The sequence below is a fragment of the Passer domesticus genome, chromosome 6 (assembly GCF_036417665.1).
Source record: "Passer domesticus isolate bPasDom1 chromosome 6, bPasDom1.hap1, whole genome shotgun sequence".
Taxonomy (NCBI): Eukaryota; Metazoa; Chordata; class Aves; order Passeriformes; family Passeridae; genus Passer; species Passer domesticus.
In genome coordinates, this window is record NC_087479.1 from 30,794,915 (window position 1) to 31,069,112 (window position 274,198).

The 274,198-nt window shown below is 36.0% G+C and overlaps 2 long non-coding RNA genes across 2 annotated transcripts in view; one reads left to right on the forward strand and one right to left on the reverse strand.

Moving 5' to 3' along the window:
• The window catches only part of LOC135302118 (uncharacterized), an 8,121-nt gene extending 7,262 nt beyond the window's left edge, over positions 1–859 (forward strand). The window contains exon 3 of the long non-coding RNA XR_010363814.1: positions 513–859. This is a non-coding gene — a long non-coding RNA (uncharacterized LOC135302118). The remainder of the gene's footprint in view (positions 1–512) is intronic.
• Positions 860–45,725: 44,866 nt separating this feature from the next.
• On the reverse strand, positions 45,726–189,192 carry LOC135302119 (uncharacterized). Its single transcript, XR_010363815.1, has 4 exons — positions 189,129–189,192; positions 55,561–55,680; positions 53,531–53,681; positions 45,726–45,855 (listed from the first exon to the last, which is right to left on the reverse strand). It is a non-coding gene; the product is annotated as an uncharacterized LOC135302119 (long non-coding RNA).
• Positions 189,193–274,198: the final 85,006 nt, after the last annotated feature.

A 274,198-nucleotide genomic window follows, 5' to 3' on the forward strand; every position in this document is an offset into this window, starting at 1 on the left:
ACCATTTCTTCCACTACATAAAAACTATAAATGATTCTCCTACCAAAAAAAAAAAAAAAAAAAAAAAAAAAAAAAAAAAAAAAAAAAAAAATTGAATGCAACCCGAAAATCAATTATAGCAACTATTTAGAAATGTAAAGGAAAGGCAATGTAAAAAAGTGACAAAAAATCTTTAATTGTAGGGAAAATGTGCATCTTTTTTTTTCCCAACGTGTGAATAAAATGCATTTCCTTCTTTAACAATCACAGTTACAATGGATCTATGCATCTCGCAGGAAAAAATTGACAATTTGATTATGACTTGTACTTTTTGCCAGGGCCATGAAAGTGGTTTGTGTTTGAAATGTATCAGCTGGAAGGTACTTATTACTCATAAACGCTGCGCTATTTCACTCTCTGCAAAGTGAGCTGTTAACAGATACAATTTGAGCAGAATAGCCAGAGGAGGCCTTTTGATATGCAGAAGAGCTGACCCGCGTGCTGAGCCTTTAATTGGGTTTTTAATTTTCCAGGCCATCTGACAATATCAAACATGATCCCAGTGCTTGAAATGTTGATTGGAGGCTAAGCAGGATGTACTCCAACATGGCATTATGGAGAGAAAGTGGAAAGGACTCAGGTAGAAAGGAAGGCACAGAGAGTTAAAATCACCCAGGTCTCCATATTTACTATTCTCCAGAACACTCTGAAGCAGCCTAACATTTCTTTCTGTTTTACGGCTTGAGTTTTAAATTTATTATAGTATTTCAGTAATATTGATCTTCAGCTCATTTGTTTGACTGTATTTGCTAAAATGAACTGAAATAAAGAGCTGTGCAAAATAACCGCTAAAAATTTAGCATTTTTTCTTATGGAAAGAGAATAAACTCCCCCACCCCTCCCACCAAAACAGCTGCAAGAAAATACTGTGTGAGCATCCATCCTCATATTCTGGATAAAAATCTTGTTTACAGTCAATGTTTCCCTTTCTCTTCGGAAGATTTCAATTTGACTTAAAAAATGTGCTCTAAATCATAGCACTGTACATTGCTTCACATGTTTCTGCATTGCTTGTATTAAAAGGGATGGAAAATAGTAGCATTTAATTTGTTACCTTCTGCTAGACTGCTCAGTAAACATTTTTTTAATTTGTTCATTTGTGAGGATAAGGAGAAGAATAAAATGTAATTTATCATTTTATTAGGACTGTGTATCTGAGTGATGCAGGACTGTGGATTTAAGAAATCTGTAAATCTCTTTAATAAAGGCCTGGGGAATTATTAGTAGGGACAAATGTAAAATGCCTGACAGTTACATTTCCTAAAGAAAACCACAACAATCTCATTAAAGAAATTACTGACGGCAGCTCACAAATGTTAATGGTTGAAGCAACAAAGGACATGCAATATCAGAAAGCAAAGATTTTTTTTTTTAACTATTGATCTGCTAACTTATGGAGCATATCAGAATAATGTGCTAGACAGATTCTTAGTGAACAGACATCTTCCTTAGCAGTTCTAGACAATACAGTGCCAGGAAAGCTGCTGATGCACAGTGGCTACTACAGTACAAAATGAAAAAGAGCAGCTATAGTAATAAATAGGGAGCTTCCAGGAAAGACAATTTTTTGTGCTATAACTTTGCTGAATCCTTCAAAGATTCAAACAAAACAAAAACATTTCAAATGAAATATGTCTTGAAGCATACATTTGGCATGAATATTGAATATTTAAAATGTTTTTGCTTTTGTGTATCTATGACTGATAAGTCTTATAATGGTGACAATTGCTGCTTTCTTTCAGGAATAAGCAAAAAATATTTTTTATCTTTTTCCTTTATCTTTGAGTGTTTATATTAGATGAACTTTTGTAAAAACACATGTCCATTTTACTTTGCCATATGTGGAACTTTAGTAACATTTAAAGAAAAATAAAATAAAATTCCTATTTCTGATCTGTTTATCCACAACTATAACTGACATGAAGGACTGATTCACAGATACATCTGAGAGAATTAGTGAAATCTAAATGAGAATTAGTAAAATCTTGTTTTACAGTTTATCTTTTCCATTTTCTGCAGGCTATATTGCCAAATTATACATCCATGAGCACAAACAGCCTGTATACAGACATAAAGAAATATAACCTCATTTTATCAAGGCAGTTAATCTGCTAGAGAGTCTTCTCTATGTCCTGATGTTCACTGTAGACTTTCGGCCTTTTACCTTTAGGTTTTTAAATCCCATTAAAATATCTTGTTAACTAAGCAGGAATATTTTAGTAGTAATAATTATCTCTTTGGATCAAAGGCAAAACTAATATATTACATATAACTTGATATATGCATGAATGTCCCTAAAAATCATGAATATATTCATTCTCTTTTAGTTCATCATCTTTCTCGCTAAAATGCAAACTGTGGAATTTGAAGCACATTGTTTAAAATCCTCTGCTTTGTGTCATGATCCCTGCATTATTTTACTCTATAAAAAGAGGAGGAAGAGTGCCTAAGGAAGTTCACAGAGGTAGAACACGTAGTAGCAGATGACCTAGTTCATGCATATCACCCATCAGGAGGAGTCCAGTATCTGCAGGAATTTCTAGCCTAAAAATTGACATGAACTGAGATTTGTAAACAGTTTTGCTATTTTTATTTTTCCTCCTATGAGCTTCAGGAAAGGTGCCTCAATTTCTGTTTCCTCAGGAGACTATTCAATTCCTTTTAAATCAGGCAGTTTTTTAATTCTTCAAATGTCCGTACAGACCTCTTAATGCAAGCATCAAGGGTAGTAAATATCTAGAAGATTCAATCCTAAGAATGTTGTGAAAAATTTTATATTCTATTGTTGTTTTAATAATGGATTAGAGCTTGAAGCTTCAAAATATAACCAAGGCACAAATGCAGACTCTCTTTAATGGAAGACTGATATCATTACAAGTTCTAGTACTTATTTAGGATTTTTTTCATTCATGTGTTTTCAGACTTGTTTAAAATTATAGAAACCTTTAAGAAATTGTTATTTAACCACATCCAATTTTGTTCCATGTGATATAATTAACTCCTCTTAAAATACCAAGGTTTTTTACATTGCACTTAAGTAAAATGGTAAACATACTCGTTAATTTTTTTAAAGGAAAAAATGTTAATAGCAAATGGGAAAGATGCATACTGATTAGAAGAAATGGCCTTTTAATTTGTTTCACTCATGTGACCTTCAACACTATGGTAATAAGGGAAAGCTTCACAATCACAAATGAATTCTATTTTCACAACATCCTGACAGTGTCTTGTAGGGCTGTGCTTTGATAAATATTAAGGAAAAGTGTAATATTTATTAAATAAAAATGATTGATAAATAAATGGAAAAGCTTAATATTTGATAAATATTAAGTAATGGCAGGCTAACGATTGTAGAGATCTAAGCCAGTCAAGGAAATGAACCCTTGCTCCTAGTCCCAGTTAAATTCTGTCACCATTAAGTGATAGCTCTGAGAAGACATTTCTTACTGGATTAGTAGCTTCTGAGGAAGAGCTGTGATTCCATGCAGGGAAAAAAAAAAAAAAAAAAAAAAGACCCGATGTGAAATAGACCTGTCAAGCTTCAGTGGTGGGAGGCACTTTTGAGGCTTGCACAGGAGGAGAGCTGTGGTGTTATCAGTGCAGCTCTGCCCCCACGCAGGCGCTGCAGCCCTGGACACGTGCCCTGTGAACTGTGTGGTTCTGGGACACTGAGCAGCCATTGGAGTAACCTGCTGCTTATGCAGATTACAGGGAAAAGTCCATACCATGACTTCAAAACACACACCCTGTGAATAGAACTCACTAAATTATCTGTTGTGAATAGTACCGAAAATTAATCTCCCCTTCTTTAATCCCAGGCAATGTATTCACATGAGTATGTTTTTATTTGTATTATTTAACCAACTGTAGAAAGAATCAATAGTATATGAGCAGTGGTTTCTGCTAACTTTTGTGAAAAGACTCACGGTAAAAAACAGGTCAGTTGTATTTTTCAGGGACTACAGAAAAGGGAAGCTGTGGAAATACATTTCTTGTGAGGCATTCCCTAGAAAAATGCAGCTGTTTGCACAACAACTGTTAAATCAGGCTGGTGATCTTTTGCAGGGATAGGGAGTTCACACTGCTGAATGGTAGACATTTATTGAGCAGGGCCAGCCACACTGCAATACAGTTAACCCACTGCTCTTGGAAATGTTTTTAAGGTATGCCCGTGGTGCAGAGCAACCCCTAGATTGTGTTTCCCAAAGGTACCACAGAACAAAGAGATCGCAGAAAAGCTGAAAATGCCTGGATTGCACAGCTACAGTCACTGTGACACTTCCCAGCTTCACTCCTCTGTACAAAACATAAACTGGGAGAGTGATAAAGGTGGTTGAAAGGAACTCACCACAAAAATCATCATGAGTAGGACCTTGTCCAACAGAAAGATATCTAGATGTTTTCTCTTAATTGGTGGTGGTCACAGTACAGAACTTGAAGATGTTGATGATGAGAGAGAAATATTTGATCCTGTGGGTCATGATTAACAATGAAAAACCACATTATCTAAATTTCTACATCTCAGGACAAGATTCATTCATATATCTACAAATTGCCTACCACACACTGGGAGCAATATAAATCATAATTATAAAGTAATATGACACAGTTGATTAATTGCTTAATTAAGCCTTAATTAATATTTGTAAAGCAGTTTAACATCCTTGGTTGAAAAGTCTTAGGGAAGTGTGATATATTAAATATTACTATTTACAGTCAGAGATTCTGGCCTGCCCATGTTGAAATTTCAGAGAGATGCTTTGATAAATCAGTATTAAACTGTGGTCATTATGAAGGCGAGAAAAAAAACCCCTCACTATTTCTACTGTGGACTGAAATAAAGTCCCAAACTCTCTGGAAACACTCTTTATCTTTCAATGTCTTCTTATTTTCATAGCCAGTGCTGATACAATGTGTCTACAGACCTTGATTACTCAGTGAAAAGACTAAAATTTTTGTAGTGACTTTTTTCAGTATTTTGTCTTTTGTTGCAGTAGCATCTGCTTCGCTCTTGCCCTCACCTATAATATTAAAAACCCCCTCAAACAGCAAAAAAAAAATCCCAGTTGCCTGTACCCTGAAAAGCATACGATATATAGCTCTTGTCCTGCAATCAGATCCACTTGGGCAAACCCAATTATAGGATCAGGGCCTAAATAGGATAATAGGTATTGTAGAAACTACCATAAATTTCTCTCTGGTGTCCTATTTTGCCACTACTTGAACTAAGTGGATAATTCCGGTCATCTTTCTTGTTATGATGTTTCAATTCAACACCATAAATTTATTGCTATTGGTCTAATTTGTCTGTAGAAAATCTTTGCAAGGCTGTATTTTGTGTGTATATATATATATATATGTATTTCCTCAGACATTAGCTAATTTTGCTTGGAAAAGTTCAGCAGCATTAGATGGGAATTGAACAAATAGAATTTTACAAAACAATGAACATGGAGCTTGATAAATGCAAAAAGAACTCATTAAAAAAATATCTAGAGATGTGACAAACTGCCCTCAAATAATCTGGAAATTCAGTGAACCACAGTATCTGCTGGTTTGCAAGTAGCCAAGACATCTCATTGTCTGCTCTGCATGAGTCCACACACATACTTATAATTAGATACCTGTTCTCTGAAATGATGGTGGCTATCTGATTTGAGAATAAAAGAGTGTTGTTCTTTAAATGTATTCTGTTAACTGTATTGTGTCATGTTGTGTTACATAGCATTAGGTTACTTTGCATCTTATTATGACAAATGCTATTTTGATACAAAGGAAAGTGAATGTTAAGTTCTGAGAGAAAGAACAAGTTTTAGGTCAAATCATTGCTGTATCATTGAGGTTTTTAAAAGAACAGGAAAATTATTAAAATTGTCCTGACTGCTTTTTTTTCTGACACACATTTTATTTTATCATTTTAAACTATTTTCTTTTATTAAGCTTTATTCTGAAGTTCTGTTAAAAAAATATTGTGCCACCTTTAGTAGGCAAATTGCATAAAGTGTGCTTGCCACAAGCAGCATTTACGCGCTATCAAAAGCCCATTAACATTACTCCTGCTGTTTTCACTTCACTGACATAAGCCAGTGAAAGCCCAAATAATCTAAATTTAATTTAGGTTCCAGGATGTGATTTTGATGCAGAAACACAGGTATCTGGGGCTATTTGAAGTGATTTGGGTTATTGCAAGGCTTCTGCAAGAGCTGACAGAAGATAAGACCTGCATGAAGTCTGTACCCTTCCAGAGTGTGCAGAGTGGGTAAAGGCAGAGCATCCAAGCATTTCTGGCTGACCATAAGCACCTGTGTTTATGTGTCTGACTCACCCTCTCTAACACAAGGGTGCCACCTTACTAATTCTCGGTTTTAATTAAGACAGACCATCAACCTGTGAATGTCAGTATTCTGTTCTATTATTTCTGCATTTCCAAATTATCAGGCAAAGTCTCTTTATTCCTGATGACATTAATCATTTCATACATCATTACAATTAACTTCACTCTTCTATGCCTGCAATTTGTTACTAGTAAAGCAAAAGCTATTTCACCTGCACCTTCTAAGGAAAAGATTGTATGAATATTGTGCTGAGCTTAATGTTCCTAAAAATGTTATACTTTGTCATGTTAAAGATATTTCTTTCAGCTGGAGTTCAGTGAAGAGTTCCCTGCATTTCTGTAAGAATGTTTCAGGGCACAGTGAGGAAGAGGAGTACCAGGATGTTGACAATCAGGCTAGTTGACTGATTCCAGATGAATTTCTCTAGTTTGCCCAACGCATAAATCAGTTTGCCCTATGTTCCATAAGCAGTGTAAGGAAAACCCCTTTAGAAAAAAAATACCTTCTTTTAGAAATCACAGGATCATGGAATATGCTGAGTTGGAAGGGGCCCCCAAAGACTGTAGAGTCCAATTCCTGGCCCTGCATAGCACCACCCCAAAGAGTCACACACTTCATGTCGGTGAAAGAAGTGAAGAATTTCCTAGTTCAGTAATCAGCATCACTTACCTGTAAGTATTCTGCAAATATTGGGCACTGTTTCTTCTTTAAAGTAATATTTCACCATATGTTTGACAATGCAAGAAAAAAATACTCAAGTGGCATTTGTTAAAATGACAAGAAATTCAGAAAGGATTTACATGTGGAAAATTGCTGCAATCTCGATGAAGGAAGCAAAGTAATTTGATTTGTTTTGTTCAGAGGAAGTAAAGCTAAACGGCTGTGTTGGTTCAGTATTTTACTATTAAGAAGAGGGACCAGTAGTAGCAATCCCTAAAATTAAATTGTCCTGATAAGATCTATCCAACATAAGACAGAAAATTCTTGGTTGCTCATCATAAAAACCAGAGGATTGAAGTGATCTTGAGTTGCAAAGATTCAGTGTTTTCACAAAGCATACTTAGTTTAATGAATTCATGCTGTTTTATCAAGGGTTCTAAGCAGCCCTACAGAGTAGAGGATACAGAATCAAAACCATTATGACCTGACCTAACCTAAGATGCTGTTACAAGCCAGACAATATTGAACTTAAATGGACAAGTGACTAGTGCATTTGCATATACTTTAAGAACACAGTGTTTGGATCTTCTTGGAACAACTTTTGATATGACAAATTCTTTCAAACCCTGCAAAACAATGATAGGAGCTTTAAAATAGTCACTGATTACATGCAGGGATTAGCTTTCAAGCAGTATCTTTTTCAAAGTTTAATAGAAAAAGTGCCCAGTGGTTTCAGAATGAGGATGACATAATGGTGAGGATGTGCTTATGAAGACAAGCCTGGGAAGAGGACATTACAATTTCAAGGCAATGACAAAAATTCAATTCAGGTCTATAGAGACCGTATTACAGTGTCAAGACGATGGCAAAATTATGCCAATGTAAGTCTATGGAGACCACTTTACTATGTCAAGACAATGGTAAAACAATGTTATATAAAATGATTGAGACCACACTGCAATGTTAAATTATGATGCCAAAACCTTGTCATTTCCTGAAGTAATGACAGAGGATTCTGCATATGCTCCTCACAGAATCACTGCTGGACCTGTGCTCCAGCTCAAAACATCTTTGTAACTCCAACCCTGGGTCTTGTTTGTGTAGGAACCAACTTTTCTCAGACCTTAGGGTGAAAGCTGAGGGCATTTGAGCTGTTGGGGCTAGTTGTCTTCACATTTGCAGATGCAGGACTAATCATGAGCATTCTACCTTTATCTCTGAATTTTTTAGTTTATTTTTAATAGCAGAACACAGCATGATGCTTTTTACTTTCAGGTGTATTGACAGCCTGTCTTGTTGTCATTTTTATATGGGGTTGGTTTGAAAGTAGGTTGATAACTCTGTTTTGAGAATGTTTATTATTTTATGTTATACCAGTTGTTTATGGTATTACAAAGCCATAGTTACTGTATATGTACGCAAATAATCTCACAAAATAACTAATTCCGAGTACTTGTGCTGAAATTTCTCTCTTCAGTGTGAAAGTGCATGTATTTGATGTTCTTGCAAAATGACAGTTTGAAAGCTTGCTTTTTTCACAGGACAAGAAAAGTGTTTATAATGGTAGAGCATATGTTAGTTACCTCTCCTCCCAGCATGTTTCAAGCCATGTGTAGAGAACAAATTTTTAGCAGTTCAGTTCTTGTTCAGTTCTTGGTATCATCAACAGGGAGACCAGTACTGATACTGCTTAACAATTTGCTGTCTTGTTATAATGTTCTCTAATAAGAACTGCAGTGCCATATCGTACCAAGTGCATCCTTATATTACAAATGCAACCATGGCCAGGAGTAAATGTGTAGTAAAGAGCAGGGTAAGGAAACAGTGATACATCCTCAGAATATTCATCTTGCTGCCCTGGCTCTTAATTTGAAAACATTGAGAAAGGGCTCACTGCATATGAGACCATGAAATAATTTGCATGATGCAATGATTACTTGATGGCTGCAATGACCTATATTTGAGAGGGAGAAAGGCCATTAGATTAATTATAAAATTACCTGAACTGTTAAAATTTTTTGCTGTCATTAATATTGTCAAGGTAGCTGATAGACAAGTTCTGTTGTAAGGTCTCTTAGACCTACAAGGTGATATATTCACTTATTAATCCATTTAAATTTGAATTTTCATTTTAAAGTTGTGTGAAATGGTATTTGAAGTTCAAAATCTGATGTGTTCCAGTTCTAGTTGTAATCAGAGTTTTCAAAAACTGCTCAGCTATTAAGAAGAAAATAACCAAACAAACACATCTGTCAATATCTCAAACTTTAAAAATCCCTTTGACTTTTTTATTATTCAAAATGGCAGTTCTACCAATTTCTCTTGCCATTAATCCATTTGAGAAGATAATAAGATGCCAGTAGAAAGCAACATTCTCTGTGGTGTTAAAACTCTTTAGTTGTGCAGAAACATTTGCTGTTACTATGGAGGAACACCAATTTATGAAGATACCATGTGAATATTATTTCTCAATAGAATTTAAAAACTAGAAAACCACAAGTTGTGATATTTATCTGTGTGTTATCACAGAGCAAAGTGACTCTTTCTCATGTCACTGACAGGTGCACTGCTATTTACCTCAGCTTTCCAGAAAATGTCTACTGAAATTCTTTAAGACGATGAAAATCTCTTTCAGGTAAAAGTGTAATTCTTTGCTGTTCTGCTGAGGTGCTAACAAAGCATTTCTCTGCATAATTTGGTTCATAGAATTATGTTTGACAAAGCTAATCACTGTAATTGTGTTACGAGAGTCTCTGCACTGCTTTGCACTCAGTATAAATTTTCCCTCTATGCTTTGTGCCACCTCAGATATCCTTCTCACTCAATGCCACCAATGAGAAAGCACTCTAATAACTGCAGGAATCATCAAGAGCTTTTGTTTCCTGTGAAAAGTTCCACAATTTCATGGTAATAGCAGATACATAGTATGATGTCTTTTACAGGTCTATGCTGCTCTGATACAAGTTTCTGTGGCTTGTGAATATGATACATTGGAGAAAGCAGTTGTGCCTGAAGGGATTACACAGAGATTAGGACAAAGGATGCAAATAGTGACTGGGCAGTGATCAAACAGTGTTTTGCAAACACTCATAGTGACAAATAATGTACTGAAAGACACAGATTGCTTAGAAAAAATTATGGAGGCAATGTTAGTCAGCAAGAAGATGAGCATACATTTTAGGAGGCACAGGTTCTGTTCTTACCAGCTGGTTTATTCCCATGGGGTACTAACACATCCTGTTCCTACCTTAGTTTTTCTATCTAATGTGGAGATAATGGTACTTATTTTCTTTTTAAATGCCCTTTGAGATCCTTGCAGGGTAGGGTAGGTATTACTTTTACTTTTACTCTTGCACATTATCAAAAACCAAAGCAGCCTTTTGAAGCATTGTTCATTTAGAGGCTTCAAAATATCATGTTACCTAATGCATTGTGGGAGATATATAGCAGCAAGGGTTTCCAAATATATTTTACAAATACTAAATTTTATTTCCAGCATTGCATTTTGCATGCCATGAACAGTAGCAAGTATGATATGCTGTACTTGGACAACTGCCAAAATTTGATTGCCGTTATTAATTCCATTCTAACTATATTCACTGCTGGACATCTTTGGATGGGACACAAAAATTGTTGCTATTCAGACATTTTATGGGCAGATATTTTCCAACGGAACATAAGAAAACTTCTCAATAAGTTAGATGTTCATTTTATTGCTCAACTGAAATAAAAGGTTTCAACTCAGTGAAAGTCTTTCTGTTCTTGAATATCATCTGGAATGGCAGAAAGATGTGCATAAATTTGCAGACAAATAAAATTTAGAGATCTCATATATTATACGGCTAACAAGAAGTGCAACTCTCCATTCAGGAGGAGGAACTGAATAGTCTTCTCTAAGCATCTGAGAATAGGTAAGAGAAGACAATATTGCAGAAATAGGAGATTTCAGTCTGAGGGACTGAATTGTTTTGTTTGCTCTTTATCAAAGAAGATAAACTCTCCAGAAAATTGCTAGCCTAAAAAGAGAGATACTTGACTAGAAGTGGCATGAGACTTCTCTTCACTGCTCCCCCACCATCACTACTACCACCATTGCTAGTAGTGGCAGTGACATTTCTTGGACAAAGGTGTTATCACCTTTGATAATTAAAATGTTGTCCAGCTTTTCAGCTATGTTTATGACTTGGCCTTTCTACATTCTTACAAGGCAACCATTTTAAGTGCTACAGCTTATAAAGGGGGTTTTTACAATAAACATTATCTTGATTTGTAGGGATTGTAAATGTTTTCAGAAGATGCTTAACATTCTTAAGCCCTATTTCCTTAGAGTTTGTTCACTGTAAGGGAGGGATTCAGCCTCTTTCATGGCTAGGTAATTTTTAAAAAAATGAGTGATGATCAAATCTTTAGGCATGCGGGGAAAATGATTTGCAGGAAATGAGATCAGCGTTCCAGTTTGATGACCCACTGAACTGCTAACCAGTTTGAACTTTTATTGTTACCACCATTGTATCTGTTGCTGAGAAAATATATTCCCCCCGACCCAAGCTTTTCCCTCTGCATGACAAGTACATGTTGTTATCCAGTCCCCTAAGTGCATGTATTGCATCTTGCTAATGACTATTGCAGTAAACAATAGTTTGTTTACAACAGGCATGCCATCAAAATGAATGTAGTCCTTCAACAGAGCCTCTGACTTCTCAGAGAAAGCTAGAGGTGATTGCAAGCATAGCTCAGGAAATAAGCCTAGCAGTGCCTGAAGTTTGGTGAATCCACAAATCATCTTACAGTGAAACATTACAATATAAACTACAGAGTGAGTTCTAAACAAGTGCTTCTAAAGACTATGTGTGTTCTGTGAGTTTCAGATAGCTGACATAAATTAATTTAACTCTAAATACCATGAACCCCGTGGCTAGCAGTGAGTGTTGCTTCTTGAAACATTTTCCTCATGATTTACAGACAGCGAACAACATGGATTACATACTATTCCTGTTTGTCACTGTATATATTCATGAGTTGACTGCATCTATTAGCAAACTGTATAATGTACGAAAAGTATTACAATTAAGTTATGAGAATATTTCAAAAATATTAATGAGAATATATATTTTTCTCTTTCACAGTTTTCAAAGGAAATACGAAAGTAGTTAGGATTAGCATAGGTGTTTTATGAAGACTATGTAGCAAAAAGGTAAATGGGGAATTAGCACACATTGAGGTTTTTCATTATTGACCTTGATAATGTGATTAAGCAGTTTACATTGAATGAAACTTTGTATATTCATTTATTCCAGACTCCAGTCTCAAATTCCATGGCAATAAATGAAGATGTTTCAGTAAACCAAAAAGTGACTGGGCTAGATACTTTTTTTTAGAACCTGATATGGTAATTTCATTATATTTATTTTGTTATCCATCCATTTTCATGTATGTATGCTTCCTAAATCATGCCAAAAGGCAGATAGAGCAAATGGCAGCAAGAATGGTGTTTCCAATTCAGCTGAAAGGAGTACATGAGAATAATTTAGAAGTTGAGAAATTAGAGAAATCAGAGAAATCATTCAAACCTAGGGAGGTCTTTGTTACATTGTGTCAATATGTTTCATTCTTCTGCTTATTGTTTGATCCTCATAAGGCATTTGGATACAGTTACATCCAAGTTGTACAATATCTCTCTTTGGCTGTGTTTGGATAAAAAATGTTTTTAAACCCAGAGCCAACAATCGTCTGGGTTAATGAAATAGCAAAAGTGTAAAGTAATAGAGATGCTTATTCTTTTTCCTCTTGGTAAGAAAAAACCCCCAAAAAACAACAAAACCTCAGGAAATAATTTTTATAGCTAAAATGTATTAGTTAAAACATATTCACTTTAAATTTAGTGGGACAAAACTGAAACAGGATGACCATGTCAGAGAAGATTATAAACCTTTCCCTTCTATGGAAATTTTGCTTCTTAGACCTCCATAGTCAAAAACAATTTTTTGAAAAAAACCAAAGTATTTCTCAGTGTTTTTTTCTCCCTAAATTCCTGCTTACATACTCAAATCTCAGCATATCCTCTATAATTTTTATTTCTGTCCCTCAGTTTGATTAATGTTCCCAAATCTTTTTTTTTTCCTTTTGTTTTGCTTTAGTTTTTTTTTTTTTTTAATTCTGAATTATGTACTCCCTCTTTGATTCAAGTTCATTGAATTCATCTTTATTATGTTATTCCTGTTTTTACATTCTTCCTATTTCTATTCTGTCCAACCTGATTCTCCTCTGTGACACAACACCGAAGTCTGTAAATGTAGTAATTTGCAGCTTACTTTTCCAGGAAAGCTGTCTCTTTCACAGATGACACAAAATGAGGAGTAATTCAACACTGGATACCAGAAGTCATAATTTGAAAAGAAAATACTACCTAATAATATTTTGCTGCATTTGAACTTTTAAATGTTAAATCTTTCATTATCTAAAGGAGCCTTATTTGAAATGGAAGGATTTTTCAATGGACTAAGTTCTGGCTCGATTCACTGTTTTTGAACTGGCTCAAGCAATTCTAATTATAAGCTACAATCTAAAGCTGTTACTATTTGCCAGATATTTCAACCTTCATGAGCAAGACCCTTTAGGCTCATTTAGAAAAGCTTACAAACAAGGAAATTCAGTGCTGTTCACCCGCTGGGCTTGGGACAAAAAGCAAGTATGAAAGCTGCCAATATTTCTATATTTGCTTGTTTCATCTGAGTGGGACCAGTGCAATGACACAGAAAAAGACTCTCTGAGCCCAGAGCGAAAATAACACACTTAAAGTGCTTAATGGGTTTCTTCTATGAGATTTCTCCAGCAGCTTTAATAGAGCTGGGTGAACTGCTTGTATGAAAAAAAAACTTTAGCTGATGAATTTCAGTCTTTGTTTGTTTGTTTTCCCAGTGTCTGGAATGTTCAGCAATGAATTTGATTTTGTTTCTGATTTATAATTATTCCCAAACCAACTCGCATCATGCATGGTCTGTATATTTCAGATTATTTTCTTCCACTGTAAGGCCACCTGCTCTCAGTGCTTTGTGGTGTCTGAGTAAAGTGGCACACTGCCCATGCCAGAGCTGGGGGAAGGAGGATACAAAACTATCCTAGAAGAGGAAGCTTTAAAGACTTTGAACACTTAGTCCTTTTTGGAGACAGGTCAACAAAATAGGAAGCATTTTACATTAGATATTTTAGAAAACATTTTACCGTGCATATTTTAGAAAACGTGATTAATACCTTGGAAAGCATTGTAATATCTTAGTAAGATATCACATTTAAATGAAGGCTTCTTCATAATCAGTGCAAATTTATACACACAATTGATCTAACATCAGATCTTTGACTCATTTTGTCTTTGTGCAAGGGCTATGAGAACAGTGTTCCCCTGACCCCAGAAACAAAGGGTACAGTTATATTACCACATTGCATCATAATTATGTGCATCTTGCTGTAATCCAGCGCCTAATGAATGCAATTAAATCATTGGGGTCAGGTGCTTTGTGTTGATATTTTAGATCTAAACTTGATGAAACTTTCACAGAATTACAGAGTGGTAGAGATTGGAAGGGATTCAGAGCCAACTTTAATGGAAAAAATAAACAATTTTCTCTGAGAGCAGAAAACATGAAGTGTGTCTTAGTTCTAGCTGCTCCTCAAGGGAGAAAAAAAAAAAGTGGGTCAACATGTAGTATTGTAATATTCAGAGGTTAAACTGTTCTTTGCATTAATACCAACTTCTTCAGACCCAAATGTATATTAGGTAGAAACTGTGGGAGGTTCTTTTATTCTGACAGCCTTATAACTGAGATATATTTTCACCTGTCATGTAAATCAATAAAATATACAGTACTTTATACTTAAATGTTTCACTATTAGAATAATTTTCTGATCCCTCTGGATTAGCACATTGTAAAATAGAACACTCAATATTTTATGAATAAATTAAGTGTTTTGCAGCTTGCCGTAATGAGCTAGTTGGTTCATATAACTTTATAAACTGGTTAGATGACACAGTAATGCAGATGTCCACTCTGGAAATTTGCTTTCCTCAGAGGTAAAGTTCCTCTTTACTGTGCTTAGTAAGGGCAACAAATCTGATTAACTTTCTACTTTTTTTTCCCCTACCTCTTATCATTCATAAATTTTACACCAGCCTTTATTTTTCTTTTTACTATGAATCCTTATGTTTATATACATTTCACAGAAAAGATAACCACATTAATTATTTTACTTCCTGAAAATAAACAAAGAAATGCTTCCTCTTTATTGGTGACACAGGTATTAAACATACGTTTTGCAGTGTAGGAAGAGGAAAGGTTGTAAAACCTAGTGGCAAAGATTTGGCAAACTATTTGTAAACAATTTAGGAAAATTCTCCCTGAACCTAATCTGAAACATATAGATTAGGCAACTGTTGGGGCATGAATAGGGAACATTTAATTAAGCACCCTGAACTTAATTAAGTCCTGGTAGATGAAGAATTCTATTTCTGCTCACTTCTTAAGCAACCTGAGTTGCCCATGACAACCTAATAGAGCATCCCAGTGGAAGCAGCTGGAGTTAGGGTTGACCTCTGCTACTATCAGAGTAGCGGAGATATGAAAATAAGACCTCCAGTGTACATGAATAAGATGTAAACAGCTCATGTTAAGAAATTCTAATTTATCTATCTTTATTTAACTAAATTAGGATCAATTAGAACTTGATTGGGCAGTGTAGCCATGCAGCTAATTATAATGTAAATGTAGCAGAAGTTAGGGAAGAGTTATAAAAATGCTGGATGTAACCTTTCTGTATCACATCTGTCTACTTGTTTGTGTATTGGCTAATTAATCCCAGCTCCTGTAACACAGTGATTAAGTTTGGGTTTTATTTGTTAGCTGAATGTCAGAAAAAGTAGTTGTAAAAGAAAAGTTTAAATCACTGATATGTAGTGAAGTATTACTGTGAAGATACTCCCCTTAATCTTTTTGAGGAAATTTCATGCTAACTTCAGGAGAAATTGGAGTGAGGAATTCATAGATGTGGTAAATTGATGTAGAGTAAAAAGATTTTAATTTTAATTTTCATTTCACTTTTTGATTTTGATACTTTAATAGAGGATTTCCCATCTTCCCCATTACTTGCCCTTTTAGGTTAAGGATGTATTTCAAGGCATATTCTGTAAATTATGACATTTTATTAACATGAGTTCTGTTAATTTTAAATCTTGGCTGTAAATAAATTCTCAGCCAGAGACAGTGACTCAGGAACATCTCTTTTTTTTTAGTAACTTATATGCACCACAAGCATTTTTGATTTAGCCATTTGTAGCCATCTCTCCATTTGTCATGGAGACAAATTGACACACCATTTGGTCTTACACTGGAAAAGATCTAGTCAAAAGCAGACTATTTTTTTGGTTTTAAGCATGTTTTGTGAGAAGAGAATATTGGTTAACATTTATATAATTTTGATCTGAGTTACATATCTAAGCAATTTTTAAAATCTTCTTTCAGGTCTCCTCCACTGGCTGCCCAATGTCAAAACAGGAGGTTTACTTTTCAATTTCAGTAATCATCCCTGACACACCCTTGGCAACATTATCCTCCAGGTTCTTTCTCTTGTCTTCTAGAAGATGTTTTCCCAACAGGGGAGGAAAAAAGTATTCTGTCTTTAAACAAGGAATTAAAAAACAAAAGAAGATACTTGAAATTCAGTGCCCTGACTTTCAGAGCCCTTAAAAGCTAAGTTTTATTTTAACAGTGAATGCACAAAGGACTGTTTAAAAGGCTTATGTATACTTAGCCTTTTATTTCCTTCTACATAGTGTTAGTAATATTAAAACAGGGTTTTCTAATAATACTGTAAACAGGAAAAATGGGGTCACCATAACTCAAAGGGGTTCAAAAGGATGTAATACATGGTCATTGTGATGATGTTGTCCGAAGGAATCCAGTGATTGCAGGGAGTGGACTGAATAAACTTCAAGGAGCTTTTTTTTTCTTTTTTTTTCTTACACAATGAATAGAGACATGGGGAAGATCATCCATAAGTACACCTTTTTGTTTCAAATAAACTTGGGAATCAGAATATATTTCAGTAAAAAGAAGGGACAAGTCATCTAGGTACAACTGTCTTTTTACATTTTATTTTAACTGAATGGAAGCTAATGTAAAATACAGGGACTTCTTTCATCATAAATCAAATTATTACAATCCAATTTAGAAATCATGTCTTAATGATTCCCTAGCACTGCTAGGTCTAATAAACCTGCACCTTTTACAAAAAAGATGCAATTCTGAAGTCAAAATAACAATGAAGCTGGTTTGCCATGGCTTCATTCTCTGTTTCCTGCATCTGTCATGGGTAAGTATGTTATGTTTCCCTCAGGCAAGGCACTTTACCTGGAGAAGTATTTACACAACATCTGTCAACTTTGCTTCAAATTTGGTCAAACTAAGTTAAAAATCATATATGGTTAAGAGAAACAGACATTGATACAGAGAATAATAAGATCACCTTTTTCTTAAGGAAACAAGATTAAAGCTTTAAAATGGCAAACTGTTTTCATTTGTGGCATAGAAGAACAAAAGAAGCATGAAATTGTTGTACATAAATTCTGGTTCCACAGAAGCTGAGGGACGTTTTATGTTTTTAGGATTGTTATAACCTAGAACTAATTCTTCTAAGTTCTCTCCAAGGAAACTATTCCTGCTAAACCCAGAAGATTGTCCCATGCCAAGATCATAGGATATATCTCCAGGAGTCTAATGTCCACATTATATTTGTATTTGACAGAAGAAACTTAAGTTTCCTTATTGCCTCTTTGTCCTTTTGGGAACTTTCTGTGAACAGCAGAACTAATGTGACTATGAATGTTCATTTCATGAATGTTAATTTCCACTTTGTCTCTTTCTACTGTAGTTGTATATGTTTAGGAAACATGTTGATGATACAGTGAAGAATTATGTATTTATAAAAAAAATAAATCAGTGTCAAAAATATTGCTTTCAGGACTCTGTTTATAGAAAACAAATGTATTTTAGAGCTTATAATTAATTAAATATGCAACATCTCAAATATATAAGTGTTCTGATGAGGATACATGGTAATATCCATACACAAATATTTTATTCAACCAAAAGAAAGCACAAAAAACAACCCAGCTGAAGGAAGTTGACAGTCTTGTTAAGGGTAAAACTACAGTTACAGACTGTTCTCTTCAGAAGAAAATAAAAATAAGAAAACCTCAGATTATAAAGTTTATATGATGCATATCATCCTATGGATAACATGCAGATGCTAATTGTTCAGTGTGCTGAACAGATTCAGTAGAAGCTGAATCCATCCCGGCAAAGGATGTCTCTGTGGTAGAAAAGGCATTGTAGAATAGAAGGAGGTTCTGGAATTGTATTGCTTCCATGGGCGAAAGTAGTACAGCATTATTCTCAGCCACCACTATTTTTAATGCCTGTGACACTCAGTTTGAAAGATTATAGAAGAAAAATAAAAATTCGGTACCAGGTTTTGGAAAAAAAGGCCACAGACTTTGAACAAGGAACAGATGCAATGCAAATTGGCACTACTGGATGATTTCAAGGTGAGCAAAAATCTAAATTGCTTGGGATCATACAGCCTGGTCCTTAATTATGTATATGCATCCCTATCAGAAATGGGCAAAGTACCTGCCAGCTACCCCATCTTCCTCTAAACCATTACATTTCAGAGACATCTGCAACATAGTGTGCGTCAGGAGAGATGAGATAGGCAAGAAGTTAGTGGATTGCAGAGCCATTTGGGAGGAGTGCCTTGTGCCTAAGGGGAACAAGGTGCAGAGACATTTTGATGAGAAGCAAATGAGGGCAGCATCATTAGCAGAGGAGAGGGGATGAGGGATGATGCCATAATAACCTCAGCATTGCTGGAGAGGTTTCTGTCAATGACCAGCTCTCTCCTGATTGTCAAAGCGCAGCCCTTGTATCTTGTGACCAAACAGCTCTGCCTGCCTGGTTCCAGGCATTATTCCAAAGACCGTGGAATAATGAAATGGTGACTGGGCACCTCTTTTGTATCCACTGTGCTGCCCTCCTCACAGCAATACACTGGTCAGAAGATGTTGCTGTCACATTACAGCTATTCTCATTTTCTATTAAATGAGATGCAGATAAGTGTAAATGTTCCACTTGTAAAAATTTTCCAAGCTTCATGCACTTTTATCTGTTTATATTAGAAACCTGATTATAATCACCTTGGTTCTCTGCAGTTCTTTCTGAAGACTGCAGGATAAAGAAGTAAAATAATCAATACTGTTGTCAGACAAAAAAAAAAAAAAACAGATACAGAGTTTGAGCATGTTAGGGCAAATTAGCCTAGGTTTTATATTTCATTGTCTAGAATACTCTGTGGATTTTGTGTATTCCCTTAAATGTTTTGTTACTGAGAAACATTTTTAAATAGCACATAGTAAAAATTAAGTCCATGTATTTTTTTTACTATTGCAGATTTCATTATGAAACATCTCAAGATTAAATTTATTCCAATAATCATTACAATGATGAAAAAATTCCTTGCTTCAATAATTGATTTATGCTTCATTTAAATGTATGGAGTAGTTTCAATATAATTTCTTATTAGCTCTAATGACAAATTTTAAAATAGCAGGGCTCTGAAATAAAAATGAAAATTTGCCATACAAGTTATTACATTTAAATGGACTTAGTACTTAATATTTAAAAAATCATTTGATGTAAATAGCCATCATGAATCACTGCAAATATGATTAGATATAATTAAACTTTTTCTTTACCCATATCTAGTTTCTTCACCAGAAATTATTTTATTTCCTCTTCTAATTTTCTTAAGATCTTCAAGAATTTGAAGTGAAAACCCATGACATATCAGCATTGCTTATTAATATTTTTGTATTTTGGTCAAGAAATTAGATATCTTGTCATATATGTTTGTATTATGCGTATGCTATTTTTTATACATTGTGCTAGTATTCTCTCCCTATTTGGGAGTTACACACATTCTCCATTAGAGAACATAAAGATGAAATTTGGCAAAAAAACTGATGCTTCTAAAACCTGCTAAAGTATAATGGCAGAAATTACAAAAAATATCCCTGAGTGGCCTTATTCACTAATTTGTTTTCCTGTCATATGAAGTTTAAAGGGAAATATTACTCCAACACAGGATCCTACAAGCACAACCAGCAGGCAGCTCACTCTCTTTTGGGAATCTGGTGTGGCTGCTCTATACTGACCACAAAACTCTCATTCAAGTCACAGTTGCTGTACTGCACAGGGAGACTGTATGCTAAATTTACACAGTATGTTTGTCATGCTAAAAAATAAGCCATGGCACTTGGGAAACTCTGCTAGAGCAGTACTCCCAACAGCTACTCACCTGTTTAAGCTTAGGCACACAAAAGGCTTATCAGTGATAAAAATCTTAGAACGGGTCTGTTAGCTGTCTCATAGTGTCAGGAGAAAGTCCTCTTTTAAAATCCATGTGTTTGTATTAGTAATGCTGTAGCTTTACTTCCAGCTCTTTAAGAAAATTTTATTAATTCCATGTAAAGCATCTAAAAGAAATGCAAGTAAACAGAATAACTGGGAGTGATACACCTGAAATCATTGAACTAACCATAAACAGGCTCCAGAGATTTTTGAGGAAGAAAACTATTGGGAATTGATTACATAAACTGTTGAGAACTTAATTTCTTTTGGAAAGTAAACTCTAAGCAAAAATGACTTCATTAAACGTTTGGTGGAGGGTTTTTTGTTTGTTTGTGGTTTTTGTGGTCTTTTTTGTTTTGTTTTGGTTTGGTGTAAAACAAACATACAACAGAAAGATAAAAAAAGTTAAATGGGAAGCTATACTGGAGTTCTGCTGGGCTCTGAAATCTGTTCTACTCAATACAGATTATTTGGAAAACTGGATGAATGCTGTGGTAGCAATTTTCCTGATGATACTGGGCTATTAGTAATTAATATTAGCTCTGAAGAGCTGCAAAGAAATTCCTAAGACTGAGAGAATGGGTAATAAAATGGCAAAGGAAATCCAGCATTAGTAAATGTGAAAAGATGTCCTGGGGAAAAAACAATCCTAACTTCACAAATAGGATTGATTGCCCCCAATCTGACCATTGCCACTCAAAAGCAAGATCTCAAGGTTAAATAGTTATAAATCAATGATTGCATCATCTCTGTGCTCAGAAGTCAAAAATTAGTATTAAGAATTATCAGGAAAAAAGTGCATTAAAAATATTTTTTCCATCTGTATCATGCAGGCAGGTGTCACCCCTTTCACCTCACAGCAATGTATAAAGCACGACTGAAAAAGAGTAAAGGAAGATTTGGAAAAATGACCAACAGTGTGGAACAGCTTCCCAAGGCAGGACATTTTTGTAGGCTGGGGCTCTTCGAGTTGGAAGAAAGAAAATCTATGGACAAACATAAGTGTGTTATAGACTGAAGAAAAAGTCTGGTGAAATATAATGCAGCATGGAAGGGAAGAACAGGAGTGCCTGGGCTGCCTCACTCCTGTAGGAGCCACAGGGGTGCCAGGGGAATGGAGCAGGTGTCAGGCTCAGGGACAGCACTGCCCTTGGGGCATTGCAGCTCTGCTCCAGAGCAGTGCACTGGGCAGATGCTGCAACTTCATCAGGGTCAGGACAGAACTCTGCATGAAAGGCTGGCTTTAAAAGTCTTTGATAGCTTGGACAGTTTTCTGGGGAATGTGCTTGTTTCCTATGCATTTTCTTGTGCTATTTCTTTGACACCTCTTTGAAACCAGTGTCAGATGCAGGGTACTTGCTAGATAGATGGAGTTGTGGTTTGACACTATGCATCTATTCCTAGCTGCAAGTGCTTATTTGCAAACAGTATTAGAAATGCTTTGATATGAGCTGGAGTCTTTATTTTTGTAAATAATCTATTTCCATAAACATTTAGTCCTATATTTATTTTAGATTTTTCTATGAAAAAAAATATTTGTAGCATTTTTCCTTGATTAAAAGTGAAAACAACACAGCCTTTTTTTTTTCTGTGCATGCAACATATCTGACTTTATCAATAATATCAGCAGAAATTTACATTATAATTTACTTCAGAAAAATGTCTTTCAATGAGGTAGAATGTCATCAAAAAATATGACTGATCACTAGAAACGTAGACCACTTTCTAAAGAACTGTTTTGAAAGTTATGGGTGGCTACTTTTACTCAGAAACTGCCTATCATGCTTACATGTTTTTGCAGTGATTTCCACTTGCCATAACAACAGAAGTTTAACAAACAGTATTTATGTGCTGCAGGCATAGAAGTGTACATAAACATAAAAGTAACAGAATGCAGGTTGCCAATCACATCATTCAGTTCTGTTGAAGCTTCCAGATAGTTCTACTTTGCTAAAAGTTTCTTTCATTTGTAAGCTTTGGAATTCTGGAGATTCTATATTTTCTGTGAGGGAAGGTTTTTCTTTTTTTCCTCACATGGAAAACCCAACTTTAGAAAAGATTTCTTCTCTTAAAGCAGTATGTAGTTCATACCTATAGTACAACTATTCAGGTTTGTTAATCCACCAACAACTAGTGGTTATACTGCTTTAAGAAAAAACGCAAAAAAACCGAACCAAAGCTGAAACCTAATTTTAACCATTTTTAACCATTTCACGTTCAAATTCAAGGGCATTGAATCAAGTGCATTTGAGAATGGACTGGAGAATAACACATGCAAAAACATCTGTCACAATAGCTAGCTGTAAAATATTTGCACCTCTTTCATAAAGGTTGCATCAGCACATGTAGCATACATATTCTGCCTTGAGCATTTGCTTCTCAGAAACACAGAAAGAAAAGCTGGAGATGTTAGGGAGTTTAACCATAAGAAATAAGCATTTTAAAATTCCCTTTATGTAGATGAGAAGTATTTCTGGCCTGGCAGCTCTCTAACAAAAACTAACAAATGGAAGATAATCATGGGCGAAACATAAGAAAAGAAGTCAACTTAAGATAAAATGATATAAACTGACAAGAAGCACAGGGGAACAGTTAAATCACTATCAGAGAAAGGCATATATTGAAGCACAGGTGAAAATACACATATTGTTGGGGATTATTGAAAAAGGCCATCCCAAAATTAGGGCTAAATTCCTTCATGACCTAATCTGGCCTTTAAAATTGAATCTTTAAAAAGTACATAATTTCATTTACTTCAAATTTGTATATATGTTCATGATTTTGTCCATAACCTCACTAACATAAACATCTCAACAGTTTGTCACATTTAAGCATAAATTTGAAGTTAGCACTATCTATTATTCCAAAGCAAGTACTCCAAATATACTTTCCTTTCAAAACTGACAATCTTAAAAGTGTGCTGCATTATCTAATGGAACAAACCAAAACTTTTTGTCACTCTCTAAGTTTCTGATTTCTGGTTAAAATTATAGTAGGTTCATCTAATTGTCTTAATAAATAAATATCTTTAAAGATTATGTTAATTTTTCAAAACATAGTCATCCAACCTTTATGAAGAAATTGTGGAATTTATGGCTTTCAGAATTTTTGAGGCAGACACAACTAGAATGTTTTAATTTAACTCATTTTTTTTTTTCCTTGAAAGGGAAAGAAAATGAAATACAGTGGAATGTTTGTGTTGAGCCTGAGCTCTGATACAAGATTTTTGAAAATCTAGCATATTAACTTTGAGATTATCCATATAAATAAAATAATGTTAAAGCAAGAACTAAAAAATATGCAGCTTATAAATTAAGTCAAACATTTAGGGTTCACTATGCCTGAACATAAAGAAGTTTAGCAGTGGATAGGAGGGTAATTTATGTCATATATTTTATTAAGATGGTTTAACAATTAAAACATATTTCGAATGCAATATATATTTTTGGCATGAGAAAATAATTTGAAAGATGTCAACTTGAATCACATAACAGTGATTATTTACAAATGTAAGATAGAGTCACTTTGATTCTAATAAGTAAATGCCTGGCCTGAAGTCACACCTTCATATGCATCTAATAGTGCTCTCATTTTATCATATTTTAAAAATCCACACCTCATATTTTCTGTTTCCTTATATGGATGGTGCTAATGACACACATAGTAAACCTTCTATTAGCTTTGTACTTCAATAGAATTTGTTTAATTTCAGCTGTCAAACAATATGGAGAAAAAAAAATCCATTTTTTTGATAACCCCAGGATTTAAAACGCATTATCAGTATGACAGCAGTAAATGCTTTCCAAACAATCTTATTTATGGGCCGTGTTCTTTCTTGGTGTAAACACAAATCTGAGCAGCATGTGAAATCCCTCATTTGTTTGCCATAAATTGTGCATGTTACTGATGCAAGATTTATTATGTAAGAGTGGTTGAGTAAACCAGCACTGGCACTATTGATATGCAACATTTTACCACCAGCTCCCTTACTGAGCTGGTGTTATCTGAGAGACTACCAGCTGGAGACTGTTCAGTAATCAATTTTCAAATCAAGAAATAATAATGGAAATCATAGAGCTATAGTCCATGGAATATGCTGAGTTGGAAGACACTCCCCAAACCACCAAATACCTGAGAGCATTTACCAAACATTTCTTGAATTCTGTCAGGCTGGGGCTGTGACCCCTTCCCTGGAGACCCTGTTCCAGTGTCCAAACACCCTCTGGGTGAAGAGCCTTTTTCTAATATCCAACCTAAACCTCTCCTGGCACAACTTCAGGCCATTCCCTCAGTCCTGTCTCTGGTCACCAGAAAGAAGAGACTGCTACCTGCCCCTCCTCTTCCCCTCACAGGAAGCTGTAACTGCAGTGAGGTCTCCCTTCAGTCTTCAGGCTGACCTCAGCTGCTCCTCACATGACTTTACCTCCAGAGCCTTCTCCAACCTCACTGCTCTCCTTTTAATGCTCTCCAATAGCTTAAATGACTTTTTTACATTGTGGTGCCCAAACCTGCTCACATTACTCAAGGTGAGGCTGCACCAGGGCAGAGCAGAGTGGGACAAATCAAAATGTATATATTAGTCCATCTTGTAGCGGAGACTTACCTTAAACATGTCATGCGAGTTTGACATTCATGCCTCTTATGATTTTAACAGAGCAATATGTTAATACTGGAGGACTGTGAAGGTTTTCTAGAAAGTCTATTTGTCCTTACCCTACAAAGACATCCATTAGTGAGAAAATGAGATTTTTTCCAACTGCATGTGCCTGGCTCAGAGGAGGCTGCAAAGACATTTTGAATGAATCCTTTGCTCCATTGGAGTAACTGAGTACTTGAACATAAAGAAATTTAGACACTTATCAGTAGCTTTGCAGCTTTGTAAAGGATTGATAGATTTTCTGGCCCTAAAGGCAGCTCTGAAGTACAAATCCCCAACTGCACTATAGAGCCCTTTTGCTTAAAAGAGTGTACATCACAACTCCTCGAATGGCTGCAGCCAGGTCTGTTTTAAGCTACAGAAGAGCCCATCAGGAGCCAGGATTTCAATGTGGCAGTATAAGTTTTTCAAACAACTTCTATTCTTTGTTTTTATTTCATATTTACCTTTTGTGCTTTTTGTACTCATTTCATATTCAACTTAAAATATACATATAAATCCCACGGAATCAATTTTTTAAAAATAGAAATTAATTTAAATGTAAGTTTGATGTTTTCCTGAGGGGGTGCGTATATGTTTTCAAACACTTTCTGAACCTTGCTGCTTTTAGTTATTTTACAGTAAGTCTAATACAAAATGCTGACTCCTATGGGCTCAGCAAATGCACAGTGCATTGGATACAATTTAAAAAAAATTTCTGTCTGGAAAAAGTAGTAGATGCTCTGGTGTGCCAGTGGGAAGTGGCAAGGCTGCTCTGCTGGGATGGGTGCAGGGTCACTGCCAAGAATTATGCATTAAGGCTTTTGGGCATTGTGTCCACTCAGCTGTATTCAATAACCATACCTCCAGATTTCACCATGTTGGACGAAAGTATTTCTAACTTCACAGGCTTCAGAGGGACTGCAACCAAAGAGAAACAAACAGGGCACATGTCAGTCAGTCTGTCCTGAATTCAAACTAATAACGTGTATTGAACAAAGAGATTGCAGACATTGTGTTGTTATATCCCACACAATCCTCCTCTTGTTTTCATCTGCATTTTCTCATCTGACTGAAAACTATTCTTTTCAAGCACATGCTTTCTGCAAAAAATGTGGAAAATATATTTATGATTTCTTTTCTTGCACTTAAAAAATCTTTCTAAAGGTTGCTTTCATCTTGTAGATTTAATAATTCTGGAAAAAAGACCATGCTCATGACAGGTCTGTATTTTCTTGGACATATTGCATTTGATTCTGAGTGCAGTTTTCAGATTTTTTAAAATGGAATTTTGTGGGGTTTGAGCGTTTGTTTTTCATTATGTTAAACATAGAGCATCCATATGTTGCTTTCCTTTGGGATCTTTAAGAAAACATACAGTCATTTAAATCTGGGCTATTTTATCCCTGCAGTTGAAAAATTCCTGTAGAAGATGACTTCTGCCTTATAAGATATATTTTTCTCCCCCAAGTTGTTCCAAAAGTGTGTTCTAATTCCTTCTCTTCATTATATTTTGTGTGACAAAGTTACTGCAGGTAAGTAAACGTGCATGGGATATGAAACAGGCTCTTAACTCCTGTAGTGCATGGTATAACTCAAAATCTTGACCAGGGTTCTCAAGTCATATCCCTGGTTCATGACCTTCAGGTTGGTAGGTCACAATAGGAAGTGTAATATCTGGCTCCTGTGGTGTAATCTTTATGGTAGGAATAATACATGAGATCTTACATGCTTCTATCAGTTGCAAATGTTCTTGTAGCTCATTGTACAATATGTCAGATGAAATGGATTTCATGATCTTTTGTATAATGCATATGTTCCAATAGTAATTTCAAACCTAATTTATTTCCTTGGAAATTCATTCATCTTTTGGGTGCCATTTTTAACCATCTTAATTTTCTATTATACAAGCACAGGGGGTAAATTCTTTGCTCTCATATATACGTCCCTCTACCACTGGATTTTATACAAGATTTACACTGTCTAAGGGGAAAATTCAGCTTAGGAATATTTTTACTTTAGCACTACCATATAAGCCTTTTTTCTGTTCAAAACCTACTAGTTATTTGGCAGTTGTATTTCATTTCAGTCTTTCTGCTATAAGTAGAAATGCTTTTAAAGATATAATTTTTTCCAGATAATGTATCACTGTAAATGACAAAGTTGACTTTGTGTCTTTCAAAATACCTGTATAAGATATTGGGAATTTTAAAATCACCTGCAAGTATGTCACTGAGAGTAGTTATTGCTTAATTCCTTTTTTTTTTTTTTAATTTTAGTGGCTGTTGGTGAATGGTGAGTACAAAAAAATGAAGAAAAAGGAACCCAACACATTTCATTGTCTGCAAACTCCCAAGAACTTCTAAGATCATGGACACAATTGTTCCTACATTTTTGCCTTTAATAGGAAAAATAAGATAATAAGGGATAAAGGTAGCCAAAAGAGTTTTAAAAAGTATATTTCATTGGGAAGAGTGGCATCCTGGCAAGAACAAGCACATTAAGCTGCAGGGCATTGTTAAGTAGAATAAATGTTTGGGCCAAAGGCAATGTATAAATGACAGTGCTGGAAATTTCATTTTTCCCTTGGAAAAGAGTTTTTTTCAGAGAGCAATATAATTGGCAAGTTTAAATACATTTTACACAGAGTAGGATCGGTTTATCCATTTATTCTGGAAACTACACAGTAATATTTCAGTCTCAGCCCTCTTTCTTGTTAAGGAAGTATGAGCTAAGTACATCTTTGAGGTGTAAGAGTTACAGCACAGTTGCTTTCCCTTGGACAATGAAGTAGTGTCTGTAATTCATAGCTACATTTTTATACTCCACATTCCTCTCTATATTTCTCTGATACTGTTACTCATCAATGTGGCATATGAAAGGCCACCTAAGATGTGGCATAATTACCTGCAGTAATCTGTTTGGGTCACAACATGGAATGAAATTATTTTAAAAAATAAATGAAATAATTAAGGAGACATTGGGTTTTATTTTTCATCTTAAGGTGTAAACCAACCAATATCTCAGATAGTGCACTATAGTATTTTTGTGTCTTTCTGGAAATTACAGTAAAAATAATGCCAGAAATTTTTACAGAAATAACTCCTAGAATTTAGAAGATTACATGAATGCAGTGGGTTGACCCTGGCTGGATGCCAGGCACCCACCAAAGCCACTCTATTTGTCCCTCTGCAACTGGACAGGGAAAAGGAAATATTAAAAAGGGTTCATGGGTTGAGATAGGACTGGGAGAGAGATCACTCACTGACTACTGTCATGGGCAAAACAGATTTGAATTTTAGAGATACTAACTGAATTTATTCCTAACAAAGAGCAGGATAATGAAAAGTAAAAATAGACCTTAAAAACACCTTTCCCCTATCCCTCCCTCCTTCCCATCTTTACCTCCTTTGCCAGTGGCACAGAGAGACAGGGAATGGGAGTTATGGTCAGTTCACCACCCGTTGTTTTTGCCACTGCTCAGGGAAAGGAGTCCTTTCCCTGCTCCAGTGTGGGGTCCTTCCTATGGGAGACTGTCTTTCATGAAGTTCTTCAGAATGAGTCCATCCTGCAGTTGTTCATAAACTGCTGCAATGTGTCACTCTCCCATAGGATGCAGTCCTTCAGACACAGCCTGTGTCTCCAGTATGGGCTCTCTCCACAGGTCTGCAGGACCCTGCTGGGAGTTTGTTCCTGCACAGGCCTTCCATGGGGTCACAGCCACCTCTGAGACATCCACCTGCTCTGGCCCAGGTCTCCTCTGTGTGCTGCACGTGGATTTCTGCATCCCAATGGTACTCCATGGGCTGCAGGGGCACAGCTGCCTCACCATGGTCTGCACCACAGGCTGCAGGGGAATCTCACTGCAGTGCCTGGAGCACCTTCTGCACTGACCTTGGTGTCTGCAGAGTTGTTCCTCTCCCATATCTTCACCCCAATCTTCTCTGGACACAATGACATCTGCACAACAACTTTTCCTTCCTACTTCTTAAATATGTTATCGCTGAGGCGTTACCACCATTTCTAATTGGCCCAGCCTTGGCCAGCAGCAGGTCCATCTTGGAGCCACCCGGTATTGCTTCTGCTGGACATGGGGAAGCTTCAGAGAGCTTCTCATAGAAGCCATTCCTCTAACCCCCCATACCAAAACCTGGCCATACAAACGCAATACATAAGGTTAAAAAGACATCACATAATAAAAGAGGCCTAAAAATCCAGATAAAAAAAAAATCCTTGCCCAGATTTAAAGTCAGAGAACCATACAAAAGTATGAAAATAGAAGTCCAAAACAGAACAAAAAGAAAATTATGGCCCATTACAAAAGGTGAATGATACTCACAAGTACCAATTTATGAAAGCACTGGTTTCTTAATCCATTCATATCCCTTTCTTAGAAAAAAACTATTTAATCTCAAACTTGAAATATTTTTACTTTAAAATATTGGTTCACAAGAAGTCCATCCAGAAAGGTAATGACATTTCTCAGCAAGTGTTTATACTGAAGCCTGAACTGTAGATATCCATCAGATGGTTTACTGGCTGAAGATGGCAAGAAATACATGCCAGCCACAGGATTTTATATATAGACACTGCTAGTCACTCTGAAGAAGGTATTGACTGGGACAGCCTTACAATTTTTACACCTGTGGACGAAAAATGAGAGAATCAGTTTTTGACACACCCCATGGCATATACATATGAGAAGATAAGATCATGGGTGAAAGACTTAGGTATAGAGAAGGAGATTTGTCCCCAGTGAAGGGCTCAAGAGATATGTCAATTTTAGTATGCCTCCTTGATGGTATAATATTGGGCTACACTTCTTTTGCTGAACTGCAATAGCCTCTGCTCACATAGATTCCTGGCAAAGATATCAATGCAATTTGTGAAGGTTCAGGATTAATTTTCCTTTTTCTTGTTTTGCACTTAGGTATATAACTGCTAATAATATCTGGAATCCTAGAAAACATGAGGACTATTGTTCACATTGGAGGTTTTTCCTCTTGTAAACTGAAAGTGTTCTAGGATATGCCTGTCTTTTCAATGTCTGAAGATGTGAAGAAAAGTATGATAGTGCTATTCATTCGTTCATAGTACTCAGTTTAGCTAAATTGAAGCTATACTTAGTCATAGCAAAGTGAATCAGAGGGTAAAATGTGACTGGTATGCTTTTCCACCTGGACACTTTGTGCACCCCCAAAGTCTTCTATTTTGCATTAGCAGTCTGAACAGATTAATTGGATATATAACAGTTAACTGCTGCTTCCTTGAGTTTCTACTCTGTGATCACTGATCTGTATATTTGTGGGTAGACAACCCTGCTACCTGGATTCTTCTTAAATTTGACAAGTACACAGCTAAATTCACCTGTTACAGACATCCTGGTGACATGAAATTCTCTTTGTCTCTAACAGTTACCAAGTGTCTTTTGAATCTCTGTGGCTTTTGGGCTCAAAGGATACAAGAAAGAATCCTGTTCAGTTCATCGGAATTCTGTTCACACATGCACATTTATAAGGAGTGAAAAAAGAAGGACAACTTCCATTATATAAATACATGAAGAATTTCAGTTTGCCAATATGTTTTGGAATATTTCCCAAACTGGAAATCTCAGTGTTCACCATGATCCTTAAATAAAAGAAGGAATTATTTTGACAATTTCACTGCTGCTTAGTATAAGTGCCTGTCATTGGTGTTACTATCACAGATCATAGATTGGGGGGGGAGGCGGGGGGATAATATAATCTTAAATATATATTTCTGAAGATATGTTTTTGAAAGCAACCAGTGTAATTCAGTGATACCTATGCATGGTTAACTATTTGGATATAGTGAAGCCGTAAGAATATCATATTACAGACAATGAGTGTGATTTTGTCAAATTTGCCTTTTTTAGCAAAGCTGTTCTGCTGGCTAGGCCTGACCATGTATGAAATACTGGTGCTGTAAAGCCATGCCACTGGATTATACACAATTTCTGTTATACCTTTCAGGGCATCTGCATGGCAGATTTAGGCAGCACTCTTTTGCAATTCCTCACATTTCTCTTCTAATGGCAATGGTCCATCACCAGCTGCTCCACAGCTACAATTGCCTTCCTCTCAGCACCGTTTACTTTTGATCCTTCCGGGATGTGGTACATTTTGTTTTATGTCGTGTCACTGTTGTTATACTTGCATAATGTACTTAAGTATTGTTTAGATTGACACAGTGTTAGTTCTAAAATTGAAAATAAAATGTCATTATTGGCAAGAGCAGCTGTTTTCACGCACATCATTTTCTGAAATTCAGTTTATTAATCAGGCTAAGCGGGAGTTTTGTACAAATGGTAGTATTTTTTCTTGAAGTATTCTATGGGCTTTAGATTTCCATCATAACAGAATTGAGTAGTATAATATAGAAGAAATGTTTGATGTGATTAAAACTGTTTATTCCGGGTTTGTAATTGATTTAATTGTAACATCTAGAGGGCTGCAATTTTGAAAAATTTCAGCCCTGATTGCCTATTATTCACATGACAATGCTGAAATAAAATGACACTATAGTAAATGAAAACATAACAAATAACCCTGGTGGTTCAATAACATTTTGAAAGAAAATCAGTAGATGTTCTGCAGAAATCACCTACAGGAACAGCAGGAAAAAAAGCCCATGTTTTAAATCAGTTTTTGTAAAAACCTGGTAAAAATTGCCTCTCCCAGAAACTGTCATAATGTTACTCATCTAGTAAAGATGTTTTGATTGTCTTCTATAATTTTAAATAACACCTGCTTGTGAAGTGCAAACAAACATTAGGAAAAAAGTCTTGTTATCTATTCAGAAGCAATATACCCTTAAATCTCTCCCCAACCTTTACTACCCTCCATGTAAAAGTCAAATGTAAAGTTCACCAATTTTTTTTGGAATCCAGGAGTGTTTAGATTTAAACCTTGAAAAATTTTAACTGGTCCTTGACCCCACATAAAGCCTAGCTTTGCACAATATCAGTAAGCTCTTCTTACACACCAAGTTTATATAGTAGGAAATCCCTGGATGCAGTATGTTTCAGCATTGACTGACCAACTGCATCACACACATTATATTGCTATTAATTCCCATAAAGAGAAAAAGAAAGTATTCAAATTGTTTACAATAAAAATGATAATTTTTTACCAGTCTTCATAGAATTGCATAATCAAAAAATCACAGAAACACAGAATAAGGGGTCCACAGAGATTATTAAGTCCAACTCCTTGCCCTGCACAGGACCATCCCTAAGAGTCACACCATGTGCCTGAGAGTATTTTTCCTCCAAGAAAAAAGTAGTTCTAAGTGGTTTACATGTTACCATGAATATTAGCCTCATGGTTTGAATTGCTGGACTGACATATCTTAGCAATATTTTTCTTGTCCGTGGTGAACATTGGTGTATATTCTACATTTGGTGATGAAATAGTAGGAAAGAGTTATAATGGCTCATCTCTTAGTGTTATGTGTTACATACATTCTAATTCGCACATGAAGGACCTAAATTTAAACTCCCAAATTCAAACTTTCAAATTTAAGCTATTAGGCAATATCCATTCCTTCCTTTGTTTTTACTCTGCTGTAATTATGCTGTTATTGGGCTTTCTGCAATTGTGCAGTAATGTTTATAAAGACCAGTGAATTCCACTTTGTGGTAGGCCGTGAACTTACCTAGTTAAGAATGTTACATTGTTCCTTTTAAATTTTGAGGATCACATAAAAGTTCATATAATTGGGTCTTAAAAATATTTTCTTTTATTTTTTCCTCCGAATTTTTGCAGAATCATAGGAAGGTTCGGGTTGGAAGGGACCTTAAAGATCATCTAGTTCTAAATGCCCCACTATGCACTCACTAGATCAGCTTCCTCAAGGCCCCACCCACCCTGACCATAAAGATTTCCAGGGGTGGAGCATTCACTACTTTATTGACTTAAAAACAACCATGATTTTTACCAATGGTTAGACTCAGTTAACACTTTTCATAGCTCTTTTATGACTGTGACTGGGTCTTTGACAACGTGTGGGTTACTTGAACATTGCTGTATGTAGTCAATCTAATCTTCAAAGAGAAAATAGTTTTGCAAACTGCTTCTAATTGACACTAGGAGGTGGTGTGTTAGATTTATTTTTACGTGACTAATTCAGTTAAATATTTACTGGAAAAATTCAAAAAATGCTTTACAGATGACACTGGATTAAACGTTTGCTGTTGTTTCATCAGTGCTAAGTGATTTGTGTAGCTATTTCATTGAGCAGGTCTAATTCTTTCACTCTTTCGAACAAGCACTTAAAAATTTAGAGGAACACTGTTCTTTCATTGAAAGTTATTTCATAATCTTTAACAGCAAAAATGAGCTATTAGATTTCCATATCACCCAAAAAGGAGGCAAAATGTATCTCTCAACAGACTTCTTCAGTACATAAGAAACATAACTTAAAAATTCAGTATTTATTTTTTAATGTTTACTGATGTGGTTTAACGTATTCAGGAGTTAAAAGGAAAGGCAGAGAACTGTCAAGGAAATTGAGACTAAAGCTACTACTTTATTGCTCTACTGATTATTCTGAAAAAGGAATTGTTGCTGGAATACTAAAACTACCAAGGCAAGAGCAATTGGTCACAAAATGGAAGCACAAAAATGGTTATTGAAGTAAAAATTCTAGGTATAATTTCTGCAGTCTCAAATCACAAATTTACAATTTATAGAAAGAAATGTAACAGAATGTAAAATTTAAAAAATATTCCTTTGAAAATGTGATCTTTAGTATCATATAACTAATTTTGAACTCATCTGATTTTGTTTTTGAAAACCTCTGAATCATTTAAAATATTGTATCCTGTTTTGTCTCTATCACTGTGCATTTTTCTATGCATTGGCAAGAATATAAAACATAATTACTTTAGAATTCCTGAAAAAAGGTTAAGTAGGTCTTATGGAGTTTTTGAGCATTTGAAAATGTTCAGCTGAGAGAGTTAGGGTTACTCCAGCTGGAGAAGACTTTGGGGACACCTTAACAGCAGCCTTCCAGTAGTTAAAGGGACCTGGAGAGGGGCTTTTGACAGGGGCCTGCAGTGATAAGACAAGTGGGAATGGCTTTAAACTGAAAGAGATCAGAATTAGATTAGATATTAGGAAGAAATTTTTCACTGTGAGGGTGGTAAAACACTGGAACAGGTTGCCCAGAGAAGCTGTGGATGTCCCATCCTTAAATCCTTCAAATATAGTAGCAGAAAGCAAAAGATGGAACAAAAGAGAGTCTATCCAAGTATGATCCTATCCTATGGATATAAACTTTTCTTTGTACATTTAACGTATAGTGTACTGCAGATGACTTCTTACAATTTTCCTGTTACCATCTTAATCTATTTTTTCCATATCCTAGAATAAGTTGATCTGATTATTTGGGCTGATTATTAATTTATGTGTATAAGAGCACATATCATAAAGAAAAAAAACATACCCTTTTTCTATAGAGGAATGATAGACTGCCAAAATGTCTTTTTTTACAAAAAAGCACTTGTCATGTGATATTTGTAACTTCACTTTGAGCTGTTCTTAGCTGCTCATTGCCTCCAACAGAATTTGATAAAAGTTTTCTGGACTGGTGTTCACAGCAGAGAAATTATAAGGAACTGGTTTAGGAGGTGTTTTGCCTTCAGGAAAACTGCATAGGCCATTTTTAATACTCAAGCTGTTTCTTGAAGACCTGAGACTTTTGCCTTTCTATGTAAATTTTACTGTTCCTTCTGACCGTGACAGCTAATTTTGAGTGCTTCAAATGTGAATGAAATTTTTTACTTGATAGGAAAAAAATCTTTGGAAGAAACAGAAGGCAATCGAAATGGCATAGAAGAATAAGCATCTTTTTTCTTCATAGTATACCAAACTTGCCTACTGCTGTACACAAAGGAAAAGGATTGTGCTGTACACTGAGGGTTTAGTTAGCTACCTAATCACAGATGGGGTCCAGCTAAATATTACTAAATAAAATTTAGAGTGTTATTTCAGGAGAGCATTTTGTTAAGCCAGCCCCATAGGTCTAAAAGTTTACTTAAAAACCTCTCTGCAAGATCTGAAAGTGGATGGGTGCTCTTTAGAAGAGAGGATGAAAGTTAGCTGTTTCCTGAGAGGCTATGTCAAGTGAGTGCAGTTGCTCTCTGTCAGTGTTCCAGGGTTGTCTCATGTCAAAAGCCACTGTCCCTTTAAAACAATACTGGGCAAAAATTCTCTGGAGGCAAGTAAAAAAAAAAAAAAAAAGGCATCTTGAGATCTTCCTGGATAATGGAGAAAAAGACATGGAGCTTAAGGAAATATGGGGCTAAAGGGACATTAAAAAAGTTAAAGGAGGTGACCTGTTATTTAGGGTTTGTCATAGTAGGGAGAAATATTTTAAGACTTGGTGCTGCCTGAAGAGACATGGAACAGAAATATACCTTTTTGTTTTCTCTGTACACTGCTTCAAAGAAATATTTGAGTTCATCTCTAATTTATTTCTTCCGGAGTGAGTGGCAAGATCTTTTGGCTGAGATTAAAAGGAGTAACAATGAAGAAGTTATTTGATCATTTAAAATTAGCACATATACTGTTCAGATGTCATTTTGCCAGAAAGTTTACTTCTGTAACTAGAAATGCAGTACAACTGGAAAAGGGATCAGTGACTTTTTCTAATCAGTGAAATAAGGTGACTATTTTAATCTTTACCAGGGTTTTTGTTTTGTGAGTTTTAACACTATGGGAATGACACTGGCACTACTAATACTGAAATTTAGACTTGCAGAATTTTATTACTACAGTTTATGCTCCACCCACACATTGAAGTTCAGACACTTACTATTAAGGCATTGTTTTACCAAAAAAATTAATTTCATACACTGATAATGAGATAGCCCAAGGAAATAAGGGGAATTTGAGCCTTGTAAATATACAATAAAATACATTCCAGCAAGACCTACCAAAGCCTGAAAAATTAATAAACATGATTCAAGTCAGCATTACTAAAAAATATTTTAAAGTAGTTGCGTTTTGAAAATTATATAGCTTCTTTTCTTGCCAAAAGTTATCCATTACCTATTGCATCAGAAATCAGAGAGCATCTTCAAAGTTGTCCTTTCCACACCCATCCAAATGACAAGGATTTACAGTGACAGGATAGTTCAGTGATTTGGGCATAAAAGATTTGTTTCACTGTCTCGTTTACAGAGGTGCTCTCTTCCTTCTCTGAAAAGCTGGTATATAATATTTCTCTTTTTCACTTGAAATAAGATCTTTTTATATTGTGGAATGTTATGGCAGTAATTGATATAAATACATATGCCCATACATATTAGAAAAGCTGTATTCAAAGCTACTTGCAGTTCCTAATTTTTCAGAGCAATATTCTCAAGCTGGAGAGTGAGTGAACTGAACATTTCAGTGTATAAACACTAAAGGGAACTGGGAGAAATTCTAGGGTCATTGATTAGGGACAAAATAGGAGAGCACTTGGACAGGTGCAGACTGGTCAAAGACAACCAGGACATTTATAAAGGGGAAGCCATGCTTGTCAAATGCTATTAACTTGTTTGAGGAGGTGACAATGAGAGCTGACAGGGGTGAAGCAACAAACATAATCTGCTTGGACGTCAAGATGGCTTTTGATACTGGCACACTGAAGAGCAGATACAGGGTTAGTAAGAATCTGATGATAAAGTGACTGATAGAATGTCTCTAAAATCTCTTAAGACTCAGTACTGCTGACATACCACAGCAAAACATGAGAGAAGATGTAAAAAAGCGATGGATATAAATGAATTTGATAGGGATTTTTCACAATAAAAAAGAGGATGGGTGAATTAGAAAGTTTGTGAAGGACGGAGGAAGAAAAAGAGGAGCAGTGGGAGAGGAAATTAACTGAGCTGTTCATTTATTTTTGAAAGAGAAAATGTCTTGAAGATTAATCTACAAAAGCTCACTGTAGAAGACAGGAGCAAAACCACCTGATATACCCTTCTATATCTGTTCATATCTGTCCTTGACTTTGCTGCGGACAGGAAGTGGTTGCTGTAGTAAAGAGATAATTTTCAGTATGTGCTGGATATTTGTGGGGAATAAGACTCCTAAGAGCTTTGTGTTGAAAAGGGCAAATTTGAGGGTTTATTGCTATGTAGAAAGTAGCTCTGTGCTTGATATCTTCTTATTATTTTTAATGTAGAATAGAAGTGTAAAGGATCCTTGACTTCAGCTTCCTGTACGGTCATTTCTCTGGATGTGCTAACATTCTGTTTTGCATGGTAGTGTTTGCCTTTCATCACTTTCCATTTGCTAAGAGAAGCAAATAGAATATTTAACAAATAGGTACCAACTATAATAGGTCTCAGGTGCAAAAAGTTAGTGAACCCATTTTTGAGACAAAATTTGCTGTTTGAGTGGATAACAGCATGGAAAAAATGAAGTAATAAGCAAAAATATATGTTATAAGAACTTTCCATTCAATCATGTTCTTAGTTTCCAGAATGCTGTGTGAAGTTACAATGTGTCTTTTAGTTTTTAGATAATTAATGCAGTACAGGCATAGAAAAAAATATTCCATTGTGAATAGAAGATGCATAGATTACTGGTGTGGAATAGCCATGAGCAAAACAAAAAAAAAAATCTAATGAGAAGACCTAAATCCTAACTGATCTGTTATTTTGGAATATGTTTTTGCTAGGCTTTTTGAAATACTTAGCAAAATCTTTGACAAATTTGTTTCATGTCCTGTTTTAAATTTCAAGAACAAGAGGAAAAGGTTTTGAGACATATACTTTAAATTAATTCATGTTTTTTATTGATTTTGAAAGCTTATGTTCTAACTCAAAATGTTCATCTGTTATAATTAAATGTAGTAATCAGAGACAGGAAAAACTGGTCATTAGGCAAGAAACAGAACAGCCTTTGTAATTGAAGAATAGGTACAACAGGTACATTGAAAGAAAGAGACAAGAGAAATGCAGTGGATCAAGAATGTAAAAGAAGTATGAAGTATGATGATATATCAACTGTCCAAGAGAGAGTTGATATTTACTGATATACATATTTTGTGCAACTTCTTGTTCTAAGCAGTTCTGAAGCTGCTCCCCATCTTGACTGAAAAGTCTTGTTTCCTTTAATTTCCCTGATTTATTGAATTAAAAACAAGTCTAAGTTTAGGAAGAAATCTGCTTTCATGGCTTTCTGTTAGTTAAGTGAGAAGGTTGCACTGTGATGATGGCTTCAGTGGCCAAATGTGTGAGAAAAAGAAAACAGAACACAACAGAAAATAGAAGGTGCTTCGGATTTCTCAGAACTCAACTGTTTGGAGTTGACTAATTACCAAATTTGAATAACATAATAGGCTAACATTTTGGGACAAAGGAAAATACAACCCCAAATTTATTAATTTCTTGGTTTTCCCTTTTTTAGTCTTTTCATCATCACATCTTCCATGTGTTTTGGGTTATGTAATCTGAAGTAGTTGTGGTATAATTATCACACTATATCAAATACAAGATAGGTATATTTTTGAATAAGGAAACTAATGCATACTAGAATAGATCAGGAAAGGTACCTTTCTCAGAAAGGTAAACTTGTGAAATAGGGAACACTGTGCATTTGTATATTCCTATGCATTTCAATAACAAACTGAATATTTTAAAGCTACTTTGGATGCTGAAAAAAGACAAGGAAATTAATATTTTTATAATATAGATGTCACCTTATATTTCATGCCTGATTCATTTGAAAATGTAGATTAATTTGCAAACAGTTTAGAAAGGTGAACTATTGAATTGAGTCCTATAAGATTTAGGATTTGTCATCTTTTAAAGTTGACACTCAGTGAGAGCTTGTCAATTACAAAGAAGTGAAATGAAGTGAAAATAAGCCTCGTCTTCATCTTCTTGTTATATGCTTGGTTGGTTATAGAGACACCATTTACAAGCTGAGAATAATTACTTGCAAAGTATTTTTCCCTTTAAACCAAAATTATTTATTATTTTACTGTACTCTATTTTGATATAGCAGTTACTCTAATTTCCTAATCTCATAACCAAAATAGTGTTTTGGTACAAGTGGCTACCTGAAATTAAGTGTGTTTGAGTTGAAAAGGAAAAAAACTATTTAGAGTAGGATTTTTTCTCAAACATTACTTATTCTCTTGTGATGAGTTATACAGAATTTCTTTACTTTATAAATCTACAGCTCCATGTAATTTTACAAATACACATATGATAGGGAGAGAATGGAAACAGTAAAAACCTTTTTTATTTACATGCAAACATATCAACATTCTCTTCTACCTTAAATGGATATTATGTTATCAGTCTCTTGCTTCTGGCAAGAGACTTTAATTTTTGTAAAGCTCATTCTTTTAAACCTTTCCTTAAGCTGTAATACAGTCTTTCTGATGTGGTTTTCTCAGACTGAAGTGAGTTAGCACTTTCTTTTCTTATCACTTTTGTTTGACATAATGAATGCTTAGAGGACTTCTGTAATCAAATTATGTGTATAACCCTACTTTCTTTGCATCCAAAATTCCTGTACTTCATACTTTCCATATTAAATTCCATTTTATCAAAATCCTCTAGCTGTTTTAGAAGAAAGTACTCTGTCATCGAATTATTTTCTTCTAGATAAAATAATAAAGATGTATTCAGCAACTCTGCTAAAGTATTACCTCTGATGTTTAACTGGAGCTCTGAGCTGTTTTTTTTCTTGCTTTTCCCAGTGGTCATGACCAACTGGAAACAGAGAGACCAGATTGTTTGTCTGTGGTGCTTGGCAAACCAGTAGCTCAACTTGAACTGGAAGGAGCCATCTCCCAATTCAGAGACTTGTGCCCAGATCACAGAGCTCCCCAAAATGAGCTCCTCCCAGCAGAAGGAGTATTCAGGAAAATGTCCCAGCCTTTTCCTGAATGGGAACTGGTACTTGATGTCAGTCATTTTATTTGTAAATGTACACAGAACTTAGTGATCACATATGCAAAATATAGATGTCAATTATTAATTAAATTTTAGAGTGGATAATTACAAATTTTTTTGCCATGCAGTAAATTTTATTTATTAGTTGAACTGGATAATTGTATTTGTGCGTCATTCTTGTGGTATTTGAAGCACAAAGCAAATCTTATAACATCTCTTGTATTATTTCAATTTTGTCTTTCGGTATTCATGCTATTCCCTAGTAGAATTCAGTTATGCTATTTAAATGTACAGTGGAATATTTTCCTTTTTATTGCAGAAGAATGCTTTGATCTATCAAAAAGTTTAATTGCATTTCATGCAGTAGTTTCTGTTTGTAATTAGGTGTATGTGTGGCAGTTGCTAAGTGTTTCTTTCATGTCCTTCCATTTATTTTAAAAGCAAATTTTCTATTACACCATCATGTATTGTGCAGTAGGTGCTTTGCTAAGATTCTGGATCTTCATATGCATCTGATTCTCCCAGTCATTCTTGAAGTGTTTTGGCAGCTTGGCCTTTGCTTATTTTAATTGTTTCCTTACTGGTTTTGATGGACAAATGCATCGATTTAGTGAATATTTTTATATCTCTGATTCTGAATAGGAAATTAAAGATCAATGTGTGCTATAGTGCGGGCTGTAGCATCCCTTTAATATTTTTTTTCTTTTTTCTTATTTGAATAATATCAGAAAAAGGAAGTTTGGTTAATAAAGAATGCAAACCAAATAATAGATAATTTGGATTAGCCCTTAGGCTGCTTCTGTAATTTTCCTATCCTACTGAATAGCATGACATTTCACATGGGATTCTATAAAGCAGCTTGAGGAAGAAGGAAAGAGTTGAAAAAACACGTTGGATCTAGTGATTAATAACCTACTGATTATTACTAAGAATGAAGAAATAGTTTCTGCAAAGCATAAAAACTACTGAATTTCAAATGGGCAAGAACTATATTTGGTTGAATTGAGATTTTATTTGGCACTATCACACTCCTGCCCATATTTATCATCCTTTCCCACTCCTGCCCATGTTTTTCATCCTTTCTTCTCTCATGGAAAATGCCATTGATTTCTCTTCTGTAGATTGTAACAAGTGTGCAAAATTGAAATATATTTGAATTCCTAGGAAAATGACATTTATTTAAATATAATTTAAAGGAAAGGGCAGGAAATATCATTTAAAGGAAAGGAAAATCAAATTAAAACTACTGATTGGTCACATCAATACTTCCTCTTTATTTTATTTACCCTTTTAGTATCTCTGATATGACATCTTTTTTTTTTTTTTTTAACTAGCTTTTCATTATTTTTTTCTGGTAGTGTATTTTTATTCTTATTTTTCCTCTTTTTTTCCTTTGTGTTGATACTTTCCTTTTCCCAGTATATTTTCTCACTCCTCTGTTTCAACTACTACAACTAAAATTTGCTTTCTAAATCTGAGTCCTTTCTCAGTGTTCTCTTGTCTACAACCTTCATGTGTCTTTGTGGCTGCTCAGCCATTATTTCAAACAAAGCTTTTAGTTGAATAAGGTGTGAAAGAAAAGTGGAATGAAAAAAGTGGGAGCACACTCAACTGAATCCATGAATCAAGACACAGAACTTGCATAGCTGACACACTAGCATGGGAAATCCCAGGTCTTAAAAAACAGTGTCTTTGGTATATGGAAGTATGTGGAATTTTATAGGTTTTGACCTATCTTGGTATTTGTCTTAGAATATAAACTTCACAGTTTTAATGCACAAGGATTATATACTCGCCTCTTGTCTGCTGTTCTGGGGTTTTCACAAAGGAAGGAAGGAAGCTGTTGCTGAAATGCAGACTCGTTGATTAAAAATAGCTTGCAAATGCCACTGATTTCTCATTTCAGTTAAAATATTTAGATAAAGCTTAGATTCAAATGAAAGAACAATCTGGATTGGCACAGCTGAATGAATGTGCAACCACCTTCAGACAGCAGCTAGAGAAACTGGCTTCTCAGCATGGCTCTGAGGAGGATGGATCAGGTTGGACTGTGATGGTCAGAGATTGACCAACTGATCAGCCAACCCGTTTATTTGTGACCATGCTAATATGCTCAGAACTTCCTGTTGCAATCAGAACAAAGAGGAGGGATGGAATATCAACAAAATTTACATTATACAGATGATGACTAAATAAACAGCCCATTACCAAACCCCACTGCTTTAGTGGCTTTTGTATTGGTCAAAAGAGACAGTGGGAAATCTTCAGCTTTGTTTTGAATAAAATGTTTTCCTTAAAGTACCTATGCTCAAAAAGAATATTTTGCATGTTCCCCAACAAATTCTATGTCAGACACAAGGATTCAAAGGAAAGTGATTACGAATTTCTTAACAAAAAAAGCTTGCAATAAAGCAGCTTAACATTTTGTTGCCAGGGTAAATAGGAAAACTTCTGTTCTAGCTGTAGATAGCATAAAGTGCTCTTCAGTATCATTACACGTCCGTATCACCATTTTAATTAAAAAAAAACTTTTCATGCCTCTTCTATATTTTTTTTTGTACCCGAGCAGTTCAAAATGTTACTAATGCATTAGATGCTGCTGTTGAGCTAAGGGAACTAATACTTCTCCTTCCTGTCCCAAATCCTACTTCAGTATATAAAAAAGCAGTTGCTGCAGTCAAGGGTAGCATGAGATTTCTGAGAAGAAATGAAAGTAATTCCAAAAGCAATATGTAACTATTCTGCATTTGACTGTTTCTCATCTATTTTTGTTGAAATACATCTTAGAATCTTACATATAGAAAATTAAGTCAAATTATGTAAGTGAAATGCAAAAGAAATGAAAAAGTTGAAAGTGTGCTTTGAGTATACAATGGAGTTCCCATGCACCAGTGCAAATAATAAACAAAACAGTGATTTTATTACTTTTTTTTAAATGAGTGAGCTAAATGCTATGTAAAATGGTTTCTCTATCTCTATTTTGCAAGAATTTTGTTTCAACTTTTAAAGACGTGTTTTATATAAAAGCTCGTATTTATAAGTTGCTTTTCAGCCTCCTTCAATTTTCCTTTTCAAAATCGCAGATTAGGCTATTCAAATATCTATATATTCATGCAAGTATTATTTACTTCTTGACTGAAAAACACAAAGTCATTTCTATTTATGAACATTTTTTGTAATGTGACCTGGCATTTCTCATCACTACTGCTTGCAGTCTAGTCTTATAAAATTTAATGGATGTCAAAAATGAACACAGTATGAAAAATAAATAGACAAAAGAGAAATCCTTTACATGTTAAGAATTGTCACAGAAAGATCTCTTGAAGTTAAAATCCCCATGGAGAAAAATCATTTAGTCTTGACCAAAAGAAATACCTCTTTAAGATATATGGCTAAGGGAAATCTTGGAATTTTCTGTCTTTTGAAAAGAGTAGACTTAATTTGTATGTCCTCTCAGACTATGCTTCATCTTTATTAGAGAAATCCTTCTTTTCCAATGGTTTTAGGCAGATTAACTGGCCTAATTGGACCTAAGCTTCTGTGAAGAGAGAGAGGAAAAAAGGTGGAGGCACAAGCTCTCCAAGTCCTCAAGTCACATCCTCCTGGTTGACTGGTCTGCTTAGCCAAGCTGAAACTGGTCTTATTGTCATGTTGGGTGCATTAATTGGAGTGCAGACTAATTTGCAAGAATGCTTTAGTGCCCTTTAAAAGGTGATTTAAAATTCAAAGTGATGGAAATTGTATAAAAGCATGCTGATCTGATCATTACCCAGAATTCAGTTTGACATTTCCTCTATTTATCTGTTTTTATTGTTTAGACTTTAAGTTTACTGTGAAAGACTTAGGAGACTGCAACAATTCATTATATTCTCTGGATTGGTTGATAACCCTTCCCTTTTTTAAATTCAGAGGATACTCTAAACGTAAACCAGTTAAGCACAAAAATGTCTTGTTTGGGGATGATAAAATAGAGAATATATTTAGATCACGCCATGTAAAAATAAGTAAAGCAATGGATTTCTCCTGTTTCCATCAAATACATGAAAATACACTCTTTGGAACAGTCTTACAAAATAGAGACATTAGCACCTCATTAACATAGGCTTGAATGGTAACAAGGATAATGAATTTACATTTTCGAAGCAAGAGGCCAAAATCACAAAATCATGCGTTATTTTTGCAAACTCTACAGGTAAAGAGATATTCATTGCTGAAGTGCAGCTGTGTTCATGGGTGAAAAAAAATTTCTGTACTAAACAGCTCTCCAGAAAATTTAACAAGATAAAATTATTTGTCATATGAAATTATACAAGAAGCCTTCAAATGGTTTATAATTAAAGTACATAAATTAAACTCTCATGCAATGCAATAAACATGAACAATTTCCAGTGATTTTTGAGTGATGGACTGTAGGAAACTACAATTGGAACCTTTCTTCTGCATTTTACTCAAATCCAGCAAATAGATTTTAGTCCTGACACAAAGCAAATTATGCTTTACCAAAGTGAAGGCAATTGATGCTATCCCTGAACCATACTATACTTGTCTGTACCAGAATCTGATAACACTGGCTATTACTAATGCAAAATCCTTGGTAGCCAGTACTAGTTCCTGAAACACTTAGAAGCAATATCCTGAAAACATACTTTTACTTGGAAGTTGCCCCCTGTTACTCCTCTGATAAAGAGAGATTGTGTTGGCAGGAATTTGTGCAGTAATTAACATGTTTGTATTGCAGGCTACCCTCTACCCAAATGTCTATAAAGCCACTGTCTTCAGTGAAATTGTGAGGAATTTGCATTCCATAATACATGGAATGGTTTCTTTTTGCATGTAGTTAAGTTCCTTGCTTAAACAGAGATGAATGAGGTAGGTAACATTTCTTTCTTATTCTGCACAGAAGAGGAAGAGAAACAAGATTCCACCTTCCAGTATAATAGTCAATGTTTTCAAATTTGGATTGAGAAACAAGTCCACGTCAGTCTATGCTGAAGCAATGTCACATTTCTTTAAAGAAAAGTTTTAGTGTTGCTTTCAGATTTTTTTTCCTGGATCTGTAATTTGTTCAGGCTGAACTGTGAGATTAATATCTAGCTCTCTCTAAGACTGTACTTGTGTCAAGTTTGTGGCATTACCTTGAGATGGCATAGTGAGGCAGAGGCTGACTTAGAGATTAATCCTTGCTAGTAACAATATGTCTGCAAGGATTAAAAGGAAGGCATTCAGATCTTAAATTGAATTTCTAGCCTGACTGCAAATGTCAATTTTATAAGTAGTAAGTGTGAATATGGAAAGGAAAAGTATGGAACCTCATGGTTCCATAATACAGAACTAGACAACTGTCATATTAAAGAGTGAGCACTGAAATTTGGGCCTCTGTGTTAGCTGAACCAAGTTAGTACTTCTACAGTGCATTATATGCTGTTGACTGTGCTGCTATCTTTTGGCCATTTCAATTATATTGCATTTGAGGAATTTACAAGTTTGATTTTTTTTGTTTTGGCATAATGTAATGAAGTATTGGGGCTTATTTACTGAGAAACCACTGCCACACTCATAGGTTAAGTGTTGCTTAATGTAGTGCTGCTTTCCTTAAAAACAAATTTTGCATGTATTTGTTTCTCTATTTATTTTTTTTTCTCAGTTAAAGAAGAAAATATTTACCATGGTAACCTGGACAACATAAAATATGCATAATTTGTTCTAAGAGTCATGATGACGTGTAATGAAGTCTGTCGCCGAGATGATAATAATGTTTTCATATCATGCAACACTGTCCCATTGCTAGTTGCACAAGATTACCTGTGGGCAAAAAGCAAAGCATTAGGGAAAGCCTAAACAATTGATCAGTTGTAATATACATTAAAGATGCACAGTCTGTATAACAGGTTGTCTTGTATGGGAATTGGCTCCTTAACACACTCTGTTCATATTATCACATTGAGTAACAAAAAAAACCCCAACATGCACCACAATGAATGTCTCAGCTTCTGTTATGCAAACACCACACACTCAGTCTCCTCTACATGCTGCAAGAGTTTAGGAGCGGAGGGACCAAGGACAGATAAATGACAGTAATGCAACTTAAGAAGAGGGCATTTTCCACTAGGAAGAAATTAATGGTAAGAAAATGTGATAAATAGATGCACTTGTGCATCTATTGTGCTTGTGCACAGACAGAGTCCTCTGAAAAAATGACTTAACTCATGCAGTCAGAAATTCACTGAATTCTTTGTGTGAAAGGTATATATTAGCTATCCATGCAGTCTTGAATAAGAAATGAGCTTTATGTTCCAAGGTAGGTAGACATAGACAAATCTCAAGTGCCTAATGGCCAGTAATGTGAAACTCTGGTACCTTAAATTTGCTGTGGACATCATTATGGTTAGGACTTTTCTCAGTATGTCTTCTATTTGTAAGAAGGTTTAATATAAATTTTAAACTCACTCAATATTAAAATCTGGAAATTTTTATAGCTGTTTGACCAAATGGCAAATAGCACTACCTCTGCATTTTCAACTGAGCAGATGGAAAACTGCATGTTATGCTGATGCTTTCCATGCAAACACACCCATGTGCACTTCTTTGCATAATTTGGGAAAGCTAACTTCTGAAGAAGCTAGTCTGGTACTTATGCTTGTACTCTTGGGAGTAGCCCTGGAACTGCACTCTTTGGGAACCAAACCATGGGACACACAGCTGATACTGTCAGGCTACACAGGAGATCACTGTATGAAGAGCAGAAATGGAAGAACCTGTGCAGCGCAGCACAAAGTCAGCACCACCACACTGGTGCTGCGGTGATTGGCCAGTCTTGTGCACTGCATGCTGGCACGGGCAAGTGGCGAGTGAGTTGATTTAGCCACAGGAGCTGCACATTCCAGGTCCTCTTCCAAAGTCCTAAACCTAAACTGCATAACTGAGATCTCAAAGTATTGCCTTAGATATCCACATTTTGGACTTTTCTTTTACTTTGTCATTCTCTCCTCCATGAGTTCACCTGCATCTAAGGCCAACAGGTAAGAGCTCTTTGCTTGTTTAAAAAATGCATGTACTCAGCACTACTATGGACTCAGAATGTTAAGCATGGCATCTTCTCTGCTGGAGAAAACCTAGAGAGCAAAAACAGTAACTCATGTAAGTCATGGGAACCTCACCATGGTTGAAAAAAAAGGTTTTCATCACACAGGATGGAAAACAGCCACATGTACTTAGTAGGTTGCTGCAGAAGAAGAAAAATTATCTGTTCACAATATACTTTGTAGAAATGATAACTGAAGGGATTAAATTAATAAAAAAAATATTCTGAATAGACTGTAGGGAAAACCTTTTCATAGTAGGGCTAATGAAGGTCTGGACAGGAGTGCCTGAGAGAGTTTCAAGAATATCCATTTTTCATAGTTTTTAAGAATGGATTCAACAAACAATTGTCAGGAATAATACAGATATATTTTGGATCTTGTTTTAGGTAGTGTGTGAACTAGATGACTTTTTGAAGTCCCTTTCAGCTATAATTTTCTACTATTATGTGATTTTAAAAGATGATCTGTAGCAAAAAAAAAAAAGAAAAAAAATTTAAACATTAATGCACAAACAGAATCTGTTTACTGAGCACAATATATTTCAGAATAAATTAACCAAATCAGCTGAATGCTTAACGACACAGACCATTGGGTAATGAAGGAAGAATCATATAAGTCACTTGGAAATTAAATAAAATATTTGAGAAATCCATAGTTTGAAATTCTTTATATTTTATGGAGAAAGTGTTATAAAAGAAGTCCAAAGTATTCAACGCTCAGTTATTTGAGGTTGCTTTCTGCAAAACCTAATTAGATAACCTGTTTCTTGAAAACATCTTTTGCTGTGAAATTGCATAGGGTTTTTTTTTTCTATTTAAACTAAATTGTCTCCTATGAAGCAACTACAATATTGATCATCTAGTAGAGAAAGAATAATTATAATTAAAAGAATATATTGTCTCACACTGAATAGTCTAATATTTCTGCACATGCACATGATATATCTTAAAATACTTAAGAATAGCAACCACAATTTAAAAAAGGTGAGATATCCTTAAAACAATTTACTGAAAAAAACACATAATCATATCAAATCATATCATATCAAGATCATAAATTCAGAAATAGCTTTTTAAAATTCATCTTCTATTTTTCTTGTTATGGTGCTTTCTCTGAAGCATGGGCAGAACTTCACAGTGCAGTATGAAAGTTAGACGTTAAGGATATCTGGTGCAACACTGAATAACATTTAAAAAATACAAAGGACAGGTAGGAGTTCATTAGGATGCAATGTCAGTAGTTAATATAATGACATGTGACAACATGTGAAACCTTTAATGCTAATGTTAAGCATATTGTTTCTTCCATAGAAATGGAAATCTAATAACTACTTCACTTTAAGGAAAAAAAGATGACGCTACTTTTTAGCAATAATAGCGCTACCACTTTATGAGACTAATATCAGTAGAAACATTAAAAACTTATCTGAAAATGTACTGAAAGTCCATTAAATAAAAAATACATGCCATGACAGATTTCCAGTAGTTGCTACATTTTGGTAAACCTATGTGGGTAGGATATTTCAAGGTATCTGGTGTTACTACATGAATGGTGCTAGATCATTCATTCTAAGAGCAATTGGAAAATGAAGCTTTGTAAATGTTTGACATATTATGTCAGTTTGGGCCATGGAAGATCTTAAGGCTTGACAAGAGACATAATGTTAAGAGATGTATGTTGTGTGCCAAAAATTAGCAAGTGCTGTGTTCCTCCTGAAGGAACATAATACCTCACCCACTAGCACCATTTTAACAACAACAAAAAAAAGGTCTTAAATATATCTTTACCCACAAGGATACATAGAAATCAGGAGCAGCAACCAAACTAACAACATTGACAAGTACTCTAAAAATATAGCTGGGTGTCCCCACTAAAATATTTAACCCAACATAATAGACTAGAATCAAAATTAAGCATGTTTTAAAATCAGTATCAAAGAGGTTAAAGTTAGCAGACACTGTAAAGCTGTAATACTGCTTCTTAAATTATTTGAACAGAACATAATCCAAAACCCATAGAAAAAAATTGGATGGGCAAAATGTAACTTGTGTAGCATGTGTCTATTCCTGTTAGCCGAATTGCCAATGAATATATATATACATGTGTGTATATATATATATATTTAAAATACTAAGATATCTGAAGGGAATCTGGAAAGATGGTTTAAGTGTTAAAACAGTGTTTGGTAAAGTAAGGGGGAACAGATTACCATGGAAAATATTTTGACAGTACGGTTTTTCACCTTTTATTTTAAACTGGAAAATTAATTGAAAGCTAAAAAAAAAGAGGACATTACTGAAATCTCCAGAAAATTATACATGGTATACATTATTTATTAGAACAATATACTTTTTGCATACGGGTTTTGATGTTAGGGCAAGTACTGAAGTTTTTGAGGTTTTGTCACTACATATAATAGTGACTGTAATTAAAGGAAAGCCTGAAGAAAGAGAATAAAATAAACTATATTTGTTATATGGAATATTTGAATTGCTCTTGTGAATTCAGAAGCTTTTCAATTTTATATTCTCATCAAAATAAGATTTAAAAAAGCAGAGCTAAAGATGGTGGGAAAAAAATATATTTTTTAATTAAATAAAGTCTTTCAAGAATTTCTAATTTGGTTCAATCTTTGGACAAACTATTACTTTTAGAGGAAGAGGGTCTTCCCCTGCAGAGGAACTACTAGTTTAAGATTAATCAGCTTTGGCACAGAATAGCACAGTCTGTTGCTTATATTGTTCCCATCAGAAGGGGCTGAATTTCAAAATCTGCCAGGACAGAAACAGGAATGTCTATTCATGCATCACCATTAAATGTTTTAAGGCTGGAGCAGGTGGCTGTACTATGAAGGTACAGCTAATGTGCAGGCGGTCGAATGGATTGTGTGCTACAGGAACTCTTCTTGTGCACGTGACAGATCCACCTTCAGCCCCTGGAGGAGACCACATTGGAGCAGGGGAATACCTGAGAGGACGCTGTGACCCCCTGGGAGGCCTGGAACCTGCAGGAACCTGCAGACCCATGGAAAGAGGAATCCACCCTGGACCAGGTTCCCTGGTAGGGCTTATCACCCTGTGACAAACCCAGGCTGGAGTGGGCTGTGCCTGAAGGACTCACCCTGTGGAAAAATGACCCATACTATACTGAACAATTTGTGAAGAACTCTTTCCCATGGGAAGAATGTTGGAGAAGATCATGGAGGACTCTCTCCTGTGGGGAGAACCCCACACTGTAGCAAGGGAAGGACTCCTTTCCCTGGGAAGTGGCGGAAACAACAGACCGTAACCTCCCTTCCCTCTCTCCCTGCATCACTGGGGAAGGAGGTTGAGCAGGGAAGGAGAGAGGGCAGGGGCAGGGGGAAGACATTTTTAAGATTTTTTTAATTTCTCAGGGTCTGATTTTGATTAGCAATAAATTCAGCTAATTTCCCCAGGCTGAGTCTGTTTTGCATGCGATGCTAATTGGTAAGTGATCTCTTCCAGTCTTTATCTCAACTCATGAACCTTTTGCTATATTTTCTCTCCCCTATCCAGTTGTGGAAGGGAGTGATTGAGTGACTTTGGTGGGTGCTTGGCATCCAGCCAGGATCAACACACCACATTAGGAAAATCAAAAAGTCACTTTGAGCTACCTCTCTCCCCAAGTTCTCTTTCTTCTGAAAATATCAAAGTAAAGGACATTTGGAGGTGAAAACAAACAAGGGGAATTTTCCTTGTAATATGTGTAATTCCCTGTAATCAGTGGCCTTTCTCAAGATGTGATTCCACCTATAATTTTGATCAGTTTTCATCTTGCTGCAAAAACTTCTACCAAAACCTCAGTTCTGACAAAAATGAATTAGAATCAGTCTTGTCAGAAAATGCCTGAACACCACTAATGTTCATTTCTCTAGGCTATATTGAAGAGAAGCTGCCCATGTTGAATATTTCCATTATGTTCCTCAGGGTCAGGTGCTTGAAATTTGCCAAGTTTGTGATTTGAAATATCATATGCGTTATAGGCAAAAATGTGTCTGCATGAATTTTATGCTAAAATATTAGATATTTATAAACAAATATGAGGGGTTTCATTAGCTTTTTTCACTATTTTTGTATGTAAAAAATTATAGCCGATAAAGCAAATGCTTATGATTAGCTTAATTTCATTGTCACAGATCCATCTCTTAAATGATTCCTTGAATCAGACCATCCTTTTACGGTAAAGAACCTGAACACTTACTACATTCTTAGATGTGCTAGGAAGCCATAAGCACAGGAGGTTGAAAAGAGCTGTGAATGAGCCAGGCATCCTCATCCAAGCAAGAGTTATTCATTGGTCTTGGCATACACTGCAGCAGCCTACGCACTGCTTTAATTTATGCTAAATGGCTGTTGACCCACAGTGTCAGTTGGCAACTAGCATTGTGCATTCTGTCAAAATCTCCTGTCTCCAACAATTCATCATTCTAGGGTGAGTTGACTAGTAGGGTGAGTTGACTACTTTGTCCCCATTGCCCAACAGAAGGACAGAAGACCTAAGAATCCATTGCCATGGGTTTAAAGCACTATTTTAAATAATAATTTTAAATATTAAACCATATATTTTTACGCAAGAAGTTTAACATGAATAATATTTAGTATAGGAAATTATTAATTGAAATAAATTATCCTTTGCAGCTTCATAAATTCAGTCCAGTAGCCTGCAGTAAAAACAGATTCTGAATTGATTTGTAATGCAGGGAAGAAATTAAGAGGATTTCTTCATTGAGAGAAAAATTGTTTCCTTTGTGTATGTAAATATATGTGTCAGAACTTGCAGATTTTATCAAAAGTTTGCACAAAAGTATAACTTGTATCTGTGCTACTGAAGAGTATAAGTAGAAGTGGGATATACTATAGAGTCCATACTATATATCTTGAAAGAAAATTCATGGCCTGCACAGTTGTCTTTGCCTGCCTGATTGCAGGAGAAGTAATCAATTCCTACCTCCAGAGAAGCAAAGACTAATACTTTGAGTATTTTGGTCTCAGATCTGGCCCAGATGTGGATTCTATGATTGGGAAAAATAAAGGATATGATCATTTTACTTTCACTTGTTCTTTTATTTTATTCCAAGTCTTCTGTTTTTCTCCCAAAGTTCTGCTATAACATATTTTTAAATTCAAACCCCTTAATTACTTAATCACCAAATGCAGTCCATCTCTAACTTCTACCTCTTAATATTAGCTCAGAAGGCAACAGCGGCATTCTAAACTTAAAGATGTTATAAATGCTTTATTAATGCTTACTGAGTGATTGCAAAATATTGCTGTATACTTTAAAAGAACATCATAAAAGAAATTATAAACTTTACTACTGAAGCATTTTCAAGGAATTCTATTTTTAAAGCCTTCTTAAGAAAAGTGACTTAAAACAAGCAGGATAAACTGCACCCGGTCTGGCAGGCACCAACATGTGACTACACAAATGAGCAGTCAGTAGGTAAAAGTATGGACATGCATAAGCATTTTTAGGGAGAAGAAGCCAAGCTTACTGTACTGTTCTCTTAAGGTGGATTAAATTTTTGGGGAATTATTTCATGGCATCTGTACAGCACTTTAGAAGGGAAGGAATGTAAGTGTAATCTTGATATCTTCTATAATTAGAAGACTATATTTGTAATTCTTTAGCACATAGGTATTTAGCCTGCGGTTTGCCCTTAAGGAGAATGAAATATAACAGAATATGTAGCTACAGTAATGACCTTGTGGCATTTAGGTACAACCTTTAACCTTGAATCCCAGTGGTAAATGAACTCATGACAACCATTGTGCCTGAAACTGCCTTGCTGCTCTTATAGCAATATTACTCTAGGGGGGAAATGTCTTTTCTAGTGGAAAGATGAACTTGGCAAACTGAAATGTTAAATGATAATGTCAGCACTTCCATCACAGTTGTGTGGTTTGTGTTAATACTTGTGTTTACCAGTCAGTTTGAATTTTGCCTCTAGCCTAAATGATTTATTACTTCTATTCTCTCAAATTAATTCTGTGCTAATTTAAAAACTAGATTAAAAAAGCACTCTTTGGATTTTTGTGGAAGATAGTTTTTAGTCAACTGGACCTATTTTTTTTTTTTGTTTAACAGCCACTCAGATTTAGTCATCAATAAGATGCAGAAAAACTAAGGGCATTAATAACCTGGAATTACCAAAAATAACAATGCTAACAACCTAGTCATTAATGAGAATTACTAGTCTTGTTGCTATAGAAACAAGACTGAAGCAAATAGAAATTATGTGCAATTTCTCATTCCCAAAAGTGGCACATATTATGTCATTACCATAGTAATGATATTATTACCCAAAATGTAATAAACTTGAAAGCTACTTACCATGAGAGGACACCACCACACCTGAAAAAGATGACACGTACCTTCTGCTGTTGATGTACATCAAAGTTCCACAAAAAAATCCTGAATGTAAACTGACATATTTATGAAGCAGTGGAGATGGAGTCATCTCAGGACACTTGCCAAGACTTTGCTCTTTTCACTTATGGCAAACCCAAATTTAGCTGTCATTCACTGTAGACCACAAAAGGACAAAGGTAAAATTCAGTTTAGTCTGCTGTCCTTTTTTGGTATGATCGGTAGTAATTTTGGCTCAAATTGGAAAACAAGACTAAACTTCACTCACAAAATCTTTGGCCATTGCCACTGCAGACACCACTAAGAGAAAGGAATGTGTTTGCTTGTTTACTTTTCCTATAGCTATATTGGAAAGCCAGACTGAGGGTTTCTGTAGGAATGACAATACATGTGTGATGGATGTGATGTGTTAGATAAACACAGGAAAAGTTTTCTGAGAGTGGGAATAAAAAATCTTGCCTTTGACAATGAAGACACTGGAGACTTCTCTAACAACCACAACTAGCCTTACCATTCCCCATCAGGTTTATTTTTCCACTTGAGATGAAGTACTGTGGAGGTCAAATATTTTGAGGATGGTGTCTTCAACTATTGTTACTATTATCTTTTTCGTCCTGTCTGTAATCACTTCAGTGTCATTTGTAAGATGAATCCCCCTACATTAGGAACCAGCAGTAGAGTTACTGTGGCTAAGGTCTGGCAGTGAAGTTGCCTCACAATTAACACAGGAACAGAGTATTCATGCATGTGCTGTCATTGAGCCATTCATCAAGTGACTCAGGCAGTGGGTTTTCTGTTATTCCATTATTAATTTTTATTGACTTTTTTATTGTTCTAGGACTTGACACACACCTATTGACATAAAATTGAAAACAGAAGTCCATAATGTCTGACCATGGAAATTGTAAAGCAATCACAGGGAAACTGAGTTATCACTCCTAGCTTCTGCTTCTCCTCATCACCGCCAGTTAATCAATACTATTTTTCTTTAACATAAACAATTTTTTACTGTGAAGGTGACAGCACTCTCACAGACAGTGGGTTGTGTAGTCTCTTGAACATGGAGTTTGGAAACATTCAAAAGACGTCTGGAGATAGTCCTGGGAAACCTGCTCTAGGTGACCATACTGGACCAGGAAGGGGCTGGATGAGATGATCTCCAGAGGTCTCACCAAACTCAAATTAACATTCTGTGATTTCTGAGATTTCTAGAAAACATAGGACAGTTTAACTGTCTAGATCTGCCTTTTGGGGTGTCTCAAAATGTTATGGTAAATCATGTCTCTTATTGATTCAAGTTGAAAGCTGTTATTAGTTTGGTAAATCGGGCTGTTCATGAATTTATGAACTTTTGGCACAGAGAGGTGAACAAGCCGTTGCCCAGAAACTGAATTGCTTGAGACTAAGGGCATAAAGGTAAGCCAGCCTCCAGAGCTACTTAAAGGCAAAGGTAGACAAGGATTTTTATGTCCCTTTAAAAAGTTGTGTGAAATCACACTTGCAAGAACCAGTAATAAAGAATAAATAGAATAGAAACAGAATGTCATAACTGATGAATTCCTGAAGATATTTTAACAGTACCCAGCAGAGTTTACAGTAGCATTGCTTCTAATAATACAGTAGAGTTGCTACAAGAAGGGAAAGAAACCCAGGTCTCATTCTTGTTTTCCATTTTTTGCATGTTGTACAACTTGCTTAAGTTGTATGTATCTATACAACTTAAGAAAATCTGCACTAAAAATCCCCAATATGCTTAGGAAAGTGATAAGCAATACAGTTCCAAATGAGCATTCTCTTTATGATATTAGAGGAAAGTTACCAGGTGTTTTCTGTTAAAATTTTGTCTTAAAGTGACAGAAGATTTAAACATGGCTATGTATAGTTCTTTATTTATATGCCTCTATTACGACTTAAAAATGAGGACATTCTGCTTTTACCAAATATAATAAATTTAGCAAATATATGACCTAGTGTCTGCAGTGCAAAACACTTCTCAGTTTCTCAGGCAGTGCAGATGATTACCAATAGACTTTACCTACGCAGAAGTGTTGCTTTCCCGAAGCTTTATGCTTAAAATTCATGCAAGACAGCTTTTGTTGCAAAGCTGTGTTGATATATCAAAAACTGCAAATCATCTTCAGTGGTAGCTCTGCCCCTGAAAAGCAAAGGGGGGGAATGAATGAGAAAAATGTTGATTTTGCTCAGAGCACTGTAAGGGAAGAAGCCAACAATCCAGGCCTTGAACAAGCAAATGGTATTTAGAACTCAATGTGCATCACTGAGTTACAAAAACAAGAAGAGGCATGATGAGTATATAAGCATGAACGGAACTTGGAAAAAAGCCCTAATGACTGACAACAAGAGTTATTTTAATGGTAGTACTCCAGCTCTGGTGCAAGTTGCATGAAGATATGTACACACAATATTCTTCTGTCACCATTTTTGGACATAGTGGCTAGCTAATAATTAATGAAGCAGCAATTCATGTCTAATGGCATAAACAGACAGTTATTCATTTGGATAAAAATCTGAGTTTGATTGACTCAGATCCACGCTTTGCAACGCATAAAATCACAGTCATGAACAATAATTGATTTATTCACCTCCCAGCATGCAAAACTGTATACCAAGAAACACGGAAGGTGGTATGTGCCTCTTATGTGCAGCTTACAAAATGAATTAAGGTCATTACCTCTATTTATGGATCATATGATAATCTTACTTTATTTAATAATGCATTTTTCCGTGGAGAAAATATTGAGAAAACATAGCTGAAATGTCAAGAATCACCCAGAATATTTGAATTTCTCTTAACGTGGGTATTTCACTAACCAAGTACATCTTTTGGGACACATCTGAATTTTTTCGCTTTGCTGGTCAAAACTATGTTCTGACATTTTACTCCTGTTGAGGCTTTTCTAAAAATACCTGTATATATGTATGTAAATAATCTGATTTCTTGCCTGAAGTTTGAAATAGCTGGCTACTTTTTGAAGCTTTTACAGATGAGTTTAAGTAGCAACTTCTGCTTTCATCAAATAAATGTATTTAAGCATGAGTAAGACTGCCATCTATATCAGTAGCTTACTGATTCCAAGAGACTAGCAAATGAACCAGGAAGTCTCACCTCTATGCAAGATAGAGTTGAAGGCATGTAAATACTTGGTTTTGATTGAGAAATCAATCATTCACAATCTGATCCTCTACCTCAGAGAGGGCCAGTTTACTTTTCTTTTACGGGCATGTGCATTTCTGCTCTATAAAGGTATTTAATGCAGAGTGTGAACATATTTCCTCCTTAGGGCAGAATGTACAGTAGATGCAATAAAGTAAGCAGTTGCAGGCCAGGAGAAACAAGAGTATGTGTTTAAAAGGTGTGGCTTTATTAGTCTTAGCCACTTATGTCAGTCTTGCAAAAGTATTACAAAATTTTAACAATGCAAGGCACAAAATTGACTTGCTCACCAGAGTTTTGAATGAAGAGGAGAGACATAATGTCATTGTGCTTATCAAAGTAAAAACAAACCCACAATTTCTGGGGAGAATGCCTTTTACATCTTCTGTATCTTCAAGATTTTCAAGTCAGTGCCACAATTACTGAGATTGCAGTCTATTATTCTAGTGTTAGGAAATACCAGTTGTACAGCTGCACACTGAATGTGAATTATATTCCATGGTGTAATGCATTATTATGCAGGCTTTAATTATAGGATAATTGACTGGTCTTTTCCACAAAATTCTGACCTCATTTACTTTGATTCTAAATATTTGCAAAACCAGCTTTGACATAATCATGAAATATCTATGTTAGTTTGAAGCATATGACCTGAAGAAAGACTTGCCTGACCGAAAAAGTTTACATTTTCTGGCTGCATTCTTTGAGTTAATGCATTATTACACTTCTTTTTGCAATCCTGTGTCTGCCTATACAGATTCTAAATGCCTATACGGATTCTAAAATGATGGTAACAAAGAAAACCTCTCTTGCTGGAACAGTTGTCTTGTCTTTGGCATATGAAGAATCTTGTGTGTTTGCTTAGTGCTTCATGTGTTTCATACCAATGCCCTAATTTATGACTGAGGCACACAAGCACTCTCTTAAAGAGGTATTACTTTTGCATTTCAGTCTTATGTTTCTCTTGTAGATAAATTCAGCCATTTCATTATATGGCTTTTAAATGGATGCTTTCCTTCAGCCTCCTAATATAGTACAGTTTTGCAAAATTCTTTTTTTTGTGTGTGTTTGAGGTTGCTATTCAAATTGCAGAGCTCATTCCTTTCCTTGTTTTAACATGTAAACCAGAATTGTGATTTTCAGGAGTCTCAGTCATGAGCACTGTCATTAAAAGAAAATAAAAATCAGAATCAGTTTCTGGATATGACAATATTTAAAACTTCCTTTATGCTATGGCATAAAGGAAGTTTTATGCTAGAGGAAGCTGTTGAACAAAGAATTATTTTCACATGTATCTGTACAGATATCCTGAAAGATATTTGCTCAGATATTGGTTTCAGAATATGAGGCATATGCCTATATACTGCTTTGAAGATTTGTTTTTTAATAATTTCTTCCCAGGTTTTTGAATTCCTGAATTTTCTTCTCTTTGCTGGTTTTGGTTGGGTTAAATATTTCTGTTCTACAAATATAATATTTTCAAATTGCTGAGTAGATCAAAATACATTTTATCTGTAATAATAGTCCTTAAGTCAGCAATATTAAAAGTTTTTTTTCATATTTGTAGTCAGCACTGAGTTACTCTTAAAATATCCTCTTTTTATTAAAGACACAAAACCCACCCTAATCTAGAAGAAGCCAAATACTATGAGACAACTAGCCAGATTAAGATTTTTTTTTTTTTTAAGTTGGAGCTCAGGATGACAAGTAGGCTTGGAGAGAAAGGAGATTAAACAAATCTTATTCCTTACAAGGAGTCAGGAAAGCAAGTAATCACAGTGACATTAATAAAAAGTCATATTTGAAATATAGTTGAAAGAGCACATAGCATAGGCTGGCTGTTCTTTTCAAGAAGACAAATATGAACAAAAGTTGCACTTTTCTTATTTGAAAACTAGGCAGAGTCTCTATAATTGCTCCCCACTTTAGGTATATTGAAATTTCTTTCCAGGTTTATTGGAAACATTTCACATTTATTGAGGTAATGTCTGTTCACACAACACTTTATATTGTAAGAGTGTCAAAATACTAGATAGATTTTTTGGGTCACAACTGGAAAGATATTGACTAGAAATTTGTGGCACTTTCCCATATTCCACTGACCATTGCACTTCATCTCATTATCACATTCTTTGCTCATATTTTTTCTCTTTCAGAAGAACTTTGGAAACTTCACTTTTTCTTAATTAGAGCAGTCTCATTCTTCCTCAGCAGAACAGACAGTGAAAATCTGTTTTTTTCTAAGGATGAGGATAAAATAGTTTGCATCATTCTCACCCTTGGAAGTAGAAAATTACAAATTGCTCTACCAAAAAAGACATTCCCAGGTATTTAGGTGTGAAGACCAAGAATCAGCAAAGGTGTTTTGGGGGAAAGTACAAGAATATTTTGGAGTGCAAATTGGAGAGACGAGAAGATCACATCCTTCATGCAACAGTCTGTGCCTATCCCCTTCCATTTCAAATAGCCCTCCCACGGGCAAACTCCCATGTGCCAAGACAAGAGGGAGAGACTGACACAGAAGGAAGAGAGAGGGAGCAAGGAGACCCAGGAAGGAGATGCAGGCAAGGGAGAATGCCTTGGGTAAGCTCACCACCAGCTCAAAAGGTGCAAGAGCAAACTGGTCTCACAATGCTACAAAATGTTTCCACCACCATGTGTCCTTTAGGAAGACCCTTACCCACCTATGTTGTTTTGCTCAAGACTGTCTATATCCACCTGTTGAGAGATAAAGTATAAACTCTTTGGTTGTGCATAGCAATTGAGCACTGGCAAAGTGGCCAACAGAGCTATGTACACCTTCTAGAAGAACAGCTTTGCTACCCCAAGAGGCCAGAAGACCTTTTTTTTGGCATAGAACTAAAATTAGCCCTAGTCCTAGAGAAAGAAAAGCAAAAAATATTGAAAAACATTTCTCAGGTTCAGAAGAGAGTTTCCTGACTGACTCTTAAACTGTGACATGATGACCTAGCAAATTCCAAGCTTTGAAAACCTTTTAATTGCTAAATAACACATCCGTGATCTAAACATTGGCCTACAATCTAAAATGCTTAAGTGGCTAGGGCAGCAGCACCTGTGTGTTACTCTGTGGAAACCATGTTCGTAGGAGCACCTTGTCTTCTTTTCGTAAGAAGTACTTTTAAAAGTCTATTAAAGAGCATGCATGTGTGGATTATTAGAATTCAGGGACAGAGCTGATGAATGAGAACTTTATGCAAAATAAAGTGCATATTAATATGACCTTACTGCTCTTGTGGGGAGTGAATTTCAATTCAGAGTGAAAAATCTGAGAAAATATCTCTTAAAATAGACAGTTTTAAATAGAATACTCTTTGTTCACTAAAATAATGAAATAATATTGGGGATGTATTTTTTAATTCTGTGATCTTGTCCCAGCCAACCATCCTATCTTCCCACTTGTATTTGTTGTGACCTACAGGAAACTCAGCAGTGGCATACGTGGAAAATACTCATCACTGACTCACAAGAAAAATCATGCTCATTCATTTTCTTCCTTCCAAAAGAAAAATCAACACAAAAGGCTATTGCCACTCAGTGTTCTCTTTCCTAGTTCTGCATGCTGTTAGCAATACCATTGCCACATCTCAATGGGAAAACATTCTGTCCATATTTTCAAGTGGCATTATACTATCGACTTGGAGATCTTGTTGACTTTTCCCAGCTGTTTTTATTTATTTGTTTAAAATATTGTTACAGTGGATTTCATAATCACTCTCTCCTCCTGGCAACCAGACATGAATTTTTAATCTGCACAAAAAAGCAGATCTAAGTGGAGAGGAAGTGCAGGCATGCACATGTGAGAGGAATATTTGGGAGCTCTAGATAAAAAAAAACTTGATAGATATTAGGTAAAAAATGCATTAAATTAAATTAAAATTCAGATAAAATAAAATATATAAAATTAGCATGAAATCTCAACATTCCTCAGGTTTTCTGAGACCCAGAGTTATAACTTAGATTAATGAATATGTGAGCTTGGTTATAACTGCACACATTGCATAGGGCTGGGCCCAGAGTCCTGGTCATGAGAGACAGTTCATCCTGCCTTTCCATTCTAATCTGTATGTACTTAAAGATTTCATGTATTTCTGTAGACCTTCAGGCAGACATAGTTGTGTTTTATCAGGTATTAGATAATTGCTCTAACTAAGCCCAGAGTTGGTCTGAACCAGAAAATTCAATGTGTCTGACATAGGCATTCACATTTTCAAACATAAACATACCTTCAAAGTAAAAGAAAACTATCTAAATGTCTTATTTACTTTTGTGTTTGGGACTAAAGATACGTGACTTTGTCATCAAAGGAACTTGTGATGTTGAAGTGAAATTAAATTTGTGCCTAAAATGCCTAGACAGTATACAAGATTTTCAAAAACAACCTGAAAAGTTTTCATTTCTTTCTTCTTTACTTGTGGTAAGGACAAGTGACTTCACTATCAATGGTGCTTATTAGAATCCTGTAATATAATGAAAATGAAATGCATTGTGCCCAATATGCCTTAGTTTTCATAATAATGACAACACATATGCTGTATTTCTTTCTTTGTCTTCTTTGTGTCACTGATATAAACTGTCTTTCTGCCATCACAAACTGTGAATAATGTATGAAATAAATAAAAAAAAGTGAAGTATGAATAGAAATAAGCTGTGCAAGAGACCCATATGTTCTACTTGGGGATGGGCTTGATTCACAGCCTATCAAAGTCAATGCCAAGAATACTATGGAAATTAACCGGCTTTGATCAGGCTCTATAGTCATATATTTTGGGCCTGGATTTTTAAGTAGTGAGAAAAGAAACAAGTTGTCAATGAACAGTACTTTTTTCCTTTGTATTACTCTTCAGGTGCCAAGAGCTCTCTTGACACCTTGGCTTTGTTGCTGCTTCTCACACTTGGCCCTACTACCTGTGGAAGGTCTGGGTTTAAGCATATTAAGATACAATATTTTGATACGAGATAGTGAAATAGAGCAGCTGAGCTTAAAGGGTGATGGTAGTTAAATGAGATCCAGTACAATCCAGCTCCGTGTTTATTAGACAGATGAGTGTCTCACTCAGAGCCTTGAGCTTTGATTTGTTAGTCCCTTGAGTCATTACTTAGTACATGGTTGACATTTACAAATAATACTTCTTGCACAAAGGGCCAGCTTGTGAACACTGGGCTGGGAGAGTAACACTGCCTGGAGCTCCCACCCACAGCCACAGCAACGCTAATGAGCAGCACGGAGTAATAATGCCAGCTCCCATGAATTAGGGATGAATAATGGGCTTCTGGCAGAGATTGCAAGATGACATGGGAACCTCCAGGCCCCAAAAAAACTTTGGCTCTGTCACAAGGAAAGCCTTTCCTATTACCTGGCTCCTGAGCACACTCCCTTGCTGAGGAAAGGAGCTGTTGTGGGAGGGTTGTCTCTCCTCCTCTCAGCAATCTGACAGAGGACTACTGCCCACTTCGTTCCCCACCGTCCACATGAAGTAGGACAGGGAGTTTGCTTCTTGCCATGTCTACTTGCTGAAAAAGAAATTCAGAAAGGATCCTTTAGCAGTAAAGAAAGGGAAAAAAAGAAGCCTGTAAGGAGAAAAATAGGGTTGATATGCTGGTAAGATTTTACAGGAGACTAGGAACAAGAGACTGCGAGAAAAATTGAGGGGAATGTGAGCTGAGGGCAGAACTTGAGATGCAAACTGGGGATTTATCTGTCTCAGTGCTGGGCACATGGGGGGTCAAGTGGAGCCAGCCTGATAGAGGAGGAGACTGTGCTTGTGCAGGGTTGAGGAAGCCGATCACAGGAAACTATTGGTTAAGGGGCTTATCAGACAATTCCTTGTTTCTTTGTGGCACCAAATGCTTAAAATCACATTGCTGATTTTCCATGTTTCTCTCTTACAAGGCTTCAATCCAGACAAAGGGAATTTGGAAAAAGAAACACAGGTCAAAATACACAATACTGTTATTTTTATTACTTGAAATAGAGCACAACAACATCAAAATGCCATTTCCTGTTTTCTGAGGAGGAATATTAAGACTGAGAAGAACCCACAGAATTTTCAGAAATGCAAACCTTTATTTCTGAGAAAAATACAAAACCTCACTTTTAAAAAAATATATATTTACATTTCTTTTGAGGAGTGTGGTAAGAGGAAGTAGCCTCATAGAAAAGGCTGACCAGACCCTCTCACCTATCTCACACATCTAGATGTGCTGTTTGAATCATGAGTAAAATGGTACTAAAAGAAACCAACACCTGAAACTATCCATATCTCAAGCCCCCCCCTTTTTTTTTTGTTAAAGAAGAGCAATTTTATGTTTATGCAGCAAATTAAAGCAGTACAAAGCCTTTAATTCAAATAAACGAAGTAGAAAATTTAATTTAGGATATTGAACTTGATGAAGAAGAGTTCTTACCTTCAAATGGTATTAGATGTAGAAACATCCAACTTAGTGTCCTCTATACGTGAAATATGTTTTTTATTTCTAATGGAGAAGTGGAGATGAAAAATACTAGTGTGGATTTGTGGTATACATATAAGACAAACTAATATTTTTGGTATCTTCTTAAGAAATAACTACTTCTGTCCCATATTTTCAGAGCTTCTAACTAGTATTGATACAAATAGAGGAAATTTTTTCACAGAAATGAAGGAAGAGAAAACTAACCCACTTTGAATTTTTTGTACTTGATGTTTTGCACCTGATTTTTTGCTTTTTAAACATAAAGGTACCATTCAGTGATTTGTAAAGCTGTATTTTCTTTCCCTATGAGTAATGATGAGTAATGTGCTAATAATTGCAACAAAATGTGTCTTGGTACTCAGTAGAAAAAAATAGATCATAAAATTCAAAGGACCATCCCCAGGTATTTGGCAGGAGAGAAGCATTCTTGTCCATTTAAAGACTCTTACAAAGAGTATTTCTCAGATGCAAAGTAAAGAAATTGCATCAGAATAAACAGATCACATCTGAAGAAAATGTTACTTAAAATCTCTAGGAACCTAGACAGAAAAGCTTTCGGGATCATTCCTCCTCTCTCAAAACCAATCTCTAGTCAATCATATGCCCATTTCTGCTCTAAAATAATTTACTTTCCTAGTTGTAGGAGCTTTTGGATCAAATCAGTTATTTATACGATACTGATAAAAATGGGTATAAAATAAATTGTTAGATAACACTTGTAAATGAAAGCACTGGAAAATAATGGTACTCATATCACTGATTTGGAATTATTTACATGAGTAGAGGAGTTCCACAAAGAGATAAAGTGAACAGAAGGAGAGACTACTATCAGAAAGACTTCTGATAAAATATGTTTTCACTTTAATCATCCATAAGCTGTAGACTGTGCAAGTAGATTAAAGTGGACTGAGGTTTTGTTTTTTTTTTTTTTTTTCAGTTGAAGAAATCCTTTAGCTTTATTTAACCATGCACACATGATTTACTACATACTAACTCAGAGTCACACATACAAATATCACTGGCATGCAAATCTGCCAAAATTAGAAAAAGAAATATTGTAAAAATATTTATTACTCAGTAAGTACCATAGAAGAGGTATGCAGTAATAAATACAGACTATTTTAAATTTATATAGTCAGAGGTAGACCTACTAAAGTGTTAAACCTCAGCAATGCTGATGAAAGTTGACAGTTATAAAAGAAGGCTGAATGCAGCCTATATAAGCATTTTAATTACTGTTCTTAGTTTAAATAAACAAGGCTGTGAATTAAACTTTCATACCAGGCAGGTATCTCAGTATCTAGGTTAAACGCAGAGCATTCAGGCCTGGCATGTAAAGTTTTAACTTTCCACTATGGCTCTTAAACAGTGCCATGTAGCAAATATCAGTTATTCCCAATGTATTTCGATCTCTGTGGATTAACTCCATATTGAAATGGAATGTAAACAAACTGCTCCATATGCATGGGTGGCATGGGTATTGATATACAGTTGAATCATATTTAGTGAGTTTTGCATGTTTTGGGGTCTGCATGTTTCTAATTTGCAGTTATGTGTGAGCTTGAATTGCAAGCATTTGAAACCATGCTGCAAAGATACCGAAATTCTTTGTTGTCCCTTATGACGTCAGCAGCAAATATATACCTATTATAGATATTGTAAGGATTTAAATTCCTGTCAGTATATAGGAATACAAAATAAAGAGTCAGTAATTTATAAAAAATGAGACAAATATGTAAAAACCTTTCTATTTTATTGGGATTTGCAAGCAGTAGATCTGTTTTACAGAAGGTAGCTTATAAGTCATAACAGAACTGGTGCATTGTTAAAAATCATCGATAACCCATCTATAACAGCATTTTGATTTTTATTTCAAAGTGAAAAACTGTGAATTGTTTCTACTTAGCAAGCAAATATATACCTCATCTCCTGGTCCCCAGGTCACAAAAGAGGGTTATCCTGTCACCACCACTGATTTCTTAAAAGTGTGACATGTATTTAGTTGTCAGTTCTGATCAGCAGCATTCACGAATCAACATTACATCAGCAGCAAAGCACACCATTTTATGCTCTTTTGGAAGATAATTAGAGTTCCCTTTTGTTGCAAATAAGATGTAAAACAGCTATAACTGCTGGTGAACGTGATTAAAGTAACCTCTATAGAACCCCATTATTCTAGACAGATTCCTTCAGATGCATAATTTCCCCATTTTAAGAAAACATAATGCATGCATATAAAATTGTCGAGACACCTCTAACAAAAATTAGTTGTCTATTAAGGCATTCTTAGTAGCTGGTTAACATGTAAAACTCTTTAAGTGTATTTTAAAATAATCATGAAATAATAGTACATGTCATTAAAGGTAAACATTTTACAGTGAGAGGTTTGTTCAGACAAGAGCTGTGTATTAAACTTTTTCTCACAAAACTCCCATTAGAAGAATATACCACAGTTTCTTCTATCAGGTATGTACCAGAACATCCCTCTGCCCCCAGCTCCATAATCATGCTTCACTATATACAGACAAATTAGGGAACATCGTCATTTTTCAGCGCATAATTTATATCTGAAATGCTTTCATTAAACCTCACCTAATATTGTAAAAATTTTGTTCATAGCAAAACTATTCACCTACTGCTGGACAACATACATAACCTTTTTATTTGGCACACGTGGTCTGGTCTTCTACAGAAGTTGCTGGACAGTGGAAAGATTGTCCATGAATGACTTTTTTTAACAAGGGGTAGAAAAAATTGACCAAATAAGCCAGCCAATATTAACCCAAATGTTCTCACTATAATACCATTTACCTGTTTTAGAAAGTAATTTTTAAAAACCTGAAAAAAACGCCATGAAAATAAGGTATTTTAAAAAACATACCTTGCTTTCAAATAATCAGTTTGATTTTATAATCAAGGAAGGGAAACACCAACAAATTGTTTTAAGGCACAGGGATGATGTTGCTAAATATCCAATACACCATTGTTTAGCAGCAAGCATCAAAGTTCTAGGGAGTGCAGCTTTGTGCATACTATGCTCTGTGTTGTGGAGAGCTGGGTATAGGAACTGGTTCCCAAACGGTGCAGAACACCCCAGGGCAGCTGCTGAGCTATCTCATTTCAGATATTTGGATGGATAGAGTTGACTAAGCATACAGGGGCAATATGCACTGTCGTTCCCAGAATAAGGTCCTTGACAATAGTTTGCCTCTGAATTATGTAACAGATAATAGTTTATTTGAAATTTTAGGAAGATAATAAACTATGATGAACAAATTAGAAAAAGATTGCCAATAGAGTGACCATTACTTTTGCTGAATTATTATAATTATAAAATCAAATCCTGGTTTGCTCTGTTGGGTACCTCAACATTTAAAGGAAATGCTATTAAAGAAGCTTACAAATGAATAATCATTCCCAACAACTCACAGCAGCACTCACAGCGTGAAGGTACAAGAAATAGGGAAAGTTTTCAAGGAGGGAACTGATTAGGGTGAGGATGATTCTCTGTCAGAAAAATGTATTGTGCAAGTGTCCTCTAGAGAAAAAATTTTCACCTGAAAAGAAACAGCATTATGAACACTACAGAACTGTAGATTGCAGGACACTGATCTTATTAAGAACCAATGCTAATTTGCACACTGTCTCCCGCTGAACTAGAAGCAAGTTTACCACTGGGTTTGTTAATTTACGCAGGACACCATTATCTTTGGTTGGACTTAATGTGTCAGAGTAGATAGAGGTCATTAGCTGCTGGGTTCATGATTATCCAGCATGAGTTACAGACAGTATCACAGAAATACATTTGTTCTGAAGCTTAATTTCTGCTCATGTGATTTTTTTTCCCTATTGGTGTTTAATTCCATTTGCAAAACCTTAGACATTGAGTATTATACATATATACACATACACACTGCTGGTAATTTTCTTTTGTTTTCTTTTGGTTTTTCTTCATTAACCATTCAGAAAAGTAAATAAATTTTAAATAAAAATAAAGTTCAAAAGTATGTACTTTGCATTTAATAGAAGGAATAAACAGTCAGCTTGACTTTGTAAATTTACAATAGTATACATAATTACAATGGAAGCTGTAAGATCTCCATTATATGTAAATCAATTATTTAGGTTTCAGTATTGGGGAAATAAATGGATAAATCTCTCTGCTAGATGCTATACCACACATTTATCTATACCTTCCATTGGATTTATGAAGCATGTCCTACACCCTAGAATGTTGTTAGAGGAAGGGACTATAGACTGTCATTGGAATACTGCTTTTAAGTATAGCTTTTAAAATCTTACATCCACAAGAAACCAGCCTATTTAATAAAAATATTTGTGTTTTCTGGTTAAGTAAACACATTTTCATAAAGATCTATGCTCACTCTATTTCACTTAAATGGAACCAACCATCTACAAATTCATTTACAATTTTTAGATCTGTACAAGAACATTCCTAATAGCAGGGAATACTTTTGTGTCTCAGCATGATATCTTTAGAAAGAAGTGAAATTTCATTTATTTAATGCAAATACTCATGCAAGGTAAACTGCTTAGGCATATATGAAGCATGTTTTCACAGAAGCTTTGTGGCAACAGGAAAATAATATAACATAATTGTACAATAAATGGAATGTTGCAGTTTCAAAATTACTCATGCTATGGTGCAGCGAATAAAAAAGAATGCAGGAAGATTGAGATACTGTTTTCTGTGTTTCAAGCTGCTTTGCTTACAAATGATTTCATTCTAGTTTTATGTGTATTTTAGGAATATCTCTTCTTCACTAGACAAATATCAGTGGGGAAGATATACATGATCTCTGAATACTAAAAAAAAGCTCTAGATACTGGAAGTTGTTTGCATTGTTATCAGAGCTTGGTTATCAGAACTACTTCAGTTAGATAATGGAGTTGCAGCAGCTATGGCTTTTTTAATAAATTCAGCACACTTTCAGTTTGAAGATTTTATATAATAGGGATTTTGTGTTTAGAAAATAATTTTATTTCCAAGTTATTTATCTTTTTTATGCAAACAGTTTCAGTCTTGTGATTTGACATAAATTACCTACTAAGACTATAGTTTTGATTATTTCTGCCTATCTTTATCCACTTGCTCTTAGTGGTTATTTGAATTGGTATTTTTTTGCTTCTGGCTGCATGGTTGGAACATTCATGAGGAAGTGAAACATTCAGTGTGGCAAGCACACGTGTGCAGGTGTTCACGCCCCCTTTAACATTCCAAGAAACAGAGTGTCTTGTAAAAATTGTTGTGAAAAGTCAAAATAGAGATTGTATACTTATAAAATTAAATTTGTGATTGAAATTTTTGCACCCTGAGGCTTCTGTGTTTAACTGGCATGTGATGCACATTCAGCACCATTCTGTGGGGTCCCAGGTGATGCAAGAACTGCTCTTCAGTGAGGGTATGGCCACAGCAAGCAATGGCATTCAGGAAGAGATTTTTCCCACTGTTAGGTGTTCTCTATATCACTGAGGTCATGCATAGCAACTCAAAAACTCTCTAAATAAATGAGATCAGGAGGAAATCTGCTTCCCAAGACCACTCTAATTCTTTAATTTTTCAGCATGTAGGAATGTGTTAGGTTTGAGCATATGTATAAACTCCTACAGCTTTTATTGCAAATTTTACTGAACTCAAGAAGAAATTTGCTGATGTCCTAGATAATTCTCCAGATAAAAGACATAATGAATATTTCAAATAGAGATTAATGGCTGTAATGCTAGTTATCTCCTATCTGAGGACAATGTCTTGTCCTTTTATTGACATGAAACTTGTGCTTTCTTGCTAAAAGAAGTTAAGGCAATGAGGGTGGGAAAAAAGAGAAAATAAAAAGGAGGCATTGTATACTTTATTTCTCAACTTTTTTTTGCAATATATTTTGAGCATTCTCTGCAAATATACCATTTCCATGTACAATTTCAAGATCAGTATCCTCCATATAAGATAAAGGTGTAACAGAATGTCATATCCTGTTTTGAATAATTCCTTGCTATAAACTTATACTGCAAAAAATGAGTTAATTTAAAAATCATCGCCATCATCTTTCAAAATTACATCTTTTTGGAGATAAAGACATTTTTCTTGCTTGTGGTATTTAGGATTTCATTTGCTTTAATCCCTTTGGGATATGTCATCCCCACATTCTGGTTCTCTGCTAGACCTTTCATGACAGTTCTCCTTGCAGCTAACCTTAATAGCCACCACCCTCCACTGTCTCCTTCCCCTTACAGATGCTTCATATCACTTTTACATTTTATACTAAATCATATTCGTTCCTCTATGGATTTCTTAGCTCAAGACCTTTATATTAAGTATCTTTATATAAGAAACCATGGGAGAAAACAAGGCAGACTGCTGTTTTCTGTGTACTCAGCTTGCTGAAGGCTGTGGAATACTAGGATTGTAAAAAGTTTGCTGACCAAATTAAAATGTGGATGAAGGTAGCAGTGCACCAGACATGACCCACATGGATAAAGGTGGGACTAAAGACTAAAAATTTAGTCAGAGCTCAGAAGCCTGGTCTCTTCATAGAAATGTTTTATTTGTATTTCTTTATATTTTTGAAACAGTGCAGGTGGAGAAAGGAGAAAGGTATGAAAGAAAAGAGGGGCTTTCAAATTTTGGTCATTCATACATGCTCATTGTCTTAGGCAGTCTTTGTCTTTTTTATAATGACACTAAATTCTCTACTGTTGAAAAAGAAATTCAGAATACCCAGACATGCCTTTTTCTACCAAGAGAAGGAATACTCAGGCTATGTTATGTTGAACTGCCACTAAATATTCTAGTGACCACAACTCCCAGTCCCAAGAAACTCATTTACTCAAATCATCTACCTCAGGAGAAACAATGTAAAACTGAATCAGGAGAACTTCTGATTCTGGCAAAACAACAGGAAACTCACAGAAGAGACCTACTAGGAGTATTGTGTGATATACCACCAAAAATAGGTCTGCTAAAATAGATCTGGTAGAAATAGATTCCAGTATATCTGTGATTATTTGTTATCATGAAGCATAAAATAAGAGTTTTGACTTCTTTTCTGTTTATGAACACACCATATTTGTTTTGCTGTAGATATCCAACCCAATAAAAATGCTTGCTGCATTGTAATCCAAAAATGATTGCCTGGGGTGATTAATCTACCTCGTCTTGGCAGATTTAAATAAAGGGCTTTCAAAAATCATAGAGAATAGATTTGAGGAAGTACTTATAAACATCTCAGAGTTTACATACAAGTTTTGTACTATTGTACAAAGAAAAAAAAAGAGAATTCTCCTGGCATAAGAACTGACAGATTATGTTGCTGTCTGCAATTGTGAAATTAAAATGACTGAGGCAAAATGGTACAGAACATGTAGGTGACGTCATTCTTCACATCCAGGAGGAGGTCACTCTACCTGTGGAGGAAGTGCTGACAGGATGTTTATGTGGGATTGATGTCAGATATAATTCAGGCAGATGAGGGCAGGAAGAGGGTGTGTAAATAGGAAGTCCCTTAATTTTGTTTAATTTCCTTAATTCTGTTTTTATTGTAGCTTCTTTCATACCTGAAAAATTAACTCTTTTCCATACAAGAATTATAAAAACATAAAACAATTGTCTTCATACATTTCAGCAATTTCTATAAAATTATTTTGGATTTATCTTCTTCTTTATTTATGTTATTTAGGGAAATGTTAGCATAAATGTCACTGTCCTTTGGCTGCATTTATTTATTTATACCAAGTGGCAGTGCAAGTTCATCAGATCTTAAATTGTGAGTTGATTAGTTTTTAAAAAGGAAAATAGGTGACACATTATATAACATTAATAACACTGTTGTTAAAAGATTTAAATGAAGATTTATTGAGAATGATTTTAACTCTAGTCACTTAGAAACTGACGCTTACTGACATATTGTTCTCAAGTAGATACACTGTAAAACATGCAAATGGAATGATAGCTTTGTTATACATGATGAGTTAGAGGAAAAAAGAGTTTTGTAATAATTGCACTGCCTATAATAAAACCATAATATTAGTTTATTCCCCATTTCTCCCACCATTTCATTAATTTATTTTTTTAAATATACCAAAGAAAAAAATACCTGAAGCAATATGAAAATTTTAATGAATGTTTTCTCCTGCTTCCAGAGAAGTATACAAAATGAGTGTAAGTTGGTGAACTACACTATGATAGAGCACAATAAACAGAATTATGAAGCTATTGTGTAAATGTCCATATTTTCAGGTATTCACAAGCAAATGACAACAATAAGTTCCAGTCACCTTTCACAAATTTTCCACATTAAAACACTGGCATATATTTCATAGAATAAAACATTTGTGACAAAAAATACAATTTACCTATATTAGATGATAAATAGTTAATATCAAATACCATTGCTATTGTGAAATTTTGGTGTATGGTCTGTTTATCTTCATATTAAAAATATCATTGCATTCATAAGAAGAAGAAACAGGCAAGTAAAAAGAAGAAACAGGCAAGTAATGCAGAGGGGGACTGTGAAGGCAAGTCCACAAAGAGAAATCTAGTCCACCTTTGCTCTTTTTTTCTTCCTTGTCTTGTGCTCCGCAGGTTCTACATCTCCATTTTCCCTTTCCTTAAATTAGTGTGTAGCTATCTTACACTGTATTCTAGCATAGGCTGTTATTTTTGTCCCCCGTAAATAAATATAGTGGGATGGTACTGCACAGTTTCTTTAAGAGATAGGGCACTTACTTTGTTTCATGACAGGTTTCAGTAGAAAGGGGCATTGATGTAAGTGTCCTTGGTGACTTACATAGACCTTCTTCATGATTTAATATCTTAAAACTGGATGTCTGTTCTGCAGTCAGACTGTCCTGCAGTATGTTTCTGAATCCTAGCTTACTTTAGCAGATGAAATACTGGCAAACTGCAGAGTCTGGTGCAGGAGATTAGCTTGCTATGTTAAAAGAATGTCCTACAGAAGGAGGAAACCTGTCAGAGCTTTCATGGCCAAATTTTAGTTTTCCTACTTTACTGAATTATCTACGAGTTTTTTTGTTTAATCACTGAATCTTCCACTTGGAGCATTCAATGCAGCAACAATGTGCATAATCCCACTACCTGATGGATCTCTTTTTAAAATGTAAGAAAAGATTTTTGAAAATAAAATGTATTCCTCCTTTGAAAAAACAAGGAACCTATAGTAGTACTACTCTGTTCCTTAAGAAGATAGAAAAAAAATTTAAAGCTTCTCTCAACATCCTCATGATCAATAAGAATCATCTGATTACTGAAAAGGCAGCATTGCTGATTTCAAATCATTGCCTCCTGCCCTCAGCTGTAGAAAATTGGTGGCACTACCACAAGGAGTGTCTTATACTGACTAATCATAACAGGAGGTAGGGTTAATAATTGAAGCAGATGAATGTGATTTCTTTGAGGAATGTAAACTGGTGAGCAGCAGCTCCAGGGAACAGAGAAATTCTGATGACCATTTTCAAATGTCAGCTGTTCTTTCATAATTTTTTTCAAGTTCTTCCCTGAAGAACCTAATGCCATGGTACAAAAACAATGGACAGCTACTAATTAGCAGAGTCCACAAACCTGAAGAAGACACTTGGGCTTCTTCTGTGCCTCATCACTGAGGTAATTTTTCCAGAAATTGGTCCTTTTTCTGTCAATATGCCTTACAAGGAAGTACATATTTTTTCCAGTGAAGAGTCTTAGCTTGAAATGTGTAACTCAAACTAGGTTTTTAACCCTCTTCTTTGAAGGAATAAGCGTGGGAGGTGAAGGGAAATCATTCCACATAATCAAAACATGCCCCCCTAGAAAAATGTCAATGACAATATTTTGCTTCTACCAAGCTAGGTAGTTCAAGCAGTCATCCAGGGCTGACAAGTTTTCAGTGGCCCATCACTTTAACAGGTGTTTTATGCCTCAAACCATATATAATCTTCTGAAAAGAAATGAGGATTTCAGTCCAGCTGAGTCTTCTCCCCTTTCCATGGGGAGACTTGTCACACAAAAACTGAATGCCACTCTTTAGCCTTGTGATTACAGCATTGACCTGGCAGTGGGGAGACTAGAACTCAATTCCTTTGCTAATTTGCTTGAATGGCTTCCTCAGTGGAATCTTCCAACCAGTGAATTTCTCTTGTTTGCTTTCACAGTGTCTCTCTCTGGCCTACTGAATAGTTTTCACCAACTGCAAACCACCATGCCAAATAAGGTACAGACAGTTGTCACCTTCAGCTGCCTGAGTGCCACACGCTGTGTGTGCCATGCTGGCCTCAGGTGAGCTATGAGCAGGTCAGATGCAAAACTGTAAAATCCTATTGCATCACAGTACAGCAAAACCCTGCATCTGGTCAAATGTAGAAAGGAGAAGTCATAACCAAGAACTAAATATGAAGCAACCAGTCATTATCTCAAAAATTGCCTTAAAAACACTTCTGCTGTGTTTACATCAGTGATCTGAAGTTCCTGACAGGACAATATGATCAGAATGCATCATATATTATCCAGGCTGGGGCTAACCATTAATCAATTCTTTTTTCAAGAGTGTGTTTATCTATATATATGAGCTTGGAGGTTCTATTTGAGACTGCATGCCAAGATTAAAAACACAGTGCTGCTGGGTTGCTTTCTGGTATCAAGTGTTAATCAATTATTGTTATGCTATTGCAATAAAGCTCTTTAATAAAGAGAGTGAATTTTTTTTCCAATAATTTCAGACTAAAAGACAAATGCAACTGTATTTGTTTTGTCATTATTTATGGAATTTGACCTGGGTTGAAATGCTGCCTTTCATTAATTTCTACTTATGATTAGATTTTGCAGTAACCCAAGTAAAATTAGTCGGAGCTTCATTGCAGAATTAATCCTAAAACAAGAAGTAAAACGTTTAAATAAGAGTTTTGTCTTCAGACAGGTTAAAGAAAAAATTATTCTGCATCAATCCCTGCTTCACTTATTCATGCATATACCTTTCTATTTAAAATAATTGTGCTATACTTGAATGAACAGGACTTGCCTCTGCTAGAAGATCTGATTATTAAAAAGGAGCTCTAAGGAACAAGATCTGCAACATTAGAAGTACACCAGAAGTAACTGAAATCAGTGAAACTAACAATATAAAACAAAGTTTGCAAAATCAGGTGCTTTGGTTTTGAGGAAAAGGAGAAAAATGGAAAAAAAAAAGTGAAATAATAGTATATTTACCACTCTTTTGGTGAGAATAAATATGTTTTGGAAAGAAAGCAATTTCTCTATATCTGATTTATCCAGCATGGCAGAAGAATTTACACAACAAAAGACAAAACCTTTTAATAAAATTGAATGCAATGTGCAATTACAAAGTGGACATTTCCCCTTGTCCTAGTGAATAACATAAGGATCTTGTATTCCATTTTAGTTCACAACACCTGTGATGAATTATTTGTAAATGCAATGAATAACATTACTAGGAACATGTCAAATTATACGTTGATAATGAATTTTTGGATGCATCTGCTATGTAATTGTTCCCAGCGGATGTGTATTCATCTTCACCTGGCATTATTTTCCTGATTTTGGGGTTTGTTTTTTATTATGCCTTTTCATTTTTATCATAATTGTTACAGTGATCCCTGTTCCTTTGTTCTAATCAGGTCCCTTTGATGGTGTTGCACATTCTGAACAAAAGAGGAGGGGAAAACACACCAGGCTATTGGCAAAACAAAACACTGGTCTTTATTTGTGACTTTCTAAGTGCCTGCTTGGCCTCAGAAGGTTGTGTGGTGTTGACAGGGACCAGTTGTTTTCCTGAATGCATCTGCCAGCTGCTCCGGGCATGTGTTCTGAAGAATAGGAGGTGAATAAACACTAAAGGCTGTTCTGCTGACAGACAGGTACATGCTGCTTTTACTAAGTGCATCTGAGACTTTTCTTAAAAGGTAAATAAAGTGAATTAGTAGCATAGGATGCTACGTTTTTCTCACAGCACTGTGATATACAGAAATGCTCACAATGAAAATATCTGTCATCAGTTTATGGTTTTAGTAAGCAATCCTACATTAATAGTGTTTATGCAAACTTTCTGTATATTGTACAGTTTCTCATGCAGAGGTCATTTTTACTTTACAGAGTATACTTGTCTCTCAACACGAGTAATTTCAAAAAGCTGCCAAAATCAACTGATCAAATACTGGATATATGAGTGCAGAACTCAGGCTTTTATTAAAATTTTACCTTTCTTTGTGATTCAGTAAATCATTTACAGCATCTGCCTGAGACCGATTTCCACTTTGAAATATTTGCTCTGCACTTTACACCCTTTTGAATTCTATATTGGTATATCCAGCAGCTGATATTTCTTTCTCCCTGAGTTGTGGATTGAACTACATGAGCAATTTTAGCCACTGTAAAAAAGAACAGTCTAGTTCTGGTCTTTTCCAGATGTTCAGAATGTATGTTCCAGGACTATTTTTGAGATAAAGGAAATCACTGAGTTTCATATCTATATTTTATTCTCTCCTTTACCCTGAATTGAGGGGGATAGGTTTGTCCCCCTATGAAAAACATATACAAAAATTAAAAAAAAATAAATTAAAAAATGAAACCCAGAGCCTAAAACAGCTCTTCTTCTTCTCTTCTCTTCTCTTCTCTTCTCTTCTCTTCTCTTCTCTTCTCTTCTCTTCTCTTCTCTTCTCTTCTCTTCTCTTCTCTTCTCTTCTCTTCTCTTCTCTTCTCTTCTCTTCTCTTCTCTTCTCTTCTCTTCTCTTCTCTTTTCTCTTCTCTTCTCTTCTCTTCTCTTCTCTTCTCTTCCCTTCCCTTCCCTTCCCTTCCCTTCCCTTCCCTTCCCTTCCCTTCCCTTCCCTTCCCTTCCCTTCCCTTCCCTTCCCTTCCCTTCCCTTCCCTTCCCTTCCCTTCCCTTCCCTTCCCTTCCCTTCCCTTCCCTTCCCTTCCCTTCCCTTCCCTTCCCTTCCCTTCCCTTCCCTTCCCTTCCCTTCCCTTCCCTTCCCTTCCCTTCCCTTCCCTTCCCTTCCCTTCCCTTCCCTTCCCTTCCCTTCTCTCCTCTCCTCTCCTCTCCTCTCCTCTCCTCTCCTCTCCTCTCCTCTCCTCTCCTCTCCTCTCCTCTCCTCTCCTCTCCTCTCCTCTCCTCTCCTCTCCTCTCCTCTCCTCTCCTCTCCTCTCCTCTCCTCTCCTCTCCTCTCCTCTCCTCTCCTCTCCTCTCCTCTCCTCTCCTCTCCTCTCCTCTCCTCTCCTCTCCTCTCCTCTCCTCTCCTCTCCTCTTTCTTCTGCACTCACTGGCATTCCAAATTTTTAAAATGTATTCAAACATTTGTAGACAGGCTATATTCAGCCTGACAGTTCCATGAGGTCTTATTATGGTAATTTATGAGAATCATAGAATCATAGAGTTATTTTTATTGGAAGTAACATTAAAGATCATCTAGTTCCAACTCCCCTATCATGGACAGGACAAAAGATGGGCAAGGCAGGGACATAAAATGCGTTCTTAAAAAAAAAGAAAAAAAAAAAATTCTAAATGTTTGGGGTTATGAAAGGTGATATAATCTGAAGGTAAAATACAACTCGTCTCTTTAATCAGCTGGGAAATGCTTGCATTCAGAATAAATTTAAACTATTTTTCCCCCAGGGTTTCAACATCAGTCTCCCTGCATGCAGCACAGCATGTAGCTACACAGTATATACCTAGATTTTTTTTTTCTTTAATTGTGAATGTGAAAAATAAACTTAGCATTACATCACCAACATTAGTTTGCAGTAATTTTTACAAACATGCCTACAAACAGGTCTACAAACTTGTCTTCAAAAACAGCACGGCATGAATGCAGATTCTATTGCATTTATTCACATTAAATAATTAGAAAATGAACATTAAATTGACAGTAATGCAGAAATGTGTTTATTTATAAGGCTTAATAGCTGCAGTACCATATCAGTATTTTGTACATGGACAGCACCTCTTAACAAGGGGTATTTTCAAAAATGTTAATGAGCTAAATATTTGGGTCACATGGAACTAAATTTTTCTCTTTATTATGATAGCCTTAGCTAACAAAATAGGTGCATTTAACCTATGGTTACTTCATGAACAGTGGGAGCAGAATCCAGTCAACTATATGAGCTGTTAATATCAATGCTTTATAGATATGTTGTAATTCAATTTGGTTTGTACTTATAGAATATGTTTACATTTCACATACAGATATAATTGCTTTTCTCTTCACTATCATTTTATGTCAGTTCATCTGATAGACAAAAAATATCTATTCATCATGATTTAGTAAATTGCACCAGCTCTTCCTATTTAAATCTGGACTCTGAATTTCTTAAAAAAAAAATTACATCTACTGTCTGATGTGTATTTGGAATTTAGCCCAAACTGCAGCAATAGGCATACATAGCAAAATATTTAATTTAATCATTCATTAGTCTAATATGTATGTTCCTCCTCTGATCCTGCAAATTTCTAATGAGGCAGTTGAACATCCTCAATTTTTGTTCCTCTGGGATTTTTTTATCTGTCAAGAGAATTTTGCCCAACTATATAAAAAAAATTATGAAAATGAAATTCAAGTAGCTCAGCTTATAAAAGCTATAATAAAATAACTGCCACTTTCTTCATTATGTTAAACCAATTAAATCTAATTTCTGTTCTGTTTCCATACATAAGCAACAGCTGTACATGCCATCCATTGGTAATTAATTGCTTCCAACTGTCTGCCAATGAGAGTGGTATTTCTTTGAATCAGTGACACTACCAGCCTCCAAGTACACCAGAGCACATCAGATCATGCAACATGTGGGAATACAACAAGGCATATGTTTCTGCATGTACAGAAGAGCAGCACATGGTCCTGCAGCCAGTGCCCTGGACTGGACAATGACCACTGACACCATGGGGCTTGGCACACAAACTGTGCATGGGTTTGCACAGCTTTGCACCACTGGCCTAACAGATAAGATGTACAGGGCATTTCCACAGTGGCTCTGCTGCCAAATACAGCTTCCTACAGCGAGCAGGGAGCCATTGCTTTGGAAAAGTGGCTTGCCATTGGAAAAGGACCGATAGAGGTATCACCAACTTTTAGCAGTAGCTGAATTTCTACAAAAAAGTGTGGTGAATTGTGAAGTGAAGACTGGAATAGTATCCCAAATGTGCCCGATAAACCTCTTGCCCCTTCAATGGATACAGTAAATTATTTTCTTTTGGAAGAGGACGTGCAGCAGAAGAGCTTACAACTATAACTGGATTTTGTCTGGTCTGGGTTGTTATAGAAATGAGTTTATATAGACAGAGACAGCAAGGTAGCCATGTGGCCTGTAGTTAATAATATATTACATTTTTATTTTTTTTTTTTTCCTGTTTGAAAAGTTTGTCATAAAGATTTCATGTGACAAGAGATTTTTTGCCATCTCCATTAGGGAAAAAATGAAAGATATTTGAGGAGGAGGGCGGTGGCAGTGGGAAAAAGCTTTTATTGTTTATACTTCAAGTTCAAAAGAAGCAGCATGTGTGCCAAGTCTTTGTAAAACCAAACAGTAAACAAACAGTTTTCAGTGAAAAGTGAAAGAAAATGCAAGGATTAAAAAAAGGTACACTGGTTTTTCAAGCTTTAGCCATCAAATTAAGCTTTTACTCTCTTCATACTGACATGGTTTTCTTTACTTGGATTTTCAAGTTTAGTGTTCTGTATGCAGAGATATGAGTCCAACTTTTAAAACTGTGTGCATAAGAAAGAAAGGAGAGCAGACCTGGTGTCCAGTGTACTTCAGGTACTCTGATCTGAAGTAGAAGAGAAAAAACTAAAGCCTCTATAAGTACTCAAATGTAAAACTTGGGTAAATGAGAAGAAAATTAGACATGAATATAATCAAGACGTGTTAAAAACATTGAAAGACCCATGATCAAAATACCCCAGTGCTCTGATTCTGAAAGTACCAAGGGTGATATTATGGACATCACACAAGCCCACAGCTTTCCACAGCCAATTCCCCTCATACTCCTCTCCCAGTTAGCAGAACTGCTGCATTAAGGGATGTTAGAAGGCAGATGCTTGCCTAGTCTGTGTGAGAGTCATTCATGGATCCCTTGCTTTTCTAATTCCTTTCTGAACCTGCTCGTGTCATCTGTCCTTCACAGCCTTCTGTGGAAGAAAATCTCTAAAGTGATGTAGACTCTGCACAAAGTATTTTCTTTTGTTTGTTCTTTAGATTATTTGTATAGATTTTAGTGAGCGGTCCTTGCTGTCATACTGTGTGGAACTTATTTACCAGATGCACAGCCACTTGGTAATAAACGACAATTCTCCCCAGGTCTCCCCAGATCTCTCCAATCCCAAGCTTTTTTATCCTCCTTATAAACAGTTGATCCATCCACCTGATTATTTTAATTGCCTCCTATGTTCCTTGTTCAATTTCACAACATCTCTTGGGACAAAGACAAGAACTCGGCACCAAAATAGTGGACACACATATTTTTATACAGCAGCAAATTTATGTGCTAAATCTTGAGATAGAAAAACCTTTTCTGAGGAAGTCAGAATTTGGTTGATTTTGCTTAATATTGCACATTGAGCTTGTGACCTCAAAGACTTGCCAGGGATGACTCCAAGATACTTCTCCCAACTGCTGGATGGTAAATCTGAATTCAGAATCATGAGATGCAGCTCAGATTACTCTTCTCCAGAATAATTGCCTTAGATTTTTTATGGTGGATTTCATTTGACATATTCTCTGCTCAGTTTTGCCACCTTCCTTCTCAGCTCTGAAGTTTCTTCAGCCAGCTGGCAATGACTTCTGACCACACAGAATAGCTTCATATTATCCTTAGACTTGGAGATTTCAATGCAGACTTTCTTCTCCAGTCTCTTGATGAAAATGTTTAATAAAACCAGTGTCAGTGTCTATCCCTCAGGGACCTCTCTGCTGAAAATGAAATATCCATTCTGTAAAACAACCAAAGAGCTCTACTCTTTGCTTTCTATTCTTTAACCAGTTTGCAATCTGTAAAAGACGCTCTTTCAATAGCTGTGGTGACTGGGTTTCTTTAGTAACCCTGTCAAAGGCTTTTATAAAATCCAAATATTTTATGGCTCCTGTATCCTCTTAATCCATGTGCATACTGCCAGGACTCCAGCAGGTTAGAGAGGCAGTATTTCCCGTTGTAGAAATCATGCTGCTTCTAGACAGTTTCTACCTGTGTGCTCCATGATCTTAGTCTTTATTGCAGTCTACATTCTTACCAGGAATAGAAGGGTATGGGCAGAACACATGATGCCTGAAAAGCTAAATGAAAGATCTGTACATGGTTTTTTTTGGTAAATCATGTCATGCACATGGTTTTTGTAATATAGCTATGGAATACAGCTTTTTAATATCATAAGCATTATTTATTATTATAAATTCATTAAGAATGGAAGTTTTCTACTTGCCAGTTTTCATACCCTGCTGCAGAATCATTAATGATTCTGAGAAAGAAAATGAAAGAAATTAATAAACACTGAGAAAAGAGTCAGAATAAAAAGGTAAGGACATAGAAAAAGTTTGGTTGCACATTATGCTTCCCCCTTGTACGCCAGGTCTTTTCCAGAACCCAATCCTGCACTCTGTCTGACAATTGGAAATATGCCTTCTTTGTGGATAACATATTCTGACACCCCTCACTTGTTTTACAGAACAGCATACCACCATAATTGTGTCAGTCAATAGCTTTAGACATTTATCCTGGCTCTTCTTTAATAAGAATACATCTAAAGTATTTCTACAAAAATTATACTTAAAAGTCAGTATTCCTGCCTACATTTCAGAGCCCACACAGATTTTTGCCTTGACACTTCAAACACTAAGTTCAGTGTTTCACCTTTAGTACAATCAATAAAACAATTGCCTGACCTTCCCTAATGTAGGCTCTGAAATACTGGTCTTCTCAAAACTGCATTTAAACCAAAGAATGTGATCAATAATTTGGTATATTTCACGTGTCTATTATGAATATATTAAATACACTGCATATGCACAATAAAAATATACTCACTCCCCATAAATTCTATTCTGTGTATACATCTAAACCACAGCAATTTAGTTATTTACTGGGTACTACAAGAGCTATAAAATGCCACTTTCTAAGAACACAACTGAGGCTTAAGTCAGCATTTTTATGATATCATCTGTACTGGGAAAACATTAAAGGCTCAATATTTAATAAACATAATAAACATCCCCATGAAACAAATTGTTCATAAACTACCTGTTTAATTTTTCAGGGCTCCTGAACCACATATTTTCTTATTAGTTGTGAGCCTGCTGGGTTGCAGGATAGATAGGGCCTGTCAGGGATAGAATATAATGTAGCGGTTTTATGAATTATTTCTGTGAGGAAAAGCCTATTACAGCTGACAAGAGGATGATGATATTAGCCCATCATCATTCAGATGGCACCACCCTTCCCCCTTTCATCCATCAGACCTCTTGTATGGAGGCTGAAAGCCATAGAGTCTTTGCATAGCCAACACAAAGACAAATACTGCTCTTTTTCCGCGTCCATGAAACATTTAGTATTTCATTTTGAATCATGGCAGATGACAGTAACAAATGGCCTAATGAATCTCCCTTATTGTCCCTTGTGAATCTGAAGATGAGCTAAAAGTAAAATCTCTGTTTCTTTTTTTGGACGTGCTCGTTTGGGATTGAAAGGTTTTCACTGCATTCTAAATAGCATTCCTCTATAAACTGTAGTAACTGAAAATTAGACCAATAAGCCAACAAGCAACTTGCAAAGCACACAACTGTACCAATGTAGACCATTCTTCACCCCATACCTGACCAACATTAATTTTGGAAAAGTGCTTCAATCACCTTTGCTTCAATCACAGTTGCTTAAGTCAATATACAAATGTTAATAAAAGATAATGAAAAACCAAAAATAAAATGACATAATGAAGTCCTGTATTAGACAACAGTAGAAATACGTCATGAATTCTAGACCTATTTTACCACATTTTTGTTTTATTTAGAAGAAAAACATTAACAGTGTTTTAGAATAACAGTGCCCACACTTTCCCACAAGAATATATTTAAATTTGCAAGATCAGATGATCTTTGTTTGCCCATGCAAGGCATTTTACAGGAAGAAATTAATAATATGGCTAGAAATAGTTTAGTGAGCACTGTGTCATAAAGACCTTGCTCTCCTTGATCCAGCTGTTACATGAGCTTTTCTTTCAGTAGGTGGCGGTTGCACTTGCATCTCTCTCCCTGCTGCAACTGTCAGCTTAGGCACAGGCTGGGGCCTGACCTGGGTTACTCTGGGCTGCACAATGCCCCCCATGCACTCTTGGCATTCACCCCAGCACAGCTGGATGCCACACCTTGTGTGAGCCACATTGGCCCCTCCATGCTAGGATGGTGTGGCCATGTTGCTTTTACCCCTGGCTGCCTCTCAGCTCCAGGTCAGAAATAGAAATGTGAGTTTGGGTCACCTTTCAGCAGACACTTGGATAAACAAATATAGAGGGAGCTGCAGCAAGGTCCACCAATCTGTCTGATGAGGAAGCTAAGACAACAGACTGCATCTATCCTATAGCATAGGCAGGAAAATTTATTCTCATTATTCTAATTTATTCATCACTCTGGCTCCAAGATTTTCTGATGTTCTGTACATTCATCTATGATGTGACTAAAGTTGTTGAGGTAACCTCTATGCTCAGTCTTCCCAAAGTAGTATAATTCTGTATATATGTGTATAATTATAATTATGTATATGAAGACTAAAAAATTATTTTCCTTCTCTTACCTGAATAATTCTTCTCTTCAATTTAAATCACTTCTTTTCCCCTTTAAACTGGTTTAATCTATCCCAAAACATGGTAATTCATTGAGCTTTGCTCTTCAGTAATGACTGCCCTGATTCCCTCTCATGCAACACTCAAGCTTTCCTTCTGCAAAGCACAAGAGAGAGGAATGGCAGGAGCTCCTTTTCATTCATTATGAAAAGTGTGAAAGTACTTCAGCATCAAATGCTTATTTTGTTTTGTCAAGAAACCTAACCAAAATGGCTTGCTTTATGTAGGAAACTTTTTGCACAGCTTTGTTTGTATCTACTGTAGGCACATGTGCATTTTTGACATGACAGATCATAATGGCTCTTTCAGAGCCATTACAGTTACCAAGTAAATCCTTCTTAGTTCAAGTACATGTAATTGATTCCCATAGACTGTAATAGCTCCAAAACCAAGGCAATACCCTTACCAAACATAAAAGCAGTGGCAGGGCTAATACATAATAGCAGTCAGTTTTTACCACCGTAGTACTAGAAAATGATGAAGTGCTAACAACAACGCTTTTTTATTTGCTGATTTTTGGCACAAAAAAAGGGTAATAATTTCATAATATTACAGTGGTATCATTCCTGCATAGTCCTGGTAAACCCATAAATCCTCAAATATCGCAGTAGTCATCTCAGTCTCCATATGGATCATAAACTAAGGGCTTGTCCATAGAACTTCTTTGCATACAAATATTCCACTACAGTTTACTGGGGCAAGTGCCTGAATAAGTTTGGCTTTGTTTGGTTTTGGTTTTTTTCTTGTAAATAAGGTGTGTGGAATAAAAGCAGCACTCTTCTGCACCCAGAAAGCTCTAGATTTGTATTGCTCATGGAGGAAGTGTGCAAAACCCTTTCCCAAGCAACTGGGTGAGTAGTGGTAATACAGAGCAGGCATTACATTTTTTAATGTAATTGTCTCTTCTTCAGCATGTCTGATAGATTCAATAAACAGCTCGGCAACATACATCCTGCCTTCCTACTGCATAAAGATATTCAGAAGGTTAATGTCTTGCTCATGAACATAGATGGCCAATGACCCTAAAAGAAGGAGAGCACCAAATGATATATTGACAAGAAGGGCCATTTTCTTTCACACAGTAAAAACAGGTAAAGTGCAATAAGAAACTCCTCGTCCTGTCTTTTTTTAATGACTTTTAGAAAAGACAAGTTTTTAACTATGTTTTTTTTTGTTCTGAAAGAGTTTATATTACAATAGAAAAAGGTGCTGTAAACCTCAAGGAGCTAATGTACCCTCTCTAAAGAAGTCTCAGTGGAGATCATAGAAATTTCACAACTCCCATATGTTAATAATATCTTTGAATATAAAATCCAAATTAAAAACTGGAGCTGAATAAAATACTTTTGTTAAAAGTAACATTTTGAAATGCTGTCACTAACTATCATAAATATTTGAGAAGTTAATATTTTAATCTTCAACTGTAGCTCTGAAAACACTTTTAGTGACAGACAGTGCTTCATTAATAGAGTTCTGTATGTCTAATTGCTTTAGGCAAAGTGGGTTGCATTATTTTGACACATGACATGCAATTAGTACATGGTCACACGGCTAAAGGAAGATTTTACACCTTTTTTCCTTCTACATTCAGAGTGGATAATTAGCATATTTTTTCTGCTTAGAATAATCATCAGAGCCTTAGATCAGAAATTGCCTAATGAGGTAAAATTCTAGTTGTTGACATTAATACATGTGAAATTTTTTTCAGTTGTAAAAGTAAACCTAGTGCTGCTATTTCATTTACTCTTTTCAGTGCATTCTTAAGATTTAGCTATGGGGTTTTCTTTGCATCAAGCCATTGAATAATCATACATTTTCAACAGAGGATGAATAAGGTTTTTATCTTTTAGTATATTTACTTGATTGTGGTGCTTTAAGAAGATTAAATTTGGCTATAACCTGTAGCCACTGCAGGTAGACTGCAGTTGTGTTAACAAAAGAAGCAAACCATAATAACAATATACAGGTTTCTTCCTTATGAATTTCTTTGATATATTATATATACATATATATACAGAAAATATAAACTTTTGCTCAGCTATAAGACCTACTCTATAGGCTGTTTGCAGCATTCCACAATGAAAGTCTGTCTTTTTGCATAAAAACTTATTTTGATTACCTTTTATAGAAAAAATAATGAAGATTCATTGCAGATAAGCTGATCCAACATAATACACTCAGCCTACCAAAAAATGTTTTTCTAAAGGAAAGATTTCGAAAATTTTCAAAAGGATTATTTTAGGTTCCTTTAAGTAGATTTTTCCCTTTGCATTTAGCACAATTGCACATAATCACCTTTTATGTTAAATTTCTAAACATGATAATAGTTAACAGGAAAGGAAGTGGTTTGGCTTCTTGTTTCTTCACTCCTTATTCAGGTTAACTTTCATCTGAAAATTTTGCAGGAGGTGTGGGACCTGCAATAGAAGCACATTTTCAGGATCTGAGTTCTGCTATTACCTCTGAGTGTAGAACATATACAGAGATTTTCCAGAACTATATCAGACACTTAATACTGCCTAAAAACACACAGCATATTTAAGCACATGTTTTTAACTTTTAATATCCTGCTATTTAATTAAATACATAGAAGAGAGGAATCACAAACCATGCTCCTCCTTATTTCATATATAATATTTTTACCAGGTTTTAAACAGTTTTAGGGTTAGCATTTAACACTGGTAGGGAAAAAGGGCAAAAGGCTCACAAACAAGAAAGGCACAAGCATTTACCTTTTTCCATTAACTGGGAGGCACATATGTAAACAAGCTTGCAAATCCCAAGGGAAATATGAGTTTATAGAGTGACCTGACTACATCATAGACATCGCAGGAGACGAGAATGTCCATTCTGCTTCAAATATACCTTTTTTTTCCCCTTTTGTGTTTTATTATGAATTAAATTGCAACTGAACAGTACTAAGGTAATAATAATAATATTTTCCTTCAGCATAGGTTTTCCTGGCATACTTTTTCCTAGATACTATTTACCTTGATAGTAACGATTTCTTTAACATCACTTCTTAGAAATCTAACAATTTCTAACATCACTTCAATCTTTGACAATTTGTTTTAACATAATTTCTTTAACACCACTGCTTTTATTATAATTTTTTACTTCTCTCTTCAGGTGTAGCATCTTTGCATCTTTTTAGATAATCAACATCTGCTGCTTTAACTCCTTTCAATGCTAGCCCACCTGGCAGGACCTCATGAAAAAATCTCTAAAAATAATAAAAAAATGAATGTAAGAACCTGCACTTTAGACCATCATGTGTGTGATGCGAACCAGTTCCACTGAATGGAACAGGACAAAGCAAAACAATAAGGCAATAAAATATGCTAGCAACTAAGAGGGAACAAAATAAAGCAAGATTCCTCTTTCACTAACTTCAAATTCTCTTCTTAACTCATTTACAGTGAATAATGTAGAAGTCTGTGAAAAACAGGATAGAAGAAGAGGAATACAAAGTCTATTGTTGGCTCTTGAATGTCATGCTGATAGTGAAATGTCCACTTCTGACTCCCTGCTCCAGTAACAGCCAGATGTTGGAAGATATGTTCCCAGAAGACAAACCTCATGCTTGCTTTTACTCTTCCCTTATCTTCTTCTGGTCATTTCCCAGATGGGCAAGAAGGGGTAGATATTCTAAAGCAGTCTGACTCTTCTATAGCACCTGCTAAATGGTGTATTGACATTGTTTAAAGATAAATTTTCATGAGTTTTAAATAGAACTGATAAGCTGTTATATCTGACCACTTTTACTCTGAACATGTGGCATGTAGCACTACTTTATTAATATATTTTCTACAATGCCATAAGGTGGACATGCATCCCTGGTGCTACAGGTAGGATTGTACAGAGCTCAGAGAGCTCATGTTACAGATGGATATGTGTAGTAGTAGCTACTCCATGTATATCCCACTGAATTTTGGAATTACATTGTACTGCTTTGTAAAAGCCTGCAGCTCCTGATAAGAAAAAAAAAGCTTTTCTAAACTACATTTACACTTGTGATGAGATTGTGATAGTGGAGTTTAGTGGAAAGCTGCAGTCATTTAGCAGCAAGTTAATGAGAACCCAAATGTCCACAGATTATTTTAGACTGCCATAATCTACCACATCACAGTAAATCAATGAAGGTCTAATTGGCAAACAGCAGTACGCAGAAAATCAGAAACACCAGAGAGGGCATCTTTGGCATTTTTGTTTAAGCATACATTCACTGATCTTAGTAATTTTCTAAAAGCTTGAGAGACTAAATATAAGAGAGTAGAAATTCACAGACTAAACCCAGATGTAGAAAGATCCTCACAATTAAAGAAATATTGCTACAAATTCTCAGAATAGCCTGAAACCAAACCGAACACATACCAGCAGGATTTGTTTCAACAAGGCCAACATGAAAAGAAAAAAGTGAAAAAAAGCTCATAAAAAGGAGAAGATGACTGCATTTGGTTTGTTCTGCAAGGTTTTGATAGCGGGGGAGATACAGTGGTGAGAGGGTGCCAGAAGCTTCCCTATATCCAACGGAGCAAATTCCAGGCAGCTCCAGGACTGCCCCCATGCAGACCAAGGCTGAGACAGTCACCAGTGGCATTAGCACCTCTGTGATAACAATTTTAGAAGGAAAGAATTATTACACAGAAGTAGTTGTGGCCAGAGAATAGAGTGAGAACATGTGAAAAAAACAACTTTGCAGACACAAGGTCAGTGGAGAAGGGGGCAGGAGGTGCTCCAGGTTCTAGAGCTGAGGCACCCCTGCAGCCCGTGGTGCAGACCATGGTGAGGCAGCTGTGCCCCTGCAGCCCATGGAGGTGCACAGGGATGCAGAGATCCACCTGAGCCCATGGAGGAGAGCCCATGGAGGAGGGAGACCCCTCTGCAGCAAGGGGATGCCTGAGAGCAGGCTGTGATCCCGTGGGAGACCTGTGCTGGAGCAGGCTCCTGCAGGGATCTGTGGCCCCATGGAAAGAGAAGCCCACACTGGAGCAGGATTTACTAGTAGGACTTGTGACCCCATGGGGACCCACACTGCAGCAGTTTGTAAAAAAAACGTAGCCCATGCGGGGCTATGTCTGTGGAGGACAGTGTCCTGTGGGAGGGACCCCACACTGGAGCAGGGGGAAGAAGGACTCCTCTCCCTCAGGAGAAAGCAGCAGCAGAAAAAATACGGTGAACTCATTGTAATCCTCATTCTCCATCTCCCTGCATGGCTGTGGGGGAGGAGATAGATAATCAGGAATAAAGTTAAGCCCAGGAAGGAGGAAGGTGTGAGGAGAAGGTGTTTTTAAAATTTATTTCACTTCTCATTCTCCTACTCTGATTTTGGTTGGTGATAAATTCACTTAATTTCTCCAAGCTGGGTCTGTTTTGGCCATGATGGTAATCAGTGAGTGATCTCTCCCTGCCCTTATCTCAACTTGTGAACCTTTTGTCATATTTTCTCTCCCTTGTCCAGTTGAGGAGGGGAGTGATAGAGAGGCTTTGGTAGGCACCTGGCATCCAGCCAGAGCCAAGCCACCACAATGGTATTCAGCTAGGACCATGATAGAAATAGTAGATTTTTTTTGTAGTGTTGATCCTGATCTATTATTTCCTCATTTTCCTATTTTTATCACTGGTACCAGCTGGTAGATATTTGAAATTAGGCCTGAACAAATAATTGGATGTTTTGGTTCACTGACACAACTGAAAAACTGGAAGTGGGGGAAGGGACTGATCATTTTAGACTGATTAGGAAGGATTATTTGTTTGGTTTTGGTTCTTAACCACAGAACAATGAGGGGAAAAAAAAAAAACAAACCTGCTTCTGATAACATAAAATAATTATTTAATATCCAGGTTGTGTGCTTTATTTTAATTTTATAAATGTTGACTTCAATGAAAATATGAAATATTTCTTTTAAAAACCTTTAAATTATTTTTTCTTCCATTTTGATGCTGGCTAAAACTGCTTACCAAATGAGGCATCATTTTAACAAGAATTTTTATCAACATAATTTTTTTTATTGACTGCAATATATGACCACAAATGTTTTCTTATCTTTACTTGAGGTATTTCTGGACTCTTGCTTCTAGAATTAATTAGGCAGGAATCATACAGGAATTACTTTGTGTCTTTCTTATTCTTAGACACCCTTTGAAAATCAGCTCCCTGGAATGCATTAGGAAAGCTATGGAAACTGCCATGTAATCTACTTTCCATTCCTTGCCACAGTTCCAGAAGGTAAGTAGCAGTAAAGAAGCATTGAGACACATGGAAGATATTATACCTACACTATGACCCTTTTGGCTGGCTGTATCTGGCACAAAGAGCAGTAGGGCAATGCTGAATCTTCATTTTTTGTAATCACATATAAACACTTCTCAGAAATATGATCAGTTGCACTAGGCAATGTTTAATGTACTTGCATATTTTAGCCTTTTGGGGAGGAAATTAGGTGTGTGGGGAACTTGTGCAGATGCTTTTCTGATTTTCTAGCTTTGATGAGTTTTTTTCTTTGACATCACCCATTTTAGGGTCACCACATGAATTGCTATACTTCCAGAAAAATGCACTCTGTTGCTTCCTTGCCTGAACCTTTTTCAGTAGCAACTACAGAATTTAATTTTGGGATCTTTTTTTTCAGAGAGTTCTGAGAGTAAAAGGGATCAAATTTCCCCAACATACAGTGTTTTCTATATATCCAGTCTTAAAAAAATTACAGTTCTAACTAAAGTGAAACAATCCCTATGAGAGAAATACAAGAAAGGGTCTCTTCCAATATTTTTTGTGTTGTTCCTCTGAGAACTTCCTATGTGTGCTTGGTAGAGAGAAAATGAAGCACTCATCTTACAGAATACACTGAATTATATTAAATGTTTTACTCTCTTGCATTTTAACTTGTTTACCAGGAAAACTCCTGTAATATCTAATGTAACATGCATGTCACTTGATTGATTTCAAGATACTATAATAATTTCTCCTAGATTATGGTCTTTATTTCCCTCTTCCACAGCTTTGAAAATATTTTTCCCTTATCTTTCATGATGAGAATGTAACTGCCTCCCTAGTGCCTTCTTTATAAGCTGGACAACCCTATTTCACTATGCCAAATTGTAAAATATGACTGAAAACAATTACTATGAAAGAAAGTCAGATTCTGTGAATATATTCACTAGGCACTAAGTACCTTCAGCAATTTTTTGATACCTATACCAAAAATTTTTGATGATATAGCCACACAACAGAAGTGGATGCAGGGCCACTAAATGGGCAAGGCTATTTACTGGGCAAGGGCTCAGAAAAAAATAAAGTTGTATACAAAACCTGCCTGAATTACAGTCTCACAGATCAGTCAAAGCTAAAACTTTTCTCAGTTGGAAACTACAATCAAAGTTTGCAGGTTTTTATCCCTGCTTTTTGTTTAATGATACTGATTAGGTAGTTGAGATGTATAAAATCAAATGTTTTTATTTGTAAGTTTGGAATGTCTTTTTCACTTCCTTTATTATGTAATCCTGTCAGAAATTTCTTGGAGCAGCTTTTAAGAATATGTGTGCACACACAAGCAGATCCCTGCACTTCCAAGGGAATTTGGAGCTCCTGCAAAATTAAACACATCTAAATTCAGAAATTTACAATACAAGGAGAAATAACTTGGAGGTCTTTTTAAATTTCATAGGTCAAGCCTTTAATGAGAATTGGAAGGTGGAAATTAGAATGCTTTCATAAAATTTTCAAGGGCCACCACATTGAAATTATTGTGTTATATAAAAAGAAACACTAAATGTAAAGGGGTGTAAAGAGCTGGCCTTCACTTACATTCAACAGAGAGCAATGATACATTTAAACATAACAAATGTGTCCACCAGCAAAGCAAGTGTCCTTTGGCAGGATACAGTGGTGTATTCCAAAAGCAGACAATAGCTTAAAAGGATAAAGGGGAAGGGGACATGGAGGCAGAAAAAACCTACCCCAGGACAATACCATTAATAATGTTTATTTTATTTCTATTTTGAGCTACAGTTTTAAAAATCAATAATACATTCATAATTTCAGTGTGTCTCATTCCATGTTTTGATTCTGATCTGCCACAACTGTTACATGAAATTAAGTTGCAGTTACTTCAACCAGAAACACAAAAAGGTTATGACTTTCTTGTTTCAAAAGACAGAATTTATAGCTAAAGGGCCTACTCTTCTCTCAAAGAGCACATATAACACTAATTAAGGGCAATGGGAATGACATGTCTTTACTAAGAGGAAAATGTAAAATTTCATTAAAATATTTGTTAGTAATAATGTCAATTATTAAAGTTTGTAGTCTCGATTTTAAAAAAATGGGTCATTTTGATGACTTTTTATAATATTACTTTTTATTCTCATTTAAGAAAAATAATCTGTGAACCATTTATATAGTTATAGAGAAAATAGGATGGAAAAAGTTACATTCAACCCACAAATAAAAGTGAAAAAATAGTTTTACAGCTATTTGTCCTTCAAATATTATTTTAAAAAAATTTTACAATTTATATAGTAAAAAATATCTCATTATGCTGCTTATTGATAGAAATGTGTTATGACAGCCTATTAAGTCTCCGTATCTTGGATCTCAAAAATTATTATTTTTAATTTTTGTATTATCCCGTATTAATTAATACAATTGATTAGTAATCATAGCTTATATTAAGTGTTTAAATGCTTTCTCAATGCCTCAGTTATGAAATCTTTTGCATTCAGTTTCTAATTTTACTTTAGATATCATTATAAGAAGTATAACTGCTTGAAGCAACAAAATTTTGGTTAGTTCAGTTTTAGCTTTTATTTTGTAAGGCATAACTTGTTTAAAGGATCGATTTTTAAATGTTATGTAATTGGGCATTTGGAAAGTTTTTGAAATACAGTGTTTCAGTAAGTAAAACTTTTCTTATAACCCATATAAATTATTTACTTCAGTCATTTGGGAAACTAGCCATAATCATGATGACTATTTAATTAAGGCTTCTGTACAACTTGACAACAATGCTAATAAAGCAATTGAGGAGATACAAGTAGTTGATCTTAATTGGAAGAGATGACACTATTTACAAGAATAAATGACGGTAGCTAATCTCACATTCGTAATTATCAGTGATGGGCCTGCTTCAAAGGACGTTATGGTTCTTGTTTTCTTTAGTTGAATCTCCCAACTATATGTGTTTATTCAGAGTTTACATGTTTATCTGAATTGTAAATGTAGCAATTTTTCATACAGGAAGCACCTGAGTTTCCTCCTGGACCTCAACACTTCAGTGACACAATAAGAAAAAGCTTTAATATTTGCCACTCAAACAATCTTTCTTCCCCTTTTCATCTTTTGGAGTTGTAAGCCCTAGCCTTGCAGTTTCCCAACAAAGAATGTAATTTTTTTTTATTATCTTTAGCAAAGGATGCCTGGCTTCTTTATAGGAAAACATTGGGCAACCATATCCTCTGACATCATCTGTCTGCACCTTGCCAGGTGGAGCTCCATGCATCCTCTGGAATACTATCCATCCCTCTCTCTCTCTCTCTCTCTCTCTCCATTTTACAAACCTGAATGACAAGTCTAATACACAAATAATAGTGCCCTATTAGTGCCTGGTATTCAGGTATTCCCTCTATAGGAACTCCAAATGGGAACGTAGGTCCAGGAGATTATGTCACTGGGTCAGTATTTTCAAAATTAGCTACTTTATTTATACTATCAGACTCAGGCAAAAAGAATCTTATATGGCTATTTTTGTCTTCGTAAAGTACTGTATGTTTAACAAGGTCCTGGATATATTATGTACAAATATATGTAAAATAAAGCTACCACTACTCTTTCTAGACAGTGGCTGAAAAAATCCAGCGAAAAGCACGTATCTCAGTATAATTATGATTCTCTCTTTCTCAAAAAGGAGTTTATGAGATCCTGTGGGTGTTAACTACTCACTACCGGACATTTTGGGGTGGTAATTAAAGTATTTGAATTGTCAAAATTTCCTGTCACATTCTGTCACAGATAGATTTTCTTTTGGTTTGTTTGTGGCAGCAGGGCAAAATGTATTCCAGAACTGAAATGTCTAGACGTGGACTAACTCAGGAAAAGTGAATGAAGCAATTTAAATTTTCATCATTTGGAATGAATACTGTGCTCTCCACACACTCCATCTGAGAGCTGGGCTTACATTGATAGGCAGGTACCGTAAATGAAATCTGAAGAGAACTTTGAGGGCCTATTTTCAGCTTGGAAAGGATATGACTCTGCTTTGGATGACCACATTCTCTGCAACGAAACATGGCAGCAGATCAAGAGCAAACACTTTTAGTTCTCTCTAGTCTCATTGATAATGGTAATAATTGTTTCTGGAAACCTCTGGTGATTTTCTCATTGAAACCTCTTATATCAGGATAGTTTGTCTTCATTTAGTCATGGTTTTTGATCTCTTGCTTGATGGTATGCAAAGACCTGGAGGAATAATAGTAACAGTGTTGGTGTTTGATGACTAGTGACACCGTCAGCGAGCTGTGATAAAGCTATTACAAGCAAGAAGCACCATTCCTGTATCAATATTTCAGTAATCTTCCACACTGTACATTGGATATACAGAATTTTGATTTGCACGAGGATTTCTGTTTCCTGTATCTAACAAAAAAGCCCAGAGCACCTCAGATAATGCTAGGAGGAGACATTGCAGCTGAAATTTAAGTACAGTTCCTACCTTGACTAAAGTTGGTTTACAACTTCTTGAATAAAATCTTGATAAAAGTTTTTCATGTACGAAAATACCAAAAGAAAACAAAAAAGCAGAAAAGGTCACATTGTGTTTCTAAATTGCTGTAAAAATATTTTCTTAGACTCAGGTCCCCAGTGAATAGCGTGTGAAAGGCTTTGTGAACCATAGTCAAGGAAATAAGTTTTAATCCTAACAAATGTTCCTATCAAGCAGGATCATTTAAAAAATATTGATGGATCCATTGACATTGCTGTTTCCCTTCCTCATTAGACTACCTCTTTGGTTTTTAAGAGTCAACTGCTTTCCATACAAGGAATTTGTTTGCCTCCTTCCTGCACATTTTTCTGTGGCTTGCATTAGCACTTTCTAAACAGCTTATCACATGCTATTTATCATGGGAATGACTTTGATACCTTTGTGTGAGATCCACAGACCCCCTCTTCTGATGATTAAATCATGGTGCCTATTTCATTACATCATATTCATAATGAATTACTTCATCCATCAATTATTGCAGAACTATTCTCATATCATGATAATGATATGGACTTTCTGCACCATTCAAAACAGGGTGTATAGCAAACAACCCTGCCTTCAATGAAATATGAACATGAAATTGAAACAGAGACCAGTCAGCAGCTGTGATATTTGCGAGTGCACTGCCAGGAGTTGCATCATTGTGAGAAATGGCACACTTTCTTCCACCCACAAAAATACTGCGTATACAGGAAATGACAAAACAAAAAGATATAGCATGCATTAGCACTATATTCTTCAGGTATTTCCTCATTCTCAGTCAAATCCTTCTGCATTGGTAGCTGTTATTTCGCTGCTTTAGATACAAAAAAAGGGTAATTTAATGGAAAATAAATAGGCAAAATTACTTTTACAGAGATCTGATTTTTTTTTTTTGCTTTACAAGGGTTTTTGTTTAACAGTTCCAAGAGGGAAACAATACAGGGAGGTTTTCACAGAATCCTAGAAATGCTGCATTGACACAGATTTTCAGCAATATCTAGGCCTCTCTACTACTGTGAGCAAGAATATGTGTAGAAATGTTTGTCATTTTCCACAATTTCTAGTTGACCTATCCTAAGTAAATTATCCTTTATACCAAAACAGTTTTCCTTACATATTTACCCTAAAATTCTGCCATTACTGATTCATTTTCTGTCTTTGGAACCTGTATTTGCAGGGTTTGAATGCCACATGGCCTCTCCTAATTCTGCTTGCTGCTCTCTAATGTTGCTATCCCATTTTAAACTTTATTCCATAGCCCTAACCCTGTGCTGCTAAAAATTTGACACATAATTCCAGTTGCAAGTTTTTGGGTGCTTTGCAGAGAATAATAATTACTTTTTGTCTTAATTGCAACAATCTTATTAGTACATGACAGGAAGACATTTGGATTTTTGGGTTTTGTTTTAGTTTGTTGTTGCTGTTGTTGTTTTGTGGTGTTGTTTTTTGACCCCCCCCCCCCCCCCCCCAATATCATTATTTATTTTTTCAGTTTGGATTCAGTTTCATTATTCCTTCTAGTTTTCTCAGAATTTTATTTATGCAGTTAAGTGGGGCTAGGGAGAATATTTTGCCTTAGTACTTTGCTGTTATTTGTACTGAATTTTATCTTAATATGTTCAGATCCTTCTTGCAATTTATCAAGGTCTCAGAATCCTAACCATATTTTCCAGAATACTCAAACCCACCTTGAATCAATGCCATTTTCAAATTCCACAAGCACAATTGCAATTCCATTACCCAAATTGTTAATCAAAATACAAACACCTGGATAATGGGATAGATGGTCCCCTTTTTCTACAGATTAAATGGAATATTGTGGAGAATCACATCATGGTGTACACCGGAGTTCTATTTTGCCTTAGTATGCTTTGAAAAGTGATTAACACTAACATATTCTGTGGTCAGTCTGTCTTGATGGATGCAGCATCCTACAATGAGCATTCCTTGTCCAGGAGCCCTGTAACTGTGCTTCATGCCTAAGGGGTTAAGCTTAATGGCACAACGATGTTGAGTCCAGCACCACAGCATCCATTAAAAACAGTATCTATATTTTAGTAGCTGATAGCAACAGACATAATACTTGTCATTGATTTTATAGGTTGAGTTTGCATCATAATATATTGACATTGTACTTTTATATAAGACTTGCTTCAGGGTGTAGCTGCATTCTACACTGAATAACAGGCTAATAAAAACTGTAGCAGAAAGAGCTTTACGACCCTCCATTGACTTGTGTTTTACATTGTATTATCTTATTGCAGACATCTGAATTAAAGGTTAACAAACACTATTTAATGGGTTGTCGGAATGAATGTACAGTACATGAATACATGCCTAGCAATGCCTATCAGTTATCATACTGTACATGCATTGTGAGTTGGATGAAGACAAGACAGTAAATGGGTGATGGCTCCTGACTGACTCTTTTTAGTAGTATGAAATAGCACATTTTGTTATACTTCCTCCAATTAAGTGCATATCTACCATTAAAGCAATCTGTCATCATTTTAACAATGTCATTAACTTCTACAGCGTCTCTCAGATGCTTTGTTCTTCCTTCAAAATTAGCAGCACATACATTTATATAGAAACTTCGAAATGCAAAATAAGGAAAACAAGTTTAAGAAATCATCATCTGTAAATTATATAAATAATAAAAAAGTGGTTGCAGGGGAAATGTGACGGCTTTAAAAGGAAAAAGTACATAGTACTTAATCTGCAGAAAATGTACAGTAATAAAAATGTACTAACCTATAAAAGTATAAATTATTTTTCTCTCTCTGGTAATTATAAGGAAATATGGTTTACCATACTATAAAAATGTACTACCCTATAAAAATATACTAAATTATTTGTCTATCTATAGTAATTATCAGGAAATATGGTTTACAATAGAACAAAAAGTACTAAGCCTGTAAAAATACACTAAATTACACTTCTAGCTATAGCAATTATTAGAAAATATGGTTTACAACTCATAAAAGTAGCATTTTAAATATAATAATGTTGTCTACAGAACTACAGAATCAAAAATGAAATTGATTCTTTCTTATATTCTCAAAAAAGCTAAACTTGCTTGAGATGGCTCCAGTAAACACAGGAAGACCTTTTAAATGCCCTGCTCAGCAATGGGTACTTAAAAAAATTGATGGATAAAACATGAACACATTAAAAAATATATAAATTAATGGATTATTTATTTCCTGAAAGTTTCACATTCAAATTAATAGTGATATATCAGGCTGATGAAGTATCAGCTCTAGAGGTGACCTTTGTTATCACAGAACTATATTTTTCTAAATATAGTTAAGCTCTTATCCTTTTAAATTTTATTTCAAACAATATAAATCAAGCATCCTATTTAGTTGAAAATTAAATCATAGCAAATTAATCTATATTACAATTTTTAATTGCTTTCAACTGAAATGGGGTAACGATACTAAAGACTACTAAAAATATATATTGCATTTTGTCAAAAATCTGCATAGGAAGTATCAAAGAAAAAAATTCAAAAGCATTCAAATCACTTAAGAACCTAAGTTCTAATTTCAGAAATTACTTAGGACTAGGTCTTTAAAAGTATGAAGCCTATAAGTCCATCATAGTTGTTTTAATGCTTTAAAAAATTGTGATAAGTAAGTGCATAAATTTACTAAGTGCCAGTGCAGTTTCTGCCGCTCCCTGATGTCATTTCAAACAGCAGCATACAGAGTCTCAGGTCATTTTTGGTAGCTTCCTAAATATTAACCCTAGTTCCAACAGTAGCTAGTCTTTTGACTCAAGAACTACTTTGTGTTGTTATCAGCTTCTTTAAGTACTGTCATCAAATGAACTATTATTCTTTTATTTCTCAATAAAATTTAATGTTGGAATCATAGAAGTCAGGAAACAGGAGTTGTTACATCACTTCAAGTGATTTTTTTAATATAGGGATTTGTTGCTCTCTATAATCTGGTCTTTCATAGCCTAAAACATATTCTTTTTGAAAGCTCATAGGAACTCAATATAGTCTAGATACATAAAAATAATATAATAATCTCTTATATGAGGCCTCTCTTTACATACAATGATGTTATGATATGGTAAGAGTCTTGTGATTTCTTAATTACAAACTACAAATTTCACAGGACATGGAAAGGAATTTCCATTAAAAAAAAACCCCGTGGGGCATATGTTAGGCAGGGTTAGATTTCTCATTTATAATTCAGGGAAGAATAATTGTCTACATTTTATTTTAATACCTTGAGTGAGACATTGTTTCCTTATTCAAAAATGCAACTGTACTTATTCTTTATCATTTAATTTCAAACACTGAAAATGAGAAAACTATCAGCTAAAAGGAGGAATTAGAGAAGTTCTTAAATCCTGAGGATGTGCAGATCTTCTGGTTCCATGCACACAGAAGTAATAGATCAGTCCTGGATATAAGGAGAATTACCTATGTCAATACTGAAAATCTTGTACCTGTACCATTTCTGGTGTGTGCAAGATCTTCTGGAGAGGAGAAAAAGAGTGAGAATCTTTTGCTTTCAGTGTTTCAATTTCTGCATAATAAAATGGATACCCAACTACGTACTCTTCTCCACAGAAGCTAAGTGAAACAGAATGGCCTTGTCATTATCTTGACATAGACCCAGAAAATTCAAGGGGATGTGCCAGTAATTCTACAAGAGCCTATTCCTTGGCTCTCATCCAGCTTGATCCTACAGAAGTTTTGACACCAGTCCAGCAAGACAGAAGGCCTGAGTCAGTTCTCCAGAGAGGCCTGTGCTTTGACATCACTGAGCTATTCAATATACTGATGAGCTGGTGACTTCAAGGGCACATGACAAAGTCTACCACTTTTAGACACACTAGGCTGGAGACCTCAGAGAAACTTATGCTTTCAAATCAGCATGGCAAACTAATGTTTCTGACCCAGTCACTTCATTGTTACTCACCACTTGGCAGCAGATGAGAAAGTTACAGATAATAAGCTAGAGACTTCATAGTGGTTTTTCCTCATTTCACACTCTTCTTGGTCCTTCTGCCTCCATATCAGTTCAGGGAAGCTGCTAAAAGGACTCTGCCTTGTTTTGCCTTCAAACTTCTATGTTCTACCACTCTAGCCTCCAAAATGTTAATTCTTTCCCATGTGGTCAGCAAAGCAAGACTGCTGGAAAGGACTGAGCATGAGAATTTTTGCCTTCATGTAAGACTGGTAAAATGGATGTGAAAATTGCAGTCTCAAGGAGAAAAGTAACTGTATTTCACACAGGCATCCAGTATCTAGCATCCCTCAGAAACTGTCTCAAATACACTGAGCTATTGACCATATGAACTGAGATAGAGATCTTTTGAATGGTCTTTGCAGCAAGGCAGGTATTTCATATGATGTGACAACTCAATATGCTCAGGGCATAAAAGTACTCAAAATTTCTATTCATGTTTGGCAAAAATTGCACATCCTAGATTTCAAGTATATATATTTTTTAATTCATGTTTGCCACTTTGAAACAAATTAGATTAGAAAGAAGCTGAGAGGGTATACCTTACCTGGTGATGGAGATTGTATGATGGGAAAAGGACATGGGGAAGAAGGAAACAGCTATGTGTGGAAGATGCTGAGAATGATTCAATGCATGTAGATAGTACAAGGTACCAAGGAGATGGAGTAGCAATAAAAGAGGTGTCAGTCTGTTGAGTAGTTGGATTTGGAATTTCAGTGAGTCCTGAAAAATCTCTCAGCATTGTAACTGCATTCAGCCTGCTGCCTATGCAATAGGGAGACAGAATGGCTGCCAGCTAGCAAGGAAGCTAACTTTCCCCATTTCCTAATAATCTAAATCCTCAGAGCTTTTGCTTTCCTTTATTGCCTGTTTGACCAAGTTACTTCCTTCTGACTGCATGCATTACTTTCAGGCACCTGCACATCTCATGGGTGGTATGTCCCCAGGTTTGCATTTGTATTTTCCTGTAATTTTCACAATACAGGAAGTAGGTGGAAAACAACTTGTCCGCTCGTGTTCTGAGGGGGTGAAAAACAACTTGTCCTCTCCTCCCCCACACCAGCTTAGTAATTTAGAATAATGCAGTACCTTGTTTGGTTCTTCAGCTAACTTGAAATAATAGGTCCCCTACAATGTGTGTTAATTTTGGAAAGAGTATTAATCACCTGCAAGTATTTTGTATTATTTCCTTCATGTACACTTCTAACTTCTAGAAATTTAATTCTAATATAGTGTCACCTATCAAGATGTACCAGAAATGTAATTTAAAAAAATAGTAGTTCCATATCCTTGCTTGGCTACTCTTCCTCCAGTATTTGACTGTGAAGGAACCATGGCATTTTCTGAGTATCATTACTGTAGTAGCTTTTGAAAATAAGGACCAAAGACCTATCTGTTAATATTAGAATCACTTTTTAATCTTTTCTTATTGGCAGTAACTCACTTGTAACAATAGGAAAAAGTTACCTGTTTTCCAGATGTATGAAGAAAATTACATAATTACAGGAAAATACATGGGTTGCAGTATATTTTTTCCTAATTATTTATTAAGCTATTCATTATATGCATATGGCACTATGAAGGAATAGGTTTCTATTCATCTTCCTAGCCATATGACTGAATTCACCTATAATGCATTAACCTGTTGAGGATATGGTGTGACAGTTAGTGCTAAATGATATATGATGAACTTCAAATAACCAGACACCAGGTCCTATTGATTGACATGTCAAGAGCATGGCATCTTAAAAAATTATAGACAATGCAAATTGAAATCTTCCTGTGACTTCACTTAACTATCTTTCAGTCAGTGTAATTAAACTGAAGCAGCACCTGAAATTTATCAAACAAGTTATAGATTTAGAAGAAATGCTAAAGGATTTAGCATTGGATTAGGATTGTAAAGACTATAAAAGACTTTTGAAGTTTCATTTTGTAGTTTTTTTTCCAAAATTTTAGTGACTACAGTAATCAGATGCATATTTTATTTTATTGGCCTCTGTTGCTAAATATTTCAGGTATTGGGTTAGATATGTTAAAGGCTTCCCCTAGAGAAAGGTTTTTCTAATATATGAGTTAAGCTTCTGTTCATATAAAAACCTTTCACAGATTATGGATTTGACTGATTACATGTAGAGAGCAAAAAGGGATAAATGAAGTATAAAGACCTCTTATTTTTATATTTGTTGAAGGTATTAAAGGAGATACCTACAAGCTATTTTCTCAGGAGCTTTTGGAGAGGAAGGAGAAGGCACAGCCAAGACCCTGTAAACAAGGTGTGTAAAAAGTTGGGAAGGGTGAACATTTGCTTGAAGATTCTGCACACTTCTATTTCCCCAGGCAGCTGGCAACAAGCTCTTATAGCTAAACCGTTCAGCTCCTGAAGTCAACAAAAAACCCCCAGAGAAAAAATAAGTATTTTAACACAACTTTACTTTGTTTCCCTAGGGTATAAGTTTAGTGCTGCACCTCTTCCCACACTGCAACTTATTCAAGCTTCTAATTGTTATCCACTTTCAAGTCTAAAACCCACAGTATTGCTATTAGGAGAAATAAGAGAAAAATTGTTTTTCAAAAAAAAATTGAAACAAGAAATATAATGCAGAAAGTACATACTTAATGAAAAACTCTCTAAATCCGAAGCTTACCTGATGTCTTGTATGTGCAACCGCAAATATTTGTCCTGGTTGCTTTATAAGAAAAGTTATATAAGCAGTCTTCCACATACAGTCTGCTTAGCTTATGTTCTTTACTCATGAAGTGATGTGAAACATTTCATTAGGAAAAAGACTTCTTCTACCATATGGAGGACTGAAAAAAAATCTTCCACATTTACTTTTTACACTCTGGGCAATGACACTTGTTCATTAGCTGAGATCAACAAGCCAGAGTGGCAAAGGCAGATGCAAAAACTGTTGAAGTTGAGGAAAATATTCACTTCAAAATTTGGTGTGCTTGAATTCTCTTCCCCTAAAGCATCAGCTGTGGTCAAGAGTACTGGATTCAATACAAGTGAGAAAAAATTAAAACAAAGTAGTGAGAGAATAAAGCAGGACAGAAATAGCTCGAGTTTGATGAAGGAATTGTTCCAGCTACCACAGCAAATTAGTGTACAAGACCAGGTTACTTAGTTAACAAACGTTATGTCATTGAGAGAACCAAACAGAAGAAACACTTTGCTGGAATGAGGTCTCACATTATGGAGCATATTGTATGTCAAGAACAATCTCTGTGACTATTCAACTAGGAAAAGGAGAAAAAAAATCACTTCTTCAATGTTAAAAAACCACACTCAATTTAGCAAATGCATAGAAAAAGTATTTGTGTGTTAATTGTATTTTTTGGATTCCATGGTATACAAACCATGTTGCAATTTCATCTATTAAACTGCTTTATCAACTATAGAGTTTAACTGGCCACAGTAGCACAATACAGCATTATCCAGAGCAATGAAATCTTCCTTTTGCTTCTGTCTTCCTTCCACCAAACCATATATGCATTAATTTATTGTTTATACTGGAGGGTGATGTAAAGATCTTCAAAGTTACTGGATGTCTTTCTACACATTATGGTGGGTTTTGTTTCAAGACATTTGTTCATACTTTCATAGAGTTTCCAACATATATAAGACAAATATGTTGTTTGCTCTACCTTCCAATCAGGCTTTAAAACTTCCTCATTAATCCAGATTTGTCTTAATATTAATCATAGTGCTGAACTGTCCTTCCTCTGTCCACAGGAATGACTATGATAAGTAGCAATGTCTCCTCTGAGAAAGAGTTAATTTTAATCAAGACATCCATCTGTCCTTTGATAGAAAAAAAATGGTGATTGTCTGAACGATTACTTGTTCTAAACTTCTTCCTCATAGTCACGAAATTATTTCAAGCCTGGGACAGTAACAGAAAAGTTTAAAAAACAGAGTAGAGATGGAACAGTATGGATAAAAAATGAGGACTAAAGATGGGGTTAAATCTTCAGGGTTTAATTTTGTTTTGATATACTGTGAAAAAGAAGAAATGACTATTCAAAATGGCACGGAGTTAAAGAGTAACCACTCCCTTGAAGCCATGGTAGGTAGGCTAGGTAGTTGACAAAAGAGTTGAGGACTTCATTTATGTCAATCTGGACTGTAATTTTACAGGTTTTGCACAACTGTTAAGAACACAAATCTGAATGCTTATCTGTAAATGTGCAAAAGTCCTTTTAATAAATTAAGAACAGTATGCTAAATATAAAACTGAAGTTACTCTTTTTGAGTTTCTCTTGCGAGTCTCCAAACATTGCAGTTAACACTGGCAGTGATAACTATCTTTTTCATTTAAATGCCTTTTCAGAAGGCTGCATGACTGTACAGCAATAATTTTTAGTTTGATTCTTGTGTAACTGTGATCTTTTGGAACAACAGCATCTTTACCATTCTTAATGCAACCTTTTTAAAGCAAAGGAACTAGCTGAAACAATACTGAGGTAATTCTCCAGGACTACAATATTAAATCAGTTGCTTTCTCCATTTCCTATGAAGTGAGGTCAACTGCTCCTTGATAAACATAATAAAAGGTATTCAGTTATTTCAGAGGTGCTATTCCATTACATGGTAGAGAAACATGAAAAGGAAACCTTTATCGGTCCTTGCTTTTTGACCTCAAGCATGTGGTCAGTGGAAACACGCTCAGATGTCAGTTTATACAGCAACATTTTGAATGCTCTTTTCAGATGAATGGCACCTAGCCAGCACACCTGCCCCATGAGGAAAATACACAGGTGTAACTCAGCTAATTAAAGAAAGGGTATGTAAACTCTGTCAAAGAGGGGAAAAGGCCATGTGTATAGCCTAGAGCAGTCAGACCCTATAAGGCTTTCCAACGACTGATGAAGAGATCATCAAGCTGCTGTATAAATACACCCTTTCCTTCATTTTATCTACTATGCTACTGATCAGTTTGAATACCTCTTCAGCCACAAGAAACAGACATTTCTGTCTGAGTAGTTAATCCTGGAAGGATTATTTTTGAGTATTTTTGGAATAGTAACAACAGTCATGGTTTTCTCCAAGCAGACAAAGTGTAGGCTACCCTACTCCCAGGAAGGTTGAAAACAAATTAACTGATGATTTACTTACTAAAAACCAGTTCCATACCAGATTTAGCCTGAATGTACAAAATGTGCTAGGATAGGAAAGCCATGTTCTTGGACACATTCACAGGGAAGGAAACAGAGTCCTGTCTCTCTTGTCCACAGTCCCCACCTTCCTTAGCTGTGAGAGCACTTGTGTCTGTAGTTTTTGTTCTTCCAATCACCCCCTTTTCTCATGTGTATGTCAGCAGGCAGCTTGAAAGGGCCAGGATGGTAGAGCAAGCCCTGTGGGCAGGAGCAGACAGGTGGTGCCAGCTCCATCCCTGCCAGTGGCTTGCATTGTTTTTTCCCTTTAACTGCTGCCTTTCAAGCTGAACAGATTTTTTTTTTTTTTTCAAAATTTAATTTCAATTTGGTGATAAATTATTGGTTTTTATTTTTTCTTTTCACTTTAGTTCAGTTTCACTATCCTCTTCTGAACAGTGGCTTAATACCAGTTACTTTCACACATAATTTTCTAACCTCAAAAAATAACAGTGAATAATTAGTTCAATTCACATGTTGCTGTACTTTACTGAGGATCAAATTCAGAAACTGAACTAGAGAGTGAAAAAAATGCTGCAGCTGGGGGTTATCTATTTTTTTTACAACAAAACAAACTTAATAACAGGAAAGTTGTTTACAAGATCTCTCAAGCCTTTACTAGCTGACAAATGATAAAACCAATCCTTAGACTTTTAAGAGAATATCATAAATTAGTTTTCTTGCAAAAAGTACCAGTTGACAAAGTATTCTCTGTTTAATTTTAAAATATATTTTTTGGTCTACCCAGCTGCTACTAGTTGCCAGCTCTCTTTCAGCTTCATGACTGCATTCCGCCTCACCCCAGCAGGTATGATGCTGTTCTGTAAGAGCTGCCATGGAAATTGCTGGTGCCTAGGGGGACAGGTAAATAAATGCTGCTTTTTTAGTATATAAGTTTTCCCGAGTGGAGAAACAGTATATAACAGTATACCAGCAAAGTGGGAGACAGTGAGCTATAATGCCAAAAAAAAATCTCAAAAAATCAAGGTTGATGGTCTAAATGTCTTCCCCAATATTGCTGGAAGAATGGAATCTAATATATCTTTTCCAATTAAGAATTCTTCTAGAATACTAAGTAATTAAGTATCATATTCTTCATGCGTAATAAACAGCAACTTTCCAAAAACTGAAAAATTAATAATGATGTACATGCAATATCTGAAAAATCTGGAATGCAGTTTCCAAGTATTACATTTCCACCACCGCAAATTCAATTACCTAAGCTAAAATAAGTAATATTGGTGTAGCCAAGATATTACAAAGAGAGTAAAGATTGTAGTGAAAAGTAAAATATTTAATAAACATGATTGGGGAAAAAAAGCTCTCAGGCAGGGAAGAATCAGAAGGATAGCATCTGCAGCTGAAGGTTCATTTGCTTTCTACAGCTACATTCAATGAGTCTGGTAGAAGAAATAATCTCTTCTCATAAATTGTGCCTCATTAGATTTGAAGCTCTTCAGCAGCTTTTGGCTGCCTTTGAATCCACACTATTATGTTGCTCTAAACATACCCTAACAATTCTGTGTTTTGGATCATACATCAAAGAGCTATCAGTGGAGCAAATATTTAATCTAGAGTGAATGGTGAGCTTAGGTGTATGAGTCGCAACTGAGGGGGAAAAAAGAAACAAAGAAAATTTTCAACTTTAAAGCAAATTGGGAAGTATTTCTAGTGTTTTATTATCTTAAATCTTGATGTATCTTTATTTTCTTTAAAATATTTTTTGTTTAATAAAAATTTTATTCATGTATTAAAAGCAAAGATTTGCACTTCCTTCCCTTTGCTGGTGTGCTGCAATTGACCAATATGAATGACCAGTGAGAAGCCATGATTACTACTGGGATTTTATGTGCTTATGGAGGAAGCCTAGAATATAGAAAAAAAAAAAAAAGAAGTGATCCAACTATGCCAGTTTGAAAAAAAGGTGGAGCTTTCAAGTCCTTGGGAAATTTTCTGTGGAGAAACTGTAGCTGAAGAGCCAGGTTGATGTAGACGGAGTTAGGCTAGAGTGCTTTGGAAGTAAGGATGATGCTGAGGTATATATCCATATATATATGCAAGGCTCCTTCTGTAAAAAATGTGTAATGATATTGTGTCTCTGGTTGCACAAAACTCTCTGCAGTTCTTCCCTAAAAGAAATTGATGTTTTATGAATGTAAGATAGGTCTTAAGAACTTTACTAATCATATCCTGCATGGCACATTCACCTGCAATAGATGGCATGATAAGAATTGAATTTTTTTCTGTGTTGTTGATTATTTCTTCACATATTCAAGGAGATAATGGAAAAAAACAAGTGTGACTGCCAGTAAGCAGCAAGAAGTAATTGCATCCAGTTCAGAAGTACCAAAAGACAAAATAGAGAAATATTTTATTGATAATGGGGGGAAAGAGTCGTATATTTAGAGGATTAATTAAAACTACTTGTAATCTGGGAGGCCTAGACAAGGGGGAACTGCCTCAGGTTGGTGCTGATAGACCTCCTTAATAGACAGGTAAAATCTGATAGCTTTTACACATAACCATAATGCATAAATCCTATTTACTTCTTGGAAAATATCAAATTATGGTAATCTCATACTAAGAAATGAAACAACACAGGTGGGTATTGTTGGTGAAATCTGGAGGAGGTGATTTCAGACAGCTGATCGTGTGGTAGGGGATGGCTCTGCCTGTCTCCAAGGAGTACCCAGCACATGAGCTCCCTCTGCTCAAGTCCCCTCCAGATCTCCAGCCAATGCAGGAGGCACAGCCCTCCTAAGGGAGCATACTTCTATTCTGAGTTTGACAGCAACATTTCTTTCTCTCCTGGTTGTCTCTTCCATAGGCGGCAGCACGTCAGGAGAGCAGGCGTGATGCTCCTCTGCACAGGATTCAGCAGTGCCAGCCAGGGAAGGCAGCACCAGAGCTGCCACCCCACCTGCCACAGCAGAGCCTGCCTGAATCCCTGCCACAACTGCGAAACCAAGACCATCCGTGCAGAACTGCGCGAAATTTTTCAGTAGAGTATTTGTGTCACTTGGAAGTGCAGATTTAAACTGGATACCACTATTCACAAACTAGTGTGATTTCATAAAGTTATAAAATTCTGAAAAATTATAATAATACGATTTCTCTAGAAAAGAAAAGTGGCACCCCCCCAAAAAAAAAGTTTTGGTTTCTATTTCTTAAAATAATGAGAAAAGAAAAAACAACTTGAATATACTTTAAAGGATAAAGCAATTTTCATGACAGAAAAGCAAAAAGATTATATTTTGAAGTTGCCGACTTTTCTGTTGTAGCACTGCTCACAAAAGTCTAGAGATATGACTTTAATAGTCTGTAATGTTTAATAGTTTGCAATGCACAGTCTTTAGAAAATAACAGTGTTCTCCATCTTGTCTGATATATTTAGATTAACATAAGTCAGTAACATGAATGGTATTGTAATATTCAGTTTAGCTATTTTCTACCCTCTGGAGATAGAGTTAGGCTTTATGAAAAGTGTGGCAAGAGCCACCTCCCAAATACAGCAACTTGGGAAAGGCCTCAATTCACTGAACACACACTAAAGGAATTAATTTTTAATTAGATTTATTACATAAATTAGTTTCTTGGAAAGTATCTGAAACTTAACTTTTGTTTGGAGATTCTGGACTACATATTTGATTACAATAAACTGAATTTCAGGGCAAACAGAGAGGATGAATCTTCTCTGTTTGAAAGTTTTATATCTCCCTGTTCAAGCCTTGGATTTAGAGTTCCTGTGAAAATTTGACATCAGTTGCAATGATTTATGAATCAAGTGACCTTGCTGTTGGGATAGATTCTTTCAGTGCCTTTGGCATGCTGGAATTAGACACATAACATTTAACTTAATAAAAGCTTACTGGAGAAACTGTAAGACAGCACATTCCTAAATATAGCTAGAATTAGTAAAATCTGTACCCTAGCTTTTAGGTACTAAGGTGCTATTTTGAGGATCACATCAATGTTACACAACTTCTTTCATCAGTGCAAATATCACAAGCCCAAAATGAGCATATAAATGTTAAGAAGTCTTGCTTTGGGGATTGAGAAGCTGTTGTCATTCAAAGCAGAGAAGCACCAATAGGTACTGTTGCAGGTACAGAACCAACAAATCTTTCCAAGTCACTTTTCTTAACTTGCAGGGTGTCTTATCATAGTCATTGTTTTTACAATGTTAACATCACATGATGTATGGTGTTAGAAATATATCTTAGCTGGATTAGCTTTTAGACATTAGGTCCCCAAAGAAGATTCAGAAATTCACAACTTGGAATGCACATCCAGCATCCTAAGTGAGGGTGAGCTGGTTAATCCAAGGCACAGATCAGGCTGTCACAGCAGGATATGGCACAGACTCTTCAGTGGTGGCAAATGAGCTTTGTCAGCCCCTGCCTGCTTCCTTCAGCAACACAGAAAAGGCTCCCAAAACGTGGCAGGGCTGCTGTAGTCATGCTTTGCAATTTCTTCTCCTGCCTTTTGTTCCCGGGTGCTGTGGCACTGGGGATAGCTATACAGATTTGGAGAGAGTTGAGGAGAGAATGTGAGTCTTTTTTGTTCCGTATTATTTTCCCTTTTCTAGTAAATTTGTCTCAGTGGGCACATATTCACCTGTTTTTAAGGACTCTGCTCTAATACTTTAAGGACTGTAATAATTGTTCAGGGAGTTGTTCTGATAGATATTCTGGTACCAATACTGTATCATGCTCAACAGACCAGCTCAGTGGTCTAAAAGTGTTTCCAGTTATCTGCATTACAATTTCATTTACTCTGAGTAAGTCACAATTTAAAAGGTATTGACTGAGTTCACCACCTAAGGTGACATGATATGGAAGGTTGCCACCACTAGCTGATGCAGATTTTATAGCAAACCTCTGTTTCTCAAATGCCATGTTGTTGTTTAAACTCTGGTGACAGTGACTGAAACTGGTAGATTGCCTTCTGGTAATATTTCTATTGGACAACATGACAAGTTGAATTATGCTGTATAACAAATTCTACATACTACCACAGCTTTTAGAAAATGGTTTTTGTCAGCTAAGAAATTATTGATTGAGTAAAAAAATATTTAAAGTCAGGCAGTAAGAAAACTGGTGAAAAGGTTAGGTATAGTGTACTTTCCCAGAAACTGCCCCATAAATTCTTCAGTCATCAACACTAAAACCATGATACCAGCTAAACTTCCAGGTAGGCATCTCTAGCTACAGAACATATGCTTTAGGAGACTCAATTTTAGTTGTACAGTAGACAAAACAAAAAATAAAACTTCTTATGGAATTAAAATTACATTAGTGAAACTTGATTTTGTCCTTCTAAGTCAAAGGAAAATGAGAATTTATTTAATTTGCAAGAGTCATTTATATGTCAGGACAGCAAAGTTAAAGGGAAATAGTGTACCCAGAAAAAGCAGAGAGTACTGGGCTTTCAGAGACATTTTTATTACTCCATAAACATCTAGAATAATACTGCTAACAAAAGCCTTGCACAAGCAAGAAGACGGTGAAGGGACCTGATTTAACTTTGTAGTTATGAAAAGTGTTAAGCTTTGGAGCAGTATTTCTAGGGTAAGTCGTACAGCTTAATGGGAACCTGTATGAATGTGGAGACGCATAAAAGTAGCTCAGGGGATACAGGGAGAGGAGTTGACTGGCAAAACAAGGTCCAGTGAGAGGCACGGAGAGTCTGTTTATTCAGACTCTGCATTGAATGCAGCAGTTGTCTTTCTGCCTAGTACAGACAATAAGGATGGGAGCTTTCAAGAAACTGGCAGGACTGTTTCAATAGGATATCTCAACAGTGCATTTTGTGGGCTGTACTACATACATGTGTTACATATTGACGCTAATTCTTAATTGTCCTATGAATACAATTCCTTAAGACCTTGCAGCTTAGGGCCTTCAACTCTCCCCTAGTTCCTGAAAAAATATCTTACTGTTTTAAGAAAACTGTAGATAATCCCATCTCTCAAAACCCGTCCATTTCCAGATTAATCCTTCATTGCTTAATTTTCTTGCTCTGCGTGGCCTGATAGTGCATTTATGTAAAGATTCTTTTAGCTTTTATGGGAGGGAGCAGTGGTTATGCAAGTAACTGCTGGGCTAATGCTCTGCCACATTTTAAATCCTTCCTTGTGCCTGCCACTGCTCTAGGATTCTCAGAGGTTTCTGAAATGGTATGTATACAGAATGTGTGAGCTATGTGAACAGTTCAAGCATAATGTCTCTTCTAGCTTCAGCTGCTTTCAATGTCTAGAAATTTATTTAGTTGCATATGCTAGCCCTAGATTTTTTTCTTTAACAATATGATAATATCAGGCTAGTGGTGTAAATACACATGCAATTGTCAGTTAACCTCATGCTATTATTTTCAGAGTGCCTGCGGCACTGCATCAGTACTGTCAGAGGAAAAATACCACAGAACAAGGGATTTCCACATTCTTTTCCATGAGCCAAGACACAAAATGGGCTCATTACCAATATGTGGCTTTTTACAGTTCAATATTAATATGTCTGCAGCTATCCAAAAAGCAGAGAGTACGTGTGCAATTCAATAAAATGTAAACATGTGTTCCTGAAGAGACCAGGTGCTGACAGAAAATGAAACATGAAAAGTCTGTGTGCAAAACTGTTCAGAAAGCCTTTGGCCTAATTTCAGTTCAACTTTTCTTGATTCAGAAAAATTGCAGCTGCTGATGGCAGCTGAAGGTGTTGCCCAGAATTGCTTAAAGTCATTAGATGCCACACTAGTGTACTGCACCTGAGGACTGACAAGAAACAAAAAAAAGGTTCCAATTCTACCTTTGCTGCAAACATGTATAAAGGATTTGTTTAAAATTATTTATGACCCTTAACTAATGTAGACACTTAACTAATGTAAATGCATCCCTACTGTAACTCATGAATGAAGATGGCCTTCTGTGTCAGTTGCACCACCACCAGTAAATAGTGATGATTATAGACAACATTTACCTCACAGGGATATTGTCAGAATACATTAGTTAATGTGTGTGTGGTGCCTTAAAAATGTTAAATGCTACATGCTGCAAAAAAAAAAAATTGCTAAAATGTTTTAAAAAGACCATTTTAGAGATCTTTTCTCTTTTTATATACATGCCTCTGTTGATAACAGGGACTTCTCATGTGCCTCAAGAGGGGAGTAATACATATAGGATTTTAAACACCATGGGAACATATGTCTTGTTATGAAACCTCAAAAATTCAGTCACAAAACATCTGGAGCCTTGCTGTTTAAAGTTCTTATAACAATTTTGAAGTTTAAGTAGACAAGATTGGATACAGGTGGCTTTTACTATCATATCTACTGCCATACCTAATACCTGTTTAAAGCATCATTATAAATCAGTAGTAACTTTATTTCATTGCTGTATGTTATGCTGTGGATGGAGTTTTTATATCCTTCAATGTCATGTAAGGTGTAACCACTTCTCCTAAAAGGTGCTCCTATTGTAGACATTGACAGGCTATCATAATTATGACACATATTTTCATGCTGAGTAATGGTAGTCAAGCTAATTTTTAGAAATGTCAAAGTACAGTGGGTCTTGTGATACTTTATGAAGACAAACCTCCACTATATTTGTGATATAGGTGAGATAAGAGAGGTCAGAAGTTCTATGTAAAAAGAAAGTAGATCTTCTGAGGGTCATCTAATAGTCTAGTCACTGAACCACTTTGATGAAGTCAGTAAAGTTACACCTGCACAGTAAATGTAGCCCTCTGTATTTACATTTGAGTGGGGTGGACATGTAAAGTTGTATTTTATAAAAGTCTGAATAGCCTATATTTTGGGGAAATCTCCTTATATTTTTTGTATGAAAGTAAGTTCACTTGTATCTGGATTGCAAGAGGAGCATTGTAACATATAAAAAGTAATGCCATCTTCTTCTGGGACAGTCATTCTTGACAAAGCTGTGTTGGAATTCAGATACTATGGTGGTTAATTTCCTGTAGGGAGTGTTATCAGGATTGTTCATACAGTTTGTGGGAAGAGATAGTTGTCTAGTTGTTCTACCAGACATGAAATGATGACTTCTGGGTGAAGCTGTTCCTTTTCTTAACCATTACTCTGCCCTCCAAAAATATTTCCAAGGTGGGGAAGTCTCACCAATTAACTGGCTTTCAGGGCATTACAACGTTTTTTTCAGTAGATTAAGAAAAACAGAGCATAAAACTATGAGCAAGAACCTTTCCATCTATCCAACTTTAGTTTTTCATGCTTGTCTGTTGAGTCCTCACACAAATGCACACAGAAAATAATGAACTGAATGAGAATCCTCCCTGCTAAAGAGCAAGGTATACTGAAGATGATAAAGTGGGTTACTTAACAGGCACCTGGATGCCTGGGCTAGGTAATCTGTTTCTCATTTGAAAAACAGACAGGGGAAATATCCAATAGCCAGGCACACACATAATTCCCATGTCTTGTTGCAATTAGTAATCCTGTTAGGAGTGGAAAGACCAGGTTTGAGGATGCAGAACAATTTGAAAACATTTTACATGTCTGGGAATGCCAGACCATCACATAACTTTCATGTGTTTCCTCTAAGTCCTTTCTATTTAACTGCTTGGCGTCAATAAATTAATGTTTTTTGCAATAAGAACCATAATCTGAGGTTCATATAGGCAGTAGAGCCAGTATTCATCATCTCTCTTTTTGGACAGTGTAGTCATGTCAAAGATAGACAGAAAAATACAGCTATCTTTGTGATACTATTTTTCACTTACCTGTGTTCTTAGTGTTAAAGATCTGGCTGTCAAAAGCAGACAACAAAAGTTTGACAGGTGTGATACTGCCACTCCTGCACCTCAGTGTTGGACTTGGATGCCTAACATGACAGCAAAGTACTTGTGATTTACTCACAGCTGTTGACTGCTGCCTGGCTGGGTAGGCACCAGGGCCGTGTTTTTAAAGGCAAGCATGTACCCTTTATGCTTACAAATAGAGGACTCCCATTTTAATGGTCAGGGTGCAATTTGTTCCCTGTTGTTTAAAAATAAAGCTTCTCACGCTCAGGATGAGAAAATTCTCATACCTCTGAGACAACATAACTTTAACTCTGTGAGTGCATTCAACTATGAATAGAAATACCCACCTGTCAGTCAGTCAAGGTAGTTTAAAATACCTGTTCTGCAAAAGCCTATGTGTCATTATAGATTTAGCACTACGAGCAGTGTTCTCTTTGTCAAACAATGAAGCAATATGACTAATTAACACTCACTAGGGAATCTGAAATAATGATCTCTCTCTCTTTTCCTACAGCCAATTACCCCAAATATTCAGATTAGCTACCCACTATTTCTCTGAAACAAATGTCTTGCTTTCCTTTTCTTTTTAATTTAAGGCATTATGTACCATGTAGCATCATGTTATAGGATGTTATGTCACATCCTGACAGCTTACAACTAGGGATATGCTGAATTTATTGGATAGTTAATACCTTCATGAATTAACAAGATAACCAACTTTTCAGGAAAAGGAAATCTGGGAAATATTTTTCAGAAATTTCTTCTATATCTGTAGGGAGAATATACCTGGTTGATTTAATCAGCTGTACTATTTCATCATGGCTTCCCATTAAGATAATGTTTAAATACATACGTTTTTTAATGCAGGCATTTAATTAACATAAATGTATGATCTGATTTTACAAATGCATACAATATGTATAAACATACATGATAATCCAGCATTGTAACATAAAACTATGATGTTTGAAAAATCCTTGATCAATAAGGTACTTACAAAATTGTCATTTTGGTCAAAGTTATCAACTTCATAAACAATTAGACCACTTACCAAAGTTAATAATCTTCCTCTTATATGGTAATTGTATTGCATATTTCATTAGCAACTTTCTTATTTTTATGGAGGAGAGAGGTTTTTGTTTTGTATACTCTCCCAGGTAAAATGAGAAACCAGAAAAGTATTTAGGCATAGCAGTTCTCAGATTGCAACATTTAAACCTTGGGCACCTGAGTCTTATGTAGAAAGCAGAATAGTGTTAGCTCCAAAGGCCACCAAACTTAATTATAATTAATACAGAGATATGTAGTACAATTAATAGAGAAACTTAGATTTCACAAACTAGAATCTGAAATAAAGGAAAAGAGCCCAAAAACTAGAAAATATTATAAATATCCCAGCTTTCCAGAACTTCATCAGGTCTGAAGAGAGATTTTTTTTGTGAACCAATGGCTGAACACCCATTCCTGTTGGTAGAAGGATTATATGCTCTGTTTTACAGAAACAAAGCTGTTCTGGTCTCCCTCCTGCCCCACCCCCAAGATGAGAGGTTGGTTGGGTGAAGCTTGGAAGTACTAATTGTGGGTTACAAGTTGGGTTGAAAGCAAATTGTATGAAGGAATTCAAAATGCATCTCAGCTGTGCAGAGATTGCTCTGACTACATGGGTGTTTCCAGATATCTATGTTGTGACTCCTACTGAAGGTTTTCCATTGGGCTGAAGTAAAATCATGAGTCACCAGATGAGTGAGTGATCTGGTGTGTGGATCTGAGTGGAGTGATGAATAAGATGAAATTCTTTGGAATTATGAGGGGTAAAAAGGTCTGTGTTCCATTCTTCCTTGCATTATGTATTTTTTCTACTAATGATTTTATGTGACTAGCATGGAGAGACTTCTGAGCCAAGAATGATGTGAGTTGTCTTACCTCCAAATTACTGTCATGCTCATTTAATAAGTTGTATTAAAAAAGAAATTTTTATATCCCACTACGGTAAATTTTGTAAATTTCCTTTAAAAAGTGGCAGAAAGTAAGTAATGGTGTGGTGTTTTCCTTTTTTAAGCAACACGGTTGAGAAGCATATGTCCATCTTTGCAATTCATAAAATGATTGTCATTCAGTTTGTACTAAAGATTACTTTGATTTTATGGATCAGATCTAGATTTAAAATAATTTTCTTCTATCTATTATGCAACTTGATGGAAGATGAAACTTGATTCTCAAATCCAGCTTTTTAAAGATTGTATAAACTAGGTGACAAAGGTTTTTTTGCCATGTTATAGAAACTTAGAAGGTTGCTACACAAACACAAAAATTTATCTTGTAAAGGTTTTGAAAATTTTTAAAGAAAATTCTTCAGTTTCAGGGGAGAAACTGGAAAAGCTGTGTGATCTGATGCACAGTGCAAATATTCTTGTGCAAATATTTGCTTCTGATTAAAAATACTTAGAGTCAAAAACATTCTTATTTCTGCTACAGGTTTAGAAATACCGTGCTACTGATGCTCTCTATTGTATTTAAACTTTACTATCAGTTAGACTGTGAAATCATTCCCTGGGCCAGAGGTTTGTGTAGGTAATATAACTGGTGCTTGACACTGATACACATGTATATATTCAGAAAAATGCTGTCTGTTTTCTTATTTGTACATATTACAACATGCAGCAAGCATAATCAGGGCTTGTCAGCCTGACGTGATAGGGTGGATTAGCAGAAGTTATCCAGCTATGGCTTGAGCATTTGTGCACTAACTACAAAAATAGTCTCTGTATCAAGCTTTGAAAAGAACATATGTGGACATTCTTTTATTTCTACTTGTGGCTGACAAAAATAAAACTGGCTGGGACTGACAGAGGTAGTGACATCAAGGTGACATGTGAGGCTGTCAAGTGCGAAGTCAGTTTAAGACTAAAAATACAGGGCAGTTTCCACTGACTTAACTGGAGTGCATGCTATAAACAGGGAAAGTGTGCTATGTCCCCAGTGTTTGCAAATTAAATCAGGGGCAGGTAGCACTTTAAAGTTGTTCTGAAAGTCACATTTATAACTGTATTAGAAGAAAACAGCAGAAAGTTTTGCGTCATTTAAATCCAACAATCTAAGTTGTCTTTGTCTTTTCATGCCTCTAATTTACCGAAGTTGAGCATCCTAAAACTGATGGCTCTTAGGGAAGATCACTGGAAAGGCAGTTCTGTCAAATTTAGACTTCTTTACATTTGCCATCCTGTCTGAGTAGGTTTCTTACTCAGACAAACTTTTGCCTATCAAGAGGTGAGTCCACTAATGCCATTTGAAGTTGCACTACAAACCTTTTATGTGGAACCTAAGCTGCTGGCACTGAGGGGCTGCCACTTGCCACTGGCTTGCATTGTTGTTTTCCCATAACTTGGATCTTTAGATGCTTATATAAAGTAACTAGTGCCAGCTTGTCCTATTTAGGGATTTTTGGCAATCATAGTACCAGAAGTTGCAAAACACTGTAATATATATTTTATTACAGACATTTAATGATTATGTTCTTTGTCTCCCATTACTTTCTCAAAAAAACCCAAGGTTTCTTAACTGTTTCTTTGGATACTGTGTTTTACAGAAAGCTGTTTGCTGGCTGGCATTGTAAATGGAATACTGATTTGCTGCGGCTTCCATCCCTTACTAGTGCTCCTGCTGCTCTCCTCTTCTATCTTTAGAAACTTCCTTTTTAGATTATGAAAACAGGATAAAAAAACAGAAATGTACTTAGTTTATTCATTCTCTTTCTTCAGGCTGCATCATATGTCCCATATTACGATGACTAGCGTGATAAATTATATGGCACTGAGACTGAAACAAAGGTACTTACAGGAATTGGAAATACACTTCTACAAAAAATTTTTCACAATCTTTTAAACTGAAAGTTCTATAAAAATTCTTGAAGGCTCTTAATATTCAGCAGCCGGCAGTTAATGCATCTTTGTTCTGAGTTGTGTGGGATTTGGCCACATGATTACAAACATAATTAAGCAGCCTGTGTGTATGGGAAGCTGATGAACCACCTCAGTGTTTCTGTGATTACTTTAAACCACAGAGAAATACTTGGAACTACACAACAGTATTTTTAAGTGACCAAGGTATGTTAACAGAGTTTTCTGCTCCACTTCTGCGAAGCTAAGAGGACATCCATTAGCAAACAACCACAGAAATGTTTTCTAAAATTGCTGTAGAGTTTATTTTACTTAGACTCAGAAATGTAAGGGCCAAAGAGCATAAGTTTCTCAGAAACAGCATATGAAACATATTAAAAAAAAATCTGAATTTGTTATATGCTGATCTCCAGTTCTTTCTGAACTCATTGCCATAGTCTTTTTAAAAGGATAAGCTTTTAGAACCATGACTCATTCAGGTAGAAGTTAATTACCTGTGACTTTTGTGAGCAAGTATGAACAAAGGCGAGTAGAACAGGCACAGTCTTATGCAATTTAAAAAGAACATTTCTGCACTTTAGTTTGAAAAGCTATGTTACTAAAATTGTTACTGCCATTGAAGTTTCCAGTATGATACCACCAAGACTGCAACATTTTCCCTTGATGGCAGCCTAATCACTGCCGAGTAAGAAATTATGTTTGAAACAGGTGTTTGCTGTCCTTTTCGTCTTTTCATGTGGTTGTGCTTGCTTCTAGGGAATTACAGAGTGCAGGTCAAGCCAACTATTGTTCTGCTATTCCAGCTGAGAAATAGCTGCTTCTAGCAAAGATAATTTTAGAAATTACCACTATGGGAAGAAAATGCATCAGTGTTCTGCAGTTTATGAATACTTTTCGAATGGCTGAACCTTGTTAAGAGGACATAATTTTTTGTTGGCTCTTTTTCAGACCTGTATCAACTTTCCTGGCATTTCTTTCAGTATCACCTTTGGTTCAGTGTTTGGTTTTCTAGAAAAGCATGTCCAGTTCTATACAGTTGCAGTGGTCTGCTAGGAATGTGCTGGAGCCCAAGCTGATGCATGTATAAAACTGTTGTGAAGTGAAAAATGATAGTTTTAATTCACTGCCATTTGTGGCCAATGGTCAGCATACATGTGGACCTTTGGAGCTGGAAAGCACTTGAGTTAGGAGGATCAGGTGCTCCCACTGCTGGCTCTAGTTGGCACAAAGCAGAGAGGAAACCCAAGAAAATTCACTGCTGATTACAGCTATTGTTGAACTCTGAGTCCCTGTCTCTGCTAATTCTGCTGCTGTGATTAGAGTATTTGCCCCTGCAAACATTTTTGGCTCAGCAAACTTACCTCTGTGGTAGTCTAGGGCAAACTCACCCTGTTGGCATACATTCCCCAAAGTCTCCCTTCTCTTGGGCTCATTATAACACTTGTGATTTTTTTTTCTTCTTTTTTTTCTGTGCAACAATATAAGATTGCTGACAGAGTTTGTGCTGCATACCGTCTCCCTGTGCAAGTTTCTTTGCTCTTGAAGGTCATACATTCAAATGGTTTAGCTGTACTGTTTTAGGGGATGAATCCTTTTGTTTGGATTATGATTAATGTATGTTTCAAGACTCAGTAAATGTAATGGGAAGTTTCAGGCTATGCATTTCTCACTACCTAGAGAGGTAAGGAAATTCAGACTGTGCTCCTCTAATAGACAACATTAAATATGTGAGGTCTAGAAGCTAAGGACAGTCACTCTTGATTAAATATGCCTTGGTCATTGCAGGATACAAGATATCAGTTATGAAAACTTACATGCTGGATTCATTCATATGGTTTCTGCTTATGTTCAGAATTATGAAGGTTAATTTTGTGTGGCTTTAATTTTTGTTATTTCAATGCAATCACACGTTGATGAGTACACTTCAATAAAAACATTTTAAAGCAAACTGTGCATGCAGTAGAGATAGATGGAGACACAAATAAAGTCCTGCATGATTTCAAGTTTTAAGTGATTTATCTTGCTAAAGGTTGCATACTTAGTGCAGCTAACCACTTTAGTTAGATTGATACAGTTGTTGTTTTAGAGCTTGTCCAAATAGCCTTTTATGTTGCAATCAAGTAATAGATGCAAGATTGACAAGTTACAAAGAAAAGGAGCTTTCAGTCAACAAACAGACTAAAATCCATTATTGTGGTGTGTACACTGTGTCCTGGACCTGTAAACACATCTTCATTGATCCCATAGAAAGATAGAAATATCTCCTCTTGTATAGTTCAATCAAGACCCTTTTCACAGAGGCAAAGTGCAAACAATATTGAAAAAGCAGAAAAAGACTGACATTACAGTCAAACAGTAAATAATGGTTGTGCTCAGGAAGCCTATCTATAACATTTCAAACTGCTGTCAGCTCAGATGAAATGTATAACCTCTCTATTACAACCTTAAGAAAGATCAAAACACAGGTACTGTACATTCCCTTTACTGTCATACCCTTTTTACCAACTGACTAAATCAATAAGAAAAATAATATTTTTTTCAATTTTGCATGTTTGTGGGGTATCTAACATATAAAAATAATTGGGAAAAAGGCTTGCTGAATTTTCCTTTAATTGTAGTGTCTGGCAAAAAATATTGAAGCATTTTTAGATCAGTTTCATGTGGTTTAGCAAAGGCATATAAGATGGATGACCTGATAAGGCATTATTTTTTATTGTGTTGTTTGATATATTTTATCATCTGCATTAATCCTATATTTAAAATGATATGAAATTTAATTATATTCTATTTTATATTAATATATAGCATATATTAATATAGATTATATGCAATTTTATATTAATTTAAAATTATACAGTCAGAATCAAATTATATAATTAATAAAATGCATATTCTATTACTTTCCTTGTTTTTGGTCTAGAAACCACACACAATGACTTCCCAGCAAGGGCACCACCTTAGCAAATGACTAGTTTAGCCACCCCTCTCATTCCACATCCCCAAATCCCATTTAAATCCATATTTGAAACCTTAAGTGGAATTGAAATCTAGCTTAAGCTGCAGTGTCTCTCAACAGTGGCAGTGAATTTTTTACATATTGCACCAGGTGATGCTCATAACTATAAGGTTCTGCCCACGGATTAAACATGGTCTATAAAAAGATTAATTTGCTATTTAAAGTTGATATTACACAACTTGAACTGTAATCTAGACAGTTTGAAGCTGGTCCTCACTTTCTTGAACACTGAAAAGGGGCCTTTATGTAATGAATAATTACATCCACTGGCTAAAGTCACTGGAAATCTGTCCTACAGGAAACTTGTGCAAATGCATGGAATTATGATATCTTATGGAAACATTCTTTTGTGAATTGGATTGGAGGGCAATAGCCATTGCTGGCTGACATCTTAGGGGGTACATGGGGCTGTGATTACTGTAGTCTCTTAATATACTTCTGTAGAGGGGTTGCAGGCACCTTTTCTTTGCAGGATCACAGTAAAAATTTGTTCAGTAATATTTGGTAAGGAAGTAATAATAACATCTGCTTACGCCAAGTAGTTTAAATCCACTTGACAAGTGTTACAGAATCACAGAGTGCTTGAGTTTGAAAGGGACCTCTGGAAGTCAATTAGTCCAGCCTCCCAACCCAAGCAGGGCCACCTAGACCTGGACCAGGACTATGTCCAGGTGGCTTTTGAATATCTCCAAGATCAGAGATACATTCACAATCTCCCTGGACAACCTGTGCCAGTGATCAGCCATCCTCAGAGTAAAAATATGTTTCCTGATGTTTAGGAGGAACAACTTGTATTTCAGTTTGTGCCGATTGCTCTGGTCCTGTCACCAGTCATTATAATTTTTCATTATCTTTTATTGTATTGTTGCTTGCTTTCTACCTAGAAAGAGTAAGTAAGGGATATCTTACAGGACAACATGATTTTTATGAATTCCTTTTTGTTTCACAATCTAAGTGATGCAACTGTTGAAGGAAATTTCAAATTATCATTGGGGTGAAATCCTGTCTGCATTGACATTGAGGATAATAAGACTCTTGCCAAGGCTGCAGCGGGCTGAAAGTCTTTGAATCACCAGATCCTTCCTGCTTATCACTTACTCAACAACATCTGACTTCCTCACAGGACAGGAGATACTGTGACCCTAAATTAAATTTTTAATATATCCAAATATTTAAAGTCCTTCCAATAGAAAAAAAAATAAATTATTTTTTTATTATTATTGTAAATAAAAGATAAAACAGATAACAGTATTTTCATTATGATAATTTGTAAGGAAAAAATTATAGCAAAGTGATAGTGTATGTTACATACTGCAGCTGTTTAAAATGAAGGCGGGTGAGAGTGAGAAATTTACCATGAAATAGCAGAAAGCTGGATGAGTGGATGATTAAATAACATGAAGAATCTTGAGCAAAAATATGGGTGGATTCCTTTCCAGGCATTGTATGAACTACTGGATGTGGTTGTGTGACCTGTGCCAAGGAGAAGTCGGAGCAGGCTGCACTTGAAGACTGTGTGTCTAATTAAGCCTGAACTTTGCACTGAAGTTTCCTGTTTCCTGTTTATTTGTGGGTGGGTTGTAACAGCTCACTCTTCTATTCCTTAGTGACTCTGATTATTAAATTTATTCATTTTCTCCAGCACCTACTGAAGAGAGTTCAGATGAGGGGAAATTTCCATAAAGTATGATTTCTGTAGTTGCTTGCACAGTAACGCTCTGACTATTAAATTAAGGGAGTTAATAGATCCTGGCAACATTTACAAAAAAAAATAATTATGGGAAAATTGAATTTATTAATAGCTTAGAGCCTTAAAATAGATTTTGGCGGATAAAAGAAAACCAAAAAAAGATTTGTAAGTTTAGGACAACACACAGTGTAGCAAACACTTGCCTGCTTATTGTGTGGTATCTCTGGTAGATGTAAGAATGCAATTGAAGACCTTCATCTTAATTAGTCTGCCTAGGTTGCTTACATTCCATGTAGATGCAGCAGTAAAATGAGTCTTTAATTTTTTACAAAACCAAGCTAATTACCAAAGTTTTGTCCTGCTCAGATATACATCAGGATAGTTAAAGAACTTACCTAGAAAGTCAGACCCTAAGATTAATCAAAGACATGAACCAGTAACTTCCATACCTACCTGGATGGACACTCTGTTACTGATATTTGGAACTTAGTGATCTTTCCCTCATTGTTTTTGTTTCTTTGTGGTTTTGCCTTCATTTCCATCAAAAAACATTCCAAAGTGTTGCTTTCTTCTTGTAGTGCAGTAGTGTGGAGAGACAACTGTTAAAACCACAAAAAAAAAGCCTGTCCAAATCTCCAGCACTAGACCCAGTTAAGAGCCATGGGGTCTAGTGCCGGGGTCGGCTGTTACTTGTCTCTGCCCCAGCACGGGAAAAAGTGGTTCTGGGCAGGCCGCGCTCTCGAAGAAGGAGTCTGGACTCTTGCTTTTTGGTCTTCAGTTGAGTTTATTGTTCCTTATCTACAAAGTTTTTCTGTCTGTCCAGCCGAGGTCTGATCAGCAAGACAGCCAAGGGCACTCTCTCCCGCCCACGGGGCGGTTGTCTCTTTTATAGTGAAAACTATGTATTAGATACTTACCTTCTATTTCCAATACTTTTCACCCTTGTTGGCAAGTGCACTTTCACTATAAACCAATCCACACATGCCAACATCATCCTGAACATGGATGCCAAGGAGAAGAAAGAAGAAGGACAGGGCACGCCCAAATTCCTCCATCTTGGGACTCCTGACCCCCATGTACAGAATTTCAAACCCCCCTGTACAACACACAAAACCCCCCTGTACAGTGCTCCAAAATTTTTCCCTTCACCCTGTGATTCCTACTACTATGCTACTTAAACTTTTGTGGCCTGTAATTCTTTATATAAGGTTGGCAATTTGCTCCATGAGTTAAGATCGAATTTCCAGGTGTCTTTGGCTTCCTGCCAGGGTCTCTGAGCCCCTGCCAGGGCTTTGAGACATCCAGGGCATCCAGAGAGATGTCCTGGGTTCCAACAGTCTAGAACTGGTATATAACTTTGAGAGTCATGCTCTGCTTGCTTATTTGTTGGCTTATCCTTCCAGAAAAATAAACCAGAGAGAAGAATTTTCAGTCATGACTGAACACTGGATTAAAATGTGTAGAACAGAAGTGATGGAAATCCCCACTGGATATTTAAGAGGGAAATAGCTTTAGTTAGCAAGATTTGATCTTCAAAGTGACAGATGGGGATTATGTACTCTGAAATACTTCATGTCAAATTCTGAAATCCAAATTTTGAATAAATATCTGCCTGCTTCACCATTCCATTATTCTTTGTTCATGGTAAGCCTGCCATGGTAGGACATGCCAGGGTTAAGTTTTAAAAAAAATCCTGATTGAGGCCTAATATCTGTTCAGGAGCAATGGCCTTTATGCTTTAGATAGTCTTATTAGAAATTGCTCATATTTCAATTTCTTTACTTGGCCATTAAAATTAACTGTGTGCTGGAATTAATTTGGTTTTGTAGCACTGATTGAATAACACAGATTTACCATTTTGGATTCTAAAGTGGAAGAGACTCTTCTTTGTTATTTGCTTTTCTTTTATTGTTAAATAACAATAAAATATAATATAATAAATATTATATAATAATAAAATAATATAATAAAAATATAATAAATAACATATACTGTGTTAAAATATCTTAATCTGTTTTCATTTTATCTTCTGTGTCTCCTGTATTCTTCGTTTAGGCTGTTCCTCAGAAAGAACTCCACATGTGACCTTTCTAGAAAGGCAAGAGAGTGCCAAAGGGAGACTGTCTATTATCAGGATATAGAAATATATATGATGTTTAATTCTATTTCCTCTAGATAGGTGCCCAGGCCTCTACTTTCAAAAAAGCAATCAGGAATTGGTTTTCCTGTAAAAACAACAAGAATGAAGGGGTTGGCATTCTTAAAGCAGTACTGCAGGGGAAACAACATGTATAGGGAGTACTGAATGTCTTGGTCCAGTTTCTTAACTTGGCACTATTTACAGCCAAGAACAAACGGTTTCTCAGGGAAAGATGGTTGCTGAAAGTCAGGAGAGATACTTCACTTGATATCAGTGGGATTTATACCTAGGATCTAAAGAAACTATTCTACACCCTAGCTGCACTGAATGAAGAACAGCTTCTGAGCACTCAATATTTATCAGTCCTGCCCATACCCCACCAAAGTAGATTCCTCAAATAAAATGCTTTATGGTCTGGCAGTAAAATATGAATAGGAAATGTAAAGTTATCAAATAAGGTATTTGCCCATCTGTAATCAGGGCACCTGGGATTATTAGGACAATACTTTTAGACTACATTGAAAAATAATAAAAATTAAGCTAGTGAACATCTAGATGTATAAGACTGTAGAAATTAGTTGATATTTCTTGAGAAACAGTTGATTTTTCAAGCACTTGCATTCCAATTAAACACCAAGAAGGTCAGTGCAAAGCAGTGATTTAGACACTAGACATTTTTTCAACTAGCTGTTGTCTTTGTGCTCAAGAAATATTAATTTTTCTAAAATAATATTGAATATTAACAATTTGAGAGTATGTGTTTCCATAGAATGTGTGTATAATGCACACCCCAGGTAACTGTTAATCATTGAGTTGATTTACTGAGTGCAGAAATGAAGTATCCAAGGATACTTCTAAAGTAAATGGAGGCAGCAGGCACCCCAAAGTGTAATTCCATTCGTCTGGCATCTGAACTGCCTTTTGGCAGTGCCTCTCAGTCTTCATTGGCAGTATAGAGAGCCTTAGGACCAATGTACCTCTAAATCCATCCACCTAACTTAGGTGCTCCAGTTAGCATGGAATGTTAAGTGGCATAAACCTGGGCACAGTGAATTGTGTAAATTCTCACTGATATTTAATTCAGTCCTGTCACAGACCAAGGTCATTATTATAATAAAATTGAATTACAGTCATTTTTCCATAGACACCCATATCAGATAGCCTCAAGCAGTACTACATATAATAATTAAACACATACTAACCAAAATAGCATATTCAGTTGGAAAAACAAGCAATGCAATGTACGAATATTGTTGCTGGCATGAAACTTTATGTGCATATTTATTTTTTAATTAAAGGAACAAGAAACACATACAATTTTTAACATGAAGTAAGTTTTTTGGTATTATTTCTACCCTTTCAACAAATTATATTTTAAAATCAAATTATAGAAATTACCTCCAGCTCCCTTTACTATTTTCTGTTATGATTTGTTTTTAATCAGCTAACAATAAACCTTCCTGTATCTCAGCTTTCATTCAGTCTTCTTCAGAAGCCTGTTCTTATGTGTAACATAAGCCTAGATAATGGATTTGGGATTTCTGCTCTGGACTAGTGTTGTAAAATGCACAATATAGCATGTTCAGCCTCTAGGAGAGAGACACCAACTTAAAATAATTGATAAACTATCTCTGCTGAGTGATCCTTGTTTGAGGTACACTCACTGCTGTGTTCTCTCAGAGAGGGTGAATAGCTATGAAACAAAGTCCTTGAAAAATTGCTTGGATTTCATATGACACCGAAGAACAATATGACTTCCAATAGTCAGTTATGCAGTAAGAATTTTGTAGCTTGCTTTCTGTAAAAAATATCAATCATTTGTGATTGAAAAATGAATCTGTAAAGTTAACCTACTCTGTCAAATTTGATTTATTCAGAGGTAAACAACATTCCAAGAGGATTTAGTGAGCCTGTGTTTGGCAAAGGGGTATGTTCAGGTTGTGGCACTACATAGATTGAATGTCCAAACATTTAAAAACTCTTTTATCACTGGCCTGAATACAAAAACGACAGCCTTCATTTGGTGACCTTAGAATGTCCCTGCTATTTGTTATGGGCTTTCTGTATTTAGTTTAACCTTCCATCATGCTGGGGTTAAATAAATGACAAGTTGTTATTTTTCTGATTTTTAGATTAATACTGAGCCATTAAGCTATAAACATATTGAGCAAGATCTCAAGCCAGTGTAAATCAGTGTAGCTTCATTGTTTCCAGTGGAGCTTTGCTGAATTGCATCAGCTAAAGGGCTATGCTGTTATTTGGAACAGTGCTGTATCTTGCTTTCATACACAGCTTTTGGCTGGAATGTTTAATCTGTAAATCACAATATCGTCACTCTATTTCTTATCCTAAGCTCTGCCTGCTCATTCAAACATGTCTTTACTCTTGCTTACAGCTGTTCTCCCCTCCTCCTTTCCTTTGCGTCTGAATGTTTGGAAACCAAATAATAATCCAGGTAATATACTGATATTTTTGGACAGTACAGTTTTGGAGTGGTAACTCCATCTCTGCTGTTTCGAACATGGACCATATTTAAAAATCAAGGCCTGAGGTCAATTTCTGCACTATATTTACAATTGAAATTACCATAAGCACGCATGCAAATGGAGTGTGTGAATGCAAACCCAGTGAGATGGATGTCTGCCTAAAACAGAGGGGTGGTAATTACATGCAGAAATGTCACAGAGCAATTGCTGCAGACCTGTAGCCTCCATCTCAGATGCATTTAGCCTTTGAACTACTTCTCTTCTCTTGCAGGCCACAGTACACCCTTATGATATAACTTCTTGTCTTGAGGAAAACAAGCGGACATGCAGATTCTGTATTCTTTCTTTATATTTGCAACAGGCAAAGGTGTTCGCTCTTGGGAGAAAAGCAGGAAAAGAATTTACACGGAGATACCCTTTTCCAAATCTCTAGCGCAGTGTTACTGCGATCAGTATCTTCAAGCTTCTAGATACTGTTTCCAATTAACCTGGTGCTGCCTCAGATCACACTTTATACATTGTAGAAAAGTCTGTGCTTGGCCTTCGACTCTGAAATTACAAGAATCTTGTCTTTGGCCTTTTGGCTTAGGGAGCTGCGGAGGTGGGGTGTTTTTGTCCAAAGTGGCAGTGCTCTGTGGTTGTGCTAGTACAAAAGCAGTTTAAAAAAATTACATCTTAAAATAAAATGGTCTTTGAAAGAACAGATAGAGAAATATCTGTTCAATATCTGTCAGTTATTGGGGGTTTTTTTCTTCATGTAATTAACATCAAACTAGAAAGAAAACAAGTTAAATTATTGTATTTCTGTTGATTTTTAATGTTTTTACAATTGTGGTACAATATTTTTGATAAATGATACAGGTTTAGGCTAATTGTATTTTTATCAGATTTATAAGCCTGTCTTAATACATAACCCAAATTTTCCTCACAGAGAAAAAATTTACAAGTTTCTGGTTTATTATATTCCCTCCTTCCTTTCTTAACTCCAGTGCAAAACACAATCTGAACTCCTTTTTGGACATTGTGTATGATGAATGTCTAATGTAAATCTAAATCTAAAAGGAAATATTTATCACCTGCTTAGCTTGCATTTTTTTTTAATGCTAAAGCCTTTCTCAGTTTACATGTAACTCTAAAATTAAATTGTTTTAAGGAAACTGATGAGCATGGCTTTAGCACAGGTATATGGCAGAACAAATACTACATACTTTTGAGTATGTTTGAGTATGTTTCTGTGAACTTCCAAGAGTGCATGAAATAGATGGGTACTTATGCAGGCATGTAGAATAATAAATATAAAAATCACACATTTATGAACCTTCTTACTTCTACAGCCTTTTTTCGAGACGATCTGGTTGTGCATCTGCTCAAGCACTCTTCACTAAGGAATCTGAGACACTGTATGGTTTACGTCGTCATCCAATAATGTGACAGTTCTTGGTCTGTGGACCTGCTGGAAAGGTTCCTTTTAGAAGTTAATTCCAATTAGAAGCAGTTGCCAGACATTTCTGTGCCACCTGCCTGGTTCGCTGTGCAACATATAAACTTACCTTTCTGGTTTTCCAGTCAATGCACGTATTTCATTTATTTTATTTATTTTTCATCTGATCTAAATACTCCACTCTTGAGCTGCCTACTTTGTGGCATGGTGGACAGCACTCAATAGTCTTTCCTAAACCTCCCAGGCCACTAAAATACTTCAGAGAAAGAAAAATATTTTTTGAGGAATTTCCATTTTCCATTTGATCTTCTGTTCATGTGGGTCCCTAACATACCTTTATTCATGCAGCACAATGCCAGGTGGTTTTCCCTAGAAGTGGCCAGCCATGGATGAGGCTCATGGGCCAGTGTGCTGCCTGGCTCCAGGAGCTGACCCCAGTTTCTTAAAAATACACTTAGTTTGTACATTGGTACAGTGTAATGTTACTGGTTTTGTATTAGCTGAGTGAGAAAATAGATTTTTAAAAGTCATTAAGTCTATTTTTTTAATTTTTGTTCTGTGGAGTGACAAAAAATATGCTTGCCGATAGCATGACGTACCTCAAGTTTGCCTGTTCAGAGTTTTCTTCATTGCTTAGAAAATACTGCATGTCAGTGCATTGTTTCTGAAAACTGTAGAATTGGTTACAGACAGGTGTTGCAAGACTGTTCCCTTAAAAGCACATATTTTGTGACCTATGATACCATTGCTGTTTGTATTCCTGGGCCTTTCATATGAGAAAATAAGAACCAAAAAGAGATGTCAAAACTCGGTTTCAATGTGATCTGGTTTATGCTGCAGCATTTCTCAAACAATGGATGGATACCATACTGATGTGTTCTGCCACTAAGCCCCTTTGTTCATTCTCACATGTAAAATTGTGCACAGAAGTTCAGTTGTGGTGTCATTTCCTTTATCATCTTAGGTGTGGGTGGCTTCGGTGTGAGAGCCTGTACCATTCCAGGTACAACACATGCTCCACCATCACATATGGTGGAGGGGTCAGTTGAAACTGTGTTCCTGGGAGCTCTAAGGAGCTGACCAGCCATTTGCCTTGGAAGCCTTTCCACACAGTCGGGAAGCTCATGAAAAAATATTTTTCTGTGGTGACCTCCAGTCCCATTCAGCCACTGTTTTCCAGCAAAGCAGTGATTTTCTTCTTATGAATATTCATTTCTTGTTCTTCAGTGTATATGTTTGCATTGTGTTATGCTGACATTTTGCATAGGTGGACCCAGCATACCGTGTCATCTTGACTGCTCACCGTGGCTTTCCTGATCTCTGTGTTACCTGCCACTTCTATCAACCTTGATAGTTTATTTACTGCCATATGGTGGATGCAAATTTTAAATAGGGTCAAGCCCAGTGTCAGTTTCACCTTCTAAACACACCCTCATTTTCTGGTAATTCTTTGCTGAAAACCACCTGTGGGACCTGTCTGCTGGTCAGTTATTAGTCCACTTAACCACATAGCTTACCCTGCCTGAAACTTTACTGTTTTCTGGACAAAGCTGTTTAGTGGACAGAGTTTATTTGGTTTTATATCTATATCATCTATCAATGTCTACATCCACATCTGTATCTATGTATATCTAGATCTAGATCCATATTTGCCAACAATGTTGTATCTGTTCTTCACATTTGTAACAGTTGTGTAAATGTCTCAAGCCTTTTATCCTTTTGGTCTACGTTTCCCAACTTCTTATTGATGTCTTCTGCTAATCACTTCAGAAAACAATTTCTGATTTCCACTGAATTTCATACACAATATCTATTGGATAGGATACCAAATGAAACAAAAAATGTTTTTAACATCCCAAGAAGAAGAAGGATTGTCTGATAATTCGCATCTCAAAAGACACCAGAAAGCACATCTGGGAGAGATGCTCCTTTATTCACCCCATTGCTGCTTTTTTAAAGTGTGGCATACCCTGACTGATGGTGAGATCAGTGACAGGGCAGAGTAAGTACTATTACTCTGAGTTTGTCCATTTCCCCTTTCTCAGGTCTGAGACTGGATGTGCAACCTTCCACCCTTACACTCTGTCAATGCACAGACATTGCACATGTTGAGAAATAATAATTTTTTTTCTGATTATTATGTGCAACCATTAATTTTCACTCTCTGCATTGCAATTGTAAAGAGGCAGTAGAATGCTGACTGGTACCCAAAGGCTGTGGGTTTTATTATTAATAGAATCAGTCAATGAACAGAATCTTCCTCATCTTTCACTATGCAGTCTTCATTCACCATATCACTGTACATGCAGGAATGCAAAAAGTGTGATAACAGTGCCAAGCATTGGCAGATCAGTATGTCATATGCTCTACTAGATGGTTACACTAGTTACACTAGATAGTACACTAATTATGTCAGGCCTCAGTCTCCCTTCTTCACACTTCATCATCTCATATTGCAGGCCGTAAACAGGACTCGAGTCTCCTTGCCTGCTTCATGTGTGTGGTGCAGGATGTGGTGCTGCACAGGAGAAAGCAAATGGCCGGTGTTGTACCCTAGGCCTGTGTTTCTTAGTCATGCCCTGGGCTGGTGCAGCATTAAGAGCCACTGTCCCATATGTTTGGGTGTGGTAACTCTTCTACAATTGCATTAATGAATAGGGCTCGTCCCTTATTGCCCCTCCTCGTGTAACTGTTTTTCATGTCTACCCCTACTCGTGTGACATGGGGTTCTCACACCTTGGCATGTTAGAAAGTTAAAATGTCTGCTTCGGGTTTCTGGAAAACCATAGTTGTGCAACTTCCGAAACAGCACTGCTGAGTAACTTACTACACTGGAGTGAGAGAAAGCCTCAGGTTTCAACAGGAGGTGGAACAGAAAAGGGAACTCAAAGTGGCTGCTGGGGGACAGGCTGCAGAGTTACAGCACATATTACAGGTTCCTGAGCATGTCTAATAAAGCTCTGGTTAATACAACTCTTCTTCTTGTTTGTCATGTTACCTAGGGCAGTAACAGAACATGTGAAGTCCCCAAACCTGCAGGAAGACCTGGAAATGTAGCAGCAGATGACAAGAGTGCTCACCCCACCATGCTGCTCTGGGGATCCCTGCCAAATGCTAACATGCCTATCAAGGAAGCCATGCTGTAATTTAAATGTTTGTTTCTTCAGGGCTGCTTGGTAAGAGACATGAAGACGTTAACAGTGTTTTTAGCTGAAATAGCTTCCATAGAGAGATTTGGTGGGGATATAAAGGAAAATGCACATAGCAAATCATAACCATCATGGATAACCTACAAAGTATTAAATGTAAACACCATATTTGCTGGGTGCTGATTTTGATCCTTTTTTCCTTTTTCTTTCTGTGTTAATACAGTAGAATGGGACATGGGCTTTAAAGGGGTCTTTGTTTTAACTTTTATTTTAAAAGGATTTTATTTTCTTTTCTTTGGAAACTATGTACGTTATGACTTTCAAAGCACAGTGCTTGCAGCACTGACATGCTCATTGGCTTCAACAGCGCCATAGCTCCAGTTTTATTTAGCTTGTGGTATTTGTCAGGTTGTAGGCTTTTTTGGGGGTTTTTTGCAGAATATGCAAAATCAATCAAAAGTGTGATTGATCAAAGTAAAAATATTGCGCAGAGTTTTGTGTCTGTAAAATAGATGTGGACTGACATCATCTGACTTCTTCCACACACAGAGCTCACCACCACTCTATAGAATATTTACAATACACTCCTTGATCAATATTGTAACAATTACAGAAAATGCATTGTAAATACAGTAGGGAAAGCAGCAACCAGAACATAAATGGAATGACTTTGTTTACTTGAATAGTCCCTGAGCAAATTGTAGTCCATGAAAAAAAAATAAATCCATAATTTCAAACAATTTTGCACAATTGACAGCCCCAGGAGAGGAAAAGATTAAGGAACAGAAAGATTCCCTACCTTGGTAGTAGAGAAGACTCACATGTTTTCCCTTTGCTTACCGTCATCAGCTTGGAGCTGCAGACTGTATTATTCAATTATGGTATATATCTGGTAAATTACTTTGAAATGTCGTGATGTTTCAAAGCACTGTACAAACTGGATTTTGTGTTGCACAAGACAGTTGCTTATTATTGTGGCTACCAAGTTTCTGTGTGGCAGGACCCGATGTTCAGTACTTATAAAAAGTTATAGTCTCAGACTGACACTCAGTCTCTTGGGTGCGTGGTATAAGGTAGGTGGTACTGGTGCATTCCATATGCTCTTGTGAATGGGAATTAAGATCTGAGGCATCCTGATTTTTCTAGTAATAGGACTTTTTAAAATAAATGTTCTATAATTTTCTTTCTTTTACTAACAGTTTCTTCTAAAGCAGATCTATATTTTTTATCAACCTAGGGGTTATCTTTTTAACATAAAAAACAAGTTCTTTTCTTTCAGATATACTACATTTTTTAGCAATTTTATTTCCAAATCTATAGGCACAAGTCTAACCATGACATAACAGAAAAAGATAAGGTTTACTTGTATAATAGAAAATTCCTTTTGAACTTTCAGATTGTGTTGCTGTTGGAATGTATATAAAAAATCACAACTTTTTTGGTGAGAATGGTCTGAATACTGAATATACATGAAGATGCAACTAAAATCTAAAACAAATATGAAACTGTTAAATTTGCATGCACTAGAGCTTCCTATTTGCAAGTTTTGACAAATAACAAAAAGTACAAAGTACTTCATTACTTAAAAATTTTCATGATTTTTCTTGCTTGTAAGCAGGGCAAAATAAGCATGGAACAAATGTGTGTTGTGTGTCAATATACAGTAGAAGGGACGACTTGATACACATCCAGGGGCTACTGTGGTGAACATGTGTAAAGGAGACACGAATGGGAGAGAATGTTATGAATAACTGCATTTGTACAGGGAAAATGGGGGTATGAACCTGCATACCACTCTGCTGTTCACTGTTCATAACTTGCCTGTCAAATGTCCAAAATATTTGAGTCATCAAAAGGAGATGCAGAAGAAAAAACGTGAATGAGCAGTTATACTGAAGAAGAGTCAAAATTAACATATTGCAAATAATCTGCAACAAGATATTAATTTAAATTTTAAAATAGCTAATGATGAGAAAGTGGGTAGCATAAACCAGCTGCTTCTTTAGGGCTAATATGAAGTTCTGTGTTGCACTGATTATAAGCAGCGAATAGTCCAAGCCAAGTCTCATTTTTACATCCCTTTAATTCCTTCTGGCCCAGACAATTGTGTAAGGCAGCCATTCCCTGTGATATGTGGCAATGGTGCATCATCACAGTATTTCTGTAGCAATAGTAGACAAAGGCAGCACCCTTACTAGCCACATAGGACTTTTCTCTTCCTTTGGAGAAGCTTGGTGACTACAATGCTGAGGCCATGACCTTGAGAAAACTAACAGGAAAGATCTCAGTTTTCCCTGGTGTTGGGTAATTCACGGAGGTTCCCTTCATGCCTGAAGTATTGCATTTAGCTGAGAGAGAGCACCTAAAGTAGATGTCCAAAGTAAAGTCTAATGAACCTAGGACAAAATCCCCATATAATTTGAAAATTTTGGAAGTAATTTTTGCACCTGGCAGGCTTTTTTAAAATAAAGTTGCACAAGTCAGATACACTGGCCTCAGAGGGGATACACAAGTTTATAGCAGCTGAGAATCTGGACCTTTGTATGACAAAAATGGAATTAGATGAAGTTCATTATTCTAAATGTCACTTTTATAATAAAAAAGAACTTGACAGTGACTGCATGACAAAACCTGCTATGAAAGGGTAATGAGGGGTAAAAGACAAAGGAAGTCTAAATAAGTCCTTTTACCACAAAACCAGAGAATAATAAGCAGAAATTGTAATGGATGTAGAGGAGAAAAAGAAATCTCTATTGGGCACTTTTTCTGCCTGGAAAAGGCTTATTTAATTTAACAGGGATTAAACCCAATAGGTTTCTGTACAGTCTGTGTGGGATTCCTTAAAATTATTGTAGAGGAAAAATATCGCTTTAACACAAAGCTCCTAAAGTGACAATGGTCACTCATCAGTGTGGTAGGTTTGCTTTCCCTGCATGTGGCTTCTCTGATGTTTAAGAGTATAATCACAGAGGTGGTCAGAGAATTTATTTCAGCACAGATAGGCTTCTTCAGCTAGTTTTAATCTCACTAAAGTGGTTGACATTAGCTAAGAAGCAATAGCCTCACTTTTTTCAAGGGATTGCCTCTTAAATATGTTGTGGTTTTGGTAGGCCAGAATGTTCCCCATTACTTTAGGTGATTGTAAATTTTTTCCTTTTAATCCTATCTCCTATCTGTTATCCTCTACCCCTGCCTGTTGCATTGTTGCTTATTGTTACACTGCCTTGCATCATCTATAGGAGCCTGTGAATGGTGACTGATAAAATACTTGCAATGATATTCAACATTATACTTTCTCTCACTATTCCATTCTTTAAATATATTATTAATGAAATCTAAAATAAGATTCCACACTACTGTGGCAAACGGAGAAAATTGCCATTTTAGATTCCTCAGTAAAAACAAAAAACTTATGTTTGTATATGGTTAGTTATTAAAACATGCCCCAAACAATACCTTAACAATACTTGTACATTGTTAAGAGAAAGTGGGGAAACTTAGGTAAGGGGAATATTATTTTCTGTAATTTGTATTTATTAGTTCCATATAGTTTCCATCATGCTGTGTAAAAGTCAACTCAGATTAGTGGACTACTAGGCACCAATACGCAAAAAGAGCAACATTATTTGAAAAATAATGACTCTCATGATGAGTTTTTTATTTTAAGCCAGATGCTTAAAATCCTGGGCAATACATTATTTGTTGTGATGCCTATGGCATGGTTTACATATAATGTAGATCGAAAAGCCTACCATATAGTTCTGATGAGAGCAACCTACAAATCAGTTTCCCAGAAATGAGAATTAATAGAACAAGCAATAACATCCTAATTTCTACATGACAGCTAGAGTAACACTTAAAAACATTCTGCATTACAGATAAATACACCGCTCATTTTCACAAATGGAGTCTGTTTCAATTCTCAGCTGTTGGATGATGATTTGACTTGGAGCAAAGGCAGCATAATTGGGTAACAGCTGAAATGTGCTTCATTGTAAAGGGTTGAAAGATCCATTGCTGGATTTTCAGGAGTGTGAATTACAATTCCAATAATATCAGAAGCAACTAATTCTATTCTTTAGAAGTAAGAACATAAAAGAAGTTTCAGGTTTTCTTATTTCAAGCTTTAATTGAGGCCTAGGTTGTAACTCATTTTCATCCCTGAATGGGTGGTAAAAACATACACAGTAGGTAATTCACACTACCTCAAAAACTGTTAGTGCCACAAGAAGACTAATCAGGGTAAGCTTCCAGTAGCAAATTATCAGCTACAAATTAAAACCTTGCCACCTGTCTGCTAAAAGCAACCTTTCCCCCCCACCCCAACATATTTGTCTGATTAGTAACTGTTGGATTACTACAGGATATGAAGAATAGGGGGTGATCTGAAAAAACCTTCAAAACATTATGTTTCATAAGTGAACAGGGAACAGTTTTAAGCTCTTATTTTTGCTTTACTGCCTCATTTATGGCATTTTGAAAATCTACTTTTTTTCAATGGCACACTTGAAAATAAGTCAAGGAAGCAAGATTGATATATATTTTTATTTAATTCGCAATGCATCATTCTAGGCTATAAGTTAAGGGAAAATGTGCATACATTTGGCAAAGCAGACATACTGCTGTGGATATTTATTTAGGAAGTAACTTATCGCACCCTCCACGCGAGTCCTTTGCCCTTTCCAGGACATTAACATTAAGCCAAAAGAGTACTGTATATCATTAGGAGCCCTGAATTCCCCAAAACTTTCAGGTAGTTATCATGCCAAGCAGAGTCTTGTTCCTTTTGAGGTAAACCATTGGATTCATTTAGTGCCTGAATCTACATTTCTAGTTTTCTGTTCTGCTTGTCAAAGCAATCTGGTTTTAAATTAGATTTGAAGTCAAAAATAAATATAATTCCTGACTCCCACCAATAAGGTAATGAAACATAGAAGAGCAAAAAGTGATCAAGTTATGGATAAGGTCTTATGTAATATGAAATATTCCTATTCTTATCTTATACCTCTGAATAACTTTCCTGAAAGCATCTAAATAAACAAGATGGGGCAACATGATTATTTAAATGTTCTTTTTGGGAATAGTCTCACTGTTCTCTTTCCTAGCCCATGAGTTATTTTAAAGTGCTAGAAATATTTGCACTATGCACCGAGAGAGTGGCTTTTCTGGAATTGAGGGTGGGAGATTTTACAAATCACAGGAGACTTGCTCTCTGCCTTAATCTCTCCACATAGAGCCAATTTGCAGTGGTTTAGGGATTTTTTGGTGGGTTTTGGATTAGATTTTTTTTTGTATGGACATTTAAGTTGAAAGCACAGTGATCCCTGAAAGAAAGGATTTTCTGCCCTCTTTGCAAGCCCCTTATTTGTGGATTGCTATATACCTAGTGTGAACAAACAACATACAGCCAGAAAATGTCATGAATATCCTTCCCAAATGCCCATTTTATGCTCTGGATTCTGTTTCATGGACTTGAATTCCACAAAGTGCTTAAGCCTGCATATAACTCCAAATGGTCTGTTCACTCTTTAGCTTTACCATGGGGCTGTGTGCTGTGCCTTTCTATAGCTAATCGTGATCCTTTTTGAACTCCAGTGATACAAGTAGCATGGCTCATAGTTTCTGTGTATCGAATGAATTCCTGCCAGTGGCCAGTGGGACAGCAAAGTAGACAGAGGATCATTTCTAGGGAGGGTGTTTTTCATCTGAAGTTAGGTCATGTGCTAATATTATAACCTTCACCCTTTGTCCAAAGCCTATTCAGAAAAGAAATCATTATTATTTCTATATTTGCCATGCATGCATGCTTTTTAAAATATATTTTACATTTTCAAGTCCTTCATGTTGCCCTGATGGGGAAAAAAAACCAAAAACAAACCAAGAATCCAGGATAAAACATATTGTTCTGCTGGTTCCTCTTTGTCTGAGAGCAGGTAGCACTGTGTAATTTCATGACAGTGAAGTATACGGTGTATTTAATCAAGTCAAAGAGTACCTGAGCCAAATTAAATGAATGTGTTATGCCTCTCTACTTCCAGATGCTTCTTTTAATTATGCTTCCTAAGTGTTAGGACTTTTCATCAAACTAGTCATCATCTTGCATCAGAGCCTGGGTGAGTCCTAGACAACCAAAGCAAAACACAATACTTTTATTTTTGAGGTTCCTGACTGTTCCTCATATGTGTTAAGATATACATGAATGCTCATTAAATCTACTAAGATAACTGTTTGATGTGTTACTCAATAGATGAAACATAAAACTGTTCTTTAAAAAATCAGCAAAATTGCTTGGAGGAACAACAAATTCATACATCAGCCCATTCTTTATGTTTTAAAGTGCAATTTACAGGACTGAACTAAAGCAAATGTCATACCTTTAATTTCATAAAAAAGTTATGTACAAGTCTATTATTCAAAATAATCACATAACTGGGAAATTCACTGAACAGCTACCTTTCTGCTCAGCAGGGTGCCATTTTATAGACTTTAAAATTCACTAAGTTCAAGCAGCTTTCGTTCTCAATAATACATGTGCTAAATATGTCACATTAAAAGTGCTTTTGGCATGTAAATGATCCGTTTTCACATAGAAGTGCTTTTAAAAGAATCTGAGCTCACTTTTTTGGAAATTATAAGTGCATTGAATTTCATTGTCCTACAGAACCATGTAGAGTTGATCGAAGTGAACTACAATGACAAACCAACCCTTGTCAGCCCTTATATTTATGTATCATTTGAGCTGTCAGAAGTATATTTAGTTGCACTTTCTTATACATATTTTCTACTCAGTTCAGAAAAAATAATAAAAAAAAAGGTGTAAGGAGGGGCCTGTGGGTTTCTTTTCTAGGCCTAAGTGCTCACAAGCACTTCTGTGTATCAAAAGTTAACATTTCACTGGAAGACTTGCAACACGTTAAACTGATTACCTAAGCGAGTTAATTTTTTTCTTAGAACTCAGCAGTACTTCTACTACTGCTTTAATGTTGAAAGATAAGGCAAATGTTTTACAGGTGATTTAGGATGCTTATCCTCCAAAGAGCGAATTCGGAATTCTTATGCATAATATGAATAAAACTGAAAGCATAATCTCTGTCTCTCACTGCTTCATTATACTGCTGCATACTGAACAAATATTCCATACTCTGTATACTGCAGCGTGAGTTTCTTTCATGATGAGTTGATTGTAGCTATTTCCATTCTCTGTGCCTCCATGTAAGGGACCATGATAATGTCAGGCACATCCACCTTTTAAAAATCTTTTGTTCTTTCTTACTAGAATAAGTAAAGCAACTTGAATGCTGTTTGGAAGTCATTAAGGTATTATTCTGGTTCCCTATAATACCGTACACGGCTCCAGGGCTCTCACAGATAGGTGTTTAAGAAAACAAACTGTCAGAATGTTCACTTCTTATTTTAAATATAGAAGCAAGAATTTGTGAGATGACTCAAAATAAAAAAATTAAACTAGAAAGACTTGGTTTCAGAGAAAGAGAAGAAAAATAGGAAAGAAACATATGTATCCATAGCTGCAAATCTAAAATTAAAAGCTGCACCTCTGAGCCGGGTGTAAGATTCCATTTAACTTGCTTTTAAAAAGTGAATTGTACCTTGATTATATATTAACATATATAGGTGAACATTTATTCAATCTCTGTAATTCACAGTGCAAATAGCGTAAAAATAGGGGAAAGTTATGTGGTATAAAGTAAAGACAAAGGCTAAGTATCTGTGTTTGGTATATTTTTAATTAACATTTTAAATTAATTATGTTGTGTATTGATAATATAATATCAATCTTTTCACCATTTCAATTTTTGAGTGATGCAGGAACTGAAATATTTTTCTGTCTTTATCAATCTTTTCACCATTTCAATTTTTGAGTGATGCAGGAACTGAAATATTTTTCTGTCGTCTGCGTCAATGCAAGATGAAGAGGCATTTAGACTTACATTTCTCCTCTTTCTTGGACACGTTCCTTGTATATTATGTTTTATCTAAAATTCATCTGAACTGGGAATATTGGTTGATCCTTTGAACATGGAATAACTGACAGAAAGACCTTCAAAAGCATTCAAGCAAATTTTCCAGCTCAGTAATGGCTGCCTATCAACTGGTTATAAGCAGCCATCTGCTCCAGAGAGTGCCTCTGGAGAAGCAATTGGCCAAGGCATCCTGGAAGTTGTCTATTTGACTGTGGTGATGTGTTTGCTAGATGTCAGTAGACATTTTAAGCCTTCAGGGCTCTCAGATTAGCTATTGTAATTTTTTTTTTTTTATCAAGCATCAGATTGCTAGATTTCTACTGCTTTTCTAATACCCATTTAATAATGAGGAAAAGCATTGTATTGAAGTGTCAAATATTTGTTTTAACAACTTTCAGCTTTGTGTAATTATTTCAGCATCAGTCATGACCTTGTCTTACAGGTACTAAGCCACAATAAGACATGTAAAGGACAATAACCTACTTAATCCTGGTTTTCCATCAAAAAATTGCCTAATCAATGTTTAGGATGTGAGTCTGAACTGATGGTGTCCACATACTCCTACCTCTTAAAAATAGATAAACTTCTACTGAAAGAAATGCTTTACAATGTCCATTCCAGAAATGAGATGTGAAGAATGACTTCAGAATATGTCTAAACAGGTTCATAACACAAATACCCTCTAAAAATCTCCTGTAATATGAAGTAATTTCTTTAAAAATGTTACTTTTATATGTGAGGTATTTATAACTTCTAGTTCTCAACAGCTATAACTCAGTATGGGATGTTCCTTATATTGCATATATTTTTTCATACACCCTATGGAAGTGTCATACAGAATAAATAATAGGAGTCTACAGACATTGCATTTACTTCCTAGAAATCAATGTAAAACTGACAGTCTTCATTAAAGTACTATATCTTTTTGTCAATGTTTTAATCCCTTGGCATAATATTTTATCACAAATCCTGTTTCTTGGGTTTTTTTTAATTTCATGAAGGTAAGTATTTTATAAAAAGATAGATTTTAATTTTAAATAAATTCCATAGAACTTTTTTATAAGGATTTGTTAATCCAACTCAAACTTGGTGCCAGGAAAAGTGCTTTCATATATTTCTGGCTTCATACAAATTCTAACTTTGTGTCTGGCATTCAAAGTCATTTATAGGGATTTTTGAATTACTGACATTTTTAGGCCTTTAGATGTTGTGGATGCAACACTGAAAGTACTGATTTACTTTTTAACTTTTTGCAGTATATTTTAATAAAAAAGAAAGTGAATAACATTGCTTAACTTTGAACATAAAAGAAATCTCGGTCTCATTAAGTCAACAGTAATGCTCTCCTTAACTTCAAAGGAGACCATGATTTCATCCAACATATTTAACAGTTCCGTAAAACACACAATGAAAATCACTTTACAGTATTGGCAGTCAGAGTAGGCATTTTGCATGCATCTCAGTAAAGAAAAGGCACAAGCGTTCTCACTTATTTACTAATGCATGACAGCTAAAAATTAAAAGAGCAGAGGAATTTTTTGAGAGACATTGTGTTAGAACTCTGGGAATATTAAGTGTGTACTGCATCCATTTCAAATGAGACATAAAATCTACGCTGTAGAAATCACAGTTATGTTATTCTGAGTACTCCCTTCTTTGATGGCAATGAAATATGTTGCACGATTTCTCTTAATGAGGGCACAATGTTCAGGGTGTGTGGGTGTTTGTGCACACACTAGCACAAGCAACCCAATGGGCTCAAAGCAGAAAAGACTCCAGTACATGTTCCATACGTGTGCGGTAAATTCAGTCACCTAAGATTAAGTGTTAATACATATTCTGTTAGCCATTTTCTTATGCTAATGGTTAAGTGAGTCTAAAGGAATACCTTGAAAAAAAACTGCAGGAAAAGAGAAGAGATTGGACAGATGCATTCTAGTAAATTTAATATGGCTATATGTAATTAGTGTATACTTTAGCTTACTTGAAGTGGGACAAAGGACTTGAGAGGAATAATTTCAAGGCTGCAGGAAAAAAATGTGCAGAAATTTTTTATATTATGTAGAAACAAAGAAGAAAACTCCCCCAAAAGCTAATGTTTTCTGTCACTGACTCTGACCGTATCACAGTCACTGTCAAGAGTAGCTTTCTAATAATGAAGGCATAGTTTGAGAGAATTAGTTGAATATATAGTGTTGCTGAACTTCTGGAACAACATTTTATGACTGCTCATATGTCTGAAGGTCTTAATTGCAGATAAACACTTTCCATTTCATAAGAAAAGGTTTCCAAACCTCTGGTGAATTATAGTACTCTTTATCTGGCGATATTTTCCACTCTGAAAAATGTTGTATGTTTGGCTATAACTTGATTTTAGCTGAGTCCTCATATTGACAATATTTTCCAACCTTCCTTTTGCATAACAAAAAAGATCTAACACTTCCACATTCCTACCTTGACACCAGAGGAGTCATCTGCTTACGCAAGGCTGAAAAGCGTTTTTATTCTCTCCTCCAAGAGCAGGACTGATAATAGGTTGGTAAGAGTGGTGTGGGATGATGATACAATATATCATCCTCTTGAATCTCACAAAAACTAAAAAAAAGAAGTGTTGCAAATGCTGATGGACAATTTTGTGTCTGAGTCTTTGACAGCCCATCTCTGTTCTTCATCCGCAGAGCATGTCAACAAGAGTGTCACTACTGCATTCTCCCTAGGTGTGTTAGCCCATGCTGGTTCTGCCTCTGCAGCTCCTCACTTGTGTGTAGCCTGTATGCCCATCTTTAATCTCCTTACCTGTATCTAGCTCATTAGTGCTGGGGAGGAATTTTCAGGAATTCCCTTTCTCAGCTGTTAGTTATTGCAGTTGGTCTGAGCCATGATCCCTGCTTACATGAGCTCCACTAAGGCTTTTTCAGCTGAAGCCAAGCAGGTTGTTTAAACTATTGCTGTATCATCATGAACTGTGGCTTAAGCTACCACATCTCTGTCTTCAAATTGGAAGCAACAAATGCTAACATTCAGTTATTGTGTCAGAGATGATGAAATTCAGGAGCAGAGTCCACATTCTTCCTTCTGTTGAGTTGCTTACCTCTGGCTCAGATCAGTCTCCACTATGCATTAGTATTTGCTATTCAAGTGATTCTCAGGGGGACTTGTAGGACAGACAGCATCACTGCAATTAAGCACTTTTAAAGCCTTTTGAAATTTTATAATGAGAATATTAAAAAAACGATGCTGAGATATAAATATATATATATCTACTGCTGGCATTAAAAAACAAGTCTCCAAAATAGAGCATAAAGGCCACTGTTATACATGGGTGCATAATTATTGGTGCATTCCATTTTTCATTGAAGAAGGGGTTGAAAGAAAAACTTAATTTCTTTAAATAACAGAACTTAGATTTGAGGATAAAATGGATTTTCTGATCTTTACGATATGCATAAAACAATACTGCAGAAAATTAGTCCTTCGATAAATTGTGCTATTGTTTGTGAAGAGCTTGTATGTGCCTGCATCATAGAGAAATCCTTTGTAATTCTTCAACTGACTGTAATAACCCAGTTTATTCTGGGGTTTGGAGAGTTTAGAACTGCTGTGTGGAAAGCCTACAGCATCCTGTGAAATCACTGTTTGGCACCGCAGCTATTCACTTGGACCACAGCTTCCTCCAGGTTCTCATTTCATGCACTTGGCCATGGGAATACTAATCTCTGACTGGCATCCAAGGGCATTACTGCAATACAACAACTGCTAGTTAGGCAGGGTCTGGTTGCATATTATCAAGCATCAATGGCTTAATTTTGGATGACAGTCATGCTTCCCATTCCCTCATGTTGATATTGCTTCTCTTCTAGATACAGTTCCTGTCTCCGCTGTGAAAGATCATCTGCTCATAACACAGTCAAACCACTGCAGCTGAAGTACAAGTGCAGCACTCATGGTTTGGGATACTTTAATATACTCTGATTTGTTTGGCAATTGTGGATGCTCAATGGGCAGTTGATGGCTGTAGAAAGCGTGTAGTCATCTCTGAGGGGATATAGTCATCACTGAGATCTGCTAACTGAAGGGCAGGAAAGTCTACACACACAGCAAAATAAACAATTTCCTCTCCTGAATTAGGACATGACTGTAGATTAGAACCACCTCACTGATGAGAAATCAGACCATTAGTTTCAGGTATAATAGTACTTGACTATGTGTCCCACATTACTTGCACTTGAGGAGTATCATAAAATACTTCAGAAATATCAGAATTTTTCAAGCTTGCTGTTCTCTCTGAAACTGAGTAACTCCCATAATCAAGAAATTCAGGGTGTATTGTCTTTTTGTCTGAAAAACTTTAATAGCAACTTTTTATTAGGAGGCCAAAGTTGCACTCCATCCCAACAATGTCAAATTTTAGTAATATTAAAGCTAATCCATATATATATAACATAAGAAAATAATGAGATATCTAATGGGAGCTCAAATGCACACTTTAAATGTAGTGGTAGTTTTGCAGTTTGATTCATCATTTTGCTGTTTCAAGATTTGAAAATGTGTTTTGAATATATTTTGAGCAAGAGTGTGAAAAATAAGAGATTACCTAATGTTTTTGTTTACTACAAACTCCTTCCATACACACACATTCAATTATTAACAACACTAAACATTTTCTGGTGCCCCTGTTTTTCAGTACAGGCTTTGCTTGCTTTCTGTTTGCTGCTTACAGCATAATGACATCTGCTGGAAGAGGTCACTACTAAAAAGGTGTTACCAACTGAGAGAGAAGTTGAAATCCAATCTGGATAAACGTATGTTTGAATCTTTACCAGTTATCACCTAAACGTGTATTTACAGCTGATAGATTAGTAGGTGAAGACAATATAAAATAGTACTACCTATAATGTATTCAAAAATTGATACTTAAAATCATAAGAAAAAAAAAAAAAGGAAAGAAAAAAAGACAGAAAAAGGCAAACCAGTGCTGAACTTAAAGGGATAGGGATGCAATCCAAAATACAATTACATTGATTTGACTCATTTAGGAGTAGAGCTGATTGGTAAAAGCTGTTTTCTTTCACGTGAAACATCTTGGGTTCTACACAGTACCACTTAAGCCAAGAAAGGACCTGGTATGATATCTGGGAATTTCTCTCAGGTCTGGAGCAGGCAGTTTCTACATGACAGAGCAATTTGGAACAAAACTAGTTAATCAGCTGTTATTTTTAGTGCTGCAGCCCTTTCCATCTCAGTTACACATCTTTCAATGAATTTACATCAGATGACATTTGGCTGGTTACCTGACCAAATGTGTTTGGTTCCCAAACAAAGTTTCATACTTTCTCAAAAGGAAAACCACTGCATTCATCAGGGAGAGCCTGTGGTGGTGCAGCTCACATACGCAATGTGAAGGTTGTCTGGGTTGCCATTGGAGTAACTGTAAAATACCAGTAACTTGCAGGTTTAGAGGAAATTGAATAATTAGTCTTGACACTCAGAAAAAAAATTAAATATTGTGCAAATCTGAAGTCTTGCTTCTCATGTCTCATTTGTTTTCTTTTTCTGGGTACCTATGACATAGGTGTACTTATTGACTTGCACAATTTTGCTGCCATTTCTTTTCTTTGCACCAGTTTGCTACCATTTCTTTTCTTCTTTTCCAATCCCATTTTTGTCTATAATTTCACCACTCATATGGAAGGATTGTCCTTTAACATTTAAGTGTCATAGAAGTGTTATTTCCATGCCTAAAATGTCTAAGAGATTAAAGTAAAAAGTAATGAGTAGAGATTAGGCTGCCTTTTACGTAACATCCCAAGTCAGAAAATACAGTTCCTCCCTTTATAACTAATATGATACCATATCAGTTCTTCATATGGTTTATTCTCTCTGCCTTTGAAAAAACAGCATATACCTTATTTCTTTCTCCATGTCAATCTACATCAGTGATCTATTCAACTGACAAGTACTGTGTAGGTCTCTAAAAGCTTCAGTCTCCATATTGAGGTATGCCATGTTCTTTCATCAAGCCAGGTCTAAGCAGTGCATTCCCTTTGATGATCAGGCAGCCTGTAGTAGACACCAACCAATCCCTTCCCTTTGTTGCCTCAATCTCTAATTCTTACCCACAGGCTTTTAACTTGCTCATGTCTGTTCTCCAAGGAGGGCTCTCCACACTCAATCCACCTCTTGAATTAGAAGGAAGTCAATCCCTCTGCCTCTCCTTCCTGCCCTGTCTCTTCTGAACAGCCTGTAGCCATCAATAGCCACACTCCTGTCATGGGATTCATCCCGCAAGTTTCAGCAATGGCAAGAAGAACTTAGCTTTCCGGTAGCACCAGCTCCTCCTGTTTCCAGCTCCTCTTGTTTGTTGCCAATGCTGTGTGCATTGGTTTAAAGGCACCTCAGCTGGGTTGTGGGCCAAATAGCTGTCCTAGAGGAACACACCTTAATTCCTTTGAGATAATCTTCTGGTTTTTCCCTGTTGGCTTTTATTTCCTTAGGAGTCCTTGGCTTGTCCCTATAAGACTGTGAGTGTGTTCCAGAGTGCTTAGCACAATTCAGAGTCAGCAAATGGAAGATGCACTTCAGTTGGATTGTTGATTTCACCCCCAAACTTGACATGCTGTCCCTTGGTTCATCTCTGATGAGCTTTGTTTTATCCCCTTCCCACTTCAAACCTAGATTAAAGCCCTCTCAATCAGCCCTGACAGCTCCCAGGCTAAGATAGTTTTACACCTTTTTGACAGGTGAAGTCCATCTGGCTCCAGCATTCCTAGAACTGTACAAACCACACTGAGAGCAAATGCCTTTTCCAAGGCTACTTTAATTCTTCTGTGCCAATCAATATTAAGATAATTTTATGTTAAAGGTTTGAAAAACTCAGGAGTACACAAGCAGGATGGATCCACACTCAAAAAAAAAAAAAAAAAAAAAAAAAAAAGTGAATTTAATAGCAGAGCTGCAGATAAAACTTTAGAGGTCAAAAATACACAGAAGAACAATAAACACAGCAGTGATACAGGAAACAGTATAATGAACAGAATAAACATTGTACTAGCAGTTGAAGAGTAGTAAACACTGCTGAGATATTAATCAAGAGGGAATGTGGTTTATAGCTGGATTTGCCTTGAGACAGTCTAAGTTATAAACCCATTTGTATAATATATTTTTGTTTCTAATATTTTCACAGCCACCAAAATGAATATTTAATAAAATAATTAAAGACTTACCCTTTTTGATGTGATAAGAAACTAAGAAACAAAGTCCCATCACTAATAGTTCATCTTTGTGGGAATACTTATCATTATTTTGACACAAAGCCTGAATTATTATTGAAAGCAAATAGAGAAACAAGGTCTCAAAGCTCTTGGATTTTTCTTTTATTGCTGTCATTGTCACTGCATACTCTGTGGCAACGTAACAGTAGATAAATTAAGGCTCACAGAATCAGATAATCTCTAATGTTCCTTATGACATCTTTTTCTTTATGAAACTATGTAAAGGATACATTTAATTTCCCGTAGTTCTTATACAGAGACTTCAGATTCTTTGATGCCCTAGACTTGGAGGGATTTATCTGGCTAAAAAACCAGATGCTTTGATTCCGTACTTCCTTTTCTATTCATTATCAGTCATTTACAGAAGCTTTTCCCCCAAGGACTTGTTTTTACTTAGGGAGAAATGTACACCCCTAAGAAAAAAAAAAAAGAAAAAAAAAAAAAGAAAAAGAAAACCAAGGAAAAAAACCAAAACCTGATACCAAACAGCAAAACAGAACTTTTTCCCTCTTACAGAATTCAGGGACAGGAAGTCTCTGAAACAATGCTTAAATGATACTGACCCTCAGCAGCACACACACAGCTGGCTGTATTTAAAGAGCTGCAGGAAATGAATCACCATCCAACTAAAGCTAGGCATTTCCAAAGGCCAGAGAATGGAAAGTCTTTCCATAGTGGAAGTTATCACTATGAAGGTCGGGTAGCAGAGCATTCTGTAAACTGGCCTTCATCCTTTTACTTGAGGAACCACCTAAATTATTTTTAAGTCACCTAGAGATGCCACAAAATCCTTTGGTTGAAGGCTTGAACAAATGGTCTAAATATATTGCAGAAAGGAAGCCAGGTCATCTAAAGGAGTTGCTGGTGTGAGATGAAAGTTATGCAGATTTTACATACCAAATGAAGAAGGAAGCAACAGAAAATTAACACCACTTAGAGCCAAGAAAATACTGTTTAAATAAGCAATCCAGATTCTGCATATGTGTTTCATAAATGACACAAATGGCCACTTAACCTCCAGTCTAGAGGTTTAGCCTTCAAAACACAAGACATAACTTTCATTGGAGCTTATCCTCCTTTCCTAACTGGGCAGTAAAGATGCCAAAAAAAAAATTCCATGTTTGTGATTTTTGTTCACAGCTCCTTAAAACCCTCTAAAGTTAGTGGAAGAAGTCAGTATTTGAGACAAGAAGAAGTCTTTTCTCTTTTTAATTTCGGAGGAAGTCACCTTAAATTCAAGGCTGTTTGTATTATAAAAATAAACATGCCAGTACACATTTGAAAGTCCATATGACTATTTTCTTCCCAATAAGACAGTATGTTCAATGAGGTATAATATTTGACAGTCGTTAGCAAGCAGAGAAGTCCATTTTTCTTTACCAGTAATATCCTTTCACCTCATTATAAAACAAGAGTTGTCATACCAAAACCGAAGACTTGTCAACAGAGGGGGGAAAATCATTTTTAATTACTGTGTGGATAAAGCTTCAGGATGATGAGAAATGGGAAAGTGTGATAATTGAAAGTATTATAGGCAATTCTTGAATTAAATATTGTATTTTTAGTTGTTAGTTTTCTGTGTGTTTCTATATAAAGAAAAATCAAAAAATGCATTGGTTAGTGGATGCACTGGATAGATTCTTCTGGAGTATCACCATGCATGTTCCAGCTCTAAAACAAGCCCTGTATTAAGTACTCTTAGACTCTGGACTTCAGCAAAGATTTAAGTAGCAAAAGTCATTAAATAGAAAAGAGATACTCAATTTTGATTAAAAATCAAACTAATAATAATAATAGTAAACTATGTCCTTTTAATATATAGTTTGAATATTGGAACTGTAGTCTCTGTGCTTAGGCAGGTCCTTAGATGATCTGCTAAGATATACAATATAGAATAAAATAAATATTAATGTCAGGTACAGTTATAGAAGGGCAGAAGCAGTTAAAAGATAATTGATTTTAAATTTTTTTTTTCTTCTGATAAAAGTGTGTTTACTAAATGGAATGTCATTATTCCTTTTGTCTTTTAGGGAAAAAATATTCAAAATTCCTAGAATTAATTAATTAAAGAAATTAAAATTAGTAATTAACAATAGTGGACTTAAAGCAGCAGAAGTACAAAATTACCATTAGTTTCTCAATATCAACATCCACATTTTATTATGTTTCATTAGTACTTTATCTTAGTCAGCTCACTGTTCCTCCTTCAGAGAAGTCTATAGCATAAACTAAATGGGCCACATTAATATGCAATTTCCACCTGAGACAGTGCAACTGCAGTATAGATAGCCATGGCTGGGTGCATTTTCACTAGTAGCTGCTGGGCATAATTTAATCCTTTTTAATAATTTTATAGATATAACCTTTTACTCAATTGCTCACTCTATTACATTAATTATTAGTAAGTGAAAATATAATTTAAACATATGTCAATAATCTATGATACATGTTTTTAATATTTCTTTCTTAAGGATCCTTATGTAATAACAACAAGATTTTTACAATATTTTGGTGTATGGCTTAGAAATACATATTACAATGCGAATGAAGGACAAATATTAAGCAGGATTTATAGAGGAAAATCAAACTGGTTTTCCAAGTACTGAATTTGTCATGGAAGCCTCAGACCTATGTGTATAGTGAGACAATACATTAAGTAAAAATGGTATATCAAAGTTCTCAAAACTTTAACAACAATCTGCTGGAACATTTGAATTAACCTGTTTCTAAAATTCAGATTTTGCAGTGCTGAGGTATCCCAGCTGCATATTGCATACAGAAATACAGCCTTCCTCCAGATAGGAAAGGTTCTTATTGTATTGAATGCTGTGTCCACACTTCTCCTGTAATCATTTTCACCTGCTTATATTTAGGAACCTGGACCTTTAAACTCCACAAAGCCAAGGAACTGGAGCCCTGTGGTGGTTATTTTTAGGCTTTGTGCTGTTTGTTGCATTTTCCCTTTTATTAGCTTGTAAGACACAGCTTTTGACTTTTCTGTTTATTAGTTTTGTTTTCATTTCTTAGTTCAGGAGATATGACAGTCTTTCTTATGAGTTCAAAACATTTTACTTCATTTCTTAGAGCACAGAAGACTTGAGGAAAAGCACAGAACAATATTTTCAAATACAGCCTGTAAATTTGCATATTGAATTAAGAAAATATCTAAACAGAGACATTTTATACCTTAATTTTTTGATAGGCATTTATCCAATTCAGCTTAAGGTTATTAGGAACAGGTAGGTAGTTTGTCTGTCTGAACAGAAATGCCATCTTGAAACCAGATACGAAAAATTAGAGAGAATTCAAGAAATCATTCTGCCATTTTATTTGAAGAGGTTCCCATACTTTTACCAATTTGAAATCAGCATATGTATTTCATCTAATTAGTATTTCATGTCAAAAACATGAGAGTGATCAGAATCCAGGTCTCTTCCAAGGGAAAAACACTCATCTCCTTCTCCATGAGAAGAGGGAATGAAATCTAGGTCTTCTACTTCCCAGCCTCCAGCCACAAGGATCTTAAAAATGAGGCATTACTGCCTTCTTTCCTGTGCATATATTAAGAGAATCAGATGTGTAAAAGCAAGTCAGGGTAAGTCAAACTGTAAGAAAACTTATGGAATAAAATCCTTTTGGGAGCTCAGTCAGAGAGAAGCATTGATTTCTGAATCTGAGCTGGGCTTGCATTAATAAAATCATTATGATTCAAAACTACCTAAATATGCAGATGTGAATCTGGCATCCAGGTTCTGATTTTAGGATCCTAACAATAACTTCCATCATACTTTCCCATTAGCTGAGCAGGGCTTAGGGGGATCATGACTTAGTCCCATACCTGTCAGTCCTGCTTGCATCCTTGCTTCTTTGTGGTTCTTAGGCTTAGAGCAGAAACAGCCAAAGGTTCTGCTAAAATGAGACATGCTCACTAAACAGTCACTAAAAAATCCGGGAAAATACATTATAAAGATTAGTTAAAGCAACTGTTCATCAGAAGAAGTGAGTAGGAAAGTTCAGCTATTTTGCAGATATAGAGATGATTATAGAAAGAATAATTTTAAAAGTCTTATTTGGCAGAAAAATTCCTTTTTTGTGCTTGTTCTGGACATTGTAAGTGGAAAATAGCTTCCCACCTGCCAGGTCTGCAGTGCTTGTCTTTGGGTCAGGAATAGTCTTTCCCTGATGTTTTAGAAAATATACGGCTTGGAAATGTGGATATATGGATGGATGATGAGAGCTGTTGAAGTCTTCATTAGATAGAAACTTGAACGAAGGGAAGAGTCAACAAAAATATGAAATAACTAATTCAGAATGTTTAGTGAAAGTAAGTCCTCTTGCTGAAAATATGGTGCTTAAGTGTTTTAGAGACAAAATTGATACTCAGTAAGAAGCAGATAGGGGCTCAGAAGCTTTGCCTCCGGTAATTACATGCACAAATTTGTCAAAATGTGTATATTCCTTATTTTGTATTTGCATCTACTAAATACTCTGTTGAAATAAATAATATTTAATCTTCTAATTGTATCTCTTATTATCTTAAGTCTGTTTGCTCCTTAAGGTGAAGTTTTTAGTTATGCAGGTGACTCAGTATCTTCATTCTTGGTGAGTCTCCATTCCCATATCTCATTCACTTGATTGTTTTCTTTTTATGAGCACATTAGTAAGGTACTTTAAAAATTGTAATTACTCTTTACAACACTCCTTCAAAGGAGATAAAATTACAGAGAAAGAGATGTATTCATATTAAGTGTTTCAAAGCTAAGAGGAGAACTCATGCATGTCTGGCTCCTGGACTCAAACAGCACCATTGGCTGAATAAAAATTTGACTGCAAAACAAATTATAAAATAAATAAATACCTGCTTCATGTCCATGAGAAGAACACAGTCATAGGATAGGATGCTGAAAAGTTTGCAATGATGGCAAGGTGCAAAGTAAAATTAGTCATCTTTTCAGCAGCACAAGCACCATCCACTGTCCTACCTTTAGATAAGGGCTAACTGCAATGCTTCCTGATTCAAACAAGTGTTTGCATCATTTAGTTGTGTGGCATAAGGGTGTTGGTGTCTCCTTGCTGCTGGCAGGGAAGGTGCTCAAGTGTTGACCTGCTAGATAAATCCTTGCTGATAAGCAAGTGGAAGAGAAAACCCTTTTCTTTGTGATTTTTAACCTGCTGATATGCTAAAAAAACAGTTTTGTTTGGGTATCATTGTGTAATTCCTATTTTGTTGAGTTTTAACAGTAAAACTATGGTCAAGGTGGTAAATAATGTAGTTTCAAGCATGAGGATGATGAAATATTCTGAGTATTGTTCTAAGATACCTGGTAAAATTGCTCTGGTCTCCAATGATGACTTGTTAAAAGTAAATTTCTTCTTGAGACCTTCTGAATTCTGAAGACAGCTTTGGGCTGTATAGAGCAGGAAGTTGGGCTCTCATCTTCCAGTGAAGATGGAACCAGTCTGGTCATATGTAGTACTAGATATCTGGGGGCAATGCAATGATGTGTTGTGAATAAAAAGATATATGCCTAATCAAAAGTGGGTAAAGGTGCAGTCACAACATTTAATCATGTGACACTTCTGGGCATTCCCTTCATAACCTCACCAGACTTGAAGAATAATACCACTTGCACGGGCTTGAGATTTTTACCTGGCCATGTGGGATTTATATAATTTGGTATGTTTTTTCAGTGTATTTTTGTGAGTTTACAAGTGATGCACATACCAATATTATGTACAAAACTTTTGCATCTATGTAAGCAGTGATTCCTTAGGGAGATATTACTGGTTGCTAAGCTTGAAAGATGAAATTCCTTTATTTTCTGTAGAAGAAAACCTAAGTCTCTAAGGACATGATCTCTGTGCTATGGGAAATTAAAACTTGTGTTTACTCTGAGTAGTCTGACTTACCTGCCACTGCTGGAGTTCAGGAGATACCACCTTGCTGCACAACTCTTTGTTACCCTAATCTCATGCTCTGTTTTAAACAGACCAGTTTAGTAAAAGAAGTATCTACCAAGTACTGCTCATCATTTTTCTATTTTAACTGCACCTCAAGGTTGAATGACAGCCCATATTGATATGTGTATTAATACTCTAGAAAAAATTCAGATGTGGTCTGTGTAAAGGACAGACTTCACGACCTTTATTACCCTTGATAAAGGCCATCAAGGATGTTCTTTATTGGATAAGCCTTGAGCTTTGCATATATATCAAGAAAAGAAGTAGTGCAGTGTAAGAAGCAAGATATTCATGTGTATTTTTGGGCACTAGAAAAGAAATATAAGAAATTAGATATACAGCATCTCTCCAAATTATCAAATGCATCCTAACCAATAATGCATTTTGACTTTTTTGCTATTGTTATTTTATTAGGATATTTTCTCAAACAGTTTAGTATTGTGAAAAGGTATTTGTTTAAAATTGTCACGGTTCTCACAGACAGATACCATCTTTTTGCCTGTGAACTGAATAAGTATTCACCAACCTTTTGGTAATATTTTTATTCCAAATTAAACAAATTGAAAACATCTTTTGCCAGTATATAACCTAAACCTACCCTGACTCAGCTTCATGCCGTTTCCTCAAATCTTGCCGCTGGTCAGGACACTGAAGAGATTGGCGCCTGCCCCTCCCCTTGGAAGTTGTAACTGCAGTGAGGTCTCCCCTCAATCCTCTCTTCTCCAGGCTGAACTGAGCAAGTGACCTCAGCCTCTCCTCACAAGGCTTATAAGGACACAATAACAGTGAATTCACAGTTTTGCCTATGAAGCAATATTTCCCTCACATTCTGCCTTGTGAAGATTTAGCTCCAGGGTAACTATATTTTGACTTCTCAGATCAGATTCTGCTTTACAGGATTTGTATAAAGACTTCATTAATGCTGCACATGAAAAACTAGGATGGGATTTTTTTAAAAAGAGAAATCATTATTGCTCTGTAAGAGAATGGTCTGTAAACAGATTTGTTCTTTTACACCTGTGCAATTTTTCAAATGTGTTTTGTTGACTCAGCTGTGTAAACTTCTCTGTTGCTGTCCACTTTTGTAGTTCGAACTTTGACTTATAACCACCTATTTATTTATCTACATAAAAGCATACAGAATAAATATTCTTAAACCACATGAATTTTACTTATTATTTCATTGTAAATCTGTAAACATTTTATTCAGAAACTAAAATTCTTTATGGAGTTCAAGTAAAATTCTTTAGGATTTTATCCTAAAAGAGATTTCCACTTTAGTAGTGCACTTCTATAAATAGTTATTTCTATTAAGGTAATATCTACTGCAATATTTACAACAGATTTACTGGCATTGCCAGCCTATCTGCAGTAATAGATACATGAATGTTTCTTCCAGGAGAATATGGTTTGTTAGCCAAATATAAGCAGCTTTTAGAAGAATTTACCTGTATATTGATATTTAATATTCATCAAGTTACTGAAAATTTTAGTAAGCTTTGTTCTCTTTTCATGCACTTTGCACATTTTCATGGCCAAAGTTTCAAGGGCGAGAAGTTAGGGGGACAATTTGGGTTTTTTGTCTCTCAGTAAAGAAAACCCATGAAATATAATTATCTAGGTTTGCATAATAGAAGGTGCAGTGGCTTACACTAATATGAAATACATTTATATTTTCATGTTCTTAAAAACAATGAAAACAAATTTATTTGGTTCAAATTATATTAAATTAAAATAAATGTTTTGAAATAATACAAAACACATACTTAGCTTTCTATTAATAAATATATTAATTGCTGTTAAATAGATACAAAAGTTTCAGAAGTTTGGTAATATTCAAGTATCAACTAAATCAGCTTGCAATTCCTTTCCAACACACTTGTACCAACTAAAGCCAAAAATATTTGATGCCCTCTACCCAAATGTTTATGTGATCAATACACACAGTGGTCATGTGGTTTTCTTGCTATCACCTGCATGATTGGTTTGATTTGTCTAAAAAGCAAGGGAGACACTTGCAATGATAAATTATTGGATGTGCAGGGAGCCATATAGCCACTGAAGAGTTGTGAAGAAGTCATTTGGTTGAAACTCTCACTCAAAACAGGGCTGAGGGCCACATTAAATCGGGTACACTATGTCATTGCCAAGTGAATCTGAATAAACTCCACAGTCTCTCTGGACTGAGAAACTGTGGTGAACCCAGGGAGGCCTCACCAAGATGGTCAGGGCCTAGAGAACGTGCTCTCTCAGGAGTGGGAGAGAGAGCTTTGTCTGTTGGTGAAGAAGAACAGTCTAAGAAGCACTCTACAACCACTTGAAGGGGAGTTGCAAACAGTATCAGACAGTTCTTAGTAGGGGCAGGTGGTGAAACACTAGACAGCACCCTCAGGAAGGTTCAGTTTAGGAAATTGGCTGGTCATTAGGAAGTTGATGAAGAAAATTACTCAAAAAATATTGAAAATTTAATTGTATTAGTTTAATAGTACATTTTAAATTGTTTCAGGTTTTATTTATTCCTCTGGTCTTAACACTTTATGCTGTTTCTCTGCAATGAAATTAATTTCTGTTGTTACTTTTTTAAAAATTCAAATTAACTTTGTGATGGAGAGCTTGAAACCTCCAAGCATAATGCATATATCTGAATGCATTTATGGGTGATGAAAAATAATACAAGTCATCTTCAAATTATCTTCAAATTTTACATCCAGTTTCTATTAATATAAACCATGTTTCCTCCATAAAATACTTCTTTGAAAGTAGGTTAAGAATTATCCTGGAGATTGGAGGGAGTCAACACCATTTGCATTTGCAATACCATTTTAATGTAGTGGCTCTTCAGGTTATTGCTATATAGAGAGTTATAGAACTCTCTGAACAACACTGTTCCCATTTCTGATGAATGGTAATTAACCTTCAGGTTATGGACTCATACAAAATATGTAAGGTTATTGTTATCCAAACAAAGTACCAAACCGCAATAAAGTTTTAGGGAAAAGGATCCAAGTTTCTCACTGTGGACAAAAAATATAGTTTATTCCTTTTTCAAAGCTTCTTCTGTATTGTAACCTGGTTTATACTTCAGCAGTTTATTTGTTCATATACAGAGACAGAGTGTGAATTAATGTGTGAAAAAAGCAGGAATGTGAGGATAGGGTTTTTTCAGGTATTCTGTACTGGATTCACCTCTGTGCTGTTAAACTGATTCATTCTTTCACAAAGGAGAATGATAATGACTCCCTTATTATGTATGCAGAGACAAATGAATGCATCTATAGCATTTACACGTATGAGGTGGGACCAGAATGTGCACAGACACCAGTGAAATTTTTTCCCTACAGTGTGACCTCTGACTTTTCCACCAGTGGTCCCATCCCAACTCTGCTTTCCTTCTGTGCTGTTGTGTCCTTGGTGTGCAATGCCAGCCCCATGGGGACTATGTCACACCTTTTAAGGATGTGCAGCGCAGATTTTTTTGATTGTGACAAATGTCTTTTAAATTTCTTAAACTGCCTCATGAAGTATGAACTCCTAACATTAAATATATCCTGGTGGTAAGAGAACTTTATTCACTTAGGTTATCAAGCACATGAAATTTGAAATCAGTATGTTAACTAAATGTTTTGAGTCAACCTATCTTGCTGGATACAGTAAATGTCACTTAAGGTTGATGTAGAAGATTTTAATCCAAATATATGAGCGTTGTGGGGTTTATTTATTTCATATTTTATCTTAGTCCTCATGGTGGAGTTCCAAGTATTCTGCAAGTGACTTTCAATATCTAGATCCTAGCTCCAAAGGCTTGAAATCAAAAAAGAGGAGGAAGACAAGGGAAGAGAGAGGAAGGGCAACCAGAGATGACAAAGTTATCTGTGGTCCTCCAGCAGAATCAGGACAGAAACAGGGAGAATCATGCCCTCTGTGATAAATTCTTTTCCTTTATGAAACAAAGATGCTATATGAACATACTGCTGAGGTCACCTTCGTTCTATTCCTTCTCTCCTCCCTTCTTTGGTTTACATGTCCCCTTTTTTGTCTCATCCTTTATTTTTCAGCTTGGATATTTTTCACTTCATCTTGTCTTCTATTCCTTTTCCCCTCTCCCCTGTACACTTCAATTTGTTTACAGTCATCCAAAGAACAAGTGCTCTACCCAGACATTATCCAGAGACCCCTAAGCTCTTGCAGACCTTGTCAGCTCCAGAACTCAAAGAAATACAGGCATTTCAGCCCAGCTCTGCACTTGGAGTGGTGCAGTGATAGCAGATTGATCAGCCCGAGAGCAGGACTAAGTTAAAGCTGCCACTTTGGTTTGAGGGCTGGGTGATCAGCACCATGTAGAGGTGCACTATGGCATCTAATGTACCAGATAGCTTAAAGCAAATCTCATGATTCTTGCTCATTTGCAGTGCAGTGTCACGAAGATAGATGCTTTGGAAGCATTCTGAATTGAATCAGATTTTGTTTTTTAGGGAAATAAAGTTTAGAAAAACAAACATCACTTTTTTTTTGTATTTCCACACTTATAAATCCATTTCCAAGAGTGAAATCCAGTCACTCTTATTGTGCTCAGTATATTTCCCAAGTAAGAAGAGCAATGTGATGAGTGCTGTATTAAAGAAGCTTAGGTCATCAGAGGAACTCTGAAAGACAGAGGAAGGACAGACAAATTCTGCTATTGTCTGAGAAGAGTGTCATGGAAAATCCCAGGTGGCACTTAGAAAGCAAGAGTCCATTTTTCTGCTCTTTGAGTTCTTATTACTGAGTATTACTGTAGCTTACAAATAAACCCTCCTGCTTCACCTGTATCTGGGGGGTTTTGTGCACAGCACTGATGATATAAGGGAGTAGGGAGGCCTTGTTGACAGTCTGTGAAGAGAATTAGTGCTCATCTCTTCAGAAGTTTTGCAACCTGTTTGGGCTAAATGCAAACCCAGTTAGATCAGAAGTCAAGAGTCACTCATTCCTCGACATTTTATTTTCCTTCTCCATTCACCAGACTAGGGCTGCTGAAGTTTTATTTCAAACACAGAAAATTGGTAAAAAGCATAGGTTATGTTGGAAAGATTGGAGCCCAGGGAGAAAATTGTCTGCGAATCTCTGAAGGAACTCATTGTCAGAGTACTTGTCGTACTAAAAAGTATTGAAAGAGAGGTCTGCCTGGATTATTGTTATGTGGGCCATCTTTATAATTTGGAAAAGAAATTTAATTCAGACAGCAGTACATCATTGCAAATACTGTAATATATAAATATTTATTTATTGTTCACTAAATATTATCAAATTTTAATGGTATTTCTTAGGCTTAATTAAAATCCTCACATAAAATCAAGAAGGTAGATGCCATTTTTATTTTTAATTTTGCTGGTGAGAGGCAAGGAGAAAAAATAGATCCGAAAGAAAACGAAGTCTTTCAGACCGTTTTTGCACCTTATAAAACTGGGAGACTGGAGACTGAAAACCAGCTACAAAGTCACTATTAAGTACCTACTGGGCAAAGTGGTTATTTTTGTGTCTCCTGTGGAAGTATCCTGAAGACTTTCTGTCCACACTGTAGGCTCTTAGAGTTAGTATTGAGAATGGTGTTGCTATTAATTGTGGGGGTTTTAAGCTTTGTTCTTGTTTTGTATTGCCTTGTAATTAATACAATTGCAACTAGGCCTTTCTCTTGTTTATAGTCCATGAGTTGCAGTTGCTCTAAATGTACCTAAAGTTAGTGTTAGCCTAAAGATTTTTCTTCAGGCATGTTAAATCAAGAGAAGTATTACAGCCCTGTCATGAGGAAGGGTGTCTGCCTCTCCACTGTTAAAGCAAATAGACATTGTTGGTAGCAGAATGTGCATGTAAAGACAAACTTGTTTGTCACAGCCTAATCAGCACTTGTGGGTGACATTCCTGACAATATTGCTGCAGGTTAAGTAGTTTTAGTGCCACCTTTTCCTTGATATCTTCTGTGAGAAATTTTTTGTTGATCTTTGAGAGTTCACCTGCTGCATATATTCAACATTTTACCAAATTTTTTCTCTTCCTTTATCCTGTTTTTTTGAGTCAAACATTCAGACATGAATGTTTGACTGGTTTTACAATGGTTTTACAAACATGGTTTTACAGACATGGTTTTACAAACATGTAACCAAATGCTTGGGGGTTTTTGCATAAAAATAATTATTTGCTTAGTGCAATCAGAATTTCCATAAATAAAACACAGATAAAACTTATGTAAGTAAGGGTTTCCGTAACTGACTTCTGGCCATTAACTCTTTACATTGTTTAACACCCAATTTGACTCATTAAAATATTTCAGGAAAAAATGACTGTCCAAACCACCTATGTAATAAGCAGTTCTTTTTTCAAATACCCAGTGAGTGTTTGGCTTATTTCTTTTGTTCAGAGTTCAGCATTGCTTGTACTGCCAGGCTGCCCATGTGTAGCATTTTGGGGATGTTTTTAGTGAGTGGCAGCAGTGTTTAGTTGTCTTTGCTTGCTGTTGAATGAGGCTAAACATGTAAAATTAAGAAATAAATTAGAAAAGCTGCGTGTCCTTTTTTCACCTTGTTTTGTCTTTTTGCTTCTGCTACAGCTTTCCAAATTTTATGACCTTTAAAACAAGATGTATGTCTTAATGCCTGCTTACAGGCTCTGACAGAGTCCAATAATCACTTGTTAACAGTGTATGCGAGTTCCTGACTATCCCTGTGTGAATGTGAATATTAGGTTATGCTTAAAATAGTGTAATGGATCAACTACAACCTCCTTTAACAGTTACCAAATAGAAAGAGTTAATTAAAGTAAGGACTACTGGAGGGCAGGTCAGTAACCATAGGTAGCTATCTTGAGTGGCTATATAGTAAAAAACTATAAAGTATCAAAATAATATTTATATTTTTCATCTTTCCTTCTTTTTGGAGATGTATTGTTATGCTAAGACAAAAAAAGTTAAAATGAGATTGGGAAAAAATAATTGTTGCACATATGTCTGGAGCAATAACTTTAGTATTATGTTACAATCCAATAAGTTTCTTTCTTCAAATAAGATTCCCATTCTTCTGTTGGTTATTCATGCATCTCTGTTATCATCAGTGTAAGGCAAATAAACCTATCTGCTTACCCCGTGGCTCATGAATAGAATGATGACAGAGAGGAGGGTCTTGCAGTTGCAGAGATCCAGGCAGAAATATCCATATGAGTTCTGAAATGTTCTGCCTCTCCAGGCAGTCTGATGTTGGACTGTGCTCTAGTTAATAGACCTCTCTGTATGTCTGTGCCACTGCATTGGAACACAAGTAATCTGCAGGTTCTGAAGAATATACCTGAAATTCCTGCTCTCACATCAGCTAGGCAGCACTGTCACTGTGGCAGCCTTCTCCAGCTACATGGGAGAAGATTTCTGTCACTTAATTCCACCGTTTCATGACCTTGGAGCTGACTTTTGAGAAGGGTTCAAAAGCAGCATGAGCAGGCACAGCTAGGCTGACCATAGTCCTTCACATTTTCCTGTTGTGAAATGACAACATTCAGCTTTACACATCAAAATAAATTAGGCCAATGAGAAGAAAGAAGAAATTAAAACAATCACAGTTATAATAATACTTTTAGGTTTCTTTTCTGTTAAGAGAATGATTCTTCTTTTACCGCAAAATGGGAAGAGAGGATTTGCCCTTCAAGTCAACCAAAAGTCTATTGCTTTAATTCCTCATTGCTGCCTTTTTTTGGCCTTCAGCATCAGTCACAGTGTTTACCAGTGAAAGTCCCAACCCATACACCAAATAACAATTCAAGAGCTACTTAATCTATGGAAAAGTAACTGAGACTGTCTTTGTATTTGACTGAAGCACTGTGGGGCACTAAGAACTGGATTGACAAATTAGACAAAAGATATTACTAATCCTATTCACTGTATACTGTTTAATATGTATGAAGAGGATTTATAACCAGTTCTTGAAGAGTTACTTTATCATTGGTTTCATTTGTAAAGGAAAATAAGTAGAACTATTTTGAAGGAGACTTTTTTCCTTTTTTTTTGCTTCCAGAGTTTGCTTACCTGTATCCTGTCTTCTGTTGACAAATCACTTGGTAGGGAACTGAAGTAGTTTGTTGATCCTCTCGGTATCTCAGTAGGACTCTTATAGCAACATTTAGTATCACCCTTTTCCAATTTTATTCATCTGCCCAAATGCCAGCTTACTCACATGATCTCAAAATAAAAGAGATTTTTATCTCAGGAGTGTTAAGTAAACACAGGCAAAAAAAACAGACTTCTGCTGTACGTGGTTTTGTCAAATAGTGAGGATCTGTAAGCACTTACATTTGCCAACTAAACATCCAAATACCAGACAAAAAAGGAGCAGATGTTTTCAGATGCATAAACTCAAGAATGTATTTGTAAAGAAGAAAAAGCAATCAGGAGATAAGACCTGCTGGGTTTAGCTCATTCCTGGGTTAGTCCTGTGGTCATTGGACTAGCAAAACATCTACTGAAGTAATTCAGAGCGGCTTAAAAAATGAGTAAAATATTTTGTTCTGATCCAAAGCCAATTGAAGATAACAGAAAGGTGGGAGGTTTTTTTATTATTTTAATGATTTTGTTCGTGCTCTGCATTTTACAAATGCATACAGGAAAGGCATATTTCTATGGATGAACCTAAGGGTCTTAAAAATCAAAGTCTCAGTGCAAGTAAATGAGACCTAAGTTTATCAATAATTTTGAACCTCTAGTATGAGCAAACTCACTATCTAATTCTACCTAAAATGCTTAGAACTGCTTTTATTGTTACATATTCAAGCAAAATTTAAATTGGTACCTGCCACAAAGTTCATCTAGATGTATTAAAGTCACTACTGCAAACACATTATTCATAAAATATGTTGGTTTTTTTCTTCCCCTAATCAATCATTAAACCAAAAAGAATTTAGTTCCTAGCAAGCAATCCCTACTTGCTTTATTGCATTGAAAATTAGTGTTATATACACTGTTGCCAAAACAGTCCACTGTTCTGTGTATTTCACGGAGGCATTTCTCTTTATACCAGCAGAACATTAAATTTCAATACCAAATTTCCATGGAGCTGCTCTACTTTGCTGAGGGAGCATCTCTATTTGACAATATACAAATGAAAGAATATCGGTTGTCTTGATGCTACTGTGAGTCAGCAAGAGAAATGAGAAAAATACTCTCCTTTTGTCTTGTGAATAGCTTAGGTAAGCACAGCATATCATCTTTTCATTATGAAAGACTGAGAAATACTGAAATTTTTTGTCCAACTGGGGTCTCTGTATACACACTTACATCTTTCATTGTTGTGTTTCCAAGACACATGATAGCATTTGAAGTTTCTATTGTTTTAATGATAACATTTTCATTGTAAAGTTTTTTATATTTTTTTCTCTCTCCTTTCTGTTTTTTTTTTTTTTCATTTCCTCTATTTCTTTTTAGATAGTCTATCTGAATGAAGTGAAAAATTAAACTATATAATACAGCCTTACTATAGGCGGAACAAAATGAAGATGATCTGATGAGATAAATTGCTGAAGGTTAATAGCTTTTTAAAAATCAATCTTCCTTACAAAGGAAAAGGGTAAATGGCTTAGTGGATGAAGCCTTGGCCTCTCACCTTTCTGACCATAGTTCAAGTCTAAACTGTGAGGGTCCTGAGTTACATGCTTTATTGGGCTGAGATCAGTCTCTAGTGGGCAGGAGTCTGCATTACAAGATTCATGGGTGCATTTTTCCATACAGGCAGTAGCTGCACGGGAAGCTGAGACTGCTCTGTAATCTCCCTAAGCAGTGAGGCTGATGGACCAAGTTAGTGTCACCCTGCACAAAGCACGAGGACATTCCAGCTGGCAGTCCACTGAGCTGTCCACGGGTCATGCCCTGGATATGGAGTCAGGCTTCCAGAGCACCTCACAGCTTTTTGTCAGCAATAATATAATGGTCTCCACTTAGCAAACAAAAATTAGGTGAATTCTTTAATAATAATTAACAGATTACTAGAGAGCTTTAATAATCATAATTGATCATTTTTCATATCAAGTTCATGCAAAGAAATAATTTATCTCAACTGTTATTCATAAGGAAGGCAAAAATTCAGAGAACAAAATAATTGAAGTGTCAATTAGGAAGTTTAAGTAAAAGTGGAGAAATTAAAAAAACCCCAACATTTCTAGCATAATTTATTAGCATGTTAATCAAGTTTTAATCAGATATTAGTCTGATAATTTATGTATTCCCATCAGTCATGTGCATGAAATGACTACTAAATAAGCTTCTTTCTGATTTAGTTTTAATAATATGTTTTAATAGAAAAGCGCACTGCATTCTGAGCAGCAAAATGAGCAATCCAGACTGTCTACTGAATAAACATACAAGGCACACACATAAAAAGAGCTTTCAGTTAAGGAAGCTCTAGCAAGTGTGATTTTTGTAAGCAAAGATATGCTCCCTTGAGGCCCAACTAAAAGCAGAATTCCTTAATCTTATGGGAAATTTTATTTTCTAAGCCAAAACAATGTAGGAAATGCTTGTTATTTAAATGTGAAAGGCAAGTGTTTTGGTTCACCTGTTTGGCCTTTGCAGCAAGATACACAGAGTCTTATGTGGAAGTATTCAGTTGTGGGTCTGTGTATTGTGAATGTTTTGAATAAGCTTAAAATCAGATTTATAAAATGTGTGTTCTTGCTACTGAAAACACTGGGTGTGCTTGTAGAGATTAATAATTAATATGCAAATATAATTTGAAAGTAATGTGTATGCTAAGACTTAGGACTTGATTGTATGTTAAAATGTGCATACATTCATGACACTCCCATACTCATCCCAGTGCTTTTTAATGATTATTGCTCACTGTTAATTCAAAACACCTGCAAGTCCCTTTGTTTTGATCAAAGCACTTTTCCTCCCTTGAGACTGATGGATGGCTTTGTAATTTGTGAGGTAATATGTTAAAGGTCAGGAGTTAATATGTCCTATGGAACTTGCTCTTCTACTTGCCTTCATCTCCCAAATAAGCTCATTTTTTTGTGTATCTGGAACCCCTGTTCATATATACACTAAACATATGTGTGCTCACACTTAGATGTGTGTTTATGTGTGTGCATCTCAGCATGTACACATAGATATAAATGCATGGAGTAACCTTTAAGAAAATTTTATGTAATACTTCTTTTTGCACCAACCTATTGCTGTTTGTACCAAGCATTATTCTTCTTCTTTTTAAAATTAAAATACCCACAAAACATGCATTTACTTTCAGCTATAGAAAATGCTAATAATGCTTTTAGAATGGTCTTTAAAAAGTCTAATTATATCATTTAAAAACGGAGAGACCAAAGGGCAAGCTAAATTCTCCTAACATAAATCAGACTTTTTTATTTCAATGACTTTAAAAACCTCAAATGCAGTAATTTTAATAGCAATGAAAGAATGAATAAGTCATAACTCCGCCTGATCACATAACTGTCTATAACTGTTATTAAATGCTCCAAAATAAGTGAACTCATTATGTTTCTGCACTGCTTTTAGCTAATCTAAGATTCTGCTCACTTAATCATGCAGAAAAGGCTTTAGCACAGTTTTAGACCCTCAGCAAGGTCACTTCAATGCCTTTTTTTTTTTTTTTCTGTTCTGCACTGATCATTTAAGAACAGCACTTTGACCCGAAACTGATGATCTCTCATATAAGCTTGAATGCTTAACCCCGAAAGGGCTGTGTTTCAGATGTACATTTGCACAGCCTATTGTCATATTTGTTGCAAACTGAGCCAGACTCTCTTTTCGGGGAAGGAGGAAATGCCAATCAGAATTTGTAGATGTTGTGTGCATGATGAAAGTACATTTTATGATACCTTCAGAGACTTGAAGTGATTTTTAAAACACATGCTCATTCTATGGACTCTTTACAGAGTTTTGATTTGCTCTAGAAGCATGGAAACTGCATGGTGGTTTTTACTGTATGTTTCTCTCAGACAATATATAAATCTTTTATGTAGAACTTTCCCAGAAATGGAATTCATTTAGGCATGATACCCCTTTAGACAACTCTTGCCTACAGTGAAACACATCCAAAAGCTAGGGGAAAAATGCTGTCCTTTCTTTCCTTCATGGTGCCTGTGCTATATATGGAAGTGCATTTTAATGTCAGTGAAGCTTCTTCAGAAATCACAAGCAGAGGTGAAGTCCTACACCCCTGTAGCTAATGCAAAAACTCTGTTATTGATTCAGTGGCAGCAGGCTTGGGCTTTGAATAGCAAATGAAGGCTGTAATTCTCAAACACTAGTAAACATGCAGAGCTTTACTCATCTGGTTTGTGCTGTTGATATCAGCAGGATGACTTCACCTGAGTAAAGTTGTAGAAAACTTAATCCCATTGGCATTTATTTCCTGATGTGCACTTTCCTTTTTCTCCTCATCTGGGCACACAGTCAGGAGGAGGAATAATGCAGCCATAGCACATATGCAGTGTTTATCAGAGTTGTTATAAAGGTAATCATCATCCAGCAGCACCATCTTCTCTACACATGGTGTACAAAGTTGGCCTTTATGGTTCTAAAAGGTCTTTTTAAAAATACTCTCTTTTCCTTCTTTTTCTTTGTTATATTTTAAAGTCAGAATGTGTTAAGCCTGGATGAGAAAACATTCATGTATTTCCCCCACATCTTTTCTGAGTCTTAGCAATACAAAACCAATTTTTTTTTATTACATTTAATTACTAGTGAGAATAAGAATAAAAGAAAATAAATCACGAGGATGGCATTCAAATTGCGCAGTGCAGATTTTAAGCTATCATGGAAAAGCTGTAGCAGTGCTTACCTGCAAAAGATTGCTCCCTACCAATCACTGGCCCCCCACACTTTGCTGTGAAATGAAATTTCCTTCTTTTCTACAGATATAAAACATACTCTGTGACTGTATAATTTCTGGCTATTCAATGCTGCCTGGGGTTAGAGTCATAAAATCTACACTGTAGGTCTATTATGGTTCTTCCCCAGAGACAGTGTTTGTGGGAAGAAGCCCTCCCTGCCCTCCGGCCGAAATGGGGCATGGGAGCAGTATGCAAAGGCATTTGCACCTCATGGCACTGCATTTGTTCTTCAGACTACTTGGAGAACAGCAAGAACTTGTAAAATGGTGTCATCATTCCCTCAGACTGTGGGATGATCTGACTGTGGGATGACCTCCACCACAAAGGAGGTGTGGTTTTCAGCTGTATGGAAAGATACTTTTCCATGTACTGACACAAATCTTATGGCTCTCGCTGCTCCTCTGAGCCTTGCATTGGCCATGCCTGTTTGGGAGACACAAGTGATTGTTTAGAGGTAGTCTGTGGTGTTGAACCATAAACTTTGCAAGTCACAGACTATTCAGTGTTTGTACTGTATCTAAGCATAACTGGTTCCAGACCTACAGCCACTACTGCAATGCACTTGATGCAAAGGCAATCTAGTAATTCCCAGTGTTTCAATGTTCTTTGGTATATAATAAATTAGTTTTGTTGTATTTTCTGGAATTCCAGCATAAGAATTACATTATAAATATTCTACAACAGAGCAGCAGGTTCAAAAAAGCAAAAAATCCCAAACAAAAACACAAAAATACCCCACCAAACCAAATAAATAATGGAATAACCCTTCAACTGGATATAGAATAATAAAATAATATTATGTTTTAATATTGTTTGCTTTAAGACAATTAATATTTAATTAAAATGTTAATTTAGGTTCATGCTATTTAGATAAATGCTTGAGTCTTGAATTGGTGCTCCCTTTCTCATTTTAGATAAGAAAGTGTACAAACAAAGGTTTGAGGGAGACAATATGCCTCAAGAAGAAGAAGGAATTTGCCCAGTTCCCTTTGGAGAGGTGCTCAGAGACCCATTTTTCTGCTGCTTTTGTCATATTCATTCAGGAACTTCAGAAAATGTGTTTGGTGAATTCTGTAACTGGGGGTTTGCAGGGCCCTTTGTTGTTGTTGTGCCCTGTCCCACATTCTGTCTGTGAAATAAGGCCACTGAAGCACTCAAACAAGTCAGATTCATACTGCCCCATTCTGCATATGATAAATTATTGTGACACCATGGTACAGCCACTGGGCAGTGCCTCAGAATCACTGCTGCAAGGAAAATCTCTTCTATTTTTTAAGTCTGTGCTCTCATCTGCGTAGGGTAGTTTTTCACTGGGAAAACAAAATCCAGCTGCTTAGAAGCAAAAAAGACAAATCTTGGACTGAATAAATAAAGGCTAAATATTACTATTAGAATAGCAAATGCAGAGATTTTCTACAGGCAAGCACAAAGCAAAATCCCATTCTAAGCATTTCAAAATATAAGCAGTATCTGCATCCAAATCAGAATTGCATAAATGTGATCCACATTCTTAATTCACTTTATCTAAATCCCAAAATCAGATGTGTGTGTGTGTGTGTGTGTGTGTGTGTGTGTGTGTGTGTGTGTGTGTGTGATGTTAATGTGGGAGGAGGAATTCTACCACATTTCATTTCTGTATTTTGCCTCTTGAGTCCACCTGAGATTTAGGAAATGCTTTAGGGCCAGCCAATAAGCAGTTCTGCTAGCAAAATTACCACATTCACGTGGTAATGATTTATGAGGACATAGCATTATTTATGCATAATTGCATAAGTGCTGTGTATTAGCAATCATGTTCATAACCCCCAATGTTTAGCACATTTTTGCATGAATTATTATGCATGTGAAATACTGTGAAGATGTTTTAAAATATTATAAAGTATTTCCTCCTAATAAACATGTTTGTAAATATCCAGACTGGCCTGTGAATTAAAGCAGGGTGAGAAGCATGAATCTGTATTTATTAAAGTAAATGTGATTCCAAAAGGAATCACATCAAATTCTAAAACCTGGTTTTTGTCCCCTGAAGGATTGCCCAACTATGGAACTGAAACTGATTAAACCAAAATTATAATGAAATAAAAATATTCAGCCATGCAAAATTATTACTCTCATTAGAACTTCTAACATTTTTACTTTTTTTCCTGCTAATTTCATTCTTAGTGTTATGAATGCAGAGCACCGGACTTGAATAAACTGCTTATAGGGTTATAGAACAGAGGATGGGCAGGATTTTTACATGGTACTTTCCTTTTTTTTTTTTTTAGCAGTATTTTTTTTAATTTACTATTTCCATCCAGATATTTTCCATGCTATACTGGAACATAAAAAGTTATAGTTTGAAGGCTTTATTTGCCATGGTGAATCTTATTTAGGATGCAACTCCATGCAAATTTTAATTTTAGAAAACACATTTTTTTTCACATCTGCCAGCAACACAGAATTCAGACATCCATTTTTGCAAATATTTTTGTATGAATTGTAAGGAAATTTGTGTTAATTCGAGGTTTTTCTGTGGGAATCACTAAAACTACATTAAATGGATTTCTTCATTGTGGTTCACACTTTGTTTCTCAATAACATCAAAACCATCTCAGGACCTCATGTATTCAGTGTAAGCCTAGCATGAAAATAAAGAAACTCTTCAGGGCCCAGATAAAGATCTGAGTTAAATTATTTCATATTTGTAGGATTTTGTAACTTGGAAGTTCCTCATCAAGATGGGAAGTCTGTAGGACCTGCTGACGCACATCCCAGGTTCCTGAGGGAAGTGGCTGATGTTTTTGCCAAACCTCTGTCCATCATACTTGAAAAGTCATGGTGATAAAGCAAAGTTCCTGGTGACTGGAAAGAAGAACTCATTGCTTCCATTTTTAAAATGGAGAGAAAGGGAAATCTGGGGCACTGCACATGAATGAGCCTCATTTCACTGCCTGGGAAGATTATGGATAGGTTTTGCTAGAAGACATGCTAAGGCACACAAGAGAAGGACATGACCCATGGCAGCCAGCACAACTTTACTAAGGGCAAATCGTGCCTGACCAACCTGGTGGCCTTCTGTGATGGAGTGACAGCAATGATCATCACATCAGAAGACTGAAAGATGTCATTTATCTAAACTCCTGTAAGGCCTTGCATATAATACCACATGACAGTGTTATCTGTAAATTAGAAAGACATGGATTTGACAGATGGACTTTTCAGTGCATAAAGAATTGGCTGGATGGATGCAGGCAGAGAGTTGTGGTCAATGTCTCTGTGTCCAGGTGGAGCCAGTGACAAATGGCACCCCTTGGGACCACTACTCTTCAATATATTCATCAACAGTGAGATCAAATGTACCCTCAGCAAAATTGCAGGTGACACAAAGCTGAGTGGTGCAGCTGACACAACAGAAAACCACATGCCATCCAGAGGGACCTGGACAAAGTTGAGAAGCGGGCCCATGAAAACGTCATGAAGTTCAACCAATCTAAGTACAAGATCCTGCACCTGGTTTAGGGAAATCCCAGATGTGAGTACAGACTGGGAGAAGTCAATGAGAGCAGGCATGCAGAGAAGGAGTTGGGGTTCTCATGGATGAAAAGCTGGACACGAGCCAGCAATGTGCACTCGCTTCCCAGAAGAAAAACAGCATCTTGGACTACACCAAAAGATGAGCAACCAGGAAAATCAGCCAGGTGATTTTCCCTCTCTACTCTGCCTTTGTGAGACCCCACCTGAAGTGCTGCATCCAGCTTTGGGGTTCTCAAAACAAGGGCATGGACCTATTGGAGTGAGTGCAGAGGAAGGCCACAAAGATTATCAGAGGGATGGAGCATTTCTTTTACCAATACAGGTTGAGAGAGCTGTGTTGTGCAGACTGGAGAAGAGAAGGCTCCAGGGAGACCTCATTGTAACCTTAAGGGGGCTGATAAAAAGGAGGGAGAGGGATTTTTGATACAAGCAGATGGTCACAGAGGCAATGGTTTTAAGCTGAAAGAGGGCAGATGGATTGGATGTCAGAAAGAATTTTTTTACTCTGAGGAGAATAAGGAACTGGAACAAGTTGCCCAGAGAAGCTGTGGATGCTGTATCCCTGGAAGTGTTCAAGGCCAGGTAGAATGAGGCCCTGAGCAACCTGATTTAGTGAATGGCAATCCTGCCAATGAAAGGGAAGTGAAAATAAATTAAGGTCCCTTCCCGCCCAAACCATTCTATGATTCTATGGCACAATCTGCTGTCATATATAGAGACATACTAGATAAAACTTACATAGTATATAGTATGAATGTACCTGAAAAATCAGTCAAATTACCAAGAAAGAAAAAGGAAATGTCTTCCACAGCACCCCAGAGATTGCTAGGTGTGCCTTTATTCTACCAGCTTCATTTAAAGAGAGGAAAATTCTTAGAGGTGCCTGGGAGGAAAAGCCATAAATCTTTGTACTTAGATTTAAAAAAAAAAAAAAGAAATTAAAGTGTAGGCTGTGTACTTAAAAAGCAAATAATTTTTTTTTTCTAGACAGCAGTATTTTGATAAATTCTTATTAATTAAGCTAATTTTTTCTTAATTACTGATAAATTTATCAACCTCCTACAAATATTTCTTTCAAAATCTCACATATGCCCTGTGGTGATACATGAAAGGAGCATTGCAAATAACCTACTCAAATAATGCAAAATATTTTTCCCAAAACCTGAAATGAGAAGAAATACTAATTTCTACCTTTTCTAATGGTGTATTCCTGTGCAGGAAGGAGAGGAGATCCAGCTGGCCTTTCTTTAGTATGTCTCCTTTGGACAGTGATTGTTCTTATGCTGAAATTATCTCAGCTGGTCAGAGCATGCTGTTAACAATGCCAAGGCTGCAGCCTGGATCCCCATATTGGCCATTCTCTTACGAGCTGGACTCTATCATCCTTGTGGATCCTTTCAACTCAGAATGTTCTGTGATTTTATGTTCTTTTCCTGACTGGTCCTTTCACCAGTCAAGAGTCTAAAAGAGATTTGGAGATCACTCCCTAGGGTCAAGATGCTGTAGTACCTAGAAGGAAAGTTGTACTGCTCAGACAGCATAAAGCTCCTTGAGCTGGCTGAGCATCACCCCGAGGTCTCTTTTGGGCTGATGTATATTCAATCACAATTAAGTCTGAGCCCTTTTGTTACCTCTTTGCCTAAATGCTGCTATAAGCAGCATAGACAAGATGACCTTCTGCCAGGCAAACCAGGAAGGAAAAGAACACATCTCAATAGTTCTAGCCAGTGTAATGCAAATCAGCTTTTAGATGCCTTTCATCTGTAGTTTGGACAGGACAAATCTGAATGTGGCTTCAATTCTGGAGATATTTGAAGGTGTACTGTACATCATTAGACTATTTTCAAATGATGGCTTTTCCTATTCTGAAAGAAAGAGATCTATTTCTAGTGCTACTTCTGCATCTGTAAGAAAAATGAAGAATGAATTCTGCCCTTCAAGCAGCAAGTAGTCCTCATACAGTGAATGTATGGGTGGTACTTTTAGATCTGGAAAGTAGAGGGAAAATTTTTTGACGGCATGCAGTTAGTATGGCATTCTTTTGCCCCCACACTTTGAAAAAAGAGAGGGTGTAGAAGAAACCACTTCTCTTCTTCAAGCCCATCTTGAGCATCATCAAATATTGTAACAACTGGCTGATCATAGTAGACATAGAGGAAAAAAAGAATTATTAATGCAAGTCTCTGACCAATGATGATGTCAAATTCATAACTTTATAGAATTTGGGATGAACACTAGAGAAAAAGCAAGCCTAGAGGGTTTCTATGTTTAATTTCAAAGCAAACTGAATTTTCTAGCTTCCAGTCATTTTATTGAACTTCCACTTACATTTCTGTATTTTGGTAAAACAGAAGTTATTCAAGTACTTGCAACCACAAGAGTGTGAAGAGACCTAAGATCAATGTAGATTAAAGCTTATGTGAAATTTATGAAGACTCATTGACCCAAAGTCCAGGTCCTCAGTTTTGAGGCTTACTAAGGATCTTCACTGAAATGTCTTTCACATTACAGATCATAGCAATTTTTCTTCACTAGTATAAAGACCAGTTTTATTTTTTCAGATATATACTATTTTTGTCCACATCATTAGTGTGTCAGAAGAAAAGGAAATACATGATTTAGCCTGTTTATAGGTAGATGATAATCCATTGATCAAGCATGCTGTTAAGTCAGGTCATTTGCTGCTTTCTGGGGACAAGTGGAAGTGTTCCTATCCCACACCACTATTAAGCTAACCATAGTCTCTAAACATATTGGTAAAGCCCTTCACTTATCAGGAAAACATGTTAAGCTGCTTGAAATATTACAGGTGAAGGTATTGCTAAAATCTCCAACATCTCATCACCAATGAGTCCCAAAATTTCTTTAAGATTCAATGAACTGCAGGTGAAAAAAATTGTTTGGTGCCCTCTCTTCTGCTGATCCTTATTTCACCTTCCCCATTTCTGCACGAAAGACCACTGGAGGAAGTTTTCATCAAGGGATTTTTTGACAATGTTACCAGGCTTTGAAATGAGCCCATCTCTATGATTCGCTCTTTGGTCTCTGAAAATTTGTAATCCATTTATCTTACAGAAAACCTTAACTGATCTTCTGGGATATGTTTATTTACTTCAGTTCTTGCAATATATTTGCTTATTTGGATTAATTTACCACAGTAGATAGAAGAAGTTTTTTACTTCTCAAATGTGTCATTGATAATTTTTTTCTTTTTATGGATAAATGTGATTTCTAACTCAAAAAATGTTTCAACAGACATAAAATATTTTCAAAGGTCTATTTTACTTCACAGAAAATGCATTCACCTCTGGTGGTGTGGTCATAGTGCTACTAGACTTTAATTTAGGTCATATTCAAGGAGACAACAGACACCTTCAAAATATTCCAGGTCAACCAGGATAGCAATGTCCTGTCTCCTGGATATACTGGCCCCTCATGTTCAAGAAAGGCCAGAGCTGATGTCAGTACAAGTTAAAACATGGTAAAAAAAATAATGCATACTACTACAAATAAATTGTGCTTTTTAAAAATAGAAAAATCTTATTTTGCCTGTTTTATATGCAGCTGGTTTGTTAGAAAAAGTGACCAACACAGCCCATACTATGAACCAGATTCACAGAATGTTATGCCTTGCAGACAAAAGTGCTAATCTAAGGAGCAGTTTTCTCACATGTGCTCTGCTTTCAAGGAAAAGGAGGTATCAAAAGATTCTTGAGAGGATTTTTCCTTCTTACTTCTACTAATAGATTTTTAGCAAAGCATAGTGTTTTTCAGATATACATGACCAAAGCATGCATAGGGATTCTCTCTAACTGGTAGAAACTAGTTTTTTGTCTATCCATACATTTTAGCACATAAATCAGCTATTTTTAACAAGTGTTGGGAATGTAAAACTGTCTCCTTTTCTTCCTCTCCCCCCACCTCTATCACGAGAGAAAGGCCAGTTTTCTTTACACATCCATTGCTTGTTAAATTCATTCATTCTGATAGGCTTGGCTAGTGTCCTTAGACATAATATCTTAATGTACATATGTTTTTAAGCAATGGCTTGCCTATCTTAATAACATCACTAACTCAATTTGTTCTTAGAAATATATGGAGACCAAATACTAATGTAATAGAAAGTGGAATTAAAAACAAGGTGCCAGAATTTTGTTCAGTTGTTAACTTAAGGAAGTCCTGGTTTTGTCATGCTTTCTCCATCTCTCTCCCCTCCCCACCTCGCCAGAATTGTCAGCTGTTTCAGAACAGTGTAAGTGGTCTCTTTGTGAGGTACTAATGACGTTTTCTTGATTTTGAAGCTTACCAGGAGTTAAGCAACTCATGGATGCACATGTGCATCTGCTCATAAGATCAGTTTTCTCCAGCAAAATGCATTGTAATTTTATGCAGTGTTTAATCATTATTCCTATTTTGCAAGAATATCAATAAAATGTGTTGTAATGTTTAAATAAAAGATATTCTCAACCAAATGATCATAGAAAGCATGTTTAAAAAGATGTCAGCTTACATTTATACAAGTGATAGGAGCAATCCACACCAACTGGATGCAAACCACACAGATGGCTAGCAAGTTAGAGTATTTACAAACGCCTTGGATATTTTAACATTCACACTCTTTTTACCTGCCACAGCAAATTTGAACTAGATTTTCCAGCTGCTGTCAGATCCAAATGCAAGTCTGTCCTTCATTACAAGCACCCCTACCAGGAATCCTTGGCAGTATATGTCTATCTTCCCTGTGTATTCTCTCCCCTGTAGCTTGCAATTAGTTTATAGAGTATAAAAAGAAGGACTGCAGAATTATGGAAGTGTAGATGTTTTGCCTTGCTTGGTGGAGTGTGAGGGTTTTTAGAGGCAAGTTGGATGTCAAAAATGGAGACAACCCCTCCCTTGCTTAAAGGAACCAAAGACATTCAGGAAACTGTGCATGTTCAGCTTCATGCATGTAATTATGTAATAGACTACAGTGATGAGTAACAGCTTGTATTTCAGTGTGGCAGAGGTGGTGTAACACAATGTTTGAAAACATGGTTTTTTCAGTCCCATCCCAAATCACCACCTTCCCCTACACTGCTTTGCATTTCATGCAACCTTTCTGATTAGGCAGCGTTTTCTTCCTACTTCAGGTACTCATTATAATAGCTTAAAGAATAACACCTAAATTAGGCCTATCACTGTTTCTTTATAGTCATTGCATTCTGATGGTATATATGAGTGCCTTAAGAGATGTAATTGTTTGGGTTCTGAGAGGAGCCTTATTTTCAGCCAAAACAAATTTGTTGACTTCACTACTTTTGTAAACAATTCCTCCAACAACTCTTTTACTTCTGACATGTATCGACAGAACATTTTGCTGTTGGCAAACTATCATTTAATGAAACATCAGGAAACTTCCTATAACATTCATCTAAATGAATCTCTCATGCCTAAATGGGTAATATTGAAACATAAATATTTTTGCATTTGGGAGACTTTCCGTTGAGAAAACCATACATAAAATGGAAGCTCTGTGAGTAATGAGTGACAGTTCCTTAAAAGTTAATATTTTCTTTAATCTATTTCCATAACAGGAGAAGAGAAGAAAATACAGTGCTAAGCATAAGGTGTACTTTTGGGATTAGAGAAACAATCTCTGCTAGTATGTATATCTCAGACCACAGGGAACAATACACACACCACAAACACATTTTTATTTCATTTAATCAAATATAGAGGTGTCTTAAATATTTTTTCCATGTTATTAAAAGGATTGAGGATTCCTTACATTTTCTTTTTTCTATTTCTTTTTTTTAATAAAGAAAAGTAAAACTGCCCTTAATACTGGACTAGACTCTGTGATTGTCATGTAAGGTAATGAAACCATTAAATGCACAGTATTAAGAAGAGACAAGATGCAATTAGCCAAGAAATTACTCTGATCTCAGTGACATTTTCAAAAAATCATAATACAATATACATTGCAGGACATGATTGACAGTCTAATCCAGTTTTGATGGAACGTAGTCCACATACTGAAAGTAAAGCAGTACACGGCCAGATAAAGCTCACAGCTGTGAATCCCTGATATGTCCTTACAGTCTTGTCACCCAGGAAATTCCTCAGGTTTAAAAGATGATGAAAGTATCGACCATTAATGACAGGATCATCTCCTACCCTGAAATAAAATGTACTAATCCCTTTTGCTAGGTCTATGAATTCCTAATATAAATTATATAAACTGTAGTAATTCATCTCTGTTAGCACAGTTGTGTTTGGAAATTGTACAGCAGTCTTTGCCCTATTTGAAATGCCAGATGAAAGCAAGACATGTTCGTTTAAGCTGCAGCATAAAGTAATTTAACACAGGGGACAGAATAACTTCTGGATAATGAGCAGTATATATGTAAAAGAAGGAAGTTCTGAAGTTCTAAAGTGGCCTGATGGATTTATGCCTGATCTTAGAAAGAGGCCAAAAATGTAAATATAGGAAGTATGGTTAAATGCAGGTGCTTTGTTAGACATTTGTAAGATGATTTAATGATTGAGTCATACAGAATACATCCTCTAACTTCAAAGAGACATACAATGGTCATTTATGTCTTACAAATAATTTGGATGGTAACCTATCTATCATGTTAAAATAAGTAATGTGGATCATACTGGATTATACTGCAAGGGGAGAAAAATAAAAAATTAATCTCAAGTGACATTTACAAACACATTTGAATTTCTGTAATCCATTTTTGATAGTACATGGGCTGCATATGTCTATCAAGCTGGATTTACAACCAGGTGCTCATGTGTCATTGACACCTATAGCATTGGCTAGACAAACAGTCATTGATGAAGTCAGATAGTTAACCATCTAAAGGACATTCAAGGCATCTGTAAATATTACAAAGCACCAGGCCAGATCTTGGATACTTTTCACAGAAGTAATGACAGTACAGAAATGCAAGGTTATTAAAAGAAATACCAGGAATCCATGGATGTAAAGTAAAATTCTTCAATAACAGTGTTTGCTAGTTTTAAGCGTAAAGCCAGTAGAGAGAGAATATTGCTAAAGAAAAATATTTTCAAAAACCCATATTTGTTCTAGAGGTAATTTTTCAAAAGGATTCAATTTTTTGTAGCCTTTTAACATTGTGCCTCTGACAAAAGTCTACAGTAGAAATCACTGCACATGCAGAAAAAAAGAGTCCAGTGTTATTAAGGGCTCTGAGAACACTTTAGGAAGCAGAACAAGAGAGCAAATTCTTTCATGTCTGGCTAACATTGCTTTTGCCAGTTATGTTCAGAATCATTGCATTGAGATCAAAAGCTAACACTACACTTAAGTTTCCACAACTTGTGGGATTAAAGGTATCCCACAGGTATGATGGACTACAACCAATTCAAACTCTTCAAATTTCAGCAGCTTTCAGCATAGCTTGAAATATGAACCAAACCAAAACTGATTGCATGCCATTCTCAAATCACCTCCAAGAATCCAAAAAACCCTCCAAAAAGCAGCAGAAATCTATTAGTCATTTGAAATGTTCAATAAAAATTCAATAGATAATGTCAGACCAAAAACCAGAACTCAACTTTGAACATCTACCCAAGCTTACATGCAAAGAGGTGACTAATGGATTATGCCACTTGGTGAGTCAGACTTAAAGAAATACTGCATTTCCATCCTGAGGATTTGATTTATTCAAGCTGGGTAGTACTAGAGATGAATATAACTCGGTTTGTAAGTAGCTTATATTAAATTCAAGGGTTTGTTTGGGTTTTTTATAAGGTTTACTAAAAGCTGCAATTTAATGCTTAATTCTATTTAAAAGATGTTTGAATCCCAAATAGCCTCTGGATAATTTTCATTTGTCTATGTTTTATTTATTCAACACAGACATATTTTTTTTTAATCTTATCTATCAAGACCTTGAACATTTGGAAATACTACTGACATAAAGCAGAATTAGAAAGCACAAAATACAGCATTAAATGACACGATTTTATTGCAATAGTCTACATACAAGAATACACTTTAGATTACTATCATAACTAATATATTGCCCTGCTGATAAGAAAATGGCAGAAAAAGAATGCTTCATACATTAGCAGCTTGAAACTAGGAATGTGATGATTATCTTTGATCTCACTAAATTTGGTAGTAATCAGGGCCATCAGCAGCTCCTAGGAGGATCTCTGCACACCACAGCATCTCATCCTAGTCTAGAAACACTGCAAGTTAGAAAACCTTATTATAAAGCAGGGCTGCTCGTACTGCTCAAAATATCTTCCATAAGTCTACCATGAATTACTTCTTAAAACTCAGCAAGGCCTCCTCAGGGAAGATTTTTCTGTTTCTGTTCTGAGTCAGATACCGTGCAATCTTTACTCACTGTTAGAAATTAGCTGTGAATATGTCTTGCCTACACAGCTTCATGTCAGTAGGTTCTGTCTTTCCCTTTTTTAAAAAAAAATGAACAAAAATTGAAGTATATTTCATTCCAAATCAAGGAAAAATGAAAGAACACGTGTATTTCAAGTTCTGGTTTTTTTCTTGTAATACGGGTTTTCCCAAGAAGAGAGGCAGAGGAATGAAAAAGAATGTCTTGTGGATTTGTATAGTAGGTGCTTTTATGTTCAACAACAGTACAATTGTATTCTTTGTTTTTAAGCATAAGTGTCTTTATTTGAGGTAAATGAAGATTATTGGCCCAAATTGTTTCAAATTGTTTTTGATTACCTATGCTATAATCTTTAGATGAACAGATATTCAGAGTTGCCTTTTTCTTTTCCCATGTGCACAATGTGATCATGGTTTTCTATTTTTATTATTACTTAGGGAATATAATAGAAGAGGATAACTTTGATTTTAACTGTTTTAAAAGTAAACAAATATGTTAAGCTTTTTAAAAATAACAAATACATTGACATTTTTGGATGTTTTCCTAGGTTTCAGTACTTTGCCATTTATATTCAATTTTTAGGCAATCAGCTTCAATTCTGGCATAGTAATTTATTAGAGAATCCAGATTCCTTTGAGAAAAATCAAAACTCATGATGCCAGCAGACTCAACATGAGAGTATAATGCAGTTAGTTTGCTGCATGAGGATTTAAAAGGAGAGAAGAGGAAGATGCTGTGAAAAAACTGTTTATTTTGGTGTGAGAATGTGCTGATCATGCAAACTTTGTTTTTTATATTCATCTTGGTAATCTTAGATTTTTAATATATATAATGCTATATGTTGTGATAAATCCTAAAGTTCTTTTAAATATAATTACACCCACTGCAAGTTAAATGATTGAATGCAATTTTGCATGTGTAATTCCAGCATCAGCTACACTAGGTATCCTTTTCATATTTGTCTGCTTTTATTAGTCTTGTATGATCTGTTCTTATTTCTGTAGCAAAATCACAACTAAAGACATTATTTGTAAGTAGTTTTTATAAGGCTTATATTTCTGATATTAATAGCCTTATAAAAGAGAAAACCTCAGGTTTTTTTACCATCAGTGGTGAAGTAAAGGAATTTGCTGTAAGGCTAAAAAAAGGATAATGAGAAATGCTGTTTATACTTAATTCAGGAGGTAATGCCCAGTGTTTCCATTTGGCCCAAACTCCTAAGTAACTCCAAATGCTATTTTTTTTCTTAAAAAACCCAAAAAATTATGTATTTGCTGTGTTCTCAACCATCAGTGATGTTACATATACTACTACAGACTTGTTGATGTGATATTTGAAGGTGGGAAAAAGACTAGTGATTTTCTCTAGCCAAACAGAGATAATAATAATTCACAGGGTATAGTGCCTGACATTTTCAAAGCTCTGTGTAGTCATAGGAAAAGCATTAGAAATCTATGAAAATAATAAATCACTCTCAGTCTAAAAGTATTCCATGTGCTTTCACAGTTAAAAGAGCACAGTAGAAGACCTGAATGCTGTGTTTGGAGGACACATATGTGGGGGTAAACCTTGTCCACCTAAAGACCATGTTAAATATTTTTCAAGATTTGGAATCACTTTTTAGAACATCTGTTATGGCTAATTAATTACCTTAATTTGCTTTAAGTTGTGTACTTGAAGATGAATAGTGCACAATAACAAGGCTAGGCTTTGTGAGGAAGACCTTTGGTAGTCTATACAGCGCGCTGCCTCATTACAGAGCTAGTTATCTGCGGGAAGTCTGACATTGAAAGGTACTACACGTCCCATAACACCCTCCCTTAACTGTGATGATTGTAGTTTCTTCCTAAAAGTGATGATTAGGAGAGAGAAAAACAAAACTGAAAGCTGTATGAATATTTCATGTAAATGTAAGCAGGCACTTACTGGACGCAGACCTTGATTGATGCCAGAGTGCCTCTAAATGCCTTGACATTGAAGGCTTTAGACTTCCCTTTCCACAATGACTGCTTCAAGAGCTACAGCTATTCTATTAACTAATAGAGGAATATAGCTGTATTTCACTGAAGAGCTCTTTATTACTGGCTGATATTAAACAAGACCACAAGCCTTAAGTTTGACTAAGTGAATATAGCAACAAGAGTTAGTGGATATCTAAATGAGAGAAGATAGTTAAGGTTTCTTCTCCCTCTGTCTTCCTGTTCTGTAGCTCAATTTCTTGCATCAGTTTTAAATTCCTTCCTGTGAAGAAGAGTATCAGCAACACATGAGGAATCAGCTGTAAATTGCTCTAGAGTACCTCTCTTTAACAAAGCAATTTCTTACAAGGAGGCAAGTGCTTTTCAAACATATTGAAATTAATCTAATTATTCAGATTTAAAAACATAGGACTCAAAAATTTTTCCCAACAAGGATTTTGAAATGCTGTTGAAACATTGATCAAAATGAAAAATACCTATTCTTTCAAGGATTGGTTTATCTTCTGCTTTCATCGGGACACAAATGTTTCTGTGCATGTGCTATGTAAGAGCCCAATTCTGTCATACTTTTGAAGTGGCCCCTTGAAAAGAGAGGGGCATGTTTTAGTGGAATAGTAATGTATGCAAATAGTTTAGAAGCTGAAATCAGTGTTGTAAAGGAATAGTCTTTCAAAATCAGTCAAATGAAGGAACCATATTTTGAAAGTTGACAGTGAGATGTTTCATGGTGAGTGTGAGATGGTGATCATAATATGTGCCTACCATGTTTTATTAATGGACAAATCACCCTTTGAAAAAAGCTCTGTGACTACCATACAATTTCATCAAGATTATGGACTACACTTTGCAAATACTTAAATTTGTAAGCCTGACTCATAAAACTCCTTATTTCTAGCTCTGATGCACTTAGCCAGAAATTTTAATCAATATGTCAGTAAAAGAAATGGAATGATTCCTTACTGGGAAACATCCATCCCTCTGTTTTACACATTAAACGGCACTTTTGTTTACACCACCCATCTCAAATCCAGGACACCATCATCAGGAGGACCATGGGATCACATTTTCATTCCCCACACAGGTTCCCTCAGGTGCATAAGGGACTGAATTGGCCCTTCCCAAGCATCCATGCAGGAGTGGGCTTTTAAAGCTCTATTCTTCCAGTAAGTTTGCTCATCAGGTTATTTGAGAAACAAAACAGCTAAGCTGGTTCTGTCCATTGTTATCACAAAAAATTGAGTAAGTTTTCCATAGAGTTTTTTCACCTAATTGCTAACTATCCCAGCAGAAGAAAAGAAGTGCTTTTTTATTCCTTTTTTGTTCTTTTTTTTTTTTTTAATAATTTCAGCACATAATTTCCTTTGTGCTAGATTTGGTCACTTTCACTTAACTTGTATTTTGACATGAGATGTCCAGTAGCTAAAAATAAAATAGAATTAAAATTATATTTTAAATTATTTTTTTTCTTTTATGTTACACTGTAAAAAATAAAACAAAAATTAAATCGTTAAGGTTTCTTCTAAATGAATGTGCTGGATCTTGGCTGTTTATACAATATTGAATTATGTGTAAACAGAGATTTTTAGCTGCCTTCATCATATTGATCACATCTAGTTATGATTTCTTCTGAAATAAAGGACCTGCATTCATTTCTGCTGAAGTAAGTAGGACTTTTATCTATTGGTCTAGCAGCAACTGGCTTAATTGTACTGGCTAGTATATTTTACAAATTCTCACATATTTGCTTTTTACTTTAGGAGTTTCTGTATTACCTAAAGCAGAATGTGAAGAGAAATAAAGGGTGTCTCTAAGGTAAAATTGTAGGAGATGCCACATGCCCGACACTGCAATGTGATTTCTATTTTACAGTAATACTTTTAAATTGTTGATGGTTGTGTACCAGTTAACAAGGTTCTGAGCACTCTCCAGCTGTGAGTGGTCCTTATGTGCCTGCTCATGCCCACATCTGATTTTGTGTGTTACTGAGCTGACCATATAATTTAAGAACACTAAAGCCCATATGCACACTTATGCCCATATAAAAATGTCATACAACACTGATTTTAAGCTTGTGCAGGTGGATCATGACCACAGAGTGAGCTAACAGAGCAAAAGTGAGCCTTGGTAATGTTACAGCCTGATTGTTTTTAAGCAGGTGTAGTGTGCCAGTATTTTTTATGCTCTGGTGAGAGAGGGAAGACAAGACCAGGACTACAAAGCTGCATGGAAGGACTTGAAAAACGACAAGTTAATGAATATTGGATCACTTTGTTATTAAAAATAAATGCAGATTTAATCTTAACATTTCATAATCAGTCATGCATCTGACTTTAATAACTGTAAACTTGGACTCACATCTTTGTGCACTAAAACTAAGGCTCTAATTACCTACGTATGAAGCCTGGTCCTGTGTGTCTTGAGCAAATGAGTAAAGTCACTCCTACTACCTACTGGAACGACAGGTAGATGGTTATTCAGGCAACAGCAGTAGAATTTTGATGCCACTGTTAGATATTTATGAAAAGAGATGCATTGAATTTTATCTCAGTAGATCAATTTTCAGGACAGAGTTCTTAACAGTGTATTCATAGGCTGGGTACAAAACCAATTTTATCTGCTTCACTGGTGTGTGAACTGTATAAGGAAAGACATCTCTTTACTCTCTGATAGCTTATCTTCCCTGGTGACCATTTATGCGTGTTCTTGTAAATATACATATTTTACAGAAAAAGCTCTTTAAACTATCCTTTGAGATGACCTTGAAATAGAAGCATTTGAATCTTCCAGGAAATTAACAGCAAAGTCTCTTTTGATAATGACTGGTAGGGTGGGAAATGCCACTCAAAGCAGAAGTAATAATCACTGCTGCAAGCTATTTAATTGTACAGGTCTATGACAGAATAAGATTTTTATAAGGAAACACACCAAAAGAAAAATATACCTACTCTTTCATCCCTGAAAAGTTTCTTAGGAATTGATAGATTTTTCAAAAATAATTGTTTGGCAAAGTGAGGCTACTGTTTAAAAATATTTAAAGTAAACAACAGGGAAAATAACCAGTGGGATATTTTTGTCCTGTTAGACATATAAACACTAACTATACTTAGTTCTATGAATAGAGAAAATAATGACACTTTTCCATGTGATACACTGCAAGTATGAAAATATTTATCATGGCAACATAAGGCATTTCTTATATCTTAGTGTGTAGTTCATTATCATTATTTCATTCCCTTTTTTTTCCACTTTGTTTTCTCACTTTTCCACCAAACAAAGCTTCTTACAAATGAATCTCTCCAATTAAAATTATAGGTTCATACATTGTAAATATGTCTGTAGAGTGAACATTGATATCACCTTGCTTCTATGCACTGCCCTTACTTATAAATAAATCCATATATTCTTTTTTTATCTATACATAAACAGAATTATAACTCCATGCCCAAATTCCCTCACACAGATGCACACTATAAAAATACTCTTCTCTATAAATGTCTGCAGGCATACGCACTTTTGTCCCTAACAAATGTATGCTTTGCATGTGCACGTGCACATTTCACAGAGCACACTTTCCTGTGTTCCTTGCCAGCCCACATCAAATGCCTCTAGTTGCTTTTTCTCATGCTGTCTCTTCAAAGATGCCTATATAAAAATTCTCTCATTTCTCTATGTCTATAGCTTGTACTATTCATAGAAATATTCACTTTCTGTACACAAGCACACACAATCCTTGCAGCATTCATTATGTACATGTACAATCTTTTGTAGTAGCAGCTTGATTAACCATGGACTCATGTTAAAATTTTATGGGTAGAGCTTTGAAACACACCCCTACAATACAAGGTATTCCCTTTTAACTTCACTAATAGTGTCAAAATAACTCATAAACCATTTAGCAGATGCACAGGAAAGAAACGAAAAGATAATTGACACAACAATAACTCATTTATTGATGTTTTGAATTTTTGAATTGACATCGTTACTGTGGATTTTACTCATTAACATTTTTGAAAATATGAGAAATCAAAGACATGTTGAGCAGTGACTTTGGGACAGGCACCCAGAGAGGAACATAGAAATATTGCTTGAAGTTGTGGGAGAGACAAAACTTTGACTGGAAACAAAACTTGCAAAAGATGCCAGGAATAACAAAGGCATTAGTACATGAGCAGCAAGCCGAAGTACAAGCTGTGGGTCCACAGCTGAACAAGTTAGTATAAGCTGACAGGTCAATTAAATATGATACACAAAAAGCTGAAATACTAAATGCTTTCTGTGCTTTGGAGTTCAAGGGTAAATTTAGCCCCCAAGTCTTAGTGCCAAGAAGCAACAACAAAGCAAACAGTGAACTAATGAGTGAAGAAGAGACTTAAGAGGTAACTGCAGCTTTTGAACATATGAAAGTTTATGGGACCTGATGGGCAGGGTCTGAGGGTGCTCAGAAATTGGGCCAAAAGTGCAGCACAGTCCCTCTGTTTCACCTTTGAAAGGTCATGGAGAACAGGTCAAGTTCTCATTGATTGGAAAAGCACAAATGTATACCCACCTCCCAAAAAGGAGATCTGGGAAACAATGGAGGAGTCAGCTTTAAGTCTGTTCCAGGACACATTATGAAACAGGCCCTCCTAGAAGCTGTCGCCATAATCATAAAAGACAAGACAATTGGGAAGACACAATGTGGGCTGGTCAGTGGCAAATGACTGATCAACTGATTGCCATCAGTGAAGGAGTAATTTGTTCAGTGGATAAGGGCAGAGCAGAGATTCCCATCTGACTTCAGTTCAGCAATACTGTTGACTCAGTTTCCATAATTAATTTCAAAAACTACACTATGAAATGGATCCTAGTCTATAAGGACTATGTCTATCACAAAAAAGAGAGAGTAAGAACCATTTAAGAAAGGAAGTAAAATCCATGTGTTTGTCTTAGATATGTCATCGCTGATATATTATCTAAACAATTCATAAAACTTTTCTAAATGTTTCGGTTTTTATTCTAATTTTTAATGAAAAGCTGTGGATTTTTCATGCTATTCATGAATATAGATCCTAAAAAATGTACTAGTTAGAAAGAAAATATTAAAAGAAGATAATACCAGATATTTTTGTTTGTTTTTATCAAAAGAGCTAGCTATTAATCACTACTGTTCCTTTTTAGTGAAAAACACTGATTTATCTAGGGTAGAGTTGCTAGGAATCCATCAGATTTAATTATGATTTCATTGGGAAGGCTTCTTTAGATGGGGATAAAACACAACAATTCATAACAACCAATAATCCAGTTATTTGAGGAGTAAGGAACTCATATACAAGTTCTTGTGCTAAATCAGTCAGAACAAGGACTTCTATGTGTACACACAATACACCTACAGTTGTTTAACTCAGAAATATTAAGATTTTGTTTGTTCTGTGTTTCTAACTACAATAACTCCACATGACAGGTAATGGGTAGGCAAAAAGCAACCTTACTGAAAAAAAAAGGCACTAAGGGAAAGTGAGTTTAGACTGTGATATCTGTGCTACTCTGACTCTTGTTCAATTACCAATACCCCTTTCTACTGATCACTGATGATACTGATGGCTGTACACTGGATTCTATAACCTTTCAGAAATGTTTTGATGCTGACCTTAGATTAGGCTTACATTGTGTAAAAGAAGTGTAAAATTTCAGCTTAATTTAAAACACTTCAGATATAATCATTGGAGCTGCATTCAAACAAAGGTAAAGTGTCTCTAGATGTAGCCAGAGTGTATGAGATATTTTGCCACTAGAACTAAATTATGAAATATTTCATATTTATATTAATCATGAAAGCCCATATTTTTAAAGTTTGAATCCTTTGTGACATTCAGAAAATTATTAAATTTGCATAACTAAAAGCAATGGAACATCACTTTAAAATATGAAAAAATACTGCTTTTTGACATCTCTATTTTGAGATGGTAACAACAAATATTCAGGTATAGAAGCAGAACAGGGTTTCTTCATTAACAGTTGCATGGATTATCATAGACTAACTGTCACTGCTATGTTATTTGGAAATTTGTTTTTAATCCAGCAGCACCATATTGCTAATGATTGAAACATCTACCAGCGGAATCTTTTCTAACAGCAGAGAAATGCCATGAAATTGATTTTAATTAGGCTTTGGAAAAAAGGAATTATGTAGAATTCAAAATCCATTGTTCAAGTCATATGCCAGCCAAGCTGTGTAAGAGGTTTATACAGCTAACTGGACATTAGGGACCTGTGTTTATGCTCAGAAATCTACTAACAATTTAATAGAAAAATGTAAGGGATATGTTCACTTACAGCATGTTTATCTAGGTAGTGATTTAATTATGATCATAATTGTAACCAAGAAACAGACAAAAGCAGAGGCTAAATTCTGTTCTCCAGAGCAAAGTTCAAAAGGACTATAGGGATTTTTTTCAGAGATGAAGAACATTTATCTGCAGCATATGTTAAATATGCCTGCATCACTGCGTGTGAGCATTCTATGAAAATATGGTTGAGATACCCTTAAAATCGAGTCCATTCTTGATGAAAAATAAAAATCGGAAAGTTGTTGACTGATATATCATGCCAGATACAGCAACCAAAGCCAGATGCTTGATGAATTTTAAATTTTTTAGTAGCCTATGAGGAAAACAAGCAAATCTCCATGCAAATGCTTTTCTCTGGCTAAATGACATGCATTTTTAGGTACTAAAATGTTGACATCAAAAGCTGAATAGGCATAAACTTTTCTTGCTGACCTACAGATATATGAATAACTGACCATAAGGAATACAACATTAAGAATTCTGACATACACAACCGAGCTTAAAGAATTTTAAATTTCTAAGTGAAAATTTCAAAAACATCTTTTAAAAATACAAGACAGCACAACTGTTTAAATGAAGCAAATGTTCTGAATTGCAATAGGAGGGCCAGCTTACTAAGATTTTTTGCATTGAAATGTCATTGTTATTTAGAAGAATACTGAAACACTTATTAAATTTATTGCACTTATGTTTAAACAATTATCTCCACTTCTGATTGTTCAGAAACTCTGATCCCAGTATTTTTTCTGCATATTTTGCTACAGGGTCTTGCTGAAACTATGTGGAAGATTTGCTTTGGATAACCAAATCTGTCTGTCTGAGTTCATGATTTATTGTGTTTATTAACCATAGTTCATGATAAACAAATGTCAAAGTCAAATATGTAGGAATTCTGTCTTGCGATCTGGTGAAAAAAATTTAGACTGCTTCAAAAGAAAACGAATGGGGAAAAAAGACAAGGACAGAAGGCAAGCAAAAAATAGAAGGCCCAGATAGAGGTTAAAATCATCACCCGGTACAGTGAAGATCCAAGTATTTAAAGATGGTAATTCCTTCTGATCTGGAAAGTCAATTACATACTGGGACTATTAAAAGCAGTTTTAAATGTCAAGTTTTGAACATCCCCAAGGATGGGACTTGCTGAACCTCTCTGTACAACCTGTTTCAGAAGTGCTTCACTTCTTTTACTGAGGGTTTATTTCCCCATAATATCTAATCCGAATTAGTCTTGCTGCAACTTCCAATTGCTGCGATTCATCTTTGTACGCATACCTTTCTCCTCTGAGAAGAGTTTTTCTTCCTTTTGACCATAACTCCCCATAGGGTACAAAAGACTGAAAATAGAATCCTGTCAGTCTCTCAACTGCAAGCCGAAAAAAGTTGCCTTGGCTTCTCGGTATGCTTGTGTAAATCATACATATGTGTGTACCTATCATGTACTCCAGTCTCATACCTGTCTTCGTGGCATTCTGCTGGACTCTTCTCAGATTCTCACTCTCAAGGGAACAGAACAGGACACTGCACTCCAGGTTCAGCCTCATGGATTACAGGCAGAAGGGAATTACCATTTCTCTTTGTCCCACTGACTACATTCTTACAAACAAAACCCTGTCAGTGGTTAGTGGTATCATCTCAAGGGTATGTGTGTGTGTTTCCTGACAGGCTGTTGTCCATCACAGCCCACAAACTATACTGCATTGCTAGTTAGTCTGCGACATATACTGTTGGATGGGATTATTGCAATTGAGGAAGGATTTTGTATTCTTCCTCTTCTTTATACAACTGGAAAAGGTTTCAGTAAGGACTTCCTTAACATGCCCATTTTTTTTCTTGAAGATGTTTTGTAATATCCTTGGATTAAGATAGCATTGTGGAGTCATTTGGTCTTAGCACCTAAAAAAATTCAGAGCAAGTATATCTCTGCTCTTTCTACAACTTTGATATAAATGGTCTTTCTATAGTTTTGATATTTTACTTAATAAAGCTTTGGGGGGGATGTAACAGAATATCCAATTTTAGAATAACTGATTTTTTAAAAAAATTTTTATTGCTAAGGCTGCCTTCTTACAAAAGCATTTAATCCAATATTCCAACCAAGGGTAGCCCTTTTAAATATAACACAGACAGGCAGCTGCTGTCTTAAAATGCGAGTTTTAAAACCATCTGCTATCAGTGACATCTGCCTGTGTTCCAATTGGTAAATGCTCTTCCTTTTTTCATGAAACTATGCTGCTTTTTCTCACCTATTGCAAAAATATCATACCAAGCCTGGCACTATTAGAAGAGTTTCCCATTCATTTCTATTGCAAGCCCACAGGAACCCGTGGATAATGTCACTGTTTGGCAGCTGGCTTTGCATATTTACATATATATAGATAGATGGATTTTCTTTTCAGTGTTAATTTGAAAAGGAATTTAGAGGACTGACACACAGAACTTTGGTACTAGTTTAATTTAAATTGTTGAAGCAAAATAAAATAGCAATCTATCAAGTCAGTCCTCTTAGGCATTTTTTTCCTTAGAGCAAAAATGACCATCTTGGTAAGTCAATAAATCAGGTCTCAGCTCAGTCTCTTTGGAAGCAGCCCTGTTACACAGATGAAACCGAGGCACCCTTTGGACATAAAGCTTCTCCTGAAAACAACTAGGGAAATGTTTCACCAGTGTTGTGCAGTGGTACAAGATAGGGCAAAATACATTTCTATCACAAGGCTTATATCAGTATGACTTCTGTTTGTAGAAGCATTTTAATCCAAAAATGTTAGCATCAAGAAGCACATAAATCGCTGAGAAGAGGAAGCAATGTTCTCTAATACTGTGGATCAGAGCATACCCATAATCATCATGAATGAAGGGGGAGGGAGGAAGGTTGGGAATGAGGAGCAAAAAGCTACAAACACCCTAATATTTTTTATTTGTCAGTAGTCATGGCTCTTAATTTTACCTTAGGAAATATATAAAAAATTAAACTGTACAAATGATGAGCATTTCACCCAACAAAGACAATCAAAAATTTCGATGCCATGATCCCTTCAAGCTGCTTGTGAAAACCCTTAAGAAGTTGATTTACTGGCCTACCTCATATTTTCAAGGTTCAGCTTTCCAACTTGCTCTACCTTTCTAAGAACTCTTTAAAAATTTTTCTTCTGTTCATTAATTTTTAAATTAAATTTGAAATCCGTATCTTATTCCCACTTCTCCTCAGTGTGCTTTACCGCATATTGTAAATGCTGCAGACAGAGGTGAATACGTAAACATTTTTTTAAAAGAAATTGTTTCTGTCTAAATTTAGACTTTTAAAGGAACCTTGAGTATTTTAAACTGTATAACAAATTACAGTTTTTACTTTGTTGACTGGACAAAGGCAAATTATGAACAAGTCCAGAAAAGAAGAATTCGTAGCAAGAAAGATGAAAGACCTCTGAGTGGGAGAGCTACTAATGGCCTTTACACTAATGCAGCAACAAGAAACTTAGTTCCAGAGAGCTTTTCACAATTCTTTTAATATTTCTTTTTCTTTATCGTAGCATAATACCTGGCTTGACAACAGAAATGTTAAAATTTAGGGCTCTGTTCTTCAAAACGTCATGCTCTATTAACACTGTTTTTCTCTGGGATTTACCCTGTCAGAGAAGGAATCACCAAGGAGTAAGGTCTACGGTTGTCTTATCACTAAATCCCTCTTCTCAATGATGCACAAATGACTAAGTACTTTTGGTGCCATTTCAAGATAGAAAGTTAAAATAGGTCATTCTCAGGTTAGGGTAGTAGGAATATTTTCCTGCACATGCCAGGTGTTTTATATGCAAAACAAACACAAAACTCTCAGGTGTTTAAAAATAAAAATGTAAGTCATAAGTGCATGAGGGCAGCTCTTCCTGCTGTCATCTCTTGTTTAAGGGCATTTGACTAACGTGCAATTGCACACGACAAAGTTCCTCACACAGCCACTCTTTTTTTTCCTGTATCTCTGATGTAAATTAACATGGGTGTCGTTCTTGCGGTTCTTCCCAGGATGTGCAGCTGTGCTTTGCTAGACTTTTCCCCCATGCAGTGATGCAATAGTGCCTCACACCCAGGAAAGAAAGGAGATGAGGCTCCTGAGTGGGTGCCAGCTGAGGCCCCAGTGTTGCCTTTTGGGTCCCCATGCAGCTGCACTGCCTGTGTGTTTACACAGAGACACACCTGGACTGCATGCACTGCAGGGCTTACACAGAAACTGCCTGGGAGCCTACTGCTCAGGAGCATTTCCATATTAACCAAGGGAGCAGTGAGCTTAGGCACCTTATGTGCTGGGCTGTGAAAGGACCGAGGAAGGCTGGTTTTGCTGGCAAGTTGAAAGAATCTTACCTTTTTTCAGGCTCTGCATCTCCAGCATTTGGACTGGCAACTTGGGATGAGAACTTAAACTGGTCCACAGCATACATAGTCTGTGGAAGAAAGAAAATCACAGCAGAAGTCAAATTAGGAGGAGCTTATAAATGATGTAGAATTGTTTTATAGAGTGCTGAGAAAATATTGGGTTTGCAAAATGAAGTTGGAAGTTTTACTTTTGTTGTCATTTGACTGAATCGTATGGGACTGTGTTTGCACAGAGGCTTTTGTTCTTCCTCCAATAATTATCAGATGCTAGGAAAAATGGGAAACTTGGATGTGAACCTGTGGGGAAAACCTGTGTGTGAGCAGCTACATACAAAAATAACTTCAAGATAGAGACATAAATGTGAATACTATTCACTTAAACGTTGTTCCCTTTCCATTTCAATCCTTTAATTTTCTATCCTTCAAAATATTCCTTCTCTTTAAACTATTTCTTTGGCTAGAGTCAGGGATTCAACAGTTATATGTAGGCTTTGAAGATTAATTTTTGGACACTTAATTTCCCCTACAAAGTAGCAGCAAGAATCTCTTTCTTACATCACTTTTATACTGGAAAAATGCTGAGCCACAGTCAACAAAAGTGCTTCCTGTTTTGTATAAGTAAGAAGCAAATTGTACCAGCTATTTAGATGCAAAGATACATCTTAAGGAGAATATATTGGAATAAATGGAGAGTTTCTTAATAAGGGAAGAGAGGTTGCACTTAATAGAAAGAGCATATAGAGACCCTGACTGTGGCTAATGTGCATAAAAAATTCAGCCTGTCAGATCCTCACTTTTCTAATTCAGTAATCTAAATAATTTATTTGACATTTTAGCTCAAGATGACCTTTCTTGGGAAAAAATTACTGTTTTAAACTTTTAGCAAGTGCAACCACTGCAGAGGAATGCTGTTGAAGTCTGCATTTTCCCAAATGAGTAAAGGTTAATCTTGTACAGCTCAAACACATTTTTGACCCTTTTAAACAAGTTCACAAAAGTAATTTAATTTTTTTAATATAATTTCAATTATATTGCAATATTTGTGTTAAATGAGCTTCCTCCCCTCCTCCTCTTTTTTGTCTGTTGCTCAGAAGCCATTACCCATGTGTTCTGATGGATTTAGGCAAAGGACTTGTTTTGAATGACTAAAGGTGCCATTCTACCAAATGTTACTTATAAAGTTCTATAAATCAAGTGAAAATACATGGTAGATTAATAGGTGAGTAGGTTAAAACAGCCATAAGTAATAGCAAAAAAATGACTGTCCAGAGGTTCACAGTTGCCAGATTGGTCACTTGACTCAAGTAATCAGCCTCAGAGCAATACCACAAAAAATGATCATGTCTGTCTGTCCCTGGATTCTCTTCCTCTTACTAAACAATCCTATATTTTGCAGAGGGCATTTCAATGGTTCTACTAAAGGACATTTAGTGTAATTTTACTTGGCTATTTCTGATAATTTATCTAACTTTCCGACAGGTCACTAAAAAAATCTTTCAATGTAAGGATTAATATACCCCCAATTGTACATAATAAAGGCTATAATTCTCTCAGGGTGTTCAGGTGACTTTATAGGGGTACATTATTTATTGTCAAAAATAGGAATTTGCTAGAATGGCTGAAATATCACAAAGGTTTCGGAGTCTGTGCAAAATCTCCAGTGTAGCTGTCAACTATGAGGGCACCTAAGATTAACCAGCTACCCAATAGTAACCAGTTATCAAAGAAATGGGTGACCAGCCCTACTTAATCCTCTCATGAGTAAAATACAGGGTTTAGTGTTGTGTTCAAATTAGATCTTTTTTCCCCATGTTATTTTTCTCCCCTAATTTGCATCGTTCGTGTGGTTTCAGATGATCATATTACTCACATTGGTGTGCTACTGGAGTAATTTCAGTGCAGTCAGTATAAAGCTAGTGAAAGTTTGATGTCAGAGGAGAAACAGTACGCTCATCTCTGCTGTGATATTCTCTCCTCGTGTCTCACTGATGTCAGCTAGTGCTTTCTTTTCTGACATAACAGTGGGGGTTTGATCTGATACGCCCGCACATACCAGTCAAAAACTGCTACAAAACAGGGAGCTGAATGATCAGTGAGGCTTATGTTCCTAAGGCATTTTGGCAGTTTTAAAATCCAATGTAAATGCATTCAGCCTCTTACAGGCTTTCAGTATTATTAACTCTTAATTAACAATACTGGGATTATCTATCTTGCAGATAGTGTTAGAATTACAGATGCAACTTAGTTTGCAGGAGTTTGTGATGTCAGATGTGATATTACATGGAAGATTCTGTAGGGACAGCCCATCACTAGAAGTGGTGTGGCTGTTCTTGTACCACACATGGATAAACCTGGTGAAGCCTTCAACCATGCTAAAGCATGGAAATCCAGCCAACATTACTCTTCCACACATTCCAGTAACAGAAAGCACCAGGCAAAGCCACACCAACAGAGCACAAGGGTGACTTTATCATAGCTCTTGTTGATTCATGAACAGTTAGAACACTGCATATGCATCTATTACAGTTGCTCCATTAACCAGGAAAATGGAGACTGGACTTACATGGGAGCTAGCCCATGTAAGTGTTTACTTAAGGCATGCCCACTGGCTGCCTTAAGGCATCTGAGTTTACAGAAGGCAAGGTACACTTACTGGATAGGCAGCATTTTATGCATTGCTTGTGTTTCTCTATCTCAAGTCCTTTCTGCAGCTCTCAGCCTTCTCAAGCAGATGACCAGAGAGCACAGCTTCATGCAGTGGAACAGTATGGGGCTGTAGTTTGTGCAGTTCATATAGTGTCACATTGCACCATATTGGGATGGTTTGCACTTTATCAAAATGTAAAATGTCATGGAAAAAGAGGAATAGTAGAATTCACAGCTATTAGGCAGTGAACACTCTGCTGTTAAACCTCTCCAAGAAAGAAAATCTTCCGTTTCAGTTTTACTCGTGCAATTCAGTCTGAAAACTGATAAAAAGGGACTGATTTGCAGTAAATTAAATTGGACTAATAGGATTAAATTGAGAATTCAAAATGGAACATGTATTTTTAACAGGAGAAAATGTTTTGAGCACTTTACTGGGTAAAGCTAGTGAAAGGGAACTGTGAGCAGTAAACTGCATGCACTGCCATATGAATTTCAGTGCTGTTTGGCATGATTGCAAAGTGACTGTATAAAAGAGCACTGGCATATTGGTTTTGGGAAAAGGTGAGTACTGATCTCTTGCCAAACCTGACCTGAAGGTGATGTCATGGATTACTAGGGTCTAGTCCTGGTTACTTGTTCTGTTATTCTTGTACCAGCTTTGTGTCTTCCTTTCTGTCTGTAAATAATGTATTATTTCCTAAAGCGATAGGTAGTATTACATTATATTAGAGATTCAATGTTAGAGATTATACTAAGATTTAAAGTGTCCACAAGCAAAAAGTAAGTCCCAGACAAGGTTTAAGTTGGAAGTTATTTGTTCTTTAATTTTAGAAATGTGTTTTTCGCTCATGATTGAAGTATGAAGCCACCGTAGTTCTCTGTTCCGCAAATACCTTGATAAGAGCAGAGCTACTCTTTTCTTTTCCTCTAAGCTCTGACTGGGTTTTTTGTTATGTAAATTGTTGTCCTGCAGTCCATAGGCTGAGATCTTAATGATTTCTGAGGACCTCAAGTCCAAATCTGAATTAGCAAAGATTAAATGCTTGTTCCTCTCATTACCCGCTGTCTGTAACACCTAGATTTTCTGTGATGTAAACCCATTGCTGTTTAATACAGTACCAAGGCTCTGGGAATGACTTCATAATAAAATTATAATGAAATTATGTTTAAATCTCCTTCCTTGTTTCCATCCTCATTATGCAAATTACATGTCTTAAAACTGTCTACTTATCACTTATAAGTTTGGCTAGTTCTCACATGACTTTTCTCAAAAGATGTTTCTAAACCCCTTCTTTTCACTTTGTTTTTCTTTACCCTTATTTATTTCCTATGCATTTGTGATGACCATGAGTTAAGTAAAAATGTCTTGGTGGTGATGTGGCAGATGGTGATGTTTGTTCTGAAATTATTTAATGGATATCTTAGTAGCCTTCACAGGGAGAAAAAATACCAAGATATAAAAGGACTGTCTGCAGTGCTTTTGGATACTGGTACTCAAGAGCACTTCTTGGTATTCCTGTACACAATTCATTTAGCTGTGCAACCAAGTTGTATTGAGGAAGATGGCATTATTCACCCTGTTTATTTCCAACATGCAACCAAAATACAGAATTCTCAACTGACCAGCCATTAGTTTCCACGCAGTCCAGGGACTCCTCCCTTCCTTAGGGGAGACAAAAAATGCTGATAAGGCCATTTGTCAATTAAAAAAACAAGAGCAAAATATTACCACTTGGTACACAAACTCACAAGAGGGAAGTCAACAAATCTATTCTGTCCCACTGCACAAGAGGGAAGGATGTAGTCCTGGTTTGTAACAGGGACACCATGCATTTCTGAACATCCATTAAAATCTCCATTGTCCCTAAGGTGTAGCACAGAGATATGACCTTACATTTGGGGGCAGCATGGTGCTCAAAGGTCTGGCACGGAGGACAGTTAGAAGCACAATAGATTGCTATCTGCTGTTCCCCCAGTCATTTGGTTAAGGTCAAGAAGCTGCTAGTAAACACATAGTATGATTTCCTAAAAGGCATCTCATTCTTTATCCCACTGAATGGCACCGTGACACCTAAAGGTCAACCTTAGTGACCATTAAACAAGCAGCTGCTTAAGACTGAAAAGCAAAACTGGTTTCCAGATGCAGCTGGGAAAAGGCTGTAACCAAGAACTCTGAACATTCCTGATGTCTAGGAAACACAGGGGCCTTAATCAGATGCTGAATCCCAATAGTGAGGCTTGAGCTGCATGTTGTAATTCTTCATTGTATGTTTCAAACAGCTTATCAGGTTAATACTGTACACTATTAAAAATACTGTTCTATGTTAAAATGGTCATAAAAGTGATAGCAGTCTGAAAATTGTGTCAGATCCAAGCTTGTCATATGACTGTATCTCCTATAATGTTGAAAATTCAAAATAATATATTGTTCAATTTCCAGACACTGTGTTGTTTTTATGAAACAGCAGTAAAACTAATTTGTGGCTCAAATTACCAGAATATTCATAAGTTATATATTTGTGGAGTACAGCAGGGATATTCTTGCATTTTGCTGCTCATCAGTAAAGAGCACTGTCATAACATCTGTACTTGGCAAGGTGGGCACTGCTGCTGTAAAATCTGAGTCCTTGCACAGAGCTCAAGTTTAGGTAGTTATTCTGGCTATCTCGTTTAGGTAGCTGGCAACCATCGTTGAAAGAGAAGAATTAATTAAAAGTACCCATCTTATAATTTCCACTGGAGTTTCAGAGTAAGGACTCCTGTCTTTACCACACAATATCAACAGACATCCAATAGCCTGTGTAACCAGATGACTGAAATTTTTTGAACTGCTGGGGGTTTTAGTCTAAAGATGATCTAAATACACACTAAAGGTAACTGTCATTACTTAAAACTTTTGCCTCTCTAATACACACGAGTCTATATATCTGTGTTGCCACTAATAAACAGGAATTGAGCATTTTTTGTTTCTTATCAGTGATGGATTATAGTAGTCAGTGTATTTTTTATTAAGATCATCGCAACTTGAGAGTGTGGGGCACAAAACATTAACCTCAAGCCCTGCCTGAAAGTTATTTACAAGATACTTATACCTCTATCCACTGTGGAATATCAAAAACCAATTTTTTATCAGAAGGTTGAGTAGCACTGCTGTGCAAGAAAGAAAAAATTAGTCTGGATTTCAACATCTCAAATGGAATTACCTAAAGTGTGAGAGATGGAATAAACCATGATCTATATAAAATAAACAGACAATGTGCAGGTAACTAGAGGAAATAACTTACAGTCTCTTATACCTACAGCACATTTAATTTCAGTCCATAGTGGTAGCAATGTCAAATTATCATAAACTGCTGGCTTCCTAGAAAGCTGAGTGAAATAAATCTGGTGACCTCTGTCCAGTTTACACTGCCAAAAATTGTTCCTTTTTCCCAGAACTCACACCAGTTTTAGACACTCATTGGTATCCTTCTTGGAAGTCTCCTTGTGTCACAGACTAGAAAGAGCTGCACTGTCTAATACCACATGAAAGTGCATCCTCCTTTTCTAGCCACCTTGATAGGAGTCTGTCTGTGACAAGTAAAAGGAAGTTTCCTCCCCAGGAATATTAATCTGATCCTTTTCTTCAGCTTTCAGAGGGTTTTTCTTACACTAAGTGCATAGCAGTCCCCATGTTCAAACCAAAATGTTTCATTCTTTCCTGGGAATTATCTTCTCATTATTTCCCTGTCATTATTGTTCCTTTTTTCTTATTTAATACAAGAATAGTGGGATGTATAGGTTCATTTGAGGTTAATGTTAAGGCTGAAGTAAAGTTTTGGCCTAAAATTCTCTTCCAAGAAGAGAAATAGAAGGCTCAGATGTCTGCTTGGGCTTTTGTGCAGCTGTAATAAATTATTCACTAATTTACTTGCAACCAGACTTTTTGATCTGCCATTTGATGGATATCCCAATAGGTAAAGAAAACCTCAGAGAATAAGTACTGTATTCAAACTTGTTACAACAGGTCAGGAACCAAAAATGAGAATGATCACATGATTTCTATTAAATTGAAAAAGCTAGTACTCCATTGTGCTATACTTCCAAAATTCATTAAAACCACTTAGGATGCAAACATTAAAATACCCGCCACCTACAGCTGATGTTAGCATTCTTTCTTTGAAGATTATTGAGTGGGGAAGCAAATCCAGCAGGGTGAAAATTTGTAGACAGGCTTAGTGATTGTTAAGGGATAAAAAACCCCAAAAATATAGACCCAGACTTAGGCACACACCCTCCCAATACCTTCATTTCATTTTTCTTTTTTGGTTTGTTTGTTTTAATTCTCCTGTCTTTTCTTATATGGCTATTTGATTTTATTTGAGAGACAGAATTACCTTCCAAGAAGCCAAAGTTTTTAAGCAAGAGCTGCATCAAACCAAGAATATTTCTGAAAAAGTTTCAGTAGACATCTTGTTCAGGTCCTCCCAAAAACTCCCCTATGTGTGTTTACACTGCATTTTCTATGGAAAATTAAAAAAAAAAAAAAAAAAAAAAAAAACACAGGACAAGGATATGGCAAAAACAACCAACCAACCAATGCTTTGGCACACATTTGGAGAAGATGATTTTCACCAGAAGACAATAGAAAGTGTTTTTAGACTGAAGGCATTCAGCCTATTCTCTGTTACTCAGAAATAAAGTTTAATATTTCTGGCCCACTCTGCAAGCTGCTTCTCCTCCACATGGCACTTCTCCTTCCACACCAAAACTCCCCTCTCCTGCCAGTCACACTTTGCTTAAGAACAATTCATTGTGGTTTGCTGTTTTATTTTATTTTTTCAGACAAAATGTACTGTTGTTCTGTACATGTTTTCTTGCTGTCATACTTTGCAGACGATTTTCTTCCTATTTTCGGAGGCCTGAATCTGCCTTTGGTCACACTATTTGCTCCTCTATGGTCACCTCTGAGAAGATTAACCCTTTCATTAAAAAAGCTTGGCCAGGGTCAAACTACCGCCTGGCTCTGGACTCTTACATCCCTTTGATCTCCCAGCTATGGAGAAATTATTAGCAAATTCTAAGCCTTCCCATGTGATTTGTTTTTGTAAATTTGTAGAAATTATTCCTAATCCTATTACGTGGCCGAGGGCAAACCTGCATTAAATATATGAGACTTTTTGTTATGTGGCAGATGGATAATAAAGGAATGCTGAATGCAGCCCATTCCAAGTTATGGGAATCTGGACACTTCATCAGCATTCACTTAATCCTCTGCCATGGCCTACGCCTTTGATGAATGCTCTCATTTATGACCACTGATGCCACTCACTTAATTTCAGAGAAGAAAAATAATACCTAGATGTTAATGTGAATATTTGAGTTTATAGCTGTACAATGAATAATTGTGACATTATCATGGGAATATCTTCTTATACATTATTCACTTGTATAGACCACATTAACCAGAGAGAGGAAACTTTCAGTTTTGCATCTTCCATCTTCTTTGGAAGGTAGGCATCATGCAGACAAAAGTCAGTGTCTTAACCCAAATTCTAGCTGACAGTCCGTATCAACCCTCACTATATTTTGCTCATTGTGGTGCCAATCTCCTATCTCACCAATGACATTTTTTCAAAGAAAGAGTGGATTTCCTAGAGACTCTACCCCATGCAACTTCCATGGCTTTTTATTGAATAGGAAAATGTATCCCTCTTTTTTTGCTTTAATACTGTTGCCATGTAGCATGTCTGTAAATTTAAGCTGAAAATTAAGACAGCACACAGATTTTTTTTATACTTTATAGAAATATCTGTCCCATATTAATAATGTTCTTTCATGCATTTTAAAAAATAAAACTTAAACTCATAAAAACCCTAAAATTCATAAAAGGAAATCTTCAGAGTTTCTCATTCTTCAGCTTACAGCTTTCACATTCGGAACCACAGATACTGAGGTCTGTAAAATATATTATTTTGTAGTACTCTCTGTTTTTCTGATGTAAGTGGTTTTTCTAAGGACGTTTATAATATATCTGATGTCTCTTCAGGTTTCCTTATTTCACTGGAGAGAAAATGTGATTACAATCCTAATGTAAATGTTATTCTTAATTGGAAATGTTTCCATGTTTTAAAGTGTATTTATTTACTTTTTTGAGTGTATAGCAGAATTTAAGAGTAGGAGTTTGCTATGTTTTTATCCTCCTTTTCTGCAAGTGTGGTAATTTTAGTTGGTATTTAATGGTGCTAAAATTCTAAAAGTAGAACCCTGCTGTCCCTTTTAGTTTGCATGTATAAAATTCAGAGGTAAATTGAAGTTCTGGTAAATCATCAGTGTGAGAAATGTTTCTAGATATAGTAAACTGTAATAAAAAAAAACAGTTAAGCATCTTTTCCTGGTGGGAGTTTTCACACACTGTAACTAATTTGCTTGAATCAACTAGAATATTCAATGGGAATAAAAATATGTAGTTTATTTATTTATAGTAAGTTTATTGATCACTACTTTAAAATGTAGTGTAGCAGCCTAACAGGACTGACTGCTCCAAAATGAATATTCATAGGGGTCCCGTGTGGAGTAGCTGCTTCACTTATCCTCTTCCCTACTGTCACCTACTTTAACACACATGCTGTACAAGGCACATGCAAGATTCTGCACACACGTTTTATTTTGTATGTAGTGAGGTGCCTGTCAGAACACAGAGCACTGTCAAAGTGGAGGGTTTTATTTGGAAAAGGGATTGTAATACCTTGTGCAATGTGTCCATATAATTAGAAGGATCTAGGATCTATTTTTTAAGGTAGAAAGACATGCAGACTGTTCTGTGATTGTAAAATGATACAATGATGAAAGATTACAACTTAATTGACTTCAGGGAGAACAAGGCATGGCCTTAATTTAACATCATAATGGGCTGAACTAAATTCTAACCTTCTTGCTTCTCTACACTGGTTTCAGGTGTTTTTATTTCCCTCTCCCCGCCAAGAACCACTAACCTAAACATTTCTGCAAAATCACGGCATTATTTCTAAAATATTCTATTTCTTTTTAGCCCAAGCTTTGGGTAAAAAAATGAAGAAAAACATAGCTTTACACAGATAGGAAACAAGACTATCAAGCCTATTAACAGTAGTATTAATTAACAGCCCATTAATTCATGTTTTGGTGAAAATGTCTGTAATTCTAGTCAGACATTCTACTTGACATAAAGATCCCAAATTTTAACTCCCCCCTAAAATTATAGTATAAACCATAATAAAAATTTTATTGAAGCACGCCTAAACTGAAACACAGAAATGGCAAAAAATACACATGAATGGACTTTAAATGTGGTGGGTCATTATATATCAATAGTCACTTAGATGTTTTTATTCATTCTTGGTATAAGTAATGGTCATGTAAGGGAATCCAGATTGGATCAAATTTTGGAATTTTTTCAGAATATATGGGGTTTGAGAACTAAAGTCACCATGTATTTTCCTCACCGGCATGATATCAATGGAAACCTGTAACATTTACCTGTGGTGGGGCCAACCTCTCTGGCAATAAATGTCAAAAAATCATCCTCTATTACTATAACAAGAATATAAAAAGGTTCATTATATATGATGCATGATCAGTATCTGGGGATTACTTGCTATAGCAGTTAAGGCTCTACTGAACAGCCAGATAGTGGTCAAACTCCCTGTATGTTATTAAGTACAGATTACTCTAAGATCACACTGTTAAACTTAAAATGTATAAAACACCTTCCATAAACTATACACTGGAGGTGATTATAAAAAAGAACAGGGGCAATGTAAATATTTTTGTTGTTATTAGTCCCTATCATTCAGGCTGGCAGCCAGAACATTTTATTTTTCAGAAAGTGCAGGGTGGGTGTTTACATTCTTTTTTACAAGCTGGCTGATACAGACTGGAAGGCTGTTCATTGAGCTTTTCCTTATGATTTTAATGCTCTTCTTACAGGGTGCCTTTGAAGAATTTTAAGTGAGTCTAAACAAAGCCCTCACTGAATGTAATATTACTGTAAACCACTGCATTCTTTTCATATCTGGAATGAGAAGGTAATGAAAGCATGCTGGTGTTACGGCTCCAGTCTTGCAATTAGAGGAGCTCTCTTCAGTATAAAGCCTAAGTAGGAAAGAGAAGCTACAGAACCAAAAGAAATCTCACTATTCAAGGTACTGTCTGTTTATTACTGGGCACTGAAAGCAAAGTGAAATGGCCTCCTCCCCACCTCTGTGGGTTTCACAGAGTAAACCCTCCAAACCCAAAGACTGAAACAAATGCTTTTTCTGGGAAGTGACACACTTGTGGCCTCTTTCTCATGAGTCTGTTTTCCACTGTGATTGTCTTTGAAGCATACAGCCTTTATCATGTGCCATAAATTATACTTTGCTGTAATGTTGCCTTGCTAAAATATGCTAAGAAAGCTTTGAGCAATATTTACAAATAGTTTAAGTGTCATAACAATACACCCACTACTCAGGCTTCCATCGATTTTACTGTAATAAGAGTTGTAATAAAGGATACCACTTTTAAGTATTATGAAAGTATTCGGTATAAAGAAAGATAATTGGGAGAAAAATCCCTAAAACCTATATCAAAATAATTTTGCAAATTCTACAATCACAGCTGTCAGAAAAAGTAACCACAATCTCCCTTGTCTAAGAGGAATTATCTGGTTCTGTGCTGCTGCTGCTTGTCTTTCCTTCTGTCCCATAGAAGTTGCAAATTTACTCAGAAAGATCAAAACTCAGCTACTGCCACAATTTAAAAAAAAAAAAAGGAAAAAAAGAGCAGGTTGCTATAATTAAATTTGAGTAATGCTACTAAAAAGAACAACCGCCTTATATTCTCTTTCAGGATAAAGTTCCATCTTGCATATCAAGTGTTAAATTCTGCTGCCTGTTTCATGAGTGTAAAGCTGGTGTAATTCTTCTGCCACAAAAAGAAGCCATTCAAATGAACATCAGTTCAAAAGACAGAAGACCCAGACCTTCCCCCGAGCATTTGAAAATCATTCCAATATATTTATTAATGAATACTTCTATTGCATCCAACTTTATGTTTTTAAGACCTTCCTTAGGGAAACTAAGAAAGGCATTTGAAAACAAGCTAAGTCTTTTTTTCCTATCCACCTTTATTTTTATTTGCTATTTTTAGTGGAGTACAGAATATGCCTGCTACACTTGTCAATGACAAGGGCCTGTTTCAACCTACTGGCATCAATGAGTGATATGGAGTGGATTTTGCTTAGTTTTCTTCTAGCAGGTTACTATAGCTGTCGATCCACACCACTTAGGTCCTGACAGAAACATAATCATGTTATATGGGTATATACAGAATGAGTTGTTAAAGTATATTAGAAAACATATACGCTGAAGTGGATCATTATTTTCAGTCTATGAAGGCAAGGCACCAGCTGAAGGCTATTTCTCGAGTTGAAGCTTGGTGTTATTTGGTTAACCAAAAGGAAATATGGTATAATATAGAGAACTCATGCTCCACCTCCCAAATACATTGTCTGCTTTTCCACTATAATGGATCCATGGATGCAGTGACTTCTTGAACCCTTTCTCTAAAGCCAAACGTAGCACTGGTGAAAGGAAAAGCTTAACCACTCTGGCCACGCCAGTGTCAGGTTCTCAAGTCTGACACTGCCAAAATGCATTATATTCTAGCTGCATTTTTAGCATAGCAACTGGGGATAATATTTTAGGTGAAATCTAAACTAATTTACCCCACAGTCAAAATTCTTCCAAAGACAAATATGTATATTCATATTAATAGCAATGTTTAGATCTGCTGCCCTCCTACCAATACACTGATATATCTGCGGAGATTCCTAATTTTTTCTTTTCTGGAAAAAGCAAGCAAAAAAATGTTTTGCTTTACAAATTAGGTGTACAAGTAGGTTTGCTTGCAGTTAGCATAAATTTCAGAAGGCAATAGCCCCTGTATTTAATAAGCAGCAGACAAGAATTGTCCAGTAAATTCCAGGGCACAGTGTTTGTTCAGATGAGCCACAAAGCAAGCTGTGATGGAAGGGAACTTGTAGGTCCCTGTCTAGTATTAAATTTTCAGTCTTGATGTGATTGTATTATTTTATCTCTGTGAATTTAGCACATTTGATATATGGTTATAGCCCAATAAATGTAACAATAAATATCACATTTGTATTCAATTTCAGAGGTCTCCTTCCCTCCCTCACACCAGCAGCAATGGGTGTGATCTTATAAGGCTCTGATTGTAAATAATCTGGTTAAATACAAGGTTACTGATGCACTGACAATATAGAGAGTCACGGAGACTGTGCTAAGATTCAAGCCCCCAGATGTGTCTGTTTGCCTCAGTCAAAGCAGATGCATTTGATTCTGAAAAAGGAATGCATAATCTATTTTTGTTTGTTCAATAAAGGAACTGTATATTTACCATATCTTTAGGGATTACTTTTTATTGTTTTCAAGGAAATAATTTCAATGCTTACAAATTGTTGGATGACATTCCCTTGCACATTTTTAAATATGATACGCAGGGAAAAATTTTCTTGTTCTAATCTTTTTATTTAGAATAGAAAAGCTATGTGTAATCTAGGAGATGAAATATGATATCTTTATTAAAGAGGAACATTCTAGCTCTATTACACTTACAGGTCTGCCAGTATATCCATTAAGGAATCCATTTTTCAGACTTTTAACACTTGTCTGTATTCATACTGGAGACAAACTTGGCACTCAGGTTTATAGCCCAGGAGCAATTTGTGCTGCTATTTACACATGTCTCTTGGTATTCATTTAAAAAAAATGTTTTTCTATTAAATGCCTGAAAACCATTTGGTTATTTAAAATGCAAATGGGAACAATATTAAAAAGAGTGCTGCTGACTGCTCGAAGAGTCCCATGCTGTAGTCTGATAATACTTCTGCCATATGAAGTTTATCACATTAAACCATTTTAGAATGAGCTGAAAGTTAGGAGATGTGACATTTTTTGACATTAGAGAGCTTATATGCCCATAAAAGAGCTACATCTCTTTATCACTTAGCTAATACATATTTTAAAAATTGTGTATGCACTCATTTGCAAGTTATAATGATACAAAGATCCTCGTAAAGGTAAATCACAGATTTCACAGAATCGCTAGGTTGGAAGAGACCTTAAAGATCATTGAGTCCAACCCTAACACCTCAACTAAACCATGGCACCGAGTGCCACATCCAGTCCTTTGAAACACATCCAGGGATGGTGACTCCACAACCTCCCCTGGCAGCCCATTCTGAACTTGATCACTCTTTCCATAAAAAACTTTTTCCTTATATTCAACTTGTATTTCCCTTGATGCAGCTTGTGGCTTTGTCCTCTGGTTCTGTCAGTTGCGCCTGGAGAAAGAGACCAACACTCACCTGGCTACAACCACCTTTCAGAGATTTGCAGAGTGACAAGGTCACCTCTGAGTCTCCTCTTCTCCAGGCTAAACAAGTTTTATTAAAAAAGGCAAAACAATAACCTATGAATTTATATAATACTGTGGTCAATTTCAGTCCTGAATATATTAATAACTGACATCATAATATAATGCAGTTTATACTAGTTATTTTAGTTTTTTTCTTAATTAATTCTAACTTAAAATATTAAAAATTTAAGTTTAAAACAATAACTATTCTATGTAACTATACCATTTTATCAGGGAAAATGTGGTTGACCCAAGGTAGCACAACGAACCTAAGTCACATCACATCTTCCAGTCTTACTGTCTGAATGTAAATTGACAAGGATTTAATGCAAATATACCTTTGCTTCTTTGTTTATAAATTTTTATTTTAAGTTGCTCTTCATCTAGAAGTCCAGTTCTTCTGAAATTAAAATAACCATCACCATTTTATAGTCTGGACAGTGCTTTTGCCATGAAAAGCTGGACCAGGTGATCCTTAAGACCCCCTTCTGAGGTGGTTATCTATGATTTTATTATTTGTTCTGAAAAAAAAATCAGGAAAAATTTATATATCTTTATCCCCACTGGATATAAGCTAAGAGTTCCGATGACTTTGTACTGTTTTCAATCAACTGAGAGATTATCCTGGGCTCATAATAAATCCATTTAAAGTTCTTAAATAATTTGAGAAAGGTTGGAAGCACAACATCTATAAACTATTGATAGCAAACCTTATCATAAATAAAGTTCTATTCTTGCTTCCTCATTTAATTTTTTTTTTTTTAATAAATGAACTTAAAATCATAAATAGAATTTTAACAACATCTTATCAGACTGGGTTTCTTAATTTTGTGTAAACTACGATAGTCTGAGCTGAAAGCACTGAAGAAAATATTACAAAGAAATGGAATCCAAAGTCAAGTGGTCTTTTTACCTTCAGGTCATTTCAGATTTTAAGGGTTTAGAAAAGGCCCATCAAGCCCCATTTAGACTTCAGGAATAATTCCTTAAAGCATTTCTGTAAACAAAATTATTCATAGCATAGTGTTTCTTGTTCAATTTCGTAGTTGCTGTTCCTCTTAAGAACAGTTAAGAAAAGTGTATAGGGGATTTTTTTCAAGACTGTACTTTTCACTTCTGCAAATCTAATTTTTAGTCTTGGGTTCTGAAAAATCAGAGGCTATTTAGAATACAATAAAGAATAAAAATGTGATCAATTGTAAGAAGTATTTCTGTGAAGTCTGAACAAAGTGGGAATCAGAATTGCAGCCCCAAGTATTTAAATAAGCTATTACAAAAGGAGTGCTAGGAACCATTATATTCCATGATTTCTTGTGAATAATAGAAATGCTCTCTATCAAGTATTTTTACTTAAATGGAATAAATGTTTGAGACAGATGGTGTTCATCCATTGTAACCTTTCATGCCACTACTGTTGGTATTGTTATAACTTCGTCTATTAAAAACATGCTTTGAAGCTATTAAAAATACTCTAAAACCTGCATAGAAGTGTAGTTTTAACCACCATACATTAGTATCTCCATCTTTTGGTAGTATGTCATTTATGCTTTAATGACATCAGTGTAGAATTTCAGCATTCTTACACTAAAAATGCCTGTCATATACAAACAACATTATGGCACTTTCTGTATAATATGCCTATAGTAGTGCTATTATTTAATGGTGTGCTTTTATACTGCTGAAGTTTTAAAGGATAAATGTGCCTACATCATATACTAATGTTGGAGCTAGTAAATAGGATTATTTGTTGTTAATGAGGTGACCAGACCTTCACCTCTAGTTATGATGGTCAGGTATCACTGAGATAGAAAAAAAAGAGTCACATTTATGACTTTAGTAAGAGCAGAAGCAATCTCTGAGTGCCAGTTTATCAAACCTCCTGTTAATGTCTGGAGCTGTTTACTGGTGGAACATAATCCTGTGCTGTAAGAATTTTGCTGAACAGGGCTGGATTTGCCCAATTTTCATTTAGGAGCACAGAGCTGTTCACTGTTTGGGCTTAATTCCAGCAGGCATCCCCACTCCTCTCACCATATTCCAAGGAACAACCAAATCAAATATTTTCTTGGACTTTTATAGTTAAATTTGGGAAGTATGTCCTGTATGACCACACCGTGGTCAAATTTGCTGCTTTGACACAGGTGAGAATCTGATTCACAGATCATATAAGCAAGAAATAAAGAGAGGAAAAGGGTTTGTTTCCAAGCATATAGAGCCATGCATGCCATTGCTGTTTCCACGCAGCAATACTACATGAAATAAGAGTAAAGTTGCTTGTAAGGGCACAGTTTATTGGATTTGGTGAGATCTACTATCGCAAATACATCTGCTTCTTGTTCATGCAACATGAGCAATGTTTATGAATTCATGAAGAAATATTTCTTAGAGTATTCTGTAAAACTGAAATATCTGCAGTGGCTTTCTAGATGGAAAATAGGCAGTCGAAAGATTATTTTTGTGTGCTTAATTAGTGAACAAGTCAAAATATATACATTTTCTCTTTTTAGTACTGAGCATTTAATTTAGAATATTATTTTCTGATCTAAGATACAGTTTTATGAAAGTGGTTTTCATACTGCATTACACACAAAAGCATTTCTAATACTGTTTTAAATTTTTTTTTTTATTGTCTTCTCTTTCATAGTCTGTACACTCGCAGTTTGTATATTTTTTTGAAAAAGTGAATTTACTCACTGAAACAGCAAAATGGATGTTCAGATAAAACATGAGATCCTTGTTTGACCACACATAACCTGTATATGTTCTCTTCAAAAACTAAATAACACTAATAAAATCTTGCCAAGAGAATCCTTACCATTAAAAACTCTTATTACATTTATAACATATTAAATACAAAATATGTTTGAATTTAAATTGACTGGATGTGTGAGGAGTCTTTGGGCTATGGTGAAATTTAAGAAATGAAGGACAGGTGAATGTATCCCATCACAGGAGAATGTATCCTTTAATAATGACATCAGTTTCACAACCACTAAGGAAGCTCGAGTATGGTAGTTCATTTAACTCCAATGAACCAAGCTTTCAAATCCAGTTAAATATCTCCTTGGCTTTCTTTTGGGAATGACATGGCACAGTCTTGGGAAAATGGAGCCCTTTCAAATCTGCTGACCTCTGTCACTGTTCGTATCCACCACATCCAGGTCAGTGTTGGCAACTGCTGCAGGAGTCCTTGTCACGGTGTTGGTTACACAAATACCTGCTCCCAAATGCAGCCCATCTGCATATTAGTACAGACTTCCATTCTTAAAAGAAAGTCTTAAAGCTGTTGCTGTAGCTTGACATTAAACCTTACTCAGTTTTAATAAGGAGTATTAATTGGGATATATTTTCACAATTCTAGGGTAATTTATTCTCATAAATGAGAGGATGATAGTTCACTAGTTAGCATGCAGAAAAACTCTTTTATTCATTTAGATTAATTAATATAATATGATAAAAGTGCAAGTCTGCCACTGTAAGAAATAATTTTGTATGCATTTGGAAGAAGATGCTGGTTGTTCAGAGGAAGCAGACGTTTTAGCTGAGATGCTGGGATTCTGATCCCATGATACTTAAGAATAATTACTAACTACACATGCAACAGAAGCAGTAGCAATTTTGGTTCATTTAAACTCACATTTTACCTGCAAACTTACTGGTCTTTAAGCTGCGGCATGTGGAATAATCAGGTGAATAGAAGCCCTTCAGCTAATATGTGTTGTTCAACACACACCTGTGTGTGTATTTGGAAAAGAAAGTCTGTCTTGTTTTGCTGCTGAGGCAGCCACAAAATGTCAAGATAATCTTAATTTATCCATTAAAAATGTAGGCCCATATTTAAGAGTCATCAGCAATAAAGGAAAATATACTGAATCATTTCAAGTGCATGCAAATCATTTAATGTAATAAATGGAGCAACTCTAATTATCTCCCGAGGAAATGATTTCACACTAAAACAATGGAAATGAAGAGGTTACTTTGGGAGCATTATACACAGCTGAAAATTACTCATCTGAATCTAGTGGATATTTCAAATAAATAGAAAGGATTGCTTATGCCTTTTCAGTAATCATTTAGTGCTATGAGAGAAAGAGAAAACGATGGCAAAGATATTTAGTAATTTGCACTCAGGCAGTGAGGTTTTCACAGGTGCCGTTACACAACCAAGCACTGTTCCTTTTCACTGAGACACTGGTTAACATGAGATCAATGTCAGAACGACAGGTTCAGAATGTAGCCGAAGGGTGAATAATAAAAGTAATATATTTGTGTATTATATTTGTTGATTAGATTCTGCATTAGAATTTGTAGATTTGTAATTGATAATATGCATGAGCCTTTTTCTTGGGGTCCCTGTAACTATTTTTAAAGAGATAAATAAAAATATTTATTATTTTTATCCCCAAAATAAATCCCATGAAAGCTTATTTTGGAAATTCAGCACATTTTTAGACAACAACAACAACAAAATAAATAAAAAAAAATAAAAAGAAAACTTTTGAATAAGATGTAAGAATTTCTCAGGGAGTGGGGTTAAAATTGAGTTTAATGATTCAGTCCATTCCCTCCCAAGGAACTGATTTCACTGCAAGCTAAAAATGTTTTGTTAAATTATGTACTTCAGTTGCTTGGGTGTTATGTCTCTCTTGGAAAAGCACATGAAATGAGTACTATCCTCCTAGGCATTTTAAAAACACATCCACATTAAATAGAATATATATACAGTGGTTGAGCATACAGTCTTTTTAAACTAGATAACAAAATGATTTTGACTTGTTTTAAAATCTTTTTTCCTTAAATGGATCTAAAGCTAAGACTAAAAGATAGATAATGTGGACTGAAAATTTTTCCCCTTGCTTTCAGTTTCGTGGAGAATAGCACATTATAGGTACTTCCCTTTGTGCAAGAATCACATCAAATGCCAGGAAAAATACATCTGTTTTGGATACATATTTAACAGCATGCTTTCCAGAACCATCAATTTGTCTTTATTAATACATCAAGTGCAGTTTGTTTAAAATGTTTGTCCATTCCACTGCTGTGCTACTACAGATATTATTACCTTATACTTATTACCAAAATTGGATAAAATAGAAGGGAATACAGCAGCTCTTCTCCACAGTGAGGGATATGACCTAGTTCAAGACAAATTAGTGCGCACCGATTCTAGAAGCATAAATAGATGACTGCAAGTTTTTGAAGGTCTGCATTTATTCTGAAGCTGACAAGAGTATTTCACAAGAGACTAGACAATTGTTTTTTTTATCATAAGATTACTGTTCATCATGTACAAGAAAACAATTGTTATCAGGTATGAACTTAATTGGAATCAACTGTAGCAGTCTTTACAGGAATTTACCGAAATATCTGCCATTCAGAGCTGGCTTACCATAATATTCTCTGTGGAATAGTTGACCACAGGATTCTCATTCACAAACAGCCAGGTTAAACAGTTAAATGCTAGCAAATCCTGCATAGCCCTGTGGGAAATTTCACTTTAATCCCGAACTTATAAGAGGACAATCAAAGCCCAAAGCCTGGGTAACAAATCTGATCCTCTGTTGCAATCTGTGTCCTCATGGGAAGGAGCGAGATGCTCCCTGTACAAGCCCGAGATGGATAAATACCTAAATGATGAGATAGATGGGGAATGCAGAAGAAGCGTCTGGCTTCAGCCATTCGCTTCCAATTTCACATTACATTGTGAAAGGCAATTCTTGTGCAGCTTGGGAACAGCCAGTCCTGATTACTATAAGTTGAAGTGTGGCTTAAGGAATGATTAATGACAGTGTCAGGAGAAAACAAAGCACAATGAGAGTTATCTCTAATCCACCTGCTTGCAGATGCTATAGTAAGGGAATGAAAATGGCCCCGGCGAGCCCTGATAATAAAAAAATCAAAATAGAAAGGTGCAAAGCTGTAGATATGTATTAATCTGATATATAAAAACTAGGTCTTAGCTTGAATAAAGCATTAGGCATGAATGGAGCCCCATAGGTGATAGATATTAGAGCATAGTGGACTTCACATTGTCTGTTTTTTTTAAATCAAACAGAACTGTTCCCTTCAGTATTGCCTTTGACATTAATAGGTTGGTATTTGAAAAGTCACAGTTCACTAGATGAGCAGGCTTGTGAGTTCAAGCTCATTAAACAAAACCTCTTTTTGTTGCTTAAAAAAAGTGACACCATACCACCACCTTGTGGCTTGGTGATGCAGGGACCCACGGAGGAGAGAGCTGCGTTCCCGGTTCCACACGCAGTGGAGCTGCAGTCAGATGAAGCACAGTTAAAATATCTCGTCTCCTTTCTCATTGAAAGGCAAAAAGCTCGCAAGCTGCTTCAGCAAGCACAAAAGCTCTGAAAGGCTACCTGGCCGTTTCAAAGGGTTCTTGGCCAGTTTTCCAGATAGATTTGCTCTGATTCAAGACTGGGGCTATTGCAAAAGGAAGGGCAGTCACTGATCACAGCTATGACTGAATATGCACATTATGGTGGTTTCTTTCAACTTGATTGCAGCTACTCAGCTTCTCTCCCTTCCTGACCTATCCATCTTCCTAAACTTCGCATCCGCTGGGAAATCTTGCACAAGCTGTGCAGTGAGCTGAGCCCGGGCCGATCCCAGTGCGGAGCCGCAGCAGGCCTCGCTATGGCTGGCGCTCATCAGACAGGGCACGTCCCTCCAGATGCGCAACGCCGACAGCCCGCGCTCTGATGGCAATTCCAGGGCTCACATCTGAGCTCCTCGCTCTCCGGGTTTCATCTACCGAAAAGTAGAGTTTGCATCATTCTAGGGAGAACGCCACTGTGTCTTTTCATGAGGTAGAATTGTTAAAATTCTAGGCACACCGTAAGGTTTCCTAAAGCACTGAAGCTACCCAGGAATCTAAACATTTTTACTCTTGTTTGGGCACATGTTCTCCCTATGTCACCAAGGATACTTTGAAAATTTTAACTATCATCATGTTAGTCAGGAATAAAAACTGAAACAGAATACTTCCTGAGGCCTGCTTCTCAGCCAGATTTAAAGGTATTGCTTCTTGTCAACAGGGAGGGAATTATTTGGCCCCACTGAGCTCAGAAACAAAAGCCCCATTGATTTAACTGAGTCAGGATTTCAATCCCAATGGGTTTTGCCTCCTCCTTTTCCTTAATATGACCAGCAACAAGTTAAATGTTAATTTATATTTCATGGAAGTATTTTAATATTGAAAAATCTAATGAAGATTTAGCACTTGGCTTTTAATAAGGCTGACATAACTGTAGAAAGAAAGCAAATACATTATTTTAATTGATATTAATTAATAAATGTTCCTGATTTATACATTAAACAAAAAAGAAAGTGTCTTGTCATACACTAAAATTTATTGTGTATTCAACCATCATTTACTCAGAATCCTCTCTTTTTTTTCCTTCATGTGAAGGGTAGGATGGAAGCTGCCATGTAGAATTGTACAGCTGCTGCATATGCTATAAGTACTGTGATCACATCACCCTTATTTTCTGATGACGTGCCTCGAGTCAATTCTATCCATGTGTCTTTGTCTCCACCTGACATCTCCTGCTATCATAATAATCATGCTGTATGGTTTGAAGCTTAAAGCTTTTGTATACTGTATTTTCTTAATAATGCCAGGGAGCCAGGCAGTTTCTATTCTATAAAGATACATTGCTATAGGCAGCAAAGGGTCGCAGTTGAAAAATTTTTGATCAAGAATTGGCACCAACAAAAATCAGGGGTGTTCAACTAAAGTTTTGATTAGTCCATTTTATAATCTGGGGGGAACAATATAGATTTGGATATATACTTGTGTCTTGATCTCCTTTTCAGGTGTTTGGGTCTCAAGATGTTTATTCAAGCTAAAGTTTGGAGTCGAACAAAGCAGTGGTTATGAATTAATTGGAAGTGGCCTTACCTGTGTAATAGCACAGATCAGGGGAATAATTTAGCCAAGATAAAGTAGCGCTACAACTACAATGCTTTATGTAATCATGAAGGATGTTTAGTGAAATTTGAAAAGTAATGTGTCACTGTCATTAGGCAGACATTTTACCATAAAGATGTGATAGGTTAAAGCTAAATACAAAAGAATTTAAGGGTTAATTTGTGCACTCATGTCCCAGTATTAAAAAAATGAAGTTACCACTGTCAAATACTTGCTGAGATGCTTTTATACCAGTATCATTCTCTGTTTTCTTCTTCTTTGCAATCAAATGTTTCATTCCCTTCAACCTCATCCTCCCTTCCCATGGCATTAGTTTCTCTCCTGATCCTGAGCAGCCTTCGGGAACCTGAAACTTTTCCTTTAAAAGATTGCACTGAGCTTTCAAATATCTCCTCAGAAGCATGATACCTTTGGATGAAATTCTGGTCTTGATGCATACTCTATTTTAGGTCTGTCTTCCTGCTTTCTTTACAATGTGTGCACCCAGGGATTTTCAAGTAGGATTCTGTTCTGAATGTAGAGTTCCTGAAAAACATTGAATCCTTGCATCACACCCTGTAAGATCTGAAAGCAGCCACAATCTCAGCAGAGATTTACAGACTATCACAAAATGTATTTTAACAGAAGCTGAGAAACCTGTTACATAGTGTTAAAGGCAAGGGGTGAGAAAAGGTAAAGGATTAGAAGATCAAACTCCTTAAAAGAGGGTTCAGATTGGTTTTAAACACCTGACAGAGATTTAAACCCTCTCTTTCCAAGCTGTTTTTGTGCAAACAGATTCATCTCCAAGTTGCTAGGAATGACGTCTTCTTTTATTCAGAAAGCTCCCTAACCAGTTATTTCAAAAGATTTTAAGTGAGTGCTCTTTCTGGCCAAAAGTCATTCCACTCTCCAAAGTCAGAAACAAGCCAAAAGCAAGAATGAATAATTTATAAAGGGCAGCTGGTCTGGTTTTTTCAAAATCAAACTAGCCTTGGCTCCAACCCTCCTTCAGATCCAAAGCTAAGCCCTGCAGGTCATTACTATTTCTACACTGGGTTTGCATATCTGCCTAAATTCCCGACTTTCTACTGTATGTGTACCTTGGGTAAGGTATTCTTTTTCTTCTCATTTCCTACCCTTAAATTAGGTAGTACTATTGATTCCATTGTAGTTAAATGTGCTTGAAGAGTAGGTGACTATTGAGGGTACCCTGAAGAGGAGACTCAAATTAGCGCCTGGGGGAATTTAAAACAATGTATGTTAAAATAGAGCTACACTCACTTCTTATGAAACAAAGTAGCATCCAAATTACTTTCTTGTGTATAATTATGGAGTGTGCATACAAGTTCTGTAGTTTAATAGTAAGTCATGTGTTCACTGATGTCACCATCACAGGGAGCATTCTGAGGCAGGTCATGATATGGTACCTCACCTTTGGGTAAAAGTCCTGGCAACTGTTGTGAGGTAATGTTGAGATCCCTACTTAAATTGCATTCTAGGATTGTTTTAAAAAAGACTTTAATATATTTCCTTCTTTATCACATAGTGACTTATAAGCCATCTCCTTTGACATATGCTAACCTGCAGCAAAATAAAGATTCCTTCTCAGAATTAGGCTGGACAATGGAATATCAAGTTCAGTTGTATTTATTTTAATTTACAATAATTCTAGTCGTTTGTGTGGACACTGCTCCTGCTGTGGCTGCATGAAGCAACAATAATGGAGCCATAAAAACATTTAGAAACAGAATCATTCCTATGTGTTCAGTAGGTGTTGAAACTCAGTATGTTTCAATTCTAATTGGAGTGCTGGCTCTTTGTAGTTTGAGGTTGCATGTGTGAGTTGCTCTTGACAAAGTATATACTACTGCAGTATAGCCTTTAGAATTCTTTTGCAAGAATCTCAACACCAACAGCTGCCCACATGCAGTTGACAATAGACTGAATGTCTTGGCTAAATATGTGACTTTCTTTAGCAGTGTATCTACAACATGGACAGCAATCATCAAGGATGTGACAATATAGTGGCTGGTATATTCCTCAAAACAATCACCTAAACCAGTGTAAACACATTTGTGCTGATAACTTAATCCACGTTATAGCCTTTTGTTTGTTCAGGACATTTAAAAGAAGCTACATTTTTTAAGGAATGAATTGAGGTGTGCAGTCTGGAAAAGAAAAGAAATAGAGCATAAAATAAGGGTAGCTCAGATACATTTAGCATCTGCAAACAAAAATCAGCATTCACTCAGATAAATAGATTTCCATGTGATGTTTCTTCTTTCTCTCTTTGTTAATCATGAAGCTTTTTTCCTTTTTTTTTTTTTTTTTTCCTAAAGCTAGTGGTAGATCTGCTCCTGGCAGTATGTTATGTTCAACCATTAGTTTATTTTTTAAGACTAAGAAGAGATATTTCTACATTATAAATTATTTATAAACATAAGAACAAAGGGAGGCTGTCAGGGCTGCTGGTACTTTGAGAAAACAGGGGGAAAAAAAGATGATGAATTTATGAAGAATACAATTTTACGAAGGAAGGAGGAGGGAGAAAGCAACTACTAATTATTAACATTCATCTGCAGACAAATCCTGAAAGAATAGGATTAGAGGGATACATTTACATCTGTCTGTCACAAAAGAAATTCTCATTAAAGGTTTACTAGACTGTCACAAAACTTCTTCTAATGCTAAACTTGAGGGTCTCCTGGGGGAGAGGAATATCTCACTTTTGGCCCATCCAGTGAAGTGATATTAAAACAAACAAAAAAATTAAAAAGCAAATAAAATCTCTTGCATTTTTAGTAAGAGCTCCAGCTGAATTTGCTTAGGTGACACAAAAGTAGATATGCCATGGAAAAAGTTGTACATGTCAGAACAAGTTTCAGTAGTTTCTATTTACCCAGCCATGTGTACTTTGAGACATGATATGACTGCCACAGCAATCACTTTGTGAATAGCATTCATCATCTGGACGCTTCTTTTCATCTATAAAAAGAAATCTGCAATAGGTTGCTTTGACAATTCAAGATGCTGAGCCACAGTTTCTTTGCTTTAAAGAAACAGACATTAAGGTTAAATACATTAAAAGTGCTCAAAAAATAAACACACTGTGTATGCACAATATGTTGACAATAGCAAACTTCAGTCTACTGTAGTTTTTGATCAAAGAACTGAATCTGTGGAAAAGAAATCCTGAATCTAGCTAAAGCTGTCATTTTATTTTTCATAGCAAACTAATTTATATTGAGTACACATCATTGAGGAAAAATCTAGAACAGTTTTATATTACTTGAGCCATTGCATGTGGCTGTATTTGTAGGTGTTCAGACAGCTACCCTTTGGATCATGCATATATTTTATTGAAACAGTGTTGTAGTTAATTTGATTGTGGTTTATGAGCTGGTTTAATTAACATGCAATGGAGAAAGTTTTTATCTTGAGCATTTTGTTAGAGATAATCAAAATTAGCAAAGAAAAACATTAAAAATTCCTCTGGATCTGTCTCTTGCCATGAAAGCATGATACTCTTCAGCATATGAAACCAAAGCCAGGTTAAACCTTTAGATACACCCATTCCAGTTAGTAAGTATTTCTTTTAAGATTTTTGGTCAGATTCAAAGCAGACTTAGAACTCTAATCCCTGATTTTATACATATTAATTTTTCTAAGCACCGAGTGGAGAATATTCCCCAACATGTGTTTTCAGACCTGATTACTGATTATCAGTTTCTACTTTTATGAGAAAGAATTGAGACAGCATAAAAAGGCCTGATTTTCAGAGGCTAGTTCCAAAGGTCTGCTGAAGTTTCAGCTCTCTAGGTCTCTCAGCTTGGGTGCCCAAAACAGATGCATCCAAATGTAGGCCCATATGTTTGAGCATGTTGCACCACTATATATGCACTCCCTGGCACTGTTGAAAAGCATACATTCCCTGCAACCCTCCTACGCTCCTCCCTCTGTTCTGCTCCATTTAGGTCTGCACACACAATCTAGATTTCAGGTAACCCAAATGAAAAAGTTCTCTTTATTCCTGTAGCTGAAAAATTAGATGGTCAATTCTGGAGCCTACAGGTTAGCCCACCTTTCAGCATGTGAATCCCCCAAGCATGACGGAGGTTCTTACTTGCAAAGGGTACTGGCACCGAAAGGAAACATCAAAAACCTTGTAAAACAGGAGTTGTATAAGCAGTAATAATAAGGTATTTTATTCTGAATTTATCTAGAAGAACTAACAAGAAGATGTTTTGCTGTAAAATTATCTATTTCTAAATCTTCCTACACTCAAATCTTCCTTCACTGACTGTAACAATATAATCCACCTGAGCTATAAAAGTCACAAAGCAAAACTATCACTATAACTTAGGAAATACCTTTATACATTCTGAAATTACTTTTTAAAAATAAACTGAAAAACATACAGTGGTGTCCAGAAGACAAACTTAAGCTACAGGAAAAAAAAACAACCAACAAACAAACAAACAAACAAACAGTAAAAATGCCCAAGAAATATGAAATTAGAAATGTCAAAACCAATTGGATTTTATTCCCCTTTTCTAATCACATATCTTCCAGAATGCTCTTCTTTATATTCTTTTTGGAGTTCTTGCTTGATCTTTTAGGGCAAAAAACTCTGTTTTGATTCAATAAATATTTGAGTACAATTATTTTCTTTCTTGCATTCCTGTCATGAAGTCAATTATCATTAATCACATTCCAAAGAACAGAAAATATGTACAATCATTTAATAGAGGTGTAAATTTATCATTTTTACAGTTGGATATCTCCTTCATTTGTAAACCAGGCATTGGAAGGCAATTAAAGAAGTAAATGGTGAGACATTTAAATATCTACACTAAAGCAACAGTTGAATATTTACTGTGCACATGTTTTCTAAGATATATACACATTTTTACATATTAAAGGCAAGTGTAAAATAAAATCCTTAGGGTTTTTATTTTATTTTTTGGCCTTTGAATTAAGTGGGGTTTTTTATTTTTGCATGCGAAATTAACGTCTCTGCAAAGGACAACTACATGCAATACCTTTACAATCTCCTGATAGACCAGAATTGGTGCAAAGCTACTTATAACTGAGGTCTTCTGTTAAATGCAAATTCTTCTAGTTAATATATATATAATTTTAAAATTACACTCTTGTAGCTTGGTAATATTTTCTATTATACCTTGTTGAAAAAAATTGTTGCAGTTTAATCATTTTTGTTATGATTTAAAGAAGTTTATTATTCAAGTGTTCTTAATTTTTGAAAATAGAAAAGTATGTAGCATACGCAGGTAGGTAAAAAGATAATTGCTGAAACTCATCAAACACACAACTCTCAGAGGACAATTACTGAATCATGTCAAAGTTTGGAATCTGACCCAAAAAAGATTTGTGTGGAAGTGCCTGTTCCTAATTTCTCCTCTGAAATGAGCCCTTTGCTATCTCTGTGCAAGATATGCACCTCTGGAACTTCCTTTCTGTTTGCCAGCTCAAACTTGTGGGCACCTCACGCAGCCTTTCATGTATAAGCCTGACTCCACAGCAGCGCTAACTGCAATTACACGGGGATCTGCTGCCTCCAGACAGTCCACTCTCCTCTGCTAAGAAGTCTGCACAGATTGGATGCTCGGCCACTTCTTCTGTATCCTGGCACCCATTACTTCTAGGGAAATGTATTGCAATTTTCATAAACTGCACATTTGCTCTTCTTGTTTTATGATTTACATTATTTTTTGTGGATATGTGAATATAGCGAAATATTGTTTTTCCTTAAAGGTAGTTGAATGTTATATTTCATTTTATAGCGACAGACTTCATATTTCTTCTTAGTATGCTGTAAAGTGGGAGAAGATTTTTAAAATATTGTTGGAAAGTAATCCAAATTCCAGCAGATTTCCTGGGCTTTATACTGAAAGCCTTAGGTGCCCTCTTTTGGTATACCGCAGAAATTGCAGGCAGGCTTTAAAAAAAAACAAAACCTTTTGGGAAGCACAAATTTTCACTTGTAGGAATCCTGTGTTGAATGTTAAAGAAATGAAATTTGCACACACACAAAAATAAAAAGCTTTTCATATGAGGTCTTATTATATGTTTTGCTTCAGTATTTATATTGCATGTACCACCATGCTTTGACATTAAATTCTCAAAACATTGGGCTTTCATTTTGATGCTTCAAGAAGTAATTATACTTAAAGGCAGTATACCTGGAATGCATATGCACAGGGAAAGAAGAAGTCTAGTTCACATAATATTTTCTACTGAACTGAATATTGTAGTTATATCATACTCTCTCTATGGCTTTCAGTGGCATGGAGACTCACATAACACTAGCTAAGTTCTAGTTCCAACATCTACAATGCAGTAAAAGGTCAAATTCATTTCTTTCATATGTTATATACAGTTAAAATGTAGAGATTGTACAAGTTTAGCTGATATGTCTGTGTTGGGCTATCTTGCGTTATGTAAAATTCTATCCTGGTCACTGTCTAGACTAGAGATACTTTAATCTGTGCAAATTTCCTTTGTACTGGTTCTCTTTGGTTTCAGTTTGGGTCCTTAGTCTGTTAAAACAATTCTCAAAAACAAAAGAATATGTCTTCTCAACTCCTCTTCCTCCATAACACTTCCTATTATGATAATTTGAGTAATTGCCAGTAGTTAACTCCAAAGTTGTGCTGAGAGTGAATCTCAGACGTAGTTTAAAATGTAGTCAATTTCTTTTTAAGTAATGTTCAATAAGAAAATCAGTAGAAATTGTTGATTTAGAGGACATCAGTAGGGCAATCATTTCTTTAAATTTTTCCTTTCAGCTAAAGGAACACTGCCACTGCAGGAAAGAACAGGTGCACTGAAAGAACATGCTCAACAAAAATAGCAAGAAACAGGAGTTTTGTACTGGGCCTTAGACATTCTTCACAGACAGTCTTATGTTCTTCTACAGAAGTCAACCTCTGTTTCTTCAATCACATCAGCACTGATGCAGAGATAGATGCAGATGTTCCTATGGAATAGCAATTTCTGTTCTTGTGAGGAATGTTTGAATCAAAAATCTTTTTCAAACAGGTACAAACATTCTAGTAGGAAGTGAATATGGCTCACAACCTCTGTTTGCAGCCCTTCCTCATGAAAGAAATGGTCTTTGTATCTGCTTATTGCTGTTGGTACTATCTCTAAAAGCGTGAGCTGCAATTTTACTTGGAACCAGCTGAACAGCAGTTGAATATGAATGACTATAACTTTGCAGACCTACATCAGTACTACCTTTATGTGCAGAGTGAGGGCAATAGGGCACATTGTCGCATCAATTTTTAATCAGGATTCTCCAATTAAATCAATGGACTGTACTGTTTAAAAGTCAATAATACAGTAAAGCTTGGTACTTGGCTCAAATCGACAGATTTAGAGGATAGCCAAATTCAGGATGACTGTAACATAAATAATGGAAGTTGCTTTCAAGTGCTTTCAATCATTTAGCTCATGCTAAAATGCAAAGTTACAAACTGCACATCTGATGATGCAGTTAGACTCCATTTGTAAATACATTTCCTATAATGTGGGATGTGATATATTATTCATAATATAATGAAGAGCCAGGTAGTATGCAGCAAAAAATGCAGAGTTTCGTAACCAGGTAGGAAACAGAGAAGCCATTTGTAATATCATTGTTTGCTAAGTATGATATTAGATTAAATTAAATTAAATTAGATTCTCTATTCTTAACAGAGTTCAGCCCTTAAAAGTGATAATAACAGGAATATTTTCCTGCAGACCAAGAACAACATGTTTCAGGCACTAACTGTAAAGACAAAAAAATGGAAAAAAAGTGGTCCCAAGTTTTAGTGTGCCTAACATCTATTGAAAAATTATTAAGCATACATGTTTTCATTGTTTCTTTCATTTAGTCATTCAGGATTATAATCACATTTATCTTTGGGTTTTTTTTAAAGGACAACTTTCTGTGAAGAAGAGCATGAAGTTTTTCAGAAGCATCTGTATTTATCTGTAAACTGTTGCCCTGAAATGAGGAATAATCTAGAAACAACAACTTAAAGCTAGGGGGACTGGATAGATTTCCTTCTATATTTCCATAGTTACCAATTCTGAGACCTGACTCATTTGATCTCACAGACAGAAGCACATTGCAAATTTTCCTGAGTGTCTGCAAAAATGACAAGGACTGGGGGTAAAATCTGCTGATTTTGTGACTCCTAGCTAAACTGCGTTCACTCTTTTGGAAGCAGTATTAGTTTTATCTACACTGGTTGATGTCCTCAAAAGACCAAGCAATTATTAGTACAGCGTGTTTAGCTGGGACACCCTTACTTCTTGTCCTTTAGCAAGCAATTTAGCAGTGCTGGCTATTCCAAAAATTCAAAAGTCTCAAGGAGCCACTCAAATTGAGAATTACATTTACACTACATTTGGAGGGTTATTTATTCTCTTGTTCAAAGTTTTAAGACTTTATATTCTCAATCTATTTCAGCAACTGTGAAGTCTAAAAACTTTTGCTTGGAGTGAATAAAAGCCAAGAATCTCATTTAAGTAACAATTTCCAGAATCAGTCTTTTTGTTAAAACAATAAAATGAAATTTTGATTTTGGTGAAGTCCAGGAGGATTTTGACACTAATGTCTCACAGGACAAGATCACCCATCAGAATTGTGAGGAATTTACAAAACTGGAAAAACTGACTGAAGATAAACGTTTGGGGTTAAAGGCAGGAATTAGTTGCTCTACTCTGGTTTCTATGACTCGGTTGTTGGCATTAAAGCATGGAGTTCTTGGGTTCCAGTAATGTGTTTTAGTGAATTACTAATAAAGACCAGAATTCTCATCTGATGTAAATTCTCAAGACAGCAATAAATTTACCTAGAGGTGAGAGTATTTTTGAGAGTGTATATGTATTTTTTATATAGCATTAGCATGGCAAAATAATTTGCCTTCTACTGAAAAATTTGTAGTCAGGCAAGAGAAGGACATACCAAAATACCTGACTTGAGGGTTCGTCCAGGGGGGACTACAGGATTTACACATCCTAACAAAGGATACTGCAGTTGTCTGCATCAGGGATTATAAAGAATATGATGACAAGAAGGAAGGAGGGACATTTAAGAGGAGATAGAAGGACTCAATACTCTAGATTTGTTCTTTTTATCTCCTAATGATAAGACATCAAGAGAAAATTGTCCTTTGTATTTTGTGAAGTCAAGCAAGGGAACAGTGCAATACAAGCGAAGAAGGAAAATTATGAAAGTGAGACAGCATCAGTAACACTTACATCCCACTGTCTCTATCAGGTTTGATGGTATTATAATGCAACAGCACTCCTTTGTGACTCTGTCATGGATCAGAGCTTCAGAGACCCCCAGTACTTAGCAATAGTCCCGGTTTAGTTTTCACATACTCAACAGAAACCTTGCATCCAAAGCTTTTCTGATGTCATAGTGCCCCTACACCTTTACTAGTCTATCTTACATACTTTACATTATTTGATACATCCTACATCTTTCTTAGTCCCTGATCTTTCCACATTTCACTTCCAGTCTTTCCTGTCCTTTGATTTCTGAGCCTCCAATTCATCCTGTAGGCCTTCTCCATTCTTCCAACTCTAACTCCCTAATCTATTCTAGCCAAAATTCATCTGCAATGAGATGCAAGGTCATTCTGTACAGTCAAAATGGTTTTTTGTAGGGGTTTCATAAAGACATGGGGTGTACATGTTGGAAGTCCATCTGTAGACAACGATATTGTATCTAGGAATGAATAATTCCTAGAAAACACAGATGTGTGGTAGTTATAGCTTAGAAATTATGGTTTTGTTACTAACCCTTCTTTTCAGCACAGGTTTAATTATTTTAGTACCTTCATATATCCCTATAGTAAATTACTGCAGTTATTTGAACACTCTTGTTAGTATTGCTTCAAACCTCATTACCAATTCTACTTCCCAGACCCCACAGCAGTCATGACTCATTCCCATCACTATGATGCCATTTCAGATCAAAACCAGCAGAGTCACAGACAACCACCTGGTGGCTTGATAAGATGTGAGAAACCCACATTCCTTCATTTGAATTAAGGGTAGAAGAGTTTTGAACGCTCATACAGTAGATTGGAGATTTGAGCCACACAGAAAACTGTTATGGTTTCCTTGATATAAGGAAAATTCTTGAAATCTTAAACATTTTAACAGGCTGAGAAAATTGTTTTCCACTCAGTTTTAATTAGATCATAGGCTCAATGGAAATTGTAATAATTTCTGACTTTGAAAAATGTGATGTCTCATTGGCTTGAACAGTTAATCAATGATTGAATTCACTCAATAGAAGTTTACTTAAGAAAGCAGAAAACAGATGTTAAGTCTCATTCATTTTGCTATATGGGCTCAGAAAGGTAATTACTACCATGACTTGGAAATCCTGATCTTTGACAAGTGAATTAAGTTCCTGTGAGTATATACTGTGTGTGATGAAAAGTCCAGGACTTGTGAGTTACACATTCAGGAGCTGACCTAAGGGAGCATTTCAAGATTTTTGAGATTCCTACCGGGGTCAAAGATTATTCACAGCTCTCGCCAATTGAGTATTTCTTGCAGAAAAAAAAAAAAAAAGAAAAAGAAAAAGAAAAAGAAAAAGGTAAAAAGCCCTTTTGCATAGAATCAAAGTGGAGATGTTGTAAAAATTAAGAGAAAAACACCCATGGTGTGTTAAGATAACTTAAAATTACCGAAGCTATTTCTCGATCTTTAACTGTCTTTATAATAAACTTCTGATTGCATAGCCAGCATTTTACTTTCAAAATATGAGATTGGAGTTTACAGTAGACATTCATGTGTAAACACAAGAGTATAGAAAAATTTAAACTAATTATTTCTATATATGAACTCTTTTCCTCAGCACATCTTACGACAAATAGTGCTAATGCAATGGAAGTCAGAAAAGATCTTCCAGGAAAAGGGACAAGGAAATTTTTTTTAAAAGGGAATTTCCTCTGTTACAAATCTGAATTTAACGGATGAGCGACTAATTTGATGCCTTTAAAAAATATATCAATGTTTATGAATGTTGATGTGAAAGAAATATTTTGTCAGTCTAGAAACTGGTTTTTGCTTTATTTGAATCTTTAAAAGTTATTGAAAGGTTATTATAAGTAGGTGGGTTTTTTAATATACCAAGTAAACTAAGATCCTGTTTGACAATTCTAATGATGTATGAGTCGCAATAGCTGCTTTTCCTTTTCTGAGCACTTTTGAAAGAGTCTTGAAAAGAGGGAAAAACTGTATGTTTAGCACTTCAGTGAGTAGATCAATTGAGTAAGAAATTGCTTTTACACAGTGGGTTTTTAAAGCCTAAATGTGATCTAAACCGTAATATTAGTTAAAAGATTTTTATTTGTATTGGAAGGAATTCAGAGTCTAGGTAATCCCCAGTAACTTTGAATGACTTCCTGATTAAGCACTAAGTTTTCATTAAGTCAACTACCACTTAATCTTGTTTATAGAGACAGTCTTCTGATCCTTTTGGAATGTCAAGTAAAAGAACATTGTCCAGAGTCTTAAGTTATTCTGAGATGAGTAGACTCAAAGAATTACATCATGATATTTGGCAAATCCTGTGACCTTAACTCTTTCATTGCTTTGGGATATTTTATTTTCCTCCAGAAAAGTACATGTAGCTCACTGAGTGAAATACCACTTAATTTATGAATATGCCACAGACAGAATTATAGCATGAGATAAATGACCTTTGCCAGCCCTCCAAAGAAGAATTTGCTTTTAGAGAGGAAGTTGATGTAGACTTTATCATGTGGTAAAACACCTCTACGTGAGGATAATAAGCCACAAAAAGCTGTTGTACATCAAATGGTCTGAAACTGCTCTTCAGTTCCTCTCCTGACACTTTATTGTTTTATTTTGTTCCCATGATGAAGATACAAAAAATTAATTGCTTACAGTATTGTGTTAAAAATATTCAGTCCAGAGTCTAGGCAAAAAGTTGTCCAAAATGTTACTGTTAGCTTATATCACCATTGCATTGAAATGGTACATCTAGAGGATGTAAAAGGGAGATGGGGGTTTTGTCACGTATCTGACATCTTATATGTCACTAAATCATAAAGAGCCTTGCAACAGATTGGAACAAAAAATATACCATTATCTGATAACTAGTCTTTTTCCTTATTAGTGCATTGATCTTTACTATATAAGGTGACAAAAATTTAGGTGATAATCCAGTAATTTCACAGATTTTATCTTAATTTTCTTTCGTATCTCCATACTTGAATCACAGAATTCTGTAAATATTCAGTGGTCTCTATCCATACCATTTTACTTAGGAATTAGTGATCAAAGTGATACATTACTGGGTAATGTATCAAACACATCTGGTTGAGACTGTTCCAGTCAGGTTCTGCAAAGACGGTCTTACAGATTCTTAAGACAAATCTTGTAATTAGGAGTTAATGGCACAGAGGTTGTAAGGAAAGTGTCTGCAAAGTGAATGCTATTTTTTAAAGAGGAATGACCTTTTACTGCTAGGGAAGCCACACTGCAGGGATGGTGATTTCTACAGTGATCTATCTGTGCTGCTTCTCATCACGAAAGTTCAGATTTGGAATGTTAAAGAGGTTCCTGTGGTAATTTTTGTGTTTTGACTGGCATTTGCTGCAAAAAAAGTGACTGGAGAAACCTGAGAGAGGACAAAGATTTCCCACCTAATTCCTTCCAGCCCAGGGAACATTCAATAAATTGAAAAGCCAAGAACCAGGAACTTTCACTCTAGTGCTTTATAAAAACATTTGCTACTGGTTTGATATATTCAGTACCTACCTCTGTGCCATACAATGCTGAAAGCTCTTCCACAGCTGAGGTAACCTCCTTCTCTTTGCCATCACAGTAGATGCTCTTCCTCCAAACCACACTGATACAACCAATCTTTTTCAAGTATCAGTAGAAGAGTGATAGTCTCTTCATTATTATCTCATATTGCGTGTTGCCTGCCCCTCAGCTCTCTCAATTACATTACTCGTATGAGGACTCCGTGGTATGAGGATAGTTCCATTAGGTAACTGGTTCTAAGGGGAACAACAAGTGTTCTAGCACAAGAGTAGGCACTTGGCAGATCTGACGACAGGGAAAATCAGGGGAGGGCAGTGATAATCAGATGGGAATGGCCATTTCTTTTTCTAGCAGAGAACATATTACAAGCTTCTGTCATTCTTATAAAGTCTAGGCTACACAAGAAGTGTAACTGCTATCAATTCCAAAACCAAAATCTGTCTCTTTAACTCAAATATTGGGGGTTTATTATTTAAATATGCTTAGCTCAGGCACCACGTATGAACCAAGCATGAGCACTGTGACATTTAGCTGCACTGTCTGTAGCCACTAAATTTCAACCTGACATGAGCAGAAGCCAAAACACTGAACCATTCCACTGGTGTCGCCCATGGAGTGATTGGCAGAGCATGGACTTAGTTTTCTGCAGGCTTGCTGCTCCTGCAGTCCTTCTCAGCATACATCAGATTTGTAGATAACGCAGAGGCGGTTAACAGTATAAACTTGAGGGATTTGGACTACAATATATAAAAACTGAGTGAGGGTCATTAGGTAATCAGAATAACTGGAGTTGAGGTGACATCATCTGCTTCACTAATATTATTCAGTACTTTTCAATGCAAAGACTCAAAGAGACATAGACCTAGTATATAGGTATAATAAGGCAGTACCAAAGACAGAAATTGTCCAGTCACTAATTGATGGGCTAATAAGGTATCACATTAGAAAGACTACTTGGATTTTGCAGCTGAGGAAGAGAAAACAAGATGACCATGAGGATCTGGAATATTTGAGAAGGTCTTCTGAGACTATACAAAATTCATGCAAGAAAGTATAAGGGCAGAGGTCTAGGGAAAAACAAAGGGTGGAATAGACCAAAGGCGTATAAAAGGGGACTGCCATATGCAAATTGTTGCTGCTCTGTTAGTCTGTCCTTTAAAAAAAGTATTAAATACTTTTTAAATATCTCTCTGTTAGTAGCACTCTGTGCCCTGTGAATGTGTGTATGGTGTAAGGACCAAGAGGCAGTTACTGGTGAAACAGACCTTAGAGTGGATTTGGTGACAGCAGCTGGAGTCAGAGCAGAGTGGAGGTGCCCCTCGCCTCTGCTGCCAGCAGCCAGAGCCAGGGAGAACCTCAGCACAAGTGTTCAAGGAATGTTTGGACAATGGTCTCAGGCACATGGTGTGATTCCTGAGGTTCCTCTTCAGGACCAGAAGGATTTTGATGATCTTTGTGGGTCCCTTCCAACTCAGGATATACTATGAGTTTATGATTCTAACTTCTGAGATAGGAACCATGGATCCCAAGGGCCAGCTACTGCAGGAGTGTAGTGGCTTATCATCTGGCCTGAAGAAGATATTCCTCTGCAGAAACTGTAATCAAAAATATTAGGCTTACAGATGGATACTTTCAAGTATATCTATAGAAATTCAGAATTTCACATGATGTCCTTGACTTTAAGATCAGAACACGGGACACAAGAAAACTAGAAATTCACAAGAACAAAAATCTTGTAATTTGTAATTTCCACTACAAGACGGAAAATGGAGATTTTTGAAAGAGCTCATCATTTAAGTGAAGTAATATTTTTGCGTATTTTGAAGGATGATTTAAAAAGTGCCATTATAAACTTACTAGATTCAAAAATGATTAGATCTTAAGGCAGAAAAAAACCCAATTTTATAAATGTTCTGTGTGTAGTGAAAAAAATATCTTGCTTTCAGGGAGATTAGAGTCATAAACAAAACTATTTAATTACATATTTTCTGCAATAATTTAAATAAAAGTTTGAGATAATATTTATGTTTTTTTAAAACATAAATATTATTTAAATACTATATCTCTATTTAATACTTCTAAATATTGACTAATGAAGTATTAAACTCAGGAGAATACAGCTGTTTATATCATCACAGTGTTCATTTGAATGAGATCACAATATATGTATCTAGAAGGACATTAATTAGGCAGCATGTAATAGTTTACAAGACCTGCTAATATATGGGACTTCTGGGAGCTTTTTCAGATTGCAGCAATTGATTTTGTCATAGAGCCAAAAAGTGGAGAGGAGTTGTAATATTTTTTTTTCCTCTTCCTGAATCATACCTGATAAATCTAGTGGTGGCCTTTCTTTCCTTACCCCCTGTTCAAATCAAACCTTAATTGCTCTGGCAACAAGGTCAGGCAACTTGGCTAGCTCTGAGAGATATCAGCTGTTTTTCTCATCCTTGCTGAACCTCTTTTAGACAAATTTTGCATTGTTTTTTGTGTCAGTTTTATCGTGGAACATCGTGCTGCCATCTGGAAAGAAAAACACCATGGTACAGGAGCAGCTGGTGAATGAGAATGGCCAAATAAATATTGGCACTCACTCTGCCATTAGGTGAGATAAGAGGATTGAGGCCATGCCAAAAGAGACAGCCCAAACTGCTGCCATTATCCTTCACTGTCCCCTTTCCCGTTATCTCTGTTTCAAAACACAGCTATCATTCATTTTAGAGGAGGGAAACCAAACCTATCAGGTGTTGGACATACCCTACTGAAGCCTGGAAAACAGAGATATCCATGGTGAAAAGCATCTTGCAAATTGGCTGAATGACTGGATACTGTTATTCCTTTGGAAAAATAACAAGAATATTTCATATTTCTGTAATGATTCCTGTCATAGGAGCTCAAAATGCTTTAGATGTAAATTAGTTCTGTAGGTATTTGAGAGTGGGTAATATTAGCTTTATTTTCATAGGCAGGGAAGTTGAAACACAAAGAAATAAATACCTGATTTGACAGATATGGGTTAGTACGGAGTTTGTGTTAATGCTGGGAATAAACTTTGATTCTAAATTGCTTTGCATTTTTACATAGCAACAGACAATTTTCCTTCCAGATACTTGAGGCTAGAACAGAGATGTAGGAAGACCATGGACATACCCAGCCTTAACCTCCAGAAATGCAAAGCACAATCACAGAATCATAGAATACCTTATTGGAAGGGACCTCAGGAATCATCTGGTCCAACTTCTCTTGGTAAAAGACCTGTCTAGCCTTGTCTAGCCAAATCTTATAATTCTGGGGAATGCACCCCTTCTCTTGGGAGATTATTCCAATGGCTTTTTGTTCTCATTGTGAAAAGTTTTTTTTCTTGGGTTCATCAGAATCTCCCCAGGTGTAACTTGTACCAATTATCCCTCATCCTTTCTGTGTGACTCCTTTTATGAAAAAGAGTCTCCATCTTCTACATAGTCACCCAAACACAGTGATGAGGTCTCCTCTAAGGCTTCTTCTCTCAAGGCTGAACAAACCCAGTTCTCTCAGCCATTCCTTATATAGCAGGCTTCCCAGTCCTTGGATCATCTTTGAGGCTCCTCTCTGAACCCTCTCCAGCCTGTCCACAGCATTGTTGCATAGTGGGCCCCAAAGCTGCATGCAACATTTCAGGTGTAGAGGAGAGTGGGATAGTGGCTTCTTTATCTCTGCTGGTGATGCCTCTATCAATACAAGCCAACATGCAGTTTCCTTTCTTTGCTGCAGCAGCACACTGTTTGCTCACAGTGAGCTTGCTGCCCACTAGGACCTCCAGTCCTTTTCCAGAGAGCTGCTCCCTAGCCCAATAGATCCCAGTCTGTGCTAAATTCCTGTATTACATTTTCCCATGTGCCAGAACTTACATTTACCCTTGTTAATGTTCTTAAGGTTCTTGCCAGCCCACTCTTTCAGCCTACCCAGGTCTTCCCACAAAGTGTCTCTGTCCATCAATTCCCCACCCACCACACAGACCACTTGTCACAGGTTCTCTAGGAGGAGGCTGTGGGAGACTGTACCAAAAGCTTTGGAGAAATCCAGGTAGACAGTGTCCATGGCTTGCACACATCAGCCAAGCACATTACTTTGTTGCAGAACACAATCAGGTTTGGCAAGCAGGATTTGCCCTTGGTGAACCCATTCTGTTTTTTCCTAATCACATGCTTCAACTGACTTGTGATAGCCCAGGAGGATTTGCTCCATAACTTTACTGAGGACTGAAGTAAGACTGACAGGCATATGACTTCCTGGATCTTTCTTTAATCTCTGATATAAGGTTGTATTCTTATTTATTTGCTGGAGAGCTGATTCAGCATTTCAGGATTCATTTATTTTCAAACTCACAGCAAGGTAGTGGGCAGAGGAGCTATATTCAGCTATTCATGACACGAAATTCCTATAAGGTAGAAAGGCTGATCTAAGTCTGATTCTTAACTCTCGGACAATGAGCATCAATCAATTTCTCATTTGAAATCAGAATATGTTAGCTCAAATTTGCAGCTTAGATCAGTTGAGAATCTATTTACATTTGGTACAGACTCGACACATACAGACTTGCATCATTAAGAGGGCCTAAAATATCCCATAATACAACAGTTGTGGGAAGTTTTACTTAAAATGCTACTCCTTTTTTAATAATTAGTGTGATTGGTTGTGAGACAAAAGGCTGGAAATTTGAAAGTGAGAAATGAAGGATGAATTATTCCTTATCATTATGTCCGTCTTGCTGTATCCAATAAAAACCTAGTTGTCCATGCAAATTTGACTGCCAATAGTCTTTACTCACTGATGGTTGTTTGGAGCATAGTCTAGTAATCTCAATACACTTCCCAGTGATAACAGCTGCCTTCCTCACAAAATCCCATATGGTGCTAACTGGCATGCCTGTCAGTTCTAGTAAGGCTAACATCATGGTGTTAGCATTGCCTTTCCTTTGCAAAGAACACCATCACTGAGGTGCACTAGTGCACTAGTGCATACTTCTAGAGCAAGCAAAAACAAATTACCCCAAAACACTTGCTGTGACATAACATCTTTCACTAATATAGAAGTATAAGCAAAGACTAATCCAATCAAAAATCATGTTTTGTTTTCTTATGTTTTCTGTGCAACTGCAAAAGACCAAACAGCCACAATTCATGAGCTTTTAGCAGCAGGGGAAGCCACCATCACCTCTGATCTCAGCAGTAGTACAGGCCACAAAACTTCTCATAATTCATATGGACTGGAAGCAAAACCAGACAGTTATTCAATCAGGGAAACAAAAGAAGCCTTGCTTGCTTCACAGTCTGTACTACTCATGAGCAACCTTCCCCCTTCTCAGTTCCTTCCACTTCCCATGGTATTTGTTCATCCTCTGCCCTACTGAGCTCCTTCTGAGGAATTCTACTGGCCATATGTAACAATGTTTTTCAAAGCTCCCTGTAAGTGTTCATTGTTTAGCTGTCAATACTCTCTACAATTGGCTGGATTCTGCCTGCCCATCTCTCAGCAGGTGCACTGGTTTAGGTCTCCTTCCTCTACTGCTATATTCTGCATGACTTTGTGCATTATGCCTTTGCTGGAAGAAGAAAACCTTGCATAGTATATACACAAGATATATATAGATATAGATATAGATATATATAGATAGATATAGATATAGATATAGATATAGATATAGATATATAGATATAGATATAGATATAAAATTATATCTATGTAAATATATATTTTCATATATATATGTATATAAATATATATATATATAGCATATATATACATACGCAAGAAAACCTTGCATATTATATATGCTATATACTGCATGACTTTGTGTCATTATGCCTTTACAAAGTTGCTGGAAGAAGAAAACCTTGCAGAACAGTGCAGTGTGTTGTCACATCAGCCCCATTTCTTTAGAAAGCTAAACTACTTACCAAACATCAACAGCTTTGGGGCAAGTCGCTATCATGGAGAGAGCACACCCAGCCCCACAAGATATGAACATCAGACAGTGTTTTTAAAGTGACCAACTGTCCTATTGTACCATCCTTACCTCAAAGGACTTGTCCTACATTTGCTGTTATCCCAGGACAGCTTCTGTACACCATGGAAATACTGATATTGCCAGCTCTTAGCTTTTCCACCAAAATATTAAAAATAAAAATAAAAAATTGGACAAAATACAATGAAAGATGTTTTAAGCTAATTTGTCCAAATTTTTAAAAATGCTTTAAATAACTGATTTGACTCTCCTCATGCATTTGCAAATTAACATTACAGGTGTTTTACAATTTTCCTACCAAAAACTTCAAATCCAAACTGAAAAACACTTAAAACCTTTACAAACAAAAAAACAAACAAACAAACAAAAACAAAAAAAATGCTGGTGATTGAGTCAGTGCCATGTTCCAAGAGTCCAAGAGTAAATTCAGCATTATAGTGGGCTGATTTTTGGTGGGAATTACTCAGGTAGTTGCTAGTTACTATAATGTCTTAGAACATGCTCATTCCCCAGAACAGAAATCACTTCATTGGCATGCTTTGCCATGTGGTATGCTCTAGCACCATTAAACTATATAATTTCAGATCCTAAAAGTAATTCATCAGTTTAGTATTACACCTAGATTTATTAGCATTAATAATGTTAATAATAAATGTAGTAACTTTGTCATAAATCTTGTCCTAATATAATCTAATTCAGCTTTTTTGTATAATATTAACTTCACCATCTTTTTGTAAATATTTTGGTTTTAGTCATACAGACAATACAATGGCAACTAACAGTGACCAAGAAAGATGATTTTTATTTTGAACCCTTAAAAGCTAGCTTATTTGAGGGCTAGTTTCCTTTTTTCTCAAGTTTTCTACTACAGTTGGAAATTCCTAAATTTAGCTTTGCAGAAACACTATGTAGCTTGTATGACTGAGTAAACCTTTCCACAATTTACTGTGTTCTCAAGCTTTCCTTTGATTTTAGTGTCTGGTTGAACTTAGTAACTCAATGAAAACAGCACCAAAAATCGAAACTCATGAAAAATGAGATCATGAACACTTCAGAACACAACTGAATTTATTTCTGTTGTGACGATGACATCTTCATGGTATGGTGTGACAGCATCAGATCACAGGACAGAAGGGAGGTTGTAAGGTTGCTAAACTCTTGGATAAATAAGGTTCTGGACTTTCAGATTATATAAAATAAAACACTTGATTAAGATGCTAGCAAGCAGCATTTATGTTCCCCAGCTGCAACACCAGTCTTCTGCTCAGAATCATAGACCTGATTGCCTTTTTGTGCCTGGCCTATGAGGACTGACTAACAGTGAGATACAATGCAAATATGGAAAGCACAGTTGCAATGGTTGCAAAGTATCCTGTGGGAGCCAAAAGAAGGAATTTATGCTTCCCGTGCAAGACATGGCATTGAAAGGGCATCAACAAATATAAAAGAGAACTGAGAAGGCATGAGGTGCTGTGGATGCTACTGCTCTTTGATACTAATGTTCTGGATTATTCTAGGCAGATCATCATATCTCCATATTTAGTCTTGACATCTGTAACACAACAGTGGTTTCAGTAACAACCCTGATAAAATGCTGTGGATCAAAATGTTTTGAGATAATTTTTTTTGCCAATGAAAGCAGTATGCAAGACCCATATTTTCCTCTTGGTTTTCATACAAAAAATTCTGTACATCTCATGATAAAATTGTTCTTACACTTGTTCTCTGGTGAGGCTGCAATCTGCTTTTCCCACCAATTGTTTACACAACTCCAGCAATTAATCCTGTGGACAGGTTTTATTAAGAAAGCACTAAACTTAGTTTTAGGTATATTAAGTCTAAAGATTTTAAATTAGAAACAAAAATAAAGAGCCATCACTGTGTAAAAGTCTCTCCCAGGCCATATCTTGTCAACAAGTCATCTGGAAAAAAAAATATTTTTTTTAATTCTTGCTCTAGGTTTTGTCATGGCAGAAGATTCAGAAGCTCTACTATCTCCATACAGTAACTGAACTTGCTAATCATGAGATCAGATAAGTCATCCCAGTGCAAAAAAGCCATTTAAAAATTATTATTTACAGTGAAGACCTGCAAATACAGCCATTGTGGAGCCACTGGAATCTGCTTTGTGCCTTTTTATTTTCTGGAGATATCCTCCACAGAGAGGGAAGGAATGGATGTATCAGAGGAAATAAATAATAATGGTGGAGTAACAAACTAATTTCTGTAAGTAAAATGACTTATTTGTAAGGAACAATAGTAGTCTGCCTTTCCACAGAGGTTGAACTGAGGTCTTTGCCTCATCTGGTTATTTCATCATGAAGATGTCACAACTGCATTTTCTTGATTTCCTGCACACTTTATGCTATATATTGCACCTATATACTGCCACTGCTTCTGGAACCATCTTGTATAAGTGTCCAGCTTAGTTTACCCACAGTACCTCAGGTACCAGTAGCTGTGCGGCTGCAGCAGCACAGAAATCATTTGCGGCCTGCAAAAGTACCTAAATAAGCCAGATAGATAAATACACAAAAGTTTTCCTTCCATCAGAAGATGTGCATACTACTCAGTCTTCTCAGTATCAAGATAGTCAGCTTGAGCTTATATAGGTTCTCAAATACAGTGTTTAATTGGCCATAATATATCCTGCCACTAGGAGTTGATGTGTTATATTCTCTTTGTCCACGAGATGTCGATGTACCCTAAGAATTCTAGGGTACGTAGCTTTGGGTCTTTATAACATAAAGCCTGCCTGTGCCTCAGCCATTATTCTTATTGGGTCTAGCAATCTCACTGCAAAATTAACAGCAACAACAACAATAATAACAACAACTACGACAGAGGTCATTCTGTCCAAGAAAGAATCCTTGGTAAGGGTGCATAACTTCATGAATTTCTTACGCCACACAATCTCCTTGTTCTGGACAGACACCTGAGAGGGGTAGGCAAAATACATCAGGATGTGGTGGTGAGGAGAGCATACACGCCAGAGGGAGAAGCAAAGTCTGTTAACTTAGGCATTGTGCCTATTAGCTTCAACTCTCAAATGGGAGCTGCTCAACATCTGACTTGCTCAGAGTGTGGGTGGAATGAGTCTATATGTATCAACAGCTGTCCATGTTTACTGATACATTAGAGTACTAAAATGGATTAGAATTATGCTTATGGAAATTCACATTATTGTCTGTCTTTACTAAAGCTTTAAATTTTCTGTAATTTACATGAGCATATCATTGGAATATCATGAATGCATTGAAGAAAATTAACTAGTTAAGGAATAGAAGCTGTTTCTCTTGGTTATAAAGAAATACTGAGCACTTCAGATGACAGGCATTTGACATATGCTAGTTTTTATTGTGTTTTACTGCCTTGAACTTTTTTTAATATATGCTGCAAACATAGGTGAAGAACAAAATATACCTGCCTGATACCTGAAGCCACAGATACAACCTAGATAGGCTGGTGTGGTCCTTACTTGCCCTGTTTTAGAGTTAGTTGGGGTGGCACAAAAGACCTACTTTAGAATGAATTTTGATATATGTCAGCAGGACCTAAGAGTGGGGATTGATGTATCTGGGAAGGGAGACGCCAGGGTGGGTACTTCCCTGGCATTCTTCCAGGGAAGAAGCAGCCAGCATTTATGAATGGGTTTCAGTAATGCAACAATTGCTGCCAGTTTGCTAGACGCCAGGTTTTGCCAAATGCCTGTTCATTTTTTCCATAGACCTATAATATTTTCTTTCAAAAGAGTAGGATGGAAAATTATTGACTGTCTTTTTTTTACAACAGAGAAGCTAAACTTGTCCTTTCTTACATATTTTAGAAAAGTATATAGCTGTTTATGGTAAATTCTAAGTAGTGCCAATTACAATTCATGCACTGTTATTTTCTCATATTTTAAGAAGAAGACTGATTCCTTTATAAATATTTCCTGAAATCAAAAAAATTAAAACAACATAAAATAAGTTCCTATTGGTTTTATGTAATCTCTTTAGGTTTTAGGTGTCTAATACATGATGTCTTGATTCTGCTTTCACTGGCATAAATCTGGCTTAAAATTCATTAATATTTCATTTTCTGCTAACCAGCAAAGATGGCAGGGCCTTTTGTTAGGCTGAAGTAAATTTAACCAAGTGAGAGACCAACAAAAGCTTTAAAATTATCTGTATTTTATTGTATAATTATATTTTCAATTAAAGCGCAAGAGTTAATATCCTTTCCTACAAACATAAGTGAGACAACTACAGCTGGATGTGATATGTAGTGAAATGCATCTCCTTTTCCTGATTTCAAAGAAATGGCATCTTCTAGGAAGAGTTCAGCAAAAGGTATGCTCATGGGACCCAAAGTTCTTAATTCCAGGTTCCCACCTGTGGGACCTGAGACCTCTTCAGGTGTTCAAGTCAAACATTTAACTGCTCTCTACAAGCTGGTAGCTGCAATCTGTAAGGTGTTATAAAGGATGAAAGCCCAAGATTTTATAAAGGTTGATAATATTGTCTTCCAACCCTGCAATATGTTGTTATTGGCTTCTTTTTTTTTCCTCTGGTTCTTTTACCCATATGTGAAATAGATACAGTGCTGCCTATGAACTCATACCCAACTGCATCTTCCTGGAACTTCATGGTTGTGCCAAAGACAAAAGGGTCTAAAAGTCCAGATGAATTTCTTTTCTTTTGAGCTGAAATGGCAGAAGATCTGTCTAACACAACATAAGAGAAAATCAGCAGAGTGAGAATTAGAAAAGATGAAGTAGGAATCAAACTGATTTTCTTTTGACTGTCTCATAGCATTTAAATCAGCAGTACATTGATCTCTCCTAACTCAGATCCAGTTCTGGCAATCTCTTTACTCTGTCTCATTCTCATCTCTTCCTCCTTCCCGCACTTGGTGTCCAGGAATATTTCTGACAAGTCACCACAATATTAGAATATCCCTTTTCTTCTTCTTCTTCCTTTCGTGGTTGTTGTTATTCTTGCTTTTGTTACTTTGATAAGTGATGGAATAACAATTTCTGCTGTCCTTCAAAAATATTTTTATTCAGTATGAGGTAAGAGCAAATGGGACAGTTAACGTCTCAGAGGTGGGTTTCCAGGCTTTAAGCATATACAAGCCTCTCTAATACTCCCTACACATTTTGATGATCTTCATCAAGACCACAACTTTTGGAGGATTATTTTCTTCTTTAAGTGAAAGCTGAGTGTCTAAATAGCAGTTTTTAAAATGGTCCTTTTTCCTAATCTCATAAAATGATTTTGTTCCTTGTGTCTCCTCGTGTTCCTTTCTCGCACTTTTGCAAATAAAAAGGGAGGTGAGGTATTAGTTTATGAGCTTCAAGTGGAAAAATTCTGTATTCTATGGGGAAGACATCTGAGAAGTCACATAGCAACCCAATTAAATCCCTATTTCAATCAAAGTATAATACACCTAAAATGAGAAACAGAGTAAAACCTACATTTGTGCATCTAGCCTACATAAGGCCTCCTCTCAGCAAGACAGTAATCGTTAAGAAAGTTTTAGAGATGTTGTTTCCATAGGACAGTGAAAGACAAGGATAGCTTCAAACTCTTTTTAGACTGCTCCGTAGGGTAAAGGTATGCATGATTTCACTTCCTTCCTGCAATTAATCAGTAAGACATTTTTTATTTCACAAAAAGACCTTCTATATGCAACTTCTGAATTTGTGGCAATGATAATGGTTATTCATTTCCACCAGACTGGTAAGACAGATCAATAGACAACATTTTGACCTGAGGCTTGTGAGATGCAGACTTTGTGTCTGTACTGTGTGAGACCTCAAACAAATCACTTTGACATAGATATCTTCAAAAATACCTGGGCATTTTTGCCTGAATAATAAACTACAGACTGTAGTTTATTTCAGGTGACTGACAGCATCAGTGGTTGTTGAAATAGCAGTTTTTATGATCAGATTGGGGCATGAGAATATCTAAACAAATGTAGAGTTCTCTATCCCAAGAATTGTCTGGATTTTCTACGGAAGATAAATAGGCACTGAAGAGTGTGGTCCATCTGTTCTTCAAGCAGATGAGTCATGCCCCAAAATTGTTTATTACTATCCATTGACTAGTAAGGAACTCCAGTCTTCAGTATGTAGAAAAGTACTTTGATAAGAGGCTGTGGGCAGCAGGTCTGAAAGTGTGGCTCCTGGAACACCTGGATAGTCACCTTAAAAGTACACAGTGTGTCACTTAACTGCTTTAATTCTTGGCTTCTTACAGCCAGCAAGGCTGTCAGCAGCTGCCTGAACCTTCATATCTTTCAAGTTAGCACTGAAGATGTGAGAAAAGGGTGATTGTAATGTTCATAACCATGCTTGAGACTGTTCCTACAGAATGTGCAGAATATAGCGCTTCTGTATTTCATTAAAGCATTGGGGAGAAATACTCAAAAGATTGTGAGGAGCTTAGCTACTATAGTGTGGCAGGCCATATAAGGCCCAGATAAGATAGATAAAGCCTGCTGTTTGGAATTAATGTGGTTTTGTACATCATGATCTTCTCATAGTATTGCCTGCCAAGTGTACCACAAAAGCATTTGAAGTACTGGGGCATTAAGAAAGTCACTCTGGAAGCAGCTAAATTGTTGCTGCTCAGATATACATCCTGAGACTTAAATATTTTTTTTATATTTTAGGGGTTTCACTTGTTTTGTTGTGTTTTTTTTCCAGCCTCCTCCCCAACATAGTCTTTTTCCACTAAAAATTTTTCAGATTAACAGAAAACTGTTCAGCATATAAACAGTGATCCAGAACCATTAGTAAACATCTGTTAAATCAGGCAAGAGCCAGGAAAAACTTCAGCTGGATTACAATTGTTCTTGAGAGAGTATTCAAGGGAGTGAGAAAGCACACAGAGCACAAGAGCCAGCCAGAGTCTGTTCACATTTGGTTTCTTTCTCCTCCCCCACCCCTGGAACATTACTAATAGAATGAAGCAAATGGCTGAGGCTCTCATATCCCAAAGGATGTAATGCCCTATGGGTTGGATAAGACAGCTAACTTGTGGTCCATCCCTTCCATACTTTGCTGTTTTGTGTAGTGCACAGGTAGGAAGAGTGCTATGGGGAACATAGTAGCTGATGCTTCTGCATTTTTTGACAAAGTGCCCCATTAACATATTTCCTGCTTCAAAGGGGCAGCATTACATTGGCTATCCACTGACCTAGAAACTGCTCTTATCTCTATAGAATGAAGCTATTAACCTTTAGAATTTTGAGAATCAAGTTCTGGCAAATCCTTCTTCTGAAATTAAAGATGTTTCTACCTCCAGCTGTCCATCCCATTTCTCTGCCAGGAGTTACCACAGAGTCAGTAGAGGGGAACATGTGTAGCACTTCCGCTGAAAACGCCCAGTGTCCTTGGATAAACCATTGTGGAAGACAGATGTCAGCTGGCACCATCTCAATGGAGTAGCTAATATTTAGATATGTTATTTCTGCTAACTTTGATCCCGGAACAGTAACCTTAGGCTGGGGGTAGACAGATACCAGTAATGTCTCAACTCTAATGCAGCTCAACTATTACAGCTCCAACCAACTTGAAATTTCAGTAACGGAAACTACCATGAAATCTCCATACACTCATGCACAGAGTTTTAAATGGTGTTTGCTTTCATAATGGCACAGTGTCTATCCAAGTGTGAAATCTGAATGAAGCTATTGCAATATAAACTGGAAGCACATAGCTGTTCATTCAGAGGAGCTGGGGCAGAATGCTATCAGTCTGGCTGAATCTGTTCACATGGAGTTGCCATCTGTTATCACAATGCCATGTTGCCCAATTAAAACAATATGACTGGATTACAGTATTTTGAGTAGTATTATTTGCTAGATTGTCTCTGATTCTAAAAAATCTATCATTCCATCTGACTGCCTCTGCACCTGCTAATTCAGACAGTGTAAAGAAATTGCAAGCTTCTCATTTATTAACTGCATGGCTGTAAGCTACTTCTGAGCCTGAAAATATTTCTGTATTTTGAACTTTTTCTGACTTCATCCAGTAGTCACTTCTCCATTTTCTGAGGAAGTGTATATATTTGGTAGGGAAAAACTACTGCAGAGTTTCTGTACATATGTGGCCAGTGGTTACTAAGAATGTAAATTAATCAGGTAGATGAAACTGTCATTTAAAAAAATAATGATTTTTCTTTTAAATAAGAGTTTTAGATGTAATGTTCTTCACTTCTTTCCTGGTTTGGACTCCTAAACTGATAATTATTAATGTCTTTTATAAATGTGTTTAAGTAATTATGGCAGAATTTCTGACTTTACAGAGCTCCACATATATAGTCTTTTCTGTAGCATGCAGATGAACATGTATTTTGGGGTTAGTTGAGCTTCCATTTTTATGTTTTATTCTGTAAAAGACAAGTAATATCAAATGCAAAATGGATACTATTAACTGAAATCACTGTTTCTAGGAATGAAAACAACTATTGACAGAAGAATTAACATGATGAGTAAGAGAGTCAGGGGAGCCTATTAATCAAATCTGCTGTTATTTTAGATCTCTGAAGCGCATTCCTTTTATTTAAATAGAATGTCCCATTTGACCAAAATGTAAACCAGTGCTGGACAAAAAGCCTTTCAAAATGTGCTTTATAACTTTACGTTTTTCCTTGCAAAACTTTTAACTTAAGGAAGCTAGAGCACTTAATAATTTGGATTTCTAAGTTGCTATCTATTCCTCTATGGCACCATGAACAACATAAACTGACTTGAATTCTCACCCAGTTTAAGCACACTTGCTCATTTTAGCGTAATCTATGACTACTGATGGGTCCTTAAAGCTCTGCAATTGTCACTCTTGGGCGAGGCACAGGGATGGATTACATATCCATAAAACACCCTCTTCTGTGATTCTGAGGGTGTATACCACATCACATATAATGTGTCAACACTGCTCTTGTAATGGAGTTAGCCACAGCATTCACTTTCGCAAAAACAGAGTATCACTGAATATCCTGAGTTGGAAGGGACCCTCAAGGGTCATCGAATTCAACTGCTAACCCTGTACAGCATCATCCCCAAGAGTCACACCATATGTCTGAGAAAATTGTCAAAAAAGCTTCTTGAGCTCTGTCAGGTTTGGGGCTGTGACCACTTACCTGGAGAGCCTGTCCTTGTGCCCAAACAGCCTCTGGATGAAGAATGTTTTTCTAATATCCAAACAAAACCTCCCTTGACACAATTTCAGACCATTCCCTCAATCCTGTCACTCGTCACCACAGTGAAGAGACTAGTGCCTGTCCCTCTGCTTCCCCTCACAGGAAGATGTAGACTGCAATGAAGTCTCCTCTTCTATGGGTTGAACAGACCAAATGACCTCAGCTTCTCCTCATACAGCTGCCCCTCAAGGTTCTTAACCATCTTTGTTTCTCTCCTTTGAGTACTATCTAACAGTTTAATACCTTTCTTATACTGTGGCATCCAAAACTGCCCCCAGCACTGGAGGTGAGGCTGCCCCAGAGCAGAGCAGAGCAGGATAATCTCCTCCCTTGCCTGGTTGTGATGCTGTGCCTTATGAACCCCAGTACACAGGTGGCCTCCTGGCTGCCAGGGCACTGCTGACTCAAATTCAACTTTCCATCAACCAGGACCCTTAGGTTCCATTCCATGTCAGTGTTTCCCAGCCTCTCGTTCCCCACTCTCTTCATACATCCAGGGTTGCCCATCCCAGGTGCAGAATCCAGCACTTTCCCTTGCTGTATTTCATACCATTGGTGATTGCTGAGTCACCTAATTTATTGAGGTCTCTCTGTAGGGCCTCCAGACCTTTCAGGGAGTCAACAGCCCCTTCCAGTTTTGTATTATCTGTGAATTTGCTTAGTATCACTTCTCGGCCTCCGTCCAGCTCATTGATGAAGATGTTGAAGAGCACAAGGCCTAGGGTAGAACCCCACTAGTGACAGGTCACTAATCTGATGTCACCCCCTTCACTAAAACCCTTTGGCATGTGAGCCAGTTGCTCACCCATCACACAATGTGTGTATCTTGCTGTGTGCTGGACATTTTATCCAAAAGAATACTCTGAGAGACAGTATTGAAAGCTTTGCATAAATCAAAGAAGATTACATCAGCTGCCTTCCCTTGATCAGCAAGGTGGGTTGCCTTGTCTCAAAAGGAAATCAGCTTTGATAAGCAGGACTTTATTCTCATGAAGTCGTGCTGGCTGTGATTGATGACTGCTTTCGGGTGTTTTTCAATACCTCCCAGAATAACCTTCTTCATAACCTCTTCAGGCACTGAAGTGAGACTGACAGGTCTGTAGTTTCTGGGTTTCTCATTCTTGCCCTTCTTGAAAATCAGGATGTTGCCAGCTCTCAGTCAGCTGGGACCACTCTGAATTCCCAAGGCTGTGAAAAATCATTGAGAAAGGTTCTGTAATTACATCAGCTAGCTCTTTGAGGACTCTTGGATGAACCCCACTAGGCCCCATTGATTTTTAGGGATCTAGCAGGAGCAGCAGATCCCACACAATTTCAGGGCTGACTGGGAGTTAATGATTCTTGCAGTCATGATCTGCCAGCCCTAAGAGCCCCTTGGTCCATCATTCATGTTGAAGACAAAGGCAAAGAATGTGTTAAACACCTCTGTCTTCTCCTAGTCCCTGTTTGTGGGGTGACCATACTCATCCTGTAATGGGACAATACTATTTTTACACTGCCTATTGCCATTAATATACTTTTTAAAATGATTTTTATTGTTTCCCACAGTTCTGACCAGCTTCAACTTCAGTTGAGCTTTGACCACATGAATTTTCTGCCCACAGTGTCAAGCAGTGAATCTACTCTGCATCTTGCTATACTTCTAGTGTTTTTGTCTATCACATCCAGAGATTCCCAGTGTTACTCATGTGGTTTTATTATTACAGCACTGAGAGGGAAAGGAACCAAAGATTGGTCATGCTCTATTTCCCTGTCTCTGTCAATCACCACTCTTTTAGAGCTGCCACATATATGGGATATGTGAGTCTCAGATAAGGAATGGATAAGGAAGAGGGACTGGATAAAGTATTCTTCTGCTTCCAGTGCCATGTAGCATGCTCTTTGTTCTGAAATCATCACCACACAGTTTTGACCTCCAGCAAAGTACTAATATGCTCAGATTAGAAAGGCATGAGAAATGTCCCCATTCATGGGTTTTTTTCTAAACCCCACTGACCTTTTATTCAAAACATTTAGGATTAAAATACTCAGTGGCAATACAAACTTTGTATTCTGAAAGGATTCACATGGTGTCACCAACCACCAGTCTATGACAGTATTTAAGCCTTGTTTACCTATGCTTTATTTTTAGGATACAACCTTTTTGTGGTTTCTTTCCACTAGTATTTTCCCAGTATCCCATCAGCACAGACCTGCAATTTGGTTTTGAGGATTCTAAACAAAAAAATAAGTAATGAGTCTCTGAATGACAAGTCTGAAGTGAAACCCGAGTCCTGAACTTCATGCCCACTTATAGATGTTTTGGTTAATTTTTGCCTCAATATTTTTTTTTAATTTTATTTTGTATCCTATCTTACAACTAGACCATTGCATCCTAGTGAAAACTAAAGGCTCACAGGGGCTTCTAAACCTATGTGGAAATAATTTAATATTTTGTAATTATATTTCCCCTTTGCAGAAAACACCCTGTATTTGTTCAACCTTTATAAAATCACCTTTAGTTCCAGGAAATGTTTAACAAAAAGCTAATCTCTAGATTCAGAAACAAACACAAAGAACAAAAACAATTATGTGCTTTAATATGCAGCTTTTGCTTTAATTTTGGATCATGATTGTGTTTCATTTATCCAAAAGATATCAGGCATGAAAAGTAGGACTGGAAACACCATTTTCTTGGCCAACAGACCTCTGGCATCCTGGACACATCTTTTAAGTACACTGTCTTTAAGCAAAAATCCTTATCTGAAATAAAACTTTGCATCTGGTATCTCCTTTGTGGGTCCTGTTTTATTCACTGATACTCCTCAATATTTTCTGAGACTCTCAATCTTATTAACTTGAAATGGCTTGGTTGATGATGTTGATGATTGCAACATTAATCTTTGAAACATAAAAGTGTTTTTGAAAAGCCCATGACAGGCCACAAAATTGCCACCTGACTTGTCAATGAACATGGATTCAGAAGGCATCAGTCCAGTCCTTTTTTGTCAAAATGGTGAGGCACTGAATATTTCTTAAGGGCAAATTCAAGTTTTATTTCTGAACATACTTTCCATAACATATGAATAGCTTCACATAGAGCTGCTAATAAGGGTTAATTATTTAAATAGTGAAAAACAGTGCAGCTCTTAATGACTTTCAGTACAGTAAGCATGACATAGTAAGTCAAGTTGGAGGACAGTAAACTCAGTCAGTTTTGGGTTCTGGTCAGAATCCCCTACCCACACATGAGGTAATTTGCCCTGTCACCTACATAATCTTCCTGGATATCCTGACATTCTGTGAAACCCATAGTAATTGCCCTCTAACCACTTCTGCTCCACAGAGATCATCTACGTTTTATACGTCCCATTTAAGTTTTGTGAATTCTTATATCAAATCTGCTTTCTTCCATGTAAGCAAAAATACAATGTATTTGGATTTTCCTCAGAAAATTATCTATGTTCTCAGTCATCTCATGTCCATCATTTTCCTTCTTCATTAAAAAAATATTTATAGAGTAACTGAAAATGAAAAAACACTGAAGAAAACTAGCAGTTGCATGATGAGAACTGCTTCATACACTTTATCTACTTGACACCAGTTATGGTTTACAGTATTTTGGAGGTCTGTCTTCTCTATTTTCATCATCAGAATTGAAAAATGCTTTAATTACAGTGCTAAACAAGGACCTGAAACGTATTTGACCACTTTCCTTGTTGTTCCCACTAACCATGAGGAGATATAATTGTTCAAAATCCACACACTGATATATCACATGCATTTCTCTTGTAGTAAGTCAAGATAGCTCAAGCTGCAAAGAAATAGATTTTCAATATCATACAAAAATAACAAGGATTTGAAAAGTGATTAGAACTTCAGTAGCTCACTTTCTATGAATTAGACACTATTTTTAAAACATGTAAATTATGTCACTGACTCATTACTTTACTGTAAAGTTACATAATATCTGGCACTTATACAAAACCCATACCTTCTGGATTTAAATGTCACCAGTGAGAATCGCAGTTTCCTGTTGAAAATAAGGAGCTCTGTGCCTGCATGGCTACACAGAAAACTTTTAAACCAAATCAGCATCAAATCTAAATGACAAAAATCTATTTATTCATCTGCTTTGGGGTGCCATAATAATTAGGCTAATGTCAAGGTGTCTGTGAATCTCCACCTTGATTTTTCCAGTGAACTGTGACTTTTAACGGTTCCTTTAGAGAAGGAATCTTCCAGTCTCCATGGTGGGCAACAGTGGACTTAATGTTCCTCCCCAATTCCAATGTTCACCACTGACATGGGAATTAAATATACTCTTTAAGCCTATCATCAACATCCAAAATATGGTGTTAGCAAATGATTGGAAAAAAACGGAAGTCATAAACCCCTATCTTAAACCCATAGATTAAAACCAAATGCACTGCATATATAGGAAAAAAAGTTTTCTAATTATTTCAATTTTCTTCCAAATTTGTAATTCTCTCCCAAATTATTATGAGATTTTCTTAGTGAAAATCAGTGTGGCTGCCTAAAAAATCTATCTTAAAAGCTGTATGAAAATTGACGCATTGGTGCTGTAAATGGAAAACAGTAATAAGTTTCAAACAGCTTAAAACTACTTAAGTGCCAGATCTTGAAAGTATACAACAAGATCATCATGTCCTTGAGAATTTTAGGGAAAATCAGATAGCTTAAGAAAAAGAAATTGAAACTGGTTTTGCTTATTTAAGCAGCTTTAAAGCCTCTGTGAACAAGCTTCTTGTTCTCTGTCAGGCAGTAGCACACCTTTTTTCCCAGGGCAAGAGCAAGCAGCAGTAAAAAAAGTTGTTTTGTCTATTCACTATTTTTAAATCTAAGCTTAGGTCAAGAGCTATATAAACGTAACATACAATAAGGAACAACAACAAAATCTCTTTTTACTTTAAGAATAGCTTAATGACAGACATGGACTTCTACAGTGGCTCTCTGGCAAACCAGTCACTGCTGCCAGCCACTGAGCACAGTGTCAGCAGCACAGAATGATTCATTAGGGGGCTGGAGGACTGGGGGGAATACACCTAGTGGTGCAGGTCCCTAGTAGGATTTTGGCTGACCCTAGTGAAAGAAGAGCTTTCTAGATGTGTTAATTCCATGCTGGGCAGTTTGGAGTAGGTTTGTGAGGGGGAAGGAGGAAGGGGAGCTATAACTGAAACACTAAGACAAACATAATTTGACAGTACTTGTAAACAGAGCACTTACAGTTCCTATCATCATCCTTCCTCAATGTAGGAGGGAAAAGCAATCCTTTTAGGTGTTTATTTGCATCCCTCTGCAGACTGTCCTGAGCTGTCCTCTACCCTTCCTTACTGAAACAGCATCACAGGTCACTCCTAAGCATAACCATATAATGGATGAAATTAACACCCCAAGACTAAAGTAGAATCCAGTTTTGGGAGAGACAGAGAAAAGAACAGACAAGGAGCGACAGAAACCATGACAAAAGCTACACTTTCACACGTAGGTACAGACTAACCTGAGCTTAGAGAAAATGAGCTATCTGCTTGTCTCATGAGAAAGTTGGCTCACTAATTAAAGCAGTATCTTCACCTGTGACAGCACAAAGTCAAAACAGAGCTGTCCAGCTCAGCAGGTAGGGAGAACTTAGCCGTATCAGCCTACTTCTCTACAGAATCAGGAGAGAAGAGAAAGGAAGGATGTACCAAGTTGAAAAACAGGACTGAAAATGCACTTTCAACCAACAGCACATTCTTCAAAACAGTAACCTCTTCTCCATATTGAAACTTAATCCACAAATGACCATTGCCACTGTTGTCACTTTCCTCGTAATAAATTAATAGCAGTTGGAAGCACAGCTTCAGAAAATTTCTTTGCAGACTCTAAGCCTCTGTGGAACTAGGTTGGCCTTGAATTAGTCATGAATACAAAACTCAGCTGCCATTAGAAGAACATTAAGGAAAATCATTGTGTAAGTTTTGAGCAAGTCTGGTCCTGTTTAGAAAGTTTTATCAAAACCACATGAAACCATGTGACACCTGACATCTTTCTCAGTGTTTTGCTTGAATATTGAGTTCATTTAAACCCTGAGTTAAAAAGGGATCACAAGACTTGGAGTCTGCACAAAGTGACATTTACTGTAGTGGGCCTTGGAGTCAAAATGGGTGAGTCCCATGCTGAACTAAGTTCAGTAATTATGCTGAGTCAGTTTGCACGCGAACAATCAAAAGCCCCCATGCTATTTCACTGGCAGGAATTGAAGACATCTTCATGTGCATTTTGCTAGGTACAGGCAGACTTTTGGCACAAGAAACTAGAAAAAAACTAGAAATACAAGGCATGAACTAGCCCAGCCTAGCTGGAGGCTGCCTGCATCAGCCTGGTGCCCCAGCTAAGCTGGCAAACCTTGACCAGACCCAGCTGGCTTGTACAAATGTGTCTACTACCTTCAGGCATTGCTTCATCTTTTCTTATCATACTTGCCCCTGGCAAAAGGAAATGAGCTTTTGTGTTTTCCAAGGCAAGTCACAAAGACTGTCTTGCCCTAAAAGATCTCTGTGAAATGAAAATCATTGTCTTTATCAAAGTGCTTTGAGATCTGTGAGTGAGCAGTGTTATATCACTGAAATGCATCATCGATGATTAGATTATAAAATGAATCTGCAGTGCTGCTAATTGAAACAGTGTATAATTAGAAGGGCTTTTAAAAGTCTGTTTACCCTTCAAATGAATACAGAGCTTCTGTAGTATGTAGTGACTAGTTCATAGCTAATAAAATATTTGCTATTTTATGTCTTGATAATGCTCTAAATTTACATTTTAAAAAAAACAATACTCTCACTAACTTCTCAGTCTTCACCCTCTTTCCAGATTTGTAATAACCTTTGTATGTAAGGTTTCTTGCCTTTCCTTTTCACTTGAAGTCTCTCATACAGAAACTTTATAGCAATTGAAGCAACCGCAGCTTTACTAAAACTCAGCACACAGCCATTTCCAGTGTCAGAAACTGACTTTGATGAAAGACTTTGGGCGAGGCTTTGGCCCAAGGTGCCCACTCAGCTGGTACAAGGACACTGCAAGGTCCCTTCGTATAGCAACGCCACCGTTTCACCTGAGGACAGCCTGCGGCCAAGAAGGCTCCATGTTCCAGGGAGCTGGCCAGGACACACGTCCTAGGGAAGGCCCTGTTTCCTCCCCTTCTTCCCTGCAGCCATCCAGCTTGGCTGCCCATGGCTGGGGCTGAGCACGGGGCAGGGGGTGTGGAGGGTCCCCAGTGAGGCGGCCGCCCCTGCCCCTCGCTCGGACAGGCCTGGCCTCGGGCCCTCAGCTCTGGCGGGACCTGCGCATCGGCTCAGCAGCAAGTTGCAGCAGGTCCTTTGACATCCTTCTATTATTCTCCGCAGAAAAAAACCACAAACCAATGTTATCACTTTAGTCTCCTCCTGCTTGCCCTTGGGCTAACAGCAGAGGTTCCCTCATAGCACCAGTGCATGCATCACCAGTGTGAATCCACACCAACATTGTGAGATGCCATTTCTGGCCAGATCTGGGGAAACGCTCAGGCACACGCTTCCCTTTGAGACTGGCTGCATGCAAGGCCTGGATTATATGACTGCTGCCCCAGGAACACAGCAAGCAAAGCAGTAAAACGAAAAATGTACATAAAAGTCAGGGCTCTGCAGTTCCCAGCACTGAGCTGTAGAGGCTGGACTCTGTGGTTGCATTTTTCAAAAGCTAAAAAGAATAAATCTTCCTGAACATAAAGGACTCAGCACAGTGTGAGCCCCTGGGGGCTCTGAGGCAGCAGTGGAAATCCAGCTCAGTAAGGAGACTGGCATGGATATCAGTGTGGGTCTAGGGAGAATACATTGAAATTCAGCACATCCCTCTGCTGCCCGGCTGTGTGACGCACTGGGGATATTTGGCAGATCCTCCTGTGTTAGCCCCTTTCTCTTCCTGTTGTGGTCTGAATGAATAGCCATTCTGCTTAATTTAACCTATTTTTTCTTAAGTTCATACTCTGACTATTTACTTTAAAGCTAGATCTGAGTAGTATTTGTATAACTACAGTTTTTTGGTATGTTCCAGCAATGTTGATTCGTTTGTGAATTCTTGGCAAGACTTTTATTCATTAAAAACCCCAAGTGTATTTATAGTTGTGCAACATTAATGTGTTTTTTGCCATCATCATAATTTATTTTGCTATGCCTGGCAATATGAATATGAAAAGTGATGTTTTGTTGTTAAAAATTATACCTGCACCAAGACAAATTATTTACAATAGCTTCATTCATATAGACACAGGCAAGTATTAAAGAGGAGGCAAATTGCTAAAAGACACTCCTAACATAATATAACCTCTTCTATATACAAAATCAGTCTAGTAAACAGTTTAGGCTAGCATATCAGTAGAAATCTGTTGCTGAAACCTGTATTGCATATTTTTCCAGCATGGTAACAGATCAGTTCCCAATTACCCATGTTTTACATTGTACTCCTTAACACAGTACATCTATAATGAACAGCATAAGTACAGTAGCTCAATGCCAGATTCCACTAGCAGGCGCCACCCTAAATAGAATTAAAACACCACAAATTAAAAGAAATCTTGGAAGAATTTAACAGCAAATACTATTCCAGTAAGTGCATCTCTTTTCTCTCATGTAAATATGTTACTTTTACAGTATTTTCTCTAATTGAAACACAGGAATGTGACAACATCCTGTGTGACAAATGGCTTCAATATCTCACATAAACAGGAGATTCTGTCAGTCTTTCTTTGAATTGCGTGCTTTTGAAAAATAGTTTAGTATTTTTTTTCTCAATACAGGAGTGTGTCAAGTTCCGTGTTTCATTTTATTGTTATCTAGTGCTTCCAAACTCTGGTTAGGACACTCTGAATAAAACAAAATTAATGTCTTTCCCATCTAAATCTGAACTGGCCTTATTAGCTTAAATGTTTCCATTTACACTAGATTTTCTGATTGTGATCAAAACCGAAAGTGGAACTTCAGAAGAAATAAGATATTTCAGAGAAATGTCACTATGTCAAGGCACTTTATGAATTAAATAACTCTTGTTAATTTTTTTTAGATGTCAAAGTATTACTATACTAATTATTTGACCTAAGATGTCAAGATTTCAAGAAACTTTTTTGCCTGCTTTTGAAATCTGCATTTATTCAGATACTCAACAGAAGATAAAGATCAATATATTAAATGCTTATTAAATTGAATACTTAGGGGAAAATAATGTATTTTTTTATTTTTGTATAAAATTAATATATAAAACATTGGAGCATTGATATTGACAGAATATATATTACATTTATAATTATTAATGTGGTTTAGTGTAATTTTTATTTTCTTCTCATCCAGACAACTTGGAATGCCATCCTCCACATATGAAGAATACACCAAAATACAGCTTTCTTTTCTGAAGTTAGCAGTAATTTCTCTGAAAAACATGCTATCCCTATGTCCAAGCGGTCAGTTCAAAAGCTTTCCAAATCTTCTTTTCTTTGTTATGAGGGAAAACATTTACAGAAGTATTTTTAAAATAAGATTATTATAAATATAATAAGCATTTCACCAGATTTTTTTTTTTTTTTTTTTTTTTTTTTTTTTTTTTTTTTTTTCTGAACAATATTGGACTTCTTGTTCTAGTTGGTGGACAAAATCTCACTGCTATCCCACCAGGAATCTGATGATGTAAAGTGCAAAATACTCTTGTTATCAATAAAAATATTAATAATTAGTAGAATTCTGTCTCATTCATTAATGCACTTCCTAAGGAGTGGAGTAATTTTGTGAGTTATTTTCACTATGGTCACATTGTTGTCCTATATAAAGACATATTTTTCAGCATGGGCTTGGAGTGGTGTTACTTTTATTGAGCATTCTATTGCCAGTTATGTCTCTTGAGTTGTTGATTGCTGGGGTTTTTTTAATATTTATATTTTTAAAAACTAAAACGACCAGCCAAACCCACAAACAAACAAACAGAAATCCCTGTGCTTCTTTTGGCTCTGATTGTCATTTCCTGCCACACCAGAGTTTTAGAACGTTTCATGGTACCCTGTGCTTTCTTGGGGCTTATCTGTGAAGGCAACGATAAGGTTTTGTCACTAGGTGGAGCTTGAAGCTTCAGTCCTCAAGTGCTCCTTTGCCTCATTTCCTGCCTTCAACAGGGGGTTCCTTGACCTTTCCAATCCTGTAGCTAGGCAACTTCAAAACCTTTGGAGGTAAATTTGTATAATCTGTTGTATGTTATAAGTATTCCTATTAGAAGCACTTTTTTTTACATATTGAGTCATGTTTGCTGAGACTGAAATTGGTTAGTAATCAAAGGGAAAAGAATAAAGACTTTCCACATGTGGGCCTGCAGTGTAACTTCTGTAGCAAATTGCTCCATGTTTGGCTCTTCTAAAGCTCTACCAGAAAAGCAGACTGATTGCAAAGTAAATATGACAGTGCTGCTAACAGAATGCTAGTTTATATTATTGTTGAGCGCTGGATGTTAATCACCAAAATCAGTACTCTCACATGCTGGTAGACTGGTAGATAAAATAGCTGTGCGTCAACACCCAGCAGCCCACAGCTGGGGATTCATCAAATCAATACCAACAGTCCCTATGTCTTAATACATTTCATCTGCAGTAAAGAAATACTTCCCTCATGCTACAAGCTGTGCCAGTTGAGAAAGCTGTTGGAAATATGCAGCCTTATATGTGGTAGAGTGACATTTACTGTTCTGGTACCACATGGAGTTGAGGAGGAGCTGCCTCATGCTAGGAGAGTGCTCTGGTGTGGGAATAGCTTGACCTCACTAGGGAATCAGGAAATCTCCTCTGATTAAACCCTGAGATTATCTCCATTGGTTAGGACTTGGTGCTAGTGGTGCCAAGGTCACAGGTTTGATCCGGGTATGGGCTATTCACTTAAGAGATGGAATCAATGATCCTCTGGGTCCCTTCCAACTCAGAATATTCTGGACTACTGCTCTTAATTTGTGCTTCTTAGAGGTAGGCTGATTTTTCTGATATCTTACTATTACTGGAAAGATAACAAAGCCTTTCAAAAAGAACAAATTATATTTATGGCAGTAAACAAGCTACAGCAGTAAGATTAGGGCTTTAACCCAGAAAGTCCTGGCTGCACACTATTGCCAGGGAAGGCTTCTCCAGGCAGGCTCCAGAAAGAACACATTCAATGCAAAGGGCAGAAGGCTGACTGGCACAGTGAAGAAAGCATCCCATGAACAAGGAGATGGTCAGAAAACATTCTCAGATAAAACCATGAATGCTTAATTATTTGTGTCAAAGTTGATACTTTAGCCTAACAAATAGATTGAACTATTCAGAAAATCTTGACAATAAGTAGGTGTAGAGATAGAAGTGTGAAAGCAGCGCCAGGAATTAGACATGGTTTATGTAAGTATTTGGGGTCATATTGTTGTACAAGAAAAATATTGCAGCAGTCAAGCTTGTAATTAAAAAGTTTTAGTCTAATAAAAACTGACCTGAAAGGGAAGCAGCTTAAGTAACCAGGCAACAATTTGCAAGGAAAAGGATCAAGGAAAAACTAGACCTATCTCTAGGGAGGAAGTTCTGCTGATCTGGCAACAGATAAATTATTCTCAGTGCTCTTTTATAATCTTTGACCCCTCCCTGGGTCCTGTCAACCATTTTTTAAATTAAAGTAAGAAGCGCTCCTTGCAGTCTTGCAGAGTAAGGTGTATGTTCTCCAGAACCACTAGTCTGTTCTTGAAACATCAATGTTAACATGCTCTTTTCTGCACATGCATTTTTGAAACTTTAGAGAAGTTAGTGTAATTGCAGAGCAAAATTTCTCCATGACTTATTTCTGTAATTTACTAGTTAAAATAACGTAAATTTTGCATAACAAATAAGGCCTGTACTGTGAGAGTTTGTACTTGTGGCATATGGTATACTTATATGCAGGTTCTCCTTCGACATCAAAGGCCCATGGATGACAGTGCTCCCAAAATTATCCTTATGACTTGGACTTTCATATTTCTGTACTCTCTACTCTCAAACTGTATCCATGACAGCCCTGACCATAACTGGGCTGATATTAATTGTGACAAGGACAGCAAATAGAATCATTAAGCAGTAATGTTCTCACATTTTAAAGAATAAATATTCTGGGTTTTAGGAAACATTTTGATTGTAAAAATCCAAAGGCATCAGTATATTTGAATGCCTAAAACTCTTCCACTTTGAAAAAGAACAATTACTTTTGAAGTTAGTTTGAAGCCTATTAATGTAGTTGGTCCCTTATAGAAGTCAAGAATAATACATACAGCAAAATTCAGGCACAATTAAATTATGTTTAGAGAGGGTAGATTTTCCGAAGGCTAGTTCTGACTTATAGGCAAAGTCAAAAGGTTTTCGAACATTTCTTTACAACTATGGGTTTATTCACTTCTGCTTTCAGCATTTTTCCCATCTCTCTGTGGAAAAATTAGATTGTCATTGCATTTGACCACAGAAGGAGGTACATATAAGTGCTTAACATAAACTTAATATCTTCTCTTCTTATATCACTTGACACTTGGCAGCTGAGGTTCTGTTGTTTCTTGAATCTGTTGAAAGAATCTTAATGTCATTTATTGGTAAGGTGTGCCTTGAATATGTAGTACACTCATTTGAATCAGGTATGAATATAGCTGTACTAGAATTCTGGTCACTAAATTTGGGAACACAATTTTCAGCACTTCACAGTTAAGTATGAAAACATTTATTGTTCAGAGGGTAAATGGAAGTTCATGCATTTTGTTCATGCTGTTAATAAAGTCACTTATTAAATACGTTGAAGTGATTTATTAGCAAATATATGTCTTTGAGAGAGACAGAATTTGATAACATAGCAGTGCACGTGTTTCAGGTCCTGCTGGGAGGCTGGTGGAGGCACCTGTTCACTCTAGTCTTGGTACTCAGATTTTGATTGAGTTCTTTTTGTACAAACTTTGCATGCTTCATTCAAAAACTAAGGTGAGACCTTCATTTCTTTTGTCCTTTGTAGTCTTCTCCCTGTTCTGAGATTTTCTGTAAATGAAATTTTAGTAGGAGTGGGAAGTCTTTAAAATTAGAAAAGGACTTTCAGTATCTCCAGTCTGAAACCCTAAAGTCTCGGCTTCCTACCCAGACTTCCTCTCATTTCAGTTATTTCATCTTTGCTAATTTTCCTTTGGAAAGACTGACTACTTTTTCAGTTTAATTAATTGACAAATCTACAAGTTTATTTCTTTTGACTGATTTTGACTGCTTGTTTTAATTTTCTCCCTGTTGCCCTTACAACCCCTCACATAAAAAATGAGAACAAGAACAAAATGTAAAATTACCTTTCTCCTTCTTTGGCCTAGCTTCTTACCACAGTCTTTGTATACTTTCATCATTTTCTCTCTTGTGAAGAAATATAAGTATGATACCTGATTGTCTTCCAGTTTCTCCATGCAGCCCACTGCATGCATCCCATCTCCTTCCCATCCTTATTTCTCCCTTTCTCAGTTCCTCATACACAATATAGTTATATGTATGTTTTCCATCAAAAAAAACTGCTTTACTTATAGTTGCCTCTACAACTGCTTGCTGTCTTTCATCCTCTATTGCTAAGATCAACAAATAGTCATGTAGTGTATCTAAACAATGGAAACCTTGTACTTTTTCTTCCAGTTCTGTGCTAGATGTTCTCCAATTTCTTGCCATGTTCTGGTATAAGTGCATGCTTGCAAGGCATACTTCACCTGCTCTCACCAACAGCCTTTTAAGAATTCCATTTCTTTTCTCACTTTGGGCATTGACTAATGGCAGTCTAATGCATAAGCACAAATTAGTTAATTTGTTTTGCTGATGCTTTGTGCTGATTATCTGCATTTAGTTAACTAAAATTTCTGTATCTGTAGAGGGTAAGCTCAAGCTCAGTAGGATCAAACAAGAGTTTATTAGTCCTTCCCAAAGCCTTCCTCACTTCATAATTCATCCTGAGCAATATCACATGCTGCCTGGTCAAGCTGTCAGCCCGCATATTTTTTACAATTCTGACTTCTTCTTAAGTTCTCATATTAGTTCAATCTTTAGGTTTTGTTCATTATTTCTGCATAATTAAAATAATTCTGTCCATTTACACAGCAAATGCTCCTATTCCCATCTTATTGTATTCCTTTTTTGCTTTCAGCCAACTCCTTCCTGTGCTGGTTTTTTCAGATGACTATCTACAGCGAATGCTTCTGCAAAATCATTTCCCTAGTTCAGTACTTGGACATGTCTAAGCTTCTGTACTAAATCAAATAATTTGCATGCAGTTTTCAAGCTCTTTATAAGCTCTCCCTCACTACCTGAGAATATGGAATCCTACCCTTAAATTGGCCCACAACATTAGTTTCCATTTGACTAAGTACGGTTTATAACATTTTTACACTTTTACCTCATGCTGTTTCTCATACTTGAAAGGAAGTCCCCATGGCCATCCAAATATGGTCATATATGCTAATATATCATCCTCTTTCAAAACTAGAAAATGTGGGATGCGATTCAGTGGCTGAAACTACCATCTGTCTTGCTGAAGAATATTATCTCCTTGTTTCACTTATCTCTTTTTCATCTTTTCATTCTAACCTGGAGAAACGCATTGTTTTGAGTTTGTGTTTGAACAGCATCAAGCACAACTAGATATAATCCTGAACCAGAATTCTTACACATGACATCAATATAAATAAATATTTGTGGTGTTATATTTTTATGCCAGAAAGTAGTCTCAAGCCTAATTCCTTGTCCTTGTGGGGAGCTATGTGCCATAAATAGACGTGAAAACTGGAGAGTTTTAAAAAGAAATTACTTAGGAAATAGATTTTGTCCTGAAAAATCAGAGGAAGAAACATTGATTTTGTTTTGTTGTTATATCTGCATTCTGCATTTTGGAAATTACAAGGCTGCAGAGGAAGTCTAGCTTCCTTTATCTTTCCTGTTATGCTGATATCTCAAAGTGCATAGAGTAGCAGACCTGACCAAGAAAATACAGTGAGACAAAATCTTTCTGGTGATAAACCTTATAATCTTTATCCTTTCCAAGCAAAAAACTATTATTTAGATTGATTTATTGTCTTCTGAAATTTATATATATATATCTCATTATATTAATATTACTATGATTATTAAATTACATTGTTAAAAGCTAATTTCATACACCAAATTTTGTATTTCTATTGGCAAATGGTAGTTACACAGATTTGATTCTAAAATGAATGAATACTGACTAGCTCATATAGACTGACTGTCCTATAATCAGTAGAATCAATCATTTTGAAAGAATCACATATTCAATGAACTACAAACAAATTATAGGTCACCAACTATTTATAAAAATCCACAGTAAAATCTCAGGTGATGAACACTATCTAAAGTTGCAATTTATCTACAAACTAAGAAAGTCTGAGACTGAATGTGTGTATGTTTTTATGGTTTCCATAAATCCTCTCTTATGAGGTTGTATCTATAAGCAATATGAATAATCCAACACTACTTTCCAGATGTATCTAAGCATGTAATTTTATGTTACATCACCTTAAAGATTCCTATTTTAATGGCTATAAATATGAAAAATGGGTATTTGATTATTTTGTATGTATATAATTATCTATGATTCTGAGGAAGTCTAAATTAATTTACTTCCAGAAAGGGGTAAAAATAAAAAGTGCTCATATCATTCTCTTGACAATTTTCTCTGTCAGAGCTGCCCAAATTACATACCTCATTCACCATAATTTACGCAGTTAGCATATTTATTTTGGAAAAACTTTGCACTTGTTAGTCACATCTTGCACCAACAGGACAACCCTTGGCAAAGACATTTTGTACAGATACCGTGCAACTCTCAAGCATCATGAGAGGCATGGGTTGTTATCAACTGCTTTTGAATTGCTCCACCATCTTCTTTATTCATTTTCCCTAGAAGTGAGTGCAGGAGTGAATGGAAAAGAAGATTGTAGCATCCTTTTGTCTGTGACTCAGAAGTGCAGCTAGTGTTTAGCTGTTGAATTGCCATCATATTCCGTGCTTTCTTATAAAATATTTTCAAATAGTAAATTTTGAAAATATATAACAAGTAAAATCATGCCCAGAAATTATCAAGTTCCACAATTTTAGGCATAGAAACCTTTAATGATTCCTCAATAGACAACTTGGCAGAAAATAATAAGCAACTTTGGATGTTTCAGAAATAGAATGAGTTTGTAGGTTATTACTCAATCAGAAATGTTGAAACTAGGACAGATCGTGTGAAAATAAAGGACACGTATTTATCATTTTAATGTTTTTGTTATGGTGAAAGAAGTTGGTGTAGTCATTTTTCCTGTATGAGAAGACAGTTTCATTAAAATTTTAGAGGTAACTTTTTAAATCCACCAGAATTAATATAAAGATTATGTGGGATATTTCTAACAAGATTTTCAGTAACTTAGGTGTGTTATAAAAAAAAAAAAAAACATTGAACAGTTGTGCATCTTCCTCCATATAGAAATTTGGAAAAAAATTTTCACCTTCCTACCACTTGGCATTCAAATTTATAAGTTTGAATAAAGTTACATTTTTCTTTTCTGTCAGTGAAAGACAAAATGTTTACTCATTAATCAGTATAAGAAATTTTTCCAAGATTGTCTCAAGTGCTTATCAAAATGTTAAATTTTGACAATGGTAAGTAGTTCTCAAATGTTTTGAGAACAGACTAGAGAGTCTGTTAACTTCTAGAAACCATAATATATTTATCAGAAATGTTTTTCAGTTCTCCCATTCAGCCAAGTTTCACTATCACTGGCTAAAAGCACAAGAAGATCACATGTTCTTGTGTACATATGAGTTATTAACTTTGTTTGTGTTTCAACCAGAGAAGCTTCTGTCTGCTAGACCTTTGCTTTTACCAGGAGATCATATGGCATATGATGCATATACAGTCTGTTCAACAAGGAGCTCTCACACTACAGGAATCTTCTCATCTGAGGAACACCTGTGAAAACTAAACAGAGATTCTTTAGCCTAAATGCTGTCTGCAAAATCATCTACACTTTTGATTATCCCAGAAAATTCATTCAAGTTTCTTGTATACATTATGATGCCTTTGCTATTATTCACAAATATCCTAACAGGTTTGGAAAGAGATTAAAAAGGGATAAAAATGATAGTTAATAAATATTAGATTAAGTAAATAAAAATGAGTCTTGTGGTAAAGGGAAAAATATGTCCAAATTGTATTAGATCAACTGCATTTGTTTTTGCCGTTATATGAATTTATTGTAGAAATACAGTGATGATGGGAGACGTACCATATTCCCCATACAGTGGTATTAGACCAGCCTATGACTGTACTTCTTAGTACACTAGTCTTGTTATACCTTCATGTTATTTCCTGCAAATATAGCAGTGGACTAGCCCCTTTTTTCAGTATTACAAGTGCTCCAATCAAAGGGCAAACATGGTAACACAGTATTTAAAGTATGACTGGCACACTTAACCTTCATTCAGTCTATAATCAGTACAGTTGTTACAGGTGGAGGGGAGGGATTAAAATGAGGGTCTCATTGACATTAAGTAAGGAAAATGGCTCCCTATTCAGGAGTGTTGGCAGGCACTAAATATCTTGAATGAAAATTAATCTTTTCTTAAGCCAAATTGAAAGCTGGTCTTAAGCAGGCAATGGAGGATAGAAAGACTATTGTAGAATTATGGTGGAATGTGATCCTCTCCAAGTGTGTCTACATGTGAAGTAGATGCCAAAACAGAAAATAAGTCAGTGCTTAGCAGTTTTAGAACATCAGGTCCAAGCTGATCTGGTCTGACCTGATCTGACCACATCTAACAGCAACTCTTTGCTGTTAGGTTTTTGTTACATAACTTAAAATTGCACAGAGCGATGGGGAAGGTGGGCAATGCGTCATTAATGGTGGATGATTTGGATTTTCTTTGGCATCCATATAATCTAACATAACAAGTCCTACTTTTGTTTTTAGTGGTATATAATTTTGTATATAATGCTGCCATTAGATTTTCACATCCGAATTCTTATAATCAAGATATCATAATGCTTAAGTTTTATGCATGTATTTTCACCCTAATGATTAAAACGTATAAGTAAATTTCTAGCTTAATAGTCAATTTTAATCTAGAAAAAAATTCATTTCCTTCATCAGATTAAATAACAGTTTAAAGTCATTATTGTCTATCAATGTATTCTTTTCACATCACAGCCATCTCTCCAACTTCTAAGTTAAATAGATTGAAAGATTAAATGTATTATTTTCAGTCATGTCTCTTACAGCTCAACTAATTTTTAATGGATTTTTCTCTGTACGCTTTCCAGTTTGAAGATCCATATCCCACAATACATTATGCATGGGCAAACAGAGCAATCAGATGTGTCCCAAAAAGGCTCTGTGAGTAAGTAAGAGCTAGGTATAGAGCATAACAATGATGCAATGTAAAATTAGTGTGCACTTCTGATTTCAGAAATCTTAGCACAAAGGAAATAGTTAGTTAGTTAGTTAGTTAGTTAGTTAGTTAGTTAGTTAGTTAGTTAGTTAGTTAGTTAGTTAGTTCATTTATTTAAATTGATCTTTTGGAAGAAAAATGCTGCAATTAGCCATTGCAGACAGAGAAGAATGAACGAAGATCCAACAGTGAAGCTTAAAGTTTGGTTGCAGAAGTTATAAATCCCTAGATACCACAGTCAAATTGGTATTGCAATATTTGCACTGCAAATAGGAGTCAAAAAGGGATTGTTTATTTGGAGTGCAATACAGGTTCCCCTCTGCTCATGGTAAGGGTCCAAGGGGTTTCAGCAGTCCAGGTTCCTAAGGAAACTATGTAGACCTCAGAACATTCAAATCTGCCAAAACTGAACAAATATGAATACTCGATACACTGAATACACTATGATGAGAAGAGAAAAGGTGACAAAGTTGGTTTCTTTCTCTGTTCCATTCATCCTGCATAACTGGTTTTTTTTTGGAAATTCATCACCTCATCACTTACTTGATCATTGATGGATTTATTTCTTCCAATACAGTGATTTTTTTTATATATATGTCCATGTTTTCAGTGAAATATAATAACCCAGCTAGTGCCACCAGTAAGTGGATCCTTTGCAGACTGCTTTAACCTAAAGTGATGAGTTTATCTAGGATTGTTCACTCTCACTGGCACCTTCCATGTTTCACACATGTAAAAATTGTTTTTGATGGATGATCTAAAATAGTTCTGTTGGTAACATTTGAGAAGAGAAACATTTTACTGGAATCTGAAAGACGTTGCTTACTGTGCATTCAGTGTTCATGAAAGCAAGGACAAATTGACAAAGAAGGGTATCTCAGAGTCTATCAAGATATCAAAGTCTTGTTGGTACAAATGTGGCTTTGCAGTTTTCATATGTGTACCATAAACTGGACCCTCCAAGCAAAAGTAGAGAAACAGATGGTCTATTCTGAAATGTAAAATTGCTACCACATTGTGAGAATATTTGGAACAAACAAATAAGAAATAATATTTTATTCAAATATACAATTTTATACATTAAGATATCAGTAATGTTTACAAAAATTAAGACACGTACTTAAGATAATTCAAGGCTAAAAGAGGTAGAGAGAAGATCCTACATCTCCATATTTGCCTTGAACAAGATATATTACTGCATCTTTGAAAGTACAGATGTTTATTCTATTTTATTTTGAGTACAAAGATCATGAGGCTAGAAAAATACACAGAATATTTGTGGCATCTCTGTTGGAAAACCAGCTGTGTGTGATAATAAAGATGCAGCAAAAAAAAAAAAAGTTGATAAAAGAACAAAGAAATGGGAGACTATACACTAGCTAAATAGCCTATGCAACAAAGTAAAGAATAAATGCCAAGTTAAGATAAGGATCACTAGCATACCCAGGCACAAATAGAGGCTTTTTATTATGACAGCCATCTATCACTGTAATTAATGTGTTCTAACCAGTTTTTGAGTAATAGTTGGCCTTCTTGACCAAGCTCATTCTTATCAGATGGTCTTCAAGATAGGGGTTTTAACAACATGTAATAGATTTGCCAAAAGATTGGCTATGGCTCCTTTGCAAATGTATGTTAATTTTGCCACTCTGCAAAAGATTCAGTGGTTTACACAAGAAGTCTACCAAATTACAGCTTTTCTTTCTACCTTATACATTCTGAATATTTGGATATTCATAGACAATCCAAAGAAAATATTCTGATTGGAAACATATACCATGCCACTGTCATGTTGCTACTCTTGATTTAAGCAAATTGTCTGACATGCTGGTAGAAAAAGGTCTGGATATCAAAGATGAAAAAACAGTGTGGATATTCACAGAGACATTCAGCCCATAATGTATTTCTAAAATTACACTAACCAACAGGAACTGTTCTCATATATTATGGTGCAGCCCCCATGAAAGTCCCTGATCCTCACCATTTGCTCTTAAAATCAGACATTAACGCAATATTTCTATATGATGCTATTTTCATAATCCGCACAAATTATGCTTACTGTGAACAGTTCAAGAATTAAAATTAAACAGATGAGGTCGTAAAATTGCATGTTCTAAGAGAAAAGCATTTCATTTTTATGACTTTTCACATGCAGCAGCCTTGTTAATATGGTGTGCAGCAGACCAAATTAAAGATGCAGATGAGTAAGGCCAAAATGTCTCACACACATGTTAATTACCTTTATTAAGTTGCATATTCCACAAATATTCCAAAATATTTTCTACATATAATAACAGAAAACTGTCTGGCACTCTTCTCAGCTCTCCTGAAAGGAGTCAAACTCTGCTGTGCTCAGAGCAGTTACTAACTGAGCTTGGAACTGGCATCTACGTTTGGCATAAATCTCATCCATTTATGTATGTGTATGTACACTTAAGCACAAACTTATATGTATACACACATGAAAAAATGAAGCAATATTATAAATTATAATCTGTCTGGAGTGGGATTGTGGCAGTACAGTACTTTTAAGATTTGTAATAAATCTCCCATTTGACCCAAAAGGCCTTCCTTCATTTTATATCAAAATCTTAATTTGTTGCCTTAAGATTGTTCCATATTAATAACTGGAGCAGTGATCCTTAAAAGCACAAAATACTTATTAAAATGGGGTAATTTGGACTATTTTCAAATGTTTTCCAACAAACATTATTGCTTTAATAGCTGTAGTCTTGTTCTATAGGTCTTTATTTTGTTATGAATTTACCAGACATATTCTCAAGGGGTAATGAATAAGATTCAGGAGGGCATTTTCTCAGTGTTAAATTGATCTAATAATAACATCTATTCATTGTCAAATATTAACTGTAAAACACAGTAAGATAACTCTCTTCTTTCAAATCTGAAATCATAATACCATGTGTTCCAAAATCATGAAAATGTAAAAGTTTGGTTTAGTTTTTTGGGGTTTTGTTTTGCCACAGGTAGCTTTGGAATAATTACAGACTAGTCTCTAGGGATTTTTGGTTCTGGAAATGGAACATGGTGTTACCAGGCTCCTGGCATTCTGGTAGGGGATCAAGATCTTAGGCTGGCTGTAGCTTTTTCAATGAATGCTGAGAGATCATTTATCATTTAGCTATCTCTGGTCCAAGCCACTGCAAGTATGTTTATAACAGAACAGAACTTTTACCTTTTGTATTAAATCTATTTGTGAACTGAAATGCAAAGGCTCTCTTGAATAACTGACTAATGTTTTTTTGTGCTGCTTAACAGGCTATCGCTGTCTTTTTACTCTGACACAAGGTTTAAGTGCAAGTTAGAGTGATTCACAGTGTCTTTCTGCATCCTGAATTACCTCTGTGTAAAATGGTGATGATACTTCATTTCACCCACACATTACTTAAACCCCAGGCTGTTCTAGGCAGGACAGCATTATCACAGTTTTCAAAAAAATTGCCCCACTTCTTTTTTTCCAGTATAACTAATAGATCATTCTTTAAAATAGATTAACTAAATAAATGAATGAAAGTAGAATGCATCCTATCTAATTTTAGAAATCTAAATTTAGGCATTGAGTCTAAGCAAGTCATCCTCAATTTTGTCATAAATTAAGAGCAGTGTAGACTCCCAAAGGGTGATCCATCCTATCCTAGGAGTCTAGAATAGGTGGAATGAATTGCTATCTCTCCCCTTCCCTGTCCCTACCATGAGCAGAGGCAGCTTGTTGACTACATAGGTACCTCTTCACAGTTGAATGTAACTACATTAAAGAAGTGCATTTTTAACTAACTGATTTACTGATTTTATAACTACTTAAAGAACTGCATTTTTAAGTATCATTTTTTTAAAATACCATGATTAATCCTTCTCAGAGTCATTTGTAGTAAATATAAACCCAAAAAGATTCACCAGCTTCAAGTTTCAGATAACACATGATTAACATTTAAGTATCAAGTGTTGACACGAGAAATGTGTACTGCTTTGTGGAAATGAAATAGAATTCTTTGAGGGACAATGTTAACTATAATGGATACCTGAGTTTAGACCCACTTTATCTTCACTTGTGTTTTTGAAGAACAGAGTTCAATACAGCCAAGTACATTTTAAACTTTTATTTCTTTTCAGATTCACTTAAAACTCATCCTAGTTGTAACTACGAGCATTACTGAAAATCTTCACCTACTATAATCACTGTGCTAGTCAATAAATTAAGGTTATAAAAATTAGTTGGTGCGTCCACCTGATGTACAAAATCGGAGCTGCGTTTTCATGATATTTACTGGCAGGGCTTCTTAGTTGTAATAATTTTGGCTGAGTTGTTGCTCACTGGTAATTTTGACATTAATAACAAGTATCATATTAAAAATGTTTTTGTATTGTAAGAAACAACTAAAATATTTTTATTGTTTAGCTGTATCAAAAATGATAAATACATAGTACCATATTATCCCATCACAATAGCATATTCAATACACTAGAGGACAGTTTACAGTAATTGATGTGCTGAGTGTTTGAACATTTTCATTTTCAGCACTGATACACTGGTTAGCACAGTTTTAAGCTCATACTTTTTTGTATGTCTTAGTCTGTTACTAAAACATAGAAAAGTGTTTCTTTGAAAGGAATGGCCAGAGTTGCACTTCTAAGCTTTAGGCTTCTGTTGGTACTGAAAATGTAGTCACCTACCACAATACTGAAATTCATTTTTGCTTGAGTTATCCATAACTTGTGTATATGACTGCCAAGATAGCCTCCAACTTCCTATTGGAGCTCTTGCATAAGTGCCTAAAGAAATAGAATTTTTGCTTAGTGATAATTATGTGGAATCATCTTCATATCTGCTGATAATGGCTAATAAAAGTATGCATTTAGTCAGTTGTCAGATCTCTACAGACATACTGAAATCACGGCAATGCCTGCTATTTCTAGAAGAGATCAAATAGCTCCTATTGCCCAGACTCTAAAGTATGGACTCTACTCCCTTTGCATAAATATTTCTTTGGCCTACAAAAGATCTAAAAAATTTGTAGTTCAAAGCCTAAACAAAACTAAACTAAACTAAACTAAATTTCAAGAAGAAACAAACCGCCCCATATAAAAACACCGTACCAAAACACAAAGGCCATACAGTCCGGTCAGTGCTCTCTGAGTCAAATCATACTGGTTTCTGTGTGTGAGCCTTGCCTTGTCTGACTCTTTCTTATAGACTGGGTAAGGTCTTTCATTTTTGAGAGAGCACACATGGATTACAGAATCACAGAATATTCTGAGTTGGAATGGACTGCAAGGATCATCGAGTCCAGCTTTTAAGTGAATGGCCTGTACAGGGTTCAAACCCACAACTGTGGGAGTTATTAGCACCATGCCCTGAGTGTGACTTACAGTTAATTTCAAACATGGGAATATGTGCAGCACTAGATAGCAAAAGCTTGTGCATGTGGATTTTGAATCCCTCAAAACTGTTTTTAGTTAGCTTAAAGCACGTTACATAGAAACTTACTTCCTGTGTATAAAACTGTCCTGTACTCTGTGTTTATATTCTTTTTTCATTCTTGAAATAATTATTTGGTGAGGCTTCTCACCACTGCTGGGTTTTTTGATCTACTGCTACATTCCTGAATAAAATCTGATGTGAGGTCTTGCATCTCTTTTTCCAGTAAATATCAAACACAGCCCAAGTTCCATGGCTTTCTGTACCTTTAAACAGTACTAAATGCCAAACAAATGTTTCATATTATCCAGATGTGTCATGTGTCTCTTCCCTCTCTGATCCAGACTCATTTCATCAAGAATACAAAAAGCTTGGAAGACTTTTAATGAAGCTGTTCAACCCTTTCTCTTCTTATGCTTGCTTTGGTTACCCTTTATAGTAATTCATTTATTTCTAGTGTCATGTGGAGGATTGGTAGCGGGTACCAGTAATTCCCTAATGTCCAAGTCTGAGCTTTGAAGAGTAATTATCATGTTTTCAAGTGAATTGCTGTCTGCTTTGAGTATGCTGTTTCCTTTTCTCACGTGAGGTTGTTTGGCCATCTGTTGCTTTTTATTTATCTTTTTTCAACTCTGTCTTTAATGCTGTGAGAACGTATTTATGGAAAGCTTATTCATTAACGTGTTTTTCAGTATATCTTTCAGTATATGTTTCCCTTGCACCATCAACACCAAGTGCTCCTCCAAATTCAGATTTCAGCTTGAAGCAAATAATTTTTGTTCATAAATTTTACCTGTTGAATTTTAGATGGTAATTTACGTGCAGCTTGTTTTCGAAGAGATAAATCAATACAGTAACAGTTGATGGTGTACAGTACTGTCAGTCTATTGAGAACGTTCACTGTCTTCTCCCATGTTATTTTTGTTCTCTTCATCTTGGTGTAAAAAACCATAATAAGATCTAGCCATCAGTTTCTTTGGTGTGGCTTTTTGTATTTGTGCATTTCCACAGTGTACTGTGCTAAACTATCTCCCCATGAGTCCTTCTTCCCATCCTCCCAGAAAAAAACAAAGCAACATTTAATCTCACTTGCTGTTGAACTGGTTGGAGCCTTTCTTTGTCTGTGTCTAGCCTGAAGTACAAAACAATCCTGGTCCTGCAGCTAGTCAGATCAAAGGCTGGAATGTTCTGAGGTTTCTAGTATATACACCTGCATTTCTTTCCTATGGAAACCAAAGTATGGACAAAATGGAAAGAGGAAGGAAAGGTTATTTTTGTTGAACTCATATTTGTGAACTGAGTCATGAATTTTACTTTGCTGTTCAGCTTAATAATTATGACATAAATTACGTACATTTTATGCTCTTCAAAAAATAGTGAGACTACCATTAAGAGAATGAATACTAAGAAATTTATGTTATGGGATCAAGTTACTATTTTGCACCTTGGAAAATCTATATACAGGCTTTACATATAAGAAGTTTCCCTAAACTGTGCTATTAATGCTATCACTTTCAATATTACTAATTGCCTGCCCAATTCCTGAACCATGTGAGATTTATAAGTTCAGTGCTCTAGTGTATTTTTTTATCTTTTACTCCATCCAAATCTCACTTTCCAAAGGATGCTTGCCGATCAGTGGAACAAAGGTAACATTTCCTTTTATGACAAAAGTGAATAGGTGGGTAAATATCAATTTTGAGTCACCATTACATATTTCTAGAAATAATTAAGTTGCATAAATTTGTATCCCAAATTTAACATTTGCATCCTTGTGAATTCTCCTTTACCAGGTATTCAATAAATATATTGTATATAATGTATTTATAGAAGGATGCTAATCAAACTTCCAAACTGTAAACTGTGTCAGAAAAATATTCTTCATTTGAACTGAAAAAAAAAGCTGTGATTTTTAAATTTAATACAAGGATAGGAGAGATTTTATTATTCCAGGTAGCTGTCTCAGAGTATTAAAAAAGAGAAAATATCTGTTTTTAAATAAGCCTGTAAGGTTTGATGAAGCATGGACTATGACCACCAGAGAGGCTATTGAGAAAAGGTTTCTGGAGTCAGTAGTTAAGATTATTCATAGCTGGTAGTTGAGCAGAGTATTTCTGTCCCCTTCAGACAGTTTAAAAAGAATCTGAATACTGTGAGCTGTTCTTTAAATGTATCAGATTACCGTTTCTTGAAACAATCAAACAAAAAACATCCAAATGTAGAAAGTACATACATTCAGATTCAGCTGGGACAGAAAATGGTATCTTATTCACCATGGCTATGGACACATATAAAACAAAAAAATCTAATGGTTTCTTGTGATCCCAAAGACTGACCCTTATAGGAGGATGTATTATGTGTATTGGTTGGATGTTGTAATTGCAAGCTGCAGCAGCATCCCAAGAGGCAGTGATAGGTTTCCACGTGGTTGTTGCTTCAGCATAACATGTTTTAAGATGTGTTCTCTTAAAATAGGAGACAGCTGGGGGGAGAAGTTCATAGTTGCTTAAGTAGGATTTTAATCAGGCAGCTTCCAACCCAGGCTATGATTGCTGTAGATCAGGACATCACACTGTTAAAATTAATGACTTTACCAACATCTTGAAAACTACTTCTGGATGTGTAGTGTCCTTAAGATATGTTCTGTATTGCAACCTTCTGTGTTATTGTAGATTTGACTATACAGGATATTTCTCATAGTAAAGGAAGGGAGAGGCAAAAGAGAATTGTTTACTGTAGCCACTTTATACCAGGTTTGCCAAAACATTCCTCCTAGAATATTTTCAAACATCACACCTGTCTTCCAAGAAACAGAGCAGAGATTCCCTTCACTATGAATAAGCACAATAGGAATTTAAAAAAAAATAAATTATGTAATGATTTCTTGCTTTAGATTATGATTATTAAAAACAAATTTTCCTTTTTCTTGTAAGTGTCATAATTCCTTTGGAACAGACCAGCTGTGCAATGAAATTATTTTAGCTGAAAGACATGAGACATTCAGTGCTGTAATAACTTATTTCCGAGATTCAGGCCTTATGTTCATAACTAATACTTTATGGTACTTCAAATTGTTCATTATTCCTCAAAGTATTTGAAAATTCTTGTCATTGTAAATAATATGACAACTTTCCTTGGTTTAAGTTCACAGCAGTTAAACTCCTGCTCAACCAAATTTTCCCTTAAGTTATTAAGCTGCAGTTTTAAATGTACATTGCAGCAAGAACTACATTACATAATGTCTCTCTCAGTCTTACAAGTGTAATTATGAGACAACACCTATTCAAAATATGACACAGGAAATTCTGGGTTTTTTTCTTGGACAATATAGCAGACTAGAGAGAGAAGTATTAAAGTTTGTCTGTTTAAGGGTGTGATCTGCATCCCTAGTTACAAATTTAGCATCAAGCAAGATGATGGTTTAATTAGAAGCAGCACATGGCCTTTGATAAGCAGATGTTCCCTTTATTTAACTGCTGCCTGCAAAGTTAGCCCAAATATATTTTTTTTCTTTGTTACAGAATGTTAATTTCAGGCCCTTGGTCATTGTGTTGCTATAATCAAAGCATTCCCAATTAATATGTATTGTCATAAATGTACTCTCTACAATTTCCTTAAAGCACTGCAGCTAAGAAGCTGAGCTTCTCTGTCAAAGCTGTATGAGTAACAGTCCAATAAAGCCACACCTAGTTGTCAGTGGACCAGGATTTGGGTAAACATGGGCCAACCCAGCACTCATGTGTCTGGTGACTCGGTAAACAATGAAGTATTCAGAATTTGAGGGTCCTACCTACTGAGTGAATATGACCCCACCTTGCTACTATTGCTGTAACAGCAAGGTAAACAAAAACTGAACACGGAATTCAAAAGAGCTGCCATTGGACCTACTTGAAAATAATTCTGTGCAATTGCTCGAGAGGTTGCTAAGCAAATAAAGGCTCGGCTTTGTTCTACTTTTCTAGCCTCTAGGTAAATAACAAGTGTAGAAAAGCACCCACAAGTTAATAAGCAAATAAAGCTTTTAACTTTTAAAAAATTATCTATCTTAGATACTGTAGCAGATGTTATCTTGAATGTGTTACTGATTGCGCCACTTTAAGAAGAATGCTTTGTTTTATTCTATCAGGTTAAATTTTATCTTTATGTATCTTTGAGAGCTACAAATGTTTAACTTTGAACTTAAGTTGAAAGAATGACTAGATGTACTCTTAAAAATGGATATTTATAATTTCTTTATTTTTCATTTCAGTTCAACTGCTATCTTGTATAGCCAAAATATTTGCATAGCTCAGGATGTTAATACTTCCTAAGGATGGGTATGAACAAATGTCCTGAAACTGTAGTTGGTTGATCACTACCTCAGACGATTTGGTTCAACATAATTTTGTTATTGCTGTGTTCCAGATTTTCAAGGCTCAGCATCTAGCACAGCAGTTATGTTTGAATAAGCTCTCTTTTCAATCATAGCTTTAAGCCTTCACAAAACCTCATTGGAAATGCTGCCATCCCTGGTTCAAATTCTTCATTCACATTCACTACAATGCTGATATCTAGTGGGCAGAAAAGTTTCCTCTCGAGCACTCCATCTACCCCTAAGTAAGAGCATTCATTTTAATAGTATTTCCTGAAGATACATAATAGTATAGTCTTGGTTATTTTGTGCTCACAAACAGTTAAATATTTATGACCTGATCTTTTCAGCAGCTGAGCACCTCCTTGAAGGTGATGAATGCCATTGCTTTGATCAACATGCTGCTTAAAGGTTGCAAAGATGAACTGCTCCTGTAGTCATGCTTGCTCTCAGGAAATACTTAGGCCATGCCAGGGAATATAAGAGGTTCTTATTTTGCCTTTATTTTCCTGAAAAAACATACAGATGGAGCCTATGAGTGAGCTGTTACAAACGAAGAGTTCTATCTGTCCTACATCCTGTATTTATTTACACCAATGGGACTTCTTGTTTGAAAAAGGACTGGTAACAGAAGCATTTCCAAAATCAAATGGTAAGATTTTCCACATGACTGTAAGGGTTTTTCTTTCATGAGTTCTGTTAACTAACAGTATTAGAAAAGAAAGCATGCAGGTTGTAGGACCTACTGTGAATCAAAAAAACTACTGGGAGTCTTAGAACTTCAGAACTCATTAAAATTGAGCAAATCACAGCTATATGGTAAGCAAACCAATGATCACAATAGCAAATAGCTCTGCTACTGCAAACAAACTGCCCTTTCATTTCATAAAATTGGATAGAAATGCAAATTAGGCCACAAGTAGTAACATAGTTCAGTTGTGATATATTATACTGCTCCTGCTTCACATTTGCTATACAGCTCTACTTTCTCTGAGACTACCCCACAGCCTTATTTTAAAGGAATGTTGATATTTGATATGTATATATATAGATATAGATATAGATATTTTTATACCCTTATATAAGCTTTGAATGCAAGCAAGGTTTGTATGGAAGCAGACAATTAAGGAAAAAAGCTCTCACTGTTGCTTTTCTAAAATTAATTACGAAAACAGAGTAGAGAGTTCTCTATTAATAGGCTGATTCCCACTAGACAGTAGCCAAAGAAAGAGACTCCCTCTAGTCAGAAAAGATAATATGACATCCCATAGCTTGCTGGCAGTTTACCCCTACATGGAAGAACTCAATCTATGGTCACTTTAAAATGGCCTTCTTTCTTAACAGACAGGGATTTTGGCCCAGATAAAGACTGAAAAAGGTGCACAGGTCAAGGGCTGAACTACCTATCTTTACAAGCAGTACATACCAAAGAACCTGTTTAGCAAACAGATCAGTCCTGGATGCATTGCAGTTGTACTGTTTTTGAGGGCTTCGTTGAATGTACGGATTTTCAGGTGGTTTGCAGCCACTGTATGATTTTTGTCTTTAATTTACCAGTAAGCCTTGGTTCTGTTTTGAAAGGTATCCAACCTATAAAATGTTCAACCTATAATATACCCATCTAGGCCATATTTTAGCTTCACTTTATGAAGTTATTTTCACTTTTGGCTTCTTTGGCTTTTAGAGGCAGGAAAATATTGCTCGATAGGAAGGGTTACTTTTCAGTTGCCAGAATTCCTTTGCAGTTTTAGTGGAAAGAAGCAGAACTTTTTGGGGGGAGCCAACATCTCATTTCCATTCCGCTCTCATACAGCCGCTGTTGTATCTGCAGGGCCTGCAGAATGTAACTGCTGCAGCAGGGCGAACAAAGGCGCCATTCAGCATGGAGAGCAGCTTCCCTTCCGCACCGCTCTCTGGCTGCGGCGAGCTTGGCTGGAGCACGCTATCTGACCGACACAGGATTCGCTGCCTGAACAAAACTCCCCAAGGACACCCCTTTGGCATCCTGAATTAGTCCAGTGGGATGAAGACTTCCTTTCTAGCACTGGCGTGAGTGCTGAAAGACAGCTGTGACTCGCTTTTGTTTCCCCACTCTTTGCATACAGACGTATTCTTTGGGATCATACTTCGCAAAACTATTGCTCATTGGAACTCAGGTGGCTGGTTCCCCTATCCCAACTGTGTTCTGGGATGGTATGTTCCAAAGTTACAGAAACTGTGAGAGGACATTGTCTGTAATCTGCCACCTCTGGAATCCCATTGCAGGGGTCATTTCCTGACTTTTATGTCATTTCAATCCAGTCCCTTGAAAGTTCCCACCCCCTGTAACTTTTAAACTAAGGAAATAAGTGATGTATTTTCCCATCTTCCCACATTATGCACATAAAAGAAATTAGTTTACCTTTTTGTTTATTAAAATTAATAGAGAGGCAGTTGCTGATTTAAATAATCCAACTAGGATTAAGTTATAAACTAAGCGTCTAAAGAGAAAGGAACACTTTTTTCATAGTGTTCGTTCATTTTCAGACATCAAGCTGATGAAGAGTACAAAAAAATTGTTAAAGATTCATAAAAAGCTTAACACTTTTTAGCAAGAATGCATAACAATCTTCAGCACATCTGTTTTTTAAAGAGAAAAAACAGGTCAAAAACCTTTCATTTTCAAGCCCTAAATTACATAGTACACATACTAGATTTGCAAGGCAGACTTTTCTTCATAGATAAACAACAGATATGGTTGAGAGAGGCTAAGCCACTGTGACTATTTCAACAGAGTCACCATTATGAACTGTGTCATTACAACATCAAAAAAGCAGTGATTAAAGGGAAAGATAACCAAGCTAGAATTAGTTGATCAACTTTATTCCTAATGAAATATCATTGAAGCAATGGAAGATTATTTCCTGGATGAATAAGGCCCAGTATGTCTGCAGTTTCCTTCTACATGTCATGAAAAAATATGGCAGAAATTTTCTCTCAGATAAACCAGTTTATCTCCAGTGACTTCAGAGATGAACCCTTTATTCAAATCACTATGATCAGTACAATTGAACGTACAGTACAGTTCCAATTTGAGGGATAATGCAGGCAAACCTCTGATTTGTGTTGTATGTTGTGTTTCCTTCTTTCTTTCTCAAAGTAAAACTATTTTATTTATAGTTTTCATCTCCACAAAATGTGGACTTCAGTAATGGATGAGTCACAATGGACTGGTGGTTCAGTTCAGATATATATCCAGAAGTTTAGCAGTTTCCAGAGTTTACCTGATCTCATCCAGACTTCTCCAGCTGGGAAATGAGATGGCAATTTCATAAAACCAGTCTGTACTGTGACTTTGTAGTGCTTCCTTGTTTCATTCAGGACAGCTGTAGTTCAAGAACAGTATTTTGGCGTTTCCAATTTCAATTCTGGCTGAAACAGAGAAGTGTGAAGACAAAACTTTGCAATACCTTACAAAAACTTTTTAAGATATTAAAGAGATATTAAGAGATATGCTCCCTGTTGGTTTGAATTTCATGTTAATTTTATTCTAGATAGGCTGGTCTAGCCCTTTTCATACAATAATATCTCTAGTTGTTTAGTGACCAAGTATATTTTGACCCGCAGCATTTTTCAAAAATAAAGCAATTTTAATTGAATGTGAAAACCAGCTGTGTGAAAACAATGTAATTGCAGAGAAAGATTCCTGGACTGCTGGCAAGTGTTTTTTCCAGCACTTTTTAACCTAGCTCTAAGATGTTGTATACTTATCCTAAGTAACATGGATAGATTTATTAAGGCTATTGTTGCTAAAGGAGTCATTTACACTACAGCAAACAAGGCAGAATGCTGTTACATCTTACCTGGCAATATTAGGATATCCTATAGTTGTGTGAATAAGGATTTTTGAAACAATTGCATCAGAATTCCATTCAAAAATTGGAGAATAATCTTGAATAGTGATGTTGCCTAAAACTTCTGACTTTTGATTTATTTTTATTGTATTTCTTGTATTCATTATAGGAAAATAAATGGTCTTCATCTGCAATTCAAATGGGTTAGTCATTTGCATAAACTTATTTGAGTAGTCAGTTTTTGAACTCTTAAGAACCAGCTTCCAGAAGAATGAAGATAAATTTCAGAGGAAGCAATTGAAGAAAACAACCCATAGATGTGTGACATACTTTGCATTATTTCATTGTAATACTCCTGTTTCCGGTGTTTTGACATAAATACATACACAAATGTATTTGGACTTTCATTCCTGAAATACAATTTTTGCAGCTTGCACGTTTAAGTCACACACCTACTCTGCTCTTAAGCGGTCTCTCACACAAGTATCCAAACAAAATTCATACATAAAACTTTCCGCTATAAAGCCCTGGTGATACTGCAGCCTTACACTTGTAGGATGCCAGTGAATTGCAGTGGAATTTAATAGAGGCAGTGTTTTCCAGCTATACAAGTTTCTGCAAATTTTGTTGCCTGCAAAGCTGTATGAGTGTTCTGACTTTTTTCCTTCTTCCCTCATACTTTTGAATGATGAACAGAATTTGGTTTAGGTGTTTGTACTGAAGAGGTCTAGGAAGGTGAATAGAGTTTGAATAAGAAAAAAAAGAACTAAAATATAGAATTTAAGAAACCAAATGATGCAACCAATATGATGCTACTATAGTAAAGAATTCTGGCCTAAGCAGCTGCAAATGGCAAGGAATTGGTCTTACATATTTCACCAAGATATAGAGCATAACCTAATGAAAAGTCCACTCTTTCTGTTTTATTCTCTTCTGACCTTTCAGATTATCCATAAATATATTTATCATTAGTTATTTACAATCTTTGGGGAAAAAAATTCTTTTGTTAGACATTAAATAAATGAAGGAAAGCAGAAATCATGGAAACATAAGCTTTTGCTGTGTTGTCTAATAATTACTTTTTAAAAATTACTCTAGGACTTTGTACCATCGAAAGATCTCCAAGTCAGTGACTGATCATCTAACATTTCTTTAAAAAGTGCTAATTAGTTTCAGCTTTTCTATTTCTTCATTTCATCAAAATTCTTGGCCATCAAAAGAAAGTTCCTGGCAAATATCATCTTCGTCACAAGGCAAGAAGCCATGAAACAAAACCAACTTGGCATCCTTGTTAGCCTGGTGAAAACTTTTAAAGAGCAATCAAGAAGCAACTTCTTTTGTGTTTTATTAATGATAGGTCTGGTCTGCAGAACTGTCATGGGGTTTAATATGCCTCAGAGCTAATAGAATACTTTATATCAAAATGTTTTGGGCATTTTCTTAACCTTATAGAAAACATAGTGTTGTTATATCCCCCTTTTTTTTCACAGGAGAACAGTTTTTGTGTAGAATCCCTTCCCTTTCCCATTAAGAAAATCAAGAAAAAAATATTCTTTCCAGTTGAGTGAATATGAAACCATATATTCTGGTTTGCTGAACTAATCTGAAATGTTTCATTTGAAGTCAGCACATACTGAAATCAATATCCCTCTGCAGCTGCTTTGCTATACATCTCATATGCATATTCCCTATTGCAGGCTAGTGTTTCTTGGTCAAAGTATTTTCCAATCAGATGGATGGTACTTCATCAAAGACACATGACCTATTTATTAAGTGAAAGACTTCAGTTTGACCATATGAAAATATTTCATTGTGAAAATACTGAAATTAATTATTTCCTTATTTCTGCACTGGAATTTTTCAAAATAACACAACACAATAAATAGGAATTTTAGCTCTAGTTTCACTCTGAGATGAAAAGATGTATTAACAATATTATTAGTCTCAAACATATGGTGGTCTGATTTTCATTCAGATCAAGCATGATTAGAAAGAATTTCTCATCCTACTAGTACAAACTAAATTACTTCATTCTGTAGACTTTGGTCCCAAGTTTGCTCAAGAATCCCAAAGGTTTCCATGAGGTTTCCAGAACCAGAAGAAGACAGCATTTTATGTGTTTCTTGCATTAAGGCCTGAGTCTGTTCCCACTGAATGGAGTGCATGTTTTGTCACCAGCCTCAATGAGAGAGGATCGTCTCAAATGAATATTTATGGGTATAAAAGCAAAGCCACTGGGCTTGTGGTTATCTCTCAATAAGCCACATCCTGCTGTGACTTTTTGCATATACAAAGTATAAATGGCCACTTTGTAATAGAATTGAGTTATCCAGATTCATAACGAAAGAATCTTTTAAAGTGGAAGTATTTTACTCACTTGTGTTTGAAGTTGCTTGCTAACATAGTTTTGATAGGGAGAAGGAGCAGATCACTAAAAACTTGTCTTGTTTTAGGATCTAGTCCATCTTCCGATCAGAGAAACAGCATTCATAACGCTATTCTTTAGCTATCTTCGATTACGTGTTTAAAAGTAAAACAAAATACAGAATGTCCATCAATCACAAGCAGTATCTACCGAACTATTGTTGAGCTGATTTTCATTTTTTCATTCAAAACAGTTTCTGTATAGAAACTCAGTAATCCCTAGCTTTAAATATTTGGAACCTAGTGCATCTCACATATAGCGCTTCCCTTCCCTCCCTTCCCTTCCCTTCCCTTCCCTTCCCTTCCCTTCCCTTCCCTTCCCTTCCCTTCCCTTCCCTTCCCTTCCCTTCCCTTCCCTTCCCTTCCCTTCCCTTCCCTTCCCTTCCCTTCCCTTCCCTTCCCTTCCCTTCCCTTCCCTTCCCTTCCCGGAAAGTTCTGCAATGACTACTAGAAAAACGATCACGAATTTTGTGAAATAAATAGTACTAGCACTA